The sequence below is a fragment of the Lontra canadensis genome, unplaced genomic scaffold, assembly GCF_010015895.1.
Source record: "Lontra canadensis isolate GAN:19392208 unplaced genomic scaffold, GSC_riverotter_1.0 scaffold11, whole genome shotgun sequence".
NCBI classification, from domain to species: Eukaryota; Metazoa; Chordata; class Mammalia; order Carnivora; family Mustelidae; genus Lontra; species Lontra canadensis.
The window spans coordinates 164,339-431,621 of NW_022631005.1; the positions used below are offsets into that span (position 1 = coordinate 164,339).

The 267,283-nt window shown below is 39.7% G+C and overlaps 1 protein-coding gene and 1 pseudogene across 5 annotated transcripts; both read right to left on the reverse strand.

Annotated features, from left to right (window-relative positions):
* Positions 1-21,329: 21,329 nt before the first annotated feature.
* Positions 21,330-226,071, reverse strand: CHN1 (chimerin 1). Of its 5 annotated transcripts, XM_032855932.1 has the most exons (13): positions 226,038-226,071; positions 178,001-178,039; positions 172,360-172,415; positions 151,855-151,886; positions 149,234-149,347; positions 107,540-107,828; positions 68,726-68,803; positions 45,418-45,502; positions 34,343-34,516; positions 33,516-33,593; positions 30,482-30,619; positions 23,395-23,500; positions 21,330-22,116 (listed from the first exon to the last, which is right to left on the reverse strand). In XM_032855932.1, the coding sequence occupies exons 1-13, from the start codon at positions 226,054-226,056 to the stop codon at positions 21,945-21,947; spliced, it is 1,380 nt and encodes a 459-aa protein (XP_032711823.1). In that variant the 5' UTR covers positions 226,057-226,071; the 3' UTR covers positions 21,330-21,944. The 5 variants fall into 5 exon arrangements, with proteins under 5 accessions (XP_032711823.1, XP_032711825.1, XP_032711827.1 ...); XM_032855934.1 differs by lacking the exons at positions 151,855-151,886; positions 226,038-226,071; XM_032855936.1 differs by lacking the exons at positions 151,855-151,886; positions 172,360-172,415; positions 178,001-178,039; positions 226,038-226,071 and adding an exon at positions 149,597-149,613.
* Positions 60,001-60,755, reverse strand: LOC116866799 (annotated as a pseudogene).
* Positions 226,072-267,283: the final 41,212 nt, after the last annotated feature.

Below are 267,283 nucleotides of genomic sequence, written 5' to 3' on the forward strand. Positions count from 1 at the left end.
CAAATTAAAGCATTGGTCAGCTTCACTGCTAGCTAGCTAGACTTTTGAAGATTGGCTAGCCAAGACTGAATTCTTGTCAAGCACTGTTTTATCTGTCATACTAATTTTAAGGACGTTAGCCTGTTGCATGGCCAAGATTGGTACTGTTTAAATTGCCGACATCTATGTGTTCGTTCTATGTGCCGATCTAAGGCGTTAGTGGTTCTGCCTCATTTGTCACAATTCTGGGCACATTAGAGGGACTTCAGGGGGGTAGCTGGAGCTCCCAGATAGATATGTGCATCTGTCTGGAACTTCAATTTTACTTGAAGACTTGGAGGAAAAAAAATTTTAATTTAACCATTTATTTAATGTGCTGCCAATTCTTTATTTAATTTGCTGTGAAGCAAACAAAATTATGCATTAGTTATGTTATGACTAAAACCCAAATGTTGACTAATACTTACAGTGATAGAATAACAACTTGTAAACCAAGAAGTGTGTCTGTTTAGCTGTCAGAACTCCAGCCAGAAGCCAGCCGGTGATGCTGAGGAAAAAACAGGTTGACATTGGTCCTGGGAGGGTGATGGCCATGACCCCACCAGGCCACCAGGTGAAGCAGGACAAAGCCTACTGCTCCCATCTCCTGTCTATGTCCTCTGTGGTTAGACAGGAACTCGAAGGACTATGGGAAGAAGGAAAAGGAAACCTCTAATTCGAGGGAACGGGACCTATCCTGTTAGGTGAGATCCTGAAAAACCTGAACCAGCTGAACGTGGGCGGAGCCATTAAGGAAGTTTCCTCCTCCCTCAGCAAAGACTGCACTGGGCAAGAGCTCTCTGAGGTACAAAGACCTGGCCTGGCCATGGCACCTCCCACCTCCCAGTGCCTGAGCCTTTACCCTTAATAAAGACCAGGCTTTAGCACCCCGTCAGTGGACCTCCTGCTCCTCCCCAGCCTGGCTACTGTGGGCAACGCAGCCTTGCTCAGGTCCAGTCCTAGCCATGAGCGAGCTCCCGCCATTGGACTGGTCCAGGCTTTGAGTGCCTGTCTTCATGTGGCCCTATCCCAGGACTGCAGACTGGGTCCAACCAATGAAGAATTTAAAGCAGGATTTTTCTGTGAAAATAAATACAAATGCAAAATTCACGTGGGTGTCTTAAGCTACAAGAGCTCAGCGGTGATAAATGCTGTCACTGTGTCTTTGAGCAGTTCCTCGGCTCCCTGGGGATGTGTTCACCCTCCTCTGCCATTGGAGTGTCACCGGGAGACAGGTTGGAGAAGCCCCGCTCTGAGAAACGTCACTACCGGGTGAAGGAGCCAGCCCATGTGTGACGTCCTCCCTCAGAATGGGAGACAGCGCTCTTCAGAGGGCACGTGGACATTCCATACAGTTCCAGACACCTGGCCTCCTAACTGAACGGGATGCAATGCCTTTATCCCCCCTTCCTATCCATGCAAAATGTCCGAGGAATAAAACCAGTTCTGTTTCTTAATGGGCTCATACAATGTGCCAATTTTGTACAGACTGCTTTTTTCTATTTCTTTGCAAAATTGTTTTCAGAAGCATTTAAAATTATTTATGTTGCCTGTTTTTCATTTCAAGAAAGATGCTGGGGATACTGAGCTCAGAGGGCATGAGGTGGGGTCTGGGGACTTCCCAGCTTCCAACGTCATGCTTGTACCGCTGCCCCCGCGCCCTCGGCTCTATGCTCCTCCTGGTCCCTGCAGACTTGGAGGAGCCTTTCTGAGCATGACGCCCTCACTCTGGAGGGTTCTGTGGATCATAGGGAGGAGGCCCTCCTTGTCCTAGACAAACAACAGCCGTCCCATTACCTGGCCTTTTCTTTACTCCTGCCCCGAGAGCTTTCAGGATACATCTTGAGTGGGAAGAAATGTACCATAAGGGGTCCCTAATTTGAGATCTGACTGTGACAGCCTGGTTCCAGCCAGGCCAGTTCTAGGTCTAATTCAATGAATTCTGAGTTAAGTTTGAAGGATCTGACCCTTCCCAGATAGTCCCTCAAGCTCTGCCTCTTAAAAAGAAAATTTCCCAGAGACCAGTCCTTGGCATGTGTTCCCTAGAGAGTAACTGGCAAGTTCGGAGGCTTGTTCTGTATCTGCTTCTATTCGGGCAGTTAAGTAGTGTGTTGCTTAGGAGGCTCCTGTGCGTTTGTTAGAACTGACACCTTGAGAGCGTGTTTGCGGGGTCCTGGCTCTGAGGCCAACACCCCCGCCTCCCAGTCGCACAGGGCTTACGTGTCCCTTTTGCCCTAAACCAGAGCCTTCTCTCGTACCGTATGCATGAGCCCCAATACCTTGCAGATGGAAATTCATCCCTGACATGAAGAGAGACCGTCTGCCACCTCCCACATGGCTTAGGGAGGGCAAAGAAAGATTCAGAGGACATAAGCTAAGAAAGTGAGAACAAGGGAATCCAGTTGGGTTAATTCTAAGGGACACATCAGGGAGTTTCCTGGGAGTGTGGCATGAATCACTAATATGGGACTTGGTATCGGGGAAAATAACCCATGCCTTTAAGGAGGAGGGCTGAAAGAAAAAGCTGGCTGCCTAGGGGTGGGAGTGGGTGCGTATGGGTGTGGTGTGGGGGCTGAAGATGTGGTGAGGGTAGGGAGCTGGAGGGACCAAGTAAATGGGGACTGAGGAGAAAACTCAGAGAGCCAGGCAGTGCCGGCTCTCCAAAGACCTGTGACATCCCATGTCTATCGTGTCCTGCATTTTCTCCCACTTCAAATAAAGTAACTCTTCCCCTGGAGGAGAACGGGATGCGTGCCTGCCCTTTTGCTCTCTGGGCCACCCCCAGGGAGAAGGAGGCGAGGACAACTTGCTTGCAGGCACAGATTCTCATGTTTGAGTTTTAAAGCTCAGTTTCCTCACCCCAAAATTACACGTGGCATGTTCATGGCGTGCCTTTGTGCTCTCTGAATTGGCCCTTCCGAAGCCAGGCTCTTCTCCAAAAATCCACTCTGGCAGATCAAGGGAGGGCCCAACGCTCCCCCAGCTAATGATAAAATTCCGAAGCGCAGCTCTCCCAGCATCACCCAGAAAGAGCCCAGAACTGGCCGTCTGGCTCTGACAATGGCAGCATATGTCCCCACACAGGCCGCGCACCTTGTCTGAGCAACAGCTCTGTCCCCGGCCAGCAGAAGGACTCGCTTGGCCTGGCCTGGGCAGATGGTGCCCGGTCCGCCATGCCGCCCAGGCACTTCTCCATTGTCGCTGGCCGGCTGCTTGGCGGCCCAGCCCACTCCCAGCCCCCCGCACCCCCGCCCACGGCCCCGGAGCCACAGCCTTGCCCCTTGCCCCAGTGACAGGGCTGTGGTTTGCCGCTTCTGACAGATTCCTCTCCGACAGGCAAGATGAAAGGCGGGAAACGTGCAGTTCCAGTTCCCACAGACGAGTGGTTTGGCCACACCGTATGGCATTTACAGTCCCGTCATGCGCTCTTGGAGGCTGACCTCAGGCCAGGGGTGCTGCTGGCCCTCCTGGAGCCCCTCCTCACCACCAGCTGACAGCCATCTTGCCCACTCTCGCCACCGCCTACAACTGAAGCCATCTCCTCAGAAGGTTGCTCCCCCAGGGACCCCCCTCCTGCCCAGAGGGCCCTGTCTCAGAGAGACCCCACTTCCTCCTCAGCCACTCCCAGGCCCTGGTGGCCTGTTTCTGAGCCATTAAGTGGAACTTTCCCTGCTTTTCCATTTCTCTGTGAACAGGAAAGTGCCTCCAGCTCTTCCAGGCAAAGGACTGGAAACCCCCAGTATTTAAAAAAAAAAAAAAAAAAAAAAAAAAAAAAAGGGAGAGATTGACCCCCCAAAACCCAAAGCAAAAGGAGAAGAAAAAAAAAAAAGGCAAGGCCTCACTGTGCTCTCTGAGTGACCGTGGCCCTTCCTGCAATCACCCCAGTCGACTAGAGGATTCTTCTATAAACACACCATCTTTCCCACAAGACATAAGTAAGCATCGCTTCCACCCACGCTCAGGATGTTAGAACATTGGAAGAATGATTTGTTCTGGACCAAAAAAAGAACTTGCAGGAAGAATTCCATTTCTCTTCCTCCAGGTGTGTGCCACGTGGCTGTGTTCTGGGGGGTAGTGGGGGCCGTAAGTGTCCGTTTCCTGGCTTTGGTGCAGTTAAGCCAAACCCTCCATCGTTTGGCAGTAGGAAGAGCATGTGCGTGTTCCATTTCCTCAGGGACGATTTTTTTAAAGTGGCTGGAACGCACCTGATCGCATCCAGCTGTGTTCCACGGGAAAGAGGCAACTGGAAAGTACAGTAAAGCCGGCTCATGTGGTGCGCAGATAGACCTTCCACTTCTTGTTCAACAGCAGCCACTGAAGACAGGTGCTCAGGGACAATAATGTCCTCCGGTGCCTTTGTCTAGGCCAGCTCGTTAAGGTAGATACCACCTCAGTGCTGACAGGACAACCCCTGCCCGTGCGTTCCAGGAGAACATAATTGACTACAAAACCTTTTTTCGATGTCACCACTGCCAGATACAAACCCAATTAGCAGCAGAGTTAACTCAGATGAATCCTGGGAACAAGGAACTCGCACATTCTACAGCTAATCAGACCCCTGGAATGATGACACGTCGGGATGTTGCCAGGAAGCTGGGATCCTGGGCACCCCAGGGGGCTGCACTCACACAGAGCCCTCATGTTCATGGAAGGCACAGCCTTCGGGGACTAACAATCACAGCCTGGCTTCTGTCTGCTCAAGGTCTCTGCATGTGGGAGTGTCACAATTACATTCCGCTCCATGTGGAGGCTTTTCTCCTTCCCCTTTGCCATGTGCTGTGCTCGCCGGTCTACTCCGGCCTGGGGCTGGCAGAGAGCATTTGGAAAGAAGTAGGATGGAAGTCTCTGGAATCAGAGCCCCAGAGGCCTGGGGAATCAGCCCAAGTTCTCACCTATAAGCGGCAGAAACTAACTCCGGCTGATTTAAGCAGAAGCAGGTGTGTTGAATGGCGATGGGATGGCTCAGGACTAGAGAAGGTCTGCAGAGTGGGCCGAAGAAGACAGAGGCATGAGGTTCTGCCCAGCCAGGCCCACAGGCGACACCATAAGCCCAGTCCTCTGGGGACTGGGCACCTCCACCAGGGACAGGGGGAACATCACAACCCCTCCAGGGACCACTCGGGCTGGACCTGGTCACAGGGCCTGGAACAGCTGCCTTTGAGCCCGTGCAGGCCCAGGACTTCCCTCCCACCTCCTACCCCCAACAGTGCTCCACGGTCCTGCCCCCTCATAGTTCTGGCCCCTCACTCAAGCCTGGGGGTAATACACAGCCACACATCTGAGTTCGATGCAGATTCTTCCAGTTTCCAGAAGAGAAATTACTGACTGCGTTTTTTTTTTTAAATTGTCCACAGACTCTAGTGAAGATGAAAGGAGACGATGTCCCTATCCTCAGAGGTTTCTCCTCTTGTCCTATACCCCGTTGGTTTTGGTCCAAACCTGACATTCTACTTGGTGGATATCCAGACTGTTGACATTTATGTGTTTCTCCTCAGAGGGCGTGTGAGGCAATACCATACGTGCCATTGCTCTGCAGAAAGCTTGGAGGGGGTCAGGGTGAACTAGCGGCTAACTAGGTGGCCAAGGCCAAGGTGAGAACTGGTTAGAAAATGCTAAGCACCTGTCAAGATTCTCAGGCCCAGCATGTGAAACAGCTTCAGCTGGGGTCTGGAGCTCCCACGAGGAGCAGGAGAACCTCCCCAGCCCAGGAGATGGTCTCAGAGGCAGGATGGAGCCCTGGAAGCCCAGCAGATTTCCTCCTCCAGCAAGGTAGGAAGCAAACGGAGTGGGCTGGAGGACGCTGGGAGATTTGGAAAGATTATAACTAGACTTCTCTGTTTATCATCTCCCTAGCTCTGCAGCCGGTCTGCAGTTAGGATAAATTCAGCACAGGAGGAAAAGGCAGCATTTCCTCCCCCTCTCTCCTCCCATTTTAGGTGAGAGGAGGAGGTGGCATGGGGGATAGAGAAAGATCTGGTGTGCTCGCCAGCTGGTGCTGTGCTGGGCTAAACAGAGGGCGCTGACTCTGCGCCCCCACAGTGTGGAGCCCCCTCTCTTTTATCCTTGTCACCAATGCCTTGGAAATCGGGGTGGTCTCAGGCATGGGGGGACTAGGTAGCCCCCCACATGATACGATCCAACGGTCCCCATAGGCGGTGCACCCGCGCAGCGCCCCACAAACCCGGCTCAAGACATGCAGCCCCTCATGGGGGCTGCATTTTGGGGGACAGCCTTGCTTTCAGAAGGGCCCAGTTGAAACGCAGTCGTGTTGCCTGAGAACAGTACATGTGAACAGGGCTGGTCATCAGATCTCCCAGGGCTGGGCTGTGGGGCAGTTCTAAGGATGGGAGCCCGAGAGACAGATACTAGTGAAGGGGTGTATGGAGGGCATGCCGGGGTGCGTGCTCTGTGTTTAGGGGTTGCAAAAGTCTCCTGGGTGACCAGGAGGGTTAGAATGAGTGGGGAGTGAGGGACTGGCCACTGGGAGAATCAGCAGCAGGCCTCCTGACCCCACCTCTCTGTAGCACAGGGAAGAAGCTGAAAAGCATTGGATCCAGCTCTCCTGTTAACACCTCTCCCAAGAGCCTGGACCTCAGCAGCAGATGCCTCCTGGACTGCGTGTTGGCCGTGGACATGAAGCTGGTGCTCCAGGGGCAGTTAGGCAGGACCATAGCAATTGTTTCCATTACCAGTGGTTTGTTGTAGCATTTGGTTCAAGGCCTTGTAGCCATAGAGACCAGATGCTCTGTCTCGACTTGTCCTGGGGGGACAGTCCCCGGGCTTGCTTCGGAGACGGTCACTTTGAGCTTCAGGGTCTGTTCTGTGAGAGCCTTAATTTGGCTTCTTGCCCCTATTGTAAAATTCTAGTTACAGGGTCAGTTACTGCTCAAAAATTTCTGCCCTTGGTCTTGCTGTGGTTTGGGTCATACTGCTTATCACAGTGAAGGTCAGGTTGGGCTTAGTTTTGCTTCCCACGTGTACTTCTGTTTTGTGGCTAAGCGGAGAAACGAAACCCTCCACCTACCATTTGACAAATGAGGGCTGGTCCCTTAGTCCTTTCGGCTCCTTCTTGGGAAGTGTGAGATTTGGTTATTCTTTGAGTCCTGAGTGGATGGGAGGGTCCCTTTCAGGAGGCCTTATTTTGGTATTTTTGTTTTGTTTTTTTGCTATTTTCTCTTGATGAAGAATTACACACAAACGAGTATCACATTATAGGTACGGACGCATCTGCAGATATGTTCATAGTGACCTGGTGATGGGAAGCAGATGATTTTTTTTCTTTATGTTCTGTGATTTCTAGGTTTCTGCATTGAGAATATCTACTCTTGCAGTTAGAGGAAGAAGGCAACAAATTTTTGTTCGTAAAGAGAACAAATTTCGATTTTCAAATAACATGTACCGTAGGATTTTTCTTCCTAAAATTATACTTAAAAATTTGTGCATATCTACCTGTCCACCCCTTCACTCACCCCTCCACCCATCCTTCCATCCGTATGTCTGTACAGAAACCCATGTAGAATGATGCTGACTGTGATACTTATTTCTGGTTGGTGAGATTTTCAAAAGCCTTCGTTTGTTTTCTTCTTTGTACTTACCTCCATTGCTTGAAACTGGTAATAATGAGGTGCTTTTTAAAAATAGTGCAGTCTCTCTGCTTTACTCCCGGGGTGAGCCCCAGCCACAGAGCTCAAGTGAGTGATCCCAGCTGGTAAGACCAAGTGAGATCTTGACCTTCCGCCCTGGCTCCCCTGGTCCTGTGGAGCCCGCTGGTGGCGGCCCTGGTCAGGGCAGGTGCACAGCTCTGCGGGGAGCAAAGAGGGAGCTTGCAGGCGACACCTGGGCCCTGTCTAAACTCACAGGCAGTGGCATCCTGAGCCTTTAATGTATGTTTTATGACTGGCTGGCTGGGTCTGTAGCTGACTAGGGCTCCGTGGTTCACGGCTCCAGGGGGTACAACAACAAGCGCTTGGGGGCTTCCCCCACCCCTGGGATTCTTACTCATGCACTATGTCTCTCCTTCCCCTAACACCCCCGAACTGGAGTAGGGGCTCCTGTGGAAACATCTCCAAGGGCCCCCTTGGAGGTTGAAGGTTGTTACATTCAAAGATGTCTGTTGAAGAGTTTTAACTCTAGTAGAAGAGGTCTAGGAGGTCCTCCTTGCCTGTGAATTTGCAGAGCATTTGCTGAATGTTGCAGAGCTGGGATGCAGAAACGCTCTGTCACTTGGGGGGAAAATGAGGATGATACGGCCACCTAGGAAAACAGGTCATTCGTCAGCTGGTAGAGGTCAAGATCTATGGACACAGAGACCTAGCAATCTGGCTCCTATGCACGTGCTAGGCTTTCAGAGACATAGAAGAACGAGCATAAGTAACTTCATCCTAATAGCCCCGAACTGGAAGCCACACACCGTCCCTCAGCATTTATAGCACATGTGCCCTAAATAAACTGAGCTGTGCAGCACACTAGAGTCTGTACAGATGGGCCAACGCCCGCTTGGTGTAAGGACATGGGTGTAAGTAACACAGTCAAGTGAGGCAAATCCTAAAAGAATGTGTACAGCATTATTCCACTCGTGCACAGTTCAAACTAAATCATGCTTTTTAAGGCTGTGTAGGAAAGTGGTAAACATATGAAAAAAATCAAGAAAAAAGCTATTAATAAATTCAGGATAGGGTTGCCCCCGGGCTGGGGGGAAGGAGAAGAGTCAGAACTGGCCTGGGTTCCAGAGTGGAAGGGGTCCTTGAGGTGCCATTCAGTGTTCTCCCTCTTAGGGGGAGGTGGCAAGGATGTTTGCTTTATAATTATTGATTAAACCGCTCACTTACATTTCATATGCTTCTCTGAGCATGTTCTGTTTCACAACAAAAGTGTTAAAAAGACAAAAAGCAAAATGTAGCAAAGGGCTCTTCCAGCCTCCACATCTAGAAATGGCCTCTTCTGTTACCCATAAGCTTCCTTTATTTCAGCGACCCAAAGTAGCCTCTTTGCCCAAGTCTCTGACCAGGGTAAAAAATCCATAGGCCCTCATTTACCAAGGTCTACTATGAGCTTAGTCTGGAACCAGATCCTGGTGAGGGTCAGGGTGGAACCTGTGCTGTCCCTGAGAGGACAAATCATTGGAAATAATGGTGGAAAACACTAGAGCAAGCTATAGACTCGTAGTGCCGGAGAAGTCCTTAGGAGAAGGTGCTCTGTGAAGGGACATGGAGAGCCAGGGAGGGTGTCCAGATAAAGGAAAGGATGTTGTGAAGGTGGTGGGAAATTACGGTATATCAAGGAGGCTGACGAGGGCCTGCCTGCTTGCCTAGATACCCAGGTCTCCAGGGGTGGCCAGTGGAAGCCAAGTATTGTGGGATTGACAGGGTGGCTCAGGAGAGTTTGGAAGACCAGGAAGATGAGGTTTTCCCCCACCCCACCTTGTTGCTAATCTGTCAGTCAATCTGTAGATCATCGGTCTGCCACTCCAGACACGTTAAAGTCTAAAGAGTCAACAGAAGAGAACTGAACTAGGGAAGACCTGCAGAAAGCCTTGGAGAAACATAGATGAGTGAGTGTGAGAGAATTAGCAAAGACTGTGATGCCCATGGCCAAGCTCCCTTGGGAAACAATTCTCAGCTGCCCCAGGAAAGCCACTGATCCTAAGTCCACGAAGGCTCACTGTGGAAAATAGCATGACACTCCTCCAAAAGCTTGAACACAGGATTGCCATGTGCTCCTGCAAGTCCACTTCTGGGTAGATACCTACAAAACTGAAACTAGGGACCCAAGCAGATATCTGGACACCTGTGTTTGCAGGAGCATTATTCACAATAGTCCAAGGTGAAAACAAGCCAAGTGTCTGTCAGCAGATGAATGGATAAATAAAATGTGGTATGTACATAAAAGCAATATTATCCAGTCTTAAAAAGGACCGGAGCGTTGGTACAGGCTTCAGAGAGCATAACCCTTGAGGACATTCTACTAAACAAGATAAGGCAGTCGTGAAATGACAACTCTTGCAAGAGTCCACTTACTGAAGTACCTCACATTGGCAAATTCCTAGAGACAGAAATCGGAATGGTGGTTGCCTGGGACTAGGGGAGGCAGGGTGATAGGGAGCCATTGTTCAGTGGGTGGGCGGTTTTTGTTTGGCATGACAAAAAAGTTGTGGAAATAGTGGTGAAGGTTGCACAACCTTGTGAGTGTACTTAATGCCACAGAATTATATATTTAAGATGGTGAACATGATACATTTTATGTGTATTTTACCATCTGCCAGAAAAAAGTTCACAGGGGCTATTATGGATGGAATGTGTTCCCCCAAATTCCTATGTTGAAATCCTAGCCCCACTGTAATGGCATTATGAGGTAGGACCTGTGGAAGATAATTAGGTCATGAGAACAGAGCCTTTCTGAATGGCATTAGTGCTCTATTCCGATGAGACCAGAGAACTTACTTCTTCTCTCTTCCATGTGATGATCCAAGAAGACCATCATCTGTACACCTGGAAGCAGGTGCTGACCAGATGCCGGGTTCATTGTCACCTCGATCGTGGACCCCCAGCCTCCAGAAGGGTGAGGAAGTAATGTTTGTTGTGTCAGCCACCCAGTCGATGGCACTTTGTTTCAGAGGTCTAAACCGGCTAAGACCGGCTCACGAAATTGTTCCTGCATGTTGAACTAGAGGAGAGAGCCAGGGCTGTGGAGTCTTTTATTGAACAGCAGGGAAAGTGGAAAACAACATGAAAGTTCCTCACTGAAGATGGCAGGAGAGGAAAGTGCTGTCCCTGGCCTATCTCTAGAGCTGTTCCCACTCTCCAGCATGCAACCTTGGAAATGCCCCCGGAAACCCTTAGGAACCCAGGCAGACCTTGCTTCTTCCTGAAAAGGAGCCCCGTGCCTTCCTTCCCACATTCATGCCCAAACAAAAGCTGAACCCCGAATTCCATCCAAGGAGCTGTCCCCTGGAAAACTACTTTCCATAACGCTTCTTGGGGTGTGGGAGCCCACCCTGGATGCGATTTGAAAAAGAAAAGGAGTTTAAAAAGTGAAAGATGCCGCAGTATGTTTACATATACACAATGGAAAATTTGCTCTTACTCAGCTTGAACAGAAAACCTATCCCCATGGCAACCAGATTTCACCGTGACCATGCATCTCTCCAGGTTACCTCTCCCCCTCATTCGTCTGCCTGAGCTCCTTAACCACTCGGGGAAACACGTGGGCCCCAGATGATCTCACGCCCTGCAGTCCTCCCCGGACTCCTGGCTGGGGGCTCTGTTCTCATCTGTGAGGGGTCTTCCCAGAGACCCATCTAACCGGGGGCAGCGGGGGACTCTGGGGCAATGTGAGCCCGTGGCCGACTCCAGGGTTCAGAGCCCTGGGGGGAGTGGATGGAATTCAGAACCCGTCTGTGCTGCTGACCAGAAAATCCACCCCTGGTTAATCACAAGACCCTCAGGTCCTGCTCTCAGTAGAAACTCGGGTGACAACTAGACCCTTAACGCTTTATTCCCTTGAACACAGAGTTTCTATCATCTTCACTTGTGATCTTTCAGAACAAAGACTTCCTTCGGTGCATTTTCTGAGTGCCATTTCAGAGAGCAGTTTGGGCATGGCTGACCTGTGATGAACCCATGGTCCCCTCCCTCGGGGACCGGCTGGAGGTCTCTCTCCCCTGCAGTCGCCCTCCCCTGCTGCACACACAAGGGAAGCCTTACAGGAGGACAGGAGGGTTGGGTAGAAAAGAAAGCCCGCAGTTCTGATATCTCAGGGCCCCCCGCCCCTGGCTGACCACATTCTCTTCTCTCCTGCAATATGGTTTATAATCAGCAGGTTCTGCATTTAGATTCCGGGCCTGAGGACTTTTCCCCCCACAACCCTGTAAAAAGCCGTGCCCGCTCCAAGATCCCATTCAGTGTGTTTGTCCTTTGGATCGTATTGGATTGGGGGCCAGGCTTTTGGCACAAGGAAAACACACATGAAAGCAAGCAACTAGCTTTGTTGTTAGCGGACCGCATGGGTTTTCTGCCCTTCACCACTTTTCCTTGCCTTTGAGCTGCTCTACAGTGTGGGGGTGGGAGGACGGGCTTCCTGACTGAGTTTCCCTGCATCTTGGGCTAAAGCTGGCCTGGGCCAGGTCTCTGCCAGGCCACCCCAGGCTTCTCAAAGCCCCACTGTCCAGCAGTGCAGGGGTCTTTGGCATTCATTCCTTGTGAGAAATCCTTAGCTCCCCCTCAGAATGACCTTCTGCCGAACACTTTGTCTCCCACTATCATAAAGTTGGAAAAAGAAGAAAGAACAGTGGTTCGTGGGGGTGTAGGCAAGAAAAAAAAAAAAAAAAACTTTGGCATAATCCAAATTCAACTCAGTAGACTTGGAGTGGGATGGACATTGTGGGATGAAAACCTCTGACTTCCCTCTGCAGAGAGACAGCTATGTAATCTGAGAAGTGAGCTGTGATATAGGGGAGATCACATGGGGCAGGGATGGGGGGCGGGAGGAAGCAGTGTCCTGGGAGCCCAGACCCTAGCCCAAGTGTTATTAGGTAAGGTCTGGCTTGTCTTCACTTTTTTTTTTTTTTTTTTTTAAGTAAGACGAAGCTTCTTCCCCTTAGCAGCTCTGTGTTATCTTGCTCTGCCCAGCTAGAGGTATAAGGATTCAAGTCTGTCTTCAGATGTTTCCTCTTAATCACTGTAATTAATATTAATGGTGATTAATTTTTAATGAGGACATATCAAGGAGCATGCTGGCAAAATGTCCACTGGTAATTTGAATTTTGTGAGGCCAGTCGCCCTCTTTGCTTGGCCACCTGTTTCACAGATATGCTTTGGCTCCTGGAATTCTGATAATTTATTAGTTTCTTCTCCCAGATCTGGGACAAAAGCAGGGTTTTTCCAGAGAGGAAATAGCAAGGAAGTTAGGCTCCCCAACTGATGTCTCCTCCCACCTCTGAGAGGGCTGTGAAGGAACCAGCTGGGGATTTCCTGGGTTCCTTCAGTGATGTCACCAGGAACAGGAACTGTTCTCTGGCAAGCACTCACTGAGGCTCATGCTAGGTTGTGTGCACCTGCTCCAGTGGCTTTGGGAATCCCAGGCAGAAGGGTGTCCTGACTCCTCCCACTCTGACAAAGGGAATAGGTGCCCTCCACACAGACCAGTGGATTCTAATAAACTTTTTGTCACTGATCATGCAGAAATGATTCATGATGTGGAAACTCCCCTCCCCAGTGCAGCCGGTCCAGCACAGAGGCCCTGATGTGGGGGGAAGACACTTCCAGGAGGGGGACGCCTGGGTGCCTGTCACTCACCATTAGCTTCAGGGTTATATTTCATATACTTAGTACTCCTTAATTTCTCTTAAATCATTCATGCCCAAATCAATGTTTTAAAAGCTGATGTTAAGGTGGGAAATGTTCTTAGAGGAGTTAGTAAGTTTGCAGAAAATCCAAGGCTTCCTATGCACAAGTTGCTTGTTTGCTTTATATCCTAAATTTTATTTTTTTAATGCGAAATTTTCGGAAACGTTATTATCCTCACCTGATTGCAATTATCATGAAGGTGGAACTGGTATAAGGGATTTCCCAAATTTACTTAACTACCGTAGAGCGCTGGGCTCTTGAAATCTATGTTCAGCTTCCTATTATCTGCCTGCCTGCGACTAATGTAAAACCAAGTTCATTGTAACTCAAGGTGGTAGCAGAGCAGATCGATGGTAGCAGGCTCACAGAGCTGGGGAGTCAGAGGAGAGTTTGGGGTTTGTTGGATTTGTAGGCTCTGGATTCAGTGGTTACCATGTGTCTCTCAAGGTGGGAGACATATGGTAGTACAAGGCTGGTGAACACAGCAAGGATCTGGTAGGGGGTCTTGATGGGTAAGCTGCTGTCTGATAAGCTGGCTGTTTGCCCAGGTGAGCAGCCCTTTGTCTCCGGTTAATTGATCTGCAGAAACTTCTGGAGCAAGCAGTCTCCGCTTCCTTGGGCAGAGGTCTCCTGGAACAAACAGCTGAGCCGTGTTGACACAAGTGGTCGCAACTCGCAGAACTTCTGGCCGGGTTAGGCTGAGGCAGGTCGTGTCGAAGTTCTCAGAACAATCTCCATTTCTTACATTTTGTGCAAAGGCTAGTCTCATCAGGTGCAGGCCAGAAACTGAAATCCTTGAAGTGATTCAACACAGTTCATGTTAGAGCCCATCTCCTTTTTCTGCCTTGACATCTAATTCAGGTTAAGCTATGTAATGTAGAATAATATCTGAGTAGTCAAAGGAAGTATTGAGGACACAGTCAGGCTTAGGTCATAAACGAGGAGGGTGGGACTCTGAAGAGGGAGGCAGAGGTAGCCAGCTACTGGCTGTATTTTCTTATTTTTTGTAATCTCGATGCTATGGCATTTGGGGGTTTGGATCAGGAAGACTGCCCCTCTCAGGGGTAGCTAATTCCTAGAGGCAAAGGACTCCCCTGCTGTGCTGTACAAACCAACCAGCCCGAGGAGCCCACGTCCCCAACCTCTTTTATCAGACTCTCACACACACATCAAGCCCGAATCCCCCACTAATGTCACCCCAGGGCCGGGTCCCAGACAACTAGGGACACCACCAGAGTCCAGAGACTGCTGAAATTCTTCCAGCTATCCAATACCAAACTGACCCAGGGAACCTTCCCTGTCTCCCCATTCCTTCCCAAGAGAACCTCTTCTGGGCCTCGCTCTGCCCTCTTCCCCTCTGCAGAAACTTCTGAAGCCAGCAGTCTCAGCTTCCTTGGGCAGGGGCAGGGTGATAGGGAGCCATTGTTGAATGCGAGGTTTTTGTTTGGCACGACGGGTGGTTCTGGAGTCTGGGAGTATAACCTTTCTACTTCTGACAATTGTGTCCATGTCCGCGAGTCTCACCATAACCGGCTTAAAATGAGTCCCGGGGATGTTTAACACGCTGACAAGAAATGGAGCTGAGTTCCTTTGGCACAATGGAGACACATGAGAATCACCTGGGGTGCCGCCTTCCAGGGCCTTGCCCATAGAGCATTCCGTCTAATCAGCTCCCCAAGGGGCCTCCTGGGAGCATCCCGGGCAGCCAGGGTGAGAAAGACCGAGCCAGTGGTTCCCAGTTGATTCTCAGTGGTTCCCAGTGGTTCCCAAAGTGTGATCCCCCTCCCCCCGGGGGAAACAGCAGTATCACCTGGGAGCTTAATGCAAATGTTGGGGCCTCACCCCAGGCCTCCCAATTCAGAAAGTGCAGGTGGGGGCCTTGAACAAGTTCTCCAGGTGATCCTGAAAGAGGCTCAGGTTTGCACTGGGTGAGGCAGGGTGGAGCAAGAGAGGCAGGCCCGGAGCCTTGCAGCTGGGGCTCCGCTCGGTGCCGGCTCTCGGCGCCCATCCGTCGCACCCGCTCCTAGAATCTTGCTGCAGTCCGCAGATTTTGGTAAGCTGTATCTTCGTTTTTATTTGTCCTGAGGTATTTGATTTTTTTTTTTTAATTTCTTTGTCGATCCCCTGGTTGTACAGTAGCGTGTGATTTAATCCCTGCATATTTGTGAATTTTCTAGTTTTCTTGTAGTTGATTTCTAGTTTTATGTCATCCTGGTGAGAAAAGAGGCTTGATATGATTTCAGTCTTATTAAGTTTATTAGGAGTTGTTTTGTGGCCTGACATACAGTCCTTCCTGGAGAAGGTTCAACTGTGCTTGAGAAGAAGGTATGGGCTGCTGTCTTTGTGGGGGATGTTCTATGCATCTGTGACGTCCTTCTGATTCTGTATCATGTAAGGCTGAGGTTTCTGTCCTGAGAGGGTGTACCCATTGGTGAAAGTGAGGTATTAAAGTCCCCAAGGATTACTGTGTCGCTGTTTCTCCCTTTAGCTTTGTTAATATTTGCTTTATACTGTTAGGTGTTTCTATGCTGTGTGCATAAATATTTACGGATGTTCTATCCTCCTGTTGGATTAACCCCTTTATCATTATGCGGTGCCCTTCTTTGTCTCATATCACAGTCTGCTTGAGTCTGTTTTGTTTGATGTAAATATAGCTGCTCCAGCCTTCTCTGTCTCTCCATCTGCATAAAATATCTTTTTTCCACCCCTTCATTTCCAGTCTGTGTGTGTCCTTACATCTTAGGGGAGTCTCTTGTAGGCCACACAGAGATGGCTCTGTTTTGTTTTTTTTTTTTAATCCGTTCGGCCACTCTGTGTCTTTTGATTGGAAAGTAATTGTTGATAGGTATGTACTTATTGCCATTTTGTTAATTGGCTTCTGACTGTTTTTTAATTCCTCTCTGTTCCTTTCCTTTGCTCTCTCCCTTTATGATTTGAGGACTCTCTTGGGAGTCTGCTTACAATCCTTAATCTTTCTCTTTTGTATGTCTACTATAGGTTTTTGCTTTGTGGTTACCCTGAGCTTCCATAGAACAACTTATATTTGTAATAGCCTGTTTAAAGATGGTAACAACTTAATTTGGATGCACTCCAAAGCTCTACATTTTCACTCTCCCTTCCTCCACATTTTGATGTTGCTGTGTTCCTAGGATCTGGGGACGGAGAGCAGAGGTACTTGAACTTAACTTTTGTATGCTTGAATCATCTCCTTTCTCACATAGTTTGGATACAACTTTTAAAAAGAAACAATAAATTATTGCTCAATATTATGAATTTTCTTTAGCCAAAATAAATTTCATAGGAAAATGTCCACTCATAGGAATAGGCAACCAAATGATCGGCCCAGGCCTTGATTTTTTTTTTTTTTTTGCTCTGACAAGCCTTGGCTTGTGCCCAAGTTGCACTCACAGACAATATCAAAGGAAACTTATGGTCTAAGATTGACCTAATGAAAACCAAGAGATTTTTATGTTTTTGGAACATTCCAGGTTTATAACATTTTACCTCTAGAAGGTCCTTTTTGCCAATTTCCTTCCAGTGAATCATTTTAATCTTTATACATCACCTCCTCTGCTTTTTTGTGTTACCATAGTGACATGGGCAGCTAAGTCGTCGTTTCAGAACTAGAAAAACCACTCCTAGGATTCGTGGCTTTGCCTGCTGACGTTACCTGCCCCAGTCATAATTGTGACTGTATGCGAGTAACAGTAAAACCATAATACTTCCAAGTGTTCAGGAGAGCGCCACAAACTCGGTCAGCAACACGGTGCTTATATTGCTTGTGATGTTTTGTGCAATTGGGTGGGATAAACAAAAAGGGAAACGTCATCGTGAAACATATTATGACTGAAAGAGTATTAATATATCTCTTTAGCAGAGAAACGACGTGACTCATCAATCAGGGCTTTCCTTCTGCTATTTGGTGATAAATGAATCATAATTTTTAGCTTAACTTTTCCTTGATTTTTGGTTCCCCTATGTGAAATATCAACTGATGTGAGAACCTTGTGTGAGATGCTGGACTAGTGAAATAATTTTACTTTAAAAAAATTTTAAGCATTTGCCGAGAGGCCCTGCTGCCTTTAATAAGGTAGGAGAATGCGTTGAGAAACAAATGTTTGGAACTATGATAAAAGTATTAATATAACCTTTATTAGTAACATTGCCAGTTGGTCTGAAGTGGGATTTGGTGTATGTGTTATGACATAATTCCTTGGCTGGACAGAACCAAGCAAAAAGAACAACTTTAGTTTTTCCCTTAACTACTATTCAGTAAATGTGGAAGACTGTCAGTCTGTTTTAGATGAATGGTGACTCTGAGCTGTCAGGTTGAGACCATCTCTTTTTCCAGAAGGACCACCAACTAGGCACAGAATTGGCCAAAATAAATGCAAAGGACTGCTAGCAGCAATGCCGAGACTCGAGCGATGCAGGGAAGTCAGGGGCGAGTGGACCCATGGCAAAGGACATGATGGGGCTCCTTCGTGCTCTGTCATCCCATTCCAGAAAAAATCTTGCCCACAGGGACAGGCAGCTGAAATCTTATGCTCTGGATGCCTCCAAATAAGCTCGTACTGAGTATGTGTGAAGTCATTTTCGTATTTTCTTTTCTTATTGGTCAAATGAATGTTTACGGTCAACTTGAGAGTATCGATGGGACTGTAAGAGTGTGCCTTTCCCCAAAGAAAGGCAGATACATCCATACTGTCTTGTTTTAGCTTTCTCCTGACGTTTAGTGCTGAGGCTCATAGGAAATAAGACACTCAGTGAGAAAGGACAAAATCCAAGTTTGACTAGGCCACGAAGACCCATTAAGCTCCTTGAGAACTGGAAGTGACCCTGTTCCCAGGCCTAGCACAGTGCCGGGCCCACAGGGAGCAGGCAGGAAATGGGAGTGGAATGGGGAGTCCCCCAGCAGGGGAACGCCTGACTGGGCTGCATTTGGACAGAGAGTGCAAGTAAAAACTCCATCTCTAAAACTTAGAGAGACTGACAGATCCCTGACAACCTTCTCTTCTTCTTAGCCTTCTCCTACATTCCACCATGCTGTGAGCCAGACAAGGGTCAAAACGGCCCAGATGTTCGGTGGGAGTGTGAGGTGTGATGATGAGGTATATGTGAAGACCACTATTGCTTCAACTCAGACAAGGACGTGCCGTTCACTTAACACTAATGGACAAATATGAGTACCACACAGTTGTTACAGGCCAATCTGGTTATAAAGACCCTCAGAGAGTTCTATAAGAAGTGACCCTCCTGATGAGTAAAACATATAATTGGGAGAAGAATTTTGGGTGTCCTGCTTTTCCAATGTGCATTTAAAAACAAAACCAAACCAAACCCAAAAAACCCTTTTTGCTTTTTAAATGGAGTTACTAATAATAGCTAATCAGCTCTGGGGCTATAAACACTAAAATATTTTGTTGAAAATGAATAGTGTTGAAACCCTGAACCTAATTTATTCAGAGGCACTCCATTTGAGCTCATCAAGTAACCAGAAAGATTGTGATAAACATCCGTTCTTCCACTTACAAACATTTTAAATATCAGTTCAGTGAAGAACAACTTCCTTTGGCCAGCTGGTGTGACGAACGGGCGTTAAAAACTAACAGAAAATATAGAGAAGGGAGATTGCTTTCTCAATAATTTCTTTAAAACTATTTATGGAAAATTGAGAAGAAATGGACCTGACATCCGGGGCAGAGTACACACGGTGCTTGCCAAACCAGCGGAGGTCTATGGGTCCTTCCTTCACTCCTGCAGTGGAGATCAATAGACATTTTTGCCTCATTGTAAAAGGTCATGATTTCAGAAATCTCCCATTAGTCACAGAAGGCTATGTGTAAAACCTTCTGGTAGTTATTAAGAGCCTCCTGAGCCAACAGGGGATTGTTTCTTCATTTCAAGAGTGTCACCCCCACCGTCCCAGAATGCTCCCAGATGATGTAGCTGTAATTTGAATCTGCTTGTCCTGAGGGGATGAACTACACATCCGGGTCTTTAAAAACATACCAACTGCGCTTGTTCACTGAGCTGGTAAACAAGGATCTAGTCTGAAGACTTGGAGGTTTATATGAACATCTGCTGAGTGTTTACTATGATCAGGAATTGCTTCTGCTCCAGGTAGATCTCTAATTTTAGCAAGTGCCTCCCCGATTCCCCTGTGCACATACGGAAGCTCTTCCCTCCAGGTGCGTGTCTCCTATGCTGCCTTTGGTCTGACATTGAAATGGGACTCATTCATCAGGTGACTTGGAGCCTCCACGGTTGTATTCACACTTAACCCTGAATGTCTATGCAGTCCTGCCAGGGGAAGACTGCAGTGTTACCTTGGGACCACAGAGCTTATGTCTATACCTATGGAAGACAGAAGTGATTTAAGTGGCATAGTGTGTGTGTGTGTGTGTGTGTGTGTGTGTGTGTATCATTCTGTGGCCTTTTAAAACATGTTTGGAACCTCTTGAAGGAAGGCACAGTGTTAAATATTTCTGCTACCTGGATTTTCCTGGGTAAATTTTATGGAATATTTCAAGTTTCAGTAAATCAGAACAATAATAAATGAGTTTTCCCTTAGAAAAAAAAAAAAAAGTACCTACTTGAGAGTCAGTCATAGATATATATAAAAATATATAGATATATTCCTTTTAGGAAAAGAACAGGGTGATTATATTCTAATAAAGCATCTTTCTCCGTAATTGGATTTCTCCTTTAAAAGGACTTTGTACAAAATGAACATTAGCCATGACACAATGTAGCCTTACCTGATCCGGGACAGACTTATGTGATCAGATTTCTCTGACAAATGTATTTCATGAGTCAAGAGCATAGATTTACGTGTATAGTGCCTTTTAGTGGCCTCCATTTTAAAGAAGTTTCTGTGTTATACAAAACAAATCTCTGTAGCCTCTTAATCCACGCTTCCCATGTTTAGCGCCTTGACATTTTCCGTGGGAGACCGTGGTTGAGAAGGCCATGGTGAGGGACTAACTCTTGAACAAACGTACTTTTCTGAACACATACATTAGTAGTTCTACTATCAACCTCCTACTAAAGCCTAGGGGCAAAAATAGGAAAAAATCCTCGTTTCTGTCAGTTACCATTATCTTTGAGATAGTCTTCATGGTATCAAGGACTGAAGTGGTGAAAACACAAAAATGTGCATTGCGTTATTATTATTATTATAATTATACTTTTTAAAAAAAGATTTTATTTATTTATTTGACAGAGATCACAAGTAGGCAGAGAGGCAGGCAGAGAGAGAGAGAGGAGAAAGCAGGCTCCCCACTGAGCAGAGAGCCCGATGTTGGGCTCAATCCCAGGACCCTGGGACCATGACCTGAGCTGAAGGCAGAGGCTTTAACCCACTGAGCCACCCAGGCGCCCCTATTATAATACATTTTAAAGCAGGATACAACTTGAGTTCTAGAAGGATGCTCATTTGACAAACCCTGGAGAGCCCTTATGCAAAGGCACATGGGGTAGTTAGTGACAGCATCAGGCCCACCGCAGGCGTCCTGGGATCTGGAAGTACGTGCACGGACTCCTCTCCAGCAGCCTGAGCAGCCCCACCACAGGCGAACGCCAGCATTTCTGACAAATCAAACTTTGAAGAAACTCTTTTCAGTTTTTCTTCTGAAGGCTCAAAAAGGAACAACGGCCGGCCCCCCCACCCCTCACCCAAAGTTGAGAAAATAGTCTAGCTTTCTGCCAAAGTGTGCCAGAAGAAAAATCCAACGAATGGATATTTTAATTAAGCAGCTTTAAATTACTTTAGGAACTCAACACAAAACTTTACTCAGTATTAAATAAATAGCCAAATGCATTTTCCCAAATATTTTCAATCATGGGGGAAAAAAGTAAGCTATCAATATTTTTGATTTCTAAAAGCCAAATTTAATAAATTAATAAATGCATGCCAGACAAAAACACAAAATTGCAACGGGAACCCAATAATAACATAACAGAAAATGTTCCGCATTGTACTTTTTTATTGGTGGATAATTTACTAAAGTAACAAATCTGAAAACACAGTTTGCTTTTGCTGGAAAGAAAAGACTATGTTAGCGAAGAACTAAGAGAAACCAGAAATGAAGCATCTGAGAAAAGTCGGCGTATGTTCTAGTCTATGGCAACGCAGCAGCCGGGGGGGCTGGTTCATCCATTCGTGTGCGCGTTTACAGAAGCGTCAGAAACCAATGACATAGAACCCAAAAGCGAAGTCACGACAGATCGACTCTGCGAAACATGCTGAATTACAACCACAGACTACCCGGGACGGAGAGGCGGTGCAGGCTTGTTGTCTCCTTTGTGTGGGGTTCCCTTGCCAGAGAGGGGCTAATCATGCAATAGCTTGAGTTTCTCTTAACATGATAAACACCCAGGGGCACTAGAACTGGAGTGCGTGTTCACTGTTTTACAAGGACGGCGGAGCGGTGCTACGGAAACAATGGAAAGTTCCTTCATTTTAACCTGGCAATCTGCCCGAACTTCTAACCAAGAAATGATGCAGCTATAAGAGCCAATTAAATTACTATAAAACATTCCTTCATCTGTAAAACATTTTTTTCCCCTGCGAACTAACGTTTAAAATAAAATGTCTTCATTTTTGATAAGCAGTTCCACCACCAGTCTCTGGTATCGGATATCGTTCAGGGCGGCCATGGCGTCCAGCTCTGGAGATCTCATCAGGGTCGGGCCGAACACAATGCCAAGGTTCTCGGCGTTCATAAGGTTCTCCTTCTCGTGGAGGGTCACTCTGGAAAACAGAAGCACAGCGGTGTGGCTTCGCGTAAGCGCCAGCATTCTGCATGGTGCTTGAGCGCTACAACAAAAACCAGGCTCACAGTCAAGGCTCCCGCCCACTTACCAGCTCTCCGGCTACGCTCCTTCTATGTACCCCTCTTCACCTCAAAGTAAATCATATCAATAAATTAAATTTCTGGTATCACCGAAGATCCTGGCCAAGCTCACTGCTGGAGTGTGTGGGGTGTTTGCCTGTAGTGGACGGGGGGCTGGGTCGTCTCCATTATTCCATCAGCCCTCCCTCCACTTGGCTGCCTGGTTCCCATGATTTTTACAGAGTATCTGCGGAGGGGGGTGGTGGAGGCACAGACTGGGCTGCCGTCAGGGAGACTGAGGGAGGCTGAGGGTCCGTGTTCGCTCTCCTGCTAGCTAGCAAAGGCCCAGACAAGGGCTGGAGAGCCATTCCTTTGCGTTAGTGCTACGGACTTAATTGCATCCATATATGAAGCAAACTTGAATTTGCAAGTGAATTTGTAAGCATATTAAACACAAGTTTTAGCTCCTACTGCTTTTAAGGAGGGAAACCGTGTAAATGTTAAATGCGCCACCAGTTAAATATTCATTTCTGGGTAGCTCTTGCCGAGAGGCATACAAAATAGATGTCAAGTTCTTTTTTGTTTCTAATTGGCTTTATATTTTGAAATCCTAAAACCACTAAAACTCGATCCCATAATTTAAAACCATTTGCTTCAACTGGTAGAGAGTGAGAGAGACCGAGCAGGTAAACGAAGTTACACCACCATCAATCTACTTAAGACATTAAACCAGAAGTAGCCAGAATATTTTATTTTCTATTCCTCCCTCTACCTCTTATTTTACTCCATTTTTATAGCAGTTTTCAGTGTGGGAGACATTACGGCAATAATCTAAAATCCTGTCACCCAGGGTGAAGTGCCCATTTTGGAGCAAGAAGTAAGAAAAGCGAGCCTTCTGGAGAGTTGCTTTGCTCTTTCTTAGGCTAATGCTCCTGCCCGGACAGCTACCGCCTTTCCTCTTTCCGCCAGAACCGGACCCGGGCGCTCTCACATATCTGCACCCACAGACCCGAATGGCCAACGCGGCCACATCCAGCCTGTGCCCGGCACTGGCGCGCACTGTTTAGCCTTCCTTCTCCGCTTGCGCGTGTCTGTAGTTACTCCCTCCGTGATCTGTCCTTTCTTACACCTTTGGTCTCATCTCATTCTTAACACTGGGCCGCAGCACAAGGCGCAACCTCCGGCCTGTGACTTGCCTCTTGAGATGCGCCATGAGGTAGCGCAGGGTCTCGCAGTGGGCGGGGGGCAGCAGCCTCAGGGCCTCGTGCAGTGCTTCTAACTGCTCGTCCGGATCCATAATTTCTAAAACAGAAAGTCGAACACCAAGGAGAAGAAATTTAACACCTTGTATAAATGCTTCACTGAATTCTGTTCTTGCAGTGATCACCTAGGGCTGGTCCAAAATGCTTTCTTGCAGATCCTTGCCAACCCCCACCCCCAAGCTATGGAAAGTATTTTAAGGTCCAAGTCTCCAGTTTCTGCGAGGCTTGGTTTTGGCGCGGTGATACCATTTACTCAGACTTTGGGGGACAGCCCCCACTTGCTTCACTGAGCGCCCGAGAGGCTGGTCACTGGGGACCTTGGACGCTGGGTAGATCGGCTGTCACCCCAAAGAGTTCAGACACATGTATGCACAGAGTAAAAACTGAGACATTCAAATGAGATCATCTTACAACATTACAGACATACTGAAGGGAGGTTGATTCCTTCCAGTTCTTCTGAACATCCCAGTTCTGCCACGGTAACCCCTGTCAGAGGCTTCGTTGATATTCATGTTATTTTCTTTGTAAACCACGAGAGGTATCATCCAGTATTTACTTCCTTGGTTTTTTTTTTTTTTTTAAAGATTTTATTTATTATTTATTTGACAGAGATCACAAGTAGGCAGAGGCAGGCAGAGAGAGAAGAGGAAGCAGGCTCCCTGCTAAGCAGAGAGCCCGATGTGGGGCTCGATCCCAGGATCCTGGGATCATGACCTGAGCCGAAGGCAGAGGCTTAACCCACTGAGCCACCCAGGCGCCCCTACTTCCTTGGTTTTAATTTACTTTTTGTTATATAAAAAAGTCAAACCTATCCTCAGAGCACAAAGATATTCTACTACGTAGGACAACCGGAGAATGTAATGAGCCAGTGAAGGCAATTCTAAACGCTGGGAGTGAGAGCAGGGCCCCTGAAATAAATGCGGCTCTTTCAAAGGTAGAAACTTCAAAGGGAACCATCTTCATTTGGACATTTTCGTTCTGTGTTGGCCAAAACCCCAGCATGTTCCTTTGAGGTCACAGATCGCATTTTGTTCATCAGTTATTTCCATAATCAGAAGCAGCAGACATCTGTGGAATGCCGTGCTCTCAGAGCACCCTAGCACATTCCTGCTTCTCCTCAGATGTCAGGAAGATAGGGAGCCTTTGAATGTCGGGGCACAGGGCAGGTGCAAGGGGACCTCAAAGTGCTGAGTCTTAATCAGGAGAGCAGCCTTGAAATACTAGAAGGCCATAGCTGACCACAATGTATCATTCAAGACACAAGACTAAGAATCCTGGTTTTCTAATGTCTAAGACAAACCGACTCCATGGCCACGCATCAGAGTCAGGGTAAAGCTGACATAAAAATGAATGTGAGCTTTTCTAGCATTGGCAGTGCAGATCTGATAAATGTCAGAATAGGAAGAGTGAAGCTTTTTAATTCAAAGAAACTTTAGGGGGGGCCCGGGTGGCTAAGTTGGTTAAGCGTCTGCCTTCGGCTCAGGTATTGGGATCCAGCCCAGCATCGGGCTCTCTGCTCAGCAGGGAGCCTGCTTCTCCCTCTCCTTCCTGCTCATGCTCTCTCTCACTATCTCTGTATCTCTGTAAAGAAAAAAGAAACTTTAGTCATTAGGATTTCTGTCCAAAGCTTACTCAGGGTTCCTGGTTCATTTCTCAGTGATACAGGATGTATTTTTTGCCATGATAACTGATACATGGTCTTTGAAACTAAGGGGTCTTTAAAGAATGTCAGTTCATAACAGCAGTACTATTTCGGATACTGAAATTTAATCATTTAATTTCTAGAATTAAGAAAACTCCATTTACTATAGAAAACTATTACTTAGTCTTATAATTTTTACCATGGGACTAATTAATTTGAAACTATATTGTTTTGGAAATTGAAAAAAAGAGTAACATAGTTTCCTTTTAATTTTCATATTTAATCTTTGCAGAGAGAATCTGGAGATGGTGTGAAATTAGGGATGGTGTTGGTGGGCTAGCAAGTAAAATTCCCTGCTCACAGAGAGCTGCTTCTCTCTCTCGGAGGGTGACTGACAATCCACGGTGAACATGGACCTTCCAGTCTGTACTATATTAGAATGAGGCCAGTGCTTCGGAAAAGAACAGCAGGGTAAGAAACACTGCAAGTGCGAGGGGGTATAATTTTAAATGGGGTGGTTGTCATAGACTTCAGTGAGAAAGCAGGTCTTGAGCGAAGACTCTGAGGGCGTGGGGGGATGACCCACATGGAGATCTAGGGGAAGGGCTTCCAGGCAAAGGAGCAGCCGTTTAAGCATGCTGAAGGGTGAGTAGGCCTGTGATGTCTGAGGACACATGAGAAGCCAGGGTGGCTGTGCTGGAGTGAGCAAGAGGAGGATGGAAGGAGGTCAAAAAGGAAACACAACACTGTTGTCTCAGGTGCTATAGGCTATTCCAGGGACTGTAGGCTATTCTAGAGAGAAATGGGAAGGTGCTGAAAAAGGACATGATGTGACAGATAGATGTTGCTCACAGTATCTCCCCTCTGTCTCCCATGTGGGAGACAGACTATGGAAAGGCCAAAGTAGAAACAGACTATTCTAGTAACTATTACAAAAATCCAGGTGAGGAGGGCGCCTGGACAGTGCAGTTGGTTAAGCATCTGACTCTTGGTTTCAGTTCAGGTCATGATCTCAGGGTCGTGGGATTGAGCCCCACAACGGGTTCCGTGCTCAGCGGGAAGTCTGCTTAAGATTCTCTCCTTCTCCCTCTGCCCCTCCCTCCAGGCTAGTATATGCTCTTTTGCTCTCTCTCAAATACATAAATCTTAAAAAACAAAAAACAAAACAAAACAAAACAAAACAGGTGAGGAATGACTCTAGCTTAGACCAGATGGTGGCAGTGATGGTGATGAGAAGTTGCTGGATTCTGGGTATATTTTAAAGGTAGAGTCCATGGGATTTCCTGATAAGGGATGTATGAGAAGGAGAAGAATCAAGAATGAGCTAAGTTTTGGCCATAGGTGACTGGGAGATGGAGCCTCCATAAAGGTTATGGGTGGAAGAGGTTTCGTGGGAAAGACCAGGGTTCTACTCAAGATGTCTATCAGACCTCCAAATGATCTCGCTGATGCTGGTGAATCTGGAGCTCAGGGTGAGGTCAGACTGGAGAGAGCAATTTGGGGGCATATGATAAACTACATTTGAATATTCTGACATCAAATTGACAGAGACTCTTCCCTGGAATTAATTTTTCTCTATTTTTTTTCCTACTTAAAGGACTAGTAACCATATTCTTTTTAGAGAACAGAAATCTTCTGTCCTAAGATGACCATGGCATAATTTAAGCAAAGACAAAATGGAATGTATTTAGGGATGAACAACCACCATCAGTTGTTTTGAGTATGTGAAAGGCTTGTATGCAGAAGAGGGGGATGTTAGGACCATTGCCAATGGGAGGGAGTTGAAGGCAGGTGGCTCTCTGCTGTGTACAATAGGGCCTTCTGACCGTTAAGTCTGTCCACTGGCAGCTGTCTGCTGAGAGAAGCGGCGATCTTGCAATTACTGGGTATTTAAAAAAGAATGTGTCATAGAAGGAAGTCTTGTTAACATGACCCTTTAGAAGATCTAAGAACTCTAAGAATCTGTGGTTCTCAATATAAAATTATGCTTACACATTCAACAAGTATTTATTGAGCACCTATTATGTAAGTGAGGGACTCTTGCAGGGGCTGTGGGAAAATAAACATGAGCAAGAGAACTCCTGCTTGTAAAGGGGTCAGTCTAACAAGGAAGGCAAGACATGAAGGCAACTTTTCAGCGTGAAGGAAGGAGGCCATAACAGAGGTCCAAGCGAAGTATGACAGGGAGACGGAGGAGAAAGATGGTTCGGGGGCTGAGCGGAACAGAGGAGAGAAAGAGATTGCATCTGAGGGAGGTCTGGAAGGATGTGGAAATGTGAACATGGGGGCAGGAAATAAGCACCTGAACATGTATCAACATCTAGTTAAAAGTATGTATTTTAAGTAAGTAAGTAAGTAAGTAAGTATTTTTAAGGTATGTGCTGCCAACTCAAAGAGAGAAATAGAAATTCAAATAGAAGAAAAAAGACTTAGTCAAGGTTAAGGGGTGACTCAGTAGCAGAGTTGAGGGAAAAACTTGCAAGTTCCCATCCCAGGCTTCAGGACACTCTAAGTTGTTTGGGTTGAAGAACTCTGGGTTTTATTTCTGAGTTTATCTGACTCAAGGATTACACACTGAATCACATTTTCTAAGATCATCTGGGAGCACAGCTCTTAGAGTCCTTGGCCAGAGAAAGATTTCCACATTCAGTCTTGGCAGCACCGTTGTCGTTGTGGTCAGAAGCGCCCGAGTGCGGGCTTACAGAGCATGCCTTCGAGAGGCACCTGTCTTCCAGGCCTTTGCACCTGGTGTGGGGGGGGGGGGCAACAATTTCTTCCCTGGAGGGGAAGGGGAGGCAGTGAGGAAAAAGGTAGTCTGAGACTTCCAGGTGGTTCCAGGGCACTTGCCAAGGGATCTCGAAGACCTTTAAGCCCTTCGATGAGATGCCCTGGCCTCCACCACCTGTGTGTCCCTCTTCATTTCCTGTAGCCACTCCCCTCCAGCTCCCAAGCTGTGCATGTCCCCGGGAGGCTGCCGCAGCAGAGCTCAGATGGCTTTGGCAGGAGAAAGCTTTGGCAAGAAATGCTAATAAATGCCAGAGAAACCCGAGCCTTCAAGAAGAGCCCCCTCCCCCGTTTCCTAGGGGCTGAGTGAGAAAAAAGGTTCAAGAGACCGTGCATCACGAAGGGTCGGCCAGCCCTGACCCTCTTTGGGAGGACTTCCTGCCCTTCGGTCTTCCTCCCGTGGGTAAGTCTTCTGCTGCTCCAGGGAGCCAAGCAGTGGGCTGAGTGGAGAGAGATGGGTTGGGACATTAGACACATGTGAGTCAGAATGCCAGGGCTTCTGCTCCACCAATAGGACCTCGGACAATTTACTTACACCCTATAACATCTCCTTCCTAAAATGCTATCTTGGTGGAGCGCCCGGTTGCCTCGGTTGGAAGGGCATGCAACTCTCGATCTCAGGGTCATGAGTTTGAGCCCCATGTTGGGTGTAGAGATTACTAAACTAAACTAAAACTAAACTAAAATGAAAAAAAAGAAAAGAAAAAAACAACTAAAATGAAATTGTGGCTGTAAAGTGCCTAACATGATTTCTGGTACCTAGTATATGCTGTACAAATCTTAGCTTCTCTTGTCTCCCTTCTGTGCCTGTAAAGATAAGAGAAAGGCTGCATCTATGTGTCCAAAGATGAAAGCGATGCCACTGCTAGAAGAGACGCAGACAAGGACACTATATTCCATAGACAATCAGATCAACAGCAAACACATACAATAAACACTGATATCGTATTTAAGTATTAAGCCATGGTTTTGGTGTCAGGGAAATAACACCTCAAAATAGCTGAACTTATGAGAAGGAATCTACCTTGATTTAGGACGTTTTTATCCTGTGAGAGGCTCTGAAGAGCTCTCTGAGGCACAGTGGGGGATTCACTGATGGGAGACGGGAGGCCTGTTCCAGATACAAACCCTGAACCCTGACAGATTGTTTAGAAGGTTAACCGAGGCAGCTGAGGTGGGCGTGGGAGGATGAAGGTGAAACACTGGGAGTGTGGGAGGCAAAGTCCTTGAACCCCATTAAGGAAGGCCTGGATTTTTCTTCTGCTTCAATGAGGTGGTTGTGTCGAGTTCAGAACCTGGGTCTGAAGAACTGCTTTGTCCCCTGCTAATGGGGTGCCCTTGGCTTTGGCGCAGAAGCCAACTTTCAGTTTTACCTCAAAGTGACACTGGGGACAGGAACACTGTCCCCTTGGGCCCTCAGTGTTGTCCTGGGGATCAGGGCAGACCGTGGACTGAGTAGCCCTTCATGATAGAAGTGTCAAGCACTGCCCCTGTTCATGGCCATGAGGCTTCTCTGGGCCGGAAACGTCTGGGCCACAAAACAGGAACCCAGAAGCTCCCGCAGACAATTTTCATGATCAGCACCAAATCCATCCCAAAATAAGAGGAGTTAAATTCCCATGGAAGAGACCTAGAGGCTTTAGGGCTCCTAACATGGACATTTGTACAAATCAGTGTAATTCTTCCTGGCTGTTCTCTACACAAGAGCTGGGCTGACCCGCAAGAAATCAGGGCTCCAGGGAACTAACCACAGAAATTCTCAACAAAAGCACTGAAGGGGAAACTAAAAATGAGAACAAAGCAAGTCTGTACTTCACGAAATTTCCAAGTCAAAAAGCAAATCAGTGTTACTAAGAAAGTGATGTTATTATTTAAAGATCAAGACAACATATGGTTTTTAAGAGAGAAAAGAAAATGACAGAAATAGCTTATCTTTTCTAAAAAATGGCAATGCCAACACTTAAAATCTGTTAAAAATTCCCTTCTTTAAAAAAATGTACTGTGAATTACAGGTATGAGTTTTGCACCATAAATACAATTTGGCATATGAGGCTTTGCTTTTTCTCATTTGCATCTCAACTAGAACTTAAAAAAAAAACACTTCTTGATCTAAAACCGTGTTCCTTAAAGTATGATCTACGGACTGGTGCCAGTTCACAAACTGTCTGTTAATGGTCTGTCACAGAATAAGGACAGAAATTGAAAGTAAGAATTTAGAAACTTTTATGGGATCTGATCGAGCAACTTTTACGTCTGTCTGAATCTAGTAACAAAATAGTTTGGTCCTGTTTTTTAATTTTATTTTTCTAGTTACTCATTTTTACTTTGTGGAAGTGTTGGTCCTTATCTAAGGAATACTGGGTTAAGCCTTACTTTGGAAAATGAGGGTTAGCCCATTACAAAGAAGCTTCTGACGGCAGAAATCATAAATAACCGATGTTAGAAGATCAAAATTCTTGTGAGTATATTAGCCGTGGAGAAAGGCGAGGGGGAAATACTTAGTACGCATTCAAGAAACTCAGGAAAAACCAGAGAAATGATTACCAGGAGGAGGCAGTCTGTGGGGTCATTTGGAATGTCTGGCTTCATACTTACTGGCGGACTCGATAAACTTCGGGTAGGCGTCGTACGTGATTAGTGGGATTGGGAGATCCCTGAAGTAAAGTTTCAGCGCGCCAGTGATGATGTTGATGTCTTCATACATGTTCACAGAAATATCTGCCTTCTCCCCATCTTGGAAGGAGGTTAAAAAAATAAGAGTAAGTGTCTGAATGCAGAGCACTGTTTTCATAACGTGTTTTTTTGTACAGTCTTTAGAGATTGGCAATGCGTCAGTTTTTAGTATCAAATTCTGTGTGCTGATGTATATAAATGGTCAATTTTCTGTGGAAAGCAAAATCATTTTTTTTTAAATTTTCTATTCTGAAGTTACTTATTTTTCCAGGCTTAATGAGGGGGGAGTATAAGAGGACAGAGGTCAACAGCAATATTTGTAAATTCCAGGAGTACTTGAGAATTCCTAGGGGAATGAGTGGGATTACTTTCTCTTTCTTTTTTAAATAAACCTAGAGAATGTGAAAAATAACAAGAAAGTCACTCCTAGCTTACAAAACGCCACCTCTGACTCACCCCAGGCTCTGACACATGACCATGACGTTGGGATGCTATCTAAGCCCTAGAGGTAGGCAGATAGTGAGAAGCACAAGAGTAAAGTGAAACAAAACTTTAGAGTGTTGAAATAACAAGAAAAAAAGTTATACAATAGAGGAGTATTTCAGAGGACCTGGGCCTTAAGACTCTCGACGGAAGCTGGCCTTCCTTTACTCCCCTGCATTTAGTCACTGGTTAAAATACCTGAATATCTGAAAACAAAAGATTCAATTAGTGCCTACTCTGAGCTGACCTTATCCTAGGTTTCTTTTATTCCGTTTGGCTTACAAATGATTTCTGCTGATTAAAAAGCAGCCTGTTCCCTACCCTGATATTAGAATGGCTAAAATCCAGAACCCTGACAATGACTGCTGGGAGGACAAGGAACCACAGAACTGTACATTGCTGCTGGTGGGAACACAAAAGGGTACAGCCACCTGGGGGTAGGCGGTTTCCTACAAAACTAAACATACTCTCACCATATAATCCAGCGATCACACTCCTGGGTATTTACCCAGAAGAGCTGAAAACTACTTATGTCTACACAAAAATGTGCTCACAAATATTTACAGCCAATCTCATTCATAATTGCCAAAAAACTGGAAGCAATTGAGATGTCCTTCAATAGGCAAATAAACTGATCTATCTAGACAAAGAATGTTATTGAGCAACAGCAAGAAAAGAGCTGTCAAGCCATGAAAAGCAATGGGAGAACTTTAAATGCATACTGCTAAGTAAAGGAAATCGTCGAAAAAGGCTACATACTCTATGATTCCGGCTATATACATTCTGGGAAAGGCTTAACTATGGAGTCAGTAGAAAGAACTGTGGTTGTCAGGGGTGCAGGGGGAGAAGGGGAAGGAAGAACAGGTAAAGCACAGATGATTTTCATGGTAGTGAAAGTTCTATGTGCCACTGTAATGTGGATATATGACATTATGCATTTGTCAAACCCATAGAACTCTGTAACATAAAGAGTGAATTTCGATGTGAGCTACTCACTTTAGTTATTAAGAACGTACCCATGTTGGTTCTCCAATTGTAACAAATGTACTATACTAATGCAAGATGTTAACAATGGGAAACTGGGTTGGGGGGAGCATGAGAGGAGAAGTCATATGGGAAATCTCTGTACTTTCTGTGAAATTTTGTAAGCTAAAGCTACTGTCAACCTAGAACTATAAACCTAACACTACTACTACTTTTTCTTTAAAGAAGCCTCTTTTAAATGCAAAATGCCATGGTGTATCATACATTCACATTCAAGTGTGAATTAGAGCACTGGTATGTGTCTTTCACACTTGGGTTGAAATCACGGGCTGTGGTGGTAAAAACTGGGATAGACCACTTTCTGGGAGGAAAAAGCAATGTAGAATGCTTCCCTGGGGAACCCTGGGCAAGTGGGCAGGCGCTAGAGGCCCAAAGATCTGGAAAAGGAGATGGGAGAGGACAAATGGAAGGTAGAAGAACTGCAAAGGCAAATATCACCTCTATCAACATTTTTACTCAGGAAAAAAGAAAGAAAACTGGTATTCTCTCTTGCCACATAGTTCCTGTTTCCGCCATCTATTAGTTATTTTTCTATGAGAATCCACATGTCAAATATCCTGTCTCATTATGGGTTACACATCCAATTTTTGGTTTGGAAAATAAAATTACCAACCTTATAGTTCAGTTATATGACAAGTTAAATCAAATCGAATTTAGACATGGGTCTGAGAACCCTTCTACCATTCAGGTAATTCTTTCTATAGTAAGATACTGCATTCATTGCATCTTCATCCATTCTCCTTTCACTTCTTACTCCCTAAGCCATAGCACTTTTCAGGGCTTTGACAAGGACAGCCTCAGGGCCTTTGCACAGACTCTTCTCTTGCCAAGGTCTTTACACATTATACAGCCAACCTCTGTTCTTCTCCGGAAAAGCCTCTTCTGATCTCCAGCATCCCCCCTAACCCCAACAAACTAGGTTATATTCCAAAGTTATTAATATTTTCCTTTATGGCATAAATTCAAATAAAATCAGTAACGATTCTGTAGTAGGGGCATCTAAGTCATTAGACTGAGTCTCCACTCAGTCAAATATGGTGATGGGATACATGGACGACAGGTGGTTTGATGGGCCAACTCCAGCCTGGGAAATCTGAGATCTGTAATGACTTAGATTCTCCCAACCACCCTGCCCTATCTCCTCCACGATTTCTGGTAAATTTAACTGTTCTGTGTATATTTTTATGAACAGGGACCAGCCTCGGGTGCTCAGGTACTGATAATAGAGTTACATTTTATACAGTTTCTTCCTCACCTTGAAATGTAACACTTTGATATACTAATAAAAAGTAAAATTATAAGCTTTTAATTTGGAATAATAATCAACGACTTAGACAAGTAATATAAAGAATGACATAAACTGTGCCTTCTTGGCAGGGGGCATTGTTGTCCTAAGTTAATGAACATGCTGAAGAGCTAAAGAACAAACCTCTGTCAAAAGCCATCTTGACATCTTCAATTAAGTCACTAAATCCTGATACTCGATACAGTCCTTCAGAATTAAGACCTGTAAAAATAAAGCAAGGGAGCTAATACGTTTCTTTGGAATTATGCCTTTTCTCCAAATTTTAATTTCTTCCCATACTTCAGGCTGGGGAAGTAATGTGCATGAAAGAATGATTAAATACACTTGTTTAGAAACCTCCTCACATTTTCTCCTAAAATAAAACCACTGCACTCACAGTTTTTAAACTCTGACCTACTGTTACCTGAGTATTTGTAATTTGGCTCACCACTTAGTCTAATTAGATCAAATATGTTGAGTCTTAAGGGAAATAATTCATCACCCCAATTATACCATAATTCTTTACATAACCGAAGATTAAGATAACCATATTAATAGGCCCATACCAGTGTTTCCCAAATGGGAAATAAGAATTGGGATGCAGTGCTGTTTTTGGCTTAGGTTAGTTTTAATAGAGCATCTACACCTTTGCTTCTTGGACCTAGAAAAATGTAAAAAGTGAAAAGCAAATTGCTATCTATATGTCAACTTTTATAGACTAGAAGCATCATCATCCATAAAAATATTTAAGTGTATTTCCTGTAACTAGTTCAATGTACCTTAAAATCAAGCTAGTTCATTAGATGCTACATTAACTCATTGAGGCTTTCAGATCATTGGACATCTGAAATCATTTCCCCCTAAACTTACAGAAGAAGACAACTGGATTATGCAATGAGGCACCCAGAAGGGCATGAGAACTTGCATTCATGGTGCATTACAACTGCTGAACCACACTGGAAACGCCTCACCTCTAGATTCAATTTCCCTGATGCACATGTCCACCACCATTGGTCGCTTGGTGATATGGGCTTTCACGAGTGTTGTAAGGTCACAACTGTACACCTTCTTGACATGTTTCAAGTCTGGCTTACAGTCATTTGGGACCATCTTGGAACACTGCTTATGAACATTCAAACCACAATCTAAAAGAAAAATATAGAAAGGAAAAATTCATCAATGTTTTGAGCAGAGTTTTGAGCGTTCTGGAGTGTTTATTTTAGCAAAAGACAGTCCGTCCAGCTTCAGTGAGGCTTAAAAGGCGACTAGCTTCCAGCAGTTTCTGCAGAGTGTAAAAACATTCTTCCCATCTTTTCTCTTGGAAAATTTTGGTTTTAAGTCAGCAGATGAAAATTCTAGCTCATGCTTCATTTCTTACATGCTGTGTGATCTCAGGAGAAATTCAACCCAGATCAAACAAAATCAGTAAGTGTTTAGATGTCTACAAAATGTAATATTATGCCAAACAGGCAACTTAAAATTGTCCATTTCTTCAAAGTGACATAAAAATTATATTTGATGTGGGAAATAGGATTATACTTTAATATATTTGATATGAAGAGGAATTAGATCTCCAAAAGTAAAAATATCCCCGGGTCTTCTTAAAAATCATGCCACTCATATTCCTATCTCTTCATAAGCCTTGATATATAGATATATAAAACAATAAATTTAGTGGCTAAAAATAGTCATAGTATTATTTACTATCAGCACAGGCTTACTGATGTCAAGCACTAGTCCAAGAGCTTTACATTATTTCCGTTAAGCTCAGAAAACTTTATAAAATAGGTACTATTTTTCTTCTCATTTTATAAATCTGATGAAACCGAGCACATGTTAGTGATTTACCCAAAGTCATGCCCTGAGTTTGCAATGGAACTGAGATTTAAGCCTACAGATGTATCTAGGGTCCACAATTTTAACACCAATACCATTGTGCCTCTCCTGAAGCTTGTCCTTTGCTTTGTAATTTTACTGAGTTGTAACTTTTAAGATGCCAGAACTCAAACATCTTCTAGTTAATGTCAGGAGATACTTCATTTTCAACAAGAAGAGAGCAATGGAATTTTAGAAGGGACAGAGAAGAATTCAAATATTTTGCTCTATTAGAGTGAAGAGTGATAAGCCATCACTGAATAATAACTAAAATAAATGTCATCTTTATGCTTCTAAAAACCTAACCCATAATTTTTTTTTTCATAAGGACATAAGTTTTTCATAAGGACTTGATGTTGACCCCTTGTAAATCTGATTCAGTGATATCCAGGTCTTAATGAAACAATCTGAAAATCCTACAAGGCCACGGCCACTGCCTGTGGTCACTGGGCAAGCTTTAGTTTTGCTTGCTCTTTCAGCAAATGTTGGTGATTATCATTCTAATAATGACTTGGTAAAGCTGCAGTCTAGTTCTATAGGGCGGTAACAATAAACAGAGATGAGGGAAATTTGCCAAAATTTATAAATGGAATCATTCTTTCGTTAAATATGTAGACACTGCCAACTTGCAATGCATAACGTAAGGCCTGTGTGACTCAAAGGGAGGAATTCCACTGTAGCGAGCACCTCCCGTGTGCAAAGACAAGCTAGGTACAGAGGGACACTGGGTCTTTGCATATGTGTGTAAGAGAACAGCACTGGAGAAGGCACGGCCAATGCCAACAATGCCCAATGTTATCCTCATTCAAGAATAGCAGCTGCTTCTTTGAAGACAGAAATGGGCCTCCAGAGCACCGAGCTGGATCTGTATTACCAGAGGACATGGCTCGACAACATTCTGTAATACTTAGACAATGTCGAAGTGATTACATCACCCAGACCCCCAGTTCCTCTTTATATCTCTCTTAGTTACTGGTAAGATTTCTGATTCAATCCTAAGGCAAATCAATGGCAAATGTCCACTTAAAAGACCTTGTTTCCCCTGAATATTTTAATGTTTTCTGTAATTTCTCTGAGTTAGAATTAGCTCTCTCATCTATTAGCTGTGCAATTTTGAGTGCCTTTCCTGTGCCTCAGTTATGTAAAATAGGAATAATAGTATTTATTATCTATCCATTATAGGTTCCTGTGAGACTTAATATTAATATATGCAATTTCTTAGGCATAGTAGGTTAGAGGTGTTTACCAGGACTATGTTGCTGTCATTATTGAGAAGAATCTTTTGAGAGGCCTTTTCTATGCGGCAGCCCAGGGTCCGTTACATGGCATTGTCCCAATCAGCCTGTGGTCGGAAGCTAAGTGGAATTCTGGGCCAGCTCTGTTTGTCCCATGTGAATGAGACAGGACGTGGATGCCTGGGGTTATAGCTGCTTCTTCCTCTTCACTGTTCTAATACATTTCATTTACACAAAAGCGTCTCCAAATAAGTACTTAATTTTTCTTGGCTTTTACCAAATCTGAGGAGTTTTCAGCCACTCATTTTTAAAATATTTTTTCAGCCTCTCTCCTCTTCTGGGACTCCAACAACGCAAATGATAAATCTTTTACTATTCTGCTACAGGTCTCTGAGGCTGAGGTCACTTTTCAAAGTCTATTTTCTTTCTCTTGAGTTGGAGAAGTTCTATTGATCTGTATTCAGGTTCACCAGTTCCGTCCTCTGTCCCCTCCATTCTGCTATTGAGCCCATCTATCTGGTGAGGTTATTGTTAATGCAATTTTCAGTTATAAAATTTCCATTTATTATTTATTTAAACAATTTTTTAAGAAGAATTTATTTATTTATTTATTTGACAGACAGAGGTCATAAGTAGGCAGAGAATCAGGCAGAGAGAGAGGAAGGGAAGCAGGTTCCCTGTTGAGCAGAGAGCCCGAGCCTGAGAAAGCCTGGGATCATGACCTGAGCCGAAGGCAGAGGCTTTAACCCACCCAGGCGCCCCTCCATTTATTTTTTGTCTTCATTTTCTATTTCTTATATTTCATTTGTCTCCAGAGTACTTATAATTGCTGCTGGAGCATCATCGTGGTGGCCGTCTTCCTGGTCCCATCATTCTAGTGCCTAGGTCGTTTCGGTATTGGCATCTGTTGGTTCTTTTTTCATCTGAGATTTTCCTGCTTCTCAGTATGAAGTGTAATTTTGAACTGAAGCCTGGATATTTTTGAGTGTTACAAGACGACTCTGGTTCCTACCGAACATTTCTCTTTTAGCAGAGAGTTAACCTGTTGAGAATCAGAATGCATGTCCTGGCTTGCTTTTGTAGGCCAAGGTTCAAATACCCATGTAGTTTGCAAAGCCTTTGTACCATTACTGCAGTGCTATTTTGCCCACCCTACTTGTACGGTACCCAAAGAGCAGGGCTGTATCCCACATTCTGGGGAGGGAGACGGCCACATCCTAGTTACTGCAGGGTGGGGATGGAAGCCAGGGTTTGCCCAGAAGCCTGGTTGAGAAGGAATGCCGTGCCATGTGGAACCACAGGGTACACGTGGAAGACAGGTTAATGTCCTATCTCAGCTGTCTCATCACTGCAGGTCAGGGTGAAGACAGGGCTCCACCCACAGACTGGGGCTGAGAGGGTGCTGCTCCTACTACGTGGTGGGACAGAAGTCCAGATGTCACCCACAGGCTCAGCCAGGAGGGGTTACCGCTTCCTTCCTGCCAGGCAGTGATGAAATACAGGGCTCTACTCACTCCCAGGGGCGAGGTGCACCCTGGGGACTGCAGGGCAGGGTGAAACCGGGTTCTGCCCATAGACTACTGCGGGCGGCTGCCTCACTGTGCCTTGTTCCCGATGCTCGCCTGGAGGATGGCAAGAAGGGCGGAAAGGTTTTGGCTGGCTACCCTTTCCCAGAGCTTTGGCTAGGAAGAGAAGGCTTTTCTTTGGATCATCTTTGGTCTGTGCTAATTGGCACTGCTGGGTTGTTGCTTCTCCCGTGCCAAGGCTGGGGATACACGGGAGGGAGGAAAAAACCAATCCCAACCACCAGGCAACTTGCTGTGGGGTTCCTGGGGTTGGCCTGCCTGCTTTTCTCCACTTTCAGAGTCTTCTCATAGCTGATGTATAGGTTTTGCACAGGGTCTTCTGTTATTAAAATTGTGAGGAATAAAATGAAACCTATTTATTCATCTCGTCCAGAACCGGAAGAACTCATCCATAGTATTTAAATGTATAAAAGTCAGCAAAGCTTCATAATTTCATATTAATGTTGATGTGCCTCATACTTGAAGTGTATACAAAGAAGCAACAGATCCAGTTGGAAAGGGCTTTTGGTAACAGCCTATCCCAGTGCATTTACAGAGGCAGATAGAGGCAATAAAGCTCCAAGAGTCCAAATGACTCGTTCCTGCCAGAAAGTGGCAGAACTGCGATATAGCCTTGGCCTCTGGATTCCCAGCCTGTGCTCTTCCCACCGAGCGACGCCTGCTGCCCTTCACTAGCCGCGTATCACACACCCAAGAGTTACAGTTTCCAGCCCCGAAGATGAATTTGCTAGTTTCAGCCTCTTACTCGGTAATGTTTATTGTACCCATTTGTTTGTTCTATATACTTGAGTTTAAAAGAGACATTTTTATATTTTACTATTATATATATATATATATATATTAAAATAAATGATTTGGCAAGGACTTTTTTATCAGTGTACTTACTTTCATTTAAGTTTTTAATTCCAGTTAAGACACAGTGTCATATGAGTTCCAGGTGTACAATATAGTGATTCAGCATTTCCATACATGACCCTGGGTTCATCACAAGTGTCCTCCCTAATCCCCATCACCTACTTCACCCATCTCTCCACCCACTTCCCCCTCTGGTGACCATCGGTTTATTCTTTATTGTTAACAATCTGTTTTCTTGGTTTGTCTCTCTCTCTCTTTTTCCCCTTTGCTCACTTATTTCCTAAATTACACATATGAGTGAAATCATTGGCAAGGGCTTTTTTTTTTTTTAAAGATTTTATTCTGTTGACACACAGAGCACAAGCAGTAAGAGAAGGAGGCAGAGACAGAGACAGAGGGAGAAGCAGGCTCACCACTGAGCAGGGAGCCCAACACACGGGGCTTGGTCCCAGGATCCTGGGGATCACTACCCGAGCCAAAGGCAGACGCTTAATCAACTGGGCCACCCAGGCGCCCCTGGCAAGGACTTTTAAAAAGCAGTGATAGAAGCTACCCATTATATTCTTGTTTTGTCCTATTCTTTCCCTAGGTATAAATTCCATATGGAAAACCACTACAAAGCAAACCAGTAAAATTTTGACACATTATCAAAACATGTGAATAGTGATCTGATGTTAATGCTAACTTTTTTCCATTCAATAACTGGAGTCATCTATCACTTTAAACATTAGACTCGTAGATTATTTGTGACTCAGTGACAAGTGGGTAGAGTGATGACTGAGCTCAGATTTAGGAATTAAGGAAGAGGAAAATGTTTTCTAAACTGATCTATTTCTTCCATTTGAATAAGAATAAACTATGGGTGGAGCCCAGGTGGCTCAGTGGGTTAAAGCCTCTGCCTTCAGCTCAGTTCACGATCCCAGGGTCCTGGGATTGAGCCCCGCATCATTGGGATCTCTGCTCAACAGGGAGCCTGCCCCCCCCCACCTTTCTGCCTACTTGTGATCTTGGTCTGTCAAATAAATAAATAAAATCTTTAAAAAATATTTAAAATAAACCTACGGGACAACATATTCTACTTGAGTTTAGAAATAAATTTCAAAAGCCAAATTTTTGTCAGGATTAGCTATGAAGTCCTTCAGATGAACAAAGGATAGGGCAAAGTCATGAAAATAAAGCATCTTTATACCCTTAAGTTCACGGTGCAATATACCAGCTCTGAGCTTGCTCTGAAAATCGCTCCTGCAGGAACTAGCCATACATCATATTTCAGTTTGCCATTAAGACTTTATTTGGTTTTCATCCTTATTTATTAAAGTCATATAACTCCTCTATCGTTCCATTTCTCTCAAGGAAGCTCTACACTGTAAACAACAACAAAATTTTATTTGTTGCATCTCTTGGTTAGTAGGTTATTTTTATGCTACAATGAAACACATCCCCCTCCTAATCCTTCAAGTTAATAAGCATGGACTAAACCATATGAAAGGAAAAATGAAAAAACTCAACTCACATTTTATTCTGTCCTTTATTAAGGTTTCTATTACTTAGACACTAACTCTAAGCTATTCTCAGATTTCAGAATTCCTAGGGTTTGATTTCTCTAAAAAATGGATGTTTCATATCTACAAAGCACAAAAATCTATCTTTTGAAAAAAAATAGCTGATATTATTCACATTATATTGCTAGGATTAAAAGGTAATGTTAATGTGTGTTTTGAAAGGAAAGATAATTGTTCATTCTTTGAGTGTTCATATTTTATTCATTTTTTAAAAAGATTTTTTGTAAAGTACTCTCTATACCCTGTGTGAGGCTTGGACTCACAACTCCAAGATCAAGAGTCGCACGCTCTAGCCAGGTGCCTCATGTGTGTTCATATTTTAAATAATTGCAAATCAAATTTTTATTCTAAAATGTGTCTCTTAGATATCCCCCTCCCTGAATCTCCATCCAGGGAAAATGGGAATAGCCCAATTCTCATATGTATCAGACGTCATTACTTTCATAAGCAAAATTATAAAGAATAATTTATTCTTTGGATATTTGTAAAAATACTGCTACATGAAACTTCTAAACAAGCCTAATCAACTTCTCACTGGTAATTTATAAGGACAAACATTCGGGCATCTGGGTGGCTCAGTTGGTTAAGCGTGTGGCTCTTGGTTTTGGTTCAGATCATGATCTCAGGGTAGTGAGAGCGAGCCCTCTGTGGAGCTCTGTGCTCAGCACCCAGTCTGCTTGAGACTCTCTTTCCCTCTCCTTCCCTCTCCGCCCACCCCCATGCACGCGCGCTCTAATAAATGGATATGATAAAAAAAAAAAATAAAAGGACAAACATAACTTTTTAGGTCCAGTCAATCAAAGCAGTAATTAAAATAAATTTAAAATAAATTACTTTCACTTCCTTTCTTCAACCTAAAATCCAAGTCCTTGTATACTTAAAGCAATGAATACATTCTATTACTAGGAAAGAACACCCATGTGTGCGTGTGTCTGTGTGTGATGACAGCAGTGTGAATGACACACTGGAAAAACAGAGTCGCTTGAATAAATAACCAATACTAAGTTGATGTGTGATTTACAATTATTATTTGGCTTAATTCTCAGATTATTATGGCAAGGCTGAGGTGAAAACAACTCAGGAACGCTGGTGGAATCATGGTCTTTTTGATGGGAGGGGTGTTTGGCAAGCTCAGTGATTATATAACAACAGATTATTTTAACTTAAGTCCCTTTCATAGAGAAAGGAAACATGGTTTGGGAAAACTCTTTTTTGTCCGAACGAGGATCCTTTGAACTCTGCTGTTACAAACTACCTGTTGTGCTCATAAATATTTCAGTCTCCGCTCCCAAGCTGCCGTTCCATGCTCCCTTGCCCCGTCCTTGTAGTCTTTCAAGCAAGCTAGAGGGAGGGAGACGTTGGTAGATGAAGAGGATGTTTGGTGCCTGCTCTGGGATCTCAAGGGCAGGCGTAGGAAAGGCCGTGTCTACACAGAAGTAACGTCTTAAATGTTCAGTGGCTAGTGTATTAGTTTCTCATTGCTGCTGTAACAAATTATCACGAACTCAGTGGATTACATCGTTAGAGTTCATGTCCTAGTTCTGGGGGTCAGATGCCCCAAGGCCACAAGTTTCCCTAGGTGGATATCAAGGTGTTAGTAGGCCTGTGCTCCTTCGGGAGGCTCCGGGGAGGCAGTGTTTCTAGGCTTCCTTTTCCAGCTTCTAGAGGCTGCCCACATTCCTTAGCTCCTGGCCCACTTCCTCCCTCTCAAAACCAACGGCCTATCATCTTCTCCCTTTTCTGATGTCTGCTTCTGTCCCTTTTTTTCAGACTCTGCCTCTTTGTTGTAGGGACACCGTGACTGTGATTATCCTGGGCCCACCCCAACAATGGAAGGTCATCTCCCCATTTCAAGACCTTAGCTTCAATCAGTCCCTTTTGCCATTAAAGGTAACATACTCACAGGTTCCAGGGATTAGAGAGTGGACCTCTTTAGGAAGACATTGTTTAACCTATCATAATTCTCTCTCTTTATATTCTTAATTCTTTGCATTCTGGTTTTTTTTTTTTTATATAATTTTTTTTTTTTTTTAAGATTTTATTTATTTATTTGACAGAGAGAGATCACAAGTAGATGGAGAGGCAGGCAGAGAGAGAGAGAGAGGGAAACAGGCTCCCTTGCTGAGCAGAGAGCCCGATGTGGGACTCGATCCCAGGACCCTGAGATCATGACCTGAGCCGAAGGCAGCGGCTTAACCCACTGAGCCACCCAGGCGCCCTTTGCATTCTGTTTTAAAGTGGATGGCTCAAAGGTCAGGATCAGCCACTTCAGATCTAAGAATTCGTTGTCGTAGAAAACAGAACGAATTCAAATGCCAACCTTCACATTTAAAAAAAGGAGTTGAGGGACGCCTGGGTAGCTCAGTTGGTTGGACGACTGCCTTCGGCTCAGGTCATGAGCCTGGAGTCCCGGGATCGAGTACTGCATTGGGCTCCCAGCTCCACGGGGAGTCTGTTTCTCTCTCTGACCTTCTCCTTGCTCATGCTTTCTCTCACTGTCTCTCTCTCAAATAAATAAATAAAATCTTTAAAAAAAAATAAAAAAAATAAAAAAATTAAAAAAAGGAGTTGACTTGTTCTTATACATTAATATGGTTCAAATCACAGAGAACAGAATGCTTTCACGGACAAGGCATAAAAATGAAAATTCTCCTCAAGGCTTTTCTTTCAATTCCTACACAATTGTGGAGACTATTAAAGTGGGTAGCTGTAGGAGGGGGCAAATCACTTTCTCTTTCCTTCTCCTTCCTATTATTACTGTCATAAAGGTTCCAAAGCATTTCTTTCAAACATGATTTGGGATTGTAGCATATTGTCAAGGGTTATGCATACAAGAACCTATTCTCTGCTAACATAGCAAACTCAGAATTCTTATGTAGATGGGCTTCATATTTCAAAACTTAAGTGATATACATCATTACTCCAGTAAAAGAGAAGCTTTTAAATCAGTGATGGTCACAAAGCGTTCAAGAAACTGTTGCAAGTTCTTGGCTGGTCTGGCTGTGTCAAAGTTTCTAAATTTATATCTAATCCCTAATGCTGATTGAGACCAACATTCCTTAAGCAGGTGATTTGTGCTCAGGAACAAGCACTCCCACACTGTAGATGGTCTTAACATCACTGGAGGTTCCAATGTGTTCCCCTCCAGTTCAAAGGCTTACCCACAGCCTGCCTAATCTCATCCTGACTGGTAACCACCAGTCGGAAGGCTGACAAGATTATCCTCATTTATTCTCTGGGCAGACACTTGCAATTGGGGTTGTCATCCCTCTAGGATGATGGACGAGTCAGACTGGATCTGAGCCGAGGCTCTCTATGAGATACCTCTGCGTGGTTCAAAGTCAACATGAGGGGAATTTTTATCCCTGTGTGTGACAGGGAGGTCCCTGAATGGATTTGGCTAATGATGTATGCCTGGAACCTTACCATGCCTTAGTGACGCTAAGGGAATAATAACTGAAAGGACTTGGAACATTAATGTGCATTGCATATTTTACCTTGCTATTAGAAAAATGCAGTTTAGAAGTAAGAAAAACCAGACCCTAGAGATTTCTGCACATAATGGGCAATAAAAATATTCCACTAAAAATCATGCCACAGAGTTGGGGGGCGGGTTGGTGGTGGTTCAGACAGTTGAGTGTCTGACTCTTGATTTCAGCTCAGGTCATGGCCTCAGGGTCCTAAGTTTGAGCCCTGCATCAGGCTCTGCCCTTGGTGGGTGGAGAGTCTACTTGAGATTCTCTCTCCCTCCACCTGCCCTCCCCTCCCAAAAATCAATAAAATCTTAAGAAAAAAAATCATGCTGCAGGAGACCTCCAGGGAAGATGGCAGAGTAGGAGGCTCCTAGTACACTTACTGCGATGAGCACATTGGAAGGTGCAGAACTGCTGAATCACTGTATTGTACACCTGAAACTAATACAGCACGTGCATGCTACTTCTACTGGAATTAAAATTTTTACAAGATCATGCCACTAAAGAAAGATGGGTTTTTAGTGATAAACTTGATAGAATTATTATAATTACCATTTTGAAATACTTTTAGTGTACAGTTTTAAGTGCTAAGCTTCGTGCTAAAAGATATGTAAGAATGTATTTTTTACTTTTACAATTTAAATAGCAGAAAGAAATGTCTATGACCAAACACTGTAATTTAAACCATTATTTCTAAGCCTATGTCAGAATTTAGAGTAGTTTGAATAAATGGTCAATTCTTGGTATAGTTGTTTTATACAAAGGAATTTCACATGATGTGTATAACTTATTTTCATAAGGCATTTCATTGTATCCCAGAGTTGCTTATTTCTTTATGAGTAAACCTTGAAAGTTTCTTCAAAATGTATATCTAAAACTACTGTGGTCATATTTTATAGAAAGGATTTGGCATATTCAAGATTTCAAAATGTCACAAACAAAATATTACTGACTAAGTGGTTTTTCAGAATTTGGTAACCATCTTTGAAGATAAATTCACAGATTTTTAAACTTCAGTTTGATTTTGCAAAAAAAATATAGTAAGGACAATCCAGCTTAACAAGTTATCTTTAAAATTCAGTTTCCAAGGCAACAATCATAGGTCCCTGTACACTGCTTAAAAAAATCATTTTTATAAATTTAGTTACTGTAACATCAAAGGCAAGAGTTAAATATAACTGCCTTACTTTTATCTCCTTTTATCAGACTTTCTGAACAGGCCAACTTCTCTCTTTTTAATGGACTAATACTGGATCCCTAGTCTGCTGCCCCCTAAGTACAAAAGGTTAAGGGCGGATAAACTGAGTTTCCAAAGTGGCTGTCTGCAAATCTAGACTACTGCCTGTGTGTTAAGAGCAAACCGGGATCCAGCCCACTGTATGTGCATAATAGCAAATCTCCTTATAACTTATTCCTTCTAACTTCGTAACTCAATAAAGCAAAAAGGGAAGGGCTCTTACCTGCACATTTCACTCCCTGAGCAATGAGACCCCACATGAAGTTGGCACAGTATTCACACCAGTGTGGTCCTCTGAACGTATGGACCTGAAAAAGAGCAGTGAGTGACAGAGTGGCCAGAGGGGAAAACACATGGACGAAGAGATGGTTTTCTGTCAAAGTGCGGAAATACAAACCATAGTACCGAAGAGGTGTGGTGTGGCTGCATTTAGGGAAACTTTAGCTGAGTGGAACCGACAAGCAGTTAAAATTTCTTTCAGAGCTCGATTTCCTCTTTGTTTTAGAAATGGTGATACATCAACCCATTATTCTGTGATTCACTTTGCAAAACAATTTCTACAGTGGTTCTCCAGCTGGTTCCCTCCAGCCATAAGCCTCATCTCTGAGTTATACAAAGGAGAAGGAGCGATGCAGGGTATCTCTGAGTCCGGTAAGGATTTTGTCAGATGACCTACCTTCTGTGACCACAGATGGTGAAGGTGATACTTAGTGAGACTGGTCACAACTGAAGCAGCAAAAATGGCCAATTTCTGTTCAAAACCATTTGATACTTACATTAGTTAAGGGAATGAATATATTTTAGAAACTGCAGAAGGGAGAGTTAATCAGAAACCTTACTTGAGTGTAGTAATTATGCCTCATTTCATATGAATCATTTCAGCCTCAAAAACTTTTAACTGCATTTGATTCCTTTATCCCTAAGAAAGGAATCTCCAAAGAAAGGATTCAAATGCTAAGATACCTAGACTTTTCTGTATAGGAGAGAGAAGCCATTCTAGCTTAACTCAGATGAAAAAGTATTGGTAGAAAAGGGAGGCAAGGAATTCAAACCCTAATATTAAAAAATAAAAGAAAAAAAATCTGGAATATTCTCATAACACTTTGAGATTTCTGAGGAAAAAAAAATTCTGAGCAGATATTGGCTGATATTTCCACCCAGGAAAAAAAGAAGGGAGAGGGAACCAGGAAGTCACTGATCTGTGTATCAAAGTACATTTACCTGAGAAAATTTCTTATATGTATGATGTTCTCCTGCAGGAAACAGTCATATAAAGACAGTGAAAATCATAAAATGTGACGATTTGTACTCTAACATAAGTATCTGTCAGAACAGATAATACAAATGATGAAATTCACCGCTAAGATGGTCATTTTTGCTACTGTTCTTTTTATGTATCAAATAGGTAGATGATTTTTAAGATAATATAACTTATTCTTTCAAACTTAAGATTGTATTGAACACAAGACTTACATTGAACACAAGACATATATTCCATTTAGAAAAACCAAGCCAGGTAAATTATGACAAACCACTGATTATAGAGAAATCCCAATTCCAGAGATGTTAAAATGAAAAAAAAAAAAAAAGCTTATTATTGAGATCAATGAGAAAAGGTATGTCAGAATACTAACACTGGCTGGGTAAGGCTGTCATGGATAACCTGTTGTTGGTTCCTTCCAAGTAGGTATGTGCTTGTGACTCTGGTCACTGCCAAGTGAGCTTGAGTACAAAATGTGTTGATTTTGGAAAAGAAGGTCATAATCTCTTCTGTGTCTTTTATGGAAAAGCATCAGGAATGCAGACACAGTTGCTTCCGGATTGTTACTGATGCTCAGTGCCTGTGACGGAAAGCATTTCCTAGAGTTTCTAAAGCAGAGCCCAAGATCAACATTCAAATAGTCTGTGATGTCTTTTTTGTTGGTCTGTGTTCCCCGGAGTGAATAAAACTGGATAGTAGGAAGCCTTGCTTTGCTTTGAGCAGAATGAGTGAAACAGCGCTGACTTGTATTTCAAAAAGTTACATAATCATGGAAGAGCTATAGAAGCATGGCGTTAGTTTCAGGGAGAGTTTCTGGGATACCCACTGGGTTAGATGTTGCAAGATGTTGGACACTCCAGCATCACTTGACTTGGTGAGGTCAACAGAAATGGACTAGAAGCACAGAGGAAGTAAGTCCATCTTGTATCTGCCAGTTATCTCATGATAAAGGATCTTAAAGTCACATTTGGGAGAGCAAAAATAGAGTAGATGATGTGAAATACCTTAAAACTGGGCTCATGGCAAACAGCACTGAGTACTGGGAGGTTATGACAGAACTAAGTCCCCTCCCCACCTTCAAAATAGCAGTAGCGAGTGCGGCATCTGGGAATTCTTGGGACGTCTCTTCATATGACAAGTATGACAAAATATGACAAAGGAAGGGTTGGATGGTTCCGAGCAGGCTGGCGCTCTGACTGAAGGATCCCATGTGAGATCAGAAAGCAACCTCTAGGAAACTGTAATTTATACGTTACCCTCTTGGATGGTGTTTTATAAAGGCATCCTGAGCCGTGTGGGGCTGCTGTTGTTTTCCCTTTGTTAACACCCCTTGGAAGGGAGCTTATACAGCTCTCCAGGAAACGGTTCTAGAAAGGAGACTGAAGCACCAGAAGCTTACTAAATGTCTACTTGTTTAACGGGGTTTAACTGGATTCCCTTTTGAATCATTATCTCTATAATGTATATTCCTTAAATTTTGTTTTGTGACCCCTATGGCTTTACGACAGTGGACTCTGTCTGTAAAAATGGAACATCGTAGCCTTTTTGTCTTTTTTATTCCCCTAGATGTCATCAAAACAGAGACTTCATTCAGTAGTCATTTTTATTCATTCATGAACATTTTGAAAGTAATGACCACAAAGATAAAAAGGATCCTGGCTCAAGGAATTCACTGTGGGTTTCTCCCATTAAATACAGTGTGAAAATGCTCAAGAGAAAGTCCCCACAGAGTGCATGGGAAGCTCGGGGGGGTGGGGATGGGCACTCTGCAGGCTTAAGTGGGTCAGCTGGGTGACCTGTAGGGCACGAATGGGGTATGTGTGTTGGAGGGGGTGCATTAGGAAAATTCCTTTACTGTTCCGAGGAAATCAAAGGTATATGGCTTGAGCCAAACAATGGGAGGTTTAGAGAATCATAAGGACGTTCAGCATGGGCACAGGTGGGGATGACCACATGGCAAGAATCAAGAGAGACAGGGTGTCTGTTTTCCATGCCTACAGATTAACTTTGTTCAGTGAGCAAAGCAGGGTCACTGAGGATTTTCCAGGTGAGTGACACAGGCAGGCAAGGCTGGCAGAAGACAAATTAGGTAGGAGGCTATGTCTGGCAGGAGTCCAGGTAACAGATGGTGTGGGCTGAACTCAGGCAGCGGTGGTGGAGGAAGGGGTAACGGAGTTATGTAGGAGGCAGAATGAGCAGGCCTTGGTAACCAACAGAATCAGAGGCACAGGAGAGGGGAAGAGGGCATAAACAGGGGGAACAGAAGGGGAACAGGTTTGGAAGGGAGGAGGGTGGGGAATGGCAGATTGAAGAAAACTATTGGGAAAGAGGAGAAACTCCTGCAGTAAAGTTCCTAAAGGTGGCAAGTGGAGATAGGATCCAGGACAGAGGGATTAGCTTTGAATAAGAGAATTATTTCCCCCATTCTCTGAGTTGGGAAAAAGGAAGGAGGGGAGCGGATGGCTGTGCAGGAGTCATGGGGCCTGGAGTCTGGAAGGCTAAGGGAGTTCACTGTCCAGAGTCTCTGCATTAGATGGAAGTTCAGTTGGCTGAAATAGGGGATAGGGACTGGAACTGGCCAGAAATCCAGAGAAGGGCTGCTGGACTTGAAAGCAAATTTCTTTCCTGGATGACACTAAAGTCATATAATAAATGTCAAGCACGTTAAAGAAAAAGTAACAAATACTTTGTTAAAGTGCCTTATCTAAATGTTTTATTTTAAATGCAGTTTTATATAATCAGTGATGTTTATATCACATACTTTGTCATGATGGCAACAGAGTGCTGTTCCTGCACACGAGGCCCTAGGGCCCGCACACCTGCATCTCATTCTGTTTAACAGAGATGGTTGTTTTCTGATTACCTGTCCTAAAAATGATTAAATCAGAATGTAATGGGCATTCAAAATATAATTAAAAGGTCAAAAGTTGTGCCTTGGGGATTTTTTTCTGCTTAGGAGGATGCTAAGAAAGAACTAGGGTAGAATGTGGGAGAAAGGAGGCGTGGAGTGGTTCTCAAGGGGTCCAGGGACTCGGCCCGAAGCCTCACATTGTAACAGAGGGCAACTTTTGTCTGGAATGCACTGGAACACAGGAGATGCCTTCTTAGGGACCAGCTGCTGGTCAGCGCTCGGGGTTCAGAATTACTGACGTCTTTACAACAGAAACAGCTAGAGGACAAACATTAGTGACCTTTTCCATAGGATTTTGATTCTAAATGGTTCCAGGTTTTTTATGTTTTCAAAAGTTTGTGTTTTAGTTTTCCTGTTTCTTCTTCTGCTCCAGGGCTGTCATGTCAGCTCTTTCTCCTTCTTCCTTACCCCCTTGTCCCTTTTCCCATTCATTGATTCTTAGATGCAGATGAGGTCATCTCAGAGAACTTTGCTAACACTGGATGTAAATCAAGAACCGAGGTCATCTATATTCCTGTTGAAGGCCTTTTACAAGAAAAACAAAAACTTCTGGCTTCTTGTCTGTGTTTCTTGTAGTCGAGGCTGATGGACAGTGGGGACCATGGTCTTAAGATGAATAAGGTGTTAAGTGGTATCTTATTTTATTCTATGACCTCTGCTGATCTTTAATTAGTGTTTCTTATAATCTGTTTCTGCTGTTTACTCTGTGACCTTAATGATGTACATTGGCTTTATAACATGGGAAACTGACCAGCACTATTTTCTTCCTTAGAGTTATTTGAACAAATCACTTGATCATTTACACCCCCTCCCCCCCAAAAAAAAGTCCCTTTGGGGAGGGTGTTTTGGTGAGATAATCCAAGAGCGCATTCAGCTTCAGTGTATAACATTATCAGGGAGGACAAGGATGGTCCTGAGAAAAGCAACCTTGTAAATTGGCCACAGGTTTTTTCCTAGGCCACCTCCAAACCTCTAGTACATCTTGACAAATGAAAGTGACAGAGTACACAGCATGAATTATACCTTCCTGAACAAAGGGCATTGCAACTAGTTTGAAGGTCCTTTTCTATAACTAGAAAGAAGACAACTTTATTACCATGACATTTGAGATTGCTTTTCACCTATGAACAACTCCCTTCATGTTAACATCACTGACATCACTGAGAACCAGGGACGAAAGACTGAGTTAATTACCGGATCCCAAATGTCTATCCCAGAGAAGACGCTGGCTAGAACCAGGATGAGAACACACAGGGAGGGAGGTGAGTGGGCCACTGAGGGACCCCCATGGCACAGCCTGTGGGTCAGCTGTTTTCTGGGCACTGACCCGGGGAAACTGAAGCTTTTCTCCACTGGGCCTACTGTGATCCTGCTCCAAACCCCGGCTTCTGGAAGAAAACCAGAACACCTTTTCATCAGGTTTCTGACATTCCCATCTTCAGTTTGAATGTCAGTAATAAAAGGAGAGGAAAAGAAATCTATGCAACGGGAAGAGAAAAAATTTCAGCCTATCTTTATTATCCCTCCCAAGCCGTAATACTCCCTCTGGTAATAAGCATGAATGTCAACAGCCAAGGCACTGGCCTGCAAAGCCTGCTGCAAACAGAAGCTATGTCGGAGGTGAGAAAAATATTCGGGGAGGGGCACCTGGATGGCTCGGTCGGTTAAGCATTTGGCTCTTGATCTCAGCTCAGGTTTTGATCTCAGGGTTGTGAGTTCAAGCCCCATGTTGGGCTCCACATCCAGCAAGGGGCCTACTTACACACACACACACACACACACACACTCTTGGGGAAATGAAATTTTGCTTTGGGGTAAGAGGACGGACATTTGGGAGGCTCTGGTGAGTCATCTCTGCAGCCTCGTACTGGGTGATGAAGGGAGAAAACAGATGATCAGAATCAAAACGGAAAGCAATGTAGGTAGACAGGCAGCTGGGCAAGAAAGGCTTTTTCTCCTTTTCCCCCCATTTTTATCTTTTGGGCAACCAGAAAGTACTCTTTTATGTAATCAATTTTAGTCTCACCAAGATGGCTTATCTTTGATCCAAAATATTTGAAATTTAGAATTTTGGTCCTCAGATTTTGCCACCTCAGTTAAAGTATTTTGACTTATACTATTAAGTCATGAGCAGAGAATGCATAACATTGGCTATGATCATTAGCAAGAAATATATAAAACTGTGGGGGTTCCTTGCAAAAAGCAGTAGGAAACAGGTACTCAAAATAGGAGTGTCTTTAGTTTCAAGGCAAGACCTTCTTGTCTTATTATTAGTTAAATCTAGTCAAAATGACTAGTGGCTTCAAAATTCTTTAAGATCTCTAACAAACCGTGAGGTTTGAGCACAGTTAAGCCCCCAGCACTGATCTCATGCTAGCCGCGCCTACTCTCTCCTTGTCCTGAAGTAATGGCTGTGTAACGCAGCACCCACAGCAGGGAAGGTGGAAGGAGTGCACCAAACACTTATGGAAACGGTGCCTGGAACTGGAGGGGCATACCCATTGGCCCTGTGCAGTGTCCCCAGCAGGCTGAATGGGGCACTGCATGGAGGCATGGGTCCACGGGAGGGGGCCCAGGTGCGAATGGCTTCTCCAGCTTACTGCTACAGAGGATGACTGTGTAGGGGAAAGCTCGCAGGGGCTCTCTGAGGCAGACACTCAACCTCACAATAGTTAACAGAATCAGAAGTACCATTCTGGAGAGGATGATGAATGACAGAAAATGAGTGACCTAAGGTTTCAAGAATTAGAAAACCGTTCAAAATTGAGGGAGATGCCACAAAAATCTACAAGGCATACAGTGGCCAAACCATTAATAAATGATGTCCCCCTGAATATGAAAAATAACAGCAGGAAAATGCTGGTATAGTAACTGTCAGACTATAATACTAGTCTTAATTAGTAGGGCAATTATTAGGGCAATATAATAAGGCAGTCCTTCCACATACAAAAGATTATAAAAGTGGTTTTTTATTGATTGGTATCTAAAATGACACCTTAAGTAAACATGTCCAGACAAATAAGGGCTTCTTACCAGTTCTACTCATACAGTCTATTTCCCTCAATTTTATGTAGGCCTTCTTCAGAGAGTTTACATTTCTTTATGGCTTGCTTCATGATTCTCCTCTCCCTACCCCACCTCCCAAATGAACACTGTCTCAGTGAGGGAGAACTATCTCTAAAACTACAGCTGAGTTAACTGTGGTGGAGACCAAGTGAGCTTACTTAGAATCACACACAACCATCTTCATGCTCGAATACACACAGAATTTCTTTTCTTTTTTTAAAAGATTTTTATTCATTTGACAGATCACAAGAAGGCAGAGAGCCAGGCAGCAGGGGTTGGGGGGAGGAGCAGGCTCCTCTCTGAGCAGACAGCCCTATGGGGGCTCCATCCCAAGACCCTGAGATCATGACCTGAGCCGAAGGCAGAGGCCCAACCCACTGAGCGACCCAGGCGCCCCACACAGTTTCTTGTGTCTGTGTTCTGTTCTCAGCTGCCAGAGTGGCTCCTGACACACAGCCATCAATCTGAAACCTAGGAATCAGGCAGTAGTTTCAAAGTTTGTCCAAGTTTTCCATTTGGAAAATGGAAAATAAATTCCATTTATTTACTTATTTTTATTAAGTTACAAGGTATAGACTGGGTAATAAGTAACATAAAAATAGGAAAAAATAAAAACAACCAATAATTTAAAAATACTGTTTCAAAATATGATTGTTTAAAGTATTAGAAAACTCATGATTTTAATGTTTAGACTTTTTTATGCTTCAGAAGCAAATTTCCCCCGACGCCCACCCCAGCCACAGGAGCTTTAATGAGAACTTTACCTCTAAACTGAATCGTGGTTAAAGTTTAACACTATCAAATGCATAACCTAAAACACTTCATTTTGAAAGTTTAGTTTTATTACTTGGATTAATAAGTTTGCATTTAAGTATCAGCAGTAAAAAATCAACATAGTCAATACTTCAAAATGTCGGTCTCCTAAAGTTGTATTATGAAGCTATGATAGGAAAGTGAATGACTCATCCTTGGTTGTGCAATAAAAACCACGGTACAATCCATAATCTCTACACACACATTACAAAGAAACTGAATACTACGAGAAAAAGAGCCCCCAGACCAACCCACATTATCTTTGATCCACAATTCCCTGAAGCCAATATTGTACTAGTATATAGTTCCACATAAACAGGTTTCAATTTCTTTGGTTTAGTTGTAATAATGTCATCCGAAGTTTACTGTTAACATACATTAAGAATGGAAGTATTTCTATAATATGCCAGGAAAAAGGTTAGACTACAATGCATGAGAAATTATTAAACTATGTAATTAAAACCCTTTTTAAAGCTCTAGTGGAAGAGATTCAGGTTTTCTCTACTTTCCTCTACTTCACTGATTGCTGCTCTTACCTTTAATATGTCCTTCCATGACCTGGTTTAATTATGTCTTTTTCAAGTTTTAGGTGGAAGCTTAACTCATTGATTTAAGACTTTCTTTCTTTCCTAAAATAAGCATTTAGTGGTAAAGATTTCACCATAGCTGTATCACACAAATTTTGATATGTCGTAGTTTTTAAATTCAGTTCAAAGTATTTTCTAATGTCTCTTGTGATTTCTTCTTTAACCATGAGTTATTTAGCAGTAAGTTGTTTAATTTCTAAACATGTGGAAAATTTTTCAGGTATGTGTTATTTTGAACAGTACACGCCTTCTATGCTCAGTAGAATACTTCTATAAATATCGATTAGGCCAAACTGGTTGATAATATAGTTCAAATCTTCCATCTCATTATTAGTGTTCTAGTTGTCTGCGTGGTCATTGAGAAGCAACTGTGGAAGTCTCCACCTACAATTGTAGATCTGTCTCTTTCACTTTTTAGTTGTTGCTTTATGTATTTTGAACCTCTGTTATTAGGTGAATATAAATTTTAAATTGTTTTCTTGATGAATTTTACCTTCTCTCCTCTCATTAATATTCCTTGTTCTGAAAATCACTCTATTTTTCTCTGAATTATTGTCTCCATGGTAGCTTTTTCTTTTGACTTCTCTGGGTCTTTATATTTAAAGTGGGTTTCTGGGGCACCTGGGTGGCTCAGTGGGTTAAGGCCTCTACCTTCGGCTCAGGTCATGGTCCCAGGATCCTGGGATCGAGCCCCAAATCGGGCTCTCTGCTCAGCAGGGAGCCTGCTTCCTCCTCTCTATTTGCCTGCCTTTCTGCCTACTTGTGATCTCTGTCAAATAAATAAATAAAATCTTTAAAAAAAAAGTGGGTTTCTATGGATAGCATGTAGTTGGATCTTGCTTTTTTATATCCAATTTAACAACTTTTGCCTTTTAGTGGAGTGTTTAGGCCACTTCCCTTTAAAGTAACTATCGATATGATTGGGTTTAAAATCTGCCATGTTGGCTTTGTTTTCTGTATAACTTTGTTTGCTCTTTTGTTCCTTTTTCTCTCTTCTTCCATACTTTTGAATAAATTGCATATTTTTTATGAATCCCTTTTGTCTCTATTAGCTTATAACTATTTTATACCACTTCATGTAAAGTGTAAGACTCTTACGACACTAAGCTTCCTTCACCCTGTACATTATGCTATTGTTGTCATATACTTGTATAAACTATGCAATACCACTTTTTGCTTTAGTCAGTTATCTTTAATATCACTAAAATGAAAGAAAAAAAACCACCTTTTACACTTATCCATACGTTTGCCATTTCTGGCATTCTTTATTCTTTTGTACAGATCTAAATTTCCGTCTGGTACTATTTTCCTTTTGTCTGAAGAACCTCCTTTAACATTCTTGTAGTATAGTTCTCCTGGGGATGCATTTACTCAGTTTTTCTTTGTTTAAAAAAAATATTTTATGTCTTCATTTTTGAAAGGCTTTTTTTTAGTTGTCATTGAGTACTTTGAAGATATCACTCTGTTGTCTTGCATAGTTTCTGATGAGAACTCTGTTATCAGTATTTTTCATCCCTATGTAAAATGTATTCTCTTCCCCTTCTCCCCCTCTGCCTTTTAAAAAACTTTCTAAAATATGTAAGTGTATCAGTGACAAAGAAAAATAATTTGTTTCTTCCTTTGACATATTTTCCTAACACTAGAATAAGCTTTATAGAGTTTTTAAAAAAGATTTTATTTATTTATTTGACAGAGAATGTGTGCACAAGCAGGGGGAGCTGCAGGCAGAGGGAGTGGGAGAAGCAGGCTCCCCGCTGAGCAGAGAGCATGATGACGCAGGGCTCCATCCCAGGACCTTGGGATCATGACCTGAGCCGAAGGCAGCCACTTTGACTGACTGAGCCACCCAGGTGCCCTGAAACTTTATAGATATTAATGAAGAAAACAGTAGTGTAAAAATCAATTCTCTTTTTAAAAATGTACTTTGTAATTTATGAGTGTGCACATTTAAGATCCTATAAAGTCATAAAATTATAAACACTTTCCGAAGCTGGAATATGAAAATAAAATTGCAGAGAAGCTGAATGCATGTTTAATTTCTAGATCTTAAATATGTCCTCTACACATTCTGATGTCACAAGGGAGAGGGACAACTTCCTCCCAGGCTGAGGTAAAGTGCCACTTAAGGAATATAATTTTTCTTTCCCATAACCTGGTTTTCTCCTCTCTGGCTGCTCTTATGATTTTTCTCTTCAGTACTGGTTTTTACCAATTTGATTATGATATACCAAGGTGTTGTTTTCTTCATATTTTCCCCCCTATTTGTAGTTTGCTGTACTTCTTAGATCTATGGGTTTTCATCAAAATTAAAAATTTTTTGATCATTAGATCTTCAAATAATTGTACTGTTCCCTGGCCCCTCACCATTGCTCCTTCTGACTCCAATTACACTTTTAAATTAGATTGCTTGATACTGTCCCCCATTGGTCACTGATGCTATGTTAATTTTTACTTATTTTTTTTAATCTTTCTGTCCTTCATTTTGGATGTTTTCTATAGTTGTGTCTTCTGGTTCTTTTCCTCTTTGATGCCTAATATGCCATTAATATTATCCAATGTACTTTTCATTACTTTTTGAGATTTTAAAGATTTTATTTTTAATCTCTACACCCACCATGGGGCTCACAACCCTGAGATCAAGAGTCGCATGCTCCACTGACTGAGCCAGACAGGTGCCCCCATTTCAGATATATTTTCAATCTCTAGAGATTCGACTTGTTTTTTTTTTTAAGATTTTATTTATTTATTTGACAGAGAGAGAGAGAAAGATCACAAGTAGGCAGAGCAGCAGGCAGAGAGAGAAGGGGAAGCAGGCTCCCTGCTGAGCAGAGAGCCCGATTGGGGGCTCGAGCCCAGGACCCTGAGACCATGACCTGAGCCCAAGGCAGAGGCTTAACCCACTGAGTGCCCTCAACTTGGATTCTTTCAGATGGTTTCAATTTTCTCCTTACTGCAACCTTCAGTCTATTGCTAATTTAGTCATGCTACTGAGATAATCCCCTGTGAGGACTTTTAAACAATGCCTCATATATTATCACATTTTTCTACACCTACTGGAGGGCAAAACTATTCTCAACCCTGAGTGAATTGCAGTAATTTTTCAGCCTAATGCTTTCCAGGGCGGGGGGGGTGGTGGTGGTGGTGGTGGTGGTGGTGGTGGTGGTGGTGGTGTGTGTGTGTGTTTTAAGAGGCCCCTTTCATGCTTATGTAGATAGGTACTTGCTCTAAAAGTCAAGAAGACCCCGATGCAGATTGACAGATCTCTACCCCCTCCTCCCCCGCCGGGACACTGGGGACACTGCTCTACAAATTTTAGCTGCTTTGCCTCCTCAAACTCCAATCTCTTTATCTTTAACTCACCTAGACCACTGGGTTCTCTTTAGATTCTCCCTCCATGTGTTGTGGCCACGAAACTGCCCCTAAGCAGTAAATGAAAACAATCTGAAGACTCCTCTTATTGCGTTCCTTTTTTCAGGTATTACTATTCTACCTGTTCAATATCTGAGTGTGGTTTTATATGTTTTTTCCTGGTCTGTTGGTTGTTTTAAGATGGAAGGTAAATCTAGTTGTTCCCCCATGGCTGGAAGTAGAAGTTCAGATTATATTCTTATTTCTAAACTGATCTTTCATGTGAGCTTGTACCTGGGATTTCTGGGCTTCAGTTTCTACACGTACAAAATTAACTTCATCGGTGATTCTCAGTGTCCCTTCTAGAGGCTCAGCTTCTTCAGGATTCTTATATCATCACGCTCTATGAACATGTCTCTCCCAGCAAAGTGTCCATTGACACTGTTGTGTTCAGTAGGCTGTATACTAGGAACTTAGATTTAGTGACATCATCTTGTCATTTAATGTTGTGGGCATTTATTTTTTTAGCTACACAGAATAAATGTCTTCTCTTTGGGCACCAGTTCTCTCAATCCATATGAATTGTATGGAACTGACCCCATCCCCAGCTCCGAGAGTATATGACCTTGATCCAAGCCAATCAGTACATTCCATTCTCCTGCCTAGGGGCTGAGTTACTGGTTCAGAGATGGGCACATAAGATAATTGGGCAAATGCCTGCCAGGCCCAGACTTTTTTGTTTAGTCTCATTTTGAGTTGACTAGTATCAGAGAAGATTTAGAGCTGGAGCCTCTGCAGGCCATCTTGTCAACAGAGTAAGGCTACAAATGAAGAAAGAGCTAGAAGACAGGGTTCTGGTGCCATTTTAAGCCCCTTAGGCAAAGGATACCAACCACCAGCAGACTTTTCCTATGTGAGCCCATAAGCTCCCTTTTTGCCTTAGCAAGCAAGAGTTGGGCTTTCTAACACTTGCAATGGAAAGTCTTCAACTGTTCCATCAAATGGTGTCAATCATGGGTTCCAAATAGTTTTTTAAAAAGACACTGAAGCAATGTCATTCCACTGTGCAGTGATGCACTATACTAGCAACGGTCAAAACAGAACAGCCTGCTTCCTAGAGACGGCCCTTCTCCTTATGAACAAGTGCACTGTGCACGCTCATCAAGCAGAGCCAGGAGCAGTGAGCTGGCTGTGGCACATATAAGGCTAGAGCTCCAAACTAAGGGAGTTCTAGAAAAAAGAGTGAACATAACATTTTAGGCCTGATTTGAGCAAATCCACTCACATAACTAGACAAAACATTGTCATTTCTAACACAACAGACTGAAGGCTATCCCCTAATATGACAAGCGTCCTCAGATGTCCATGGCCTACAAATGAATATATTTTTAATTTTTATGTTTACATAATACTTAAAAAATGCACCCAGCTCTATTTTTGTTCCCCAAAGAATATACAAATATTTTTTAAACGAGCAGTTGATGATGTTCCTTAGAAATGTAACATCACTGGGCTATTTCCCCTTTCCTTTCTAGCTTTCCTATTTTGTAACCAGAAGAATGTTAAGATAATTTAAGAAGAGGGGTTAAGAAACCTGAAAAGACAAAAACACTATTGGTATGGTGTTTATTAGAAAAATAATTTGTAGCGGTTTCTCAGATACCAGCAGTACTTGATAAAATATTTAAGAAAGAAAAATCAATTTTTTTGTGTTTTCTCTTCACTTAAAAAATCTTTCCTAGACCTATATTCCACTTATGCATGTATTGCTTCTCTCTGTCCCTTGGGCTCTTTTGATGAAGACAATAATATTTTTGTGCTATGTATTATTACATAAGAATAACGAAAGCTGCCTAATGATGACAGTAAGTATATGGCAATATAGGGAACTTGGCAGCATAGACAGTAACCGGGTAAGGTGTCATGACATGTACATATTCTTCAGTCATATGCTTTTACTACCTTATTAAAGCCATGGTAAATTTCCCTCCTAAGGAAGACTTTCCTCTGAGGAATGTTGACATAGTAGGTCACAAAGAAGATGAAGTAGGACAGTATAACTTGTGAATTAAACAATGTTTAAAATTTAGAAATCTAAATTATTACATAGGTATCCTATTAGATTACAAAATAAGCAGAATACAATTAAGACTCAATCCTTAGTTAAATCTGGAAGGTGAGAAGGGAGAGATGATACAAGGGACTACAAAAACTTGCCTTTAACATACCACTGTGTCCCAAATGTGCAAAAAACTCATCCTTGAAGGGTAGATGATTATGTGGACACACAGAATATTAAGAGAAAAGAACTGTGGTACAGGGGACTTCTTATTGTGTGTTCTTCCTATGGGTTTAGATCCTTATCTTGTTATTGCAATGAGAGTCACATGCCAGGCTGCTTCTCTCCTTTGAGATAAATTCTGGAGATGCCAATTATTTTTAAATTGAAGAGTAACCGACATGCAGTGTTGTATTAGTCTGAAGTAAAAACACAGTGATTCGCTATTTGTGTATATTACAGCAGGGTCACCACAGGGTCTAGTTGCCATCTGCCCCCATACACTACTGTGGCAAGACGACTGGCGAGATTTCCTGTGTTGCACAGTTCATCCCCACGTCTTATGTATTTACAACTGGAAGACTGTACCTCTTAACTGCCTTTGCTTATTTTGTTCATCCCTGCCACTGCTCTGCCCTACAGCAATTGTCAGCTCGTTCTCTGTATCTATGCATTTGTTTCAGTTCCATTTGTTCATTTGTTTTAACACGATTTTTATTTACTTTTTGATGTCTGGTCTTATTTGTTAATTCTAGAAGATCTCATTGTTGACTGGCCTCAGACCTAGAGGTTTCTGCCTCAGACAGGACAGCTTCTGTCTCTTAGCAATCTGTCCTTGGAGTTTTTCTTTGGCCTCCTTCATTCTCTTGGCCAAAAGCTGAGAATGTTCTGCAGCCTCTTCCTTATCTTTCTTAGTACGCTGTTTCCTCGGAGCAATATGCCAACGTTTGTGTGGCAGAACACATGGAGTAACAAGACATGGGATTGTGGGTGCTCTGGCTCTAGGTTTCTTAGCTTCTTTGTTTATGGGCTTTCTCACAACATACTGGCGGGCATCACCTTCTTCAGAGAGACCGGAAAAGTGGACTCGGCTGGCTTTTCTGCACCTCAGGCGACACGGCACAGTAGAATCGGTGAGTTCAGGAATAGCCTTCTCCATTTTTTTTTTTTTTTTTTTAAACAATGACTGAATTGAGAACACTGAGATTGGCATTCATAATGCAACGGCGAACAGATTAGCCCTTTCTCCAGTCCTCCTCGGTTTGTAGCAGGAATGGCCCTTCTTCAGCAGCAGGTGGGCACGGCCATGGATCAAGATACCCTGCTTCATGGGGAAGCCTTGTTTGTCATCGCCACCTCTGATTAGGATGGTGCGATCCTACTACTGTTCACCCAGGGCGCCCGTGGCAAATTCTGTGGCTGTATGCTTCTCATAAAAGGTACGGAGTTTGCATTCATCATCCACATCGATGAGTTTCTGGCAGCCAGTAACTGGGGAAGAAATGTTCAGCTTCATCCTAAAGCAGCCTGCTGCCTCTGAGGTGCCAGGGAAAAGAGCAGCTTTGATTTTATTCCACATATGATGAAATCCTATAGTATGTGTTTCTCTGTCTGACTTAGCATAACACCCTGTAGGCTCACCCATGTTGCCAATGGCAAGATTTCATTTTTATGCTAATAATCTATTTTACACATACACATATCCTACCCCACACCTTCTTTAGCCATTTATCTTTTGACAGATATTTAGGTAGCTTCCAATATCTTCACTATGATAATAATGCTGCAAGAACATAGGGTGAATAGGTCTTTCTGAATTAGTGTTTTCATTTTCTTTGGATAAGTACTTAGAAGTGGAAATATTTGTATTGCATGGTGGTTTCGTTGTTAATCTTTTGAGAAAATTCCATAGTGTTTTCCAAAGTAGTTGCACCAATTTACATTCCCACCAAGAGTGCGTGGGGGTTCCTTCTTCTCCATGTCCTTCCCAATTCTTGTTTTTTTGTCTTATTGATTCTAGCCATTCTGACAGGTGTGAGGTGATACCAAATTTTCTAAACCATATCAGCAGAATGGTTATAAATGCTAGAAATAATCAATACAGTGTTAGATGTAGTTGTTTGTCAGAGGGTCTCACATTAAGATATTGTTTGGGATTAAGAATCAGAATTGGTTCTGGTAAGAGAGCCCAGATGTTTAAAAGTGACAACCCTAGGGGCGCCTGGGGGGCTCAGTCAACTGGGTGTCTGACTCTTGATTTCAGCTCAGGTCATGATTTCAGGCTCATGAGAGGGAAAGAGCCTCATGTTGGGGCTCCGTGCTGACAGCAGAGCCTGCTTGAAATTCTCTCTTTCTCCCCCTTTGCCCCTCCCCCCACTCATGTGCATTCTAGATGTCTCTCTCTCTTAAAAAAAAAGTGACAACCATGTATTTTAATTTCAAGGCTGGGCTGACGTTCTCTTTATTTGCTTTTTAATTAAATAAAACAAATAGTACACTTAATAAGTTCTGTTGATAGCCTCCTAGTGAGAAAGACAAACTTCTGAATCCCTCTAAATTTTAAAACAGCATAAGCAAAAATAGACAATTAGGACTACATTTAATGATAAATCTTTTGCATAGCAAAGGAAACAATCAGCAGAGTGGAAAGGTAACTTACCACTGGATCATAAGGCAGTTTTTTAAAAAATTTTTGAGGAACTTCCATACTGTTTTTCATAATGGCTACATCAACTTACATTCATAGCAACAACATACAGGGGTTTCTCTTTCTCCACATCGTCACCAACACTGGCCATCTTTTGTCTTGTTTCTAACAGCCATTCTAACAGGTATGAGGTAATATCTCATTGTGGCTTTGATTTCCATTTCCCTGCTGATTCGTGATGTTGAGCGTCTTTCTACAGACCTATTGGCTGTTTGTTTATCTTTTGAGAAATGACTGTTCTCAGGTCTTGTGCCTGTTTTTAAATCAGGCTGCTTCTGCTATTGGGCTGTAAGAGTTCTTACACATTTTGGGATACTAACCCTTTATCAGATATATGGTTTTTAAATATTTTCTTCCATTCCATAGGTTGCATTTTCATTCCATCAATTATTTTCTTTGCTGTGCAGAAGCTTCTACTTTGATGCAATTCCACTTGTCTATTTTTGGTTTGGATGCCTGTGTTTTTAGGGTGCTATCTGAAAAATCACTGCCCACACCAATGTTTTTCCCTTTTGTTTTCTACTCGTACTTTTATAGTCTCAAGTCTTACATTTAAGTCTTTAACCCATTTTGAGTTGATTGTTGTATATGATGTGAAATAAGGGATTAATTTCTTCTTCTTCTTGCATATAGCCAGTTTTCCCAGCATCATTTAATGAAGAAACCAGCCTGTCCTTATTTAGTGTACTTAGTGTCCTTGTTGAAGATCAGCTGACACATGGATTTATTTCTGGGCTTTCTGTTTGTTTCATTAGTCTATAGGTCTATTTTTATGCCAGTGCTATCCTGTTTTGATTACTGTAGCTTTGTTAGACGTTTTGAAATCAGAAAGTACTGATGCCTCCAGCTTTGTTCTTCTTGCTCAAGATTGCTTCTGGTCTTTTGTGGTTCCACATGAATCTTAGGATTGCTTTTTCTAGTTCTGTAAAGAATGCCATTGGGATTGCGCCCGGAATTGCACGGGCTCTGGAGATCATTTTGGGTAGTATGTACATTTTAGCATTATTCTTCCAATTCATAAAACATGGGTTTCTCTTGGTTAAGTATAACATTTAAAATTCTCTAGCCCCATAAAATGGCTACAAAGAAGTAAAAGCAACTATGTGCAAAGCTTGTGAAGTCTTTCTTTTTGGATTATGAATGGCAAGCAGTAACCTTCTCTGTATTGAGGCATCATAACCAGCTCCTCAGCCAACGCTCCAAACCCTAAGAAGGACAGACAGGACGGAGGCTGAGAAGGTCATGATGCTGAGGGGCAGTGCAGAGGCCTGGATGGTAATGCATGGTGAGTCTTTGTGGTCCTCCTCACCACCATTAGGGACAGATAAAGAGCAGAGTAGCATGTGTTCATTATTTTTGACTTCTGTAGCATCTAGTAAGTACTATATTGAACAGTAACAGCAACAGTGCCTACAGGGATCTTATAGATGATCTTGTCCAATCTCCCACTTTCCCTCCATGACTGCCCTAAGGAGAGAAAAACGGCTGATCTGCGCTGAGCTTTGTTATTTTTATCTTCTCTTGCAAGTGACCCACATTAAGAATTGGGAATTTTGTCTGTGTGTCTATATACAGAGACACATATAAATATATTTGTATAACTTAGAAATATATATATGTAATATATATATTTCTCTATATATAGATATATAGAGAATGTATAATAACAATATTATATATAATTTAATCTTCCATTTGAAGGAAAACATTTATTCCTTTAAAATAGCTGTCAGACACTTCATGTTCTTACCCACAGGAAGAGCAATGGTGTCTAATAATGAGACATTCCAGGTTGCCTTTTCCATTAGTCATATTGCATTTAACTTCTTTTATAATCTTATTAATTCAAAACAGTAGTGAAATTTCTGAGCACTTAAAACATGAACACAGATTCTCCAGTAAAATATAAGACAACAAGAAGTTATTGTTTGACTGCATTTAAAAAACTCATGTAAATTCAATTAAAAATTGTAACATTATGTGTCTTAAAATCATTGGTAGAACCTATTTTTATGTTGAAATTTCCTGCTGCAGGAGAGGTGATTTCCAAATACAATAATCACTACAACCACCACAAAGAAAGTTCCCTCCTGTCACGTTGTATGCTCATTTAGTCATTCAGCAGATGTTTCTTGAACATTTATTTGCGTTTTACTAAATATAGGGACAGGGGAAGGAAGAGTGGAGATGAGTAAAGAAGTGGGGGATGGTAGTGGTGTGATGGTTGGTGGGGAGAGTACACAGGTACCCCAGTTGGTGAACAGGATAGTTCACTGTTAATATAACAAGTTTTTAAAAAGTATTCCTTCATATATAGGTTATTTTAATATTTTTTTTAAATAAACAATTGCTTCTCAGCCTTTTGGCTAAGATCAAGTGTAAAAATAAACACTAACATCTTGTCCTCATATGGGCCTTAATAAAGTTTTAAAAGTGGAAAATGATGATTATCTTAACAAATCTAATGCTTCTCAATATACTCAAGAGAACTTTAATTTTTAAGCAGTCTCTATACCCCCAACAGGGCTCGAACTCACAACCCCGAAAATCAAGAGTTGCACGCTCCAGCAACTGAGCCAGCCAGCTGTCCCGAGAGAATTATAGAGCTGTAAGGTCACTTATGGATCATGTAGTTTAACTCCATGTTTCATCCTAACTCTGTTTTTATTTGCTGGTTCATTTTGTGTTTATTCTCAAATGGGAATCAAATAAGGACCACAGGTGTTGGATCTGTCTGTGTCCTTCGGAGGAAAGGAAAGACCACTCTCAACAGGAGAGCTGGCCCTTTCTACCCTCCTGTTTACTGGTCAGCAGCACGCCTGCTCTGCCAGGATTGGCAGGTCCACCATTATCACTTTAAACCCAGTAGGTCCTGACTCAGTAATTTTAGTAAATATTACAAGGTTCATGTTATAGTCTTATTTAATTACAGTATCAATTCACATTTCAGGATTCACTGCTTGCATATTATATTGGCAACATTAAGGCTGTTAATATAATGTCACATCTTTCATTTATATGCAGAATGCAAGTATCTGAGACTCGAGCATGAACCAGTGGCCACTTCAAGACTGCCTTAAAAAAAAGACTAAAGACAGATTTTAAAGTATTCTCTCACTGTAATTCTTAATGTTCTTTTCTTTAAATGACTTAATTTGTGTAAGTAGCCAGGTTTCTATGGTTGTTTTCACTATATGGAATCTTGATTTTATTTTATAGAGCTATCTAAATTATACTGAATGAAACACCAAATAGTTAAATCTGGAAGAAGTAAGAGACATGCGAGGATTTCACTGTACTCTGTGGTGCATGAAAATGCAACGGCTCTTGCATAACCTCTAACTCTGCCTGGGAGCTAAGAGAGAAGCAAGGGCTTCCTTTCACCCCACAATCATGCCTGGGCTCTCAACTGCATCACGACCTCTGTACCTGGGCACGAAATAGCATTGGTATGGACTCAGGAAAAAAACCATCTAGGGGTAATTTGTTATAAGGAAAAATAGCCGTTACCAAGTACCTTATGCCTACCAGGAGCTCAGTTCTGATGTAGAACCAGTGGCTTAAAGATCAAGCAGTCTGCCCAAGGTCATATAAATGCTAAGCAAGCTCCTGAGGGCCAGAGCTGGGTCTCAGGTAGGATTCCATCCAGAGAACCTCAAATGTAGGATATAAGGATATAGTCATTGCTGCTGGAATGCCTGTGTCTTAATGTCACAGGTGTTTTGGTTCAGTTTTTAAGTTTGCTCAAGAAATTAACCCTGTACTCTCTCTCTCTCTCTCTGTTGTGTTAGGACAGGAGCAGTTCTTAAAATGAGAGGTTGATCCAGAAAAGAGTTAAAAGTATTTTCGCTCTAAGTTCTGTTGACAAATTATAATCAGTTTTAAAGGATGTGGTACATTTGTTTTTTAAACGATGATCTCCCTAAGAGAGACAATTGTTGAGATAGATTTTTTTTAATCAAATTCTTATAAATAACATTAGAAAAAATTTAAAAGGCCATGTTACATAACAATAAGTGGGAAGCCTTCCTGCTTTCATTTCTTTCTATTAAAAAAAATTAAAAAAACAAAACACTTGTCTGCAGTTAGGCCTGGTCGATTTTTTTTTTTTTTTTTTGGATCTCAGCTTGGTGAGTACTTGCACCAAAGGTATAAGGCATTCTTGGCTTTACCTTCTGAAATGAGATCTGGCAGCTGTTCAATGCCACAGAGCAATGTTATATAACAAGGCAGTTCAAGAAGCAAAAAAGAAAACCACATTGAAATGAGGCTTTTGGGCCCATGGATAGCAAAATCCACTTTTACCAGCAGAGAAAATAGTCAAGGGCAAGGCCATATGAATGATTATCATCATATAAATGCTCAGAGTTCTTCCCACCATAAATCTCTGAACTGTACATACTTACATATCACAAGCGTGACCTTCTAAGTGAACATTTGTGTGGGAGAGAAGTGCTCCTGCCACAGAGTCTGAATTCTTTGGCGGGGGGCATGTTCTCTGAAGTCCACTATGACTACCCCTCCTACCTTTCTCTTTTTTATAATGCCACCCCACAGAAACATTTTTTAAATAACAAAGAATAATTTCAACTGAAGGAGTCAAATTCTGAGACTTCTGACCTTATTAGCAACTATAAAAAAATATGTAATAGAGCTTCACTGTCTAATAGGAGCTCTTCCCGGAGCATAAATACTTTTTAAAAAAGTACAGCCCACTTGATTTTAAATTTTTTAGCTCCAGTGAAGGAAGCAGCCTTCTTTTTAATGTGTCCTTTCTCCGTTTGTTTGTTTGTTTGTTTGTTTTAACACAAACATCTTTATAACAGTTTGGGTACCAAGCAAAGGGTCACAATTGGTCCCAGAGTCAGCACTTTTCTGTCTGTTCAAAATTTGCTCACTAAAGCCATGTGTTAAATTAAAATAGAACTGTTATTGGAAGATACAACACCACCACCAAAAAAAGGGGGGGGGACAATGTGCTTGTTTATGTAAATCCCTGAACAGACTTACTATTTGCTTTTGATCAATGAACTTGACTTGGCACTAAAATGGCATTCTCTTTTTTTTTTTTTTTTTTAAGATTTTATTTATTTGACAGAGAGAGACACAGTGAGAGAGGGAACACAGGCAGGCGGAGTGGTAGAAGCAGGCTCCCCGCTGAGCAGGAGCCCGATGCGGGGCTCGATGCCGGGCTCAATCCCAGGACCCAGGAATCACGACCCGAGCTGAAGGCAGACACACTCAACGACTGAGCCACCCAGGTGCCCCTAAAATGGCATCCTTAATAGGTCAGTCTGTTCTTGCTGAACACAGCAGAGGGGGCATCCTTAGAGAGATATTTTTAATCCAGTGGCTTTTTTTGACTGAGCATGCATGTCACTTTATACTTGGGGTCATTCTCTTGATAAAAATCCTGTATGACCAATTTGTCATGCAAGAGGAGACTGAGGCCTAGTAACTTGCATGTACTGTTCAGGTTCAAAAATGGAAGAGGTGGTTGAGTCTGGATGCACATACTGAATGGTCTCAATTTCATTTAAAATCAAAGATACCAGCTGGAAGGTAAGGTCCTGAACAATATATTTAAAGAGGGAGAATAAAATGGTATTTGTTTTACCTTGAAATATTAGCAATCTTCATATAGTCCAAACAGTTTAGAATTTATCCTTTATCCCCAAATGATGTGGAGATCATAAAAAATCTGTTCCTCGCTAAAAAAGTAGAGCGTATTAGGGGTGTGGTGATTAGCATTTGAGTAAAATAAATGCTAGTGTTAACAATCAGGACAAATTGCAAATGGGAAGCGAGAAGTACATCCTGAATGAATATATCTGCTGAATAAATGCTGAATAAACAGAAGATCAGGGTTCCAGCCTATCCTCCTTTGAAACCATATGCCCTCCAACATTACTAAACTAAAGACCGAAAACTTGACCAGGTAACCCCTGGGACGGGAGGGTGGACGTACCGGTGCGTCCACCCGCCGAGCTAACTGGGTGTTCGTCTGCACAGCCTCCCACTGCATGTTTCCCCAGTTAGGCTGCTGAGGACCCAACTCCAAGGCCTTATATCCTGCTAGACATGCAGGCAACTTGAACCACCACACACATCATCTTGACGGAACATGATTAAAGTAGAGTTGGTAAAACACAGTGACACACTAATTAAAAACACACACACACACACACACACACACACACAGAAAGCAATACTCAAAAAAGTAGAGAGGCTGCTTGAATCTGCAGGAACAGTCCTGGGGTAGCCACCCTCCTTTCATCATGGTCAATTCATTAACAGAGGAGAAGAGACAGAAACTGGGGGAAATGCAGACCATCTGCTCAATCCAGATGCAACAACACAGGCCTCTTACATCCAAAGCTTTTCACCAGAAAGGAACAGAGATAAGATCTAATCCTCTCATGAAATATCCGACAAAGGTAGTTAGACATATTTGCATCACAAATAAAATAATGACAGAATCATTATTAAATGAGACCTTTCAAATGTCAGTCCAGACTTTTACCATCGAGTGTACATTGATTAAGCAGAACACTAAATCAGCATTAGAGAAAATGGAGTTGGGTTCTATTAGCTTTAGTCAGCTCTCCCTTAAATAAAACCATGCTTAAAACATCTTCATTCCTTAAATAGCAAGAACATTTTAGTCCAGTCATCGTAGTTTTAAAAAAGACAGCAAAAGAAATTCCTTTAACGCTGTGTACTGCAAGCAATGGGCATTTTCTCTCTTGTAAGAAAAGGTTAAAAACAAATATTCTTACCTTGAAATTGTGAACCTTTTCATATTTTGGAATTTGCTCGTTTTCTTTCAGAGTTGCTCTTCTAACAAGTGATGTCAACTGCGAATAAGCAAAGAGTTTCAGAGGTTGCCAGATTGTCACAGACGACTTTTGAGAACCCAGTTTCATTCCCAAGGCTGCTATCAATAAATCTTGCTGACGGCCCTCTGGTTTTGATTTGTGAACTGCAGCTCTGTTAGTTTTCCTACCCGACCAAGACTCTTTGGATGGCATTTTGGAATTCAGAAAAGAAATAAAACCTATATTGATCTGTCTGACGGTGAACTCTGTTCAGCTAACAAATGAGCATTCTGCCAGCCAGCACAGAACCCTAATCTACAGAGAGCTGCAGAGAAACATCGCGGAGAGGTGGAGGAGAATGATGAAGCACTTCTTAGAAAGAGGTCGACTAACCAGAAAAATTCTTCTTTCTTCCTTTTTTTTTTTTAAAGGGCTCTATATTTAAGCTTCTGAAAACTTAAGAGTCTGAACAGACATAAAGAATCGATGCTAATATACAAAACATTCAGCATCTCTCCATCCCTCTTTAAAAGCCATGCAATTTTGACATAGGATACATTTCTAAAAGCTTCCTTCTCTATTCAATATGTTACTGTCCATTCTGGATGAAAGATGCCTACATACTGCCTGCAGTCAGCTTCTAGCAGCAGGCACCCTGTGGAGCCCCTAGCAGGGAGGGTGGGGAAGGAAGGGATTTGACAGGGAAGGCTGGATTACACTGGTCACCGTAAGAAAGGAGATAACCAATGAGGATCAAGCAACAGTATTTAAGTATTGTATTCCTCAACTCTGTCTCTTTTCCTCCCTCCTCTCCTGTAAGATTTTCTTGCTGGCTCAAGGAAAAAAAAAATCAGTGGGAAGACAATGAGGGATGAATGAGTCATGCATTATTACAAAATGGAATATTTCTTTTACCTAATAAAAGCAAAGGAACATTAACAGGCAGCACCAGGTTTCAAAAGAATTTCCCATCACTGCCTGGTAAATTATGAAAGGCTAATCTCTATCCTCCTTTGTGCATTATGGACTGAGGTTAACTCACAAAAACCCAATTTTATTTAAGATGAGCAAAAGCTGGTAAGTATTTTGATGGAAAAAAAAAAAAAGGCGTTGAACTGGTAGCACACTATTTTCATGCAGAATGAGCAGTGTGCATACAACACAGCTATCACCCTGCAGTGGTCAGTTTTGTCTCCCTGTAAGGATTTTTGTTGCGAATCTACAAGTAAATGGATCCAGTCTTTATTTTTATTATTAGTCTCAACATTCTTAATTCAAAGAGCTTGAGGCCAGCGGAGAATAATTTCTCATGCACACAGGTCAGAGATGTAGTGTAACTGTGCTTGTAGAACCCTTGGATATTTGTTTGCTGATATAAAAAGGGGGGAAGGGTGCTGAGTAAGAGACAAATCCAGTTCCATTTAAGAGCAATATCCATACTTTTTGCTAAACTACTATAAGAAGCTGAAGTTTTCCCATATTGGTTCCCTGAACATTTCCCCTTTGCTTCCTCATGTTATGGTAATTAAGTTTAACCCATTATGGTTCTAATTGTTACACTGTATTTAAAGAATCAAAAATTATTTTTAAATGAATTCAGTCCATTTGTTGAGCACAATTTATCTCAGATTTCATTATCTATAGGGGTATGTGTCCAATGTGCCCAATCTACAGGGGGTATGTGTAGATTCTAATTTAATTAGGATATGAAGTTGTTCTTAAACCACGCTAGATATTAGAAATACTGATGATTGATTTTCTAAACATCCCCCAATTTTTTTATTTACTTGAGTATATAGTCCGTTCTTTTAAAATGTCTTACTCTTTAAAAAAAAAATTCTGAGGGCATCTGGTTGGTTCAGCTGGAAGAACATGGGACTCTTGTTCTCAGGATTGTGAATTTGAGCCCCATGCTGGGTGTAGAGATTACTTTAATCTCTTAAATCTTAATTACTTAAAAAAAATAAACTTAAGAAAAAAAACCAAAAATACTTCTTCAAAAATTTTCTAATAAAAGGCAATGGTTAATATTTACATCTATAGGTATTTCATTCCCACAAATTTATACCATTTTGTCATTAAATAAGACCAAAAAAAGTTCCTGTTCTAAGAGAAAATACAAGGGAAAGAACTTTCCTTGCCTAACCTAAATTACTTTTTAGTTTAGACCTAGTTTGTCATGTGATGACTAAAAATCCAAACGCCAGACAGCCCTTTAGTCATGTACAACCGAAGGTGAAGTTTATCCAATTCTCAGTAGACACGAGAAAAACAGACCCCAAAGGCAAATTTTACAGTAATTTTTTTTTCTCTCTACAATGTTTAACGCTCAATGTTTACATTACTATGTCAAAGAAAACAATCACCCATGTAACTCAAAGCAGCCCCCCCCTCCAGTATTTCTGATCAAGGTCCTTTATTATAAACCATCCCCAGTTCTTCAGCTGTAGTAACTAAAATTCAACCAACGCATAGAAAGACTGATGGTAGAGAAAATTCACGGCTGGGCAAAAGTGTACATTTTGTCTTTGAGAGGCAAGTCTGCTGTAGACTCTGCACAGTCACTTTTCTTCCCAAATAATTTTGGTACCTAATCGAGACATACTAGAATAACTGTAATTCGGGCAGCTACCCAGGGCAACAGGAGACAGAAAACAATGGCGAAGGAAGAAGTTCTTAGCTACTCTCAAAGAACTAGGGGTTTTTTAGTCGCATGATGCCTTTAATAACTTGCAATAATGCAACTTCTGCATTAATTTTGCTACAGCAGCTCTCAAGTTCAGAACTAACAGCAATGTTCTGATGTTCTAGACAGATATATAGTGCTCATCCTTGTATTTATCTGGCCATATTTAGATAGCTATAGATCTACTAATGATGGCTATCATTTATTATTACGTATCCATGTTCCAGGCACCTAGCTAAGCACTTTACATACAGAATCCCATTAAATCCGCAGAAAGATGCCCGTGAGGCGTATGTTATCCTCACTTCACAGCTGAAAGAAAAGAGGCCTACAAAAGTTAACTTCCTGCACTCCACAGCTAGTTGGTGGTAGGTAATAGTTGGCTTTTTAAACATCATGCTTAAACATTGACATTGGAAAAGGAGAGGGAATTTTGAAGTCTGAAGGTAGTTGTTTTCCTCTTTGATTCTCTTCAAGGTGGTTTCTCTAGTTATTTTTCCCTTTTCAATTTCAATGAGCAGCAATAGATGGTAAAACAGGAAGCAATGAATAACAATGGACGGTGAGAAAAGCAGTAATAGCTAACAACCCTAGACCTCAAGTTCAGCACCAGTACGTGCAACAGGCAGTGCAGCCTGCAAGGCTCTGTTCAGCAAACCCTCCCCCAGTGGGACCTTTGACGATCTGCACCAATTAGGTATGACTTTACCCATCCGGGAACCTCTGCTCCCTTCCCTTGTTCATTAATTATGAGATGTACCACATTCCACCTGATATCACAGTTCCTGTTCATATAGACTGAGTTTTACACATCTTAGTATAAACCCTGAATTTAGCACAGGAGCTTACACAAATAAAGGTCCATGAAATACCTGGGTAAGAAAACAAGACCAAATGAAGGTACCTATTTATATTGGGGGCGATATATTATAATAATTTACTATATACCTATATGTTATATAATAAATTATTACAATAAAAAAAGATGGGATTTGAAATCAGAGACACTTAGGTTTGAATCCTGACCTTGGGAGATTTGCTTGGTGCCCTGCTTACCTCATTTACATGCCTAAACAGGGCAGTTTAAAAGAGATGATGTATCAAAGGGAAGAGACTGCCTAGTAGTAAGCACTCACTAAATGGTGGTATTACCAGCAGTATTTAGTGTCTCATTTTGACCAACTCTTTGGCCTGCCCGAGACCTAACTCTGGCCATCCTCGATACTGATGGCACGTTTGTATATTCACCTCAATGAGGGTGAGGAGCATGGGAAAAGAAATGGAGAACAGGGGGCGCCTGGGTGGCTCAGTGGGTTAAGGCCTCTGCCTTCGGCTCGGGTCGTGATTCCAGGGTCCTGGGATCAAGCCCCGCATCGGGCTCTCTGCTCGGCAGGGAACCTGCTTCCTCCTCTCTCTCTCTCTGCTTCTCTGCCTACTTGTGATCTCTGTCTGTCAAAGTAAATAAATAAAATCTTAAAAAAAAAAAAAAAAAGAAATGGAGAACAGGCAGCATCTCCAACCCTCTCAGTTTCTACCGCTGTCTGTACCGTCTGTAATATAGAGAAGGGACTACAAAAATGGTGTGTGTATAGCGGGAAGCAGTTGTGTGAGGAATAAGAAACAAGCGGGAAACAGGGGACCCTGGAAGGGAACAATTTGCTGTTTTTCAAATAAAGACATTTCAATAAATGTCTAGTAATAATATTGAATTTATGCAAAACTGGTTTCTCATTTTCACCAAGTGTAGTACGACAGGACCAGGTTGTGGGCCGGACAAAAGTGCTGATCTTAACCCTGTCTTCTACTAGCTGTGGCACGTCCTGATCAAGTTACTCATTTCTTTCAGTCTTTGTTTCCTTATGTGTATAATTGATTGAAAGTACTTACATTATAGAATTAGATGAGATAATATATGGGAAACATTTTGTATTATTCCTGGCACAGACAATAATCAATAAATGGAAGTTTCCCTCCTTCCCTTGTATCTAAGGACTTCTATTTCCAAGATCAGGGTTAATATAGTGGGACTGTGGGACACATAGAAGGCCCAAAACCACTGGCCTAAGCAGTATAAGATTCAGGTCAAGCTGTAATCAGGTGCTTTAAGGACACAACACAGGCATCACTGTTCTACAATCCTTACCTTATCCTGTCCTGGCAATCTGAACCCCCAGGCTCAAACTCTGAATAATCCTTGTTCTGTCCACCTTCTCACCTCAAAACCTGCTTACAGGGAAGGGTCTTATCAATTTATTCATGCTAAGGTACAAATGACTGATTATACTTCCTTTTCCACAAATATCTGGTTTTTAATGTAAGACCTAAGACTTATGCCAAAGGAATAAATCTAACTATGAATGTCAGAACTCGTTAACAGTAAGAGTATTCTCTAGGAAACTGAAAGGACCTCACACAGAGAGCTACCTCCTTTGAATATCATGATGATACCACAGACTCATGAACACAATGTTCCAGTTAACTAAGTAAAGTCAACATTTCATCAGAAAAGCACCATAAAGGAATGTTCCAGCTGGCATAGCCCAGAGTTTGGAGAGATGAAGAGTAACTGGATTAACTATTGGGTAAACCTGGTTCAGGTTTAGCAAAATCCTGCAATTTCTATAAAACATTAATATTCAGATATTAATAACACAGCTTTGATTTTTGGGGTCCAGGATGGTAACACAGGAAGACCCTGAACTCCCCTCGTCTGTGTCTGTGGACAAAGCACATCTACACCTATTTATAGAGGAAGCCCTTCTGAAGGACGGAGGGTAGACTTCACAGCTTCTGCACAACAAAAGCCAGACAGCATAGAGAACCGCCTGACAGACAATAACAAAGGAAACCGCCACCCCTGAAACTGCAAACTGTAGTGGGAAGGAATAGTACTGAGGGGCTGTGGGCAGGCCACGGTTAAAAAAACAAGAGGGGAAATGGGTGGGGGGATGGCGTTACTGGGTGACAGGTATTAAGGCGGGCAATGATGTCATGAGCACCAGGTGTCACACACAACTGATGACATTACTAAATTCTACTCCTGAAACTCATAAAAAAATTAAAAAGCAACTACAATATGAAAGATCCAGTCCTAGCACTCTGCCAAATGGCAGGGGAGCTGCTGGAATTCTCTGAGTTGATGGGGCTGGTGAGGTCCATGGTTTACGTTCCCCTCCACCTGACAGCATGGACAGGAGCTGAGGGTCTGCCATCTCAGCAAGCCTCGAGCTGCCCACACCAACCCAAGCTGTGCCACCTAGGTGGCTCTGGCACAGGATACACCAGGCCACCCCAGTCGGTGTTTGCTCCAGCTCCAGCTGTCTTACTAAGATGACACAAGCATAAAGCACCCTGGAGCACACCAGTCCTACACCACTTCAGCTCCAGATGACTGCGGGAGCAACCCCAGTGCAGAGTGCTCTGGGACCTCCTGGCTCCCACCTCCTTTAGCTCCAGCTGCCCACCAGGGCACCTCCTGTGCTGAGCATCCCAGGACACCCGCAACTGCATCCATTTCAGCTGTCCTGCCAGAGCCCCTCTGCACAGAGCCCAGGACCCTCCTCTCTCCCCATCTAGATGTACTTCAGCTCTGCCAGGGTGCCCTTTGCACAAAGAGCCCCAGGTCCCGCTGGCTTATAACCATTTCAGCTTCAGCTGTCCTACCAGGGAGTCCTTGGCATTGACAACTATGGGACAGCCCACCCCGTGTCCTCTTCAGTTCCAGCCATCCCATAAGGACAGCCTGAGGACCCCCAGTACATGCCAGCCAATCACAAGACACACACAGTCTACACAGGGGATGACCATATACAAGACTATTCCTGCAAGCTTAGAAGTATCTGTTCTGACTCATCAAAACAAACACAGAAAGTGAAGCAAAATGAGAATACAGAGAAATATGGTCCAAATGAAAGAACAAGACAAAATATCAGAAAAAGAATTAAATGAAACAGACATAAGCAATATGCCTGATAAAAAGTTTAAGTAACAATCATAAAGATGCTCATGGACTGGAGGAAAGAGTGGAAGAACTCAGTGAGAACTTCAAAAAGAGACAAAATATTAAAAAGAATCAGAGTTGAAGAATACAGTAGCTAAAATGAAAACTACACTAGATGAAATCACCAGTAGATTAGTAGAGGGAGAAGAACAGAGCAGTAATCTGAAATATGGGTTAGTGGAAAGCAACCAAGCTGAACAGTAAAAAGGAAAAAAAAGAAATTATAAAAAGGAGGTTAAGGGATCTCTTAGACAACATCAAGTCAACAAACATTTGCATTATAGAGGTCCCAGAAGAAGAAGAGAGAGATAAAGGGGCAGAAAACTTATCTGAACAAATGATGACCGAAAACTTCTCTAACCTGGGGAAGGAAATCCCAAGTTCAGGAAGCAAACAGAATTCCAAACAAGATGAATCCAAGGATGTCCACACCATGACAAACAATCATTTAAATGTTTAAGATTGGGGCACCTGAGTGGCTCAGTGGGTTAAGCCTCTGCCTTCGGCTCAGGTCATGATCTCAGGGTCCTAGGATCGAGCCCTGTGTCGGGCTCTCTGCTCAGCAGGGAGCCTGCTTACCCCCTCTCTCTGCCTGCCTCTCTGTCTACTTGTGATCTCTGTCTGTCAAATAAATAAATAAAATCTTTAAAAAAAATAAAAAAAATAAATGTTTAAGATTAATGGTAAAGAGAATTTTAAAAGCAGCAAAAGACAAATAAATAGTTACACACAAGGGAATCCCATAAAGCTATGAGCTGATTTTTTAGCAGAAACTCTGCATGCCAGAAGAGAGTGGCATGATATATTCAAAGAACTTAAAGAAAAAAACCTACAGCCAAGAATACCCTACCCACCAAGGTTATCATTCACAATGGAAGGAGAGGGAGAGTTTCCCAAAAAAACAAAAGTTAAAGGAGTTCATCACCACTAAACTGGCCTTATAAGATGTGTTACAGGAACTGCTTTAAGTGGAAAAGAAAAGGTGATAAATAGAAAAAAATTATACATGAAAAGATGTAAAATAGGACAACATATACATAAGCTATGGCAGAGGAAATAAAGTAGTTTTTAAAGAATGTGTTTACCTTAAACTTAAGTGACTATCAACTTGGTATAGATTAATATATATTGAGGATGTTATATATGAACCCCAAACCCACAGTATCTACACAAAAAAATAAAGAGAACGAAAGGTAAGAATAACAGTTAAGCATCAACCAAAAAGAAAGAGAGCAAGAGAAGAACAAAGAAGTACAAAAACAACCAGAAAGCAATGAATAAAATGGCAGCAAGTATTTAGCTATTAATAATTACTTTGAATGTAAATTGTCTAGATGCTCCAACTGAAAGACATAGGGTGGTGAGGGTGGTGAAGGGGATAAAGAAACAAGATCTATGTATAGGCTGCCTAGAAGATACTCACTTCAGACCCAAATACACATAGAGACTGAAAGTGAATGGAAGGAAAAAGATATTTCATGCAAATGAAAGTGGAAAAAAAACTGAAGTAGCAAAATCTAGACAAAAGAGACTTTAGAGACTGTAACAAGAGACAAGGGCATTACATCATGATAGAAGGATCAATCCAACAAGAAGATATAACAATTGTAAACATTTATGCACTCAGCATTGGAGCACCTAAACACATAGAGCAAATATTAAAAGGCATAAAGGGAGAAACTGACAGTAATACAATAATAGTAGGGGAGTTTAGTACCCCAGTTACATCAATGGCTAGATCATCCAGGCATAAAATCAATAAGGAAACAGTGCCCTGAATAACACATTAAACCAGATGGACTTAACAGATATACACAGAACCTCCCACCCAAAAACAGTAGAATATACATCCTTTTCAGGTGCACATGGAACATTCTCCAAGACAGATGACATATTAGGCAAAAAACAAGTCTCAATAAACTTAAGAATACTGAAATCATATCATGCATCTTTTCTGATTATAAACCTATGAAACTAGAAGTCAATTACAAGCAAAAAACAAAACTAGAGAAAAACCACAAACATGTAGAGGCTAAAGAACATGTTACTAAAAGACCAATGGGTCAATAAAGAAATAAAAAAAAATACATGGAGACAAATGAAAATAAAAACACAATGGTCCAAAACCTTTGGGATACAGTGAAAGCAGTTCTAAGAGGGAAATTTATACTGATACAGGCCTACCTCAAGAAAAAGAAAAAACTCCAATAAACAATCTAGATTTACACCTAAAGGAAGTAGAAAAAGAAAGAACAAAGACTACAGTTAGTAGAAGAAAGGAAATGATGAAGATCAAAGCAGAAATAAATGAAATAGAACCTAAAACACAACCGAAAAGGTCAATGAAATCAAGAGCTGGGTCTTTGAAAAGATAAACAAAATTCATAAACCTTTAGGCAGACTCATCAAGAATAAAAGGGAGAAGACCCACATAAGTAAAATCAGAAAAGAAAAAGAAGAAACAGCCAATATCCAAGAAACAAAAAGAATTCTAGGAGAATACTATAAAAAATTATATGCCAACAAATTGAGCAACCTAGAAGAAATGGATACATTTCTAGAAATATACAAACAAAACTGAAGCATGAAGAAATAACAAATCTGAACAGACTAATTACTAATAATGAAAGAGAATTGGTCATCAAAAAACTCCCAACAAATTAAAGTCCAAGACCGGATGGATTCACAGGTAAATTCTACCAAACATTTAAACAAGAATTAACACCTCTTCTCCATAAGCTATTCCAAAAATTAGAAGATAAAGTTTCCAAATACATTCGTTGAGCCTAGCATTACTCTGGTACCAAAACAAAAAAAAAAAAAAACCATGAAAAAAGAAAACTATAAGCCAATATCCCTGATACAAAATATCCTTCAACATAAAGGCAAAAATCTTCAACAAAATATTAGCAAACCATACTATACAATACACTAAAAGGATTGGTCACCACAATCAACTGGAATTTATTCTGGGGATGCAAGGATGATTCAATATTTGCAAATCAACCAGGATGAAACACGACATCAACAAAATGAAAGATAAAAATCACGATCCTCTTGGGCTGCCTGGGTGGCTCAGTCAGCTAAGCCTTTGGCTCAGGTCATGATCTCAGGGTCCTGAGATCCAGCCCTGCCTTGGACTCCCGGCTCAGCGGGAAGCCTGCTTTTACCTTTCCCTCTGTTGCTCTGCCTCCCAGTGCTCTGTCTCTCAAATAAATAAAATTTTTAAGATCATGATCATCTCAAAAGATGCAGAAAAAGCATCTGATAAAGTATAATATCCATTCATGATTAAAAACCCTCAACAAAACAGGTTTAGAAGGAACATACCTCAATATAATAAAGGATATAGAAAACACAGCTAACATTACACTTAGAGGTGAAAAACTGAGTTTCCCTAAGATCAGGAAAAAGACAAGGATATCTACTCTCACCCCTTTCATTCAACACTGTAGTGGAAGTCCTAGCCATAGCAATCAGACAAGGAAAAGAATCAAAAGGTATCCAAATTGATAAAGAACACATTGAACTGTCACTGTTTGCAGATGACATGATAGTATACACAGAAAAACCTAAAGAATCCACCAAAAAGCTATTAGAAGTAACAAATGAATTCAGTAAAGTCATAGGATACAAAATTAATATACAGAAAAAGGTTGTGTTTCCATATACTAATAATGAGGTAGTTGAAAGAGAAATTAAGAAAACAATTCCGTTTATAATTGTACCAAAAAGAATAAGATAACTAGGAATAAACTTAACCAAGGAGGTGAAAAACCTATACTCTATAAACTAAAAAACACTGATGAAAGAAATGGAGGATGACACAAACAAATGGAAAAACATTCCGTGCTTATGAATTGGAGAATTAATATTGTTAAAATATCCATACTTCCCAAAGCAATCTACAGGTTCAATACAATTCCTATCAAAATACGAAGAGCATTTTTCACAGAACTAGAACAAATAATCCTAACATTTGTATGGAACCACAAAAGACCCCAAAAAAGCCAAAGCCTTCTTGAGAAAGAACAATGCTGGAGTTATTACAGCCCCAGAATTCGAGATATACTAAATATCTGTAGTAATCAAGAGTACAGGACTGGCGCAAAACAGACACAAATCAATGGAACAGAACAGACAGCCCAGAAATAAACCCGTGCTTAGATCGCCCATTAATCTATGACACAGGAGACAAGAATATACAATGGGGAAAAGACAGTCTCATCAATAAAAGATGCTGGGAAGACTGGACAGCTCCACGTAAAAGAATGGACTCTTTTCTCACACCATCTACAAAGATGAACTCAAAATGGAGTGAAGTATACTCTAAATGTGAGATCTGAAACCACAAAACAAAAAGAAAACATAGGCAATATCTCTTTGACATCTGACAATCTCTTTGACATATCTCTAAGACATAAAGGCCTCAGCAACATTTTTCTAGATGTGTCTCCTCAGGCAAGGGAAACAAAAATAAACTATTGGGATTACACCAAAATAAAGGAAAGCATCAAAAAAAAATAAATAAAAAGGCAACCTACTGAATGGGAGAAGAAATTTGCAACGGACATATACAATAAAGGGTTAGTATCAAAAATATATAAAGAATTGACAGAACTCAACACTAAAAAGCCAAGTAATCTTATTAAAAATGGGCAGAGGACATAAACAAATATTTTTCTGAAGACAGATGGCCAAAAGACATGAAAAGATGTTCAACATTACTCATCATCAGGGAAATGCAAATCAAAACCACAGTGAGATATCATGATACACATGTCACAATAACTAGAGTCAAAAAGACAAGAAACAACAAATGTTGGTAAGGATGTTGAAGATAAGGAACCCTCATGCTCTGTTAGTGGGAATGTAAATTTTTGGTGCAACTATGAAAAATAGTATGAAGATTACTCAAAAAAGTGAAAATACCATATGATCCAGAAATTCCACTACTGGGTATTTATCCCCCAATGTTGAAAACGCTAATTAGAAAAGATACATGTACCCCTATGTTTACTGTACCATTGTTTACAGTAGCCAATATGTGGAAGCATCCATCCACAGATGAATGGAGAAAGATGTGAGATACACACACACACACACACACACACACACACACACACACAAAATAGAGTATTACTCAGCCATAAAAAAAAAAGAATGACGTCTTGCTATCTGCAACAACATAGAGGGTATTATGTTAGGTAAAGTGAGTCAGACAGAGAAAGACAAATAACATGATTTCACTTAGATGTGGAATCTAAAAAAAAACAAAACAAAACAAACAAAAGCAGAATTAGACCTTACATAGAGAACTATTGGTTGCCCAAAAGGGAGGGGACAGGCAAAATGGGTGAGGAGAAATGGTAGACATAGGCATCTAGTTATGTAATGACTAAGTCACAGGGATGAAATGTATAGCATAGGGAATATAGTCAGTATATTACCATAGTATATGTCACTGTAGTGTAGTCTATATATGTCACCGTAGTATAGTGACAGATGGTAGTTACACTTGCGGTGAGCATAGCATAACATACAGAATTGTCAATTATACAATCACTATGCTGTATACCTAAAACTAATGTAACACCGTGAGTAACTAATTCAATTAAAAACAGCTTTCCTAACCCCCAATATCAAGTTGTATCATGAAGATTTGTGGATCCAAGCAAAGCTCACCCTAGATACACAGATTATTCATACCTTTTCTCCTGAATTATAATTTATAACCTAATTTTTCTCTCCATTAGAGCCAAGAATGGAATATATTGCAAGGTACTTAGTGACAATATGTCACATTACATTAACTGATAACTGCATGTTACCATACTAGGAAATGCTTCAAAGAGATGATGTAGGTTAGTTGTTAAAACAATCAATAAGCTAGACATTACAATTCTGACTTTGTAAATGGTGAGACAGAAGCTTAAGAAGGTTAAGTACCTTGCCCGAGGTCATTCGGCATATGGGAGGAATAGAATTTGAACCCAGGCCTATGTGACTTCAAATTCTGTGTCTTTCCTCTAGAACCGTCCTGCTTCTCAAATTATCTTTTGTTAACATGCAATTCTGAAAGGCTATCATTTGAATAAATTTCTAGGTCATTTAAATTCTGGTACCCTTTAGATCCCTAGCTATTTTAGTATTGCTTTCATTAGAATTTAGAGTATCCACCATATTCATCACTTAATCAAAATTTTCAAATACATTTTAAGTCAAACAGTAAAAACATCTACACAGAACTTAATAAATTCCTTTAGTTATGTTAGGATAAATAACTTTTTATGTTGCACGGGAAACCCTTACATTCTGCTAGGGCTCTAAATTTTTATGCTACTGGCATCAATCACATTATAATTCCTAACTTGGTCTTCATTACATAGCTCCTCTAGCATTAACATAATATCCATCTAAACAGATAATAAAGCACATCAGCGCATTCAGTTCAGTGTATAATAAATTTAAATTACACTAACATGGACACCACCAAATTCTGTATACTCTCACATGTTCCCTGACAGACTCGTATGCAATAATTTTAAACACAGGACATATGAAAACATAATGCAAAAAAAAAGTACAGCCCTGTGTTTCTTATTCTTTCAAGAAACAACAGAAACGATCAAATTTTCCAAGCAATAGTTTGGCGGGAGTGTTTTGCACTCTGCACGAAGAGCACCAGGCCTGGAGAGGGGGTGGAATGGCGCACAGCCCGGTTTCCAAGCCTGGCTCTGACTGAGAGCAGCCAACTCACTGAACTTTTCGAAGTCCGCCACTAAATGAACTCTGTGGCGTTCTCTGTGTTTGTAATAGATAATCAAAGGAGAAAGGAAGGTTCCTACTCATTCAGCACACAGGGGTATAAAGACTTGGGTGGGTCTACTGGGAAAGACCAGCTTGGCCATCTCCAATTCCCCACAACGTAGCTCTAATTTACTACAGGTTTTTTTTCTGGGACCCAGTCCTGTAAGCTCAGAAACTCAAGGTGATCATATTTCTTTCTCAAGAGAGAGTGACATTATAATACCAAGCTCAAAAAACTGATAAGGTAAAAGCAGAATGACACGTCTAGTTTATAAAGGTATGAGATATAATTATCATAAACTGGGGGACCAACATTCTTTCCTCTGGTAACATACCTATCCTAGAAACAAAAAATGATTAGGATGCTGATGAGAAAGGAATCAGAGCAAGTCAAGTGGGTTAGATGAGCTGGTACTGAATGTGGAGGTAAGCCTTATCCAGCCAAGACGGCCTTGCTCATATACAAGAACACTCACTGCCTAGTTAGTGGGGCTCCCTCATTTTAGACCATTGCTTAGATGGACCAAGCAACTTCCACCTCTTTGAGTCTTTTTCTTTGAGTCTCTTTATGATGGTTTTGCATACTTCTCAAATATCATAAATGGCTATTTTGAACCACAGTCCCAAGTTTTCACTTAAAAGTTCTTAAAGGATACTAGATTTTACCCCTGATGTATTGATAACAACTTATATAATAGGTGCTTTGGAAAAAATAAAATAAATGGAAGATGTTTTCTTATCCTGAGTTATATAATGACAAAGTAATATATACATGTAATATACATAAAATTGCCCATTACACATTCTAGTCTAACACCCTCCAATATTCAGCCACAAATATCCAATATCCAATGACCAGTTGGATGCTGCTGATCCTAACAACATTCTTTTCTCATTGTTCTTAATGAAAAGCTCAAATTGGCCTCCATGGGAAATTCTCAGTTTTTCCACCTCAATGAATTTTTCCTAACATAGGAAAGGTTATCATTGATTTCTTGATTTTTGGTTTACCCATATTTTTGGTATATTATCTGCAAGACTTAAAGAAACACTGTTATTATTCAGTAACAACACAGATGAAATTAGAGGAGCACAAACACCTTACGAACAACCACAGCAAAACTCCTGAATTGCAGACATTTCACATTTACAGAAAGCTTTTAGTTACATATTTGGAAATTACAACCAAAATGCCAACTCAGACCTATATAATGAGGAGTATTTTCAGATTTTAAACTGCCACATGAGGTTATTTCAAACTACTGCGGTCCAGTAAACATTTCACAATCAACAGTGTATCACAATAAAAATTTAGTTTTCTCCTTCCTCCAGTGACCTCCATGGACTGGGCTGGGATGAAGTCCTTGTGTTTTGGTTATTTTAAAAAGGACGTGTACCAACTTACTTAAACTTAAGGTACAAAAAGCTTATTTCCTTTATGTATAGTCCAATTAAAATATTCTAATTATAATTTATTTTAGTATTTCAAAGCCTCAATAAAGATAACTCTGACACATGGTATGAGGTATATTTGTGAACACATACCATTCAAACATACCTATTTTGAAAACCTGTTTCTATTATTTGAACATGGCAAGAGTGGCCTGAAGGCAAAAAATTTAACTTTCCTAACAATTACCCTGAGAAGAATTGTAAGCATGAGCATAATTCATAGATGTGTTCATTGTTCACCTCAGTGCTAGACATTAACGTGTTTTCTTGTAATGACACTGCCATATGGCATGTTTTACATCAAGATAACGATGTTTTTAAAAAAAGTAAAAATAGCCTCTTTCTGGGCACTTGATAAAATCAACCTTTTATATCATGTCTATAGTATTTCATTTTCTGAAATTCTTACTAGTTCAAAGGATCCTAATGAGATTAAGAGAGAACTTTAACAACCTCTAACTTACAAAAGATAGATTCTTCTATACACACACACACACACACACATCTTATGTATTCTTTTTTTTTTTTTTTTAAGATTTTATTTACTTGAGAGAAAGAGAGAGAACATGCACATGGGTGGGGGCAAGGGGCAGAGGGGGAAGCAGGCTCCCCACTGAGCAGACAGGCCGATGTGGTACTCGATCTCAGGAGCTGGGGATCACGACCTGAGCCAAAGACAGATGATTAACCGAATGGGCCACCCAAGTGCCTCATGTTTTATGTATCCTTATCCATCTCTATATATTCATACACACACATGTATATGTATGTATATGTGTATGTGTATATGTATATGTATATGTATATGTATTTCAGCTGGACATCTGAAGAGTAATTTGAGGCACGGGGACCAGGCCCAGAAGTGACTAGTACATTAGTCAATAAGACAGAAAGACTGTAATCAACTTCCTGCGAGGAGGAAGAAGAAAAGATTAAAGGAGAATTTAACCTCCATCTTTCAGTGACATTTGCTTGTACTGAGAGGGATCTACCCTGCTGCTTTCTACCTCCACAAAGGATAGGTTAATGGAGGATAATTTAAGGAGCAAGCAAAGATCTTAGGTTGAGAAGGTCAAATGTTATTTAAGGCTCTCTGGCTAGCTTGGGCTAGAGCTCTACTACCTTTCCCACCAAAATGTCCCCAAGAGCAACCAACGGTGAACAGGGACATGCAGGGACCCAGAGGTGGCTCTCTAAGTTCCCCAATAGCATACCCATATAAAAATGTTTTCAATTACTACTGGGCAGAAAGTGATGGTTTAGAAAGATGTGTCGTATTTCTCCCTAGGCTTAGCATGTCCCTGCCTTGTAGCAGAAAGCACACAAGCTAGTTTCAGGACAGCAGGCCTGGATGACTGAGAGAGGTCCAGGCAGATCCCTGGTTCTAGGGCCATGTCACATAGCACAAAATAGTCTGAGAGGTAACTGGCTTCATGATCCTGTTCTAGTCTTACTTTACAAGAACTTTCATTACTGTATTCTTCTGGATATTTTGATAAAAAAAAAAAAAAAATTCCAAGTCTGGCTTTTAGGCTATCCCCCGCTCAGTAACACTTACACAGAACTTTAGGTTCTACAAAGTGCTTTGTCACATAAACCACTGCATTGTATCCAATCCTGTTCTTCAGAAGGAAAATTCTATGATGCTAAGGTATTTGCAGATAATCAGTAAGCAAAGGAGCCATGATGGAAACCCAGCCCTCCTGACTTCATACTCTCTCTCTAATCCACTCTGCTTCCCTGACACCGGGAATATGATCACTTAACATGGCATGATAATGCCTCTCACCTTAGGAAGGCCCAGGTTTACAAAGACCCAGAGCCAAGAGCAAGGACAAGTATTTACACCTGAAAATGACCACCCCCAATTCAGTTCTAAGCCTGACAAGTGGTTTATAGAGAAGTATGGTCAACCTTGGTGATTAATTTCTAGCAATTAAAAGCCTTCTTTATTATTTAGATGGTGGTGAGTAAAGTTTTATGTTGCTTTTAATTAGATATAGGCAGACCATTTGACAAATGTCTATTGGGGCTTCAAGGAGAGTTATGGAGCAGCTTGCTTTTTTTGGTTTGCTTTTATATTTGTTTTTGCACTGGCTTTTTGTATTCCTTAGATAAAAACAAATCAACAAAACTACCCTCCAAACCAATGGATTGAGAGACTAGTCTCCTGAGCAACTAACTAAGCTGTCTTTAGAAAGAGGTAATTAAGCTTTCCATTAAAATTCACCAAAAAGACATACATAATTTACAAGGTGGAAAGCCATTTCAAGCTCATGGGTAAACAATTAACTAAGTCTTATATTGATAAGAAAGATTCCAAATTGGCCAAAGCAGTGATTACACAATTAGGTACATTTTATCTTTAAAAGAATATAGTCTAAAAAATTAAGAATTTGGGACATGTGATCAGAGAAAGTATAAATACCTCATAGGGCCCACTAACTCATTAAAAGAAAATATAGAAATGGCCAAATTATATAAGTACAATACAAAGTTCTAAATAGCTTTCATTCAAAAAATATTTTATTGAATATCTATGTTCTAGGCATTAGTGAAACTGGTGAATACTGGAAAATAGAGCCTTAGCTATTTTTGCAAGGACCTGGTATTAAACAAATAAAATACATACTTAATGAATCAATTATAACCGGGATAAGTACTGGATGGATAATGGATTTATTCCATCATGTTTTAATCCTGATGACCACATTCCCTAACAAAAGTTGAATTTATTTATGAAATCTATGCCCATGTCCTCCTTCCAAGCTGCTTCCTCTTCTACCAATCCTTCTGAGACTCTCTCAAGGGACTTCTACACATCTCTACACCCCAGATCTCTCTCTTCTCCCAATCTGGGAGTGCCTTCACTGGCCTCTAACACTGAAACCACAGGGCAATTTGGTGACCACCTCATACAGTCCTTTGATCAGAAATAATGCAAGCAGGGAGCTGCTGTTTATAAACATTCCTCCTTGGGGAACCTAGGTAGCTCAGTCGGTTAAGTGACTACCCCTGGCTCAGGTCATGATCTCAGGGTTCTGGGGTCGGGCCCCGCATGAGGCTCGCAGCTCAGCGGGGAGTTCACTTCTCCCTTTGCCTTTCCAACCCTGCTTGTGCTCTCTCTAATAAATAAAATCTTTTAAAAATAATAATAAATGTTCCTACTCAATCTTCCTAATAATTCCATCCATAAAGAGTTCATTTAAAAAGTTTTTTAAAGATTTTATTCATTTTAGATATATAGAGAGAGATAGCAAGTGGAGGAGTAGAGGGCAGAGGGGGAGGGAATGGGACAAGCCGACTCCACACTGAGCGTGAGCCAAACACAGAGCTTGATCTCATGACCCTGAGATCATTACCTGAACCAATATTAAGAGTCTCACACTCAACCAAGTGAGCCACCTAGATGCCCCTAAAACTGAAGTTCAGTGTTATCTACAGTTAAAAGCTTGGCTCCTGAGTAAAGACTAACCATAAAAGTTCTCTGCTCCACTTACTATAGTTATGGGACCTTGGGGGGAAGTTCCAGTTTCTTCATGTGTAAAACTGAAATGATAACAGTACCTACCTCATAGAGTTGTTGGGAGGATGAGATGAAATAATGTATGTGGAATGTAGGGAATGTATGTAAAGCATGCATTTTTAGTACCTAGCATGCAGAGAGCTCTCTCAGACTAGGTGTCGGTGATGATGCTGGTACCATTATCATTGCTGGCATCAGGCTTATCACTTAACAGTGTTTGGACTGAAGTAGGGGCTAAATGTCAAAAGAATGAAAATTAAAAAATCGATGATGAAAGATGGAGTCGACAAAGTTCATGGCACAGTTGTAAGACTCACTGAATTCTTTGGACTCATAAATGAATGCTTGTCTGGATGACTCTAGCCTCCTGCCCTTGAGATACTGTCAGAGTATATTTGATACAAGGAAAATGGCTATTTTCTTATAATGATCATGCCTTAAAATATCTTTTATCATGGGTTTTAAAAAAGTAACAGTTGGCCAGGGGTGCAAAGAAGAAGGGCAATTTAAATACTGTTTCCTCATTTGACAGCCAAAATGTATGCAAATAAGAACTGAAAACATGTTAGGAAATTTGTGACAACATAGGTATCTTAGCAACACAGCTGACTAAAGAATGAGACTGAATTAAAAACATTTGTTGTGTTAAGAGAACAGGTGCTACCTGAAACGCAAAGGAAGCTCAGGATTCACGACCTGCAGCTTTCAATCCTAACGATGGCTGAAGCATTGTGTTTAAACGAATATGGAGGACCAAACAACTATTACTGGAGGAACAGGGCAAAGTGCAATGGAAATTTATGGATGAATAACCCCCCTCTGTAATGATGTTAGAAAGAAAAGGGAATTTGCACAGTATCTACCATTAGTAAGTTTCGTTTAAAGTTCGATTATTTTCTTCCCAAGAACTCAAACCCACAACTTGTTATAAAACTGCAAGATGAAACTATTTTCAAATGTATGTCTTAATAAGGAAGACATTAAAATAAGAAGTATGATGTTTAAAAAAATAACTTGCCTAAAATATCTCCTCCTGCAGGATCAGCTGTAGATTTTTTTTTTCCTTTGGATGCTTTTGTTACATTTTTTCACTGTTAGAAATACCAAACCATGTCATCAGTCGAATAATATTTCCTTGCTTCCATTTTTTAAAGAACCCAGTCTCTGAAATCCTAAGTATAGCATTTAATGCATTATTTTCTACCAATGATACTGCTTTTAACGAACAATAAAGAGCGTGTTAAATTACTGATTGTGGGTCACATATTTAGACTTTTTTCCTCCTAACTCTGTCTCCTCTGTTGTTTCTGCTGTAGATTACATTAAGTTTAGAGTTTTACACCTCCACATTTTAAAAAACTCTTCAAAAGAGAGTTAGTGTCATTCAAAATGATGTAAAAGGTATGTGGGTTCCTGGTAAGGATGGTTTTCTTGAGGAAAAGTATTGTTTGAGTTGCAAGCTGAGGTCGTTGCTTTTTCCATGGAATAACATGTTTAACTTGGAAGAATAATTAACATAAATATTTGTTATTTTGACTTGGTGTTTTCTCAAAATTGAACAAAGTGAGCCAACCACATCAAGGAAAACAATGGACTCTTGATAAAATTCAAAATTTGAAGGGGGAAAAAAAAAGAATTTTGGAAATTTTATATCTTTCACTTCGAACATACAAGCTGCTTCCCATATTTAAATAAGTTTTCTGATGGGATCAATGGTGATATTAACAAATGCAATTTTTTGATATTATATAAAGAAATGTGTCAATGTTTAGATCTGCAGAACTCAGTGAACCGATATTTTCCAAATGACCAATGCACGATACTACAGAATCATGCACAGTTGGAAGATCCATTCAGAGTTCACCACAGAGCCATGGATTTTAGTGTACCAGAAGAAGAAATGCTTACTGTGAAGGTTTTAGCTAACACCACTGCAAGTTAACCTTTAAGAAACTGCCACTTATCCAGGTATACATATACACAGACACACATCTGTGAGTGTGGCATATATATACACCACTTATTCAGTTGTGCACGCACACACGCACACACACACACACAGGCACATAAATATATACACACACTGGAATATCACTCAGCCATAAAATAAAAAATGAAATCTTGCTATTTGCAACAATATGGATGGACCTGGAAAGTATTATGCTAAGTGAAATAAGTCAGAGAAAGACAAATACCATATGATTTCACTTATATTTGGAATCTAAAGAAAAAAAAAGTAAGTGAACAAATGAAACAGAAATAGATTCATAAATACAAAGAACTGGTGGTTGTCAGAGGGTAACAGGGTGGAGAGATGGACGAAATAGGTGAGAGGAATTCAGAGGTACAAATTTCCATTTACTAAATCTATAAGTCAAAGTACAACACTGGGAATACAGTCAATGATATTGCAATAATTTTGTATAGTGAAAGATGGTGACTAGACTTTTCATGGTGATCATTTTGTAATGTAAATAAATATATTACTATATTGTGCTTGAAATGAATATTACTGTATGTTAACTATACTTCAATAAGAAAACACATTACCATTTATGTAGTTTTGGTGAGATACCAAAGACAAATATCCACAAATACCTGAAAAGGCTATTCAGATACTCCTTATTTTCCCAAATGCACATTATTTGTATTAGGTCAGATTCTCTTCATAATGCTTGAACTAAAATAACATATCACCACATGGTGCACCTGGGTGCCGCAGTGGGTTAAGCATCTGACTCTTGGTTTTGGCTCATCTAGTGATCTCAGGGCCCTGGCATTGAGCCCTGCACTGGGCTCCGCACTCTGCACAGAAACTCCTTAAAGTTTCTCTCTTTCTCTCTCTCTCTCTGCCACTGCCCATGACCTCTTGCTCTCTCTCTCAAAATAAATAAGCAAATCTTTTTTAAAAAAGTAACATATCACCACAGCTTGAATGCAGAAACATCTGAGAATCCAATAGTTTCCTCAGTATTAAGACATCAAAGAGATTAAGAGAAATGTAAAAAATACCACTCTTCCAAGTAAATTTAATAAAATACGATTATCTTAATAATAATACTATTACATTAACACGCAATGGGCTTGTTTAAATGAATTACCAGATGTTTAAAAAAATCTGTTTTAATTTCCAATATAGTAAATGTCAATAGGTATGACCCAAATTGTTGAGGTTTTCAACAATTTTCAAAGTGTAAAGAGCTCCCCAGTCCAAAATGCTTGAGAAGCACTAAACTAATCCATTACTTATAATCCTTACTGTGCAACAGGATCTCACACACACACTATACACTCAGTCTCAATCTCTTTTTTGCTCTCTCCCATATATAGAAAGATGCATATATTGGGGCACCTGGTGACTGTCGGTTAAGCATCCGACTCTTCATTTCGACTCTTCATTTCGACTCAGGTAATGATCTCAGGGTTGTGGGATTGAGCCCTGAATTGGGTTTCATGCTCAGTGGGGAGTCTGCTTGTCCCTCTCCCTCCCGCTCTGTCTTTCCCCCAGCCCCGCCTCCTGCTCACACATAATCTTTCTCTTTTTCAAATAAATAAATAAAATCTAAAAAAAAAAAAGAAAAGAAAAAGAAAGACACATATATTAATGGGTGTCTGGACCCTGTATTGAATCTACTGAATCAAAATTTCTGCAGCCATCTCTATTGTATATAAAGTTTCATTTCTGAGTACTTTGACCAGAAATTGTTTATGACTGCATATTTTAGAACTTCCCAAGTTTATTTTATATTAATTTTTTTACTTCATTACTTTATTTCTAAAAAAGTTATTATTAGTAATAATATCCTTAATTTTTTTCTTTTCATAGTTATGAATGCTAATCCTTATTTATTGTTACTGGTTTCCCCGCTTCTGAGATACCACAGAAAATGATACCGTTGTCAAACTGTTAAAAAGACAAGAGGGTTTTTGTTTGTTTTATTTTTCTTTTATGTTTGCTTCTAAATTATAATAAACTCTCTATAGTTTTATGTATAGTCTCTAGGGTACTGATTTGAAAAACACTTCAGCGGCCTTCACAATCTTATTTATTTAGGAGGTGACTGTCAACTCAGAGGTCTGTTGTCAGTTTCAAAGAGCTAAGTAAGCTTCAACTTTGACAAAGAAATGCTAATAAGCACTTTGAAGACTGAAATGATGAAAACCTGAAGATGTCAAAGTGAATTCAAGTCAACTGCCAAAAACAAAAATGTATGCTGACTGTTCTTAAATATAATAAATGCAACATGCTTATCATAAATCTTAGTTGGAAGTATATTTCATTAGCACACAAATAAGCTATGTTAATCATTTAATTTGGTTCAGTCATAAAAACTTTTAAGAAATTTACAGATTCCATTCTATTAAGTATATTGGTTTACACATTGAATTATTGACAGTTTTGCACATTTATGTATAATTTACACTATCACGTAAGTATAAAATCTTTCTTACTTATTTTTGTTGTTGTTCCTATGAAAGAAACAAGACTATTTGGATTTGTACATTTTTGTGGTGGAGATAAAGAAAGGAGGGTAGCGTTTGACACAGAGAACTAAGCTACAACATAGGGAACAACACGTTTCGTTTTTTATGCAAAAAACTCAATAGTTCTAGGTTTTCTTGTACTATAAATGGGAAGCTTTTTATTCTTTTAACATTTGATAAGTTTATTAAAAAAAAAAAAGGCTGAACCTAAGCATTGCAGTTCTGGTGTGACAAGCCTCAGTGGGTGAAGGACCCATCTGAAGCGTCAGCTACCTTTGGGCAGCCTCCAAGTGTCTTAACTTCTTCCTTTTTGAATAATCCAATTACTCAAAAAATTGCGATCTGTTTAGGTTCATCTCTATGATGATACCAAGGGGCATTTGGTGGAAGGGGTCTGGCTGTCCTTTGTAATTTCACTGTTAAAAATAAAGTCGGTTAAGTACTGCCTTCAGCTCAGGTCATGATCTTGCAGTCCCAGGATCAAGTCCCACATTGGGCTCCCTGCTCAGCAGGGAGTCTGCTTCTCCCTCTGAACCCCCCCTCCAAACTCTCTCATTCTCTCTCTGTCAAATAAATAAAATCTTACACACACACACACACACACACACACACACATCCCTTGATAACTCTCCATAAACCTATCATCCCCAAACATAGCCATGTTATCATAATACCTACCCTCAAAAGAATTGCGAAAAGATTAAAGCAGATAGTCTGGTGAAGTACTCAGCCCACTTTCTGACGCATTGAGGCTCAATAAATGTTAGTTATTTCTATTATTATTTTTAGTTTTACAACACTCAGACATGTTAATTGGGAAGCTAGAAGAGACCTTCAATTTTCTGAGGCCACAGGGAAATATGTCACTGGCTCAAAGACTTAACAATCCTAGTTAGCATCAGAGCCAGGCCTGTACTTAAACCGGCATGTTTTTAGAGCCTTCCTCTTAGAATAGTAAGTTCTCAGAAGTACAGAATCTTAAGTCTGAAAAATCTCTTGAGGGTTAACAAAGAGAACTTACAGGTTGTGAATCATGACAGCTAAAAGGGACCTGAATATCATCTATGAGGCTGAGTTCTTCAACTCAGGCCTGTGCTTAAGGTGACATCATTAAAGTCATAAGACAAGCAGACATTCTATCCCAGGGGGATGCCCAATTAAAAAAAAAAAATGTTTTGGGTGTGTGCTAGAATGGCTGGATAAATAAGAGATAACATGATAATCAAAGCTCCTTTTGACATACTTGTTTTTGAGAAGGAAAGGTAGATCTTTCCGGAAAACAAATCTCAAAAAATAAGGAATTAAAGAAAGAAATAGCATAAAGAGAACATCTGATCCATATGCTGTGGACTGCTCCAAAGCTATGATCAAACACTGACATACATGGCTACAGAAAATCTTCTGAGTCTTAACACCAGATCAAATGTTAAAGATCTATTACTATTTAGGTTCTGTTTAAAAAAATTTTTTTTTACCTTCAAAGTTTAGAATATTTTTGTAAGAAACCAAAAGTGAAAAATAAAAACATTTGTTTAGACTCCAATATCGCTATGAACTAAAAAAATAGATATGGAAAAAATTACCCCCTCCTTGGTAACAATAAATGCTGCTTCCAAATAAAAGCATTTGTCACATTCACTAATTAGACAAAGGCATTTTAGGGTCTTTATCTATAAGGGACAAAGAGATTTCACTATCCAAACTGAAGTAAGTGGTAATTAGAATGTTATGTACACAAGATATCAAAATAGTTCTGGCTTAAATAATAGTTTTAGCTAAGACCACCCTCCCCCACCACCGCCAGTGCACGCTGCAGATATAAATTATGGAAATCCTTTCCCCTCAAAATGCTTCATCAATTTATAACTAGGTAACGCTTAAGAGTAGACAAGCGTGGCTGTGATCACATGTGAAGTTAACGTGCAACTCTCTATATTCAACAAATGCAGAAATAGGGTTCTCTCCCATGAAAGTCTTATACATTTTAAAGATAGAGATTATGCCAAGAAAAAACTATATACTTTTAAGTTGTCCCCCAAATTAATTAACTTATAAATTTAAATTTTTGGTTAACTATCATTATTTCTGAAGAAATACTGATTTTCAGAGCCTTAAATATTCTGGAAAAAAATTTTTTATTTGAAAGGGTAAAGCCATTTATCAAGAATAAACAAAATTCTAAATTTAGAAAGTCTACTAAAATGACTAGTATAATCTAAATTATGCTAATCTGAATAAACAAAGGAAACATTTTTACTTGATGTTTTGAAAAAAGATTACTTAAAGTAGACTTATTATAAAAGCAATGGTTATCAGTCACTTAAGAACAAAATTTCTAGACAAAAAGAGTTTTTCTATCTGTACCCTCATCTCACCATCATTTAAAATCATGAAGATAATTTTTTTTTAAGATTTTATTTATTTATTTGACAGACAGAGATCACAAGTAGGCAGAGGCAGGCAGAGAGAGATAGAGGAGGAAGCAGGCTCCCCGCTGAGCAGAGAGCCTGATGTGGGGCTCGATCCCAGGACCCTGGGATCATGACCGGAGCCGAAGGCAGAGGCTTTAACCCACTGAGCCACCCAGGCACCCCCATGAAGATAATTTTTTAAAAAGATTTATTTATTTGAGAGAGACAGAGAGAGAGCACAAGTGGGGTGAAGGTCAGAGGGAGAAGCAAACTCCAGGCTGGGCAGGGAACGTGATGCACGACTTGATCCCAGGACTCTGGGATCACGACCTGAGCCGAGGGCAGATGCTTAACGAGCGAGCCACCCAGGCACCCCAAATCATGAGGCTAATCTTTAAGTCTCTCTCTCTTTTTTTTTATTTTAAAGATTTTATTTATTTATTTGAGAGAGAGAGAGAGAGCATGAGAGGAGAGAGGTCAGTGGGAGAAGCAGACTCCCCCCCGCAGAGCAGGGAGCCCAAGGTGGGACTCAATCCTGGGACTCCAGGATCATGACCTGAGCTGAAGGCAGTTGCCCAACCAACTGAGCCACCCAGGTGCCATTTAAGTTTCTTTTTAATATTGTTGGTGTACAAGACAGAAAATTAGCTTCATGAGAAGATTCATGGTTGTCTTATTCTAGTCACAGTAGCCCAAATCAGTTACTCAATAAATATTTATAAAATGAATGAATGAAAAAATATATTAAGGGATTGGCTAAATAACTGTTGTATATAAACACAATGGAATGTTATGTAGCTATCTAAAACAAATGAGCAGAAATACACTTATTCACATGGAAAGATTTTTCCTAACAATAAAGCAAATTACAAGGCTGTTCATATAGAAGAAACATATTTTCTCTTTCCTTTCTCTTTTTCACTCTCTCTCACACAGATACAGACACACACACGCAAGTTCTAGAAGGATAAACAGCAGAATATTATTGGTTATGTTATCCCTCAATAGTGGGATTTGGTGTGATTTTAACACTCCTCTATTTTTTCAATGTTTTATTATTTTTGTAGGAAGCAAACAGGAATTACTTGTATAATGAAAACATAAAAGTTTAAAATAACCTGTGCATAGGAGAACTAGAAGGAAATCCATTAAAATGTTAACACAGTTGTGGATAGTGAAGCTATGGGTAATCTTTTTTTTTTTTTTAGTTCCTATTTTTCAAGTTTTTTATAAAGAACATGTATTTCTTTAAGACTAGGGGAAAAAAAACTCTCCTAAACTGATTCACTAGATATATCATCACAATTCCTTTCTTAAATTTAAGAATGGTTTTAGAGGGCACCTGGGTAGCTCAGTTGGTTAAGCATCTGCCTTCAGCTTAGGTTGTGATCCCAGGGTCCTGGGACCAAGCCCTGTATCAGGCTCCCTGCTCATTGGGAAACTGCTTCTCCCTCTCACTCTGTGCCCCCCTCCCACTTCATGCCTCTCTCAAATAATAAAATCTTTAAAAAAAAAAAAAAAAGAGTAGTTTCAGGTAACATGATTGGACTTGTTCACATAGATATAACGCAGTGAAAGAGTCAGTGTAAATAAAACATTTCTACAATTTTCTACGGTTTTCACACTCTGGTACTCTCCTCTCTCCACCATTATACCCAGTCCTCCCAGGCTTAAGAAGCACTAGACATCCCTACACTGTTGGTGGGAATGCAATCTGGTGCAACCACTCTGGAAAACAGTAGGGAGGTTCCTCAAAAAGTTTAAAATAGAGCTACCCTACGACCCAGCAATCACACTACTGGGTATTTACCCTAAAGATACAAATGTAATGATCCGAAGGGACATGTGCACCCAAATGTTTATAGCAGCAGTGTCCACAATAGCCAAACTATGGAAAGAACCTAGATGTCTATCAACAGACGAATGGATAAAGAAGATGTGGTATATAGATACAAAGGAATACTATGCAGCCATCAAAAAGCTCAAATCTTCCCATTTGCAACAACGTGGATGGAACTAGAGGGTATTACGCTGAGCAAAATAAGTCAATCAGAGAAAGACAATTATCATATGATCTCTCTGATATGAGGAATTTGAGAGGCAGGGCGGGGGGGTGGGGTTCTTGTTAGGAAGGAAGGGGAAAAAAATGAAATAAGATGGGGCTGGGGAGGAAGACAAACCATAAGAGACTCTTAATCTCAAGAAACAAACTGAGGGTTGCTGGGGGTGGGGGGTTAGGGATAGGGTGGACGGGTGATGGACACTGGGGAGGGTATGTGCTATGGTGAGTGCTGTGAATTGTGTAAGACTGATGATTCACAGACCTGTACCCCTGGGGAAAATAATACATTATATGTTAATAAAATTAAAGAAAATTAAAAAAGAAAAAACACTAGACCCCTACAAGGTGGCCAAAAACCACGTGGAATTCCAAGAGGGTCACAAGAAAGAAGTTATTGAGCTCCTGAGACCTGTTTGGCTTAGCGACTGTTCCAGATCACTGGAGAGCCTACTCTAATTAAACTGCCTTGAAAATGATTACTAAATTTCATATGCAAGTGGTTAAAACTATTTTTAAGAAATGAGAGTGAAGCCAAGGCTCTGCATCTAGTAGCATTCCCCTCATTAACTCATATACCAATAGTTTGGTCTGAGGAAGACAGGAGACAACTTAAAACAATTTCTCCAGGAATTTATACAACCCATATTCCATGCATGGGAGCTTGTTATACAGGAGAGTATCAGTCTTCAGCTGGGACTGGGCAGAGAACTCCAGTCTACAGGATTCTTGAGTGGGTTGTACCTGCAAGCTTTTAAGGATCACAGGGAGAGATAATCCAAATGTTTGAGTGGTCTCAATAAAATTGGGGCAAAAAAAATGTTTCAGTGGTACTCCACAGGGAATTCTGAAATCATACCACTCTACAAACAAAGCCTTTTCCTTCTGGGTAGACGGAAAGGAGGAAAGCAGAAATGGTAGTTTTTCTCACTGTGATACTTGGTTCTGCATGGTACAGTTCACATCCAGAGAGCTGACACCCGCCAACTGTGACTGTGACTAACATCTGTCACGGGACCTACTCCAGAGAGGAATGGCCAAGAGACAGCCAGTGATTAAATGAGGGCTGGCTGAGTGCTTCTGGCTCAGGTACAAGATTGGGCAGAGCAGATCTTCTTCCCTAAGAATCCTCTCTCATTGTGGACCCACATCTATTGCCGTCCTTATTATTGGTTAAAAAGTGAAAACCTCAGGCGCCTGGGTGGCTCAGTGGGTTAAAGCCTCTGCCTTCAGCTCAGGTCATGATCCCAGGGTCCTGGGATCGAGCCCCACATCAGGATCTCTACTCAGCAGGGAGCCTGCTTCCTCCTCTCTCTCTGCCTGCCTCTCTGCCTACTTGTGATCTCTGTCAAATAAATAAATAAAATCTTAAAAAAAAAAAAAAAGTGAAAAGCCCATGACAGGATTGAAACTGTCAACAAGTGATAGTGCCCTGCAATCAGTACTACACCTCAATAATTCTCGTGTTGCCCATATTTCCCTAAAATAGTATGACTTGAGAAATTTTACACCTAAAATTAAGATAAGAAAGGTAGGTATTTAAATAAGAAGATGTATTTATAAGAAAGAGACAAAATGAAGGAAACAAAATACTGTAAATGTGGAACACTAAAACATTAAATAGAATGCCACCTGTCACAGCAACACTCAAAAAAACTATCTTGTCGGGATAGAAATTTAATCCGTGGTTGTCCTGGGACTGGGAGGTGGGGGTGCGATTTTCTGCAAAGAGACACTAGGGAATTTTATGAAGTAATAAAATGCGCTATATTTAACTGCAGTGGTTACAAAGGTGTGTATATTTGTCAAAGCTTATCAAACTATACATGTAACTGTGCATTTTACTGTATATGAATTATACCTCCATAAAGTTGACTTATAAAACATTCTTGGAAAATGAGCCTATAAAAAGATAGGGCTTGCTAATTTGCAGAGTTTCCCCATCACAAGGAAAAACAGAACTTTCTCAAGGGATAGGAGAATTACAGTTTTTTGGGTTTTTTTTCTTTTTTTCCTCTAAACTTGGACAGCAGCCCAAGATCATTCTAAAGTTATTAAGCGAACTATACCCACAACAGGTTCTCCTTCTGTTGAGTGGGTGAAAGAAAGAAAGGTGCAAATGTCTTAAGATGCTGCTACATAATCTGCAGCTTGTACAGAAGCTTTGCTTTTAAAAGAAATTTTATACTAAAGGTAACTATCAAACACTGCTGGGAAATAAGTACAAACTTATTGTGAAGTGTCTTAGAAATTATCAAAGATAACCCTCATGCACTCTTGGTAGGAATGCAAACTGGTGCAGCCACTGTGGAAAACAGTGGCTCCTCAGAAAATTAATAACAGAATTACCATATGATCTGGTAACTGCACTACTGGGTATTTACCCAAACAATATGAGAATACCAATTTGAAAAGATATGTACCTCTATCTTCACTGCAGCATTATTTACAACAGCCAAATCATGGAAGCAGCCCAAATATTCACTGATGGATGAATAAAATGTGTTATACATACATACATACATACATACATATATAACAAAACATACATATATACATACATACATATATATGTAATAACATAACGGCTATGAAAAAGAATGAAATCTTGCCATTTGCAACAACATGGAGAGATCTAGAGGACAAAAATCTTAAGTGAAATAAGTCATTCAGGGAAAGATAAATACCTTATGACTTCACTCATGTGGAATTTAAGAAACAAATGAATAAAGAAAAAAAGACAGACCAAAAAACAATAGAGAAACTATCTCTTAACTATAGACAACAAACAGATGTTTACCAGAGGAGAGGTGGGGGTAGGTAGTGAAAAAGGTAAAGGGGATTAAGGGTACACTTACCTTTTTTTGCGAGAGAGAGAGACAGAGAGCGAGAGCAAGCTAGTGAGCATGTGAGTGGGGAGAAGCAGAGGAAGGAGAGAGAAACTCTTAAACAGGCTCCATGCTCAGCACAGAGTCCAATTCAGGGCTTGATCTCAAGACCCTAGATCATGACATGACAGAAATCAAAGAGTCCGATGCTTACCTGAGTCACCCAGGGGTCCCAAGGGTAGACTTATCTTGATGAGCACTGAGTAATGTATAGAATTGTTGAATCACTACACTGTATACCCAAAATTAATATAATACTATATGTTAACTATACTGGAATTAAAATTTTTTAAAAATGGGGCGCCTGGGTGGCTCAGTGGGTTAAGCCGCTGCCTTCGGCTCAGGTCATGATCTCAGGGTCTGGGATAGAGCCCACATTGGGCTCTTTGCTCAGCTGGGAGCCTGCTTCCCCCTCTCTCTCTGGCTGCCTCTCTGCCTATTTGTGATCTTTCTCTGTCAAATCAATAAATAAAATCTTAAAAAAAAAAAGATTAAAAAAACAAATAAATAAAATAAAATAAAAAAAGAAAAAGCTTCCTAAAACAGAAAAAAATATTAATTATCAAAGATAATATTTAAGTTGTAAAATTTAGGTCATCAGCAAGCTCACAGCACTTAGTGAATTTTCACTGAATGGTTTTAGAAGCTAGGGAAAGAGAGGATAACAAAGCTGACTCATTTGAGTTACTGAACAAAACAATGAACTAATATAGCAGCACACTTAAAAGGAGACCTAAATAAGGGCACGATAAGTTGCCATTACAGACGTCTAGAATTTCTTATTGAATGAATCTATTTTTGCAATATAACGCCCAGGTTTGAGCATTTCTAACCACGTGTAGTTACTTAGAGGAGACCCAAGAAGAGTTAAGAACTAACTTACAAGGCGGTATGAAAACAATGAAGTTCTCATAACTTGCGTAAGTTAAGGCTCAGGGCATGACTCTGATTTGCCAGTCTCTGAGAGGTCTAAATGTCAGAGAAAGAGGAATGACCCCAAATATAAAGGAAAATAACATCTAAATATATGATATATATTTAAAAAATATACATAAAATATATAAAATTTTATATATAAAAGCCAAAAGCAAATGAACATTACGAATCCAAATCATTTAGCATGAGATCTAATATAAGGATTTGTTGAAACCAGACAGTTTTATTTTAGAATTGCCCACGGAATTGGTGTGTGGACAACATGGAAAAGCCAAATTATTGCTTGATCATCTCAACTTGTTTTGGACCCCAGAATGCTATTACTCTTAAAACCACGAGAGCCGATTTGTTTCACGAAGTTAAATGGATGGGCCACCAATGATTATTTCCCCACCAAAATGCTCAAGACTCTGAAAAAGCAATTGTGAAAGAATTTCTTATAGCTTCCTTTTCCAACCCTCAAGCCAGTAATTGAAGATTTTGTTTGTTTAATTGGCTCATATACACAAATCTTCCCAAACTGCAGCTGGCTTGGTAAATTACAATTTGGTCTTCTGTTGGCCTGGTTTTTGGAGCTGAGGAATTAATGTTTATCTTCCATTTTCATCTTTCCATCTGGTTTTCCCTAATGGCTTTCAGTTACTAATCCTTTTTGTGGGTGATAGGATGGAAGAGCAGATGAGATTCGTGCAAAAAATTTCCTGGGCCCCCTTTGAGTTTTCTTTAATCATTATGAGATTCTCTGGTGGGGTCTAGATTGTCCCCAACATATAACTGGTAACTATGAGTTTGGGGGGATGCCACTCTATCCTTGATTTCTTTGCACATATCCCTGAAGAGGTGCATCTAGCCACCACCTTTCACAAACCATTTCATGTCACAAAGACAACTTTTCTGTACCTCAGATGCTTTGTGGAATTAGGAACATTCTAAGGATTTTGAGGTCTTAAAGGAAAAAATGTAGAGTAGGAAATCAACTTGAATTATACTACTTTCCTTTCTCAGTCTCAGGACATTATATTAGGGCCTTGGATTTGACTGAATTCATAAAATGTACTAATTTGTTTGTTCATCTGGTTAGTCAACAGCTATGTATATAAAATCCAAGGTGCCAAATCAGAGGTGAACCAATACTAGGGGACTTACGCCTTGAAACTGGGGTGAAATGACAGAATGTCATGTTGATTTCTGATCCACAATTCTGAAAAATTAGTATGCTTGTCAACAAAAGTGTTTTCTGTCATCTGCTGGGCTATTAGAGAAGCAAACTCAAATCCGGGTGAATCCAACTTAGTATGTACAAACCTGTGACACCATACAGACTATATAGGCAGGTTGCCTCCTACTAGCAATATCCCTAAATAAGGCAGAAACAATAAAAACATTAACATGGAAGTTCTCTGAGGCAGGGCTTACATCTTGTCCATCTTTTATCCCTTCCAGAGCCTAGCCTGTTTTCTTAAAAACAGGAGGTATGCAATAAATGTTGAGTTAAATGCAATTAATTTTGATAGATGTTAGTTCATGGAGACGGAAGAAAAAATGGGGATATTTCTGCAATGTTTTTTATTTATTTATATAAATATAATTTATATAAAAAAGGTTTCATTTATTTATTTGAGAGAAAGAGAGAGAGAGGGAGAGTACAAGCAGGGCAGACGGAGAAAGGGAAGCAAACTCCCTGCTGAGCTGGGAGCCTTATGTGGGGCTCAATCCCAGGAGCCTGGGATCCTGATCAGAGCAGAAGGCAGACATTTAACTGACTGAGCCAGCCAGGTGCCCTGAAATGCTTTTAACTTGTTTATGTTCCAAGATAACTCCTGAGTAACAAAAAGAGTTTATTGATACAGACAGTTCATGGAAGACTAATTAGAAAATGAAGTGTGAAGATGTTAAGGCAAAGGAAGGAGAGGGCTTGCCTCGCTGGAGTTAAGGGAATTGTTAGAAGTCAAGGGAAATCTGAGAGATGCTAATGGGCTCCCATGGGATGCACATTCAATAAAAGTTCACTGGCAGGCAAAGAATCTGGAACCTTTACTTGTCTTACATTCAGGGAAAAGTAGAGTTAAAATATTGGTCAATAGTAAAGTACAAATAACCACAGAAAAATAACAATTTAGCCTTAAAATTCTTTAGGACATTATTGGGCAAAGACACATGCCTCCTGATTAGACACAATTAGAGGTGTCACAGTGTTAGTAAAAGAGAAGCGCCACTCTTGGATGAAGGAATTAGGAGCCACCAGCTGTCATCCTGTGAACCTGGAGGGCACTTCAAGCAATGAGAACACGCATCTTGAAGAGAAATCTGAACATGTTGTTCCCAGCATGGGCTGGGGGAGCAGTACTCAGACCCATGAATGGGCATCTGGTTGGCGATCACTCTGATCGCAAAGGGCAGTAACGTATCACATACAAAGAAGACCACTTTATAAAATTTCATGAATACTCACAACCACCAATGTAATGGAATCCACTGTCCTCATTTTAGAGACTGAGATGAATTGGGACCCAGGGAGATCTAGGGCTTGCTCAAGATGACACAGACTAATATATACTAATATACTGACTATGTAGGATTTTTTTTAACTCTTTTTTTTTTTATTTTTTTTTTAGATTTCTTTATTTAAGCAAGAGAGAGAGCGTGCAGGGGGTTGGAGAAGAGGGAGAGAGAAATCCAAGCAGATTCTGTGCTGAGCTCAATCCCATGGCCCTGCGTTCACAACCCGACGCTCAACCCACTGCGCTACCCGGGCGCCCCATAACTCTACTTTATTCTTTAGAAGGATATTTACTGAGGACAAACTCACGATTAGAAGTTCTGTAGGGCAACTGCAATCTTCCTCATAAATTGCTAAATTGGCTTTTTGATACAAATAGGTGAACCTGGGCACATGTGGCAGCTCTCCTAGGGCCTGTTCATCCCTGGAATGACCAGTCCAGAACTTGAGTAGCCACGGGGGAAACGTGAGTGTGTAAATTTGACTAGGGGAGAGAGGGACAGATGTGGATAAAGGAGCGCTAGGAAGGAGATGAACAGGAGGAGCAGAGGTTCGGGAGGAAGGAGGAAGGGGGAGGAAAAGGACAGGTCTTAAAACGTGGGAAAGCACAAAATCAAGAAATCAAACAGTTTTCTAAAGACTGCTTCATGCTACCCACTCCTCTGGTATTGCTGCTTTTGTAATGATTAAATTTAAGTATGGCTTCCCTGCTGATTTCTACATTGAGATTATATGGACACAAATAGCTTACTATATATCTAAGTATATCTGAAGCAAAGTAAAAACACTTAGAAAAGTTGCTTTGTGGGAGAATAAGACGATTAGTAGATCGGAACAACTGTGCCCTATTCAGCATTCCCAGGGACATACAATCCCATCACTTTATGGAGGTACCCAAAGGATTCCAATAATTACGGCGGTTCTTTGGCAGGGTCCTGATTACATTTCAACTTCAAACTTCACAAGGCTTTTCAATATATACACAATGTGGCGATCCCCCAAAAAGTCTTTAAAAAGTAGAATTTAAACGTGAAAGAAATTCCTTAAGAATAAATTAATATGGGGCGCCTGGGTGGCTCAGTTGGTTGAGCGACTGCCTTCGGCTCAGGTCATGATCCCAGACTTCCAGGATCGAGTCCCGCATCGGGCTCCCAGCTCCTTGGGGAGTCTGCTTCTCCCTCTGACCTTCTCCTCTCTCATGCTCTCTCTCACTCATTCTCCCTCAAATAAATAAATAAAATATTAAAAAAAATAAATTAATTAATATGACAGTATGCCAAGCATCGCACCCACCCCAAACTTCCAGGGGAAGAAAAAAACTACACATGCACACGCGCGCGCACACACACGCACACACACAGAGGTTGTTTGGCCCGATGCAGTTCCATAAAACCAATAAATGGATTCTGCATACCCTTGCCATCGCAGGTCATTCTAACACGTGAGAAAATTTTGGGGCTTAGAAGATTAAATCCAAGTAAAGAGGTTCTGGCAAGATTCAGAATTCTGACTCAGTACAGTTTCTGAAATTATATATTTGACAGTTTATATTATTAACAGTTATGAGACATTTTTTATAGCATGGCTTTGGAGAATTTTAAAATTACATTAATAATAAGTAAAAATCATCATAAAAATTGTTGCATTCAGCCGTTCATTCGGTATCTGTTGAAGCGAACGTACTATATTTACTACTTGGAGAAAGAAACTGTTCAAAAATAGTTCCAAGATAAATTTTTAAAAAGCCACTAATAAAAGCTGGGCTTATGGCAGTCTGCATGCTAAAGTTAAGCCATTTTAGAAGAGAAGAAGTTTGGCTTTTCAACATGCTACAACTTCATGATTAAATTTCTCTCAATGTTTTTTGAAAAAATTTAAGTTTCTTATTGATATTTCAAGCTGGAGAAGCAACTTAAACAGTTAATGAAAAAATGACATATATGTCACTTGAAAAAATAACTTTCCCCCTCACAACAGGCCATAAAATTTCTGCGGGACAGCTCAGGATTCACTTCCTGCGGCAACAACTTTATGGCCATAAAACCATCCTGACAACCTTCCACAAAGCACAGATGCTCAACTTACACCTTAAGGACTGGAAAAAATATATATACATAGAACTCTTATTCTTCAGTTTTAGAACAACGGAAGGCCTTAAGAGATTATCTGGTCTAGAATTTCCCCAAGTGGATTTCATGAAACATGATTTTCCTAAATAATTTTCCGAATAGTGGTGGGGTGATCCAGATGAGTTTGGGAATACTCTTGGAGAGTCATAATATAGGTTATTAATAATAGGTTGTTAGCGAAACCCGGAAGCCCAAAGAAAAGAAATAGGTAAGTTTTAAAAAAAAACAGACTTGGTTTTTTAATCAAACCTATTTGAGCACCGAGCCCTTTTTGTAGCAAATATTTATAATGAAACTCTTGTAAAATTATACTGTCTTATAGAAAACCCCTTATCTGTGATGAATCTGAAGTCCAGAAAGGCTAGGGGATTGCACCGAAGAGATACAATTAGTTGGTGGATAAGCTGAAAACAGAGCTCCCATTTTAGGACCCATTTCTAGTGCTATTTCTAGTACCATGTTCTCTCTCTTGTACAACACCTACACTCCCTGAAGCATCACAGACTATAACAAGAGCCAAATCTTGAGACTATCTAGTCCAAAGCCCTCTTATTAAAGGTGGGGAAATACAGTCTCAGAGAAGTGAAGCAGTTTGTCCAAAGTGACCCATGAAATCAATTCCCGTAGGAGAACTGGAACCTAGCTCTTAATTCCAACACTGGGCACATTTCCACGGCAGTATACGAACTCCTACAACATCAACACTTTTGCCTCTGAGGAAAAGGCAAACCCCTCACGGACAAGAGGGGCTTTAGCTATTCAGGACCCAATAAAATATTTACTAAACCATACTTGTGGCAAGAGATATTTTAAATCAATTAAACATGATTGTCTTTACTTACAAATGTCATCAACTGTGACAGGGAATCAATGTGTCAAGCTCTTGAACAGGTCATCATCCCTGTCCTGTTGGATGACACCTATAAATAAAATAAATCTATTTTTGAGTGAGTAGATTTTAAGCCAACTAGACTTAAGATGCATGCAGTTTAAAACAAAGAATAATTTTTAAAGTGATTCATAATTATGTACTACTGGCGAGAACTAGTTTCCAGGCCCAGCTTTTTCACTCTACGTGGCTATCACTGGTCATCAGCACAAGACAGTCCAGGCAGCATAACATGGGTTGTTGCCAGAACACACGGGGGGTGGGGGCTCATGGATCCTAGAGCTGAAAGGGTCCTCCAGGCATTAGCTGCCTCAGTGTCTTTCCTTTGTGAATGCTATTTGCTCGTTGTAGGAGGGACAACCAAGACCTTAAGAGGTTAAATGACTAGCCCTATGGGGAATAGCTGAAGTCTCTTAATGTTGAAAAGTATATCCAGAACGCATTAGCAAAGGTTATCATTAGGCTGATCAACTCTAAAAAGCCCACATGCACACACTGTAAAAATATTTCACAAATGTTGACTTAGAATATTCTATCACAGCTGCGTAAAATATATTTTCAGTGTTAAGAGATATTTAAATACAACCATTACTGAAAAAGGCCATGAATGGAAAACAACCAAAAGTGAGAAAATGGGAATTAGAGAGTGAAAAGAACAATATTAGATACAGCACAGCTTTTAGGATTCTAAATGCTGGTTACTTCCAAAAAAGATCTGGGTTCCTAACAAATGTGAATATATGAAAACCATTTTCTACAATCTCTAATTTCAAATGTTGGTTTCTCTGTAGCTACAAAGTGTCACTTTGAGTTAGACTAGACAAAAACTAAAATTGAGGCTAGACGAGGAACATTTTAGATTCCCATACACTACCTAAGTACTTTAAGACAACTGTAAGTATTTTAGGATACCACCTTGAGGTAATATGGTTGTTAAAATATCACCACCAAACTGGAGTGCTTACTATGTGCCAACCACTGTTTGATTATTTCACATGTATTATCTCCTTCAATCAATTCTCACAACAACTTGATTATTACTACAATTTTGCAAAGAAGAACATCAAAGCATAGAAAAATTAAGTGACATGAAGTAATTCACCCAATGGGTAAAATGGCAGAATTTGCATACAAATCTATTTGGTAATCCAAGCTCAAATCACCATGTAACATTGCATTTCTTTAACATGGCAACTAGAGAGTCTCGAAAATGTAAGAATGGATTAATGCAATTCCAATTAGAATACATAAAATTCTCCCACCTACATCCCACACAATATAAAACATCAAGAAATTCACTTTCTTTTTGAGGGATAAGGAAGAAGCTAGGAACAATTTTCAAAGTAAAATAATGTTAATGCCAAGGAACTGAAACTTACTGTTAACTTTAAATATATTATAAGATATGCCAAATGAAAAACTTAAATTGTCTTTTAAAATTAAAATAAATCTTTCTGATTCAATTACTTCTTAAGAGTCCAGAAGGAGATAAACACTCCTATTACTCAGGACTGACTGATTCTCGAAACAGTGTAATAGTTATTGATAGACTGAATTTAATCCTAGGTATTTTAAAGTATGGATATATATCATTTTGCTAAAGAACAGAACTATGTATAAAGGGAACGAAAAAGTAGTTTTGATAATTATGCGACTTCCTCAACTTCTCGTGTAATACAGCTGTCTTTTCTGGATCACAGTTATGCTTCTGACTCAAAGCCCTGAACTTTTTTTTTTTTTTTCTTATCAGGGGACATTTTTTTTCAACATAGTTTTGAAGCTGTGAAACTGATGAAATAAGAAGTAATATGGAACACAAACATAGACCTGATATAACTGAACAAGAATTAGACATATGCAAAGCTCAGCACCACCAAAACCAGACAGTAGGGAAAATGCACATCTTTTTCAAAGCTCTGGGGAGCCAGCCTCTTCTGGCGGTCATGGCTTGTTCATACAGACCCCGAACGGAAGAAGATCAAGTGTGGTTTCATGGTAGCTTACCCTTTTCTCTGACACCCCATCCTGGCCTGTAGAATCTCTCTCATCATGTGTCTCTTTCAGGACTGGCATATGTTTTTGGTATGCTGGCTCTCTGTTTAAGGTTGTGTATCCTATGTGCTCATAAATTGGGTTTATCGTCATCTTGGCAATGTATTCTGCTGCCTTGGTTTCAATATAGAGAGTAATCAATCCATCAGTCACCAGATCGTGGATGGACTCAAAGCGCTTCTCCCCAACGAAGTGCTTTCCATCGTAGTACAGCCTGAAGTTTCTGGTTTGACTTCCAAATCTGCCTCAATGAAATGGGAAAGATGTTTTTAAGAAAAGTAAGCAAGTGAATTCTTCCTGGAAAAAAAAAAAAAAAAAAAAGAACAAAAAAATCCCCACTATTGCTTTGTTTGTGTGTGTCTTCTTTGTTAAATAAACTGTGGCTATATCTCTATGAATAGTCTGGAATATAGAAAATAAAACACTTGCACACAAAGAATGAATTTGCAACAACTAGGGATAGCTAGCCAGAAGCATGTCTCCTCTAGAAGGAAAAAAAATGTTCTTGTTTATCTTTTTAAAGCACTTCATTGTCCTGTAGGAAAAACGAGGAAAAATAAAGCTCATATCCTATTAGAACACTTCTTTATTCAATTGTTCCATCCCAGATGAAATTTCTATATTAACATGTTCTCAAGTTGATCAATAAAAATATTCAACATACTACAGATCCCAGCATTTGTTTCTTTCAATGGGAAAGGTCCACTCAGGGCTCAGCTAGGTATGATGCCAGTAACCATTTAAAGTAGAATGGATTCCAGACCCTGAGCCATACAATAGGGCAGGAGGGCAATTCTGTAAGACTGATGATTTACAGACCTGTATCCCTGAAGCAAATAATACATTATATGTTAATAAAAAAGAAGGAAACATACTTTTGTGATTTCTAGCCAGGGGTCAATCACTTGCTCTTCCCTATTACGTAGTCATTTTTCTGTATCTCTTTTTTGAGTCTAAGCAAGAAATATTTGAGGTATATATAGGGCACAGAAGGCACAAACTGTTAGACTTTAGAAATTCTGTTCTCCGTTTTGGGTCATGTTTTGGTGACATACTTTAAAAACTGGAGAATAATGGTTTAGTTTTATGATAATTTCAGTATTTTGTTTCTTGACTTTATGAAAGCTGATGCCACAAGGCACCAAGAGCCAGTATTATGGTCTCCCAAAGGCAGTCCCAAGTGAGCATAATTAAAAACTGAACAAATCAGAAAGAGTATATTTAATTTCATTGTTTAAAACACACAGAAGGAGCGCCTGGGTGGCTCAGTGAGTTAAGCCTCCGCCTTCAGCTTGGGTCATGATCTCAGGGGCCTGGGATCAAGCCCCACATCGGGCTCTCTGCTCAGCAGGGAGCCTGCTCCCCCCACCCCTTGCCTGCCTCTCTGACTACTTGCGATCTCTCTCTCTGTCAAGTAAATAAATAAAATCTTAAAAAAAGTAAAACACACAGAACAACAACAAAAACAAAACAGAGGTGAACTAAAACACTAAAATAATACCCTGTTTAATACTAAAATAAAGTGCTTAATTAGGACTGCAAACCTGTGTAACAATATTATTCTGGTATTGGTTATATTCCAGAAGGACAGGACTTAGCAACGTAAAAATCTACTTTTAATCTATCCTTTAAAAAGGAAACATTTTTTATAATGGTCTGAGGTATCTTTGTTTCTGTAGTTCAAATTGAATTTTAACAATTATTTAATCTAGAACCCAACATTCTATCCATGATGGTCCTTCTACTAAAATAAAATTTATCCACTTTTTGGTTCTTTAAAAGCAATTATATTTTGACTTATACTCAAGTGAATGATCCATATAATTCCAATTTACCATTCTCCATTTTACTGTAATGTTACAGACATATTTTTCCTGAGTAAACTTTCACTGTAAGTCTAAAAAATTAGAAGGTAAAATTTCTACACCAAAATTAAATATGAAAGTTTTTTTCAGTTTAATATGCTGCTTTTAAAATTTCTTTTTTGCTACATACTATCTGGTTTTGCAAAATGAATATAGAAAGCCACTTTATAATTTCTTGAAGATTCTTACAACAATAATCACTCATAATACTGTTTAACATGAAGTCCTTTTATATTTCAATTGTATTCAGGGTCACTTCAATGAAAGATGAGACCATTTTACTCCTTCAGGGGTTTATGATTTTACAGTCCATATGACAAACTAAAGACTACCCAAGCAGTGGTGGCAGGCATTTGTCACTCGAATTTCTTCTAAAATCTGAGAAGGATGGGACTGTCAGGCAGAAGGGAAGATGGCAGGCTTGGCCTCACTTGAGTTGGGATGGTTAGACCAATAGAGCAGAGAAGTTTAGGAGGCTTCACAATGGGCCTATTCCTAATCCAGCCAAGGAGAGGATTTCCTGGCTATCTCTAGGTAGTGGGCAAAAAAGACTAAGTCAGTTTGTCCTTTTCTCTTATCATAGCAACTTCAAGAGACCCTACGCACAATTCACAATTCCTCCCGAGCCTGCACTTCAGCTCTGGGCTTCCAGTCCAATCAAACTTCAAGTCTTAAGGGAGCTGATCAGATAATGAAGATAACTCATAAAAAGTTGATTTAAAACTTGACCTCAAAGGACAAGAAAATGAATTTCCATTTTGGAATTGTGATTGACTTTTTAAGAAAGCTGCATTATTTTTACTACCGGAACTGCACACTTTCTTTGTCTACCCTGTACCCCCTTTCACTTTGGAAGTTACATAAAGACAGCATCACAGCACAGACCGACAGAGTCCTCTTCTCTCCTGTGATTTGAAAGGCATGATAGAAAATCTTTGAGGAGGATGGGGAATGGATGTGTTTCTTCGACAGAAAAAGAGCCATAAAAGGAGAGATGACAAATCTAAGGGCAAAGAAAGAATCCGTCCTTATAAAAATTTATCACTTACAGATTGTCATTTATGCAACATTTAACAACACACCCAAGAACTCTGGTAAATATTAGGTGGTTCATAATAAAGTTCCTGTTCCCTTGATTACCTTAATAGGAAAGAGATGTACATAAAAACAAGTCAATACAAACACAAGATGAAATGCTGAATTTTATTTAAGAGTCTATTTTATTATTTTTTTAAAAAGTAAACTCTACCCTCAAACTCATGACCCCAAGACCAAGAGTCACGTGTTCTACCAATTGAGCCAGGCAAGCGCCCCAAAATGCTGAATTTTAAAGAGTTCATCTTTAGTTTGATTTCTAAAAGATGATCATAAAAATGTGCATAGCTTTGGTCTTATATGGAAGAGTTACATCTACGTGGAATGATTCATGAAACAAGGGAATCCAGCGTCTCTCTCACACCATGAAAACGAAGGTGCTCACTGCTTAGAAAGTCTCAGAGCTACTGCTTACATCCAAGTACAAAAGCACCTTTGCATATTGAAATAGGGTTTGACCCGGGAACGGCAAATGTGGGGCTCTGTGTTTTTAATAGAAAACCTTAGGTTTTGGGATCAGACAAAATAAGTTTAAATCCTGGGACTGCTACATTTTAGCCGAGTGATTTGAGCAACTCGTTCTTCAGATTCTGCCTCTAGAGGACAGGAACAGCATCACCTTTCTCCAACACATGGCTGTGAGGATTACATAAGCATATTTAAGTGAAAGCTAAGTACACCCAGGTTCAATGAATGGTGGGTAGTTCCCTTTCTCCTTCCCTGTTAGGCCTCTGCAGGGAATGACGGAACATGGATCAAACAATGACGTAAAAGAGAAGAGAATGACTATGCACTGGAGGGGGCTGCATAACCGCAAATACAAATGACTTGTCCAGGACCATCTCTGCGCTGCCTGACTTCACAGTAAACACAAGGCAAGGACAAGCACTCTGTGAATTTCTTCTATGTCCCTGAATAAGCTTATACCACCTGGTAGAACAGAGTGGAACTACAGCAGAAAGCAAAGAGGGGAGGAAGGGAGAAGCAAAGAGTCTGCACTGTGGCCTGTGAGTCAGGTCTCTGAATTCAAAGGCGAAAGGTCAGTCAATGCAGCCATACTGAAGGCAGGACATGTGAAACTGTTCTGGTGACATGGGCTGAATTCCACACTATTGGACAGTGATTTGTAAAAACTGTTAAAACTAAACCATTTTCCTCCATTTTTACAGGAAAATCTTCCTTTTCCTCTTTTCTTATATTTATTACTTGCATCTGCCCTTGCATTTTTATAGCTGTTCTCTCTTTGGTGAACATGTTTGAAGCTGTATATGACCAACTCTTAGACCTAGCTAGAGTTCAACAAAATTCATTTTTTTCAAAGTGGTACTGGAGTTAACAAAGAGAAAAGAGAGACTGGGATAATCTGCTTTGAACTACTACTGTTGTAGCAGATAATTACCACTTTCTAGAAATGTCTTTTTCTCCAGTGATTTCAGGTTTGGGTTTTCATGTTTTAAAAAGCTATTTAATGCTATGCCCAGTTGTATTCAAATGAATTTCAAAATATATAATTCCAACATCTAGCTTTAAACAGTGAACAAAACCCTTAATAGCATCCTTTGTATTTTTTTTAGAAGTAAATTGTACTAAAAAAATTCAGTCTAGAGGTACAAAGTGATGAAAATATGTATAAGGAATAGCCTTTGGGATTTTACTTTACTTCTTCTAAAACCAAGAATTAGTTCTGATTTGAGGTCAAAGTATTTGAAAATATCTCTTCAAAGGAAAGCTCCAAGCTAACAGATGTTTTCTCTTAACAAAGAAACATACACAACACACTTGTCTAAGTTAACAATAAAATGTTAGAACTATTTCCAGAAACCAACATGTAAGAACAATTTTATTGGTCATAAATACATATCTGCGTATTGTTTACCAAAGTCAGAGAAGCTAATCTAATGATGAAATACAAGAATTTCATAAATTTAATTGTAAATACACCCTTGAAAGGAACATTAAAAGAGAGACAAGAATATGATGAGGCATTGAGGTAAATACTAAAAACTGAAAGGCTTAGGAAGAGAGAACATAGCCACATACAATTTAAAAATATTTTTTCCATTGGAAACCTTTGTCAGGATACTACAGTTGTCTATCTGGTCCTATAGTTTTGGATGGTGGAATGGAAGAAAACTATTAAAATACATGACCTCATGAATATATTCCCTTGGCACAGTAAATCATCTTCAGTGAACAAGGCAAGCCAATGTGCCTATCTAATCCTCCAAAGGCAGTACCAGTCAAGCTCTGGAAGGTGGAACTGATAGACGAGAATGAGTTGAAGTCTGCTTAAGAAACAGTGAGTTATTCCTCCCACTGTCTCCAATCCAGTCTCCCGTGCCACCCCTTCCCCCAAACTGGTGGAAGACTTAAGTCTTGTTTTCTGGATAGAGTAAAACAAGGATGTTATGAACTGAGGGACACCAGACAAGAATTGAGGGGAGAGGTGCTATCCTAAAAATTAAGTGCAAGTTTTACATGTTGAAGACTGAATCCCCAGGCTCTCTTTGTTGCTGGAGTCTCAAAAGGCTTGCACTTTTCACGAGAGGAGACTGGAAGATTCTGCTCTGGGAAATCTGATCCGCCCAACTGAAAAGACTTAAGAATAGAAACTTCACCCTCTGCTTGGCTGCTTTCTTTCAAGCTCTCAGAACTACCAGTCAGCTTTTTAGTGCCAAGTAAACTTAAATGTGAACAGTTAGCCAAGGACCACCTGACATCTGAGGAAAGACTGTCTCAGGAAGAACAAAGATAGACAGAATGAGAGAAAATTGAAGGAGAAACACTAGGATGCTATGAAAGAGGAATAAATATAGAATACATAGAAAAAATGAAGACAGCACAGATGAGGACTTCAAAGGAAGAAATGAAAGATGAAGTTGAGAAAATTTTCAAGAAGTGCAATAAGATGGAAAATAGAGAAAAGAAATAAGACAGATGATCAATCCAAGAAGTCCAACATCTAAATAAGAGCTCTAAAAACAGAGACAGAGGAAATAGAAGGAGAAGAAGTCCAAAAAGATAATTTAAATCATCTAAGTTGAAGGACACAAGTCTATATGACGGACGATTACAACAGGCTCACACCCAGGAGGCAAATGTGAGAAGGTATTTAGTGAGTCCGGCAAATGCAAATTAAATCTTCAGAATGGTAAAACCCAACAAGTCTGACCGTACCATGTATCAGCAAGGATACAGAGCACCTAATATAACCAGCACCTGGCATACTGCTTAATGAGAGGGTTTTATATTATCTAGTACAGTTGAATACATGCATTCCCTATGACATAGCAATCCTGTTCCTAGATAAGGTCCGAGACAACATGATTGTATGGACTAGGAGGCACATACACATGCACACTCACACCCTAATGGTAATGTTCTTAAATGCCTAAACCTAAAACCTACATATCCCAGTAAAACAGAAAGAAATGTAGTACACATACTGTGATGGTTAATTTTATATGCCAGCTTGATGGGTGTTTTCAGATGAGATTAACTTTTAAGTCAAGGCACTCTGCATAAAGAGAATGATCTCCATAATTAGGTGGGCTCATCCAGTTAATTCAAGGCCTGAATAGAACAACACGTTGGCCTCGCTGAGCAAGAGGGGATCCTCCAGCAGACTGCCTTTGCATTGACCTGCAACACCAATCCTCCTATGTCTCAGGCCTACCAACCCACAGTGCAGATTCAGACTTGCCAGTCCCCATAACCACGTAACACAATGGCTTCTGATAAATCTCCTCCTCTCTGTATGTGTATAGACACACACATCCTGTTCACTCTGTCTCTTTGGAGAACCTTGATTAATAATGAAATACTATATAGGAAGGAAAACAAACAGATACACGCAAGAACATGGATGAATTTTTACAAATATAATGGTGGGAAAAAAGAACAAGTCACAGAAGAATACACACAATACGGTCTGATTATATAAAGTCCACAGTCAGGCAAAATTCAAATGTATTATACAAAAATATGTATACATGGGTGGTAAGACCATAAAGGAAAGCACGAAAGAGAGAACTATAAAGTAACAGCAGTCGTTAACTCTTGTGTATAAGTGGGGGATAATGACAAACAAGAGAAATACAGGGACTTTCTGGACCACCATGAATGTATCTTGATGTGGCAGGGATTATACAGATTTACACATATTTATGTGTCATCAATTTTTAAATTGTATTTGAATTTTACACACTTTCCCATATGTTTTATTGTATAATAAATTTGTTTTAGAAAATATAGCATCTAAATGACAAAGATTTAATCTAGAAGAAAAAGCCATCAGAAACAGATTCCCTCTAAGTGCTTTACACTACAGAACTTAAGAATATAAATTTAAAGATTTTTAAAATTTTATCTTAGAGAGATACAAAGTATGTGCATGAGTGGAGGAAGGGACAGAGGGAGAGACTCTCAAGTTCATTGTGCTGAGTGTGGTGCCCAGATTGGGCCCTGATCTCACGACCCTGAGATCATGACCTAAGCCGAAACCAAGAGTTGGACACTCTATCAACTGAGCCACCCAGGAGTCCCTTAAGAATATAAATTTAAGGGCACCTGGGTGGCTCAGTGGGTTAAAGCCTCTGCCTTTGGCTCAGGTCATGATCTCAGGGTCCTGGGATCAAGCCCCGCATGAGGCTCTCTGCTCAGCAGGGAGCCTGCTTCCCTTCCTCTCTCTCTCTCTGCCTACCTCTCTGCCTACTTATGATCTCTGTCAAATAAATAAATAAAATCTTTAAAAAGTCTGTTTAAAAAAAAGAAAATAAATTTAATAACCAAATTCAATGATGAATTTTAAAAGAATGAGGTGAGATTACAGAGCTAAGAAAAATAAATTGAGTACAGATATAATTACTACAAATCTAACAAATAACTAGAAATGACAAGAAATAGGATCAACAGAACTGAAAGGCAAATCAAGGGTGTGGAGATAAGGGCTCAAATAATCAAATGCATGGCTAAGGAAAAATAAAAGGGGAAATCAATTGCAATGTACATGGTAAACATAGAAGACTAAGACAATCCAACATAAAAATTGTGCTTCAACTTGAGATGCCAACACATGGAACAGAAAAATTATTCAGAAATAGAATTTGGGCAATGCTCCAGCAAGGGAAAAAGGAACTGAGTCTCAAGACTGAGAGAACACACTGTTTCATGGATGAGCTTATAAAAAAACTATCAACATTAAAACAAATCCTGGTTTAAATTACTAAATTTGAAGAAGAAACAAAGAATTTTTCAGATAACCAGGCAGGAAACTGTCACTTTCATATAATGGGTGGAACTCAAGATTGTTCTCAGACTTCTCGACACTCACAATAAAATGCCAAGAGACAGCGGATTACCATCAAGTGTTGAGGGTAAGAAAAAAATACACTGAGGATATTCTATCCAAACAAGCTGTTGTTTAAATTAAAGACAACAGAGACACATTCTTGTTATAAATTTATAGCTCCCCAAGTCTTTAGAAGCCAATGAATGATGATTTCAGGTTTTTGGTGCCCCATTTTTTTTTTTTTTTTAAATAAAAGCAATACTGCACTTAGTAGCAGCAATTTAACATTTTAGAATATTGATGCCTTTCGGAAATCCCTAGAATCTTACTTAAGCTAATAAATGACCATTCTTTACAAAAGAACTATAGTTATTAGAATTTCACTTCCATGAAATGCCATGACTCTTTCTTGATCATGTGCCGGTGAGTGTATCTTTAGAATACAATTCACAGAACTGTTGTGATGAAACCCAATTCGAGTGAAAGCCTGGTGAGTGGAACCAGTCTTGATGACCTGTTCCATTTCATTAAACAGTCTTCACAGAGCCCAAAATGATCAAGCCTTAAAGGTGTCTTAAATTCAGGGAATAGCTTATTCACTGGTAAAATCTCTTTTGTTAACACTTTTAATAAGAGTACCTTGTATCTTGGAATTTATAAAATCTCTCCTATTCATGCCTTCTTCCCATACTTACTCATTCTTGCCAACCCCTAACTCATAGCCTTCCTCATTTCTATCACAATCTCTTAAACAACAATGGATATACGGAACATCAAGGATAAGTTAATGGATGTCATAGTCAAAAACATGAACAAATAAAAACTCACCACTATACTGTACTTGTAACACAGTCACTAATACTGTCTAATCTGACCAGTGATTCAGTAAGGTTAGGAACGATCATTTATTTGAGCAAGTATATGTCAATGTCATTCCAAAAAAGGTATTTTGTGTCATCACAAAAACACACCTCATATTTCAGTGTACTGTTCAATTTAACAGCTAAATCATAATAAAAGATTTTTAAAATGAGAATATGTTAAGATAATAAAATGCACGTGGCCCAATCAAACGTATATAGAAGAAGACAGGATGGCTCAATTTTCTGAACTATAATGCCTGGCAGAGCTATTAATAATGTGTTTTGGTGAACTTTACCTATAGCTACTGGCTCATCTACCAATCATGAAGTATAACTGTATGTTGAATGAGTGAAGTACAATAATTCTGTCTTCTCTTATTTTACAAAAGTGTTAAGTCTGAAAGATGAGACTCTGACGAGGAAAGAGACCTTTCCTCCTTTGTGATGATCTTTGTTACTGCTTGTTGGAAATCCAGGTCCCCAGCCTCCACCCGATCATCAGATTCAGAATCTGCATTGGTAACAAGATCCTGGGGTAATTCCTATGGGGCTGGAAGTCTGGGAAACACTAGTCTAATTCAACCTCCTCACATTATTAGTGCAGCAATGAAGACATTCAAATCCCTAAACAGTAAAATAGAGAGGCCAACAAAAACAACCCCAAAGCTCCAAATAATACAAAACTAAAAAATAAATAAATAAATAAAATTCAACCTGCTGTTTAAAATAAAATGGTTCTTTTTCTGCATTTGTACCAGTTGCTTTTTAGTCTCTTTCTGGAGAGCCTCCTAGCCCAACATGAGTCCATGTGTACTGTGCTCCCCAGTATTTCCGAGCACTGCCAGATCAGCAGGTCCCCAACCAAACTAATACATCCTGTCATCTCTTCAGAAAACCATTCCTTCTCCAACATCCCTTAATGGAACAGCCACCCACACAGTCAACCCTGACGAAACTTTCATAATTATCTGGGATTCTTCAATCTCCCTCTACATTTAAACTCGTATTGATTGATCTTTCTGAATCTATGCAGACTCTGCCCATTCTGCCTACAGCCATGAGCGTTTGTTCCGAGAAAGATCTTATCACACTATTTTTCCTTTTGAAAATTGTTAATGGTTCATTACTGCCTATAAGAAAAGTCCACGCTTTAGCAAGTCATAGGCCCTTGAGAATCAGTTATTAGTTTTACTTTGAAAGCAGAGGAGATTGGCATAGTGCTGGCACATAGTAGACCCTAACTAAGTGGCTACTGAACAGAATTCGTAAAGGGTCCATTAATACTTCCCCTTAAGTTGGCCAGCTGAATGTAACAGCAACAACAAAAATCCCCCAAATAAAAAGTAACTGCTCTAAAAAATACATGTAACATCGAATTGCCCAAATATAAGCAGATTACTAATTTTGTGATAATTATTGCGATAAGGTGCTTGTAATGTATAGAGATCAAATGTTTTCTATTTTGATAACTGAGAGTAAATAAATGAAAAAATAACTTCTCATGCAGTGAACCAATTATAATGATTTCTCCTACCTTGTTTTCATTTTACTATCAGAGAAACGATAGTATCTCTAGCCAATAAATAAGTGGATGTGCTTACTTACAGAAAAGTATTATAGACATATTTTAATCTTTTTAAAATAAGAATAGGTCCAGAAATGATCAGTATATTAGTATAATTAACAACAGATTTGGCTTCTTCAAGAGCTGATAATTAGTCCCACTAACAGCCTACTAAAATCTTGTTTCCATGAGTCTACTAGTTCAGGATAAAAAGTCACACTATGATAGAAGTTTACAAGAGCATGGAGTTCTATGTGTGTGCATGCTTGTATACGTACACATAAGCACATAAACACACATACCCACATGTTCATATATAGGTTGTGGGTTTTTTTTTTTTTAAGATTTTATTTATTTATTTGACAGAGATCACAAGTAGGCAGAGAGGGGGAAGCAGGCTCCCTAATGAGCAGAGAACTCGATGCAGGGCTCGATCCCAGGACCCCGAGATCATGACCTGAGCCAAAGGCAGAGGCTTAACCCACTGAGCCACACAGGCGCCCCTCATATATAGGTTTTACAGATTCCTAATATTTCTCTTAAACAACAAAATGTTTTATTTAATTGTTTCTGTATAAACTATACAATTCTAAGTATCACACAGGGAATGTAACTTAATATTTTAAATATTAAAGTTATTAATAATTAATAATACACTTTAATATTTTCTTAACTATTAAAGTTTATTGTCATGAATATATGACTAAAATTCTAGTGTCTGAATACAGAAATATGCCACAGCCTATTGTAGTGTATTGAGTCAGCCTTTCCCTGGATCTACATTGCCCCCAGTCATTGAACTTGAAGTTCTTAAATCTAGTTTTATATTTTTAAATCTTCTATGCACATTACCACCTGTGTTCACCTTCTAATTTGTTACTTTGCATTGGCTGTAAGCTTGGGGAAAAGATAGGATTTATTAATATTTTGTATAAAATTACATTAAACAGTTTCTAATAGGGATTACTGACCATTCCTTTGCAATCAACACATGGGCTCCGTGGCAGCTATGGAGCCACTCAAGGACATTTCCCCTGATTTCCAGCCTTCTGGCTGTGTGTTAGAGACATGAAGTTGCCAACAATCTGACTTCCAGACAAGTAGGATGTTACCGCAGCAGAGGTAAGCCTAAATTTGATTAAATATAAACCTTTATTATCTAGTGGTGATTAAGAATCAGAAATTACTAAATAAAATGGATCATAAAAATGCCTCACTCTAAAAAATCAATTTATTCATACATTCTTTATATATAAGAAACCACATCCATTTGAAGTGCACATTTCAATGTGCAGATTCTACACAGATTCAGAACATTTCCAACGTCTCCAGTGTATCCTCATGTCCTTTTGTGACGTATCCTTTTTTTCCTTGTCCTATTCAACCACTTACCTCCTTTCTTGAACTATAGTTTTCTACTATTTTATGTAAATGGAATCATACAGCATATATTCTTTTTGTGTTTGGATGTCTCAGCTTTTCTAAACCATCACTTTTAAACTAATGGATACTGTTCTCATTGGACTTTAACTGCAACTAGACCAGGACTTCAGGCCGCAGAAGAGCAATAAATGAAATCTATAATTGCTTTCTTATTTCTAGGGTTGTTCTTAAATAGCCAATTATATCTAATTAAGATATAAACATCAAATATAATCAACCTGTCAGTTGGAAACAATTATCAACATGGCCCTGGTTGCAAATCATTGACTTTTAATGGCTAATAAGCAAAAGGCTTAAAATGTAATACACTATATGTACATTTTTTAAAAAGATTTTTTTATTTATTTGAAAGAGAGAGCGTGCACACGTACACACACAAATGGGGGCAGGGGCAGAGGGAGAAAGAGTCTTAAGCAGCCTCCATGTGGAGCTCTACTCGGGACTCACTATCATGACCCTGAGATCACAACCTGAGCAGAAACCGAGTTGCACCTTTAACCTCCCGTACCACCCAAGCACCCCTATGTATGTTCATTTTTACAATACTGTTTAATATTTTTGAGTGTTCTGTGATAGGCATTATGCATGCCTTCTCCCAAATAATCCTTCCAATCGTATGAGGTATTATTACACCCTCATTTTATTGATAAGGAACCTGAGACTTAAGGGAGGTAAGTAATTTGCCCAAAGTTTTACAGAAAATGCTGGAACCAGAGTCTGAATATATCTAGAACAGTCTGACTATAAAGGCACGTTCTGAACCACAGATCATATATGCTGATTTAAAATCACAGGGTCAAAAAGATCATCAGAAGCCCAATAATTGGGTTATTTTTCTTTTAGAGGGACATGGCAAAAGAATCACAAATACTTATCCAGGTCCTTAGATAAGAGCAGTAAAGAGAATGAAAAATGGTTCTGTAGTTCCTACTTATACAAAGAACTGTATCACAGGCAGGCAATCTGATAATTCTCCAATGCAATTTTATTAAATAAGCCAGTATATTGGGGTACTTGAGTGGCTCAGTTGGTTGACTGTCTGCCTTTGGCTCAGGTCATGGCCCCAGGGTCCTGGGATGGAGTCTCACATTGGGCTCTCTGCTCGGCAGGAGGCCTGCTTTTTTCCCTTTCCCTCTGCCTTTGCCTGCCGTTCCCCCTGCTTATGATCTGTCAAATAAAATCTTAATAAAAAATTAAAATAATAATAGTAGAAAAATAAGCCAGTATACACCAAGCAGTGCAGGAGGTTCAGGGAAACCAAGAAGACTTAATTCCTGCCCTGGAGGATGTCAATTCATTTGTAAAGAAGACAGACATGTAAATAGATTATAACTGTAGGTGGTAACTTGTTTTTAGCTATACTCTGGGAACATGTGAAGAGCTTTTCCCAAAATAAATTAATAACCATGTGATCAACTGTACCAGGCATAAATGTATTCAGTAGAAACTCAAATATCGTCTTGCACATTAGGTACCATCTCTAAAAATAAAAAGACCTGAGTCATGAATAGATTTCTAAGTGATCCTAAAAACCTGGCAGCAAACATCTAATGGAACCCTTAAGAAAAATTCTGAGGGACACCTGGGTGGCTCAGTCCATTAAGTGTCTGCCTTCAGCTCAGGTCATGATCCCAGAGTCCTGAGATCCAGACCTGCATCGAATTCCATGCTCAGTGGGGATCCTGCTTCCCCTCTCTCTGCTGTTCCCCCTGCCTGTGCTCTCTCTCTCTCTCTCTGTGTCAAATAAATAAATAAATAAAACCTTTTAAAAAATAAAAGAAAGAAATAAAGAAAAATTTTGAAAGACCTAGCAGGATGAGTCAATCTGTAGCCTGGAAAATGACCACAATTGAGAACAGGAGCAGGGCCTAAAGCTAACACAACTGCCTGAAATGAGCAGATGAGGAGCAGAAGGAGGGAGAAACACTCACTCAGAACAATGACAAGAGCCATAGGGCAGCTATTTTAGCCTAAGAACATCATGAGATATTCACAGGCGATCTGTTACTAGCCTCAGGGAGGATAGGACGATTCAAGGGGGTAGGGATGGAATGAGAAACCAGAAGAAACATTCAGTATATACTTAATCAGGGTAATGTATAGAAAAGAAAGATAAGAGTAAGATGGATGAAAAGGAAGTCCCAGGCTCCCTTCCTCCAGAGAACCACTGAATTAACAACATACAGAAAAAAATTCTGTTACGAAAACTCCAGAACCCATTTAAGAACCTGCAGTACCGCCAGCAAGTGCAAAGCCCAGGAAAGCCTCACTGGAACAGGTGAGAAGGGCCATTTCATGTTATCTATGACTGCCTCTTGCCCAAGACAACAGTTTCAGCCTGGCTTGTGGCTGCTCCTCTAAGGGTGGGTGTGGAGGGAAAAGAGTGGAACATTCCGGTGGTTTGGAGGGCTGCCCAAGGGACTGGGTACTATCTCATGTGATTCAGGTGCTAAGGTGACTGGCACGGTCTGGATGCCCAGAGGATTCTGAAAGCAAGGGAGAACAGGAGCAGCTTGCCACAGCATCCAAGAGCCCGCAGGGCCACAGATGGGCTGGCACGGCCTGTGGCAATTGAGAGAAGGTGCCCAACTTGTTGCTTCTCTCTCAGAAGGGAGAAGGGGCATATGTCCAATGTTCTGGCTTTTCAGTGAGTTTCCCAAGGGAATGGTATCTATCTTGCCTGATCTGGGAAGCTTCTGGGGAGCCAGGATGCTTCAGATGCCTGGAAGCTAGTGAGAACAAGGAGAACAGGGCAGCCTGCTCCCATGGCTCCCAAGAACCTGCAGTGCCACAGACAGATACCAGATGGTACAAAAGACTACAAGGTCCTGAAAACAAAACTGAAAACTTCTTTAACTGAAAAATCATGTATACAGCCTTGAGAGTCACACACCTCCCCCCTCCAAAGGTGTCAGAGGCCTCCAAAATCTATACTTTTGCTGGCTGGTGAAGTCGTCCTGTGTATGAAGCAGTCCATAAAGACTGGAAGAAGTGGGTGCATTTACAAATGCAAAACACTCAGGGAAAAAAAACAAAAACAAACCACATAAAGAACAAGTGAAATATGTTTCAATCAATGGAACAAAATAAATTCCCAGAAACCAACCCCAAGGAACAGAGTTCTATTAATTACATGACAAAGAATATAAATAATTTCCTTAAAGAGCTCAATGATCTAAAAGAGAACACAGTTAGACAATTAAATGTAATAAAATCAGTAAAATGATGCATGAACAAAATGAGAATATCAACAGAGAGACAGAAACCATTAAAAACAACCAAACAGAAATTTTGGAGCTAAAGAATAATTAGAAAAGTTTGGTCAACTAATATTCAATAAGGGATCTAAGAATACCTCGTGGAGGAAAGGGCAGTCTTTTTAACAAAGGATACTGGGAAAACTAGAGAAATACATGCAGAACAATGAAACTGGAGCCCCATCTCACACAACTAATAAAACTTAACTCAAAATGGATCAGACACTTGAACATAAGAACTAATACCATAAACTCCAAGGAAAAAAATGAAGGGAAGAAGCTCACTGATACTAGTCTTGGCAATGACTTTTCAGACATGACACCAAATGCATAAACCACAAAAGCACAAATGACAAATGGGACTACATCAAATTCAAAAGCTTCTGTACAGCAAAAGAAACAATTAACAGAATAAAAAGACAACCTACAGGAGAAAATTTTTCCAAACCACCTATCGAATAAGGGGTTAATATCCAAAATATATAAAGAACTCATAAAACTTAGTAACAACAAAAAACCACCCCAAACAATCCAACTTAAAAATGAGCAGAGAACTAAAAAGACGTATTTCCAAAGAAGACATCAAAATGGCCAACAGACAGATGAAAAGAAGTTCAGTATCACTAACCATCAGAGAAATGCAAAAAGCCACGATGAAGTATCACTTGGCTGCCATCAAGGAGACAAGAGAAAACAGGTACTGGTGAGAATGTGGTGAAAAGGGAACTCTTACACACTGGTTGTGAGAATGTAAATGGTCCAACCAGTACAGAAAACAATAGAGAGGTTCCTCAAAGATTAAAAATAGATCTACTATACAAACCAGCAATTCGGCTTCTGGATATATACCCAAAAGAAATGAAAACAGGATGTTAATGGGATACATGCTCTTTCATGTTGATCACAGCATTATTCACAGTAGCCCAAATATGGAAACAACCCAAATGCCCATCAATGGATACATGGATAAAAAAGATGTGGCACACATACAGGACAGAATATTATTCAGCCACGAGAAAGGCGGATATCCTGCCCTTTGTGACAACACGGACAAACCTTGAGCACATTGCATAAGTGAGATAAATCAGAGAAAGACAAATGCTGTATGATATCACTTATATGCAGAATCTAAAAAATTCAAACCTGTAAAAATCAGAGTAAAATGGTGGTTACCAGGAGATAAAGAGCAAGAGGTAAGAATGACCATGTTTAAGGATACGATTTGTAATGCGTAGTAAATAAGCCATAGAAATCTACTGCACTGTACTGTCCTGATGTAATGTGATAAATATCACTATCATGGCAATCATACTGCAATATATAAATTTAACAAAGTAATATACTATACATCTTAAATTTACACAATGTTACATGCCAAATTTATTCAATTCCAAAAAAGGTTCAGTGTCAGACTTGATCAAGCAGAAGAGTCAGCAAAATTGAAGACAAGTCATTTGAAATTATTGAGACAGAGGAACAAAGACAAAAAGAATGAAGAAAAGTGAAATTCCTAAAAGACTTACAGTAGATCATCAAATGGACCAAGATATGTATTACACGGGTCAGAAGGAGAAGAGAAAGAGAAAAGGACAAAGAGCTTATCTGAATAAACAATGACTGAAAATGGTGCAAATCAGAGAAAGGAAATGGATATTCAAATTGAAGAAATTCAAAGAACTCTAACTAGGATGAACCTAAAAGAGGTTCATGCCAAGACACATTATAATCCAAGTGTCAAAAGTCAAAGACAGACTATTAAAAGCAGCACAAGAAAAAAAGCTCATCATGTACATGAGAGCTTCCATGATCCTCTCCATGGCTTTCTCAGCAGAAACCTTACAGTCCAGTGGGAATTGCATGATATATTCAAATTGCTGGAAGAAAAAAAGAAAATACTGTCACTAAGAATATTGTATCTGGTAAAAATGTCCCTCAAAAATGAAGGAAATAAACAAAAGCTTTATCTTTCCCACCTACACAAAAGCTGGGGGCGTTCACCGTCACTGGACCTGTTCTAAATAATAAATGCTGAACACCGCAAGTTGAAGCAGGAGGACACCTGACAGCAGCATGAAAGCATGTACACACGTGGAGCTTGCTGGTAGATGGGACTACAGAGACAGCTACAGAATGCTGTAACCCGCAACAGTAATGTGTACAGCACTATTAATTCTGATATAGAACTTAAAAGACAAAAGCATAAAAATAATTATGACACTATGTTAATGGATATGCAACATGTAAAGATGTAATTTGTGAAATCAGTAACGTCAGTGGAGGTGATGAGATATAACAGAGCTTTTGTTGAAATTAAGTTTAAATAGCTTTATGTTATAACTATAAGATTTTTCATGGAAGCCTCATGGTCACCACAAGAACCCAAACACATAAAAGACAATGGAAAAGGAGGGGTACCCAGATGGCTCAGTGGTTAAGCGTCTGCCTTCAGCTCAGGTCAGGATCACAGGGTCCTGGAATCAAGCCCCATCATCGTGCTCCCTGCTCAGCAGGAAGCCTGCTTCTCCCTCTCCCTCTGCTGCTTCCCCAACTTGTGCTCTCTCTCCCCCGGTCAAATAAGTAAATAAAATCTTAAAAAAAAAAAAAAAGAGGGCACCTGGGTGGCTCAGTGGGTTAAGCTGCTGCCTTCGGCTCAGGTCACGATCTCAGGGTCCTGGGATCAAGTCCCGCAACGGGCTCTCTACTCAGCAGGGAGCCTGCTTCTCTCTCTCTCTCTGCCTACTTGTGATCTCTCTCTCTCTCTCTCTCTGTCAAATAAATAAATAAATAAATCTTTAAAAAGTTTAAAAAAAGTAAAATAAAAAAAAGAAAATGAAAAAGGAATCAAAGCATGTCTACACAAAAACATCAATGAAACGAGGCAGCAAGAGAGAAAAAGAGAGAAAAAAGTTTTAAGACAGAGAAAACAACATGGCAACAGTTAAGTCCTTCCCTATGACTAACTGCTTGAAATATAAATGGATTAAACTCCCCAATCAAAAGACAATGAGTGCTAAAAGACACTTTCCATAAGGTGAATGAAAGGATGGAAAATGATTTTCTATCCAAATAGTAATCTGAAGAACAAGTTGACCATACTTCTATTAGACAGACTTTAAGTCAAAAATGGCCAAGGGGCGCCTGGGTGGCTCAGTGGGTTAAGCCTCTGCCTTTGGCTCAGATCATGTTCTCAGGGTCCTGGGATCCAGTGAGGAAGCAGGCACCCTGCTGAGCAGAAACAGAGAGACAAAGCTCTGTCAAATAAGTAAAATATATTTTTTTTAAATGGCCACAAGAAACAAAGTCATTATGTAATGACGAAAGAGTCAATTCACCAGTAAGATATAACAATTATAAGTATATATGTTCCTAATACCAGAGCACCCAAATGTATGAAGCCAACATCCACAGAATTGAAGGAAGAAACAGACGGTAACACCATGTTAGTAAAAGATTTCAATGGATAAAACAACCAGACAGCAATAAGGAAAGGGAGGACCTGAACAACACTACAGACCAAAAGGACCTAACAGACATACACAGAACACCCACTCAACAGAAGCATAATACATGTTCTTCTCAAACACATAGAGAATATTCTCCAGGATATATTACATATTAGTGCACAAAAGAAATCTTGACAAATTTAAGAAGATGGAATCATACCAAGTATTTTTTCTAATCACAATGGAATGAAACTAGAAGTCAACAGCAGTAGGAAAATTGGAAAATTCACAAATATTTAGAAATGAAACAACTTACTCTTGAATAACCAAAGGGTCAAAGAAGAAATCACAAGGGAAATTAAAAAGTATTTTGAAATAAATAAAAACAAAAACACAAAGTATTAAGAGGGAAGTTTATAGTAATAAACACCTACACTGAAAAAGAAGATCTCAAATCAACAACCTGACTTTATACCTCCAAGAACTAGGGGGGAAAAAAAAAAACAAAAACTAAAATCAAAGTTAATAAAAGGAAGGAAATGAAGACTAAAACAAATATAAACAAAATAATTAAAAACAACTGAAAAACAATCAGTGAAACTAAGGGTTTTTTTTTTTTAAATATCAACAAAATAGATAAGCAGTAACCACGCTAAAGACAGACATACAGGCAAATGGAACAGAATGAAGAGCCCAGAAATAAACCCTCATGTATGTCAAATGACCTTTGACAAGGGTGTCACAATGGAGCAAGGATAGTCTTTTCAACAAATGGTGCTGAAAAAACTGGATATCCACATGCAAAAGAATGAAGATGGACATTTATCTTATACCATCATATACACAAAATGGATTAAAGTCTTAATGTAAGACCTGAAACTATAAAACTCCTCAAGAAAATATAGTGGAAAGCTTCATACAGTGGAACAGGCAATGATTTCTTGGTTTTAACACCAAAAGCACAGATAAAAAAAACAAAGAGAGACAAAGGGGACAACATCAAACTTAAAAACATTTTTTTTAAAGATTTTATTTATTTATGGCAGAAAGAGATAGTGAGAGAGGGAACATAAGCAGAGGGAGCTGGAGAGGTAGAAGCAGGCTTCCTACTAATAAGCAGGGAGCCCGATATGGGGCTGGATCTCAGGACCCTGGGATCATGACCTGACCCAAAGGCAGCCGCTTAATGACTGAGCCACCCAGGTGCCCCATCAAACTTAAAAACTTCTGCACAGCAAAGGAAACAAAAGAGTGAAAAGGCAACCAATGGAAGGGGAGAAAATATCTGCAAACTGCTTATCAAATAAGGGGTTAATATCCAGAATATAAAAAGAACTCATAAAGCGCAATTTGAAAAATAATAACCTGATTAAACAAAGGACTTCAATAAATAGTTCTCCAAAGAATATATGCAAATGGCCAACAAGCGTATGAAAAGATGCTCAACTTCAGTAATCAGTGAGATACAAATCAAAACCACAATGAAGTATCACCTTATACCTGTTAGGATGGCCACTATCAGTAAAATAAAATGACAAGTGTTGATGAGGATAGAGAAATTGGAACCCTTGTGCGATGTTGGTGGGACTGTATATGGTGCAACCACTATGGAAAACAGTCTGGAGGTTCCTCGAGAAATTAAAAATACAACTACCACTTGACCCAGCAATCCCACTTTGGAGTATATATTCAAAAGAACTGAAAACAGACTTCCAAGAGGTATTTGCATATCCATGAACACTACAGCATTATTCACAATAGGCAAAATGTGAAGGCAACCTCAAGGTCCATCAAAGGATGAATGGATAAAAAAAAAATAATCTGAGCCAAATACAAAAAGGCAAATACTGCATAATTTTACTTACAGGAAGTATTTAAAGTAATCAAACTCATAGAAACAGAAAGGAGATTGGTGGTTGCCAGCAGCAGGGGGATGGGGAGAAAGGGAGAGTCACCGTTAAACAGGTACAAAGTTCTGTCATGCAATACGAGAGTTTAGAGATCTGATGTACAACAATGTGCACAAAGTAAGCAATAACTTAATCTATACTTGAAAATTAAGAGGGTTAAAAAAATACATGTATGTATATATAAATGTAATTCAGGAAAATGAGGGTATAGATTAGGAGCACCAAAAAGACAATCCATTGAGACAAATTAATAACTGTTCTTTCCCAAGTAAATCCAAATATAGTTCTTCATACAAAACAATGGAAGTTATTATTCTTAATCTATATATTGTACATGTGGCTATTTGAAAACACTCATCCCTATCTATGACAGAGAAGGTTTCTGAAATCTGAAAATTTCTACTGTAACTAGTAAGTATATATGAAAAGTTTCCATTTTCCTCTCTGAGCAACTCATGGAAATTGTTTATTTTTATTGACAGTGGAAAGCTGAACGTGTTATGTTTTCAGTCAACAGAGGCCAGAAATGAATGTGACTGAAATCTCGATATTGAAACATTTCTGGTGCAAGGGGAAAATGAAAGGCTTTACCAATTAATTAAAAAAACACCTATGCTAGACTCTAAAGACACATCCATGAAGTTTACATGACATTTATAGAGTCCTTAACTATTTTGGGACTTCACTATTTTTTACACATATAAGTTGGAAAATTAAAAATTAAGATAAAAATTAAAAAGTCACTAAAACCAAATCTAAAATGAAAAAAAAAAAAAACCCAACCATACTCCTTTATATATGATTTTTAAATTGATTAATTACTGATTCACTAATTAGTGTCTGCCTGCCCCAGGAGAGTATAAAGAACCTGGTTTATATTCCTGAGACAGAACTGGATACTGCAACAGAACTCACTGACTTCCCTCTGTATTGAAAATAACAAAGATTAAGTTTATAAAAGAAAAAACCACAAACTTTCTTCACATCTTCATCTGTGTTCTCTTCTCTCTTCCCAATCATAAGTACATACTTGATTTCCTTCTGTTTTCAAGATATTGTCACCAACTTATCATCTCTTTCTAAACACTGTTGGAAGGTGACATTGGTTGGGGCAGGGAGGGAAGTTTAATTAGGGAGGTGCGGGAATTTAACATTTATCTACTTTTAACATCACTGTATCTAATTCTGCTTATCAATAAATTTTCAAAACTCATATTTGTTGGTCAGCTGTCAGGCTCAACTAGTTAAATTTTAATGTAGACCACCAACCACATATATAATATCATATAATGGTATAAATCATACTTTATCTACATGATAAAATGTCATACCAACATTCAAATCATATATACTTTAATAAAATGGTTTATAAGTAAATCTGAAAATATAGGAGAGGGAAAAAGGAAGGAAAGAAAGAAAGACATTTTCTTTTCCCATTTTCTATCAATATATTCTGGCAAATTCTAAAATTGGTGTGTTATGAAATTCTGAAATCTGTGATCTGGCAAAATCTCACTACACGAAGTTGGATAATTATTTGGAACTTTGTGCTTATTCAAAGAATCTTTCTTACTCAAAATGGATATTCCAATTTCTGAAATCCACTCAAATTTGGAGAATGGAAACATAGTTTTTCTTGGAATAATCACTTTGTATACTTACCGAATTTTTATTAATTTTTACATTATAATCTGAGAGAACACGCATTTGTTCTTTTGTATTTGGGCAGGGCAGAAGTGTACTATTTATAAACAACTGGTAGGATAAATGACGGAATACTGATATTTGTCTTAGGATCATGACAAAATTATCTTTTTTTTTTAATAAGATTTTTTTTTTTAAGATTTTATTTATTTATTTGACAGAGAGATCAGAAGTAGACAGAGAGAGAGAGAGAGGAGGAAGCAGGCTCCATGCCGAGCAGAGAGCCTGATGCGGGGCTCGATCCCAGGACCCTGAGATCATGACCTGAGCTGTAGGCAGAGGCTTTAACCCACTGAGCCACCCAGGTGCCCCGACAAAATTATCTTTAAAGAAAGAAGAAAGAAAGAAATCTGTGTGTGTGTGCCTGGGAGGGGTTGTGGGGTTGTTAGTGTGTGTGTGTATATGTGTATGAGATTCATATATACATATATATACATATATATATATGTATATATGAATGAATTTTTTACAGACATTTCTAAGATATGTTAGTTCTACTGGCAGGAGAATAAAAAAAATTTAGAACACTCCAAAGTGCAGCTCCATGAAATAAAAAATATTTCTCCTCTCCCACAATAGTTCATAAAATCAATGAAATGTTTCATTGACCTAACCAGTGGCTATGTAGAAATGTCATGTACTTCTATTTTGGAAAGAAAAAACCCCACAAAACTTGATTAGAAAAACAAACACACAAACATAACTGCAGTGGAACTGAATCCTTACTAGATGAGATAGCTCTGGCAACCTAGGAGAACAGGCTCCTCTGAACACATCACAAAATATTCTCTTCCGGGACTATCAACAAAAGGAGAGGTGTAATGAAGCAAGCGGGGTTGGGGGAGGGTTGTGGGTGTGGAGGGAAAGAAAACCCAGCTTTTACTATTTTTCAAAAGAGACAACCTGCCTCTAAGACAAAATCTGACCAAAAACTCATCTTACACTTCTGCATCAGAGACTGATAGTCTTCCAGTATCTTCCTCCACAACAGGCCCTTTGACCTTCAGGTGTGAACCTGGCCTTGCTTTTAGGAGCAACCAATGAGAATTAAGGGAAAATGGCACGAATCTTCACCCCTTCTGCCTTATCAGCTGGAACGTGGATGCGAAGTCTAGTGCTACCATGAGATAAACCGGGAAGCCTCACACAGGAAAGCAACAGGATGGAACTCATCTGGCTCTCTCACCTTGTTCAAAAGGGCCACACCAGCCTTGAAATGCCTCCAGATTTCTTGAATGTGGGAGAAAAAGAACCATCTATTTTGTGTAAGGAACTGTCACCTCTTATTCAGTTACTTAACACTCAAACCTGATCCCAAGTCTCACTCATTCATTCCCCACCGCACAGAACAGTCTACGTTTGTGTCTGTTACTTGGGGATTCTCTCATTTGAGATCATGTTTTCCTGAGCATAATACAAATTTTTTTAAAAAAAGTAATACTATGAACAACTTTCTTCCAACAGCTGCCACTAGTGGGCCTTACCTAAGAATTCTAAAAAAATAACAAAATAAGAGCTAAAATAACCTGTAAACAGGAAGTCCCTAAAATATTTTCTGCTACCTGAGCATTACCACCCCAAAATATTCTTTCTCTTGTCTGTTAGAGTAATATAGTAAAAAGCAACCACATAATAATTCATTTTGCTGGGGACTGAACTTGCTTGTTCAACTCCCAGAAAATTCCAGGGGAGTCAGAGCTTTAAGCTCCTTGGCTTGCCAGTGAGACAGGCTCCTTTGTCTTCTAGGCTCTCACACTGTGTGTGACTGCCATTTTCTCATTTCTTTCTAAATGTGTATTTTAAGCCAATAGGATTGATTGTTTGTATGTATGTATGTATGTATGTATTTATTTATTTTTGAGGAGGGGGTGGTACTTGAACTCATAACCCTGAGGCAAGACCTGAGCTGAGATCAAGAGTCGAGCCACCCAGGCAATGTGCAATGTGGATCTTTCTGAATGAAAAAGTGTTAAAGGAGGCCTAGCAGCAGCAGAATTTTGGTAACTGAAAAGGTAAGCCCGCAGGACAGAAAAGACATGGTACACAAATTAGAAAGGCAAATTAGAGTCATGGTATGAATGAATTTTCAAATCAGTGATAATGGTTTTAAAATCACTAACAAAAATAATAGAAATTATATTTGAACAACAAAAGCAAAGTGAAAGTAAAAACATTAACGTCCTACAAATATCTTTTCCTTGTGGCCATGACCCAGTATATGTGGCAACTCTAGAATGCATAACGAGGTCAAAAATTCGCCAAATGTAATAGCAGTTACATAGAGAGTAGTCTACACAGGTTCCAGCAATATAGCTCACTGGCCAAATCCAGGCCACTACCTGTTTTTGTATGGCTAATAAGCTAAAATTAGATCTTACATTTTTAAATGGTTATGTTTTACATAACTATATAAGTACCTACATAACAAAATACTCTCAACTGGCCTGCCAAAACTTTAATATTTAGTACTCGATCCTAAATTGCCAGTGCTTGATCTACACGATTAATCATGTCTTTCTGACTAATACTTAAGGACAAGACAAATAAATCCAAATTTGAGAAACTTGTGACGCTCCACAGTTCTATAGTACTGTGGTATATATACTGACTATAGTCAGTATGAAATTAAGAATAATCCCCACAGGGGCGCCTGGGTGGCTTAGTTAAGCATCCAACTCAAGATTTCAGCTCAGATTGTGATATCATGGGTTGTGGGATGGAGCCCTGTGGCAGGCTCCACCCTCAGTGGGGAGTCTGTTAGAGATTCTCTCTCACCCTCTCCCTCCATTTGCATGGTCTTTCTCTCTCAGGTAAATCAATCAATCAATCTTCAACAACCAAAAAAAAAAGTCTTGCACAGTTGGAAAAGAAAGGCCTACTTAGAATTTCAACCACTGGTTAACAATTGGCAAATAAATTTACTTAGAATAATATGATACTCGGAGAGATGTTAATAAGTGTTATTTGTGGTCAAAAATTAGGAAAATTCTTACAAAAAGTTGAACAAAGTATTGTTTTGTATGTGTATATGTGTGTTCATTTTGCTTTACTCTAAGACTTCTCAGAGCCTTAAAAATATCTCCTAGACAGGGATATGGTATACACCAGTTCCTAAATTTATTTTACTTTACTTCTGATACCTATTAATATCTCGAAGAAAGTATAGATACAATATAGTTTGGGAAATATTTACTTCATATGATATCAAAATAAATTAGCTGGAGATTAAAAAAGTTAAATATACAAGATACATCATAAAATCTAGAAGGGAACCAATTAAAAGAGATTTAACAAATCTCTTGCAGAGTTAGTACTCTCTTGGCTAAAGAAAAATGGAGTAAGTCATTAAGAAAAAGATTACTGAAAATGTGATGAAAAAATAAAATTTTTTAAGTCAAAACCAACAAAAAAAGAGAAAGTATGCACAATAAATACAATAAACAGTTGCATATATAATGCATTAAAGAATTTATAGGACAATGGACATCAACAGTTAACTAAGAGAAAATATAACAAGTAACTTGCCTATGTGCCTGCACTAGTGACCCCTTTTGACTGTTTTTCTTACTGAAACAAACAAACAAAAAAAAAAATTTCAAACTAGGGTGATATGACAGCCTAACTTAAAACTTGGTCCACTTGCCCATGGCTCTTAGGATAAAAAGCAAACTCCTTAACATGGCCGACAGGAAGTGAACTTGGCAGACTTATGCCTTTACTCTCCAGCTTCCTCTCTGCCTCCACTCCTCCCCGCCCCCAGCCACAGAACCACGGTGTAGGACACTCTTTCTCCCAGGACATTCTCTCCCCATCACCCCACTCATTTATCTCAATTCACTTGCACATAGCCTTCAGTTCTGACTTTCAGTTCAGACTCTATTTTCTCAGAAGAGCCTTCTTCTACTGTGATTCCGTGGACTTGGATCAGATTCTCCTTTCAATAGTCTTGGCACCCTGCCCTTTCCCTTCACAGAGCTCACCTCCGGTTTTAACGATATGAGTGTGGGACAACTGCATTAAAGTTGAATCATCTGACTACCTGATAAACTCCATAAGGCCAGGGACCATGACTGTGTTGTTCATCTTTCTACCCCCAGCACTCAGAAGAGTATCATAACAATTTTTAAAAAACAAAGCAACAACAAAAAATACTTCTGAAAAAGGATAAAGATGCTATCTATTTTTAGGACAGTGAGACTAGGGGTAATACTTTTCCTACTTTTCTGCATTTTACATTTATTTTCTATGACACATGTTAATAAAAAACAGAAGTTTATGATGGACCCATATCTAAATAAGTAAATATAATAAGTGAAAATCAGACTTTTTAAAAAATTGGGGTGATGAAACTTGATCCTATGCAGAATTAATTCAAATAGAAAACTTAGCACATATTTATTGAAAAGGAAAATGTTCCTGATGTAGAGATAACTGAAAAAATATACCATAAAATAGTGTACCTGATATGAATCCATTTTATGGTTATATAAGCCATATAACCATTATATGATTATTTTATGATTTATGAAACCTTGGCAAGTACTAGAATTTCATACACTACAACCTTTAAATGTGATGATCTCTGGGTAGTGGAACTAAAAGGTCTTTTTTTCTACAAGATCATTTGCTTTTCTACATTTTTAATGTTTTCTGTTTGTATACATGTTAGGAAAAAATTAATCTCTTTTTTCGCATTTACATTTTGGTTCAATTTGCAGCCCATTTTTAGGAATACATCTATTTTTTTCAAGTAAGAAATGCCTTACATTAAACTACCTACCTACTTCTTACAGTATCATACCAATTATTTTCTATAGTTTGTTTTATTAAAGCATACTTGACTCGAAGGTACTTCACATAAACTTTTAACAAGTTCATGGCACTGATAATATGGTATTACAAATTATCAATATCAATTTTCCGATACTGCAAGCCTTCTAGATTCTATTGTTGTCATGTGAGTCATCACCTACCTTTACATCCATAAAACTTCCCAAAAAGTCACCATAATCTTAACTAAGAGAAGCCGAAAAACATTTTTGAAAAATTATTCTGCAGAACATTATTTTCCACTTATTCCAAACAGCACAAGGTTTGCAGGAAATGAAATGAAACCATGGTAACCAACTAAACCTATCATGAGCTATCAGATCAAAAGAACACATAGTACATTACACGTCAACGCCTACCACCAGCATAATCTTTCCCCGGTTCTTTTTGATCCTTCTTCCTATACATGAAAAAAGCCTTCAACCAGTTTTTATCTTTTAAAAATGTGAAAGCCCCTTTACCAGTATCTAGTGTAATTCTCTGACTTTATCCAGGAACTCTGGCTGAGTTTACCTTTAAGAGTCAACCTCATGCTCTGAGATTCAATTAAGAATTCCTGTAGGGTTTTTTTCCCAATTATTAGCAAATTACATTTTTTACTTCAATGAATTTTATAATTTTTTTTTAATACAGGAGCAATAGTTTCTTCATACTAAAGCTTCAGCACTGTAAAGATAAAAACATATTCTCACAGGAATTTCTTCCTTAATAGAATCTTACCAGCATTCCAAACTCAAAGACACAATAAATTAAATCATAACTGCACATAATACAGAAAAGCCCCCTTTTGTCCTCTTGCCCATTCTGTCACCAATCATCAACCCCCATCCTAGGAACTGAAGCTAAATCCACAGAATCTAGCTCAACATGTTCTTAAACTACCAACCATCAGTTAAAATGAAATAAACAATGTATGGATGGCTTTTGTCAGGCATTAATTGTTTATTATGCAACTATTTAGCCAGAGAGACAATAGGGCAAGCCTCCATAAAGACTAAAGATTATCGGGGCACCTGGGTGGCTCAGTGGGTTAAGCCTCTGCCTTCCGCTCAGGTCATGATTCCAGGGTTCTGGGATAGAGCCCCAGATCGGGCTCTCTGCTCGGCACGGAGCCTTCTTCCCTTCCTCTCTCTCTGCCTGCTTATGATCTCTGTCAAATAAATAAATAAAATCTTAAAAAAAAAAAAAAAGACTAAAGATTATCTTTACTGCTATGGTTAGCCACTCTCTTGATAGTGATCACTTAACATAAAATATTTTTTCTTTTATATAAAAAATATGCATATGTAATGTGCCACAAAATAAAATGGAAACACACCATAAAAAATACATCTATTTTATGCACAACGAACTTCTGAACAGATAGACACCTAATTGCGAATGACATTGTTTCTAAGAAGTGGAACTAGAAGAAGCATGTGGTAGAAAAGAAAGGTTATTTGACATTATTTGGAAAAAAAAATTTAACCACATCCACATGTTGATTTCATAATCATAATAGATGTAGTAAATTACATAAATGCAGATATGCAATTATTTTTATAGATGACTATTGTTTTTCTTTATCCAAGCTGACTACAAAATTATTTTTGTAAGTACAAATGATCACCAAATGATTTTATCATGAAATTTTAGTTTAAATAATTAAACTTATAAATACTTGATTTTGCTTTTCTCTTTTTGGGGTGAAAAGTTAACTCTTAAGGATTAGTTAGAGTAAGTCTTATCCTAAAAGTCTTTAGAGAGGGTTGGTAGGCTTTATAAAAATGATCATGTGTTAACTTAAAAGTCTTTATTAAAAAATTCAAAAGCTAAGAGTTTACTTTTCTGCCACACTCCTTGTCAACTTAGAGAAGTGCTGCATGATTTAGTGTTGTTTTGGATATTGTTTTTAACAAGTTATATCCTCTATTTTTTTTAAGATTTTATTTATTTATTTGACAGAGAGAGAGAGATCACAAGTAGGCAGAGGCAGGCAGAGAGAGAGGGGGAAGGAAACAGGCTCCCTGCCAAGCAGAGAGCCCAATGCGGGGCTTGATACCAGGACCCTGAGGTCATGACATGAGCCGAAGGCAGAGGCTTAACCCACTGAGCCACCCAGGTGCCCCTTTATTCTCTTAGTTTTTTGTTCTTTAGCAAGTTAACCCTTGGATTCCTTACTATAAAATGCAGAAAATACAGTATATACCATATAGGCTTATTTCATAGATCACACTCAGTTTTCCAACCTGTATGCCCTGAAAAGAGGTTGCAGGTTAAAAGATACGAAAAGTGTCTAGCCATTTTAAAGACAAGGAAGGTATGGTGCAGCTGAAGTCCTTGGGCTGGTCACACTGGGCCAAACCAAGGTAAATACAGTACATTTACTTTAGTGTACCATAGAACATAATTTTCAATGGGTGCCACAATATGAAAAAGTATTGGAAAATACTTAAAGATAATGCACATAAAGTATTTACCACAGTGTCTGCCTGACTCAGGAAATATTCAGTAAATGCTAACTCTTACTATATTTATAAAACTGTTAAGTCCATTAGTAAGATATTTATGTATGCCAAATCATTCACAGGAAAGGAGGCACGTTATCAACACATTCTGAGGCAGTATCTGTTACCAAGAAACAGATCTTAAATTAAGAGAACCTGTAGGCTTTCTACTGCACCTTAGAGTAGATGTAAGTCAGATTCCAGTTTCCCTTTGCAAAGCAGATAATCAGAGTGAGTTACCTCTCTTGCATCAAAGTTCCTGTCAATACACTCTAAAATGTACTTGAAATTCAACTCCATCCTCAATGCTCTGTGGAATTTGCCTTATGTTGTGCCTTAAGAATACAAAACCCAAAAATATCTTGAAATCAGCTTTTTTAATTTCTCTATCTTGGTTTTAAATCCATTGCAATGTATGCATGCTTTCGAGATGGAACTGAAGCTTAAACAGACAGTATATGAGTGAAGATAAGACCATAAAAACACGACAAATGTAGTACCACTCAAGAGTGCACATCAAAACCACAGTGCGGTTCCACTTTACTCCCACTAGGGCATCACACCTACTGTTTATTTCATTTTTTTTAAGATTTTATTTATTTATTTGACAGACAGAGATCACAAGTAGGTAGAGAGGCAGGCAGAGAGAGAGAGAGAGAGAGAGAGAGAGGAAGCAGACTCTCTGCCGAGCAGAGAGCCCAGTGCGGGGCTCAATCCCAGGACCCTGGGATCATGACCCGAGCCGAAGGCAGAGGCTTTAACCCACTGAGTCACCTAGGCGCCCACACCTACTGTTTAAATCAAAGACATAATAACAAGTATTGCAAGGACTGGAGAAATTGGAACCCTCATACATCACTGGTGGGACTGTAAAATAGTAAAACTACTTTGGAAAAAAATTTGGCAGTTCTTCAAAATGTTAAACCTAGAGCCACAATATGATCCAGCAATTTCACTCCTAGGTGTGTACCCAAGAGAAATGAAAACATATGTCTGCACAAAGACTTGTACAGAGCACTATCCATACTAGCATATTTATAGCAATGTTATTCATAATAACCCCAAAGTGGGAACAACTCAAATGTTCATGAACTGATGAGTGGGGAAACAAAAGGAAGTATGTATCTATACATCAAAGTATTATGTACTTTAATAAAAAGGAATAAAATACTAATACATGTGACAACACAGATGAACCTTGAAAACATGCTAAGGGAAAGATGTAAAACAAAAAAACACATATTATATATGATTCCATTTTTATGAAATGTCTTTGAGGTATGAATCTATAGAGACAAAAACATGCCAATGGTTCTCCTAGGCTGGAAGGGTTGGGAATAAGAGAGAAGTGACTACAGATGGGTATGGAGTTTCTTTTTTAGGGTGATTAAATGTTTTAAAATTATGTTGCATAACTTTGTGACTGCATCAAAACCTACTGAATTGTACAATTTAAATGGGTGAATTCGTATGTTAATTATAATTCTTAAAAAAATTTTTTTAAAGAGTAAGATAAAATAACATGCAAAAGGCAAACTTGTGAATAAAGTTAGGGGGAAAAGTTGGAATTTTGTAATATATAGAAACTAAGTGGTTGTTATCGGTTGAAGTTACAGAATACTCTGGACAAGAGGGAAATCTTTTTCAGTCCAAGGGGAAAAAAATTAAAACCCCAGGGAACAGGAAGAAAACAAATCAGTTAGTCAATGAGCCCTTAACTTTTCTTCTCTATCTAATACTTCAGCAAGAAGTCTTTTAGGCTTGTTTAACAAAAAAGGGGTGTGAAAGGGATGCCTGTGTGGCTAAGTCGCTTAAACATCTTTGTCTTGGGTCATGATTGGGGGTCCTGGGACCAATTCTTGCATCGGGCTCCTTGCTCAGCGGGGCACTTGCTTCTCCCTCTGCCTAGCACTCCCCCTGCTTATGCACACTCACTCTTTCAGACAAATAACTAAATAAAGTCTTTAAAAACAGGGGGTTGTGAAAAAGAGAAAAAAAGTGGGGAAGGTATCTGAACTTAGCAAACCGAAGAAATCTGGTAGATTTTCTCCCCCTTCTTTCCCCTTCTCTGCTTCTAGCATTTAATTCTAATTTGTTGACTGAAAATGAGAAATATATCAAAGGCTCTTATACTCAACCTATATATAGTTAAAGTTTTCTCTCCCTTAGATAGTTTACTTGAAAAGCCATTAAGCAGAATGCTTGGTAAGATTGGAGTCCAGAAATACAGAAAGTGAGTAAATCTAATGTTTAATGGAATATCTCTCAATGAGTGCTCCACAGAGAGATTTCATGAAGAGGGTCTCATAATCAAATGAGTTTGGGCAAGGCAGTATGGTTTTTAAAACAATACTCACAGGCTCTGAGAACTACTGTAGGAAAGAAGTCCAACGAATTATATTTAATGGCAGGACACTCATGGGGCTCCTCAAATTCACCTCTCTACTACAGATAATGCTGCCAATGTTGGCCAAGAATCCCCTGTTCCACAGACCCTGAACTCGAGAACACTGTCCTCTCTGACTTCCCTCTCTATTGCCCCCAACACTGACTAATCCTTCTCCTAACCAATTATTTAAATAAGTTGATACATTCCATTTAGAGTTAAATCTTCAGTTTTGGAAGTTATTACCTTCCATTTTGACCCAAGGTTGCAAATTAGTTTCTTTGATTCTTCCCAAAATGAAAATCACACTATTGAATTTTTTGTGTGTGATTATAAAAATGATACACACGCGCTGTAAAAAAAAAAATATCAGGCAACTCATAAAGATTCCTTTAGACATTTCTTTGCTTACATAGATACCCAATAGATACATAATCTTACCTTAGTAGTATAATACCGTACATACTGTCCTATATAATGAATTTTATTTTTCAGATTAACATGGACCAATACATATTTCAAAATTTATTGAATAAGAAGATATGTTTTCTGGGGTGCCTGAGTGGCTCAGTGAGTTGAAGGCCTCTGCCTTCGGCTCAGGTCATGATCTCAGGGTCCTGGGATCAAGCACCACATTGGGCTCTCTGCTCAGCAGGGAGCCTGCTTTCTTTCCTCTCTCTCTGCCTGCCTCTCTGCCTACTTGTGATCTTTGTCTGTCAAATAAATAAATAAAATATTTTTAAAAAAGAAGATGTATTTTCTTAATTAAAAAAAAAATTTATTTAAGTAATCTTTACACCCGAATGTGGGGTTTGAACTTATGACCCCAAGATCAAGAGTTGCATGCTCTTTGAATGGAGCCAGCCAGGTGCCCCAATAAGGTCTATTTTTAAAAATACATATAATAAATATATCTAAACATATTAACAATATGCTTTCTCAATCTTTAAATTCTCATTTGTTCTCCATTATCTAAAATTTTCCTAGGAGCGCCTGGGTGGCTCAGAGGGTTAAGCCTCTGTCTTCGGCTCAGGTCAGGATCTCAGGGTCCTGGGATCGAGCCCCGCATCGGGCTCTCTGCTCAGCGGGGAGCCTGCTTCTCCCTCTCTCTGCCTACTTGTGATTTCTGTCAAATAAATAAATAAAATCTTTAAAAAAATAAATACATAAAATAAAATTTTCCTAAATAATTCTTATCTTAGTGGTCAGCACAAAACTAACAGGAAAGTGCTAAGCACTGTGGGTATAAAGCATTCTCTGGAATATCCAGACACAGAATTTAGGGATTCTCAAGACTCTTGCACATATGTCATCTTGCTCTTCTCCCAATTTAGAGAAGCTAAAATGAGTCAGACTCAAAAGAAATGTCTTTGGAATTGCCAAATCTGTAGTTAACATTTCTCCTCATCATGAGCCCTTCAAAATCTATTAAGATACCTAAAACCCTTGTAAAAGTTATTTTTCAGTAGCCAAAGGAAAACCACCTACTAAATTAATTACCTAAATAATTCTGGTAAAACTTAGGTTCCACTAAGTTTTCCGCTCATTATTCTTTTTGCTTTCACAATGATCCTTCCAAATTACAAATGTAATCATCACTCCTTTCTATTAGAAGTTTTCAGTGACTCCCATTTCCTACAGATAAAGTCCAAATTCTTAAGGATGAAATACCAGGTTTTCCTGGCACTCTGACTGCCAACACTTCCTGTACCCCCAAGCTCCAACAGCCTGCCATGCACTGAATGTTCCACTCTGTTCTATATCTTCCTTCCTTGGCTGTTTCTTCCCCAAATGCTTGTTTTTCAACACCCTCTATTCTTCTACCTGGCACACCTCTAGTCTACCTTTAAAAGCCAACTTGAATGTCTTCTTTCTTGACCCAAGTTGATAGTATTGCCAAAACACCGAAACTCAAAAAACACTACTATTTTTGATGAGGCAGTTGTCTGAGAGATTATTTTAATTACCTAATTTAACAGTGAAGACTAAGCTCCTGACTTCGACAAAAGCCATGGACACATTTATGACACACCAGGGATAAATATTTTAAGGTATATAATTAGGTTTTCCGATCATCTTTAAAATATTGAATTACATTAAAGTCAGTTTGGAAAATATTTTAAGTCAAGTTTTGAAAAAAATTATAGGCAAAAGAACATCAAAACAGAATTTACAAAGCTCTAGCCTCATATACAACTTTCTTTGGAGCTAATACCAGATTCTCTCACTTATTTACCAAAGCTAAAATTGGATATACTACTTTAATCAGAGGTTGATCAGGACTAAAAGATTTGAATAATTATACCACAGATGGATCCTCACTATCAAACAAGGAAACTACTTTAATGAATACCCACTATGTTATATACTACGTGCCTGGTATCCATTTTCTCTCCTCACTCAACCTGCTTCCTTCTTTAAAACAGGAAAAGAAAACTAGATTTTGTTTGTTCGTCCAGATTCCCTCTCAAGCCTTACCTTCCAGAAGAAACTGATCCCATCTCCCAGTTCTAGAACCATGGGCTGGTTAGACAAGCAATCAATCAGTACATGCATTTCCTTGCAGATAAATTGGCTCAGGCGGTGGGAAAGGGAGAGCTGCAGAGGCCTGGTCCACTTGAAGGGAAGGAGGCATGAGAAAGGAGAGGTTCCCTTGTACTCTATGGCCAGGCATAAAGAAGGAAGCATACAACTCTGATGGCCCTTGGCAGCCAGACTACAAGAAAAGCCACTCTTAGACCAGAGCTGATGCTGTGAGCGGCCATGAATAGAAATGAGGTAACAAGTTCTTGATAACATCACTAGGGCACTGCTCATCCATGTTACTGCATTTCCAAATTTCTCATTAAGTATTTCCTTAAGTAATTTATTGTTTGAGCCAACAGAGTTTGCCTGTTTTAGATATCAGATAATACTTGCAGTTGAACGAATCTCAATTGATAGAGAATTTGATTCTTTTAGAAAGGCTGCTGCTGGGACGCCTGAGTGGCTCAGTTGGTTAAGATGCTACCTCCTGGGATGGAGCCCCACATCGGGCTCTTTGCTCAGCGGGAAGCCTGCTTCTCCCTCTGCCTGCCACTCTGCCTGCCTGTGCTCACTCGCTCGCTCTCTATCTCTCTCTGACAAATAAATAAAATCTTTAAAAATAAATAAATAAATAAATAATAAAAAGGTTGCCACTAATTACAGACTTTTAAAAAGTCTCTTTTGCAAACTAATGGGATTATAATCCCCACTTTACACATAAGAATCTAAGCTCAAAGAGGTTAAATATATATAATAAGATTAGGCAACTCGAACGCATGTTTGTCAGGCTCTAAGCTTCTACAGCTATTTCCAAAGTTCTACAGTGAGACCAGGTAATTGAAATTAGATTTTGTGACAGATGTTTTAAAATCTCAATTCCTGATTCTCTCTGACCTTCTTCTCTTTCAACCTATATGTTTACTGAAAGTTCTCCTGTTTAGGTCAGTAAATGTTTCTTCTTTCTGGGATACCTGGGTGGTGCAGTCAGTTAAGCATCTGACTCTTGGTTTCAGCTCAGGTCCTGATTTCAGGGTTTTGAGATCGAGCCCTGCATCAGGCTCCATACTCAGCAAGGAGTCTGCTTGGGATTCTCCTTCTGCCCCTCCCTCTGCTTGCTCATGTGCTTGCGTGATTTCTCTCTCTCTCAAATAAATAAATAAATCTTTAAAAAAATGTTTCTTCTTTCAGCTTTCTTTTCCAGTTTTAGTAAAATGCATACTTACATTTTTCTTTTCAGTAAAAATGAACAAATTTAGCATATCAGGCCACTGAGAAAAAGGGATATCTTTGTATCAAAGTGAACCAGTATTATCAGAGAGCATAATACATCAAAGTAATGTATAACTTTTGTCCTGACACCATATTAAATGTGCAACATCAATATAAAGAGGTGTTTTAATATTTCCAAGGAAATTCTTGGATGGAATCCAAGCAAGTATGCCCCACATTAAATGAATGGCTTAGGAAAATAATAGTGAAATCCTAGAGTTGAGCTATGATTCCACCTATTAGCACACTAAATACAGAAAAAGTAAACAGTTCTTGAAGATCAGAATGTTATTTACACATTTGTTCAGACAGTAAAGGTCTTTTTTGCATTCATATCAATTTTATAACAATTTCAGATAAACATAGTGAAAAAACTAGTTTTGAATGTGTTGTGATTAGACCTACATGCAGAAACTGGTTAGACTCTTATCAGGTATAGCAGTGGCAATGAGAAAATAGATAGCAAATATCTAAAAGATCATTTCATATGAACACTAATATTAGCTCTTCACTGGTCTTTTCACCTTATTTCACTATTTCCAAAAATTCATAGTGCAGTACTTATGTAACTCTATCAGATATTTATAGTGAACAATTGTTTTAATAGGTCATTATTCAAGAAAATACAGGAAAAGATGGAGAATTTCATCAGAGAATTAGAATTGAAAAAAAAGAAAGAAAGAGAGGAAGAAAATTCTGTACCTAAGTAACACAAAATATGAAACTAGGAACTCAGTGGACTGGTTTAACAGCAGATCAAAAACAGCAGAATACAAGACTAGTGAATGGAAAGATGTGTCAATAGAAAATGTCCAAACTAAAGTTCAGAGAGATAGAAGTTGGAAAGTTAGTCCAGAGGGAAAAAAATTTAGAAAAGAAAGAAAATAATTTATTCTGAATAAACGTGTAGTTAGAGAAATACTAATGGAGTTTTTCAAGCTAAGGGAAGATAATTCCAAGAAAATGCAAAATTACAGGAAAAAATGAAGAACAATGAAGGGGTTAATATAGGAGTAAACAGAGACAAATACTGACTTTTCTGTTTAAACAATAACAGTTAGGTATTGTGGTTTATGGTATATGGAAATAAAACATCTCAAAATAACAAGATAAAAGGTAGGAGGGAGGGAAATGGAAATTAGAGTATTCTAAGATTCTAGCATTATTAGGAAAATGATAGAAATAATCATTTATATTAAATATAAATGAGCCAAGGCCATATGTTTTAACCTCTAGTTTAACCATTAAAAGAAGAGTAGAAGAATGTATAACTCAAGTTAAGTGGGAGGAAAAAAATGCAATAAAAAATTGACTTGTAGGGGTGCCTGGGTGGCTCAGTTGGTAAGCATCAGTCTTCAGCTTGGGTCATGATCCCAGGGTCGTGGGATCAAGCCCCCCATCGGGCTCCATGTTTGGCATGCTTACCCTCTCCCACTTCTCCTGCTCATGTTCCTGCTCTCATTGTCTCTTTCTCAGTCAAATAAATAAATAAAATCTTAAAAAAAAAAAAAAAACTGACTTGTAAAATAAGTCAACAAAGAAAAAGAAGCATAAAACAGGAGAGTTACATAGAAAATAAGATAGTATTTAAATCAAATATATCAGCAATTACATTAAATGTAAATGGATTCTATATGTTTAGCTGAAATTAAAAACTTGAAACACCATAAACAGAAATAAAGGACAAGTCACAAACTTGAAGGAGACAATTCGCTATATATAAAGCCAAATGATGAGTAGCCAGAATAAATGACTTTTATAAATCAACAAGAAAATGCCAGGGTAAGGGATCTGAATGCAAATTTCACAGAAGAAAAAACGTGAATAGCAAATAAACACAGAAGATGCTCAATCTCACTTGGAATCAGAGACATTCAAATTAATCAGCAGATACCATCAGTCTGCCATAGTATCTGACAGTATTAAGTGAAAACAATAGGAATTCTTATACAGTGTTGTGGAATAAACTGTGCAACTACTTTGGAAAAAATTACTCATTATCTAATAAAGCAAAAGCAGCGACTTTACATCTAAGTAAATATTCTAGAGAAAATCATAATATATACCAGTATATATTTACAAGATTATTATACATGGCAGTACTCTTTTTAACAGCACCAAACTAAAAACCACCCACATGTCCATCAATAATAGGATGGATAAATAAATCATAGTATATTTATTTAGTGGATAATATAACACTGTAAATAAATGAATTATAGCCATGTTCTAAAATAAAGAAAAAAATCTCAGGAATATAATGTGGAATGAAAAAAAACTGAAGAATACATTCTACATGTCCTATTTATTTAAAGCTCAAAAATGAACAAATCAAAACAATGCATTACGTAGGGATACAAACATATGTTATAAGCTAGTAAAGAAAAGTGAGAGAATGATAATCAGGATAGGTTAGCCAGTGTGAGGGACAGGAGGAAGAAGGAAGGATTGGGGCAGGTATATACAATACAAATGAGATTCCAAAGGCAATAGATGTTTCTTAAAATACAGGTTGGGCACATAAGAGTTATAGTAACATGTTATTTAATAATTTTTAAATAACTATAATATAAATATAATTTTTATATTTCTTGTAGGTATTCCTTTGTATGTTAACATTTAATAAAAAGTATATGTTTTATATGACAATATATAACATGCACTAGTCCTACCCTTTCATATGTCATTCTATATGATACTGAACCTAATTTTTTTTCTTCTAGTGAGAATAAGATATTTTTAAAGAATTAGTTCTAAACTATGAAAATCATAAAAAATGTTTTCAAAACCAAACTCCTTAGATTATCTTAGTGTTTTTTTTTATAACTGATAGTTACAATATATCATTAAACTACAACTAATCCAAATGTTGTCAATATCAATACACAGAAAATCCCGAAGTCACTGAACTACTTCATGCTTCCTGAGGTATAATCTAGTGCTTGGGCTAACATTTTATCTTCAACTACACATTCCAACCATGTGGATGAGTGTCCACAGACTTTTGTTGTATAAAAAACTTTAAGCAACAATCATTTTTCTTGAACCGAGGAGTCAATATGAGCAAAGGCAAAGCCAGAAAAACCTGGCCTGAAATTCAGGCTGAGGTCGGGTATGGGAGAAGATGGTGCTCAAGAGAAAACTAAGATGTTAACTACAGATGACCTCCCATGCTCAAAAGCAACTTATGTTTTTTTAAAAATTAACATGAAAAATATATTTGCTATGGGATGCAATGTCTGATACGATGCGAGGTGAAGGCCTCTAAATGCGGCAGTGCCAGGGCCTACAAACACCTTAAAATAGAACTAAGAGGAAAAAGAAGAGTGAGGTCTTGGTTTCAGTCATGTGGACTGACTAAATGATAGTGTCTTCAGCTAATAAAGGGAATATAGATGTTACAGCATATTTGGGAGGAAAACTGATGAGTTCAGTCTTGGACATCATGAGGCTGAGGTGCCAATGGAGCAAGCTGACTTCAGGGACTTGTTGTTTTTAACTATAGGGCCTGTGGATATCAGAGTAAACCCATAATGAACATTGACAGCCAAAAATTATGAAACTGGCTCCCCCAAACGGGTCAGGTATTATGTTTAAAACCAAACAAACTGACATGAATTAGGAGAATTTTCAGTTGAAATGGGGAATATCAGATACATCAATACAACTTCTTTTTATTTTCTCCTGGACACTTCCCTGCCACACACCTAGTTCAAAACAAGGAAGATCATATTTCAGCATATAAATTCCTCACAGTGTATATTCACAAATCCCCTACTCCTACTACAGCCCGTTACTCATTACTATTTCTTTTCCCTATAAAATTTTATGGTCATTTTCAATAACAAAAGGAGGACTACATGTTTCCTCCAGATATATGAATTAAAAACATTCCCATCAATCTCATGTTCATCTATTCTCGAATTTCTATTGTCAGATTTCCTGCACTGAAGTGGATGGGAAGTAATTATAAAATTACAGTGTAAGAATATGGTCACTGTATCCCTACAGTCCCTGCAGGTGGGAAGAAGGAAGAGCTTGGGTCCTACTTCTCTCCACACTAAACCCTTGGCCCTAAGGTGCTTCCTGATGTCACTCAGTGAAAAGTGAGTGACAGCCACACTAGAAGATGAGTGGCATTATGGTATGATGGAGTACCTGAACCTTGCAACGAGGTGACACTGAGCTCAAATTCAGTTTTGTAACTTACTGTGTGATCTCGGAGGGATTTAGGGCATAAGGTAATAAAGGGGAAAGGAAGAGAGTGTTGTGCAGATATCTGTCTCTCCCTCACCCCACTTCTTTCTTTGTTATTCTGCCCCATAAGTCTTCACATGTACACTCGTTTACCCCAGACACAGAGAAGACCAGACTATTTGGAAATGGGGTGTTGCAGAATCCTAAAATTACAAAATGTTTGGCATAAAAAGAGGAAAAAACTGACTTGAGGGAATTCTGTGATTTACACCAAATGTGTCTTTAGTTTATTTGGTGGTAAAATGAGTATCTGAATTCCCAGCCCAGATTTTTTTCCCTATATACCATAATTTAAACCTGAAAAACAATATAATCAAATAACTGAAGGGGGATTTACACTTTTTAATTTGCCATAAAAAGCAAATTTCCATGCCTGCAACAAGCTTTATTCTCCAAGTATACAACTGATTCAGAATTCAGTAGAAAACAGTACTGGATTATATCCTTCTTTTTGTCAAGAAGATTAAGTCTTTTGGATAGGACTAAGAGCAGTCCCTGCTCACCCAAATAGGCATAGGTGACTGGAGAAGGGGTTTGACCTGTTCATATTAGAGCAACAACATCATCTTTCTGTTCTCTCACTGTGGCTACCAAAAGAAATTGCCAGGCCTTTGGCCTCCATCTTAGGGAGTTTCCACACTTAAGTCTTTTCCAAAGATGAATAAATAAATACACAAAGACAATGGATAATTATCTTAAGCCTTTGGAGAGGGAGCAATGGAGAGTGACTAAGAACACAGACTCTGAAGCCAGACTATCTGCATTCAAATATTAGCTACACGAATTACTACATGTATGACCTTGGCCAAGTTACTCAACCTCTAGGTCCTCAGTTTCCCTCTCTGTTAAGCAGAGATAGTAAGAGTACATCCATCCTCAAGTTGCTGAGATTAAATAAGGTCAGGGCTTGGCATGAAGGAAGCCCAATGGATAAGCATGCTGTTGTATTACTGCTCTGTTATTATTGCAGGGCTAATGGAATTATTTGTTTTCTGGGCACTGTACTAGAAGCTAAGAACAGCCAAAATACTAGGCAAAGTTCAGTTGACAAGGAAGAGCCAAGAGCTCCCAGGAAAAGCTGCTTCCATCAAAAGCCAACCTAAGAAAAATGATATTGGCTTTAATCTTATGAGTTACAAAGATCTTTTCTCTTAGTTTCTTTCCTTATTCAAGAAATAGATGGGAGCTAACACAGCAGGACAGATGGGAGAGAACGGGTAAGATGAAATAGAAGAAAGCAGCTACAATAAAAATGCTTTAAAAGTTTTTCAATTCTTAATTACTGAGTGCTACCATTCATGAGGAATTTTTAAGGGTCTCAAAGCTATTAAAATGGTAATTAGGTCCCAAGAAAACAAGAGCCAATTCAATTACATGCTGGATGCTTTTAAAATTTAAAGCCCTCCATTAAGAAGGTTTTAAATGAAGCACAGTTCTAATTACAGGTCCATGACCAACCTTAAAGCCAAAGTGTAGGTTCCTGGCTGACGCTGGCTCTCACGAATCAGGTAACTCCCCTCAGCCACACTCAAGAGCTGGTCTGCTTCTTCTCGGGAGATCATGCCGTGAAACCTAAGAAAAAAGTCAATTCAGAAACTGAATGCTTTCCACCTCTTTCAGTAAAGCAAGATAAAACAAAACCCTCTACCCTCTCCTGTTGTTTTCTAGACAAAGTACTGCCATATAATCGAAGGGGAGCAGTTGGGTTTAACTCTGCCTGTGTTTCTCTGGGCCTGGCCCCTGGCCAGCTTCTCTGTGGTAACAAGAACCGCACTGAAGTAGCTTCCCAATCCATTTAACAATTGTGAAATCAAAATTCACATCCATCTAAGGGAAGATCAACCACCTCTCTCAAGTGGACAATTCCCTTCTTATGTAGCTGTCTGACCATATGGACGTACTAAAAAATATACAGCAATGTGTCCCCTTTCCTTCCTTCAAACTAGTGGCACTGCTCCAGAATTCTGGCTCACAGTCTAAGCTGGCAATTTTCCAGGACCCTGGGTTGCCCTTAATTGGCATGATTGCCCAATAATGTGCATAATCTGCATCACTGGATACTCAAGCCAAAAGCAAACAACAGTAATAACTTGCTTTCACTCCCTGCTAAACTCTATTTTTCATTAACAGGAAAAAGGGAAGAAGAAGAAAAAAACATAACACATTCTTTACACAGACAGCAGATTCATCTATAGCATTTTGACATGAAACACTGAAAAAGAAAAAAAAAATGTCAGTGGTGACTGATGATTACTATTAAAAAGAGAAAACCACCTTATATCTGTATGGTGATTTACAAAGAACTTAAACATACATTATGTTCTTTCAGTAATTCAAGAATAACTGAACTGAGGGACAGCTCGAGGAAAACTTTATGGTTTTTACTATGTAAAAAACAGCAGTCACTTGATTTCGGAATGATAGATTTAAAAGGCCCCAAAGTGGCAACATAATAATTTAAGGACTTTACTAGGGAGCAAGTAGCAAGTTTTTGGAGTATTTCCTCATGAGGATGGTTCAGTCTTTCTCAATGTAAGTCTTAAAACAGTTCATGGTATGTATGTCCAAATCATGACAATCAGAGCATCTAGGTTCAAAATGGACTCTGGGAATTTCTTATCTCCATATATTTCTCCATAATGAGTTCGGAACCAGATCCATCAGACTCTGCCGGAGGCAAGAAGACAGTAACCTACCACTAGCAGTGATGCGTTCCATTAGATTAGCATTTTGGCATACTGTTTGAAGTTTACATGACATCAGTTAGTAAAGTTAGTAAAATTTAATATTTATTTATTTTTAAAAACTCTACTAATTTAGAAGAAAATCACATTCAAGGATACAACCTTTGGAACAGAACTTGACAAGGATATTTAAAGCACTGTAAATCTGTTCATACCATTTGAACTAAAATTTCTATCCCAGTTAAAAATCTTTATGCACCAAGATGTCTCTGATGGTATTATTTTTAATAATACAGTTTAGAAGCAAACTAAATGCCAAAAGCAGCAAAGTGACTAAATTATGGTACAACTGTAAGAAACATCAGTGGCTTCCCGCCAACTCTTAAGTGTCCATGTTCTAGTCACAAAAGTCTTGGAAACTTGAAGGGAATTTTTAAAAATTTAAAATACTTGCTATATATGTTATTGTGTACCTGATATGATCCTAAGTCTTGAAAAAAAATGATTTTATTCAAGGAATGATGGGATTATAGGTGATTTTTATTCTTTTTTCCAAAAGGCTTTATTTCTTTCTTTTAATAATCAGAAAAATTAAGCATTTAAAAAATTTTTATAATATTCTTCATAAAATAGAAAAATGTTCATTATCAAGTTGAAAAATTCAGTCTATAAAATTGTAATATCTCAATTTTGTAAAACCATTAGGAAAATAGATTTTCAAAAGGTAGTATTTCAGATTGTTAATACTAGCTATTGCTGCATAGCATAAATTTACTTATAGAAAATCTGGAAAATAAAGAAAAGTGTAAAAATACAATGAACCACCCCTACCCTGCTGTATGTACCTACGTACATACAGGTATGCTTATGTATGATATGCTTACTATATACATACACACACAAATATATACATTTTTCTCATACATGTCTAGGATTATTTATTCATATGATTTGCATCTTTCTTTTAACATCATTCCATATATACATTTTTCCATGCTATTTTCTTCTCTATACTTGTCTTTATTTTCCATATTTTCACCAATAGAATAACTTTTTTTTTTAAGATTTAATTTATTTATTTCACAGAGATCACAAGTAGGCAGAGAGGCAGGCAGAGAGAGAGGGAGGGAAGCAGGCTCCCTGCTGAGCAGAGAGCCTGATGAGGGGCTCGATCCCAGGACCCTGGAATCATGACCTGAGCCGAAGGCAGAGGCTTTAACCCACTGAACCACCCAGGTGCCCCAGAATAACTATATTTGTAATCAGAAAAATAATTTAACTCACTCAAACTTGAATACCTCTTTCATCTTGCTTGTATTTTTAGCAATGCATCCATTTACCTGTCTCTCTTACATATTCCAATCTATAAAATGTTTTGTCGTAATCCATACTTACTCTCTTCCATAATACTTTGGTCTGTTTTCTACCTATTTGGGAAGAAAAAAAAGATGTTTGTGAAAATGCAAATGTTCAGAACCTAACTCAACATTTTGTATATGTGGCAAATTAAGGCATATTTTGAGATAAAGAATTAGAATAAAATTCAAAAAATCAGAGTCTGGAGTCCCAATTCTATCAGCAGGTTAATTGTGCCATTCGAACTTGTCACTTCATCTCTCACATCTATTTCTTATCTAAAAAGGGCTGTGTATGTAAAAGAGTTGGATTAAATTTGATCTTTCATTTCTAGGATTTTATGAATCTGATAAAATATTTACATCACTTAATCCAAAAAGTAAAGTAAAACATCAATCTCCTAGTGCCACAATTGTGTCAGAACAGACTGTGGCTTTCTCACCCTTCCTCTTCCCTCCTGTTACTCCACATTTCCCATCCCATTCATACCTCAGTTTAATCTTGCCCTTTTCCTCTCCCATCAGCTCTTCCCTCATCAGAGTTTATCCCTCTCCTCCTCCCTGCATTCCATGCATTCCACTGCAGGTGTACTGGCTGTGGCTAAAGAAAGGCCCTGCAGGAAAGAGTCTAAGGAATCTGTACTGAGGTAGACTGAAAGAGAGTATTTAGCTCATTCATTTAAGAAACATTTACTGAATGCCAACGGTGTGATATGCACTGTCCTTCGTAGAAGGGGACATATTGCTGTAATAAGACAAAAACTATCATTACTCTTTCGAAACTTAGAAACAGACAAGAAGTTTCAAGGAAAAAATTGGGAAAATAGAAAGTAGTAGTAAGTGCTATAATAAAAATAAGAATGGGTAATGTAAAAGGATGGGCTAATGAGGTATTTAAGTTGGGTGGTCAGGAAAGGCCTCTGTGAGAAGGTGACATTTTAGTAGTGTTCTGAATGACCTGAATAGACATTTTTCAAGAAGACATGCAGATGGCAAACAGACACACAAAAAGATGCTTGACATCACTAATTTTCAGGGAAATGCAAATCAGAACCACAATAAGATTTATCACCTTATACCTGTCAGAATGGCTATACTAAAAAACACAAGAAACAACAAGTTTTGGCGAAGATGTGGAGAAAAAGGAGCCCTCATGCACTGTTGTTAGGAATGCAAAGTGGTGCAGCCACTGTGGGAAACAGTATGGAGGGTGCTCAAAAAATTAAAAACAGAGGGGTACCTGGCTGGCCCAGTCGGTAAAGCACAAGACTCTTGATCTTGGTTGGGGTTGTGAGTTCAAGCCCCATGTTGGGTGTAGAGCTTACTTTAAAAAAAAAAATTAAAAATAGAAATACCGTAAAATCCAGTAATTCCCTACCAGGTAATTACCCAAAGAAAATGAAAAACACTAATTCAAAAAGATATTTGCAACCCTATGTTTATTGCAGTGTTATATTTATAATAGCCAAATTATAGAGGGAGTCCACATGTCCATTGATTGATGAATGGATAAAGAAGATAAGGATAAAGGATAAAGATAACAAGGATAAAGAAGATGTTTGCGCACACACACACACACACACACACAATGGACTACTACTCAGCCATAAAAATGAATGAGACCTTGGCATTTGCAACTACCTGGAGACATTAGGCAACGTGAAATAAACTGGATAGAGAAAGACAAATATTGTATGATTTCACTTATAAGTGGGATCTAAAAAACAAAAGGAACAGACTATTAAAATACAGAGAACAAATTCCTGGTTGCCAGGGAGGAAGATGGAGGGGATGTGTGAAGTAGATAAAGGGGATTAAGAGGTACAAAATTCTAGTTATAAAATAAGTCACGGAGATAAAAAATACAGTATAGAGAATATAGTCAATAATGCAGCAATAACATTGTACAGTGACAGATGGTGACTACACCTATGGTGGTAAGCACTGAGTAACCCATAGACTTGTTGAATCAGCATGTTGTATACCTGAACTAATATAACAATGTATATCAATTATACATCAATAATTTAAAAATTAAAAATTAAATTACAACAGATTTTAAAATATTTTAAATTAATAAAAAATTTTAAATGAAAATAAATATATTTACACCAATATATACCAATAGGGGACTAAGTAAGCTGAATTACAGTAAATGCAGTTTGGAGGAATGATGTAGATCTACAGGGACTAACATGAAGAAATCACCAAAACAAACCACTGAATACAAACATAAGTTATGGAATAATTATACAGTATGACACCAATCAGGAAAAACCCATGTACACTAATACTTTAATATACATTTATAGACTAGAGCGGTATCTGGAAAAATATACACCAAATTCAAATGGTTTCCTTCCAGGAAGGTTGGGGAGAACTGAACTAATGGGCCCATTGGGAAGGCAAAAGAGGACTTCAGTATTATGTGTAATAGAATTTTTTAAATAAAGAATGCATTAATGCATTGCTGATATAGCTGATATTACCTTAAAAAAAAACAGAAATTGAGATTAACTTTTGTGTAATTTAATATTAGAGTCTCAAACACATTAGGATCTATTCCCCTCACTGGGGTCCCTCAAATCATAAGATCTTTGCAGGTGGCTGAAGGTAAAAAGCACTTTATCAAGCCTATGGGAATGAAGCAAAAGGAAAGTTCTTAAATACACTCTACTCAATTATGACAATTCTAGACCCGTACAAAGAAGTGGTGTGGCTGAGATCCTGGTGGCCTTAAATGGTGCAGCAGTCCAATAGTGTTACAACCCAGTACAATACTGATTAGGCAAAAGTCCCGCATTAGATGCATAACACACTTCCACCAATTGCCTAAGTAGTCATCTTCATAACATAACTGATTAGGTCTTACACTGCTGAGTAATTATTTTGTTTTACCCAAAAGAACTTTGAATTAAAGGAAATTAGGTAAACATTGGATGCTTAATACAGTACTGTTATAATAATCAATTAAGTCCAAGATAAACTAATAAACTGACAAATCAATTGCCTCTTTTCTGCTTTACTATAATGGGAATATAAAATAATTTTTAAAAATTTTTTAAGGCTTTTATTTATTTGACAGAGAGAGACACAGTGAGAGAGGGAACACAAGCAGGAGGAGGGAGAGAGAGAGAAACAGTAGAGAGCCTGACTTGGGGCTCCACCCGAGGACTTTGGGATCATGACTTGAGCCGAAGGCAGACGCTTAACCAACCAAGCCACCCAGGCATCCTGAAATAAAACAAGTTTAAACTAACTCTTTTTTTTCTCTTTTACCTAGATAGTGAAGGAGATCAGAATATGCTACTTCAGCATAAGGATTATTTTGAGCTGAATGAGATTAAGAAACCCCAAACACAGAAGGAACAATGAGGCCTCCCTCTGTCACCTCAAAGCGGGCATAAATTTCCCTTTGTAAAGGTGTCCCCTCCCATAACAGAGAGAGAACACAATGACTCCAGGGACAATTCTTATCAATGGAGATGGCTGGAGCCTGCATAATACACCTTACCAAACCCCTTACTTACTGAACAGCTCCTAATCACCTTTCCACAACTCACCCTAACCCTTCTGAGGCCCACACCCCTTTTGCTCTGTCTGGGCTCTTTAGCACACTTTATTAGTCTTTGTTTTTTTTTTTTGTTTTTGTTTTTTTTTATAATTTTTTTAAGATTTTATTTATTTATTTGACAGAGAGAAACCACAAGTAGGCAGAGAGGCAGGCAGAGAGAGAGAGGGTGAAGCAGGCTCCCTGCCGAGCAGAGAGCCCAATGCGGGACTCAATCCCAGGACCCTGAGATCATGACCTGAGCCGAAGGCAGCGGCCTAACCCACTGAGCCACCCAGGCGCCCTTTATTAGTCTTTGTTAAAGTGGTATGTAAGCCACTGGATGAAACTGCCTCTTTGAGGTTTTCATTTATCTGCTGTGGGCCCCTTCTCCCCTGTGTGCATATGAAATAGACCTTTTCTACTGTTAATCTCTCTTTGGTCAGTTCAATTTGCAGGCCCCAAACCCTGAACCTAAGAGGATAAAGAAGTTTTTCCTTCCCCACAATAGCATTTAGATTTTTGCTGATGTGTCAGATATCATTACTTAAGTAGTGATCTGCAATAGATTTTCAAACTCCTAGGACAGCATTACTTTAACATATAATCAAATAAAAAAGGGTTAGTAATATAAACAATGATTATTAATGATTCCAATTAATTTACTTGCAAATACATCCACCTGGGAATTTAAATGTTACGTGGAATAATAAAAATATATTTGTGCTTATATAAACATTTATGTGCTTGTTTCTAAGTTTCAAAAAATAAAAATAAAGTTCAAAACAAAACAGACTAAAACTGGCTAAAGTCAATGTGACTAAGCATGAAGGGATTTTAAATTAGTACTTATGTTGAATTATATGCTTTAGCTTTCTCTAATTTTCTATGTTTAATAGTTAACATTTTTTCCATGATATCATATCATGGAAAATGAGGGGAATAATACAGATCCCAACTAGAAATAAAAGGTGCTGTAGTTTGGTTGCTACAATGTAGGTCATGCCAGCAGAGAAAGAACTAAGTCAATCATTACTGAATATTACATTAAGTGCACAGTAAACACAGGAATTCAATAAGTATTAGATACCATTTTATAATACTTTAAATATCAATGGAATTTGTTAACATTTACTGTAGTTTTGTAACTAACGAAATATTTTTCTTTTATTTTTAACATAGTGTTATAAATTATTTTCTTCATACATAAAACAACTTAATCAAATTCACCAACCACACTCTTTCAATTAAAGAAGTCTTATTTCGTATCTTATTTTCTACAAAAACAAGAAGAGCTTATTTAATATATAAGTTTCTTGCTCTGCAAAGGAAATCTGAGAACAGCAGGGATAAACAATAAAAGGATTATAAATGTTAATTCCTTTCCCTCCTCACACACAACGTTATAGATTCAGCTCTCAGATTCTTATTTTTTTACACTGTCTCATGGCTATAGTTCAGTTTCCCCCCACCATCAAATTTTTCTAATTTAAATTCAAATTTAAGGAATATATATTTCTAGAGGCAATGCCACTAGAACAATGAAGCAGGACATTCAGGAAATTTTCCTAAATGCTTAATATTGCTCTTTTCCAACAGTGGTGTTGACTTGTTCAGAAGTCACATGAATTATCTCTTTCTTGTTCCCATTAAAAACAGTACTTGGAGCCAGGTACTTTAAAACCTAGTCTGGAAGTCTACATGAGTCTTATAAAAGTTAGGGTATATACACATGAAATTGTAAGAAATAACAGAACCCTGGACAGTCTTTTTTCCAGGCAGCAGTCTAGAATATGTACATAAAAGCAAACAAAGGAAAAATATTTTCAAGTATCAAGATTTTGTTTTGCATTGTTTTTCAAAGTGGCTCAGTTTGGAGGCATGGAACGAGGAAAAGGGGGGGAAATGCACATTGGTATTTGCTTCCTACAGCAGTAGATACTGAATTAAACACTATCAAGTTACTCAGTAGTCACCTCTAGCTTTGGATCTATTTTAGTTTCCTGTATTAGAGTTAGGGAGGAGGAGAGCGAGAGGGTAGAAAGAAGAGGAGGGGGAGTTTTACAACCGCTCAAAGACAATAGAAGACTGGAACTAGATAACCAGGAAGGAGGTGCTACTCTCCTACACGTAGACAATGCAGCTTTCATGGAAGCACAAATTTTTACACCACATTTTCTAAATTACTAGGTTTTATTCTTACTGCACTTTACACCATAGAAAATATCAACATGGATAACAGTTAAGCTTCAAGTCAAAAAAATTTAAACTTAGAAAAACTTCAAAAACAACAGAAAAAAACAAAAACAGAGCAGAGCTGGCATCGTGGAAGAGTAAGTACTCATCAAAGAGCTACACAGCCGGAAATGATTTGTAGGGAGGAGGTGACAAAAAAGAGATCAGAAATGTTATGGAACTTAAAAAGATTGTTTAATTTTTTATCCCCCTTAATAGTAAGGTAAACTTCTAGATACCTGCTTTCCTCCTCAATTCCGTAGCCTTCTTGATGATATTTAGACCAAAGTTACAAGTGCTAAGAACGCAACTTGTTTTCCATTATATTTTAGGCTTACCCAAGAAAACCATTAACCTTCAGCATGCCACATAGGCTAGCTCTCTATTACTGTCAGATTTCACAAATTCAATAAAGAATATGCATTTACAGGGATGCCTGGGTGGCTCAGTCATTACACATCTGCCTTCGGCTCAGGTCATGATCCTGGGGTCCTAGAATCAAGTCCCCTATCAGGTTCTCCCTGCTCAGCGGGAAGCCTGCTTCTCCCTCTCCCTCTGCTTCTCCCCCAACTCATTTTTCTCACTCATTCTGCTCGCGCTCTCTCTCTCTCTAATAAATAAATAATCTTTAAAAAAAAAAAAGAATATGTATTTATGGAGTTTTTTTTAAAGCTCTGTAATTACTACCCAGTGACTTGCTGAAAAACAGTTCAGTTTCTTGATATCAGTTATTTTTTCTTTGTATTCACTATTCTTTGTATTCACTATTTTCCCACTTTAGATTCAAGTAACTTTTAAGTTGTATGAATAAAGATGTAGAAACCACCAATCTGTTTATGTAACTGGTAAAGGGGTCCTTTTTAGAATTGTAGTTGTGATCTCCAATTTTATAAATATACTTCTACATTAAGGTATAGATTTTGACATCAAAGCATACCTTACTACCCACAACTGCTTACTGAACACTGAATTTTAAATAAGAGCAAATGATGACCCATGGGGGGGCACATTTCAAAAGTAAAATAAGATGAAAACAGACTTTTGAATGATAGGCTGAATTTAAAATAAATAGTTGGTTTTAATAATTCAATGTTATTACTCAGCATTCATAAAAAACACTTTCTAGCTGGAAAGTACATAATAAGTGTTAAGTAACAGATCATCACAACATCTAAGAGATCTCTGAGCAGGATAATCTTTATTTTTATAGAATCAAAACTGAGCTATAGGCTGTCAGCATAAAGCAGCAATCAGCAGTGAAGCTATGATTTCAATTAAGGTACTTTCCTCTCACTTCTGAAATAAACTCTTACACTCCCACCTAGCAAAATATGTCCTCTAAAATAAAGTAAACATAAAACAAATGCTTTAAACCTCCCTTTCACTCAATTAACAAGTCTTTATTTAAGCACCTTACTTAATGTGTCAAGCACTGTTCAAGGCGCCTGGGACATACTGATGAACAAAACAGATCAAAATCCTACCCTCATGGACCCTGTATTCAAGGAAGGGAAGATCACAATAAACATAAAAAATAAGTAAACTATATGTTATATAGAAGGTCACAAAATTAAAAATGTTATAAAAACAAAGTAACATTAATTAAGAATTGTAAATGCTGGGGGGGTGATAAAATATAATTTTAAATACAGTAGTCAGGATGGGCCTCATTGAGAAGGGAAGACTTGAGAAGACTTGAAGGATATGAAGAAGTAGCCATTTGGATATTAGAGAGAACATTCCAGAAAGAGGAGTTGGTGCAATGGCTTGGAGAAAGGAGCACAGCTAGAATGTATGAAAAACAAGAAGGATGGTATGGTCAAAGCAGGATATGGGGAAAGAAGGAGAGGAGATAAGCACAGAAAACTAACGTGATGGAGAGATTACACAGGGCCTTGGAAGTCCTTATAAGGACTTGGCTTTTACTCTGGGTAACGGGGAGCCAATGCACAGTTCTGAGTAGAAGAGTGACCAGATCTGACTAAAATTTTAAAAAAAAGAACATTCTGTGAAGACAACAGACTACAAGGGAAATATCAGTTAAGAACTATTTCAGTTACACAGCTGGGAGATTACTGAATGTTGGGGTAGAATAATTTACTATGACAAATCGATTTAAATATATACTAACTGGACATAACAGGAGTTTATGTCTTGCTTGTATAACATCCCCGGATAAGTATTCAGATCAGGAAGACAATTGTCCTACATCTAGACCCCTTCCATCTTTTAGCGCTGCCCCGTCTTTTCGAGGTCCCCTGTTTTTATCTGAATCCAAGCAGGAAGGAACATAATATGGAGGAACTTAGATGGGAAGTTTTAATGGGTCCAGCATTCAAGTTCACTTCTATTCCACAAGAGAAAACCATCATATGGACATAACTATATAAATGAAGATGGGGAAATTATACTAACCAGGTTTCTCAAAAAAGGAAGAATGGATTTGGGTGGGTATCTAGCAGTTCCCACAGTTCATACCCAAATGGTAGCCATGGAAATAGTAAGAAGTGGTAGGATTGTTAACATATTGTGCACATATTCTGAAAATAGACCCTGTATGATTTCCTGATGAATTAATCATGGGATGGTGAGAGAAAAAAAAGAAAAAAGACCCAAGTATGATGCATGGTTTTTGATCTAGCAACTGGAAGGAACTGCCATTAACTGACATGTGGAAACCTTTTTTTGGTAAGAGCAGGTTTTGGGAGGAAGATAAATGTCAGTTTCTTTGAATGTGTTATATTTGAGATGGCATCAAGGGAGGACATAGAGTAGGCAATTGATTACATGGTCTGGAATCTGGCAAAGAGGACTGGACTGGAAATACAAGTTGTATTAAAACCTGAAACTGGCAACATTGTCAGGGAATAAATATAAGCAGAGAAGACATGAAGATCAAGGACTGAGCCCTGGAGCATCTGAACATCGAGGCCAAAGAGAAGAGGAACCAGCAAAGGGGGCTGTGAAGACAGGAGAAAGACCAAAAGACTACAATGTCCTAGAAATGAAGTGAGGAAAGTGTATCATGGTGCGAGTCATCCTCTGTGCCCCGTGCTGCTGAGAGGCTAAGCAGAAACCGACCATGAGATCAAGCAAGGTGGAAGTCACTGGTGACCTTGCCTACGCAGTTCTCATGGAGTGGTAGTGGATAACAGCCTGGCTGAAGGAGGTTTAAGAGAAAATAGGAGGAGCAGGGCTGGAAAGAGCAAGCACTGACAGTACTTTCAAGTGTTTTCTACAAAGGGGAATGAAGAAATTGGGCAAGGCTGGATAAAGTAGGGTCAAGACAATTTTTTAAGATGGGAGAAATAATAGCATGTCTGTGGCCTGATGTAAAAAGAGAAAACTGTTGATGATGAAGGAGCCTGAGGAACTGCTAGGATTCGGTCCTTAAGTAGACGAGAGGAAAACAGGGGTAGTGGAGAGCTGGCCACGATCTATGGTAACAGGCAAGAACGCAGAATACGGGGCCCCAAATGTTAAAGGCTGAGGCAATGCGGCACTGAAAGTTTGTGGGAAGTTCTCTTCTAATTGCTTCAATCAGGATTAGAGTAGGATATAAATTATGAGCTGAGAAGGTGAGGAGTAAGGTAGTAAAAGTTTGAGGGAAAGCACAGTATGCCCACGGGGGAACAGTAAGTACCAACTCGAGGTTCATAAATTTAACGTGAACCCTGTTCAGCACTTCTTTTTCTCCAGCCATACTCGGTTTCTTCGGAGTACGTGTGAAGTACGCAAGAGCAGATTTAAACAGGCCTGTGGTTTTGCCAAGCCAGTATGACATTAGAGAAGATCATGAGAGGGAAGCGGACTGGTTCATCCACAGCTACTAGACTTCCCTCTCTCAGTCATCCCATGACTATCTAACTCACTCGAGTTCTGTGAATTCTTCTGCTTTGCGTCCTCCCATTTCCTGCCCCCATTGGTTATTCTCAGGAACAGTTTATATGCCTTTACCACTCCTCACTAAGATTACCGCAATTCCTCCTAAACCAGTCTTCTTGTCTCTAAAATCTCCATCTCCCATCTCCCTTTCCAGTCCATCTTCCACGCTACAGACAGAATGTGCTTTCTATGCAAATCTTAAAAAAACAAGTTTATTGAATCAATGATCCCATTAACACTCTGATCCCATTAACACTCCCCCGCCCCCCGTCATAGCTATCGGGATAAAGTCCACATGTCCACACTTAGGGCACAGAAGTTTTTATTAGTGATGCCTGCATAGCTCTGGGGCTGCATCTGCCATGTGCCCACAAGTGCTCCCACAGGTACTCTGCGCTTGCCCACGGGAACTGCCACGTGTAACGAGGGAACTGCTGCCACATCTGCTATAATGCCGGATTCGCCGCTCCCTCCAACCACCTAGAAAGGAAGATCCTCGAACAGAAGGGACTTGCTTTATGTCTCGAATCCTGAGGACTTGGCAGGGAGAAGACTCTCAGAGAATACTGACTCAACAAATACACGCAGGCCACAGAAAGGACTGGAGCCTAAGGGCTAAGGACACTAATACACGTTTTGGTAAACCATATAATAAGAGCGTTATTTTGCCAAATAAGTTGCACAACAATATTCATTTATTCATTCATTCAATAAACTTGTTTTTTTAAGATTTTATTTATTTATTTGAAAGACAGAGATCACAAGTAGGCAGAGGCGGGGGGGGGGGGCGTGGTGTTGCAGGGGAAGCAGGCTCCCTGCTGAGCAGAAAGCCCCATGTGGGGCTCGATCCTGGGACTCTGGAATCATGACCTGAGCTGAAGGCAGAGGCATTTAAGAGTCTTTATTATATACAAATCATCATAGCCAGGTGCTGAATAGAATCTAGTGGGGTGAGACAGTAAGGAAATGATTACAGGGGGGCGCCTGGGTGGCTCAGTGGGTTAAGCCTCTGCCTTGGGCTCAGGTCATGATCTTAGGGTCCTGGGATTGAGCCCCACGTTGGGCTCACTGCTTAGCGGGGAGCCTGCTTCCCTTTCTCTCTCTACCTGCCTCTCTGCCTACTTGTGATCTGTCAAATAAATAAATAAAATAAAATCTTAAAAAAAAAGAGAAAGAAATGATTATAGTCAATTTCCTACTTCTATGACCAGACTTGAAGAGAGACTTTAAGTTTAAAAACATGTGCTAGCAAAATATATATCAAATATACATCTAACTGGTATTGTGACTAGAATTAGAATACAGCATGAAAGTTGTAACTTTCTCCGTATTTCTCATTGCATTAACAGCACTGAACTTGAGTTTGGTGCGTTCTGTCCAGCCTCAGTCTGCTTTCCCAATTTACCCTAGAAAAACACAACTGTGGTTGTTATAACAATAAGAAGCTTCCTCAAAAATATTATCCAGCTCCCTGCAACATTAGCTCCAAAAACAATTCACAGAGAGGAGAGATTTGGTTCTACGCATTTAAAAATCATAACTAGGGGCGCCTGGGTGGCTCAGTGGGTTAAGCCGCTGCCTTCGGCTCAGGTCATGATCTCAGAGTCCTGGGATCGAGTCCCACATCGGGCTCTCTGCTCAGCAGGGACCCTGCTTCCCCCTCTCTCTCTCTCTGCCTGCCTCTCCATCTACTTGTGATCTCTCTCTGTCAAATAAATAAATAAATTCTTTAAAAAAAAAAATCATAACTACATTCCCACTATTTGGCTGCCAGAAAAAAAAAAGTGTATCCATTTTAAGGCTCTATGTTTAAGGGTGCTCAAATATGAAACTAGTTTGATTTATAGCATATTAGTATGAATCAACTAAAGGTATGGAAGCTCTTTGATATCTCTGCTTAAATACATACATTGTATATCTATGTAATTTAAACTTGTGTCTGCCTCCCTATGTACACACATATGCACATGCACACACACACACACACATATATACATTTATTTGAATTCAACCAGGTAGTTGACATAAAATAACAAAATCACTTTTTACTTAATTGAAAAATCACATAAGTATACATTTTATATTTATTATAAACTACATTTCATTGAATTATATATTTATGCATTCCCTTATGACGCAGAGTTGTATACACAAATACATGTACCATTACTTTATAGGTGATAAGGGATTTCCAAGGTAATTCTGATTATGTAAGACTTCTACTTCATGTGCTAAATTCAGAATAACTCCACCATAAGATAAAACTGCACTGTGACAATATTACTAAGAATCATTTTCAAGCTTTTACGCATTTGCTTAGTCTCTAAGGCATGCGTAAAGTACTTAGTTGTGGATCTGGACATATTTCCCTTTAAAAAGATTTATTTTCATATTTAAATTTCAAAATTTTCTCCTAAAAATAGCCTTTAATTAAAAAAAAATGTTCTGGGGGAGACTGGATGGCTGAGCTGTTAAGCGGCTGCCTTCAGGTCAGGTCATGAGCCCAGGGTTCTGGGATGGAGCACCCCCGCCACCCTGGCCCCCGAATTGGGCTCCCTGCTCAGTGGGAAGCCTGCTTCTCCCTCTCCCACTCCTCATACCTGTGTTCCCTCTCTCTCTGTGTCTCTCTCTGTCAAATAAATAAAATCTTTTTAAAATATGTTCTGTATTTTTTTTAACATTCACAATGGCAATTGGTAAGATCTCCTGAAATCAAAAAAAAGTGTATTAGTTACTGTTGCATTTTCTGTCAAATTATGTTACTTCTTACTATTAGATATATTGTTTTAGAGTTTTGTCTTCAATAATTTATGATTTAACAGTTGAATAATTCAGGTTTTAAAATAAGGTGCTACACATCTTGCTCTCATGAATGCTAACAGAAATTCAGCTGAGAAAGAGCAGGACATGGAGTTCATCACTGGAACTAAGGGCTTAGATCACGAGAGAAGGTCATCAGACGTGGCTGGTAAATAAATATATATTCCCTCTGGGTGTGCATAATTCCCCAGCCTCTGCATTTCTAATCTGTGATACACTGCTACAGGGTTAGAAGAAAAAGGTGTGGAAATGTGCACGTCCCCATGAACAGGGTCGGCTCTCCCCTTCTTACAATTGTAGTAGAGAAATGTCCTTCAAGACAATGTCATTGGACCGTTTTTATAATTACAATGAGCACCCACAGAACTTATTAACCTTTGTTGAAAAGACCCATCAGTTTATCTACTGCATTAACTTTTCTTTTTCTCTCCATGTTTCAGTGGTAATTAAATCCTGTTGCCCTTTCCTCCTTAAACACAGTGGCCACTTAGCGCTTAATGTCCCAAATCCAGTTCCTCAGTTAAATATTTGAGGTTGACAGCAACTGGTACTCAGTACGGTTTTATTTTCAGTGCTCATTCACTCCCAAGAAACTTTAATTCTCCCCAGCCAGCTATTTACCATTTAATCAACACTAAGACTGAAACTTTCTTTATTCAATAAGTTTATTCTGTTTAATGCTTTACTTTCATTTTAAAATTTAAATTTACTTTCACTTAAAATTACTTTCACTTTAAATAGATATCTAAGTTATTTGATTGTTTTACAGGAATTCCATGAGACTGAATATTGCTCAAAATAAGCAGATTAGCAGCATTAGTGACATAAACACTCTCAATATCTATATTTATAAACTTAATCATTAGACCAGTATTGAATAGGGATGTCATTTCTTCAAAATGAGACCATTTCCTGCTCTTCATTAATCGCCCTTCAGTTATGACCAGATAAAAACAGAAAGACATTATTGAGTATTACAGAGATTGGTCAAATACAGAAACAAGTTGTTATCACTACTAATTTGCTAATTAAAAATACATCCTTCTGCATGCATAATTAATCTTTACTAAGCTGTCAGAGTTGAGTAGCTAAAAGATTATTAGTTTTGAACAACACAAGAGGGTGGTTACAATGGGATAGGAGAGCCAGTCCACAATAAACCTTTCTATCCATAGAGCGGCATTCCGTGCCCACCAACTTGCCCTTAGAACAGGATTACTAATTTCTTATGAAAGAAAACTAAGCAGAGTAAAAACAATTTAAATGAGAAAATCTCAGTTGTATACCCTTTGTTTCCCGGTGCTTCTATGCCTTCCTTTAACCAACAGTATTGCATATGACACTCTTGTTTTTTAGTGGATGGCACTATTCAGTCAACCACATCACAAAACAAAACCAAGAAAATTATTTTCAGAGACTCTAAGAGCCAGCCAATCTCTAGGATCCCATGTTTGAATCACAGTGATTCACCAGAAGCCTACAGACTTGGGCCCCAACAGTTTAGCCCTTTTAAGAATTAGCTTCAGTGATGTGTTCCTCCTTAATGTTATGCCAGCTGCTGTGAGAAAGGACCCTAAGTCTACTTTCGCATGGGCTGTGAAACTACAGTTGGTCAATGTAACATCAATAAACGTACTTCATATAAGAAGCCACATGATTTTTTTGAAAAGAATTTAGCTCAGGTAAAAATAGGATCTTATTAGCCTTTCGGGTCGTCAAGAGTTATGTACTTTATTCCTGTGGTTCCCTTTTCACACAATGTTACTGATCCTCCATCAGCACTGCAATCAAATGATGTCATTGTTGTTTCTTTTTTACCTGCCTTAACTTTCCTTTTTTTACTCCTTTTATTACGTCTTCATTTGTGTGGCCTCAAATTCTTTTGAGAAAGGCAAGTATAGATATTTCTCAATAAAGATAACTGTGTTACAAGTACTTCCAGACTTTTCACAGAACTACAGTCCAAATCTCACTTTCTGTTAAAAGTTTAAAAAGTTGTGTCTGAAAAAAAAGTTGTGTCTGGTCAGAGTATGAAACAAAATAAAACATTTTTTTTAAACAGCATTTAAAAAAAATTCTCACTACATATAAAATTATTTCATCATCCTTGATCCTGGCACAGTAGCAATAAAATGCAACCATTACACACTATATACTCATTCCACACATACATACGTGCAAACTGGACATCTACAAATACTTAAACTGCAATAGGACATTTAAAAGACAATCTCATGAAATCCCTGACTAGTTTGATAAATTTATACTTTTTATGACTCTGTACTCTGAGAGCTATTCAGTGTTTTTTAGCCAGTTTTCCCAATAACAACATCCATTTCAACATATTTTGAATAGAGAAGCAATTCCTTTAAATAGTATATCATCCAAGAAAGTTATTATGATTCCATATTACCTAATATATAGTTCTTATTCAAATTTATCTAATTACACCCAAAATATGTAGCTTGAAAGAGAGACAAAGAGAGAGAGAGATCTCAATCTCTAGGACCCTATCAAGGTACCTGTGCTGCATTTGGGGAGCATTTAGTCTCCTTCATTTGAGAATGGTCCTACCACTGTTATTTCTTTTATGAAAATGACATTTGCAGGACAGATGTCTTATAGAATGTACATATTTTGGATGTGTCTGATTCATACTTCATAAAAAGACAGAAGTTAAGCATTTTGGCAGAAATACCACATAGATGGTGCTGCGCGTGCCTCATTACATCATTTCTGGAGACACATCAGTTTGACCCATTACAGGTAAGGCTAAATTTGATCACATGGATAAAGGTGTGACTGCCAGATCTCTCCACTATGAAAACATATCTTTCTCTTTCCAATTCATAAAGAAATTGGTAGGGTGACACTTTGAGACCATGTAAATATCCTCCTCATCTACAATCTTTCGCTCAGTGGTTTTAATGTCCAATGATGATCCTTGCCTGACTCAATTACCAGCACAAAGCATTATCCCTCTACATGTTTAGCCACCTTTCTGCTGTAAAGGACAACTGTACATTCTGCCCCTCTCCCCCATTTTTTCTTTGCACTGAGGTAGGGTTTTTTGGTTAAGTATCATTATGGTCTAACATTATCTTTTCATTCAATGTGCTATAATTCATTACTATCATTTTTCTTTTTGATATCAAATTATCCCAAATCTAGCCTGTGAGAACCCTTCATTCAAGTGGGCTGCTAGATCTTCTGACATGTCCCCATCCGTTTCTGAGCTCTTGTTTCTTTCTGATTTAAAATGTTCTAGGATCTTACTGCCTGCTCCATGTTCCAGAATCAGGAATTTCTCTAAGGAGAATTGGCTCCTTTCAGTAGGAAATAGTATTTAGAAATCAAACTTTGGGCACTGAGTATTTTCACTCTTACTAGGGCATCACTGCTTCTAAAGCCTTTCCATGGACTAAGACAGAAAATGAACTTTTATAAATCTGTGAAGTCATATTTATACCTCCAATTCAAATTCAAAACCATGCTGTACTTCTCAATTTCCTTCTACTCCATATTTATATCCCCTGAAAACACTGGTTCCCCAAAATCCAATATAGTTACTCATTTATTCTGTCCTATATTACACACAAAATAATTTCAGAATTACTACACAAGTACCACTAATAACAACAAATGGCTAAGTATAAAGATCTCTTTGTAGGTTATGATTCTTAGACTACTTCCCCTCCAAGTCTGTACAGTCAAAATATTTATAAGCTACTTAAATTAACTTTGGGGTATGTTATGAATTTGTTAGGGTCACTTATTTCTATTTGTATTCAAGTTTAGGGTTTGCTTTTTTATCATTTTTTACTTAATTTTGTTCTTTGAATATGTGAAATAGTCGCATAATTCAAAAGTCACAACTAAATAAAGACATATCCTCCCAGCCTTATCCTCCCTAAACTGCCCCCCAAAGCACTCCTTACAGATAATTATTTCATTGGTTTCTGGCTTAATTCTTCCTATATTTCTCTTTTGCAAAAATAAGCCTTATTCTTTTCCCTTCTTTATTACCAAAAATGGACCATAATTAGCATAGAGGCATACCTCATTTGACTGTGCTTCACTTACTGCGCTTCACGGATATTGTGTTGTTGTTTTTTTTTGTTTTGTTTTGTTTTTACAAGTTGTAGGTTTCTGACAACCCTGCATCAAACAAGGCTATTTGTGCCATTTTTTCCAACAGCATTTGTTCACTTTGTGTCTCTGGGTTACAACTTGGTAATTCTCACAATATCCAAACTTTTCACTATGATGATCTGTGATCAGTGATCTTCAATGTCACAACTGTAACTGTTTTGGGGCACCACAAACTGCACCCCTATAAGACAGCAAACTTAATAGTGACATATTCTGTATTCAGACTTCTCCACCCACGGGACATTCCTCCATCTCCCTCCTATCCCCCCCAGATCTATTCCCTGAGACACGACAATATTGAAATTAGGTCAACTAATAAGCCTACAGTGGCCTCTAAGTGTTCAAGGGAAAGAGTCACATATCTCTTTTGTTAAATCAAAACTTAGAAATGATTAAGCTTAGTGAGGAAGGCATGTCAAAAGTAGAGACAGGCCAAAAGCTAGGCCTCTTGTACCAGTTAGCCAAGCTGTGAAAGCAAAGGAAAAATTCTTGAAAGAAATTAAAAGGACAATAGGGGTGGCGGGGGGACTGAATTGGAAGAAATCAGAGAGGGAGACAAACCATATGAGACTCTTGACTCCAAGAAACAAACTGAGGGTTGTAGAAAGGGAGATGGGTTGGGGGATGGGGTAACTGGGTGATGAGCATTAAAGTGGGCACATGCCAGGATGGGCGCTGGGTGAGACACTCAACTAGTGAATGCCTGAACATTATATCAAAAACTAACGATGTACTATACCTTGGCTACCTGAATTTAAATAAAAAAATGATTATAATAGTAAAGTTTGTGCCATGTATATTTTGCCACAATAAAAAGAATTAGAATCATGTTAAAAAAAAAGCGCTACTCCAGTGAACACATGAATGATAAGAAAGCAAAACAACCTTATTGCTGATAATGGAGAAAGTTTTAGCGGTCTGGATAGAAGATCAAACCAGCTACAACATTCCCTTAAGCCAAAGCCTAATCCAGAGCAAGGCCCTAGCTCTCAAGTCTCTGAAGGCTGAGATTGGTGAGGAGGCTGCAGAAGACAAGCTGGGAGCAAGCAGAGGCTGGTTCGTGAGGTTTAAAGAAAGAAGCCGTCTCCACAGCATCAAGGTGCGAGGGGAAGCGGCAGGTGCCGATGTAGAAGCTGCAGCCAGTGCTCCAGAAGGATCTAGCCAGGATTATTAATGAAGGTGGCTACACTAAGTAAAAGATTTTCAACGTAGATCAAACAGACCTATATTAAAAGAAGATGCCATCTAGGACTTTCGGAGCTAGAGCTAGCCTGGTTTCAAAGCTTCAAAAAACGAGCTAATTCTTGTTAAGAGCGAATGCAGCTGGTAACTTTAAGTTAAAGCCAATACTCATTGGCCACTCCAAAAATCCTAGGGCGCTTAAGAATTATGCTCAATCGGGGCGCCTGGGTGCCTCAGTGGGTTAAAGCCTCTGCCTTCGGCTCAGGTCATGATCCCAGGATTCTGGGATCGAGCCCCACAATGGGCTCTCTGCTTGGCAGGGAGCCTGCTTCCCTCTCTCTCTCTCTGCCTGCCTCTCTGCCTACTTGTGATCTCTCTGTCAAATAAATAAATAAAATGTTAAAAGAAAAAGAATTATGCTCAATCTATCCTGCCTGCACTCTATAAATGGAACCATAAAGTCTGGATGACAGGACATTGGTTTACAACTTGAATTACTGAATATTTTAAGTGCACTGTTGAGACCTACTGCCCAGAAAAAAGATTCCTTTCAAAATATGACTGCTCAGTGACAATGCACTCAGTCACCCAGGAGCCCTGATGGAGAGGTGCCCTGAGACTGATGATGTTCTCATGCCAGCTAGCATAGCATCTCTTCTGCAGCCCATGGATCAAGGAGCAATTCTGACTTTCAAGTCTTATTATTTAAGAAATACATTTCATAGGTTATAGCTGCCACGGATAAGGATTCCTCTGATGGACAACTGAAAACCTTCGGGAAAGGCTTCACCATTCTAGATGTCACTAAAAATAGTCATGATTCATAAGAGGTCAAAATAACAACATTAAATACAGGAGTTTAGAAGAAGTGGATTCCAACCCTCACGGATGATTCTGAGGGGGTTCAAGCCTCCAGTGGAGGAAGCACTCCCGCTGTGGTGGAAACAGCAAGAGAACGTGAAGTGGACCCTGAAGATATGACGGCACTGCAGCCATCTCATGCTGCCACCTGAGCAGATAAGGAGTCGACTCTTATGAATGAACAAAGTAAAGTGGTTTCTTATTTATTTATTTATTTATTTATTTATTTGACAGACAGAGATCACAAGTAGGCAGAGAGGCAGGCAGAGAGAGAGGAGGAAGCAGGCTCCCCGCTGAGCAGAGAGCCCGATGCGGGGCTCGATCCCAGGACCCTGAGATCATGACCTGAGCCGAAGGCAGAGGCTTAACCCACTGAGCCACCCAGGCGCCCGTAAAGTGGTTTCTTGAAACGGAATCTACTCCTGATAAAGAGGCTGTGAAGACTGTGGAAATGACGACAAAGGATTCAGAGTGTTCCATAAACCTAGCTGACAGAGAGGCAGCAGGGTTTGAGAGGACTGACCCCCGATTTCGAAAGAAGTTCTGCTGTGGGTAAAATGCTATTAAACAGCATCGCATGCTGTCAAGAAACTGTTCATGAAAGGAAGAGTCCGCCGATGTGGCAAATTTCACGCTGTCTTACGTTAAGACATTGCTACAGCCACCTGCACCTTCAGCAACCAGCTCCCCGATCAGGCACAGCCATCAGCACTGAGGCATGGACATCCACCAGCAAAGAGATTCACCCCTCACTGAAAGCTCCCATGACAGCATTTGCAGCAATGAAGTATTTTTAAATTAAGGCACGTACGTTGTGTTTTCGGACATAATGCTATCGCATGCTTAATAGACTACAGTGTAGTGTGAACATAATTTTATACGCACTAGAAAACAAAGAAACTCCTTTGACTCTTTATTGCAGTGGGTCTGACCGAAATGATCATATTTCCAATGTCTATATATATCTCTGTATATATTTTCTTTTTTTTTTCTATATATATTTTCTATCTGGATATCATTCCAGATCAACTCATAGAAATCTTCCTTATTCTTCCTAATATCCCAGTTAATTTGATCAGTTTCCTATGGACAGAGTTTAGGTGTTTTCTAATATTGTGCTGTTACGAGTAATCCTATAATAAACAACTTTGGGCATATGTAATTCCCTATTTGTACCGGAAATTCATGAGGGTAAACCACCAGAACTTGGACTGGGAGGTAAATGCAGGCCCAGTCTTGTGAGCTGTCATAAAACCCTCCTAGTATCCTAGCCCTTCACATTCGTATTGGCCATATATGAGCGTGTTTGTTTCTTCACAGACATACTAGCTAAGCCTATTCGAATCTTTTGAACTTTTGCCAATTTGAAAAGGTGACAGTGGTCGCTCCGTGTATTTTAATTTGCATTTCTCTTATTGTTCATGAAGCTGAATATCATTTCACATATTTTAATAAGTCATATCTTTTTTGGTGAACTGTGTCTCCTGCGCATTTTTAAAACCACAATTTAAATCTTTTCTTAATGGAAAAGTTACTTCAATAATGCCTTCAAAAAAAAAATAATGCCTTCAAACTTGGTTCCAAAAAGAATAAAAAATGAAAACTGGAAGAATATATGACTTGACTGAGAAGAACACTAAATATCATCTGAAACTACAATGTCCCATTCCACACTGTGTTCTAAATAGTCCATTAAAAAGTGGCAGTTCAATGTTACAAAAAATGCATTCAAGTACAATTTCTTCGCGCTAACAAACATAATTGGCTAACCCCACAAATAACCCTGCCACTCAGGGAGGTCAAAGTTCAGGAAACAGGCAACGGAGAGACATTTTGTTGTAACAGTTGCGTCACACCTACCTCATTAGTACAGGTAATTCTTCGAGGATGAGGGGCTTCCTGTTGCAACTGATACACTGTAAAGACAGAGAGTAAATCATTCCATATGAGCTCATAGAAATCGTCCTTATTCTTTTAAGTGTTTGAGTTTATTCAATTAGTCTCCTATGGACAAACATTCAGGTTTTTTCTAATATTCTGCTACACAAATAATCCTAAATGTCCCTTTTGTAGAAAGTTTGACTATATTAGGAATCACAAATTGGCTGCTTTTTTACATTCCCAAGAAAACTATGGTACAGTCCTATTTGCTATTAAATTAAAATTTGTTAAGAGCAATGCAAAGAAAGCAAAACAATCTAAACTTAATGAAAGCCCAAAAGCAAGCATAAATAGAAAAATCAAAATCCATACAAATGTCTTTTTACCTCTTAACAAATCAGTACTGGGTATTTGGCTGTGTTCTCCATAATCTGGTCTTTTATTTTCTCCAATTCTTGGTGGATGTATTGCATAAATCATGTCTCTCATATAAGCCAATAATGGTTATATATTCTTAAAGCACATTATTACATGTCAAACTTGAAGCTAAAATTAGGATTTATGTTAGAAGTAACAGATGTGCTGCTTTTCTCCCCTATTTATACTGCAAACGTCTATCTTCAAAGATAATCTCCCCTAAAAACAAAATTTCTGAGCCAAAGTTACCACCGTTTCTTCCACTAGAGCAAGTGCAGCACAAGATAGAATTCAGGTACTGAAGGAACTTTGTTAACTACTGAGGAGGGTAATTTTTAGAGTGATACCAATACTATGATATTCTACCCTTGCTTCAGACTTTCTGATTTGTAATGAAGAAATAAAGAACAAAAAGTGGTAGTCATCAGAGAGAGTATGCTTATGTTTATCTAAGTTTATCTCTTGGAGGTATTTTTTCCTTCTATTTCTACATACATAATCACATATAATTGAATGTAAGTTAATAATGTATTTAAATACTTAGACATTTTGTCACCATAACATCAAACTAACCAGCTTTCTGCAATTGTCAGATAATGAATGACTTAAATTTCAATTGGACAGGGGCCCCTGGGTGGCTCAGTCGTTAAGCATCTGCCTTTAGCTCAGGCTGTAGTCCCGGGGTCTTGGGATCCTGCCCTCATCTGGCTTCCTGCTCAGCGGGAAGCCTGCTTCTCCCTCTCTCACTCCCCCTGCTTGTGTTTCCGCTCTCGCTGTGTGTTTATCAAATAAATAAATAAAATCATTTTTTAAAAAAATTTCAGCGGGGCAGGGGCTCCTGGATGGCTCAGTCAGTTAACCATCTGCCTTCAGCTCAGGTCATGGTCCCAGGGTCCTGAGATCAAGCCCCACATGGGGCTCCCTACTCAGCGGGAAGCCTGCTTCTCCCTCTCTCTCTACCTGTTGCTCTGCCTACTTGTACTCTCTATCTGTCAGATAAATAAATAAAATCTTTTTAAAAAAAATTTCAATTGGACATCATTATATAGACTCCACTTCTGATATTTTTATATTTATCATAGGGACATATGGAAAACACTTAATTACACTATACATATATACACACATATATAATTAGACTATATACATTATATATGTATTGTATATACACAAAATATACACCAAGCACATATACAGACACACTTGACTGTTCTGTATTGCTTTGTAAAGGGAATATATACTATGACAGTTAAGAATCTTAAGTCTTGAAACAGATCACTTGGGGCTTGAACACTGGAGCTTTACCACCAACCCTGCATACTTTACCTCGGTTTCCCTCATTTGTAAAATGGAGATAATAATAGTTTCTACTTCACAGATTACTGAAAGAATTAAATAAGTTATTATATGTGGGAGATGTAAAATAGTTGCTAACACCTAGAAAACACTCAATAAAGATTATTAATATACATAGGTGACCGATACAAATACATACAATTATTTACATTAATATTTGGTTACTAGGATGTTTCTTGAATTCACCACCAAAACCAGGGAAATGTAATTTAAAAGGTACCAAGACGACATAGCTTTCCTACTTAAAAACCAAAAAAATAAACAAAACCCACTCCCTCATAATGTATGAAATTCTACGGATAGAAAAGAATTCCTTTGTCTTTTCCTTCTCGTTGCAAAAATGCCTGACATTTCATATATTAAAAATAGTTTTAGATAACCGTATTTTATTGTGAAAGTCGATTTTTCAAAAATATTCCTGTGAATACGTTGTTAAAGATAGAGATGACATGGAAGGAACAGTTAGTTCTCAGCTCTCGGAGAATGTTAGAAAGAGGAGAGACCAAGTCTGTCCAGTCCTGAGACTGACAAAACACACACAGCACCTAGACACACCCAGATAAATCTCCATCCTGCTAACAGAAGCCAACACATGATTTGCACAAAGGGACGATTCTTCAGGTCCACTCCTCCATATGACTAACTAGTCCATGTGAAAAGTCAATGCACATTTCCACTCTTAGTAATCCTCAAAAGATCAGTTTTTCTTTACCAAGAAAATGCTTGGGAAAGTACCGTCACCTATGGAAACTCAATTATGAGAACTGAATGGTAGTCAAGAAGGACATTAAAAGTTACTAGAGAATATAAAACATCGATTTTGATTCAAAGCACAAATACTGAAGTATATGGTTATCGCCAGTTATAGATTTACCCATTCACTAAGCACACATTAAGATAAGCCAATTTGAAAAAAAAGGAGTGATAATATCCTCACATGGGAATTGTAGCCTTTGTTTTAACCAGCCTTTCAAAGGGTATAGCTGAGCTTTATGGAAAGGAGCAATTTTTATACAAATGTTTCCTCATTTGTGACCAATGGTTGGTTTACCTTTAAGATCCATTTTTAACAACTAACATAGAAGGAGGACCTCAGCTACTGTAGAACTGAATGTAACAAATGAATTCAAGGAATATCTATCAGAAAGACCATTGAAAAGGTCACCATAATAAAGACTGACTAATTTAGGCTCTTCTCAATTTAGAATTCTTGGTAATTTAAACTGGAACTCAGGTGAAACTTAAATTGCACAATCATTAAATGATTCACCAAAAATTAACTTCTGAATTCAAGATGAGAAGATATATGATTAGAGTACTTAACATTTTTCAATCGCCTTAGAAATGTCAATGCTTATACTGTCATTAGTGAATTTCTCAGTACCCGGAGACAGTAACAAAATTGTTAAGTTCGACGATCACGATTTTAGGTATCTTGAGGTCAAAATAGGCTCACATGTTTGGCTTGCTGTTTTCTAAATTTAAACTTTTTTGTTTGTCTGTTTTTAAAGATTTTATTTACTTATTTGTCAGAAAGAGAAAAAGACAGCACAAGGAAGGGGAGCGGCAGAAAGAGGGAGGGAGAAGCAAGCTTCCCGCTGAACAGGGAGTTGAATGCGGGACTCAATTCCCAGGACCCTGGGACCATGACCTGAGCCGAAGGTAGACACTTAACCAACTGAGGCACCCAGGTGCCCTAAATTGTTTTTAACATTTAAAAATTAAGAGATTTAACAGTAACAACAAAGGTAAAAGAGAATTCCACTTCCAAAATATCAGATAATGTGACAACATCTGAGCAAGTGCTCGATAAAGGGGAGCTCATTATGATCCACTCCCTGCAGACAGGGCATCCATGCTCCACTTCCCCTCTGGGCCACTTGGCTTACTCGCCTCGTTTATTACAGGCTAGGGTCCTGGTTTAAGTCAAGCAATTTATATCAAAAAGCAACAGAATGGGGGCACCTGGGTGTCTCAGTCAGTTAAGGGTCTGATTCTTGATTTCCACTCAGTTAACGATCTCAGGGCTATGAGACCCAGCCCTGCATGGGGCTCTGCATTCATGGGGACTCTGCTGGAGGATTCTTTCCCTCTGCCTCTCCCCCTGCTCGTGCTCTCTAAATAAATAAATAAAATCTTTTTTAAAAAGGCAATAAAACTATATTTATTTAAAAAGAGTCCTGGGGCACCTGGGTGGCTCAGTCCTTAAGCGTCCATCTTCGGCTCAGGTGATGATCCCGGGGTCCTGGGATCGAGCCCCACATGGGGCTCCCTGTTCAGTGGAAGCCTGCTCCTCCCTCTCCCACTCCTCCTGCTTGTTTTCCCTCTCTTGCTGTCAAATAAATAAATAAAATCTTATTAAAAAAAAAAAGAGTCCTCAACTTAGGCATCTTGCTGGTTTTATTTTCCTACTGGTTCATATTTTTAAGTTTATAGAATTATGTTGGGTGGAGCTCAGACATTGAGATTACTAAAAGAAACTATAAAATTCAGTAGAATTGTCACCAAAACAAAAAATGCCATTTTAAAAAACATGGTAGCTACTGTAAGACATTTAGAGATATAGAAAATACAAATCACCTATACATTTAGTGCTCAATATTCTTGAAAGGGGAAAAAAATCACCACCATGATTTAATAACTATGTGAGGCTTCACAGATGCTCTTACACAAAAAAATGCGCAAGGTACAAGTCAGAGAAAAGGGAACAAACGTAAACTGAAAACCGAAAAATGCAGACAAGAATCTTAAACAGGCTTCTAGCCAATGAGAAAATGAGATAAAATCTCTAAGAAATAAAGAACATTAGTCATTTTTATACATTCTTTGAACTATACTCCCCGGAAATAAAAAGGCACCAGCAGGGATGAGGGAAAAAGCCTCTATGGCAATATTTTTAGAGACTGTTCATATTTTACTTACTATAATTAGCCCAAAGTAGCAACCTATTAAAATAAATCTATCTGTTGTTCTGGGAACATAAAACCAAGAATCTGAATCGCTGCTCCTTCAGTCAGCAAATTCCAGCAATGTACCGATACCAAATTGAGGATAACTCAACATTTACGAAGATGTTAAAAATGGGTATTTAAAGTACAGGTTTCTCAGGTTGCTTATCCAACTTTATAGATAAACAAACCTTCCAGTGCTGGTGTCTGCAATAGTGCATTCATGGATTTCTTTTTAAAGCTACTCTGGTTATATGAATCCTCTTTCCACTTCCTAAAAATCTGAAATATCTTTTACCTCAAGAAATAATATCCTCTAGGGAGAAAGGAAGGGAAAATAAAGGACTAAGAACCTAGACTCTTTAAAGGGAAACGGTTTTTATTCTAATGCAAATTTTAAAGAGCAATATAGAATTCAAATTCAAATGCAATTACTATAAATTCCTATAAAAAACAAACACATGCGAAAACCCTCTTTTCTTTGGCCTCTTTTCACCCACTCATTCTATCAAGATGGCCTCCTGACTTATCACTTACACAGTACTTTCTCATACAAAGAATTAGGATTTGAGAATAACTATACTGCTCGAATTCTTAGTTAGCTTCTCTTGGAACTAGTTTTTATCAGCCACTGAAAACAAGTGGCCTCAAGTTCAATATGGAATTCCACGCAAACTCAGAGGGATGAGATACATTCCAGACATGCAAACCATAGACACACCTTATGGAAACACTCCTGTTTTCCCACAATTATTTCTGGGCTGTTCTCAAATCCTGCTATAAATTAATTTTTCAATAATGGGTATAAAATGAAATGAATCTTCCTAATGATCTTATTATTTCTCTATCACTTATAAAGCACTATAACCCACCCAATTTAAAATTATTTGTATACTTACAGTAAGATTTCCAAACAGGAGGTCTATATTCATCTGTATCTGGAAGAATAAACACAAAATTAACATTATTGAATATTGATATTTAATTGCATATATTTAATATAATAAAATTAAGCTATAACAGTATATATTTAAACATATATTTAATATATATTTGTTGAGGTCTATGTGTCCTAGGCATTGTGTTAGACTCTAAAGGGCATTCACAGGTTTTTTAGTCTTGGTCCTTACTTTCTTGGAGTACAGTTTCACAAAGATTTTCAAAGAAAGTTACTGTATTTATCCAACTGGTTATCACATAACAACACCACGGTTAATTTTTGCAACTCATTTCTCACAGTCACTAATAGTCAATAAAGTCTTTGCATCTTCGGGCATAACCCCATAACAATTTCACTGAAAGATCCCTTAAATCACTGGAATTTTTCTTTTTCAGTAATACTGACCAGGAAACACTTAATCCTCGGAGATGTACCTCCCCCATCACATTTGGGGGATTCCAGTATAAATGGTTTTATTAACATCAGGAGAGAAGAGCAGCAAGGTACTTCTTCATTCATCATGGATAATCACAACCAAGAAATGAGAAACATTCCATTGGAAGACAATGCATCCAGGGACCCACAAAGGACATGAGGTGAACATCTGCTCTTCAGTCCATCTCCCCTCACTCTGCCTGAATGAGGACTTAGGAGTGTAAAGAGGTGAAAGAGATGGGAATACAAACACATGATGGAGAGGGGGGAATTAGAAAAAGGAGAGGCACCAGTGTGGTCTGGCATCTCATCAGTAAAGCGCAGCTCAGTATTAAATCTGTTGGTCTGAAGCTCTGCTGCAAGATCACGTAGCTAAATTGGCAGACACAGCAACGTGGAAATCTGTGGCCAGCTACGTCACCTGGTTCTGCTGGCACCCGATATAAACCCATTAAGGAGTCAGGTCCAAAAGATCCTGGTCTCCAAGGAGGCAAGAAAATTCCTGGAAAGTTTATCGCGAAGGCTGGATCTAGCATACGTAGGTTAAGTAAAAATGATAATAAACTCATCATTCCCCTCAGCCTTTAAAATATTAACACTTCACTAATAAACCACACAAATATTTGGAGCCAGAGGGCTACAGCAAGACTACTAATGATAGGCATAAGAACACAAAAAAGGAAATTCTAAGCCATGTAGAAATTGCTTGGCACTCTGAAGGATTGCTCAAATGTGTTTTTTAATGAACAAATAAAAGATTACATGAATAAATGAGTAACGAAGTAACACAGCAATACACAGTTGGCTCTCATTATTTGTCCTAGTTATATTCCACAGAGGCCACCTTGAACACCGCATAAGTGAACGTTGAACGATTGCTCCTAGTGGAAAACACAAGATTAGGTTCCTGTATGCCTCTGGTCACAACATTCTCTTCAGCCCATCAATACATAACCTTGTTTTATTTGTGCTTCTGTTTAAAGACACCTTATTTAATAAACATTGTGATTCATTAATACTGAACTCATGGCCAACAGCACTTTAACTCCTGACACAGGGAAGCTCATCTAACACTTGTATCTTTCTCCGTAAGATACATCACAGCCTTCTAGAGCTTAGCAACCCCAGACATCACTACGTGTGGGGGCCATTTTAAACAGAGAGGACAAGGGAAGCTCCTTGTTTTATACTTCTTCTGGACCCTATCTTATGTGCTTCTTCCCTTGATTTCAATTTGCACTTTCTCTATAATAAATCATGACTGTATTAACAGTGATCTCTGAGTTCTAGGAGTCCTTTCAGTGAATTATCAAGCCTGAGGGAAGTTTGAGGGAACCTCCTCCAACTTGCAGTTGGTGTCAGAATTCAGGGAAGCCTTTGGGACTGTGCCCTCTAACTGTGTAGTTGGCTCTAATTCCTTACAAACCCTGTGCAAAGACTGTACGGAAGCAGTAAGAGCCTTCTGTAGATTCCTTTGACTTTGGAGAAGGTGAGAAAGAGGCTAATTCTCAAAATTCTGCCCTTGGGGAATTGTGCATCTAGTCCTAAATAGGGCTTTCTTAGGGAGCATCAACTTTTACTTGAAGCTGTGTGACTTTAGGAAATTTACTACCTCTCTGAATCTTACTATCTATGGAGTAACATCATCGTCTAAAATGGGAACAGTAACAACACAGATTTGTTGTGAGGTCCAAACCAGGTGTCATACATAGAGCACCCTGCACTTAGGAGACTTTTAGTAAATGAGCTCCCTCGCCTGCCCTCACCAAAAGTGAATTTAAAAACACAGTGTTGTTACCATATTAGCTGCAGGCCATTGTCAATGATTTCAGCTGTGCATTTTCTTCTTATTTGTTCTTCCCTGTATCCTACTGTATTACAGAAGACACGATTCAAGATGCTACAGATCACAACTTTGTGGCCAAATAAAATGAGCATTTAACAAGTAACCAAGAACTAGTGGGAGGAAAGTTTGTTGTTTCCCGTAATATTTAAACAATTCTAATGATTAATGACTTTTAAGAGTCAAGTTTGGGTTTTAGAAGTCTTTTCCTAGCAATCTATTTTTTGCTGATGGGAGTGCAGACTGGACCGACCTCTCTGGAGTGCAATTAGCAACACAAGTCCAAAGCCTTTAGAAGTGTTTAATAGCTATCTGTTGCTGCAGCGCTCAAATAAGATGCTCTTCAAAAGAAAACACTTAAAAATTATGACAATCTTCCTCATTTTAAGGCTGGTAATCTTAAGTCACCTTGGTCTTTTTGTTGACAAAGTTAGTCAATGGGTAAGCACCACTGTCCTCAGAACTCAGGGGAAAGGAGCCCATGGAGGGGACATGGCTGGATGGTTTAGAAAACCATGCCCCAGCCTCTTAGCGAGCAGCATCAGGTGCTAGAGTTGGGGAGACTGATTTGTCAGGACTCTACATTCTTCTGGAAGGGTAGAAACAATACCCCACTCTTTGATTCCTCAGACTCAAAGTTAAGGAGTTCTGTTATAGAAGAGGCTCATAGCTCACACCAAATCCACTAGCAAGAAAAGACGAGGACATTCCTGAAATAAAATGACCTTGGAAATGGATTAACTGAAACTGATGATTAAGAGCCACCCAAATGGCTTATGGGCTCATTCTGACCCAGCATGGGGTTGATGAGAAAAGTGTCCTCAACCTCCCCAGCACTGAATCACTGAGGGTAAGAACATGAACTAACGAACCGCCACCTGGACCTCCAAGTGGGGTCACTACTGTGACATGGGCCAAGTCTGACCAGAAAGAGCATCCTAGCAGCAGTTAGGCAAGCAACTATCAACAAACAATATGGGGCTGGTCTTTAACACTGACAGAAAGTGATAAGGAAGACAGAAAGTGTACTATTATAGTGCACCTCTCTTTCTGGCCTTCGGAAGAGGATGGGACCACTGCAGGACTGAGTAAGACTGCTGGGGCTCAAACTTGCAGGAGGAGGAGGCTGCTTAAAGAGGAAGACACTGAACTTCCTACTACCTGGGGAGCTGATTAACCACCACAACCACCAATCACCACCACCAGGACTACCATTACCACCATCACCACCACCACCACCACAGGAGTATATTTGGCCCCTAAATTTATATAAAAATTCATGCTTGTTCCTTCTGTGTATCTTCTGACCCAGCAGTTCTGTTCTCTTTCTAGGAATTTAAGGATATTTAGGAGAATCGCAATATAAAAGAATATCACTGTAATATTACTTCTTTTTTTAAAAGATTTTGCTTATTCTTTTAGAGAGAGATAGAGTACAAGTGGAGGGAGGGCAGAAGGAAAGGCAGAGAATCCCAAGCAGACTCTGCACTGAGGGCAGATCCTGACGTGGGGCTCGATCTCTTGATCCTGAGATCATGACTTGAGCCAAAATCAAAAGTCATCCCTTGATGAACTGCACCACCCAAAAGTAGTGATACTACTTTTAAGACTAAAAAACTGTGGGGCACAGTCTGTTAAGCCTCAAACTGTTGGTTTTGGCTTAGGTTGTGATCTCAGGGTCATAAGACTGAGCCTCGCATTGGGCCACGTGGCACAGAGTCTGCTTGAGAGTCTCTCTTCTCTCCCTTTGCCCCTCCTGCTCATGCTCACACACTCTCTCTCTCTCTAAAAATAAATCTTTAAAAAAAAAAAAGACTAAAAAAATGTATGTATTCAACCTAAACACCCAACAACTAAAAACCAATATGATCAATTATTACATATTCCAGTTTGAAGATGCCTTGACTACATCAAAAGGACTTCATCTTGTAATCCATTAAAAGTCTGTTCTCTTTTAAATATTTTACATCTTTTAAAGCAGTGGTTCTCAAACTTTTGGTTTCAAAAATCTGAATTCTAAAGAGCTTTTAATATCTACTGATATTAACTATATTACAAATTAAAACTGACACATTTTAATTTATTTTCTTTTTTTTTTTTTAAGATTTCATTTATTTATTTGACAGAGGAGATCACAAGTAGGCAGAGAGGCAGGCAGAGAGAGAGGAGGAAGCAGCAGGCTCCCCGCAGAGCAGAGAGCCCAACATTGGGCTCAATCCCAGGACCCTGGGATCATGACCTGAGCCGAAGACAGAGGCTTTAACCCACTGAGCCACCCAGGCGCTCCTATTTTCATTTGTTTTAACAAATTTTTATATGTTAATTTGTTAAATTGTTATTTGTTCATTTGTTAAATAATATAAAAATTATATTTTAACACTTTTATAAAAGATAACTTTATTTTTCAAAACAAGAAACTTGTTTTACATTTTGAAAATATCTTTAATGTCTGCTTTAATTGAAGACAGATTCTCATACCTGCCTCTGTATTTAATATATTGTAATATCACTTGCCATGTATCTTCTGGAAGATTCAACTAGATACTTGTGAGAGAATGAGAGTAAATAAGGCAAATAATGTTGTCTTCTTACTCTGTTTTGACTTTTAGAAACTCAGAAAAAACTTGGGGACCTCCAGAGTTTCCCCAAACACACTTTGAGAATAATTGTTTTAAACCATGATTTCTTTGGCATATCTAGGATATAGGGTATGGTGAGCTAAGATACATTTCATCTAGTAGAGAAATACAAAAGTTAACAAGAGAAGAGACGAAATTATGTGGTCTTTTAGCAGTCTACAGTCCTTTCAGCTTGTTCAAAGGAAGTTATGGGCCAATAAGTACCAAATGTCTGTGATCTGCCTACAGCTAAAAGTTTTAAGGACTCCCCTCACCTTGTTTTGATTCTGTCAGAAAAACCATCTACACCAAGCATATGAACATGAGAGACTTCCATCACTAGAGCATGACCAAGAATGACAGCCAGACAACCTATGAACCCAGGACAGCTCACCTTAAAACCATCTTTAAAAACCCAGGAACAGCTACTTAAAATAAACTTAACATGATATGGATGAGTGTTTAAATCAGGTACCTACCTACAAAATCCATTAAAATATTTTCTTCCTTGCCTGTGTCAGTAATACTTGTGTATCTACTCAAAAGATAATTTTATTTAAAAAAAAGTTCTGTTGGCATACTCATGTTAAAAAAATCAGAAAGTTTCATTCATTCAATAAATATGGACTAAACATTTCTGTGGATAAAAATGTCAGTTATGAGGTGGGTCCAGATGTAATTTATGCCTTCAAGGGAAGTAAGGAAAATAAATGGGTATTATTATACAAACAAGGTAATATAATGTAATAATATACAAGAGTATAATAAGAACAGTACAGAATACTCTTTAACATAATAGGAGTTTTACAAACCATCATTTGGTCAAAATGACTGGCAAGAACAGGTCCCCAGTATTTGCTGAACTAATGAAAGAATAGAAGGAAAGAAGGGATCACTTTTACTTTTTTTTTTTAAAGATTTTATCTATTCATTTGACAGAGAGAGCGGGAGCACAAGCAGGCAGAGGAGCAGGCAGAGGGAGATGCAGGCTCCCCGCAGAGCAGGGAGCCCTGCGTGGGGCTGGATTCCAGGATCCGGGGATCATGACCTGAGCTGAAGGCAGAGGTTTAATTGACTGAGCCACCCAGGTGCCCCAAGAAGGAGTCATTTTTAGCCAGAGTGCCAAAAAAGAAAAAACAGAGGTGGTATCCTCTGATGAGGACTTTGAAAGACAGATGATTTTTAAAGTCAAGGGGCTGAAGGAAGGAGACTGGAAGTAAGAGGGAGAACAGCATTCTGAACAAAGGAACACAGCAAGTGAAGGCACAAAAACAAGAGAGTTCAGGAAGTGTTTGAGGAACCACAAATGAAGCAGACTGGCTGAAATAAAAGACACACTGAGGAAAGCTTGAGACTCGGGCACTGGAGGGATCCTGGGCTGAGTTGTCCAGGAAGCATCTATAAGTAATGACATGTGTTTTCTTCTGCTGGGTCCTTACTTCCCACTAAATACTCTGATGTCTACAGAGAGAGGGGTACTGTAGCCAGGCCCAGACCAATTCTCATGAGTTGGAGAAAACAAGCCCAGCAGCAGGAAGGCCAAAGGTAGAAGAAACAGCCAAGAAAACAGATGGGGCAAAGACTTGGAGGATGTGGGGAGTAACGAGCCCAGAAATCACAGGTGGCGGGCAAGGTCTGAGAAGGCAGATGACGGCGCACTGTCTAAGCAAGTGGGATAGTAAAAAGACAGGGACTGTTGGAGACGTTCTCCTCGGTGACTGTAGGCAAAATCCAAACAAATAAATGCAGGAAAACAAGGGAAAAAAGAGACCTGTAAACTGTACGGAAAATGAAGACCAAGTTGATTAGTTTGTACAGTTTGATTGCACTTTTAGAAATGAAAGAAAAGATGTTTGTGTGTGTATATATGGGGGCAGAGGGCCAACGAGAGAGAATATGAAAGATCTAGAATAGCATACACTCATTTAAATAACAGTTGTCCTCTCTAGATCAGCCTTTCTCATCCAGGTTCCTCATCCCACCTACAGAGCACAGAAAATGCTGTGAGTGACTATTTTCTCACGTCTCCCATGGATGAGTGTCTCTCTAGAAGCACAGAAGAGAAGTTAACTTACTATACACAGTGGATGCCCTAGGCCATTGGGCATTATTTTTTTTCCCAGAACCAGGATGGTGACTTTACTTGTCGTATGTGTCTATACGGTTTTTTAAAAATTATACAATGAATATGTTACATTTGTACTAAGGAAGAAAGAAAACTACTAAAAACAAAAAGCAAAAGTTAACTATCTGTAAGAACAGAAAACACGGAAACTGATTCAGAGAAAAGTCCCATTTGACAAACTCCACAGGCTAATTTTTTGAGTGGGCTCTTGAAATGAATACACTACCTGAGAAATCAGATTCCTGGTCTGAGAGGCCTGGAAATCAGAGACAAGTTTTGTGGCAACTTTACACATCATAGGGCACCATCCTCCTAAAGAGTCTTTGAATTCCCCTCAGAATCTCTATGCAGGTCTTCATTTATCTCCTCTCCCTGTTCTAATTGAATCTGCGGAATGGCAGACATTCATTAAGGAAAAGAGAACAGTTTCATAATGACGTTTTCTTTTACTTTTGGTTAGCTGCTAAAATTGTGAGTCAAGGAGATCTTACTTTTACATATTTTATCATGTCTATGAAAAATTATTCCAACTTTTTTCTCACTTTTCAAAACTCAAAGGTTCAGATTTAAAGCAAATTCTAGTGTTAAACTTTCTTTTGCCTATAATTTTCATCTGTGCTGCCTTTTTTCTCTAAATATTAGTATTTTTAGGACATTCACTTTTTTTCTTTAATGTTAAAAATTTCAAAATGCTCATCGGTATCTTTATGCAATGATTTCAATATCTTGGTGAAATATACCTAGGATAGTATCTTTGATAGGCTATATTATAACTCACAATATTAGGGCTATTTGGGAGGTACTCAAAGTGTTCATTTATTGACTGACAAGATTAAATTTATTTATAAACACCCTAGTATTCTTCATTTTTATATTAAACCCAAATCATCATGTAATTGAGTAAATCTCTGTGCTGTCTCCACTTGGATCCTATTTACATCCAGCATATCTACGGATATTGTTGAAAATTACTGACTTTAGAAAACAAAACAAAAAATTTCATTCTTTTTATCACATAGTTTGTGTATCATTATACAGTTATATGAATTCTTTGGTTTAGAACAACATTCTTCTGGTTAAGTTTAAATCTGCTTAGCTTTTTAGTTTAAAAAATAAACAGTTCACTGTAGAACAGACTAGAATGTTAAATTTAAGATGTTTATTGTTTCAAGGCTCAAACCAAAAACGCTTTTGCAATTTTTTAATGATATGATGGCTTTTTCTCCAACAGGACTATGTTGCATTTGAAATGAGGTTTAGACTAATGAGGCATGAACCCTTAAAAACTGTGATTAATGTTTTAAGGCGCATTTGTTTCAGACTGCCTTCGGTTTGAAAATTAACAATTTTGATTTCTGCAAAAAGAATGACATTTACTGACAAGAAAAAGAGTTTTTCTTCCCTTCAAATGAAGACTCACCTTTCAGCCAACTGGCAGGAGATTCCCTATCCTGCTTTAATCAGAAAATGAAAGGCATTAATGACATGTTGCTATTCTGTTTCTGTACCAGTTTTTGGCATAATAAATAATGAGATGCTTATGATCACAAAACTCTATTTTACTATAAAGTGATCTTTTTAAAAGAACAAGGGCATAAAATTCACAATAAATAACAAATAATCCTATTGTTAATATTTGAGAGACTCACAAAAGAAAACAATGAAACTTCCTACTCTAAAAGAAATATATTTGGGGGGAAAATAAAAATAAATAAAGGAAAAATATTTCTTGGAGTACAAAAATTCAGAGTAAAAATTAAAAGGCTCATAATAACACGAGCAATTTTAAACAAAAGAGGAAACAAATAAAAAAGTGCTTCACTATGTTTCTAGGTATCTCATATCCTGACTAAAACTTCTTTCCTTGAAAATGTTTCAAAACATGGGAAATAAGCACTTCGGCTAAGATAATTAAAATTCACTCTGCAAAGTCATGGCCAAATCAGGTCAGTTAAATTCACCCTTAGAAGAAAAGTCATAATTAAAACTGTTCCAAGTTGAAAACTGATGTGTCATGATATAATTCTGACAGAAATAAACTATTTTTAAGACCAAAGATAATTGTTTTTAATTCTTCAGAGAATAATAACCCAGAACCACTAATACATGGGAGAAAATTTCTGACTACAACTACAGTGCTCACATGTGGCTTCACCAAAGATCTCCAAAAACAAACAATTTATCAATGCAGTGTTCATCTCTTCACCATGGACCCAGAGCTTGGGCCAACAAAGCCTCCTGAATGAAATGTGAGCCAAACTTGGAAACCCTCTCCTTTTTAAAACTCAAGTTTGGCCTTTTATTAAAGACCTAAGCAATGTTTCCTCTAACCAGCTTGGCAGACCTCGCAAACAGACTACACAAACAAAGTCTTTCTGCTGACTCAAACTTTTCACTATACGCTAAGAGACAAAAAGCTATACACAGAAACTGGGTCATTCAACTCAAGTCAAAGATAAGGGTTGTCATTTTCCAACCTACTATTCCTTCTTCTAGACGGCAAGTCCTAGCTCTCTAAGGTTGTCTCTTGAAAGAATCTGATCATTTCTGATACTGTTTATCCTAGTATGTTGGCACATTCACAGAAAAGTCCTCAGATAGGCCTACTTAACCACAAGGTTTTTAACAAGAGAAGTTCAAGAGGAGATTTAACTCCTGCCAAGCCTCCCAATAATATCTAAATTCTCAAATGGCTTTCATTTGGATTTTATTAGGTAAGTAAAAAAATCTACCTCTAATATCATGACACATTTCCTAACCCTTTACCACAAAAAACAGAATACACAAAACTCAACAACAGCAAAAAAAAAAAAAGTATATCCTTCTACTTGATTTTTCTATAGCTCACACTTCTAAAATCAGACTGCAATGATTTAACTCTTCATGAAGTCCTTGTAACTTCATCTTACCATGTGGTATAGACATTTCACTACACACAAAAATAATATACCTGATTAACACTTTTCCAAATCCAACAACTTAGACTTTTAACCACCCAGGGCACTTCAAGTTACAGATATTAAAAATGTAATCACATGAACACTCTTGGGATAATTTTTGCTTTTTATAAGTTCTGGAAAATAACCAACTAAAACTCTACTTTTAGTGGGGAGCTTCCTAAATAGTGATCTAAGAATCGTAACTCTCTTGTCTCAAAAGCACTCATTTCCTTCAGCAGAAACAGTGTACAGTTGACCCTTGCACAGGTCCATGCATATGTGGATTTTTTTTTTTTATAAATGCAGTAGAGTATTGTAAATGTATTTTCTCTTCCTCATGATTTTCTCAATGACATTTTATTTTCTCTAGTTTACTGTCTTGTAAGAATATATAATACATATAATATACAAAATACTTGTTAGTCCACTATATTATTAGTAAGTCCACTATATAATTAGTATTATTATTTGTAGCTAAGTTTTGGAGGAATCAAAAGTTACACTCAGGGATGCCTGGGTGGCTCAGTCGGTTAAGCGTCTGCCTTCAGCTCAGGTCATGATCCTGGGATCGAGCTCTACATCGGGCTCCCTGCTCAGCAGGAAGTCTGCTTCTCCCTCTCCCTCTGCTCCTCCCCCTGCTTGTACTCTCCCTCTCTCTGTAAAAGAAATAAATAAAATCCTTTAAAAAGTCACACTCAGATTATCAACTGTGTGGGGAGGTGGGCACCCCATCCCTGCAACGTCTAAGAATCTACTGTATATCCTCCTTGTTCTTTTTTTTTCTCTTTAAGATTTTATTTATTTATTTGACAGATATCACAAGTAGGCAGAGAAGCAGGCAGAGAGAGAAGAGGAAGCAGGCTCCCTGCTGAGCAGAGAGCCTAATTCGGGGCTCAATCCTAGGACCCTGGGATCATGACCTGAGCCGAAGGCAGAGGCTTAACCCACTGAGCTACCCAGGTGCCCCTCCTCCTTGTTCTTTTCTTACAGGAAAAGTTGCAAAGAGTATTTTTCCCTTTGTTGTTATTCATCCTTTGAGACAATTACTCCTAACCCACACATTTCCCATAAACCAACATAGTTTTGCAGCAAAGGATTCTATCACCATATTCTCAGGCTTAGGAGTTGCCCTAGAAAGTGTTTATTAAAATGTGCATTATTTTGGGGGGCACCTAGGTGGCTCGGTTGGTTCAGCATCTGCCTTTGGCTTAGGTCATGATCCCAGGATGCTGGGATAGAGCCCCACATTAGGCTGTCTGCTTAGTGGGGAGAGCCTGCTTTTCCCTCTCCCTCTGTCTCTACATCCCTCTCCCTCCATCTCCCTCTCCTTCTGCCCCCTCTCCCTCTGTCTGCCGCTCCTGTGCTATGCGAGCTCTGTCAAATAAATAGAATCTTAAAAAAATAAATAAAAATAAAATGTGCATATTTTTTTTTGGACACAGATTCATACAGTAGTTAGCATTCCCTAATGATGAGCGTCCACACGTCAGTCTGCCAGCAAGCACTAAAAGAGCCAGCTCTCAAAGTCTCGCCGTACATCAGTGTTTTCAAGCTTCATCAAGAGGACAGGTACTCAGAACAGAGGATACACTAATCCTTCAATGAAGCCCTATGGGGAAAAGAGAGAGAATGCTTCCATTGTTAATACTTTAACATCACAGATAACTGAGATGGGAAAAGATCACAACATATCTCATCTTATCACTATAACTTTCTAACGCACTTCTTTTAAACTGGGCTTCTCTGGAGAAAGCAATCAGTCACTTAAAAAAAAAAAAAAGTGGATTGCAAAGAACAGAGAGAAGTTTGCTTTAGATTACAAGATGTGGAGCCAAATGTGGGAATAAGGCAGCTCAAAGCTGTGGGAAAGAAAGCTGAGATACGGAAGTAAGACTATGTTAGCCACAAATGAGCAGAGCAATCACTCTGAGCGCATGCTAACCGTCCCACAGGATAATAAAATGCTCAGCATGTTTTAATTAAATGTGTTCCGACTGCACACATGATGGTAGAGCAAAAAACTCTTTGGAAATGAGAACCTGGATTCCAAATTGGTAGGTACCTATTTTTCTTCCTTTGAGAGCAGGGCCCAAGCTATGAAAGCGCTCTCTGGTCGGCAGCTGCATCCAATGAGGCCTAAAAGCAACATGTGCTGGTCTTACTCGTCTTAAAAGTTCCTGCAGTGTGGGCAGATGAAGAACTACTGAAAGTGTAACAGCAACAAAGGCTCACCTTTTCTCAATTCTCAAATCCAAATGCTCTGAAAAGTGAGTGTTTTTATAACTCATTTGGCAACACACACTGGTCTGACCTGAACCTAAAAGTATTTTCATAATTCCTTATAACTCACTTGATGGCAAAGAAAGCCTCACCTGACTGGATATTAAAATATTTACAGTCCTTACTTACTCCATTGAGTGTGACCACTCATTTGTTTCATTGCAGAAATATCCATGTGTGACTACAGAGTGTGCTCTCAGACAATGCTGGGGTGCCATAAAATAGACTACATATATATGAAATGTATTTCCCTTCTAAAATCTGGAAGATTGTACATTCTAATGCATGTCTGTAACCAGAGGGTTAGGGTAAGGCTTTACAGATCCACCGGGGTCATTAGTATTTACAGCTGACCATGTGAATGCATACGTCAGAACATGACACTGATCTGCTAGACTTTCTCCAACAGCTTCCTGTGTCACTCAGACTAAAAGCCGAACTCTTTGCAACAGCCTACAAAACTGCTGCTCAAAAAGAACCACAACATTGGCGTCAGCTGGTCGTCTGCTAGAAATGCAGAACTGCAGGACCTGATTCCCTTCTGTGAATCAGAAACGGCACTGTCACAAGCCCCAGCTGATGCGCACACCGTGATGCGGAGGCACGAATCCTAAGGGATCCTAGATCCAAGATCCTAGAGGACCTGTCCTTATCTTGCAGGGTTTACCCCCTACTTCTCTCCCCTCACCCACTCCTCTCCAGTCTCTGGTTCCCTTGCCACGTATCAAACATACAAGAAACACTTCCAGCTGGCTGCTCCCTCGGACTGACATGTTCTCCCTGCAGACATCTCTCCTGACTTGCTCCTCACCTGTGTCAGTTCTTTACTCAGAAGTCATCTTCTAAATGAGGCCTTCTCCGTCACCGCATCTCAAATGTTCAAAATCCCCTGGCAATTCATACTCTTCTGTTTTCATGAGTTGTCATAGTTTTTCCTTTTAATACCTATCACTATCTCAAATACAAACATTTTACCAAATTATTTTTGGGTTTTGTTCATCTCTTCCTTTTAAATGTAAGCTTCATGAGGGCCAAGATTCTTCTCTGTTTCTCACACTGCTTGGAATAGCAATTCTCAGGTTGGTCTGTGGACCCCCACGGATCACTCAGACTCTTTCAGGGGAAGCCCAAGACCAAAACTATTTTCGTAATTATACTGAGAAGTTAGTTGCTTTTCTCACTACCAGTGCAAAATCTGTGGTGGGTAAAACCACTGGGCTTCAGCACCCAACCATACAGGGCCACCAAACTGTACTAGTTGTCACTATATTCTTCACCACCACACATGCTCATGGCTTAAAAACAGAAGCACTTTCATTTAAAAATGCCCTTGATGAAGCAGTTTAAAAAGCATTAATTTTATTAAATCTTGACCCTTGAGTATGTGTCTTTTTAATAGTCTGAGTGATAAAACGGGAAGTGTGCATAAGGCATATCTACAGTATGATGCTCTCTTGGGAAAAAACAGGTGCGATCACTCAAGCTGTGAGCTGAACTAGGTGCAAGCTTCATAAGCATTGTCTCCCTGGGAGGAATGACTGACAAACTATGGCTATTCAGACTTGGATAGCTGGTAGATATTTTCCTGAAAATGAACAAAGTTACCTTGTCACTTCGAGGACAATAACTGACAATATTAATTGCCAGCCATAAATCCAAGCTTTTGAGTGAACATTAGAATTTGGAGAAAACTGTAGCCACTATCATGAGCTTGACAGTTTGTTAATATTTAAAGACTTTTCTGATAAGATTGATACTACAGACTGTAATTTATTAATACTCTGTATAGTGAAATGTGCTAACATCTGTAGGATCTGTATAACTCAGTAAGCTAATATTTTTGAAATGACAAAGGCTTTATAGTACAAAATTGTGCATGAGCCAAAGATCCAGTCAAAGTACAAGGTAGACCAATGGATTTTAATGTAATAGCATGAAATGTTCACTGATACGGTTTCAGAGTCTACATTGCAACTGATCTTGAAAAAACACCACTTGTCAAGTTTTAGTGTAGTATCAAAGAATAATCACAACTATTTTAAAAGATTACTAAAATACCTCCCTCTTTTCCAACTATACACTTATATAAGCCTAGATGATTTCTATACACTCCAATCAAAATAATACATCACAACAAATGAGTGCAGATATGAGCTTTCCTCTTTTAAGTTAGACATTAAAGAGTTTGTAAAATGTAAAAGAATGCCACTCTTCCACTTTAAAAATTTATTTTCATAAAATACGTTATTTATGTTAACATGTAACAGGTTTATTATCAGTTTTAATCAACTGATAATTTTTTTCTCAATTTTATTTTCAAATACAGTAAAGAGCAATACATATAACGCACATATACAAATGCTTTTTAGGTTCCTCAATAATAATAAGAGGGTAAATGGTCCCTGAGATTAAGAAGCTTGAGAACCACTGGCCTACACAGTAACTACTAGATAATGTAAATTTTGTTGCACTGAACCCTTACAATGTGCTGGCACCTGTTAAAATGTTTTGACAATTATTTTTTTTTAAAGATTTTATTTATTTATTTGAAATAGAGAGAGATCACAAGTAGGCAGAGAGGCAGGCAGAGAGAGGGAGAAGCAGGCTCCCCGCTGAGCAGAGAGCCCTATGTGGGCCTCGATCCCAGGACCCTGAGATCATGACCTGAGCCGAAGGCAGAGGCTTAACCCACTGAGCCACCCAGGCGCCCTTGACAATTATTTTGCTTATGCCTCAAAAACAACTTCATAAAGTATTGTTACTAACACCATTTTATAGTAAGAAAACCAGTACCTGAAAGAGATGAGGGCATTTGCTTAAAGTCGCAAGTGGTAGAGCCAGCACTTGAGCTGGGATTATCTGACTCTGGACCGTATACTCCCAGCCACTACTGTCACTATAATAAACTCCTGCTATGTTAAAAACAAAACCAACAGTGCAAAGCCAGGTGACTGCACTTAAAAATATCAAGACCAGGAGAAAAAAAAAAAAAGCAAAATGCACTGGGGATTGAAGGGAGACAATCTAAGGAGGTTCCTGTGGGCAGAAGAAAAGCCAGGACAATTTCTCAGAGGCAGAAAGCGAATGTTTCAATTGTAGCCTACAAGGGCACAACAGCTATCACAAGCTGAGGAATGAACAATAAAAATGCTGAGATGTCTATTTAGCTTTGAGACCAGCTTCCAAGGGTAATAAATCGCTTATGGTCAGATTCATTTCTGATGGATTAAAGTCCTTTTACACTGCGGGTTCCCCTGCAGCTCTAGCTTGAGTATAACCTGTGAAATGTTAAAGTTGTTCTTTGGTTGCCACATCCAAAGAGAGTTTCCATCTATCAACTTTGGTTTACATCTATCAAAGGGAGTTAAATCGGGGCTCTTGGCTGGCTCGGTAGGTAGAGCCTGGGACTCTTGATCTCCAAGTTGGAGGTTCAAGACGCATGTTTGGTGTGGAGATTAATTAAAAATAAAATCTTAAAAAAAAAGTTAAATCTGTCAACTCTAAGAAGTGCCTCCTCTTAGGCCTACAGTTGGGTGATATTCTAAGTTCCATTATCTTGACTGGATTAGTGACAAAAAGGGCACCTAATGTCTGTTTTATGGAGGTGTCCGATAAGGTCGAGAACAGTAATTCTTCTCCAGCTTCGAATTTTCCTAAGGTAAAACTTCTACTAGGGTATGCAGATATACTTTCTACAAGCTTGAAATTTATACTTCCTGTAATATTTAAACCATGAATCACTTTTGCTAGGGATGATTAAAAAATGAGTGATCTAGGATTGGGCAGGAAAACAGAAGATGAAGTGGGTGGTGGTACAGCAGTAGTCACGGTTGAGCAATGCAACATTCAGACCAATAGTGGGAGTTAGAACAAAGAAAACAGAGTGAAAGCTTAGACCTGTTCTCCTCACTCCATTGCAAGGAAGGTTATAAATTAAGGTCAGAATGTTCATCTATGCGTTAACATGTTCAGTGTTGAGACTGTGAGGAATTAAGCTATAGAGCCCTATCAGAGAGAAGGTTTGAAAAATTTTGACTCAGCTATGCACATGCAAGACCTGACATAAAAAAGGAGAACCTCTTAGTATGCACAAAATGTACAACAATGGGAAAAAATGAACTTGCAAGCAAATTCTCAACATTTTGGGAGGTCCTGAAACATTCCTAGGCTATAAGAGTATAATAATAACTGATATTCTCTCTCTCTAGTCTTCTATCTTCATTTTATTTCAGTGACTATATAAAGAACATTAAGAGGGCTTCCACAGCTTCACGGGTGATTATCCTAATTAGGATTATCCTAACACTAGAACCCTTCAGTTCCTCAGTCACAAATTCCTGTACGTGGGACCATCAGACTAAAAGTCTAAGGTCAGAAAGAGAATACTGGAAAACAGTGATTATGCTCACTGGTATTTTCCATAGTTGAGTGGGATGCTGTCCAATGATCATGCCTCCTTCTACCACAGCCTGTGCTTCAACATATGGCATGCAGAACTGTAGTGATTCAACATTTTGCTGGATCATAAAACAGAAATTATGTATATGAAACACAGTTATTAGTATTTTAGATTCCACAGAGCAATGTGGTCTTGCTCCATGACTGCAATGGCCAACTTAGGTTGCTCAAAGCTGGGTCCCAAAACACAGTTTTCTTAGGAAGGGCAGAAACCAGGAGTAGAAGCTGACAATATATCCACCAGTGTCTGGAAAATTGATGATTGAAACAAAGCTGCAGGATATTCCTCTAAGATATCTGGAACATTCTAAAGAACCAGGATGGCTGCGCTCTTCACCCTTGGGTAATCAGGAAGAAGAGGAGTTGTTATGCTATCTGCCAGGGAGGTGTTAAGTTTCAGAAGGAAAAATGAGAACCTGCCTCACTGTGCTACTAGCTTTGGCAGTACTGATTACAAGTGTGGGCTCTAGGTGCTTGGAAACCTGCCTCTTCTACTAGTACTTTCGAATTGTAGGTCTCACCCTGGGCAGATGAATACTAGCTGTTATTATTAGCAATAAATTTGTAACCTGATTCCTGAGGTAACTGATTCCTGAGGTAATGACATTAAAGAAATTTCTGGGGAAAGAAATGTGGATTTCACGAGTAAGATTTTTGTAGATGGTCTTCAAAATGTGTAAGATGCAGTAATGGAAGCCACCACACAACAGCACTCCTTTCTGTCCCTCTGCCACCAGCATTTCCAAAGCTGCTGAGCATCTTCTGCAGCATAAGTAGCAAAGAGTTTAACACAAAGTGACTCTCTGACTTGGAGTCCAAGTTGTCTAATTCAGTTCAAACCAACATTTATCTGATAAGATTTCACCCCCTGTGCACATGACAACTATATACATGACAATATATGACATATATGCCAATATACATGTATATAATGATGATAATACGCAAGTATATAAAATCAAGCATGGGGCACAGTGGAAAACCAGGTTAAAGCTGTACAGAGAAACGTATGAGTAAAGCAGTTGAGGGGATCCCTTATACAAACACAGCTAGAACTCAGGGAATTCCTACCAGTCCTGATGGGGAGTGAGGACTGCGATCACATAAACTGAATACCTGGAAGTCTCTCAAGGTACCATACTTTAACTGTCCTTACATAAAAGTTCCTCAGAAAGTTGAAAATAGAGCTACCCTACAACCCAGCAATCGCACTACTGGGTATTTACCCTAAAGATACAAATGTAGAGATCCAAATGTAGGGCACCTACACCTGAATGTTTATAGCAGCAATGTCCACAACAGCCAAACTATGGAAAGAACCTAGATGTCCATCAACAGATGAATGGATAAAGATGTGGTACACACACACACACACACACACACACACACACACACACACAATGGAATACTATGCAGCCATCAAAAGAAGTGAAATCTTGCCATTTGCAACGACATGGATGGAACCAGAGGGTATTATGCTGAGCGAAATAAGTCAATCAGAGAAAGACAATTATCGTATCATCTCCCTGATATGAGGAATTTGAGAGGTAGAGTGGGGGGCTGTGGGGGATCGGAAGGAAAAAATGAAACAAGTTGGGATTGGGAGGGAGACAAACCATGAGACTCAATCTCACAAAACAAACTAGGTTGCTGGGGAGACGGGGGTATGGAGAGGGTGGTTGGGTTATGGACATTGGGAAGAGTATGTGCTGTGGTGAGTGCTATGACGTGTGTAAGCCTGACAATTCACACACCTGTACCCCTGGGGCAAATAATATATTATATATTAATAAAGATAATTAATGAAAAAAATCATTTTTCTCCTCACTTCTCCCTCGGGACTCAGAAAGATTATTGTGCCAATGCCCAACACACTTCACACATGAAATGTTACAGCCCGATAGTTTTACTAAAATGAAAAGCCAGATAATCAGTTCATTTAAAAAATATCTAGGGGTGCTTGGGTGGTTCAGTTGTTAAGCATCTGCCTTCAGCTCAGGTCATGATCCCAGAATCCTGGTTCGAGCCCCGCATCAGGCTCCATGTTCAGTGGGGAAACCTGCTTCTCCCTCTCCCATTCCCCCTGCTTAAAAAATCAATCAATCAATCAATCAATAAATCTAAATAGAGTCTTACTCTGTTTAACCCCAGACCTGATGCAGCTTTCTAATACGCAATATTATTTTTTACTCAAAAAGCAGACTGAATGATTTATATCATGCAGTTGTGAACAAGTATTTCATTTGAAATACTTTCTGCAGGCTTTATTGCACTCACACTGTTAGAATGCCCTCAAGGATGCTGAATACTACGAATTGGAAAAGAAAAGGTCATTGTCACTGGAAAATGAAAAAAGACTTATCTGATTCAAACCAACATCAAGCACAGAGAAATGACAGCAGTGGAAAAACATTTTCATGTGCCTTTATCAGTCTGTGAGGGAGAATTATTTATCTCTAATAACACTTAAAATTCTTATATCATAACAAAAATATGTGAATTTTTACAGTTCATAAATGACAAATCAAATTCTCTTTTCTCATAATTTTAAAATATTTGGTGTACCTTTGAAAGTCAATGCAAATATGATATTAGTAAATGTTTTCTCAACAACCAAAATTTCAAAAATAAAGGAAAAGTAATATAATTTCATTCATATCATTAATACACATATGCAACTAGATTTTTTCATGTATATTTTGCATATATATACACACACATATATGAAACAATTTCAGAAAATTTGAGTTCTCAGTATAAAAAAATGTACCTGTAATTTTAAGGAAAATTCTCTTGATTTTCTATGTAAACAGGCCATAAAAAATGGTAAAAATAACAGGTAACATATTGACACAGGCTAACCTGCCCACTAGGCCTTAACTATTCTAACAAACCTGCATCATAGATAAGGAAGATAATTTCTGCATTTTACTGGTAAATCCAGTATTTTCTGAAAGCACAAGAAGTTCTCAGAAAACTCCTCTTGGCAAACAAAAGCATATTATTAACCTCACCATTTTATTCCTTTACTGCTCAGCAGTAAAATGTTGATAGAATCAGAAGCAAGCTAAACTAATAATTGAAAATATATATGTTTCTAGTATAAATATAAGTCTTTCCTCTAAAAGAAAAGGGTGGGGAGGCAGGGGAAATGGTTCTTTTTTACATCTATTTGAGAACCCATTTTCATTTCTGTGAATTTTTTCTCAATTTTTTTTTAGTTTGAAAATATCCAAACCTACAAAAAATTGAAAGAATAGTACATTCTTTGGTGCATCTTTCATCTAAATTCATTAATTGCTAACTATTTGCCCATTTGTTACTTCCTCCCCCTTCTCTCTATATATCCTCAAAACAATTTCAGAGTAGTAAAACTTCACTCATAAATAGTCCAGCATGTATATTATGAAAATAAAAACATTCTACACACACACACACACACACACACACACACACACACACACTAGTGTTTTCATACCCAAGAAACTGACCCTCTGTAAGCCAGGAAAAACAACCATCACTATTTATCTGGTCCATGATACTTTTTAATTTTTGTATATGTAAGTCATTTTATGAACAATTTACCAACTCAAGACTAAAAGGATAGTGGGAAACAACATATTAGAAATTTAATGAAAATTTAATCATGCAAGCCCAAATTTTATTCCATATTTTTCTGTTTTGAACACACCTTAAACAGACATTACTGCTGAATGCAACTAACTGCTCACCAATAGTCATTCATGAACCTACATATCTATGTTATAAATACAGAGCCCTGGTCTCAAGTACATCTCTAACAGAATTTGGCTTATCATTGCACTGGTTTATTTTTCTCACACTTGCATTGTCAAAATGCAGTATTTCATATTCTAAGAACATCTTCTTAATGTTCTAGCTTATAACTATTTATGGTTTTTCTTCTTGCACTTTTATCTTCAACACATAACACATTTGAAAACTCAGATGGCTTATAATTTTGTCAAAGAGAAGAGAGTCATCTACTTTACTCCATAACTGCAAAACTTTTTAGATTTATAAAAACTAATTAAAATGACCACTCCAATAAATTTGTCATCTCTACATCATCTATTTCCTTCCCATCGCTTCTGCACACATACCTATCTTAGGCATTTGTCCACTTAAGAACTCTATCAGGTATATATTGGTAAACAAGCCTCAGGAAAGATGAAAAAATAATGTCCACTGTCCTATTAGCAAAATGGGATGGGCCAGATTCTTGCTACAAAATATGATGTAATTAAATTCTTCCTGTTGAATGACTAGCTGGATACGAACATCTTACTTCCTTTTTCCTCAGACACATACTGTTCATCATCATTCTTGAATTTGAAAAAATTCACCTCATTGTTGGCAATTTTTTTCTATAAGGAGCCAGGAAAGGAACCAAATATTTCCAGCTTTGCAAGCCAAACCAACTCTGTCTCAACTATGTAACTCTGCCTGTAGAGTGGGAAATTACCCCTAGACAAAATGTAAACAAATGGGCATGGCTTTCCCAATAAAAATTTACTTATGAAAGCAGATGGTAAGCTGCCTTGCTGACCCTGGACCCTGGATATCATCACTTGATAATATATATTCTGAGATTTCTACTGTATGATAAATTTAACCATTATCATTACAGTTTAGAGTATTGTTACCTGTTCATCTTCCTTCCAATTTATCTATTGTGAAATGTCTTCCTCTGTCAAAATATTTTCCTTTGCCGTTATGGGCAGGAAATAAAAAGTTCTAAATTCTAATTGTGTTCAGTGAAGTGTATTCAATGAAATTGTTTTTTTTAGGGGGATTTACACATTCCTTATTATGGGGGGGCACAAAATGAGAAAGTCATTGGGGTGTATTCAATGGAATTTTAACAAAACACAACTACAAAGATATGGTCTCCAAGCTTCTTTTGTACCTTCCTAGAAGATGATGCAATACTTTGGACAGCAAAGTAAGAAAACCGGACAATGACAAAATAGTGAGCATTTATTCCACAACCACAGTGCTCTTCTGTTTTCTTATTATTTTAGGTCTTTTTTTTTAGCATAATTGAGAATAACTGATAAGTAAAGATGAAACAATTCCTAAAATGATAAAGTGGCAACATGTTTCAAGATGCAGGAAAAATAAGATCATAAAAATTCCTTGATGTATCTGAGATTTATAAAGAAACCCTACATGGTAATTACAAGATATTATTCTATTTTTTTTAAAAGGTAAAATTTCCTTTGTTCTTTAGAAAGCCCCAGCAAAGAGTTAGATCTTCTCAAAAAAGAAACTCAAAAATTAATATTGAATAAAAAGGACCCTGGTGGTACATCAAGATTTAAATATACCATTAAATTTACAGGGGGAAAAAAAGTCCTTTTTTTGTTTTTTTTGATACAAGATCCAATCAAGGTTCACCCATTGCACTTGGTTGCCATGTGTTCTCAGTGCTCTTTAGGCAAGAATGTTTCTTGCTCTCTACTGTCTTAAAGAACCTTTCACGACATTTGTAAAAAAGCTATACCACTTGTCCTGTAAACTGTCCACAGTCTGTATTTCCGTGATTATTTCCCTAAGACTCAGAGCAGGACCTGTTACCTAATTTCCAAATCCCTAGTTCAAAAAGTATTGAGAATTTCAAGATGTCAACGGCAGGGCATTAAACTGAAAGCAAAGTTCTTCTGAGCACAGGGCCACGTGCGATGGCACAGGTCCTCCATGAGGGCAGCCAGGATCCAGGGTAAGCATTTCTGCAAGCCTATTACTGGAGAGAGTGATTCGCTCTCCCCACAGCAACACATCAGGAGACACAGCCATTTTGTAAATATTAATTCCAGGCTTCAACTACATGTCTAGTCAGTTCTAGTTAACATTACTTCTGGTTCTTTTTCTTACACGGGCATTTGTCAAAATGCAGTAACGACTGATTCCAGATTTCAATAACAGCTGATAAAATTCTAGCTTGTATGAAATGTAGTCAATGATGCACAATAATTTTAAATTGTTCCCAGCATACTATCTCTTACCCTTCCCTACGGACTGGAATAATAATAAATTCACAAAATATAATAAAATGGTTTCAAAATACCCTGGAAATCAAAATGATAGCCAAACCCTTAGTGACTCAAAAGAAGAAAATCTGCATCACTTTCAATCAGGTAAAATCTCATTCCTCTACCCATCAAACACGTAGCAAGGATGAGACCTAGGGCTAAATTAGAAAGGAATGTGACTAGAACACAGTCCTATACTTGAGAATTCTATAGTTAAGGGCTGAAAAAAAGATATTAAATAATCACAATGCAGTGTGAGAAATGTTACCATAGAGTTGCTAATGGATACCAGGAGAGCCAGTTTCAAGCCCAGACTCTGCCATTTACTAAATGTTATGAACACTCAGTATATTTTTCAGAGAATTCAGTGGGCTTATAATGAAAGAGGAAGAGCTTTAGGAACAAAAATATGAGAGGTATTATCATTATCAACCATAAAAACTTGTTCTTTTTTTAAGATTTTATGTATTTATTGGAGGGAGAGAGAGAATGAGTGGAGGGAGGGGCAGAGGGAGAAGCAGCCTCCCCACGGAGCAGAGACCAACACAGGACCTGATCCCAGGACCCTGAGGACCATCATCTGAGCCAAAGGCAGATGCTTAACTGACTGAGGCACTCAGGTGCCCCAAGAACTTGTTCTTGATACACAGAGTAATTACTTCATTTGATGAAATACTCATGAGCAATGGGAAGTGTTCTAGACAACAGGCTAAGTATTTATTTTAAAAGAAGGCAAGACCAACCTAATGTCACTCAGGCTAAAATCATAGTCCTCTCCATTCTTCTTTCTCTACAGTTAGCCCAGGAAACGTGCCTACTGGCAGGTTCTGGTCACCTATACCTCATGGGGTACGAAGCAATATTTAGCCTGTACACAGGGTTAAAAAGGCACCTTTTTTAAAAAGTAATTTTATGCCAAGGTTTATAATTTTGGAATTTTTGTATTCCCGGAGGATTCTTCCTCTTCTCTGGGGAAAAGGGAGGTTACACAAGCCCTACGAATGGAAATGCTTCTTGTACAAAAACATAACTGGGACCGCCAGCACTTTTATGTTATTATTCTTGCTGTCACGTGTAAGTGAACCATGAAAGCTAGTGCTCTTAGGAAAAGATAGGCTGATAACACTGACCAGCACCACCTCTGCTATGTTCAGTGCACCAAGAGAGCAGGAAGACCCAACAGCAAGATTTAGAAGAAAAAAAAAATGCTTTCACCCTAGAAATCCATGTTTGTTTTGTTTGCTTATTTACTTGAAACAAACAAACGAAAACTCTCACGAACATCAGTGCAATGTCCTGCTGCTACTGCACACGATCAGCTTTACAGACACTGCGTGTACTCCCACTTCTCCGGCAGTTTGAGTTCCTAGAACAGAAAAATACCTGAAGCTCTGTTTCTGCTGGTGAAACTGTACAGTATTTATTATGATTTGAGGACTGTTTTCAAATAGGAGCATGATTTTTTTTTTTTTTTTTTTTTTTTTAAAAACCGTGCATAGGGGCGCCTGGGTGGCTCAGTGGGTTAAGCCTCTGCCTTAGGCTCAGGTCATGATCTCAGGGTCATGGGATCAAGTCCCGCATTGGGCTCTCTGCTCAGCAGGGACCCTGCTTCCCTCTCTCTCTCTCTCTGCCTGCCTCTCTGTCTACTTGTGATCTCTCTGTGTCAAAAAAATAAATAAAATCTTTAAAAAAAAAAAAAAAGTGCATAATTACGCTTCCAGTGCATTTGGAAGTACAAAGGAAATTCAGATGAGGTACACACCTGGTTTTTATGGTGATTAGGAAGCTATGTTTTTCCTCAACCACATCTAATAAACCAGCCAGAGTTTGCAGTCATCTAAAAGGCGTAAGATGTACTAAGAAAATGAATTTTTAAATAGACACATTATTGTGAACAAATGAACCTGAACCTTCATATTTTTTATATACTGACACTCCTTGACATAAGATGGTTCCACTTACAACTTTTCAACTTTATGATCATGGGAAAGCAATATGCATTCAGCAGAACCATACTTTCAGTTTTAAATTTGGATCTTTTCCTGGCCAGCCAGCGATCACGAAGGGCAAAGGATCGATGTGCTTACAACCATTCTGTTTCTCACTTTCCATACAGGATTCAATGACGTTCAGGAGATACTCATGCTTTATCATAAAACAGGCTTTGTGTTAGAGGACTCTACCTCACTGGAAGGGAATCTAAGTGTTCTGAGCACATTCAAGGTTAAGTAGGTGAGGTGTACTAAATAAATTGTCAACCTTGGCTATTTTCAACTTGTAATGGGTTTACTGGGAACATAATCTCATCGTAAGTCGAGGAAGATCTGGATAAGAAATACAGCAATGCAACTATCACAGGTGGTTTGCAATCATGTCAATTCGGAAGGAAAAACCACAAAGATATTTTGCAACTAACCAGTAAATAAATGCATTTTAGCAAGGAACAATAAAGTAAGAAGCTCAACCTCAGCTAATTTGCCAATTTTAAAACTACTCAAAGTTTCCATAAAGGTCAGTTTAAGAATCACTTTGAATGCAGAATTTGGCCAAATTTTGTTTGGCTAAAGCTGAATCCACATGTGGCAAAAGGAGAAAACCAAATTAGAGAAAGGTGCCCTCATCAAATGATACCCTTTAACGTGCTCCACTATCTACTTAAGCAGCTGACTGAGGAAGCTCATCTGGCTCTCTAACTTCAAGTTGGAAAAGAATTTTAATAATTTGGTCTTTGTCCATTTACTTATAATAACATCTACATAGACATGTCATTTTGCAAAGTGCTTGATGACAGAGCAAGAGTTTTGAGATCAACTGAAAAATTTGTGGGCATCTATCCAGGTATTGGGCTGAAAAGGACAGACAACACTGTGGACGGCTGTCAGCAGGAAGGCTACCCACTGCCGCAGAAGCCGTCGTACCTTTCACACAGCCACAATCTTTGTCACCAAAAGTACTCCCTTAACAATTATTTTTTGAGAGAACAAAAGATGTTAACCTATGAATAAGTGACTTTCAGTTTTCCATACAACAAAGCAGTTCAGCTTTCAGATGATGCATCATTGAGACTCTAAGTGAAGGACAAAAACAATGCCCAAGCTAGTCAGCATCCCTCCCGAGGACTGCCTGAACACCCCATACAAAGCAATAAAAAAAATAAAAAATTCATCCCATTTGAACACATGTATATGAATCTGAACACTCTTTCATTCAATGCAGTTATCCAAAAGGGACAATGCATCAGCATTTTGTCTATTAACTAAGGAAAGCAATAGTAAATATTTCTTTTCTAAAATGGAAAAACATTCAAAATGGATAAATTAAGGAGAACATTAAAAAGTCCCTAATTTTTATTTGACAGAGAGAGAGATCACAAGTAGGCAGAGAGGCAGGCAGAAAGAGAGAGGAGGATGCAGGCTTCCTGCTGAGCAGAGAGCCCGATGCAGGGCTCAATCCCAGGACCCTGAGATCATGACCGAAGGCAGAGGCCTAACCCACTGAGCCACTCAGGTGCCCCCCAAAAGTCCCTAATTTTTAAGATAACATTTAGCTAGAAGAAATATCATGCTTTTAGTTATATCAGTTTATGACACAGAAATGTCCGCCAGCATTCTCTAGTCTCACATATGTATTCTCCTCTGCCCTTAGTGGCAAGCGTGAAAACAAGTGTAAGATTATGTTCCTTGCTGTGTGTCACTTTTCCTATAGGCAACAGCACATACCTTCCTCTGTTACTGCAATCTCTCAGGAGTTTAAAATAGTTTTATACCAGGAAATTCTGTCTTAAATTATCACTAAACAAGTAGTTTAAGAATACAATGTTCTCTTACATATACACATCCCCTCCCAAAGATTCAGAAGCATTTTCCTTGGTTGAAGTGTATTCAACTAAGAACTTCAATATAAAAAAGCATTTCATCACCACCACCAGAAAGAGGCGGAAAAAAAAAAAAAAAACCAACTTAAAATAAATGTGGGAAAGCCAGTCTCTACTGTTAGATGTCAGGAAAGTGACAAACTCTGGGGAGGCAGGACAAGTCAAGTCAGATTGGGAAGAGCTGGAGGGTGGGGAGGGGTGTCTACTTAGGATGCTTAGTAATGTTCATTTCTTGACCAGAACACTAGTTACATGGGTGTGTTCATTTTGTGGTAAATGATCAAGCTTAGGACTTCTGTATTTCACGTATTTGTTTACTTGTGTATTTTATTTAAACATGCCTATGTATTTTGCATTTTTCTGTCTATAATGTTATACTTCAAAAATGAAAAAAAAAAATTCCTTGAGGAATAAATAAATACGGCTCCTCACAATGCCACTGTTCTTCCTATAACACCAGTAGTTCTAATTATCAAGTCTGAGGAAGGTGCAATAATTATCTCAAATAGTGCTTGTTATATGCCAAAAAATCTCAGGGAAGTAAATTGAGCATTCCACAGTTTAAGGAAAGTAGAAATAACTAAAATGTATCTAAGTCTAAATCCAACTTTAGAACTCATGCATTCAGACGAAACTAGGCAATCAGGTGACCAGCTGAAAAGGCGAATCCTTTCCTTGACAATTACATACATGTCTACAATTTCTGAAAACGATGGAAAAGACCCACAAAGAACATATTTCAGCTTAAGCTATTTAAATTTCTTCTGTTCTCAAACATGTACTAGGACTCTAAAGACAGAAGAAAAGAATTCCACTGGGTTTGTTTTTTTCATTTTCAGGAATTTTTTAGAATTCTAGGGAAAAAAAAAACTTTTATTTTTTTTAAAACCCAACAGGCCCAAAATGGAGTTGCTTGTGCTAAGTCCACGTCACCAAATGAGGCTTAATGCCTAACATAACTGCAGTTTCAACCTTCCCGCAGAATATCTTGATGGGTTATCAGTCCGGAATTTCCTGATCAGCACAAGTGAGGTAACCCATCTGACAGCACCTCTGTCCCCCAGAGAGGTAACCTTGCCCAAAACAATCCTCTTTTTTTCCTCCATTTATGACTTCCTGTTCCTAATCCTTTCTGCCTTTAATAACCTTCCCTCTCCTGCAGCCCTTTGGCTCTCCTTTGTATTTGCTAGATGGGATACTGATTCATGAATCTTTGAATAAAACCAAGTAGGTTTTCAAACTTACTCAGTTGAATTTTGTTTTCTTAACACCGGAAAGGGGCACATTTGAAAGTGCAATTTTCATTTTATCCATGGAAAATCAAAGCACTTTAAAAATAAAATCTTGAGATCTCAGGACTCAGAGATGCCAGCAGATGAATGAATCAGCACTGTGTGCTGGGGGTTCATCTGCTTCTCTATTACATTGCTCTAACCCATGTTTCAAGAAGTTCCTTTGCTCAGAGACTAAGTGAGCTTAAATTCAATGCTCACATAAATTCAATGAAAATTATTGACTTTAAAGAGATGTTTTATAAGCCCATTTAAAGCAGACCCCATGCCAAACAGCATGATGGAGATGATGGCAATAAGAAACTGAACACTACACCCTTGATACAGAAAAGGGCAAACTAACAAAGGAGCGGGTTCAGTGTGCAGCCTACCCACGGAATGTATTTATTATGCAAGCTGAGCAGCCAGCACATACAGTAATTGCTTAAAAAAAGAAAACTTTAGTGATTCTTTCTTCATATATAATAGATTCCTTCTTCCCAAACCTTCCTAAGAATGGTGAAAGAAATGACTACTTTCACAACCATCTAAAATATTTGGTTTTAAGCTTCAATTTGATTTTCAAAAAGTATGACTTCATTTTCAACAGAAAGTTCCTTTTATTGTTCTTATTCCATAATACCCCTTGGACTCTATTGCTTGCTCACTTTTACCATGAGACCGAGAAAAATCAGGCCTATGGAATGCTATAGTCCTAAACCTAATTAGCTCTAAATTTTACTGGATATACTTTCCTGTCTTATTCTTTTATGACTATAGCTCTTTTCATTGAAATTATGATCAGGATTTCAGAAAACAATAAAAACATAAAACTTCCTTAGCAACCTCAACATAATTTCACTATCACTCCCTTCTCTAACAACGATGTTAAAGTGAACAGTAGGCATGTAAAATAGTGTTAGTTAAATGTTAAATATACATGGGTAAAAAGGAAGACTTATGTAATCCATATTATGATTGGGTGGATTCCTGTTGCCCTTCATTACTGTTCTACTTATTAAATCTCATTCTTGACTAGAAATTCTAAACTATATTCCAAGTATACCTTCATGATTTGAAACAAACAACAGAACAATTATTTTAGAACAATTACTAATGGCCAGGTCCTTATAAATGTCAGTATTTTAAATGTTTAGGGGCTACAGATAAAAACTACATCTCATTAACCATATGTATTCTTTTTTTTTTTTTAAGACTTTATTTATTTATTTGAGAGAGAGGAGAGAGAGAGCACAAGAGAGGAGGGAAAGAGGGAGAAGCGGGCTCTCTGCTGAGCAGGGAACCCGAGGCAGGGCTTGATCCCCTAGGGCCCCGGGATTAGGACCTAAGCCTAAGGTAGACATGTAACTGACTGAGCCACCCAGGTACCCCAATCATGTATGTTCTTTAAAAATAAGTGCTCAAAGGCAAATGGAATGAATGAAGACAGTCCTATTACACAGATCCCAGTGTTTTTGAAATAGCCTTAAAATCTTCAACAAAGACTTTTAACTGCTGTAATATAAAAGAACACCTTTCAAAATGTTAAACTGAAGCTCATCAATTTTGGAGTCAAGCTTTCTGTAAACCTAAACTCTAACAGTTAAATAGTTAGATGTTCCTTCCTATTATTACTGCCGAACTTCCTTAAGCTAAGGAAAAACAGAGGAAACAGGCTGGCAAGCGCCATCTCGTGGGCTTCCTAGGAAAACATTTTTACTATATTCATCAGTACAGTTCCGGAAGCAAATTTTTATACTTATTCAATACAATATTCTCTATATTCAAAATGTTACTTTAATTTAAATCAAAGTATTAACTGGGGTCCAAATACCAATTAACTGTAATAAAGTGTATTTGTAGACTTGGGTAAGAGCTTTCTTCTAAAGCACCAAACCATCACATTTTATCTTTACAACATCCTCAGGAGTTAAGGCTGCAGAGATATACTATACAATAATGAAGCTTGGGAATCTATATACCAAAGGAATTATAAAAGCATCTAGGCAATAGAGACATTGGAATGAGTTTTCTCATTTTGTAATGTAGCCAAGTCATAGAACAATGCCTCACAAAATAGAGGCCTTTTGTTGTTAATAAGGGCTAAATCAAAAAAGTTAGCAGGAATTCGAAAATTCAGTGGAACTAATAAATCTACTGTGTGTGTGTGTGTGCACACATGTACGTGTGCCTTATAAGTAAAAGTTTACAAATCAAGTTAGGAGTTGAGGTTCATAGTATATGGGGAAAAAAAAAAAAAAAGACAAACAGGAAAGGAAACGCCCCCAAAGTCATGTTTACATGATTCTCTAAACTTTAGAAATAGTATGATTTTATTACTTTATATATTATTGATGAAGATATATTAATATTCTACATTTTCAAAGAGTGTGGAGTTGCCTCACCACAAGCCCACAAGATGTGTTTTGTCTCCCAGTGGTTTTTTTTTTAAGGCCAAAATGAAATACCAACATTTAAAATTAGGGAATTCCTCAATATCTCCTCTTGTCTGCTACCTATGCCCACTGCAGTATCTGAGTTGTAGGCCTTGGTTTACATTTTTTCTTACATTTACATTTTTTCTTTCTGGCTTCCCTCATTTTTTCTTCAGGATTTTTCCTGGTACTCTTTTTTTGGGGGGCGGGGGGCGGTGCATAATGACATCCAAGCTCATGTTATGGAGCAATGCGATCTGCTTAAGGACTCTCCCCCAGTTTTCTAGGTGAAAGGTGTTTAATTCCAGTTCTGCTGTTGGTTGATAAGGCAGCAATGCCTGGAGGTCTGCAGATTATTTATCTTTTTTTTTTTTTTAAAGATAGCTTTATTTATTTATTTATTTGACAGAGAAAGAGATCACAAGTAGGCAGAGAGGCAGGCAGAGAGATAGGGGGAAGCAGGCTCCTCACTAAGTAGAGAGCCGTGGGGCTCAATCCCAGGACCCGGAGATCATGACCTGAGCTGAAGGCAGAGGCTTAACCAACTGAGCCACCCAGGTGCCCCATTCATATATATATATATTTTTTAACAAAGCTCTGAGATGCGAAGCTTTGAGAGAGTTTTCCGCTTTGCAAAGGGAAACCCAAGCCTACTAGTGGTAGGAAGAACTAGGGAGATCTGTGTTATGGTTCAACATTTTCTTTATGGGAGGGGAAAAAGACTAAATACTTGGGGAAGATAGGGGAGAACATTACTTTGGTAAAGTCAAATTTAAGATTTGATAGCATTTTTAATCTTTATAGCCTCCCACATCAGCTTTAATAAAATGAGCCCACAGCATACCATTTTGCTAGTGTTGCTAATGATTTTTTTTCTTATTCGAGTTTTATAAGTGATTTTTTATATAACGTAACCACCATAATATATTTAGTTGCCTTGCGGCAATATGCTAGATAATATTTCCATAGAGGCTTTCTCGGGGGCTGTGAATCTTTTTATAATAAGGCACTGGAAAATAAAATGTGAAGCTTATTAAACTTCCTCTCTGGTTTGAATTCTTTAGAAAAGAGAAAGTATGTAAAGTGATAATAAACTGTTAAACATATCAGTTCATACAAGTTTTGTGGGGGTTTTTGGTAATTAGGAAAAATTTGAGATTTTTTTAATTAGGAAAAGTCTGAGATAGATGTAACCTAAGAAAATAAATTTGAAATATAAAACATGAGAGTTTAAAGTGACAGACTTCATTCACATCGATTTATATTACCATTTCTAAGTCTGCCTTAAAATCAAAGTTTTTAAAAAGTGCTACTTGATGGTATTTATTATTAAAAGTGGCTGCATTTTCTCAATTAAAAAAATTTAGATGAAACTCACCTACTATAAATTCTTAGTCTCTTCATCTAGGAATTGTTACGTAAATGCAGTCTAATTATATTTCCATAAGCCTTCTGCTTAAATTTTAAAATAAATGTCAACTTATAAAAAATTATACCTTGTCATCTAATAATAGCAGCCAAAAATATATAGTAAGCAAAATATTAAAACTGTATACTTATTTTAAATGTAATTTTACTAGTGAAAAAACTACCTTGGAACATTCTAATATACTTAACATACTTTAATTTTCCTTCTTCCCTTGGTAACAGAAAATAGCTTATTATAAGCTGAAAATATTAGATATTTTCTATTGAGACTTTCATTAACTTTTAATTAAGTCAAAATTATTTCTAAAAATTGTTTTCTAATTTTGAAATGCCTGTTTTCCTAACGTCAATTATTATACTTGAAAAACAAGATGAAAGGAATAAAGTTTTGATTAGAAGAGTGGAACTGAGCTGAATGAGGTTTCGCCCCAAAAGAATAAGTCCTGAGAACTGTGTGCCGTCTCTGCTCCCTCCTTTCCGGTTGAGAGAGAGAGAAAGAGAGAGAAGGCAGGGAGGGAGGAATTGAGGGACCGTAAAAGAGAGAGAGCAAGAGCTCCCCTGTCTGGAGAGACCGAGAACAGCAAGAGAGAGGGTGGCACAGGAAAGAGGCTTGGGCCCCTCCAGAGAACTGCAGAGCCATCTGTCTGAAAAATGCAGGATGACAGGCCTCTAAGTATTCTTCAAGTCTCTCTATTGTATAGCGATCTCTGATTCCTTCTTCCTATTACTGTATTATTAATCCTTCTTGTTCCTTTTTCTTGGTCTTTTGAAATAATTTATCCTTTTAATTTCGACTAAAAGAGTGAATGGACAAGCTGAGAATAATTTGTCATTCAAGGAAAATAACTGCAAGTGTCTGGTCAACTTCTAAATATTGTGATGGACTAAAAAAAATGACTTGTTTCTGTGTCTCTTATGTTGAACTGTATATTTTGCAAACATATATAATGAGCATCCTTAACAACATCCAAATCTAAGAATATTAACAAATCCCATCTAAAGCCTTAAGCAGGCGGTATCACCAAAAAACAACTTCTGGGAGTGGCAAAGTCAATTTTGCCCACTTTTTTTTCCACAATTAAATAAAATATTATTAGCAATATGTGAAATGTACCATAAACCACTGACTTCATCTTTCTTTTTGGGTTTCAGCACATTCTAAAAAACAGTCATTCGCATGAGTTTTTTTTTTGTTTTTTTTTTAAAAGATTCTATCCATTTATTTGAGAGAGACAGTGAGAGAGAGCATGAGCGAGGAGAAGGTCAGAGAGAGAAGCAGACTCCGCGTGGAGCTGGGAGCCCGATGCGGGACTCGATCCCTGGAATCCAGGATCATGACCTGAGCCGAAGGCAGTCGTCCAACCAACTGAGCCACCCAGGCGTCCCTCGCATGAGCTTTTTTAATCCATTGCTTTGTGCCTTCTGTCCAGCAACTTAAAGACACTTCCTGAGCCATTCTGTAAACAGAGGACTAATATGCAGACGTCTTATGAACCTGGCTAACCCACCAATGTCTAAGGGAGGCTGGAACAAAGAAGGGCATCCCTTCACCACCTCCTTGCTAAGAGCCTGAAAATATCTAAATGAACAGGGAAGAGATATCAAACCAGAGGTACCCAACATTCCCCTCACATTTAGTCTGGTCTGTCCAGGAGGATGTTTGGTTTCCAGGTGATACTGGACATCCAGCAACACTAAAAGGACCAACAACGAACCTGGATTAAGAAGCCCTGTGTTTGCCGATCCTGTTTAGTGTTCCTTCTCCTCCACTTTGAAAGTTGGAAGAAGAATGAAGAGACTTTTTTTTTTTTTTTGGTACAGAATGTAAAGCAGTATAAATCCAACCAGAATTTCACCAAAAACTTTTCAAAAAAGTAAGGCTGACAAAAGCAACCAATCCCTAAGCAAATGATTTGTCCTGCCCTTGACATGCAACAATATTGCAGAAATATACACGTATTTCTTCCTTCAAAGACTGAAGATAATTAAACAACATAAACAATTAGAAAGATTTTGAGATATGTTTACTACTGCTAACTTGATTGGCATGTTGTAAAGTTATAGGAAAAATTAATGAGTGCTCTGTTTCTATCCTGGAATTGTTAAACTCCAGAGAGACCGGGGCGCCTGGCTGGCTCAGTCCATAGAACAGGTGACTCTTGATCTCTGCCCGGACAGTAGCTTCAAGCCCCGCGGGGGGTGTAGAGAGAACTTAAAAATAAACTTTTCTAAAAAAATTAAAAGTAAACTACAGAAGTACCATGGTTTAAGAACTATTTTATTCACTTAATTATTTCTTGAGCACCTACTATGTGTGAAGCACTATGCTAAGCACTGTGAGTACAAAGTAAGAAAGAATGAAAAAAAAAAAAAGTAAGAAAGAATGGATTTTACCTTACAGACACCAGCAGCCTAGAAAGATAGAAGGATACGTAGCTGCTATTAAAGGAACACACTGGCAAATGTCACAGGAGATCTGCAGATAAAATGATAAGGAATTCCTGGGGCGCCTGGGTGGCTCAGTGGGTTAAAGCCTCTGCCTTCAGCTCAGGTCATGATCTCAGGGTCCTGGGATCTAGCCCCACCCTGGACTGTCTGCTCAGTGGGGAGCCTGCTTCCCTTCCTCTCTCTGCCTGCCTCTCTGCCTACTTGTAATCTCTCTATCAAATAAATAAATATAATCTTTTAAAAAATGATAAGGAATTCAGAAGACCAGGGATTCCTTTGGAATGGTGGTAGCAGGAAGGGGGTCCCGACTGCAGTACTGAGGGAAGGACAGAGCAAGCACTGGAAACACAGACAAGGGAAGAGACGTGGAAGACAGAGCAAAGCAGAATGGGCACAAGGTGGCAGCTGACTGGGTACGGAGGTGAGGAAGGCAGGACAGAAGAAGGAAAGCTAAGGCTCTGGCACCGGGAATGTGCCGTCTGGAACGCACAAGAGATTTGGAGGCGGGGTGCCAGAAGACTTGGGAATCACCCACCCAGAGCACACGGTTGAAGCCTGAAGACTCCCTAGTGAGAAAGGGAGGCCAGTTCTTGCAAAGCAGACATTTCAGGCAGCAAACAGAGGAAACTGAGGAAGAGTGAAAGGGAAAAAAAGGAGTAGCAGGAGAACACAGTGTCTTGAAGGACAACAGAAAAAGTTCTCAAGAAGAAAGAGGTAGTCAAAATCATAGAGAGTTCAGAAAGATCAAAGATGAGGACTGAGGGGAAGCCACAGATTACTGGCTGCTCACTGATAAAACCACTCCGGGCCAGACAGAGGCTGAACACGAGGCGGCAGCTGTGATAGGAGGCTCTCCTTGACCAAACCTGAGTCAGGCTCCTCCAAGCCCTCTTCTTGACTAGCCTCAGCCTTGTGCCCAGCCTCGCCAGGCCTGCAAAGCCATTTGAGCAAGACATCTGCTAACTCAGTTGAGAGAGAATCCTCGTCCCTTTGATATCTGATCAAATTCCTTGCCCCTGACCCCTGATATCTCATCACCCCCGTCTGCCCTCCTTGAGAATCCTGTTGGGTCAGTATAGCAAGAATTCCCCCTACCTTGTCTCCTCTTAGTCGTTTTCCATCCCCTGACACCCTTGGCACCTGCTCCTCAGCTACAAGTCCTCCCCTGTTCGCAGATTCAGAGGTAAGGCCCATCTCTCGACACCTATCGCGACAGTCCTAAGTCTTCCTTGTCCTTTAAACAAGCGTCAGAAATTGCTGTGCCTTCAGAGTTGCCCACCTTCCTTTTCACTAGGGTCGAATACCATTCCCAAAAACCAAACTATTACAACCAAACACCGACTGAGAAGCGACGGTGCAGACAGGGTTAAGGAGGAAGCAGCCGTGCGGGAAGAGGCAGTGGGGCATACAGAATGTTCTTTCTATAACACTCTGCTAAAGGGTGGAGCGCTAACACTCGTGCTGGGTCCCAGTCAAGGAAAGGCTTCCTCACACTGACTAGGAGAGCCCGGCTATAATGTAAGGGAGCCGATGCAGGGGAGAGGAGGAAACTAATGAGACAAGACAGAGAAAAACGAATTCCTATGTTTATTGTTTTCAATCCTCTTGCATTATGCTTTTTTGTAAACCACCTCATTTCTTTCTGGAACAATGAGAGGTGTTCATAAATGACAAATAAAATTTTCCTTTTATCCATTTAAAAATATGAATGTTTGGACTGTTGTTTGTATCTACTCTTCTAATAAACATATGACAATTAATAGGAATGCTTATGTAGGATACAGATTTATTATTATGGGAGAAAGATTATATGTTTTCATTTTCAGACCTTTCTAAAAAGTTAAGTTAGCCATTTTCATACTGAATTCCTATTCAATTTGATTATGTCCCCTACCGTGAGGGTAAAACGTGAACAAACCAAGCTAATTTATGTGCAATTCCTTTGTACTATTGAAATGAAAAGGAACAATAGTTTAATGAACTGGAATTTGTTATCTAATTATGCCAAATAATTCAGAAACATCTGCCGATGGTTAGTAATAATATAGTTAAACCTCAAAGAATCTGCTCCCAGAGAGATTTCCATTTTACTCAAGCCCTTGTGAGCTTCCGCTTGGGAAATCCATACCAGAGTATGGAACCAAGGGATGACATAATGGCACTTTTACACCGTTTAAAAAAAAATTTAGCAAATGAACAAAGAAACGAACAGTAGAGGGTATGTATCACATGGATTTAGGCCTTAAAATTAACTCCCAAATAAATGAACAGCAGAGGGTGCATATCATATGGATTTAGGCATTAAAATTAACTCCCAAATTTAAGACACACAGCAGACTACTGTAATATGCAACATTCATTTGAGCATTTATTGAGTAGCTGGGCTGCATCAGACACTGTGGTGGTTAAGGATACACACAAGAAATCCATAGCTTTCGTGTTTCGTCTATTTCAAAGAATAGCAGATTCTTTGAGGTTTAACTATGTTATTACTTCATCCAAAAGGGAAGACAAGAGAAGACATCCACTAACCACAGTATCACCACTAAAACAGAGGTGTTTGGGGTACAATGGATGCAGAAAAGGCGTAAAACAAAGGTGTAAAGGTGTAAAACAAAGGAAGACTACTTAGAAGAGACTATTCCAGTTAGTTTTGCAAGATGTGCAGAGGTGAGTGACCGCAAAGAAGGGCTTGGGAAATGACTGTGCTAAAGGCACACTGAGTGCAGTCCCTTCTGGAAACATCAAGTAGTTCAGTATGGCTGAAGCACGGCCTCTGAGGTGGAGATAGTAAGAGATGAGGCCAGATATATAAGCAGGAATCCTATCCTAAAAATCTTATATGGAAACTGGGGAATTTGGACTTAATCTTAATGGTGATGGGCTGGAGGAGTAAGAAACTCCTAGTCTAACTGTTAGACTAACCAAATTCTAAGAGGCAAGTTTAAATTCCCAAGTACGGACTCTAATATATTAAGAATAATCCAAAACAATAAAGGAAGAAAAAAAGATAAACGAAAGCAAATGTTCCAGCTGATTCAATGTGAGGCACCTGGGTGGCTCAGTTGGTTAAGTGTCTAGCTCTTCACTTAGGCTCAGGTCCTGATCTCAGGGTCATGGGATCAAGCCCCACATCAGGCTCTGCACTCAGCAGGGTGTCTGCTCAAGATGCTCTTTCCCTCTTCCTCCAAAAAATAAATAAATCTTTTAAAAAAGTAAATAAACTGATTCAAGGTTGTTCACAGGATAAGTATACAGATGAAGGCCATCATTATATACTTATTCCTCTTTCATTCACTTATTCGCTCAGTAAACCTGGACTGAGTACCTATGACATACCAAACACTGAGCTTACAGGCCTTAATATATATATTTTAAAGATTTTGCTTATTTGAGAGAGAGAGAGCACAAGAGAGAAAGAGAGCAAGCACAAGGCAGAGGGTGAGGGAGAAGCAAGCTCCCTGCTGAACAGGGAGCCCGATGCAGGACTCTATCCATGACCCTGGGATCATGACCTGAGCTGAAGACAGCCACTTCACCCACTGAGCCACCCAGGCGCCCCATCCCTTAATGTATTTCAAGCACTAAGAGGGCAGGCGCTAGATCTGATTGTGGTCTGGATTATACCCAAAGAAGAAGCATTGTTTACTGGTCAGTATATTTCACATTTCAAAGTACAGTAGGAAGTATCAATTGTCCAGCACTACTGGAAGTCTATCTGGTATTTTTTTAAAGATTTTATTTATTTCTTTAAGAGGGAGGGAGAGAGAGAAAGAAAGCAGAAAGAGCACATATGCAAGTGGGCTCGCACACAAGTAGGGGAAAGGGCAGAAGGAGAGGGAGAAGCAGACTCCCCACTGAGCAGGGAGCCCAACATGGGGCTTGATCCCACAACCCTGAGATCATGACTTGAGCCAAAGGCAGACACTTAACCGACTGAGCCGCCCAGGGACCCCAAAGTCTATCTGGTATTCAATGTATGACCCTGAACTAAGTCTCTACCAGAGCATCCTCAGACAAATGCTAAAATGGCATGTGCCATATATTTAACCACACACATAAGCAGTAATACTGCAGAACCACTTTCTCATGTGGGTCAACGGACTTGTGAAAACAACTGCTGCGGTGCCTGGGAGGCTCAGTTGATCAAGCATCTGCCTTCAGCTCTGGTCACAATCCCGGGGGTCGGGACGGACCCCCACATCGGGCTCCCTACTCAGCGGGAAGCCTGCTTCCCCCTCTGCCTCTCACCCCACTCATGCTCTCTCTTGAGTGTGCGCTCTCTCTCTCCAACAATAAAATCTTTGAAAAAAAGAAAGAAAACAATTGCTATCTTGGATCTTTGTTAATATCAACAATAACAATACCAGTGACAATATTAGCTACTATGTATCTTCACCACTGTATTAGGAACCTTACACACATGATCTCATCTATTTCTGCACAGGTGGAAGAAGGGAATTAATAGCCCATGTTTATATATAAGGAAAATGAGACTAGAACATACAGCAGACACTTGGCAGAGAAAGGATTAAACATAGCCCTTGAGCACCAAAATCTAAGCCCTTTCCTCTACACTACACACTCCTGAAGTGTCCTCCACAAGCTCCCATCTTGCAGAGTAAAATCTGATCCTTTCCATGGTTTAATAAGGCCCTACATAATCTGTGACCCCAGCACTCCTCCACTCCCCGGGACCTCTCTGTCTCCTCTCCCACCACTTTCCCCTGGCTTACCCTGCTCCAGCTCATTGCCCTGCTTTCTGTTCCTCAAAACTGTCAAGCACATCCCCACCTCAGAGCCTGTTTCATGAGGCGATGCCCCCACTTCACAGGACTCATTCCCGCATGTCCTTTATGTCTCTCCTCAAAAATCCACCTCAACTCTGAAGCCTTCCCTGACCACACTGCCACGTCGCTAGCCCCATCTCCTCACCCTGCTTTATACTTCTTTATAGCACTAGCCACAGGGCACATTATACATTTTTTTTAAAGATTTATTTATTTTAGAGAGGGAGGAAGAGAGTGCATGCATGGGCGTGCAAGAGGGGCAGAGGGAGCGGGAAAGGGAGACTCTCAAGCAGACTCCATGCTGAGCATGAGTCGATGCAGGGCTCCAGGTCATGACCCCGAGATCATGACCTGAGCCGAAACCAAGAGTCGGGTGCTTAACCAACTGCACCACCCAGGTGCCCCACACCGTACATTTTTTATTGTCTGTCTCCCTCCATTGCAAACATAAGTTCCTTGAGGACAGGAACTAAGACATATCTGGCACATTTTAGGTCCTCAATTCCTTGAACAGATGAGTAAACAAATCACAAAAGACCACCCATCCCAAACCTCAGAGCTATCCTCAGAAAAAGTAGGAAACATCTCCTGTTGCTGCTTCCTTCTCTCACCCTACGGTACTATCTATTCCCACCCAAATCCCACAAACCCAGGGCTTTCACACTGTTCTTCTTCTTACTACCCCAGCCCCCTTCGGGCCTTTCTCAGTAATGTCTCATGCTCTACATAAAAACCGCCACTCTCGGGGCGCCTGGGTGGCTCAGTGGGTTAAGTCTCTGCCTTCGGCTCAGGTCATGATCTCAGGCTCCTGCGATTGAGCCCCGCATCGTGCTCTCTGCTCAGCAGGGAGCCTGCTTCCCCTTCTCTCTCTGCCTGCCTCTCTGCCTACTTGTGATCTCTGTCAAATAAATAAATAAATAAATAAATAAATCTTTTAAAAAACAAAAACAAAAACATGCCACTTTCTCTTCTCTTACAGTGCAGTTCCCTCAATCAAAATGTTTGCTCTGTCTACTCGAAGATCTTGAGTCCATAAATTAAAATCACTCTCTTGCTATGTGAAGATGTCTGTATCTACCATGCTATTCCTCATAGGTAACATACTAAGTATCCACGCCTTAATTATAGTATAATAGTATTAAATTCATTTACTATGAAGGTCTGTAGGGAAAATACTTCAGTCAGACAGATATTTACCTATTTACACCACTTACCTGCTGGGCTCAGGCTCTGATCTTCGGGACATGAGTTCAAGCCCAACAGTGGGCTCTGTGCTCAGTGCCAAGTCAGCTTGGGTTTCTCTCTCCCTCTCCCTCTCCCTCCATCCCTCCCCACCCCACCAGCGTGCACATGCAGGAGCACACACTCTCTAATAAATAAACAGGCCTTTAAAAAAAGAGAGATTGGCGTTTAAAGAAAAGGAACAGCTCAGTTTTCGAAACGTAAGGACTGTGGGTCTGAAAACCTATTCATGCAGAGATACTTTTCTTGGACTACATCTTTTCTTCTAACTTGTTTCACACCAGGAAATAGACATGGTCCAATGAAATCCGAAGGTTAAAACGTCAGAGTGGAAAGGGAAAGGACAAGCTTCAGTGCAGCTAGAGGAAACACAATGAGGTGGCCCCCGGCCAGGCTACAAAGCAGCTGGCCGCACTGGGGGGTGGAGGCGGAGGGGGGCACCTGACTCATCTTCCCTTCTCCCCCACAAATTCAACTGTCTGCATTCTTTCCAAGAAGTGCTTACTTTTCTAAATTTAAAACAACTATTCAAAACAGGCAAGGACATTTCTAGTTATTGATTTTTTTTATTTTGTTTTTGTTTCTTGGAGAACAAAAAGAAAGGAAAACTTTCTAAAAATGTAAAAAGTTCTAAAAGATTCCTGGATATAAAACCATTACTTTAAAAATAGTAATTTCTGTTTTTTACAGTTTAAGTGAAGTAAATCTTTCTTCTATTCAATTCTATTCATCCCCACTCGAGGTAATTTTTAAATTAATAACAGCTTAATTGAGATAGAATTCACACACCATAAAATTCAGCCTTTAACATATACCCGGAAGTGGTTTTTAATATATTCACAAAGTATTCATTATGTTTTTTAGAAATATAGAGACAAATTAAGAAAGTATATTTATAACTATTTCATGAAACTTTTTTTCCCCAATACCACTTTTCAGTGTAGAATACAGTCACACCATTCTGGCTCTTAGTTTCTCCCTATTTTTCTTTCTTTCTTTCTTTTTTTTTTAAGAGAGAATCTTAAGCAGAATCCACACCCAGCAATGGATCTGAAGCAGAGCTGATCCCATGACACTGAGATCATGACCTGAGCTGAAATCAAGAGTCAGTCACTTAACAACTAAGCCACCCAGACACCCCTCCCTATTCTGTGTTTTAAGGATAGTAGGATTACATTAATAAATAAAAATCAAAGCTTATGGGAATCATTTTCTCTGTAAGAATGACTTATGACTGGTAAGGCTGGGCTCAACGCCTTGTCCTGAGTTGGATTTGCACAGAAAGTCCAGTGACTTCATTTAGTTTATATATGCCAGACAAATAATAAAGTGTTTTTAAAGGTGCTATTACTGATACTTTATATAAGACTGAGAAAACATCAATTACCCAGATCAAAGGATATTATTATTACTAGAGTGACTTTGAGAAAAGCTACACAAACCCCAGCCTGGCAAGGAAATCCCTGTTATGGCTGCTCAAGACGATAGTAAACTTAATTCTTAGGTTAATCCAATCTGATGAAAAATGTATAACTTCTACTAACGTCATTCCTTCAAAACTATTATTAGATGGCATACAAAGCATGATCAAACAGTATTTTTCTGCCTATTTCTCTTATGATTGTTTTAGATTAGTCTAAAAATGTATTCTCATTGAAGGTAATATTGCCTTCACGTGAGCAAAAATTAGCTTATGGTGGTCAAAAACCTTACTCTTTTTGTGCATAAAGCAGATATACACACTGTGTAAAAAGACAGACAGTGTATCTGTTATTAAAGTTTCATGGGGAAAACAAGAAAAAATGCCTAGGGGCGCCTAGGTGGCTCAGTGGTTTAAAGCCTCTGCCTTCGGCTCAGGTCATGATCCCAGGGTTCTAGGATCGAGCCCGCTTTGGGCTCTCTGCTCAGCGGAGAGCCTTCTTCCTCCTCTCTCTCTGCCTGCCTCTCTGCCTCATTGTGATCTCTGTCTCTGTCGAATAAATAAATAAAATCTAAAAAAAAAAAAAAAGAAAGAAAGAAAGAAAGCCAGCCAGCCAGCCTAGGGGCACCTGTGTCATGCAGTCCTTTAAACTAAGCATCTGACTTTGGCTCAGGTCTTGACCTGAGGGTCCTGGGATCAAGACCCAGGGGCAGGCTCCCAGCTCAGCCAGAGGTCTGCTTCCTCTCTCCCTCTCCCGCTGCCCGACCCCCACTCATCCTCTATGCGTAAGTGTGTGTGTCTCTTGCTCTCTCAAATGAATCAATTTTTAAAATCTTTTAAAAAAAGGGAAAAAAATGCCTAAAAGCCTTATGAAGAGTGATTTTTTTAAAAGGTAGACAAATCCAGATATAAAGAAACTGAAACTCTTATTGACAAATGTGTCAATTTTTATAATTACGCATATCACTCTATCTTCAAAGATTAGGATGCTAGTAGGATTGTTACTTGCAGGGACAGATGTCACTGGAAAGACTGCATCACCAATATCTTTTCCACTGTACACAGATGGTAACTATCAGAGTCATAGTAACTATAATTCTTTTATCTGTCTTACATAGCACTAAATCTCCACACATTAAAAGAAAAATTTTTAAGTTGAAATAATAAGTTTTTGATACAGGTGAGAGAATATGCACAAGTATTTTTTAAATAAGGATGGTGATTTTAATGACAGCTGAAAAGATGAAACACTCTAAGAAAAGTAACTGAGTTCTCACCACTGGACCACCCTGCTGCTTATTAGGTAAGTCCCTCTCATATTCTTTGATGAGCAACATCTGAAAAATAAAAATGTGAGCAGAGACCGTATTCAAGTGGAGTTTCCTATAAAATTGGCTTTTGGTCAAATAAGTCATACTGAAAATGCAGCTGATTTGTCTTTTTAAAAACAAATTTTAGAGGTACTTGGCTGGCTCAGTTGGTAGAGCATGCAACTCGTGATCTCGGGTCTGTGAGTTCGAGCCCCACCATGGGTGCAGAGATAACTTTAAGAAAGAAAGAAAAAAAAATTTAATGTCAAGACAGTAATAGGAAATCAGAAATTTTCCTAACTGCATTACAAAGAATGCACCATTACCATTTAAATGCTCCAAAGGATCTCTATAAAGATGCCCAAAGGCAGGTGCCTCAGGTGGCAGCGTAATGAAAAGGTTTCCATGGAATCCTAGCTATGAGATCACAGATTAAGGGCAGTGACGATAGTGACTGGTAAATGAAAGGAAAAAGCAAAAAAGGAAGAGGGGCCATGCCAGAGCTAATGCTACCCCGACAGAGAAGAGAGTTACTCAGGGTTCAGCCAGCCCAGCTGGATAGTAACTAAGTTCCCAGTCTCAGCATTTGTCTGAGCTGTAAACCACAGCCCCATTTAGCTATAAATGACAGACATTCCTGCCAAAGGATAACCTGGCAGGATGCTTTTTCATCCAGCTCTGTCAAGTAGGGTTTTATTGGTATGGCCACTCAGGGTGTTCCGTTAGGTACACGAGCTAAAAAGTCCTAAATTAGAGGACTCGAGACTTTCCTTCTAGCCCAGCAGTTATTAGAGAACATGTGCTTCTTTTTCAGGGAAGTTCTAACAAGTCCTATTGGAAATAAGTAGTTAGCTACATACACTATAGTTCTGGAATGTAAGCTCTAAGGAGACAGGGACCATGTCTCTTGCACACTGCTACAGATGTATGTTGAACAGATCAACATACATCAACATACAACAGGTGAGTGAGCAGAGTATGAACTACATTTGGATAATTTTTAGGATTTGAGGATTTAAAAATTATTCGTATTGATGCAGATGACTGAAAGGTATATTCATCTACAAGGTTGAGAAAAATGCTGGCAAAGCCCTGACCCTTCAAAAGTGTGCATTTTCAACTCCCAAATGGGACTATAAAATCAGGAAGGATTGGGGTCTAGTTCTTCCGTCACAGATAAACAGAAATTTGCATTAAAAGTATCTTTTTAAGTAGCAAAGGTGAATAATGGCAAAGATAAGAGATAAGAGTTTCACTCTTCAGCTTAAGTTGACAAATATTTTGAGTTGCTACACTGTACTTTGGTGACAAAAAGTTAAAAGTATATCAATGTGAAATTGTACTGAGTAATTTCAGAGGCTCTCATTTTTTTTAAATGAAGCTCACTTTCACCAAAGTCCCATAAAAAGAACATTCGTTACAATGATAAAAAACAAAGCCTGGATGGAAGTGTAAAACATATAGGGGGAGAAAAAAGAACATAGGGGTGTCTGGGTAGTTTGTTTGGTTGAGCACCCACTTCTTGACTGCAGCTCTGGTCATGATAGCAAGGGTTGTGAGATCGAGCCCCGAGCTGGCTTCCACACTGTGCTCCGTGGAGCCTGCTTAGGATTCTCTCTCTGCCCTTATCTTCCCCTACCCACACTTGCACTCTCTCTCTAAATTAAATCAAATTTTTAAAAACCTAGACTCTATTGCAGGTTGCTATGCATGCAACTGTGTTCTCCAATAAATTCCTTTGTTGAAGCCCTAACCCGTAACATGATGTTATCTGTGGAAATGAGGCCTTTGAAGGGAAATTAGGTTAAATAACATTGTGAGGGTGGGGTTCCCATGATGAGATCAGTGGTAGTACAGGAGACCAAAGACCTAGGTTTCCCATCTCTCCACCACCGGAGGATACAGCAAAAAGATGGATGTCCGCAAACCAGAAAGAGGTCATTTCAGCAGGAAATGAATCTGCTGGCTTGCTGGTCTTAGAATTCCCAGCCTCCAAAACTTCAGGAAATAGATGTCTGTTGTGTAAGCCACTCACTCAGTTTATGGTATTTCCACTACAGGAGTTCAAGTAGATTTAAGACACTAACCTTACCAACTAACACACCCATGATACACAAGGTAGGGTCCTAGCACTGGTTGCCTTGGGAAGGCTTTGGGAGAAACTCTATTGAGCTCTGACTTTGATGACTGTTTAGTTAGGTTCATCCAGTTTCTTATATTCCGATCTTCTCTTCACTACCATCTCAAAGAACTTTATTATCTCACCGTTCCTCTGCTCTAAGTTGATTATTAAGAGGAAATATAAAGGGATATGAAGTACTTCTGATTAAACTAGTTAAAAAGTAGTACAGTTGGGGCACCTGGGTGGCTTAGTCAGTTAAGCATGACTCTTGATTTCCGCTCAGGTCATGATCTCAGGGTTGTGAGATCGAGCCCCATGTGGGGCTCCATGCTCAGCAGAGAATCTGCTTGAGATTCCCTCTTGCCCTTTGCTCCCTCCCTCCCCTGTTGTGCGCATGTGCTCTCTCTCAGATAATAAATAAATAAATCTTTTTTTTTTTTAAGGTAGTATAGTTGACTCTTGAAAAAACAGATTTGAACTGCATGGGTGTACTTATACGTGGATCTTTCTCAATAAAACCAGTATAGTACTTACAAATGTATTTTCTCTTCCTTATGACTTAACATTTTTCACTAGTTTATTGTAAGAATAGAGTGTGTAATACATATAACATAAAAAATACGTGGTAATCAACTATTTATACCATTGGTAAGTCTTCTGATCAACAGCAGGTTATTTGGTTTTGGGGGAATGAAAAGTTAACACAGATTTTTGACTACATAGGAGATCAGCACCCTTAATCCTCATGTTGTTGGTGGGTCAACTGTTACATCTAAAATAAAATCCATTTCTTCTAACCGTTGGGGACTGCTCTTAATATATACAAAGGCCATTTTAAATTGGGCAAATTTGAGCAATCTCGTATTGATCTTTAATACAACAGTTCTCAAACTTGAGGATGACAGAATCACAGGGGAATTCCTTTAAAATCCCCTTCCCATAGAACTGCAGAATCTGTGGATCTAGGGGTAAAGGAATATTTATTTTGAACAAAGAGGACTGATGGGCGGTGCTCAACAACAGCTACTGCTCTATCATGACCAAAAAATAGACTCTGCACACAGGTGTACTTTCCTTTATAACGGGGAAATATTCTTAAAAATTGTAACCAAATTGGATTTTGTAAATTACGTTCTATTTTCCTACAAGTTGACTTAAAATTTTAAAGACACTTTATTCATTCTGAGGGGTGGGAGTGGTTTCTTTTATCTTCATCTAGAGGTCAAATCCATGCCCTTCCTTTCCTCATCTCTACTTCAGTAAAGATGTAATAATTTAGGAATCCTTTTAAAAGTACCTTATTCCTTACTCTGCTTCTCTCCAATTTATCTGTTGATTCACTGAGAATGTCAACATTCGAGAAGTGGCTGATTCATGAACCTTACCTTTGAAAACATACCTGGAAATGCAGACTCTCTCCTCAGAACAGAAAATGAACTTACTACAAAAAACTAGTTTAAGGGGAAATTTTCCTGGGAAATAGATCAACATGCTATGTATTATCTACTACAGTACAAGAAATGCTTCTTCCAAAGAAAACACCAACTAAGTCTTCCACCATTTTTAACTTTTGTACCAAAAAAAGAGTCCACACTTAAGAAAAAATGCTCTACTAAATGATGCAGATTAAACATAAGGTACTGCAAAGCAATGGTGAGATTTTTATTTCTTTCAGAGAAAGATGAAACATTTTTAAAGCACCTATGAAGAACCAACACCAAATGTCATTTTTAATACTGTGGGTGTTCCAGCAAAATAAACATACCCCAGACTGCAGACTGGCAAATTGTCTTCTAGGCTCAGTTTTGCCACAAAAGGGCCATGTGACCTTGGAAAATAACCTCCCTGAATCTGAATTTAATTTATAAAATGATTAAATAAATGTAACTCTTTGATTCCAGATTAATTCATTCTAACTTATATGAAAAAGCATTTGTGGTATGTGATGCCTGTAACTTGCTTGATCAAATGAAGCAATTAAAACATAACTGGAAACTTGATATTGTGAGTAACTTACTAAGACCGTCCTCGTAGCTATCAGTTTCCTACCAGTACATACCATACTACTTTGAACATCTAAATGTTCACAAACTGAGTTTTCTTAAAGGGAGGGACATGTGTATTATAGTCCGCTTTGGCAATAGGAAACACGGTATTTTTCAGCCCTTCTTCCCAACCTATTGTCATTACAGACTCCAGAGGAGGGGGGTAAAAAAACAAACAAACAAACAAAAAAAAAACCTTGAGTCTTCAAGGCTGAAACAATAGTGTTGCAGTAATTACATCACAGAAATAACATTTCTTTCCTAAAATACTCAAAGTTATTCTCAAAGTTAAGATCACTTATCTTCCAGGAACCAACTTTCTTCTGTCTGCTCTCGTATTTGTTAGAGCAAACATTTCCCATTTTAACAAATATTCAGTTCACCAGTTATTCTTGTTTCCAACGAAATATACCGTCTCCAAAAAATCCGCCCCAAAATCCAACAAGACTCAACACATGCATTTGGCAATTCCGGGGAGGTGGGGATGCACAGACATCTTGTACAAAATAAATAAACTTTCCAGGATCTTTATTTACTGACTGGAGAAGCATAGGTTTGGAAACAACCAGCTAACTTCGCTCACAAGTTGGCATCTTAAAGAATCCTCCGTTTACAAAACACCCCGGACCTCACAGACTCCCAGCCCAGAATTGGCCAGGGAGCACACGCCCATCGGCCCTGCCTGGAGAGGAAACAATGGGAGAGGCGCGAGGGACCGAGCCCGGCGCCCCAGACGCCCCAGCTCCCCTGCTCCAGCCCGCGCCCGATACCGCGCGCTACGACCCCTCCCCTGGCGCCCCGGGCTTCCGTCCCCGGGGCGCGGCCCACCTGCAGGGGCGCGGGCAAAGGGCTGTACTTACCAAACAGGGTCAGGGCCATTGTAAAGGCGTTCGCCAGCTGCTCGCCGCCGCCCGCCGGTCCACGCGCTCCTCCCAGGCCGACCGGAGATCACCGCATCGGCCCGAAGCGCTCTCACCTCGGAGGGAGCGGGCAGTCGGAGGGGCGTGGTGCGGCGCGGGCGCGCGGGGAGGCTGCAGGCCGGGGCTGCAGGGGGCCGCTGCAAGAAAAAGTTATTTATGCGTTATTGTCAGGCGCACCCGCACCGGGGAAGACCCGCTAGCCCTAGGCGAGCCGGCACTTGTCGCTGCCATCTGCGCACTACGCGGAGCGCGCGCGCGGGCGGCGGTACCTGCGAGGCGGGAGGCTTGGCCGCGGCGCAATGGCAGGCGGAGAGGCGGCGCCGCAGTGGCGGCGGCGGCGGCGGCGGCGGGGAGAGGAGCAGCCTCGCGGGGCCCCCGGCGGGGCGCGCTCACTCCGCATCCCGCGGCCTCGCAGACGCCATCTTGCGATAGCGTCTCCCACTGGATCTGCCCCTGAGCCTCCTCGTGCCTCCAGCCTCGGGCGCCGGAGCCCCGTGCGTTCCCATAGCAACGGGCGCGCGCGGGGGTCGGGGGCGCGCGCCCCTCCTGCCCCGGGCCGGGAGGAGCCGCCCCAGCAGCCGGGGAGACAGCCTCCGGGAGCCCAGCGGGGGCGGGGTTGGTGTGCGTTTCAGCTGAAATCCCTGGGATTTTTCTTGAATGGGATTTGAGGAGGCGCGGAGAGGAGAAAAACTGAGCTGTTACTCGAAAGAGGAAGAGTCACAGGAGGATGCTCCATGAATCCAAGTCCCCAAGCAGGGTCACCCGGGGATCGGGTTCGTTTGAGGATAAATCTCTCGCCCGGGGCCCTCGGGGTTAACGGAGAGTCCGGAGCTGGTGACCTGAAGATACGGGACTCGGAAAGGGAGCCCGGAGTCGAGCAAAGACCCTGACTCTTGGTTTCCTTTCCACTTGGACTTGGGAGCCGCTGGGAGTATGGATCAGACTGTCATATCTGAGGAATCAGGAGTCGTTAGGATTACCTAAAATAATTTGATACAAGGCCAATGCTTAAACCTAATTTTCTTCCTTTTGCTTTACACCTCTTTGATAATGTCTCCGGAAAAATCAGCGTTTCACACTGTTTGGCACTTCTCCTATACCACAAAAGATTGCTCCCCTGAGCTTTTTGCATTTATCTGATAATCACTGGCAACATCCTTCTTTCTGTGATGTTCCCTGCTCGCCTCTGTCTTTGCCTTAATTAACGAAAAGCCATAGAACGCCTCGAGATTATCAGCCAAAAGATGTTCTTGAAAAGCTCGGTTATGATGTTTGTGTCGTTTTCATTTAATGTATTCAAAAATTCAATATTCTCTAGTTGCCATGTTCCCTCTGTAAAAAAAGAAAGAAAGAAAGAAAAGAAAGAAAAAAAAATCCCCCTTTTTCTTCTTTCCCTCAGGCATTGGATACTGTTGTAGCATCTAATCATGTAGATTTTCCCTTGGTTCTCATGTCTTCCTACGTGCATCTTTCCTCTTACAGTTACTCAGATTCCCTAATGTCATTTTCTGCTTCTCTCTAATTTTCAACTAATTCTTTTTAGAATATTATATAAATATCTTCTACTATATCTTGAGGATCAAATCGTTACAAAAATGAAAATTGCTACTACAAATAGAGCCACAGTTCATTCATCATCATTTCACATCAGACTCTAACATCAGAAGAAGAAGAAAAGCCAGTTGGAAGGAGGAGCCAAGCCTTTTGTTTCATGTCAGTTAACTCAAGAAAAAAGAAATAGTAGAATAATTCAACATGAACAAGCAAATGTGTAAGATGCTGTATGCTTGAAATTTTCCAATGTACTAAAATGATTCTCCTTTAGCTACTAATATCAAAATAAATCTTGAAATGCCCACAATTTTAAATCTTTAATGAAAAGGACTCTTGATTTTGAGCGGCCTTTCTGCTCATGAAAAATTACACACACCTCATGAAGATAAATGAGATACTCCAGAAGGCTTTGTGGGACAGATTTCATAACCATGTAGATTGCTGCTGATCTGTTCAATCAGATAAATCAGAAACTAAAGACAACATTTGCTGCATCAACCAGTGATTTTCAACCTTTTTTGGAACTTAATTTCCCTTTAGGTCTCTGATGAAAATACTGTCCCCCTTCCTGGGAAATGCTTAAGTGCATATATACACTCACCAAAATTGCTTCCCAGAATTCCAGGGGGATTATGGCCTATTCAGTGACCCAGAGATCCTTTGTAATCTCGGAAAGTTTTACGTTTAAAATTAAAAATTTTCACCTTTCACCTGGAAGCATGAAATTTTGAACAGGGGGTACCAAACTCCGCTAACTTAAAGAAATTGAAGACTTAGTGGTCAAAAGATTTTCCCAAATGCATACACCTTTTAGCGGCAGAACTAACAGGAAAATCTAAGGCATCTGGTGTTCTCCCTGACCACCACCTCAACTCTCCATCCCCCACCAATTTAGAGGATACATGGTTTAAATTTAAAAAGAAAAATCTGTTTAGTATTGGAAGCAGAGTGGCACGGGGAGTATTTTGTCCTCAGTCATTTTGCATGTTTGGGTCTTCTCGCAGTTTGGGAAGTTGAATTTGTCTCAAAGTGTCTTTATTCACATGTTCTTCAATTCAGAACTATGTGTCCAGTCGGGTTGAGAGAAAAAGTGCTTTTCTCTTCTCTTTGTGAAACTCTCTAAGGTACCTGAGCATCAGTGTTTTGCTAGTACACCTCAGTTTCCTGGTAATTCTCTCTGCCCCCCCCGGGGGCTTATCTTGTGCCCGTAAGGGAAATTAACAATCCTGTGGGCAGACTCACACTCCCATTATACAACCAAGATTTGGTTAACAGATCAGCTTTGTACCGCTAGTTGTGGCTGCACATTGCTGAATCTTAGTGATAGACCCAGCTTAGGCTCAGGTGGGGACATTTCTTTCCTCCCCTTCCTCTTTTCTGTACAAGTCTGGGCACACACACACACACACACACACACACACACACACTCCTTCCAAGAGAGGTTTTTAGGGTACTATTTGAAACAATACAACTCAGTGTTACTGTGTTTCCCTTTTTAAACATATAGCTTTCCACAAGTGAATCAACTGACTTCCTAATAACAAAATGCTTTATTTACTTGATTGAAGTGCTATGTCTTGAAAATAATGCTCATTTTTCTAATATTGTATTATCTAATGAGGAATAGAGAGTGTTGCTTTTCTCACCCAGCTGGAAATAAAGCAATAGACTTTCAACCACAGATTCAATGTAAGGAAGGGCGTTAACCACTTGGGGACAATTATTACGGGTGGTATCTTAGATTGTTTATTTAAAAGGGCAAAGAATGAGTTGGCTTTTAAAACATTTATGCTTTCATTCAAACATTTAATTTTGTGCTCAACAAAAAAGCACCTAGAATGGCAGGATTTGTTTGCTCTGTTACTTACGTTAGATTTTTAGATGAATGTTTAACTCTTTCTGGTTCTTTCTCATTTATAAAATGAAGGGACGGGATGGAGCTAAGTTATATCTAATGTCCTTTTTAGGCTTAGCTGTCATTCTGCGATATTTTAAAGTATTTAAATTAACTGGATTATGGATAAAACAGAAGATATTTTTATTTGAATATTCAATATATCATTTATCTACATGTTCAGTATATTTAAGGTGCTGGTATATCTGGTAAGTATGAGAGTCATAGGTTACATTTTCATAAAGTACTGTAAAGAAGTCATATTTTATTAAAATATTGATACTGTATTGAGTGCCTGGGTGGCTCAGATGGTTAAGCATTTGCCTTCAGTTCAGGTCATGATATCCAGATCTCTCAGCGGGGAGTCTGTTTCTTCCTCTTCCTCTGCCCCCCCCAACCCCACTTGTGCCTGCGCTCATGCTCTCTCTCAAAGAATAAATAAAATCTTTTAAAAAGTATATCAATACTGTGATTTCATCTGCAGTATGTTACTAATATTATTATCATATTCTCTTTCTCAGGTTTAACAGGATTAAAATTAAAAGTATGCACTGAACAATCCATGTCAAATTTACTGTAACAGTTTCTCATTTTAATGTAAACATTGTGGACTAAACAGAATTTAGGCAGCCCTTTAAAATTCTTTTCTACACTTTAAACTAATGACATATTGCAAGTGTTTTGGGTTTTCTTTTTGTTACTCATTTAGCTTTGTTCCCACTGGTAAACATTGATTTGTTCCTCAGTTTTGAATGAAGCAGAAATTAATGAGGCGGTTTCTGCTTCACCATAACAAGTTGAAATTATAGCACTTTATCATGTCAACACAGCTTTAAACACTAGGAATACCAGTGCTATTAGCACTGTTCCCAAAATAGTGCCAAAGTTTGCTGTTGAAGAAAAACTCACAGAGCATATTTCTGCTAATGTGATAGAAACACTTTTTATTCCTCAGTTATACTAATTAAGGTTTAAATTATTTATTTAAAATAATCACAATCTATGACATTCTCTCTATCCTATATTTATGTTACTGGTCAGAGTATTTATTGCCATAGTGTGAATGTGCGTAGAGTGGATTTGGTCTGTTTTTAATAATGTTGAATAATAATGTTAATAATAATAATAATGACAATGATAATAATAATAATAATGTTTAATAATGTTCCTAATAATGTTTTCCTTAATGTTTTTAATAATGTTTTAGTAGTGTTTCCCCGAATCCAGATGAGTCCTCCACTTTTCTTTCTGAAGATAATCTTTATCATTCTGAATTAATATCTTACCTAATATTTGCATGGCATTTCATGAGTTATAAATAGCACTTTCATAGGGCAAAGGCATATACATACAAGTAATGGAAGCAGTATTGGCTTTGAATGTGAAGATTTAGATGACAAAACTATTCAAGAAAGAAAAATTTATGTCATAAACGATACATCTGGCCTTTCAGCTTAAATAATTCAAAGTAATGTTTAGGAGAGTTAGTTGTGTTCCACTGACCACCAGAGGGTGCCTAAATTAAATCCATGGGAACAACTGTGGATCTTAGGAAGTAAAATTTGAAAAATACATAAGAATCCTTAAGAATTGAAAATTTTCTCAGTTCCCCTGCAGTGTTTCTTATGAAGTAGCAGAAAATAATCCCACCAAAATCATGCTAAAAGGGTAGGTGGCTTTTGGCTCATTAGACACAGATTCGGGGGAATTGTAAATCACTGAGCAGTGTTTGTTCAGTCCTCATTATATTACTTCCAAAGTAAAACGAAAGTGTTTGTAGAAGAGCTGGTGTGTATATGTGTGTGTGTGTTGGTATGAAGGGAGGGGAAGCTGGAATTCAAAAGCAGTCCATAGAGGTCTTCTATCCCTGACCTAAGGTAATGGATTTCTTGTTCATGCTCAGCTTGAAAAGGAAATTTTAGTCCAATAGGTGATGGAACCATAGATATTACTATGAGCCCTAGGTTTGAATCTTCTAAATGCCACAGGTTCTAGTTTTTTTTAAACTTAGTGATAGGATTTCCTTGAAATGTCGAAATGACCGCTGGTCAGAAGTAACCAAGGAAAAAGAAAGGGTATAATAGGTCTGTTTTCAATACATGTTTAAGAGAATACTTATTTCCTGGTAAATAATATAGGATAGCAGATCTTTTGGAAATTTTTACAGGCTTAAAAGCAAATACATTTTCAAGTGCACATTAGCTAAACGTACAGCAATTATGGCAGCCCTCAAGTAAATTTTTTGTCTGAACTATAATCATATTATAGTACTTTAAGCCAGCATTTCCATTTGTGTGTGTTTTTCTGAGGTCACCAGGCATATCTAATGCACAGTGTAAGCTAAATGTCTATTTGACTTGAGCAGTTGGATTTCTGCCAGATTTTGTTTTCGAGAGGGTATAAGAAGATTTGGCTGCAAATCAAATCTCCCTAATATGGCCATGGTTCTTCTGGTTAATGTGGGTGTCCACAATAAGATGACTTATTCAAGTTGATTACATTGTGAGTTATAAATCAGCTAAATAGCTATGAACTCTGAGTAAGAATTACACAATCTCTAATTAAATAACAGAGCTAAAAAAGAGAGAAGTGTATTTCCATGGTTAAAATCACAATCTGGTCTCAAATCTTGTCTACTCCTGTGATGGATTTTTCATAAAGCTCTTTTGTATGCTTTTGTGAAATAGAACTTATATCAGACATTTAAGACAATGCACCAGTTGGAATCCATCCATCCTTCCTTCATTCACTCAACAAATATTTACTAAGGACCTATGATATATCAGGCATGATGCTAGAATCTAGCAAAGGCGTCAAAGATGACCCAAACGTGTATTCAGATCTTTAAAAATTTGCAGTCCTTTGAGATAATCCTTATAGATGGGACAATGGATAGACCATAAGAGGGATACAGATTAAATATTGTGGAAGTTCAGAGCAGAGAAAAATTATTTCCTGCTGATAAAATGGATGACGGTTTCATGAAGAATGAAGCTATGCTTTGAGGTACAGACAGAAATGAGGCAAACAGAATAGAGAAAGGAAGAAGTAGGGCTTAGTTAAGAGAAAAGAACATGACAAAGTCTAGGGGAGAGAGGTGGGAAATTATGACAGAAGAATTGCAGGTAGGACAATTTGGCTGTAGCAAGGACTTCCGGGAGGAGAGGTTAGACATATAAGTCAGGGACATATATAGAAGGCCAACCTGTTGCCTCAAAACTTACTGTGTTATCTGAACCCTGCAGTTTTTCTACAAGTACTTGAGGTAACTGGGAATTTGGATTCATTATGCAGAAGTCTGGTCTCAAAATTTTTAAGCTCTATTTTCCAGTAACAAATTTTTTACTACCCACCAATATGTGAAAATATATGAATATACATACACAGATACACAAAGGTCTATTGTTGTAAGCTAATAACTCAAGGCACAGTATACACTTAAGGTGAATATCATTAATAATATAAATCTACACTTTAAAAATCTCCCTGATAATTTCTGCATTTTTAGTCAACTTTTAGTCAGAACTCATTATAACATCATTATTTTACTTCACAACCTGACTGACAAAGAGCTTGCCCCAAGTATAGGAGTCATATCAGTTCTGCCATTTCTTCTCCAGTTACTTGTGCTTGTATTATTAGTATGATTTTCAATGCAGGATTTCTTTGAAAGAAACTTTTTTTTTTTTTTTTTTTGAGAGAGAGATCACAAGTAGGCAGAGCAGTAGGCAGAGCAGCAAGCAGAGAGAGGGGAAGAAGCAGTTTTCCGCTAAGCAGGGAGCCTTATGCGGGGCTCCATCCCAAGGACCCTGAGATCATGACCTGAGCCGAAGGCAGAGGCTTAACCCACTGAGCCACCCAGGCACCCCTGAAAGGATCTTTTAAAGGCATTTCTTCATTTGGTAAGATTCAGTTTAGTTAAAAAGCGTATGCTATAACCCATAAATCCAACTGACTTGGCCATGTAAATTACAGTAAGTTGCAATGAGCCAAATGGGAAGAGATGAGTCAACGTACTGTCAACCCCACCCCAGAGTGAAACTCCCTTTGTTCCCCCAGGATAACTCATACATGATATATGTGGTGCAGGATTTTCTAACATACAAAGTGGGTGAGCAAATCTCTTGTCAATCTGTACATAAAATACTAATAAAGCTTAATTTTCTCCTCACTTATAAAAATAACTAATAACTCTACCTAGAAGTCCTACTTTTTCTTTCCATAAGACAATGAAAGTCTTGGGGTAGGTACACTCTACTTTGGAGGTTGCTGGTATGGACAGGAAACCAGGGAAAATACTTGTGAAGTAGTATGGTCAGGGCTGACCTTCTGAAAGGGGAATCTGATTATCTGTGTGTAAAGAGGTTGAAGGGAGAAAAACAATTATAGTGGCTCTTACTTCAAGCCCTACCCACCTATTACTGCAATTGTTCCCAAGGACTAAGAGTTCTGGTCTGAACTTTGAGAGAGCCTAGTCTTTAAACAGTTATGGGAAATGTCACCCAACACTTCTGATATCCTGGGGAAAATGAGGCAACTTTTAGAGAGTTAGGAATAAAGAAGATTAGCCATAAAGAGAAGAAAGGCCGAGCACTACAGTAGAATGTTCGACAACTCAGAAACCAGGCATGATGAAAGAAGTTTTCTGCACATTTTGTTTCCTCTTGATATTGAGTGGAAACAGCCCATAAAACACATGGCTTATAAAACACTGCATTTGACTGAACCTGGGGGTGAGAGTGGGAAGTTATTATCTGCTACCTCCCTAGACTTCTTCAATGCCACAGTGCATTTTGAGAAACACTGGTCAGAAAGATCTGACTTCAGGGGCACCTGGGTGGCTCAGTTGGTTAAACGTCCAACTCTTGATTTCGGCTCAAGCCGTGACATCAGGGCCATGATATTGAGACCGCATCAGGCTCTGTGCTCAGTGCAGAGTCTGCTTGGGATCTTCTCTCTCTCTCTCTGTCTCCCCCCGCCCTGACCTCCCCTTGCTTGCATGCTCTCTCTCTCTCTCTCTTTCTCTCTCTCTCCAAAATAAGTAAATTTTAAAAATCTTAAAAAAAAAAAAAAAAGGGGGAAGATCTGGCTTCAAATGTTGGCTTCACCTCTCAGTATCTATGTGACCGGAGGTAGATTTAATCTTTTAGGACTTCAGTTTCTCCTCTGCAAAATAGAGGTGCTTGCTCTATCACTTGGTTTGCAACATTTTGATTGTAATTGACAGAAAACTTCATTCAAATCGGCTTAAACAAATGAAGGAAATTTACTGGCCCTGACATGGACAAACCCAGAGTCAGGATGAGTTTCAGGGAAGACTGATCCAGCAGTGCAAAAAATGTCCCAAAGACCTAATCTCTCTATTCCTAGTCTTTATATAACGCAGAGTTCCCTGTTCATGGCATCTCCCAGAATCTCCCCTGTGGTAGCAAAACAGCTGCAGAGATTCTAGGCATTACAGAGTCCTACCTCTCCATCCAAGGGAAGAGTCCTGGAATCTCTCACTCTCGTTGGCTTGAGTTGGCATAGGTGCCCTTGCATGAATCATTGTTGTGGCCAGGGAGAAGGGATGAGTGCAGGCCAATCACAGGCTACCCCAAATCTGAGTGCATTAACCCTTCCAAACCTCATGGCTGAGGTGAATCCCTTAAAGAAAACCCAGTAAAAAAAAAAAAGGAGAGAGAAGGGGCTGGGCAGGAGGTTCATACATGTCTGCCTTTTAGGGTCATTCTGCCTTTTAGGATCATTCTGAGAATTAAATAAAGCACTAAGGGGACATGTAATAAATAATGGTTTTTCTTCCTCTCTCTATGAGGATTATCTTCCTCAATATTCAGCAAAAGCCCAGTTTTCTCTAAAAGCACCCGAGTCTTGTGCCAACAAGACCTCTCCTCCCTAAGCCAACTTCTCCCACATTTAAAAGCAATGCCCAACTTTTGAACCTCATATATACTTGCTCTCCACACTATCTGGGTGGCATCACTGATATAACCTGTGTGGGGGGGAAACATCACTGATATAACCTGTGTGGGGGACACCCAGGTGTCCCAATTTCCCTGTCTTAAAATAATTTAAATCTCTTTCAAAATATACAATTGATTCAACATCAGGAAAATTGTTTTCTATATGTTTTAGGATTTCCAGCTGAGCCTCAACTGGGATTCCAAGTCTGGTCATATGTGATGAACCAGTAGGCTTTATATTTGTAGAAACAACATTGAGGGGTGGGTAAGTATTCATTGATGTTAATAACTGGCTAAAAATGATAGAGCTAATCATAAGACGAAGCTACTCCAGGACCCCAAACGGCCTACAGTTACATTCCAAGCAAGAATTTGTCTGGCAGGGGCGCCTGGGTGGCTCAGTGGGTTAAAGCCTCTGCCTTCGGCTCAGGTCATGATCTCAGGGTCCTGGGATCGAGCCCCACATTGGGCTCTCTGCTCAGCAAGGAGCCTGCTTCCCCCCCACCCCGCCTGCCTCTCTGCCTACTTGTGATCTCTGTATGTCAAATAAATAAATAAACAAACAAACTCTTAAAAAAAAAAAAAGAATCTGTCTGGCAGAGTAACTAAAAAGGAGCTGTAGTCTTTATTCGCATTTCGCAAAGAACATTATAGGGTATCCACCTTGTCCCTCCCAGGAACACTTCCCGAAACCCCCTTTCCTCTTTTTTCATCATACCCTGGAACTGTTTTGGAGCAGAGCACTCTCAAGTCTCCGAAACTGTCTCCCAGGCCTCAGTCTAGGGCCTCCCTACATTCGCCCTCATCCCTGTTCCCTTTGTGCAGACTGGTCTCTCTGCTTCTGTTTACTCTCCTTAACCTTCGCCTGGGACCTAAATTCCTCACTATTCGGAAGATCCAGGAACTGGCCCAGCAAGCAAAAATCTTGCTCCCTGTCCTCCTGCCTCTCCATGCTAGTCTTTCTCTATCCATTCACCTTGATTCTGAAACACACACACACACACACACACACACCAAAAAAAGCTGAGAAATCTGGACTTTCATTAGAAAGAGAGATGGTGAGAAAGATGGCCAAGACAAAACTCATTCGAATTTAGCTTAAAATCAGTGCAGGCAGCTAACTGTGTGAAATGCTTTGCATACATTTCCTCATTTGAACCTCACAGCAACCTTATGGGGAAAAGGGGAATCTTAGGGTCTAGGATTTCCACCTCAGAGCTCCGATGCTTGGTTAACTAGAGCACACCACTGTTCTCTATAAAAAGGTCTAGCCACAGATACATTTTGATCACTAACATATTCATATACATTCATATAGTTTGCTTTTTGAGGATCCTTTATTATAAAAGTTAGTCTAATACCATAAACAAATATTTTGCTGTTTAAAAAAAATTGAGTTTAGAGTTGATGTTCCAGTTTTAATCCAGTTTAGGAATTACACATGTTTTCATTTATTGATGATGATAACATGCCAGGAGCTCAGATATACAAAGAGACAGAGTCCAATTAATAAAACAAACCACATGTATATTTGAAACACCTATTATGAACTCAATGTTTTGCAAAGGGCTTTGATAGAAATTTTTTTTTAAGATTTTATTTATTTATTTGTCAGAGAGAGTGAGCACAGGCAGATTGGCAGGCAGAGGCAGAGGGAGAAGCAGGCTCCCCGCCGAGAAAGGAGCCCGATGTGGGACTCGATCCCAGGACTGGGATCATGACCTGAGCTGAAGGCAGCCGCTTAACCAACTGAGCCACCCAGGCGTCCCGATAGAAATTTTTCATATATGTTTTGGACAGACCAAATGAAAGAAACACCATATAATTGGAGGGGGGTTAAATTATTTAAATGCTGGGAGAGGGCTAGCCTGCCCTGAAATCCCTCTGGGTGATGGTGACCGGTGGGAGGCAGCCGGCTCAGCAGTAGAGAGAAGAAGAGGAAGAAGGAAAGGGCCCCCACAAGGCCCAGATGTTGCTCACCCCAGAAATACAAGCAGTCAAAAGAGAATGGGTTCCGGAGCAGATGAGTGCCAGGGTGAAATTTATTTAACTGGCAAGTAAGATTTCAAATTTTTAATCTGAGGTAGAGTAAATAACTCCCTGTTGAGTGTTTACTGTATCCATGAGTGACCTCATCAATGCTCCTTATTTTCTGGGTTAGTCCGATTCCTAGGCTTTAAAAATGTTCTAAACGCCTAGTACTTCTGGAGCTGTGAAGGGAAACCAGCTGTCTTAGGGTATGTCTTCCTGTGTTTCCTGTGTTTCTTCTGAAGAACAATGCGAAGTAGAGAAAGATAGCCTCTAGAGACAGACGGGATGAAGTAGGGCATGAGTCCTAACAAAAAGGAGAAAACACCCAGAATGTGAAACAGCTTTCCTATCCGGTCTTCACTCAGCATGGCCATGCCTGTTCCCCCACCCCTTCCAGCCCCGGCGTATTAGTGCATTTCGTTTGTCCCTGCAAATTGAAGTAAAGTCTCTTTTTAATCTTAAAAGCCTTTTTTTTTCTCCTCCTCCCCAGCTATGATGGGAAACATTAGGCTTTCTACCATTCAGCATGCATTTTTATCCCATTACTTAATGGAATGAAACAGCTAAATCATTTTTCCAGCATTTTTTTTTTAATAGTACAGTCTCTTTCAGGGAAGAACTGGCGTTTGCCTGTAATCGGGGTCAGATCCAGGCATCTCTCAGAGTGAGAAAGTCAGGCTTGACAGCATCTACATTCTGTAGTCTTTTCTAATCCCCGGACCCCTCCCCAACCCGGGGCCTTAAAGCCCCACCCTTCTTTTCCCTCCCCTAAAACTGGAGTTAGGAGTGTCATGTAACTGAAAATATTTAGTGCTAGTTTTTCTTTACGGCCTCTTTTTAGTTTTCAAGCTCGTGTGGAGACCATGGCAGTAGAGGGATATGCTAATAGGGATGCTTGGTTAAAACAAACAAAACTGTCCAAACAAGTAAATGTATAATGATATTGTCCACCTGAAATTCCCCAAACAATCATTTAAACTGAAATTCTCCGTGAAGCCACCCACCCAGAAGTAACCAATCCTTTTAATTCCCAGAGAACTCCATCCTTTGAGTCCAGCTATGGGTCTCAATACATTTTACATTTTGTTATAGTTTTCTGAGTGTGTATATACACCCACATATAACATATATATTTGTGAATAACACACACACACACACACACACACTTTCTACCTACTGGATCCTTAGCTGATTAAGAGTAGGGTTCTGTTGTGTTTTTCCTTTCTCAAAGATTTTATTTATTGATGAGAAAGAGAGAGAGAGAGAAGTAGACTCTGCGCTGAACATGGAACTAAACGTGGGGCTCGATCTCACAACCCTGATAACATGACCTGAGCTGAAACCAAGAGTCGGATGCTTAACCAACAGAGCCACGCAGGCGCCCTGTGTTTTTCTTTATATTTTGCTGCACACAGATACTCAGCAAACATAGCTGAATACATTCATGTAAGTATAAAAGCTAATACAGTGATTCCAAATAGGCTATCTGTTTCCTGGACCTCCTGGGGGGCAGCGTGCTAAGATATTGATAACATTCTCATCAATGGTTTACATTCTGGCAAAAGCAAACAGAAGGTGTTTTGTTTAAAGTTGGTGCTTACGTGATGGAGGATTAAGGAGTGAGGAGATGTAAGAAGGTTAATTATAAGTGCTGAGTATTTGGCTTTTCCATGTTCAGTTTGTTTACAGTTCAGTGGAATAAGCTTTGCAAAGTCAAGCCAGATTGTTTTTTCATCCCAGTTCCTAGAAAATCTTATTTTATATGGATAGTCTTTCTATACCCAGTGACTAGTGGCCATTTTTATCCAAAGGGCCAGAGATGGGTACCTACTTCTTCTTTTATAAAAATATTTTTTTTAATATTTTTTAAAAATTTGTTTATTTGAGAGAGAGAACATGGCGGAGCATAGGGAGAGGGACAAACAGACTCTGCACTGAGTGTGGAGCCTGATGTGGGGCTTGATCCCAGGACCCTGAGATCATGACCTGAGCTGAAATCAAGAGTCAGACACTTAACTGACTGAACACACCTAGGCACCCCCCAAAACTATTTTCAATTACAAAAATATTATTTCTCTACACATAAGAGTTACAAAGATAGCCACGCAAAAAGAAAAAGAGGAAAGGGAAACCATTGTTAATTCCACCACCACCACTAAAAAATAACCACTGTTTACATTTTAGTTTATATTACTTGAGACTTTTCCCCAAATCTATAGATATGGCACATGCCGGCATGGATTTGTCCATTTTCCTGCCTCCTCGAGTCCAGATGGTTATAACATGTTTGTACCATGTGCCTTACCCCTCCACTGTGTCATTGGTAGGTCAGTGAATGGACACCAACCCCAGCTGGCCCATTCTGAGTTGCCTGCTCTCTGAGGATGAAGCTGTAATGTTTAAATTGGGGACTGCTGGAAACAATCTTTGATCATGTGCAATAAGGAACAGATAACAGCCCAGAGTGAAAGAGATGCATCAAAAACAATGAAGATGAGAGAGAGCCCTGTCGGCATCCAAGTGTCTGATTCCAGTCATTCAAAGGCTTGGAAGAATGAAAACTTTCCCTAAGTTCTGTAGGTAGAGTGCATGCTGCTGGGTCCTGGTACTGTCCAGATCCTCCCTCCAGGATGGAGGTAGCCTGTTCTCCCAGATGTCAGGAATGTCTGCTGCTGATGGCTCCCAGCTGAGTCACTTCCCAGGCCTTGCCCTTGGGTTGAAAGAGTTGCTTGGACCAAGGTCACATATCCTCTGCAGGGGCAACCTGCATCCAAAGATTGTTTGATATGTGGGTGTAAAAGCCTGGCTCCTTACCTCAATATGGGACAACTCTAGAGCTCCCCGTGCCACTGACTACAGCATTGATCACAATAGATCACAGTTCGGTTTTGCCCTCTGCCCAGTCCTCCTTTCCTCACTTGCTTTCAAGTACTGACTCCAAGAGCACTGCCCACTAAGCTTTCTGCATGCAAATCTGAGTCTCTGACTGTTTCCTGGGGAGCCTCCCCTATGCGGGTGGGGGTGGCAGAGATGTCTAAATGTCACACATGATGCATTCTCCCTTTCTTTCTTTGTAATATGGCTAATAATTTAATAAATCCTTTGTAATAAATCACTTCACAATTATTACTTAAACTACCCAGAGCAGCTTCTTGTATTTTGTAACAAAAAGGTCCTTATTTATTTATTTATTTATTTGGGAGAGAAAGAGAGTATGAGTGGGGTGAGGGGCAGAGGAAGAAGCAGACATCCCACTGAACGGGGAGCTCAATGCTGGGCTCCATCCCAGGACCCTGGGATGATGACCTGAGCGGAAGGCAGACGCTTAACTGACTGAGCCACCCAGGTGACCCCCTCAAAAATGCTCTAATACATTATTTCCTTACAAGAACTTTCTAGAAGTAAAATTAATGTTCTACAAGAGATATACAGTTTTAAGAATTTTGATCCCTATTGCCACATTATCCTTCAGAAACACCCCACCAGGGGTACCTGGGTGGCTCAGTCGGTTAAGCCTCTGCCTTCGGCTCAGGTCATGGTCTCAGGGTCCTGGGATCCGGCCCTTGTAGGGCTCTCTGCTCAGCGGGGAGCCTGTTTCCCCCTCTCTCTCTCTGCCTACCTGTGATCTCTTTCTCTCTGTCAAATAAACAAATAAAATCTTAAAAAAAAAAAAAAAGAAAAGAAAAGAAAAAAGAAAAGAAACACACCACCAGTTTACATTCTCATCCATAGTGTATGAAAGTAACCACTTCCCAGACTTGGCACAACCCTGATACTATGCTTTTAAAGTTCATTTGTTCATTCAGCAAATGTTTTTTGAGCGCCTGTTGCAGGCTTGGCTGTGTGCTAATATCTGCCCTGGTGGAGCTTTCGCTCGAGGTAGGAAGAGACAGGAAATTAACGAAATAGTTAAGTTGTGTACCAGAAGGTGGTAAGTGCTACAGAGACATATCAAACAGGGGAGGGAGTGCAAGGGGAGAGGGGTGTCCACTGTAAGTACAGGGGACAGAGAACCCCTCACAGAGACGGTGACTTTTCAGCAAAGCCCTGAAGGAGAGAAAGGATCAGGGCGTGAGGACATGGAGAGAAGAGCGTTTTGGTCAGAGGGAACAGAGGCTCTGGAGGCTGAATCACCCCTCCTGTGTTGAAACAGCAACAACCCGGCAGGAGGCTGGAGTGCACCGGGCAAGGGCGAGAGTGGGCGTGGTTAGTGAGGTAATGGGGGCTGCTCTGGGGTCCTGGCGGCGAAGGGTTTCTCTAAACAAGACCGGAACCAGACGCGGAATTAGAATAAAGGAGTGACTTATTCTCACTTAGGATTCAAGAGGCGCCCCCTGGCTGCTGTGCTTAAAAAAACCATAGTGAAGGCAAAATTTAAAGTGGGAGGACACTTTGGAGAAGGCCTACCCACCCCGATATACCAAAAAATAGTATTTTATCAGTTTTTTTTTTCTTTTTGGCACTTGAACATTTTACATATAAATCGGTTGTTTGTATTTCTATTGGAAATGGCCTATTTTGAGATCTGTGCTGATGTTGTGTTGTCATTAGCGTATTTACCTTTCGCTATAGATTTTCAGCGATAGTAGAACATAGCTCTTAGTCACCTAGGTAGTTCTCTGTCCCCAAGTGCTCTCCTAATTTAGTCCTGTGACTCTTTTAGATAAAGAAATTTTTAATTTTTATGAGGACAGATTTTTTTCAAAGAATTTTTCTGTTACGGATTCTGCTTGTGATGGCCTACCTAGAATTTTGCCAAGACCATTGCTTCCGTTTAGGCTTCTTTATTTGCAAGCCACAGAAGCCGGCATAACTAAAGGGAAATTCATCATAATACTTGGGATCTAAACTGTAACCTGGAGGTAGGAGAGTCAACGTGGCCACATTAGATTCTGGAACTCAGAACTAAAAACCTTACCTGGAACCAAAGCGTCTTTCCCATTTCTCGGAGTTTACCTGCTTCGCTCTCTTCACCTCTCCTCTCTGCTTCTCTCTGAGCATCCACATCAACTCTTCCCTCTTTTTTTCTCTATACTGTGGCCACCCCACTTTTGGCACCATGATGAGCGGACTGGCATCTCTTTGCCTCAGTTTTAACTCACGGGAAAGAGAAGCTAACTCACACAGTCCATCCAGTGAATTGGCCTATTCTGCGCCCTTCTCTCCAAAGACTTAAATGGCGTCCAGGGAATGCTGGAGTCACAAACTCTAAGGGGCTCATCTGGGGAGGGGCATGTGGAGAAAGGGCAGTTCTCAAAGGGAATAGGGAATGTGCCCTGAGCATTTACCATAGAACAAGTATAATCCACATTCATCAGTATTTTATTCTAGCACCTCCAGGGCTTTGAATTTTCCATACTTCTGAAATCAATTTTTGTGTAAGTTATGCTTTAGAAGTATTATTTTGTTTTTATTTTATATTGCAAAAGGTTAGCCACCTGTCCCCAAAATGTGATCGAAAAAACGTGAAACTTGTGTCAAAATTGCTATTGAAATGAACCAGATGTCTTACATATCAGGTTGTTTAAAGTATTTGAGGAGTCCCACTATTTAAATAATAATCTAATTGTTGGAAACACCTCTTGGATATATGTTTTGTTGTTATTGTTCTTCTTTACTAATTAAAACACATGCCAAAGGAACACACACACACAAAACAATCTGATCTAAAAATGGGCAGAGGAGGCATCTGGGTGGCTCAGTCGTTAAGCATCTGCCTTCGGTTCCTGTCATGATCCCAGGGTCCTGGGATAGAGCCCTACCTCAGGCTCCCTGATCAGCAGGAAGCCCGCTTCTCCCTCTCCCACTGACCCTGCTTGTGTTTCCTCTCTCACTGTGCCTCTCTCTGTCAAATAATAAAATCTTTTTAAAAAATAAAAATAAAATGGGCAGAGGACCTGAATAGACATTTTTCTAAAGAAGACATGCATACGGCAGACACATGAAAAAATGTTCAGCATCACTGATTGTCAGTGAAAGACAAATCCAAGTAACAATGAGATATCACCTCATTCCTGTCAGATAGCTAAAATACAAAAGACAAGAAATAAGGGTTGGTGATGATGTAGAGAAAAAGGAACCCTCATGCACTGTTGGTGGGAATGCAAACTGGTGTGGCCACTCTGGAAAACAGTGTGGAGGTTGCTCAAAAAGTTAAAAATAGAGTTACCCTATGATAGTTCTACTACTAGGTATTTACCCAAAGGAAATGAAAACACTGTTTTGAAAAGATATATGCATCCTTGTGTTTATTGCAGCATTATTTACAAAGACCAAGATATGGAAGAAAACTAGTGTCCGTCAATAGATGAATGGATAAAGAAGATATGAGATATATATCTATACCTATATCTCTATATATCATACATACATACATACATACATATACACAATGGAATATTAGCCATAAGAAAGGATGGGATCTTACCATTTGTGACAATGTGGATGAGCTTAACGGGTATTATGCTAAGCGAAATAAGTCCAACTGAGAAAGACAAATACCATATGATTCCATTTAAATGTGGAATCTAAAAAAACAAATAAAAAAACAAACAAAAAGCTGAATAAATATAGAAGACAAATTCATGGTTGCCAGAGGGAAAGGAGTGGGAGGGGGTAGGCATAATGAGTGAAGGCCAGTGGGACACACGGGCTTCCAGTAATGGAATCATTAAGTCAGGGGAATAAAAGGTACAGCACGGGGATTATGTTAACGATATTGTAATAGTGTTGTATGGTGATGGTAGCCACACCTGTGGTAAGCGTAGCATAATGTATAGAGAGGTTGAATCACTATGTTGTACACCTGAAACTAACGTAATACGGTGTGTCCATTATATTCAGATAAAGAAAATGTAAAAGATCTCAATGTGAGACAGGAATCCATCAAAATCCTTGAGGCGAACACAGGCAACAACCTCTTTGACCTTAGCCACAGCAACTTTTTTCTAGAAACATTGCCAAAAGCAAGGGAAGCAAGGGCAAAAATGAACTATTGGGACTTCAAGATCAAAAGCTTTTGCACAGCAAAGGAAACAGTAAAAAAAACACAAAAGACAACTGACAGAATGGGAGAAGATATTTGCAAACGACATATCAGATAAAGGGCTAATATCCAAAATCTATAAAGAACTTACCAAACTCAACTCAACCAAACTCAAAGCACAAATAACCCAATCAAGAAATGGGCAGAAGACATGAACAGACATTTCTGCAAAGAAGACATCCAGATGGCCAACAGACACATGAAAATGTGTTCCACATCGCTTGGCATTAGGGAAATACAAATCAAAACCACAGTGAGATACCACCTCACACCAAAATTAACAAGTCAGGAAACGACAGATGATGGTGAGGATGAGGAGAAAGGGGAACCCTCCTACACTGTTGGTGGGAATGAAAGCTGGTGCAGCCACTCTGGAAAACAGTATGGAGGTTCCTCAAAAAGTTGAAAATAGAGCTACCCTACGATGCAGCAATTGCAGTAATGGCCATTTACCCTAAAGATACAAATGTCGGGATCCAAAGGGGCACGTGCACCACAATGTTTATAGGAGTAATGTCCACAATAGCCAAACTATGGGAAGAGCCTAGACGTCCATCAATGGATGAATGAATAAAGAAGTTGTGGTATACATGTACAATGGAATACTATGCAGCCATCAAAAAACACAAAATCTTGCCATTTGCAACAATGTGGATGGAACTAGAGGGTATTATGCTAAGCGAAGTCAATCAGAGAAAGACAATTATCATATGATCTCTCTGATATGAGGAATTTGAGAGGCAGGGTGGAGGGGTTGTTGGGGGGAAAGGAGGGAAAAATGAAACAAGATGGGACCAGGGAAGGAGACAAACCATAAGAGACTCTTAATCTCAGGAAACAAACTGAGGTTTGCTGGAAGGTGGGGTGGAAGGGATGGGGTGGCTGAGGGATGAACATTGGGGAGGTATGTGCCATGGTGAGTGCGTGAATTGTGTAAGACTGATGACTCACAGACCTGTACCCCTGAAACAAATAATTCATTATATGTTAATAATAAATAAATAAATAGAATGATAGAATCAGCAAACATGATCCCTCTACTTTACGGCTCACTGACACAAGGCAGATAGGCGCCACCACTAGGCCACCATGTTTGAGGAATCTTTGTCCAGACCTTGGTGGAGAAATAGCTGAATTCAGAAAGACATGATCAGCCAAGTGACTCCACTTCTTTCCCAGCCCTTTTTCCTATGGGGAAGGAGCACCTCTAGACTAAATAAGTCACAGAGATTACTGAAGAGGCAGAAACCAACCAACCAACCAACCAAAAATATCTGTCCAGATTGTTGTTAGTAATTATTTTGTCATTTGCCCAGGAAGATAATTTTTTAATTAAGTAATTATACCATGATTTTCTTTTACTGGCAAAACAAGTGTCAGCAAATTACTTCTTTGATTCTTTTTTTTTTCACTTATTAAATGTCACAGTTGAACAAGATGATTTCTAATGTTTCTACAAATGTAAAAATCCTGGTTTACTAATTTCCTAGTTTTCTATGTAGAAGTGTGTGGGGCTGTATGAAACTACAAGCTCAATGCTGTCTTCCCCCAAGGCACTCCACGCTCACTAGAGCTAAGACTCCAAAGACTAACCTACCAGTGACACGTTAAGAAATTAGTATACACCAGGTGCCTGGGTGGCTTAGTCAGTTAAGCGTCTGCCTTCAGCTCAAGTCCTGATCCCAGGGTCTTGAGATCGAGCCCTGCATCAGGCTCCCTGCTCAGCAGGAAGCCTGCTTCTCCCTCTCCCACTCCCCCTGCTTGTGTTCCCTCTCTCAGTGTGTCTCTGTCAAATAAATAAAATCTTAAAAAAAAATTAGTATGCATTTAATAATTTCTCCAATAGTGGTGACTAGGAGAGGAGAATTATTATCCCTCTTTAAATCTTCGACTTTGCAAAGAACATTTTTAATAGCTTTCTTGAGGTATAACTAACATAAAACAAACTACATATTTATATGCTGATACAGAGACCTAAGTACATACCCACGAAATCATCGTGGTCAAAATAATAAAGATATCCATCACCTCAAAAAGTTTTCTTGTTCTCCTTTCTAATTTCTTCTTCTAGCTACTCTCCCCAGAAAACCACTGATCTCCTTTCTGTCACTAGATTAGTTTGCATTGTTTTAGAATTTTATATAAATTGAATCACATACTATGTCACCTCTTTTGACTGGCTTGTTTCATTCGGCAGAATTAGTTTAGACTCATCCATGCCTTTGTGCTCATCAACATTTCATTCCTTTTTATTGCTGACTAGCATTCTAATACATGGAGATAGCAGTTTGTCTATCCATTCCCCTTTTGATGGGCATCAGGGTTGTTTCCCCCTGGGGGGGGGCTATAATGAACAAAGTGCCATGGACATTCATGTATGAGTCTTAGCATACACATATGCTTCCATTTCTCTTAGGGAAATAATGGTTGGGTCAGATGATAAATGCGAGTTTAGCTTTTTGAGAAATAACTGTTTTTGGAAAGAGTTTGTGTGATTCTACATTCCCACCAACAACGTAGTAGAGCTCCTATTTCTCCACATGCTCATCAACACTTGGTATGATCAGTCTTTCTAAATTTTAACCATTCTAGTAGGTGTGCAAGGGTAGCTTACTCATTTTGAGTGAAGAGACATGATGGGAGTGAGGGGGAAGACTGGTGTGAATTCATTTCTGGAAAGATGCCTGTCAGTTCATCTCATGCTACTTGGGTCCCCCCAAGCTGCCTTAGTTATTGATCCTGGTGAGTCTAGATCTTCACCTGATTTTATGATGCTAAAAGCCACCCCTATGCCTTCTAATACATGTATTTTCTTTTTTTTTTTTTTAAAGATTTTTATTTATTTATTTGACAGAGATCACAAGTAGGCAGAGAGGAGGCAGAGAGAGAGAGAGGAGGAAGCAGGCTCCCTGCTTGAGCAGAGAGCCCGATGCGGGGCTCGATCCCAGGACCCCGAGATCATGACCTGAGCCGAAGGCAGAGGCCTTAACCCACTGAGCCACCCAGGCGCCCCTAATACATGTATTTTCAAGGTACCAGAACAGACCTCTGTTGCTTGTACCTGAAGGTTTTCCTTGTCTACAGGTGGCTGTGCCTGGCAGGCTTTCCTTCACCGTCTTCTGGCAACAAACCCCACCCATGCCCTAACTATAGGATCTAGATCCTGTCTCTATATCTGTCTCTAGATCTTACTGCCTCCAAACCAAGATCTATTGCTCTTAGATTTTGGATACATGAGCCAATAAACTCCCTTTTTAAGCTTAATCTCGTTTGGATTCAGGTTTCTGTCACTTAAAACAGAGAAATCTCCCTGTGCCCCACCATCCCCTGTCTGTCCTGTGCATGGGTACCCAGAGCCAACCATGAGGCCTGGAAATCAGCAAGTGCTGAGTAAATAAACGAGCAGAGCCTTAAAATCAGAGACACTTTTTATAAAGCTGTAAATAACAGGAAACTGGAAAAGTTGCTTTGAGAGGCATCATGGGTAAGCAGACTGGAGCGAGACTGCCGAAGTGTGATCCCAGCTCTGCCATGTTATCCACTCCGTGACCTTGGGCAATTTATTCATTTCTCTGTGTGTCATCTTCTGAAACCCTAAAATGTAGATGATAATAGGACCTACCTCAAAAACTGATGAGGATTAAGTGAATCAATTTACAAAAAAAACACTTAATGCCTGATACATAGTTTTTTTTTTTTTTCATTTTTGTTTTTATTTGATGATGCAGATACTTTTTCGGATGAAAGAGTCAAGATTGAGGGGCGCCTGGGTGGCTCAGTCGTTAAACATCTGCCTTGGGCTTAGGTCATGATCCCGGGGTCCTGAGACCGAGTCCCGCATTGGGCTCCCTGCTCAGCGGGAAGCCTGCTTCTCCCTCTCCCCCTGCTTGTGTTTACTCGCTTTCTGTCAAATAAATATATAAAATCTTAAAAAAAAAAGTCAAGACTGAAAAAGACTTGGATGTGTGCTATCAAGGAATGATATGCTAAAAGCTTAGTTACTAGTCATGGGATCTTTGATGAAATGCCAACTATCCCTGAGAATCAGTTTTTCACTCTTTAGCCAAGTGTGTATAAAGACCCATGTTCTGGCTCAAATAACTGACCATAAGGTGGTTTAACAGAAGTTCATGTAATAAGGTTCCTGAGTCGGGGAGTGGCAGGTTAGCTGACTGCTGGTTCATGTGGAGTGAGTAGAAAGGCAAGGTTATCATAAAACTTCCAAAGATGAGACTGAGTTGCTGGCAACAGTGTCAATTAAAGAAGATTATAACCCTTGGATCCTCTGCTCAGTGCTCATCCCGTAGAGACCACATATTTAGCGCTTGGCCAGACTGGAGAGCCTCCTGGAGAGGGAGAGGGAGGGAGATGGCAAACCTATAATTTGAAGAACAGATGAGAGCCTTCAGAATGCTTGCTCTGAATGACAGGAGACTCAGAGAAGATGACATTGCAGACTTCAGACACTTTAGATACCGGCCCGTGGAGGCCTTTATCTGACATGCTCCAGAAGCCCAGCGTGGAAGGCTGCCGGGGGCAGACCCCAGCTCAGCGGGAGGATGTTCTCTTTGCCCCGCAGAGCAGAGCAGTCTGGTGGTGGCGAGGGCTGCCCTGCAAAGCTGCAAGCCCCTGAGCCCGAGAGGTGCAGGGTGAATATGAGTTTAGGGACCCATTAGCAAAGAATTGTGGGAAGGATGGATCACCCAGGACTACTTGGTTTCATTTCAGATTCTAAAAAGATAGGACTCTTAGGACGCCTGGGTGGTTCAGTCAGTGGCCGCTGCCTTTGGCTCAGGTTACGATCCCAGGGTCCTGGGAGAGAGTCCTGCATAGGCAGGCTCCTTGCTCAGCGGGGAGCCTGCTATTCCCTCTCCCTCTGCCTGCCATTCTCCCTGCTTGTGCTCTCTCTAGCAAATAAAAAAAAAAAAAAATTAAATCTTTTTAAAAATTAAAAAAATAAAGATGCCTCACTCTGTTTTGAGTTTTGGGTTTGTATTTTAGATTCAAAAGGGGTTAATCAAATACTTGACCAATGAGCTGCCACTTTTGGAAAGTAGCAACAGCTACATATATTTGTTGGCTTTTGCCCGAAAGGCCCCATCAGAGTGGAAGAGCCATGGCTGCCACTCCCCCTCCCCCCAGGGCAGGTTGTCCCCAGCTGGTCTCGTCTTTAGGCTTGTGCCCAAGCAGTTGGAGTTGAGCCTACTTTCACTATTGCTTTTACCTGTGGCCATGGCCTCCAAAGAATGCAAACACTGGTTCTGTCCTGATGTGATTCGGAGATGAAGGCTTGTGAATCTATCTAATGGTAGTTTTTCATTTTGGTCCCTTCCCTCTCAGCCCTGGAAGCACAGAAGACAGGGTTGATGTTCAAATCTTGTCTGCAAGTACATTCCTTTCCGCAGAAAGAGTTTCCAGAATGTTTGCTCACAGAACAACCAATGGCTAGTGGAGCCCACATTAAGTGAACGTAAAGGAATTAAAATAAATTGAGGAGGACCAGAATTAATCCATTTGCTCCACAGTGAAAGTGGTTTACTTTTTCTTTTAAAAAAACCTTCCTTCCTATCCTTCTCCAAACAGTGGTCCAACCTCTCCATGCTGCTTGTAAAAAAAAAAAAAAAAAAAAAAGGAAGGTAGTATATTAAAACTCTTGTTTAAAAGTCTATTTTTTTTTTTTTAAGGAATCTACTTCTTGTACATTATTGACCAAATAGCAATGAGAAACAGCCAAGCGCATATAAAGACCCATGTTCTGGCTCAAATAATTGAACATAAGGTGGTTTAACAGAAGTTCATGTAATAAGGTTCCTGAGTTCGGGGAGTGGCAGGTTAGCTGACTGCTGGTTCATGTGGAGCGAGTAGAAAGGCAAGGTTATCCTAACACTTCCAAAGATTAGACGGAGTTCCTGGCAATAGTGTCAATTAAAGAAGATTATAACCCTTGGGTCCTTTGAGATAGCCCACGGACACTGTGAGATAGATAGGTAGATAGATATAGATAAATAGAGAAAAGCAAATATCTTGCAATACAGAAATACTTAATTAAACACAGCTGTTTATCAAAATAGCGGTAACAATTTCAACTTCTCAGACCTCTATTGTTGCTTTTCCTAGAAATTTTGTTTTTGTGTTGGTGCTTGTTTTTTTCTGATTCTTCTGATTAAAGTAATATACAATCCTTGCTAAAAAAAATCTAGAATATTTGGAAAGAAAGGTATGAAAAAAGTTTCTGGATTCAGAAAGTGAATATAGAAGTTAAAAGTGCACATTTTAGGTGGTTGATTTTACAATTATTAAAGTGCCTGGGCTGTTTTTACTCATAACACTTCTGACACCAAAGGTGTTGGGTTTTTTCCCCACATCAGTTGATCCTCTGACTCTCTAGACAACATCTAGATGTTCTATAGTTCAGCTCTGACGCGGACTTCCAGGAGTTAGCACAGACCTGGCAGGACGGCCCAGCCAAAAGTCCGAGATGGTCACCCATACTTCTGACCAACCAACCGGCTGTAAATTGGGGGTTCCCATGATCCCCTCCTCCTCAGGTTCAATAATTTGGTAGAGTGGCTCACAGAACTCAGAAAAGCACTTTGCTTACTATTAGTGGTTTATCATAAAGGACACACTTCAAGGCTAGCCAGCTAGAAGAGATGTAAGGGAAAGATATGTGGAAAGGGGCTTCCATGCCTTCTCTGGAAGGCCACCCTCTCAGCACCTTGATGTGTTCGCCAACCTGGAAGCTCTCTGAACCCCCATGGTTTAGGAGGTTTTATGGAGGTTTAAGTATGTAGGCATGATCGATGCAATCATTGGCGATTAGTGACTGACCTCAGTCTCCAGTCCGTCTTCCCTTCCAGGAGGTCAGGGATGGGGGTGGACTGTTGGAGCTATAAGCTCTCAACCTTCACACATCCTGAAGCTGTCTAGCCACACACACCCCCATAGCAGACATCTCATGAGCGTGCACAAAACACTTACCGTTCTTTAGAGATTCTAAGGGTTTTAGGAGGTGTGTGTCAGAAACCGAGAACAAAAGCCAAGTATATACTTATTAGTCCCCCTTTTAAAAATGTTTAAAATGCCCTAGCAATAGGTGCAGACTGATTAACCTACTTCTGAGGATCTCGAAACAATTTACAAATACCAGTCCTCTGACTCTAAAAAGGTAAAATGGGTCTTCTAGTTTTTAAAAGCATACGGATCCTTTTGAGCTCGTTGAGTTTGTACTGACCCAATCCATGCTTGAAACTTTGTGGACCCCTTTGCTAGAAGCGGACAGGATCACCAAAGAACTCTGGGGCAGGCAAGAGAAGGTCAGCCCCCCACAGACCATCAGTCAAATACCAGGCTGACACATTTTAATTAAAGATGTTCTGCAAACGGCCTTTCCTTCTTTGTATGGTTATAAATACCGGGCAGCTTAACCAACTTTTACTGGCAGTTCCCGAGCCCAGGAGTTCTCGAAGTGTGGCCCCAAAGGAAAGCATCATCGGCATCACCTGGGAACTTGTCAGAACTGCAACTTCTCAGCCCACCCCACACCTACTGAATCAGAAGCTCTGGGGTGAAGCCCAGCAATCTGAGTTTTAACAAGCCCTCCAGGTGATTCTGATGCTGATAACATTTGAGAACCTCGGCCTTAGGTACCGCCCCCCACTCCCATCCCCCACCCCGTCCAGGCGCGGAGAGGAATTTGCTCTGATTCAACTTACTCAACTCCAATCACGTGTGTATCTGCACCAGGGTTGTGGTGACCATAACCCATAAAAACTCTCTAAGCTCTACACTGAAGATCTATCCATTTTACTTGATTTAATCAAACCTCAATTAAAAAAAAACACACACAAACTGTATTTCTAAGAAAGCTGGTTAGGGCTGGGCTTGTCCCTGTGAATGTGGGTCGTCAGACTCAGGAACCTCGGCTACAGTGGCCCTGTACCCTAACTTGGCCATGGTGGGCCATTCCACAGCACTGAGAGCGAAGGAGGTCTGTGGGCAGCAGCCTCGCAGGGGGTTACTGACGTCGTGTAGCGGTGAGTTAGTCCCCAGGCAGTGGCCTCAGCTTGTTCAGTGGCACCGCGGGTCCGCCTCCCAGACGTGAACCACGAACACAGAAAGCCCTCGTGTGACACCTGGCAGCAGGTAGGAGAAGAGCAGCGTTCCCTAGAGCTGCAGAAGAGAAGGGAGAGAAACCCAGGAAGCAGCGATCAACCCCAGCTGATGTGGGCCGCACGCACAAGTCTTGGGCAAGAGAGAAGCCATGGCCATGAGTCACACAGGCAAGGAGAACGGACCTGCCGAGGCAACCTCTGCTGCTGGCACAGCCCTCGAGGGGCTGAGAAAGGAGGAGGGGGGAAGCATCCGCCCTCTGTCCACGCTGTGAGAGTGAGGCGCAGAGCACCCCGCCCCAGCCCTCCCCCGGCATCCCGAGAACCGCAGAAATCCTCCGCCTCAGCCCCTGAGTTCCTCGTGCGTCCTGAAATGGAAACGAGAACACCCTGCTCCCAGCCGCCCATCCCGTCCCACCAAGCACTGCCTTCTTGATTAGCCATCCCTCCTCCATTCTCACTCGGGGAATCCTCGCTCCACGCTGCAGGGGGGCGCACCTGGGCCAATCCCCGCACTGCTGCGACGCGCGAGCCTCGCGCCGGGAACGCCCCGCGAGAACAACCGCGGAGGAAAAACTGCACCAGCAGGCGGAGCCAGAGTCCCGGCGACGCTGTGCTCATGCGCGGCCACCGGCCTGCGCCTCTCCCCGCCCGCCGGGGTCTCGCCGCCAGCCCCGGTACCCCCGCGTACCTTCTGCCCCAGCGATCTGTTTCCGAGCCTCTTGAGTTGCGTCAAACGTAACTTTTTGCATGCCGGGTTGAAATAGATACAAATGTAAAGTCAGTGGCATCTAAATTCCCTTTATTTCGCGGGGCATTTCAGCCTGGAAGCAGGTCGCCGAGGCCCTTCAGGCTCCAGCGCCCAAGCAGTTTTGCTTCTGAGGCTTCGATTGCTCTGGTTTCACTGTGGGGGATGCTTGTGGGTTCCGTTGGCTACCCAGCGTCCACCCTTTCTTTCTGTGTCGGGTGACTCTTTTGTTGTCTCAGGTGTTGGTGGGGAACGGCTCCCTCCCGCTACAGAACCTGAAGTGGACAGGGAACCCCTCCCTCCGGTCCCCTGCGAGTTGGCATGAGAAGCTGGGGACCTGGTCTCAGCCAAGCGGATGCTGCCACCTGCGACTTAAACTTGAGCAAGAATGCAGAGATGAGGGGACCACTGGGACAACAGGGCGCTGGGCCCGAGTGTGAACTTGTCATCTAACTAGTCAGGACTAGTTTCTCTTCCTAGTCTCCTCTGGCCACTTTAGTGCTTGCTGTACACTCCTCCTTTCTGTGAGACTTGGGCTCCTTTCCCCAGATCACCCAAACTCTCCCAGGACACCCACGTCCCCCAGCAACCATTGCTTTACATATTATTGAACAGAAATGAGGCCATCACTAAAGTAACCACTGTCAGAGGGCCTGGGATTGCAGTGATTGCTTTGGGTAGGGGCCAGAGTTCCGTGAAGCACACAGAGGGCTGATTCCCCAGCAAATGCTGGACTCAATGGACAGAGAAGAGGGGTGCCTGCTGGTGGGCAGACATCCATGATGTCTGCTGTCCTACCTGAGACTCTATTACTTAGGACTTCCTCAGTGTGTTGGGTTTGGTATTGTTCTACTCACTTATGTTCCTTTGAGTCTTGAGGAACACACACACACACACACACACACACACACATTACTTACACTGATGAAAAATTGAATAAAGATACCCCAGAACATAGGCTAGAAGAGAGACTTAGGGCTTCAGGAAAGAACTCAATGAACACTAAGAGGAGCTAGTTCCTTGGACCTTCACGTGAGCTGTTTGATTATATCCAGAAATAACAAAGACACACTCTCACAACTCATGTTCCGAATTAATTAGCTTTTAAATTTTCTTAATACCCCCAAAGTATTCTTGACCCTCAATCTTCCAAACAAAGAATAAAATGAGGAAAAAACAAATTTAATACAAGCAGCAGTGGTGAGAATCCCACCCCAGTGACTGTCCAGGACCATTGGCCATCAGCCTTCCTGTGATGGTCACTGCAAGGAACAAAAACAGCTCCAGAAGACATGTGACATGAGGGAGTTTTCCATAACCTGACAGTTCCATGCCTAGAATTCTTTTTTTTTTTTCTTAAGATTTTATTTATTTATTTGACAGATCACAAGTAGGCAGAGAGGTAGGAAGAGAGAGAGAAAGGGAAGCAGGCTCCTTGCTGAGCAGAGAGCGCGATGCAGGGCTCCATCCCAGGACCGTGGGACTATGACCCGAGCCGAAGGCAAAGGCTTTAACCCACTGAGCCACCCGGGTGCCCCCCTGCCTAGAATTCTTATATCACTCTCGCCTAAATTCCTCTCTCCTCAGCACCAGTCTCTGCTATGTTTCTAGTTTTCTTTGGCATGAGTGTTCCATCTTTCAAGGGATTTGCCTTCCTCCCTCTTGCTCTCCACAAGTGACATTTTGGCTCAGGGTGAACCTCAAATTTCATAATGGCAATGAGGAAGGATGGCCCAGTCCCTAAGCTGTCATCTTGTGTTTGTTGATATCCCGAGGTCTTGTCTCTCTTATGGGCTGGAGCTCCCTGGCCTTGTGCCAGTGTCCATGGACATTGGTGAGTCTTGCCTCCCATTGTCCTGACCCAACCACTTTTTCAGGCTCTCGAGTCTCTCAGCACCTCTGTGTCCCTTCTTCGGAGTCCAAGACTTTCTCGCTGCATTCCTTGTTCTATTCTGAAGGGTCTGGGCCCCTGTGATCCTGCCCCAGGTCACAGGCATGCAAACAGTCCTCTCATCCACTGCTGACCCGTTTCCTGAGATGGTGTTGTTCTGGCACTGTCCTCAACACAGCCATTGCTAGGACAGTTGCAGCTGTCTTTGCCCTGCCCGGGAAAGCAGGAAGCAAGCCCACGTGCTCTGAGTTTCTATCTGCTGGTCGTCGTCACTCCTGTACCTCAGAATGTTGGCCCCAAAGTGGGGGTCAGGGAACAGACCCTCACACGTGTTGGGTACTCACCAGCCCCCAAATCTCTCCAAGCCCCTTCCTAACCTGGAAGGCATGACTGTATGTCCCATCCTGCAGGTGCTCTTCTCAGCAGCTCTTCGGACGCTCTATAATTAATTTTCTTTGTGTAATTCTCTGTGTTTGGAGGCATCGTGAGAATCCCTGTCTCATTCAAGTGCTTCATTCTTGCAGTGGAAAGCCAGGCCTCTCACTACTATCTTTTCTCCATCAGGCTCTAAAATGTCTCTTTTGAAAGTCAAAATTGAGCTAGAACTTCTTTGCTCTAAACTGGATCCATCATCCCTCTGTAGGGCATGCACTTAGAAAACTATGCGTTGACAGTTGGGGGACAGGGCTAGGGGAAAGAAATGAAAAGCCTGTGATTTCTTATTAAACATTACCCCATCACCAAATTCTAGCTCTGTTCCTTTCTAACTGTGTGACCTTGGGAAAATTATTTATCTGGCTAGAGACTCAGTTATAATTTGTAAAATAGAGAAAATGAATAGGGCTTTATTCATGAATTTGTGGTGAGGATGAAATGAGATCATTCATTTAAAGTGCTCGTTGTAGGGGCCTCTGGGTGGCTCAGTGGGTTAAAGCCTTTCCCTTCAGCTCAGGTCATGATCCCAGGGTCCTGAGATCGAGCCCCACATCGGGCTCTCTGATCAGCAGGGAGCCTGCTTCCCTTCCTCTCTCTGCCTGCTTCTCTGCCTACTTGTGATCTCTGTCAAATAAATACATAAAGGTAAGAAAGGAATGACCCCTTGAGCAAATGCTCCAGAGAGGGCTTGCGGGCCCGCATTCCCCCTGGCTAAGAAGTGAAGACAGGTGAAGCATTGGGGACCACAAGTGCTGACAGCCTGTAAAGAAGAAAAAGAGGCTAAAGACAGAAGTGGTCACTGAGTAAGTCTGAGATTTGTCTACTCTTAGGGTGGGAGAAACATCCCATCCTCACAGAGCCAGAGTCTGAGGAGTCGATGGGGAAGGAACTGGAGAAGGCAGAGGGGAGACCATCTTGAGGTGGCCTGAGGAGAGATGGCCAGATTCAGATGGGAGCATTAGGCTGGAGCTCTGAAAGCAAGAGGGAAGGAGACAGAGTGGGTGGGGTTGTTCGTAAGTGTGTAGAATTGGTGGTGAGAAGCTGGTTACATTCCCAGCTGCTGGATTCTCTTCTGTGAAGTCATAGGCAGGGCCGTCTTCTTCAGAGAGATGGGATGTGTATAAAGGGCTGGAGGTGACACGGGGTGGATGGTTGGGTGTCCACTGAGAAGGTGCACTGCTGATCTATCTAAGAAGGCAAACTATTATCACATGCTGCTTTGAAAATGAAAAACTTGAAATGTGGGAAGGATATTTTGGGGGGCTTCACAGTGGAGACTGTATTTATCCCACTGGCTATAAGCACTACATTGGAACACATGCATAAAGAAAGGAGTGTTCCACGACATTTGGCGCGACAGGATTTTATCTACCCAGGTTTTTACAGTCGTAAGCCCTCCCCAAAACCCAATTATGTAAGCTCTTTAATGTTTTAATATTAAACTAAAGTTACCTGGTTAAAAAAAAAAAAGCAACAACAAACTGAGTGAGTGGATCCCAGATTTTCTACAAGAAACTGATGTTCCCTCGACTTTCAAAATATATCCATCTACCACCAGGTGGTGTTTTGTTCAATTAATTCAAAAGTAAAATTTTCACTTGATTCCTTTCAGAAGGAAAATGTACTGAAAAGTAAACATGATACCAGCTGTATTTCAATCCTAATATTTACTTTCCGACTAACTCCAATTTTCTGGACTAGTGATGGTATAAATGAAAACTGTGCTTTCCCTAAGTGTTGCACACTGTTCCATCTGTCTTTAAATATAGTGGAAATGAGTAGGTCTCTTTTTTTCTCCCCTCTAAAGGACCCAGGAAATGGCATGATGCAGGAGGCAGGCCCTCTGAGGAAGAGAAGCATGAATGTTGCCTAAGAGACCACTTTGTGTTTATAATGCTTACACCTTTCTTATAAAATGAAAATTTTGTATTTAAAACATCAAAATCCCTTTGGGGTGCCTGGGTGGCTCATCGGTTAAGCGTCTGCCTTCAGCTCAGGTCATGATCCCAGAGTCCGGGGATCGAGTCCTATATCTGCGGGGAGCCTACTTCTCCCTCTCCCTCTGCCTGCTGTTCCCCCTGCTTGTGCTCTGTTAACTTAAATAAATACAATTAAAAAAAAAATCAAATTCCCTTTTAAATGAAAAATATTGACTGTTTTTTTTCTTTTACCTCCTTATTTAAAAGTGCTTTTTTTAAACCTCCTTATTTAAAAGTGCCTCCCACTCCTAAGGTAAACATACTAAGTCTGCAACAAATTCATTACTTAATTAAAACCAGGCACCTGGGTGGCTTAGTCAGTTAAGCACTCTGCTCCTACTTTCAGCTCAGGTGATGGTCTCAGCGCCCTGAGGTGGAGCCCCACATTGGCTTCCCCCACAGCATGGAGTCTGCCTGGGATTCTCTCTCCATCTCTTTCTGCCCCTCCACACAACCCCCGTGCAAGCTCTCTCTCGAATAAATAAATCTTAAAAAAAAAAAAAAACCCTAACTTTATTAGAAACCAACATTATGGATCTCTTATGAAAGTACTCCCAGCTAGAATAACTATTTAGGTAAAATAAATACATTTTCTCTCATTAGAAATAGCAAAATAGGATTTTATGTAAGAACCCAAGACTTCCTTTCCCTCTGTGTCCAACCTGGGTTGCAACCCCAAGTCTGCTGATTACCAGCTCCATGACCTTGGACAAGCCTCTCCCACTCTAAACCGAGGCTCTTCTGCCCATAATGCCAATATCTGTCTCCCAAGACCACTAGGGTGAACAAAAAAATTTTTTTAATGTTGGGAAGGTTTTGGTACAGAATGCTTGATAAATAGCAGATATTAAGTACAAGCACATTTTTTCTTTTAGAATCAGTGATAATTCTGCTTGAAAATGCTACATAACAGAGGAGCTGTGTAGGCTTTCTCATTCGCTTTCCCCCTTCTGCTTGATTCAGGTGCAGATCAGACCCCCGGGTGAGGCTCCATCCCTTCTCCATTGTCCTAAGAACTCCCAGCACTTTCACCATTTTGTGATGTTCTTTGACTTTGCTGAGAAGTGGGGGTGACATGGGCAGGGACCCCATAACTTCCCCCGACTCCAGCCATCTTTACTGCCACCCAAAGCCTGTTTCCCTTTCAAATGAGCCCCATTCTCTGTCATCTCATGTCATCCAACTCCCCCACTCCCCAGCATCTACTGTTTCTCAGACTGGAGCACCCATGACAGCTCAGTCTGCTTTCCCCCGTCCCTTCTAGACTTCCATGAAACAAAATCACCTGATCTTATGACCCTCGGGGAAACAAACAGGCTCAGCAAAGTCCTGAAATCACCCAATATATTCCAAATTTATGCTAACTCCTCCCCTAACCTCACCGACAAAGATGCCCCTGGGACCCCACAGCAGATGCTGGAGGAGTGCACAGGGTCAGGGCCATTGGCAAGAAACAAACCAACTTTGAGGACTTTTGAGAACCACATGTTTACCCCAGGACTCTATACCAAGCCCCAGCTTGGTGGACTTGGGGCTTTCCCTCTAGTGTACCCAAACCTACTTTTACACAGTTGAAAGAGCTCTTCTAAATCAGTGATTGAATACATTGCCTTCCTCCCCTGGCTGCCCAGATGGGCAAAGAACCAAAATATGTCTATTGGAGAAGCCCCAGCCCCGGGCTGTGCACACTGTGCCTGGGCCGCTTCCTCTTGTAGCAGGAGGCAGGCTGGTGAGAAGGTCCTAGACCTGGAGCCTCTTTGGTGAGGGTGATGGCAGGTGATGTTAGGTGACCCAGAGCACGCCGGCCCAGCTGACTGCCTGTGGCAATGGCATCTGGTTACAGAGTCCGAGGAGAGCTTAAGACGAAGCGAGAGCTAAGAGGCCACAAGGACTTTCTGATGGTCACTGGCCATGTCAGCCTGCTTGCGGGGCTGTGTTCTCAGGCTGGGCACTCCCCCACACCAGCCCTTCTGACTGGCAGGTATACCGGAAGTCTGCCATATAACGTCAGGAGAGCTCCAAAGGACATCTAACTTCAAATCCAACTCTCTGCTGTGGGAATGGGAGTCTTCTTTATTCATGGCACTGGTCTTGATAGCTCCACTAGGTATTAACATATTTCTAATATTGGGGTGCTTGGGTGGCTCAGTGGGTTAAGCGTCCAACTCTTGATTTCAGCTCAGGTCATGATCTCAGGGTTGTGAGACTGAGCCACATGTTGGGCTCACGCCGGGTGTGGAGCCTGCTTGAAATTCTCTCTCTCCCTCTGCCCCTTCCCCCTGCTGCACACTCTAAAAAAATTCACATATTATATATCTATTTTTACTTATGGGGAAGAGATAGGGTTTCGTTCTACGTTAGCTCTACCTGCCATCCTTAAGTTCTCCCCAACAATAACAAACATAGAATTCCAAAATAAAAAAAAAAAGTTAATTGGGAAAGCACTAGTTTTATTTTCCTTTAAAATATATTTATTTCATCTTACCCTACGCATCTTTTTACATGGTTATGATTAGAACATAAATCATTTTAATTCTTGTTTAATATTCCCTCGGTTTCCAGGCAATGCTTTTGTAGTGAATTTCTTAGTAGCTTCTGCGTGTTCATCAAGTAGAACATAATCTAATTTACAGTTAGATCTGATCTTAAGATCTTGAAATTATTAAAAAATTCCTAACTATGACTCTCCTTCTAAATACAATTTTTGTAGTAGACTTTCCATTTAGGAAGATACAACAGTTGTTCTTGTAAGTTTTAGAAAGAAGTTCTATACTTTGAAAGGAGTTGCTTAAATTGGGTCTATTTTGGTTTGTCTTGAAGGAGTACAATGTAGTGCTAGATCGACACTTTCCCTCTGTCCAAAGGAGTATTTATATTTAACTCAAATGAAAGAGTGGATCTCAGAAGCGTGATGAATGTTAGAGAAACAGGTCCACAATGGCATTTTAGGGCATCAAATCCCTGGCCATTTATTAAATACTAGTCAACTACATCTGCTCTTGCTACAAATATTTGCAATTATTTAAGAGTATGAATAGCCTCATGAGAAGTAACATAAGGGGACAGGAATTTGGTCATGCTGTTTGAGTGACCTCAGCCCTACAACTCTAGGAAACTGAATTCTGTAAATAGCAGTGAGTTGGGACGAGGATATGAAGCCTCGAGTGGGATTACAGGCCCAGCCAACAGCTTGATTTCAGCCTGTGAGACTTAAAGCAGAAGCCAGCACTGCCATGCCCAGACTTCTAAAAAACCGAGATAATAAATAGGTATTATTGTAAGGTGATAATTTTGTGGTAATTTGTTGTACAAATAGAAAATGAATGCATCTGGGCGCCTGGGTGGCTCAGTTGGTTGGGCGACTGCCTTCGGCTCAGGTCATGATCCTGGGGTTCCAGGATCGAGTCCTGCATTGGGCTCCCAGCTCCACGGGGAGTCTGCTTCTCCCTCTGACCTTCTCACTCATGCTCTCTCTCACTGTCTCTCTCTCAAATAAATAAATAAAATATTTAAAAAAAGAAAATGAATGCATCTTTTACCCAGTGCTTTTTGTTTTATTGAGTTATCATTGACATTTAACATGAAATTAGTTTCAGGTGTACAACATAACAATTTAATATTTGTACATACTGCAAAATGATCACCACAGTAAGTCCAGTTAATATCCATCACCATACATAGATATCACATCTTTTTCTTAGGATAAGAACTTTTAATATTTATTCCCTTAGCACCTTTCATATATGCAGTGCAATATTATTAACTAATAGTCACCGTGCTGTATATCCCCACTGGATTGCAAGTTTGTACATTTTGACCCCTTGTACCCATTTTGACCGTCTCCCCACACCCCTCTGTCTGGCAACTATCAGTCTGTTCTCTGTATCTATGAGCTCAGGGTATGTTTTTATTTTATGAAGATTCCACATAAAAGTGAGATCATACAGTATTTGTCTAGGTCTGACTTATTTCATTTAGCATAATGCCCTCAAGGTTCTCCATGTTGTCACAAATAGCAAGATTTTCTTCACTTTTTGTGTACTCCATTGTGTGTATCTATACATACTGGATGTATACACACATTCATCCATCTAAGAACACCAGTTATCTCCATAGACTGGCTACTCTAAGTAATGCTGTAATGAACATGAGGGTACATCTATTTTTTTCAAGTCAGTGTTTTAATTTTCTTTGGATAAATACCCAGAAGTAGAGTTGTGGATCATATGGTATTTCTCTCCCTTTTTTTTTTTTTTTTTTTTTTTTTAGGAACCCCGATACAGTTCTCCACAATGGCCACACCAATGTACATTCCCAACAGTGCACAAGGGTTCCTTTTTTCTCCACATTCTCACATTTCTCCACATTATCCCCATTATTTCCTTCTGATAATAGCCATTCAAAAGTGGTATCTCATCATGGTTTTAATTTGCATTTCCTTGATGATTTGTGATATTGGCCATCTTTATGTCTTCTTTGAAAAAATGTCTATTTGGTTCCTCTGCTATTTTTCTATCAGATTTTGGGTTTTCACTATTGAGTAGGAGTTCTTATACTTACTTTGTATGAGTTCCTGATATATTTTGGATATTTCTCCTGATCAGACATATGATTTGCAAATATCTTTTTCCCATTCTATAGATTGACTTCATTTTGTTGATGGTTTTCTTTGCTGAGCAGAAACCTTTTAGTTTGATGTAGTCCCACTGGTTTATTATTTTATTTTATGTTTTTAAGATTTTATTTCTTTAAAGGAGAGAGAGAGAGAGTAAGAGGGAGAGCATGAGAAGGGAGAGGATCAGAGGGAGAAGCAGACTCCCTGCTGAGCAGGGAGCCCAAAGCATGACTCAATCCTAGGACTCCAGAATCACGACCTGAGTGAGAGGCTGTAGCCCAACCAACTGAGCCACCTAGGCAACCCAGCACTGGTTTATTTTCACTTTTGCTGCCTTTGCCTTTGATGTCAAATCCAAAAACTCATCATCAACACTGATGTCGAGAGCTTACTGCCTATGTTTTCTTCTAAGAATTTTATGAGTTAATTTTAGTGTATGGTTTAAGATAGTGGTCATTTCATTCTCTTGCTTGTGATCCTCCAGTTCTCCCAACACCATTTCTTGAAGAAATTATTGTCCTTTCCCCATTGTATATTCTTGGCTTCCTTGTTGTAAATTAATTGACCTTATGTGCGTGACTGTACTTCTGGGCTCTCAATTCTGTTCCATTGATGTGTCTGTTTTTATGACATATCATACTGTTTCAATTATAGCTTTGTAATGTAATTTGAAATCAAGGAGAATGATGCCTCAGCTTTGCTCTTCTTTCTCAAGATTGTTTTAGCTATTTGGGGTCTTTTGTGTTTCCACACAAATTTTAGAATTGTGTTTTCTATTTCTGTGAAATTTTGTAGGCATTGCATTGAGTCTATAGATTGCTTTGGGTAGTATGGACATTTTAACAATCTTTATTCTTCCAGTTTGTGAGCACAGAATATCTTTCCATTTATTTGTGTTTTCTTCGGTTTCTTTCATCAACATTGTATAGTTTTCAGCATATAGGTTTTTTTACCTCCTTGGTTAAGTTAATTCCCAGGTATTTTATTCTTTTTATTTTTTTAATTTTTAATTTTTATTTTATTTTATTCTTGTTGATGCAACTATAAATGTGATGGCTTTCTTAATTTCTTTCTTCATTGTTAGTGTATAGAAAGGCAAAAGATCTTTGTGCATTCATTTTGTAACCTGCAACTTTACTGATTTCAATTATTAGTTCTCAAAGGTTTTTTTTGGTTGAGTCTTAGGGTTGGGTTTTGTATATTATGTCATCTGTATGTCGTGACAATTTCACTTCTTCCTTTGCAATCTGGATGCCTTTTATTTCTTTGTCTTGCCTATTTGCTCTGGTTAGGAATTCCAGTACTATGTTGAATAAAAGAGCAGACTGGCATCTTTACCTTGTTCCTGATCTTACAGAAAAAACTTTCAGCTTTTCACTCCTGAGTATGATGTTAGTTGTGGGCTTGTCAGATATGACCATTATTATATTCAGGTAGTTTTTCTTGTATACTCACTTTGAGAGGTTTTATCATAAATGGATGTTGAATTTTGTCAAATGCTTTTTCCAGCATCTTTTGGGATGATCATGTGATTTTTACTATTCATTTTTTAATGTGGCCTATTGCATTGACTTGCATGCCTGGAATAAATCCCACTTAATCATGAAGTATGATTCTTTTTTTTTTTTTTAAGACTTTATTTTTATTTATGAGAGAGAGAGAAACATAAAGCAAATGTGAGTGCAGGGGGAGGAGCAGAGGGAGAGAGACAAGCAGAATCCATATTGAGTGTGGAGCCCAACATGGGACTGGATCTCAGGACCCTGAGATCATGACCTGAGCTGAAACCAAGAGTCAGATGCTTAACCGACTGAGTCACCAGATGCCCCTGTATGATTCTTTTAATGTCTTGTTGAATTTGGTTGGCTAATATTTTGTTGAAGATTTCTGTATCTATGTTCATAAGGCACAGGGACCTGTATTTTCTTGTGACACCCCTGTCTGGTTTTGGTGCCATGTTGTTTATTCTCCACATAGTTTTGAATTTTAGAATTCTATTTACTAAAAAAATTATCTCTTTATCAAGTTCTTCAGTTATTTCAATGGAGTTGTTATTCTACTATTTTATATCTCTGATGAATTTAATCCCCTTTCCTCCCTAACATTACCTGTTTATTCAAGTAGAACATTATAAACAGAAAAGTACAACCATAATCCTTTCTTTCAGTTTTTAAACTATTTCTTACCCAGGGTTTTGTCTTTTCCTCCCTTCCTTCCTTCCTCAAAGCCAACTTTGGGTGTTGTTACTCCTTTCATTTTTTAAAATATACATTTCCACTGGTATTGTCCTTTAAAAATTATCCTTTTTTAAGTATTCTTTGTTATTATTTTCATAACTTAGATTGTTAGCCCATTTTTAGCCTTTCTTCTTTTCCTTCCATCTATGCACTGTATGTACTAATTTAGTAGGAAGCCACAGGTTTTGACATGTTGGGTTTTCAATCTTTTATCTTTGCCTTCACTCTTAAGTAACAGTTAAATAACAGAATTCTGGGTTGACTGTCATTTATTTCTCAGTGTTTTTCAATTTTTAAAATAAGCTTTTTCTGGGAAAAATTCAAAAACACCAAGTAGAGAAATAATACTCTTGTATTAGAAATTAGCAAGGATTCTTCAGCACTTTGAAGATATTCCCTTTTTTTCTGACCTCTGTTTTAAGTTCATTGTCATTTTTTGGTTCTTATTCCTCTGTGGGACAGTATCTTTCCTCTGCTTTTAAGATTTCTTTGTCTTTGGTGTTCTAAAGTATTAACATGATGTGTCCAGAAGAGATTTAAATTTATGTGAACTGTTTCTTGACTTTGAGGATTCATGTCTTTAATGTATTGTAGATAATATTGTCATTATCTCTTTGAATATAATCTCTCCCATTCTTTTAATTCTTCTTCTGGAATTCCTATTAGACTCATGTAGCAGCTTCTTATTCTACTGTCTCACAACCTCTCCTATTTCCTTAGCTCTTGATACACTGTATAATTTCTTCAGGTCTGATTTGAGTTTACTATTCTCTGCTTCTAGTCTACAGTTAACATACACTGACCTTTTAATTTTTTTTTTTTAAGATTTTAAAAGATTTGACAGAGAGAGAGAGGAAAAGAGAGAGAGAGAGAGAACAAGCACAATCAGGCAGAGTGGTAGGCAAAGGGAGAAGGAGAAGCAGAATCCCCGCCGAGCATGGAACCCGACGTGGGGCTTGATCCCAGGACCCTACATCATGACATGACCTGAGCCAAAGGCAGCCACTTAATGACTGGGCCACCCAGGTGCTCCCTGAGGTTGATTTCTTACTTAAAATGAGGATAGGGGAGCCTGGGTGGCTCAGTTAATTGAGCATCTGACTCTTGACTTTGGCTCAAGTCATGATTTCAGGGTTGTTGGATTGAACCCCACGTTGTACTCCCCACTGAGTGTGGAGTCTGCTTGGGAATCTCTCTCTCCCTCTGCCCCTCCCCCATGCACACACTCTTTCTCTCCGAAATGAATAAATAAATCTTTAAAAAAAAATGAGGTAGTGCCATCTTCACAATTCAGAGGTTCTAATAAATTAGTATCTATAAAAGTACTTAATATATTGTAGAGCACCACAGAAATGAATTATACTATCTTAGTTCTCTTCTGACCACTCTGCCTTTTCTCTCCTATTATATGGTAATATTCAAGACTTGATCTTCTGTCTGTCTTCCATTACATCTTGTCTTTCAAATAATTCAAGGTAATTAATTCAGTCTCAGGATTTTAATTATCAACTTCTAAATCTGTTGTCAATTCTTTTTTCTTACTAAAACAACAGTACCATCATAGATTTTGATGATGCCTGAATGAGATAAATGGAGGTACCCTAGTAAACAATATACTCAATAGAGACTATTATTACATTTTTATGTGCTTACCGGATATTTACATTTTAAAAAATTCCAGCATAATATACGGTGTTATATTAGTTTCAGTTGTGCAATATAGTTGTTCAACAATTCTATACATTACTCAGTGCTCATCCCGGTGGGTACTCTTAAACCCCTCCACCTATTTCAACCACTGCCCCTGACCTCTTTTCTGGTAACCACCAGTTCTCTATATTTGAGTGTTTTGTTTGTTTTTTGGTTCTTTTTTCCTTTTTCATTGGTTTTCTCAAATTCCATGAGTGAAATCATATGGTATTTGTTTTTCTCTTTTATTTCAGTTAGCATTATGCCCTTTAGATCCATCCAAGTTGTTGCAAATGGCAAGATTTCATTCTTTTTTATGGCAGGGTAATATTCCATGGGGACACACACACACACCCCTATATACTACTTCTTTATCCATTCACCTATCAATGGACTTGGTTTGCTTCCATGATTTGGCTATTGTAAATAATGTTGCAATAAATATCTGGGTGCATGTATCTTTTTGAATTAGTGTTTTTGTATTCTTTGGGTAAGTACCCAGCAGTGGAATTACTGGATCATATGGTATTTCTATTTTTAACTTTTTGAGGAAACTCCATACTGTTTTCCACAGTAGCTGCACCAGTTTGCATTCCCACCGAAGTGCAAAAGGGTTCCTTTTCTTCCACATCCTTGCCAACACTTGTTTTGATTCTTGTGGTTTTGATTTGCATTTCCCTGATGATGAGTGATGCTGAGAGTCTTCTTATGTGTCTGTTAGCCATCTGTATGTCTTCTCTGGAGAAATGTCTGTTCATGTCTTCTGCCCATTTTTTTAAAAGATTTTATTTATTTTTTTTTGACAGATTGAGGAGCTCACAAGTAGGCAGAGAGGCAGGCAGAGGGGGAAGCAGGATCCCCGCCAAGCAGCAAGCCTGATGTGGGGCTTGATCCCAGGACTCTGAGATCATGACCTGAGCTGAAGGCAGATGCTCAACCCACTGAGTCACCCAGGCGCCCCATCTTCTGTCCATTTTTAAACTGGATTATTTGC

Excerpts from the sequence above, each read along its gene's own strand:
- CHN1 (XM_032855932.1), bottom strand. Across the intron at positions 68,804-107,539 it reads ATGGGGTGTCAGAGAAAAGG|TTGACATCACTTGTTAGAAG; the intron begins GTAAGCTACCAT and ends GCTTATTCGCAG. Across the intron at positions 45,503-68,725 it reads AAAAGGTTCACAATTTCAAG|GTCCATACGTTCAGAGGACC; the intron begins GTAAGAATATTT and ends GCTCTTTTTCAG.